The 271,532-nt window shown below is 55.3% G+C and overlaps 17 protein-coding genes across 40 annotated transcripts; 7 read left to right on the top strand and 10 right to left on the bottom strand.

Annotated features, from left to right (window-relative positions):
* Positions 1–7,586: 7,586 nt before the first annotated feature.
* TBX21 (T-box transcription factor 21) lies at positions 7,587–17,444 on the top strand. 3 transcript variants are annotated; one of them, XM_005533803.3, is made up of 6 exons: positions 7,587–8,008; positions 15,175–15,329; positions 15,419–15,540; positions 15,628–15,786; positions 16,480–16,541; positions 16,644–17,444. In XM_005533803.3, the coding sequence occupies exons 1-6, from the start codon at positions 7,587–7,589 to the stop codon at positions 17,290–17,292; spliced, it is 1,569 nt and encodes a 522-aa protein (XP_005533860.2). In that variant the 3' UTR covers positions 17,293–17,444. The 3 variants fall into 3 exon arrangements, with proteins under 3 accessions (XP_005533860.2, XP_087924180.1, XP_014117758.1); XM_088068054.1 differs by having other exon boundaries at positions 7,633–8,008; positions 15,196–15,329; XM_014262283.2 differs by lacking the exon at positions 7,587–8,008 and adding an exon at positions 8,945–8,978.
* A 442-nt stretch (positions 17,445–17,886) lies between these two features.
* Positions 17,887–26,358, bottom strand: OSBPL7 (oxysterol binding protein like 7). Of its 6 annotated transcripts, XM_088068043.1 has the most exons (23): positions 26,307–26,358; positions 25,209–25,401; positions 24,944–25,066; positions 24,764–24,817; positions 24,527–24,640; positions 24,333–24,443; positions 24,111–24,231; positions 23,930–24,033; positions 23,745–23,843; positions 23,534–23,663; positions 23,318–23,442; positions 23,090–23,170; positions 22,877–23,008; positions 22,277–22,367; positions 21,702–21,991; positions 21,138–21,275; positions 20,987–21,050; positions 20,807–20,885; positions 20,569–20,713; positions 19,166–19,323; positions 18,951–19,077; positions 18,741–18,863; positions 17,887–18,315 (listed from the first exon to the last, which is right to left on the bottom strand). In XM_088068043.1, exons 2-23 carry the CDS (start codon positions 25,299–25,301, stop codon positions 18,058–18,060), a joined length of 2,760 nt encoding a protein of 919 aa, XP_087924169.1. In that variant the 5' UTR covers positions 25,302–25,401; positions 26,307–26,358; the 3' UTR covers positions 17,887–18,057. The 6 variants fall into 6 exon arrangements, with proteins under 6 accessions (XP_087924169.1, XP_087924165.1, XP_087924167.1 ...); XM_088068039.1 differs by lacking the exon at positions 26,307–26,358 and having other exon boundaries at positions 25,209–25,541; XM_088068041.1 differs by lacking the exon at positions 26,307–26,358 and having other exon boundaries at positions 23,751–23,843; positions 25,209–25,541.
* An 892-nt stretch (positions 26,359–27,250) lies between these two features.
* On the bottom strand, positions 27,251–32,065 carry MRPL10 (mitochondrial ribosomal protein L10). Of its 2 annotated transcripts, none has more exons than XM_088068052.1 (5): positions 31,764–32,065; positions 30,938–31,110; positions 28,776–29,858; positions 28,558–28,702; positions 27,251–27,848 (listed from the first exon to the last, which is right to left on the bottom strand). In XM_088068052.1, the coding sequence occupies exons 1-5, from the start codon at positions 31,801–31,803 to the stop codon at positions 27,604–27,606; spliced, it is 1,686 nt and encodes a 561-aa protein (XP_087924178.1). In that variant the 5' UTR covers positions 31,804–32,065; the 3' UTR covers positions 27,251–27,603. The 2 variants fall into 2 exon arrangements, with proteins under 2 accessions (XP_087924178.1, XP_087924179.1); XM_088068053.1 differs by having other exon boundaries at positions 28,776–28,946; positions 31,764–31,855.
* Positions 29,865–35,028, top strand: LRRC46 (leucine rich repeat containing 46). The gene is made up of 9 exons (XM_088068059.1): positions 29,865–30,765; positions 32,251–32,329; positions 32,401–32,461; positions 32,543–32,651; positions 33,032–33,078; positions 33,206–33,315; positions 33,521–33,590; positions 34,446–34,627; positions 34,704–35,028. The coding sequence occupies exons 1-9, from the start codon at positions 30,694–30,696 to the stop codon at positions 35,006–35,008; spliced, it is 1,035 nt and encodes a 344-aa protein (XP_087924185.1). The 5' UTR covers positions 29,865–30,693; the 3' UTR covers positions 35,009–35,028.
* Positions 34,853–39,306, bottom strand: SCRN2 (secernin 2). Of its 2 annotated transcripts, none has more exons than XM_005533798.3 (9): positions 39,263–39,306; positions 38,634–38,810; positions 38,068–38,249; positions 37,277–37,476; positions 36,921–37,136; positions 36,175–36,340; positions 35,925–36,102; positions 35,311–35,480; positions 34,853–34,986 (listed from the first exon to the last, which is right to left on the bottom strand). In XM_005533798.3, the coding sequence occupies exons 2-8, from the start codon at positions 38,802–38,804 to the stop codon at positions 35,322–35,324; spliced, it is 1,272 nt and encodes a 423-aa protein (XP_005533855.2). In that variant the 5' UTR covers positions 38,805–38,810; positions 39,263–39,306; the 3' UTR covers positions 34,853–34,986; positions 35,311–35,321. The 2 variants fall into 2 exon arrangements, with proteins under 2 accessions (XP_005533855.2, XP_087924181.1); XM_088068055.1 differs by having other exon boundaries at positions 38,634–38,805; positions 39,263–39,292.
* Positions 39,307–43,223: 3,917 nt separating this feature from the next.
* Positions 43,224–47,063, bottom strand: SP6 (Sp6 transcription factor). The gene is made up of 2 exons (XM_005533800.2): positions 46,956–47,063; positions 43,224–44,343 (listed from the first exon to the last, which is right to left on the bottom strand). The coding sequence occupies exon 2, from the start codon at positions 44,325–44,327 to the stop codon at positions 43,224–43,226; it is 1,104 nt and encodes a 367-aa protein (XP_005533857.2). The 5' UTR covers positions 44,328–44,343; positions 46,956–47,063.
* Positions 47,064–56,215: 9,152 nt separating this feature from the next.
* SP2 (Sp2 transcription factor) lies at positions 56,216–72,263 on the top strand. 4 transcript variants are annotated; one of them, XM_088067927.1, is made up of 8 exons: positions 57,450–58,096; positions 59,288–59,363; positions 60,335–60,550; positions 60,680–61,300; positions 61,832–62,132; positions 64,364–64,538; positions 66,123–66,316; positions 68,960–72,263. In XM_088067927.1, exons 1-8 carry the CDS (start codon positions 57,750–57,752, stop codon positions 69,058–69,060), a joined length of 2,031 nt encoding a protein of 676 aa, XP_087924053.1. In that variant the 5' UTR covers positions 57,450–57,749; the 3' UTR covers positions 69,061–72,263. The 4 variants fall into 4 exon arrangements, with proteins under 4 accessions (XP_087924054.1, XP_087924053.1, XP_087924052.1 ...); XM_088067928.1 differs by lacking the exon at positions 57,450–58,096 and adding an exon at positions 56,216–56,272 and having other exon boundaries at positions 60,335–61,300; XM_088067926.1 differs by having other exon boundaries at positions 60,335–61,300.
* Positions 72,264–72,588: 325 nt separating this feature from the next.
* PNPO (pyridoxamine 5'-phosphate oxidase) lies at positions 72,589–81,851 on the top strand. 4 transcript variants are annotated; one of them, XM_088067930.1, is made up of 7 exons: positions 72,597–72,761; positions 74,701–74,891; positions 76,577–76,676; positions 78,192–78,245; positions 78,871–78,999; positions 80,145–80,215; positions 80,873–81,851. In XM_088067930.1, exons 1-7 carry the CDS (start codon positions 72,717–72,719, stop codon positions 81,036–81,038), a joined length of 756 nt encoding a protein of 251 aa, XP_087924056.1. In that variant the 5' UTR covers positions 72,597–72,716; the 3' UTR covers positions 81,039–81,851. The 4 variants fall into 4 exon arrangements, with proteins under 4 accessions (XP_087924058.1, XP_087924056.1, XP_087924060.1 ...); XM_088067931.1 differs by having other exon boundaries at positions 72,605–72,761; positions 74,701–74,825; XM_088067932.1 differs by lacking the exon at positions 78,871–78,999 and having other exon boundaries at positions 72,589–72,761.
* Positions 81,852–83,368: 1,517 nt separating this feature from the next.
* PRR15L (proline rich 15 like) lies at positions 83,369–85,138 on the bottom strand. 2 transcript variants are annotated; one of them, XM_088067935.1, is made up of 2 exons: positions 85,093–85,138; positions 83,369–84,145 (listed from the first exon to the last, which is right to left on the bottom strand). In XM_088067935.1, the coding sequence occupies exon 2, from the start codon at positions 84,142–84,144 to the stop codon at positions 83,845–83,847; it is 300 nt and encodes a 99-aa protein (XP_087924061.1). In that variant the 5' UTR covers position 84,145; positions 85,093–85,138; the 3' UTR covers positions 83,369–83,844. The 2 variants fall into 2 exon arrangements, with proteins under 2 accessions (XP_087924061.1, XP_014117535.1); XM_014262060.2 differs by lacking the exon at positions 85,093–85,138 and adding an exon at positions 84,892–85,049.
* Positions 85,139–86,570: 1,432 nt separating this feature from the next.
* On the top strand, positions 86,571–98,009 carry CDK5RAP3 (CDK5 regulatory subunit associated protein 3). The gene is made up of 17 exons (XM_088067936.1): positions 86,571–86,618; positions 87,196–87,253; positions 88,046–88,177; positions 89,537–89,637; positions 90,118–90,166; positions 91,322–91,500; positions 92,206–92,342; positions 93,383–93,527; positions 93,682–93,762; positions 93,860–93,934; positions 94,030–94,101; positions 94,207–94,281; positions 94,375–94,453; positions 94,973–95,061; positions 95,983–96,188; positions 97,560–97,731; positions 97,821–98,009. Exons 1-17 carry the CDS (start codon positions 86,613–86,615, stop codon positions 97,884–97,886), a joined length of 1,722 nt encoding a protein of 573 aa, XP_087924062.1. The 5' UTR covers positions 86,571–86,612; the 3' UTR covers positions 97,887–98,009.
* A 7,541-nt stretch (positions 98,010–105,550) lies between these two features.
* NFE2L1 (NFE2 like bZIP transcription factor 1) lies at positions 105,551–118,691 on the top strand. Of its 4 annotated transcripts, XM_088067956.1 has the most exons (8): positions 105,598–105,614; positions 106,135–106,203; positions 106,320–106,544; positions 107,844–108,337; positions 113,014–113,229; positions 113,669–113,758; positions 114,435–114,596; positions 114,684–118,691. In XM_088067956.1, exons 4-8 carry the CDS (start codon positions 107,846–107,848, stop codon positions 116,013–116,015), a joined length of 2,292 nt encoding a protein of 763 aa, XP_087924082.1. In that variant the 5' UTR covers positions 105,598–105,614; positions 106,135–106,203; positions 106,320–106,544; positions 107,844–107,845; the 3' UTR covers positions 116,016–118,691. The 4 variants fall into 4 exon arrangements, with proteins under 4 accessions (XP_014117538.2, XP_087924082.1, XP_014117539.2 ...); XM_014262063.2 differs by lacking the exon at positions 106,135–106,203 and having other exon boundaries at positions 105,551–105,614; XM_005533519.3 differs by lacking the exon at positions 105,598–105,614 and having other exon boundaries at positions 105,966–106,203.
* Positions 118,692–123,792: 5,101 nt separating this feature from the next.
* CBX1 (chromobox 1) lies at positions 123,793–130,398 on the bottom strand. 2 transcript variants are annotated; one of them, XM_005533518.3, is made up of 5 exons: positions 130,272–130,398; positions 126,813–126,985; positions 125,807–125,984; positions 125,042–125,136; positions 123,793–124,196 (listed from the first exon to the last, which is right to left on the bottom strand). In XM_005533518.3, the coding sequence occupies exons 2-5, from the start codon at positions 126,950–126,952 to the stop codon at positions 124,052–124,054; spliced, it is 558 nt and encodes a 185-aa protein (XP_005533575.1). In that variant the 5' UTR covers positions 126,953–126,985; positions 130,272–130,398; the 3' UTR covers positions 123,793–124,051. The 2 variants fall into 2 exon arrangements, with proteins under 2 accessions (XP_005533575.1, XP_087924219.1); XM_088068093.1 differs by having other exon boundaries at positions 126,813–126,982; positions 130,272–130,377.
* Positions 130,399–131,312: 914 nt separating this feature from the next.
* On the top strand, positions 131,313–136,719 carry SNX11 (sorting nexin 11). 2 transcript variants are annotated; one of them, XM_014262054.2, is made up of 7 exons: positions 131,313–131,370; positions 132,262–132,310; positions 133,131–133,217; positions 133,605–133,705; positions 134,207–134,305; positions 135,215–135,460; positions 135,735–136,719. In XM_014262054.2, exons 2-7 carry the CDS (start codon positions 132,290–132,292, stop codon positions 136,153–136,155), a joined length of 975 nt encoding a protein of 324 aa, XP_014117529.2. In that variant the 5' UTR covers positions 131,313–131,370; positions 132,262–132,289; the 3' UTR covers positions 136,156–136,719. The 2 variants fall into 2 exon arrangements, with proteins under 2 accessions (XP_014117529.2, XP_014117530.2); XM_014262055.2 differs by lacking the exon at positions 131,313–131,370 and adding an exon at positions 131,611–132,042.
* Positions 136,720–137,795: 1,076 nt separating this feature from the next.
* SKAP1 (src kinase associated phosphoprotein 1) lies at positions 137,796–209,671 on the bottom strand. The gene is made up of 13 exons (XM_014262061.2): positions 209,582–209,671; positions 208,123–208,228; positions 205,250–205,275; positions 196,392–196,499; positions 155,819–155,896; positions 155,095–155,178; positions 154,304–154,428; positions 153,912–153,975; positions 153,150–153,317; positions 151,021–151,077; positions 150,266–150,378; positions 138,761–138,880; positions 137,796–138,054 (listed from the first exon to the last, which is right to left on the bottom strand). Exons 1-12 carry the CDS (start codon positions 209,622–209,624, stop codon positions 138,782–138,784), a joined length of 1,071 nt encoding a protein of 356 aa, XP_014117536.2. The 5' UTR covers positions 209,625–209,671; the 3' UTR covers positions 137,796–138,054; positions 138,761–138,781.
* An 18,431-nt stretch (positions 209,672–228,102) lies between these two features.
* On the bottom strand, positions 228,103–230,130 carry HOXB1 (homeobox B1). Its single transcript, XM_005533524.3, has 2 exons — positions 229,602–230,130; positions 228,103–228,428 (listed from the first exon to the last, which is right to left on the bottom strand). The coding sequence occupies exons 1-2, from the start codon at positions 230,128–230,130 to the stop codon at positions 228,103–228,105; spliced, it is 855 nt and encodes a 284-aa protein (XP_005533581.3).
* Positions 230,131–238,293: 8,163 nt separating this feature from the next.
* Positions 238,294–242,791, bottom strand: HOXB2 (homeobox B2). Its single transcript, XM_005533523.3, has 2 exons — positions 242,180–242,791; positions 238,294–239,903 (listed from the first exon to the last, which is right to left on the bottom strand). Exons 1-2 carry the CDS (start codon positions 242,532–242,534, stop codon positions 239,398–239,400), a joined length of 861 nt encoding a protein of 286 aa, XP_005533580.1. The 5' UTR covers positions 242,535–242,791; the 3' UTR covers positions 238,294–239,397.
* Positions 242,792–250,059: 7,268 nt separating this feature from the next.
* On the bottom strand, positions 250,060–256,507 carry HOXB3 (homeobox B3). 3 transcript variants are annotated; one of them, XM_005533517.2, is made up of 3 exons: positions 256,499–256,507; positions 252,221–252,623; positions 250,060–250,826 (listed from the first exon to the last, which is right to left on the bottom strand). In XM_005533517.2, exons 2-3 carry the CDS (start codon positions 252,621–252,623, stop codon positions 250,060–250,062), a joined length of 1,170 nt encoding a protein of 389 aa, XP_005533574.1. In that variant the 5' UTR covers positions 256,499–256,507. The 3 variants fall into 3 exon arrangements, with proteins under 3 accessions (XP_005533574.1, XP_087924225.1, XP_087924224.1); XM_088068099.1 differs by lacking the exon at positions 256,499–256,507 and adding an exon at positions 253,192–253,235 and having other exon boundaries at positions 252,218–252,732; XM_088068098.1 differs by lacking the exon at positions 256,499–256,507 and adding an exon at positions 253,192–253,235 and having other exon boundaries at positions 252,221–252,732.
* Between the last annotated feature and the right edge of the window lie 15,025 nt (positions 256,508–271,532).

Raw genomic sequence — 271,532 nt, 5'->3', positions numbered from 1 at the left:
CCCCTCCAGGGCTGCGACAGCGGCGTTTTGGGGACAATCTGGCCCTGCCTGGTTGCAGGAGCCGGGTGCCGGCCAGGTGGGATTTGGGGCTGGGGTCCCGCGGGTCTGGCAGAGGTTCATGGTGTGGGTGGCGTGTGCCACTGCCATCACCTCCATCGCCCCCTCCCCTCCTTCTCGTCCCCCCCCGTCACCGTCCGGGCTCTCGCGGTGTCGCCGGACCCAGGGGCGGCTCCTTTTAACCCGCGGCTGAAATGAAACCGGCTCCGGCTCCTTCCCCGTGACCTATTTTTAACATTTGATCGCAATTTGTTTGCTTTTTGTTGTTTTTCCTTCTCTCTCTCCTCTCCTTTCCTCCCTCTTCCCTCGCTCCGGCCCCGGGTGCGAGCGCGGTGTCAGCCCCGCGTCACATCAATTAACGCGCGCGGGGCGTCATTTGTCACTTTGCATTTCCCCCAGGCCCCCTCGCCGTGGCCGCGGCGGTGGCGGGGGGCGCAAGCCGGGCTGGGGGTGACCCCCCCGGGGGTCAGGGGGACGGGAGGTTTTGGGGAGGGGGGACCCGGCGGTCGCCGCTGCCGCCGCCCACCTCGGTGGGGTCCCGGTGTTGGGTACGAGGGTCGCTGGCGGGGGCCGGGACACCCGAGTCCGGAGCCCCCCCCGGCCCCGAGCAGCCGGTGCCGACACCTCCACTTCCGTCGGCAGGGCCCCCACGGGTATTTTTAACTCCCGGCTCTGCCGCTTGGCACGCGTTGAGTGCCCGTCGCCGCCGCTGTCCCGCCTCCGGTTGTCCCCCCGCCCCGGTCCGAGCAGCCCCCGGGGCAGAACCGGACCCACCGGGGCAGCACCGAACCCCTCGGGGCAGAACCGGACTCTGCAGGGCAGCACCGAACCCCCCGGGGCAGCACCGAACCCCCCGGGACTGCACGGGACGGGATTTGGGCTGATGGGGCAGGAACAGACGCTGCTGGGGATGATCAGAGCAGGGTGGGACCCCACAGAGTGGGATGGGGCCGTGCAGGACAGGATGGGATCCCATGGGGCAGGATGGGATCCCATGGGGCAGGACTGGATCCCATGGGGCAGGGTGAGATCCCATGGGGCAGGATGAGATCCCATGGGGCAGGATTGGATCCCATGGGGCAGGATGGGATCCCATGGGGCAGGATGGGATCCCATGGGGCAGGGTGAGATCCCATGGGGCAGGGTGAGATCCCATGGGGCAGGATGGGATCCCATGGGGCAGGGTGGGATCCCATGGGGCAGGGTGAGATCCCATGAGGCAGGACTGGATCCCATGGGGCAGGGTGAGATCCCATGGGGCAGGGTGGGATCCCATGGGGCAGGGTGAGATCCCATGGGGCAGGATTGGATCCCATGGGGCAGGACCGTATCCCATGAGGCAGGATGGGATCCCAAGGGGCAGGATGGGATCCCGTAGGGCAGAATGGGGGGCTGGAAAGCAGGAACAGAATCCATGGGGCAGGATCAGACGCTGTGGGGGAAGGTGGAACCCTGCAGGGCTGGCCCTTGTGGCTCCTGCAGGGCAGGACCCTCCAGGTGGCGATGGGATGCTGTGGGACAGGACGGGATCTGACAGACGGGACCGTCCCCTGTGGGTCAGGATCGGTCCCAGTGGGTCAGAATCGGTCCCAGTGGGTCAGGATCGATCCCAGTGTGTCAGGACCACTACCTGTGGGGCCGGATCCACATCCCCATCCCTCTCACCGGGCAGGACCACCCTCATCCCCATCCCAGAGGGGTCCAGCCCCCCATGTCCCCACATCACCCGTGTTCCCCCGGCCCGCGGGACCCCTCCCCTGTCCGGATCCCCGACCGGGGGGGGACTTTGGGGAGGGCTGTGGCGGCGGGGCGGGTGATCCCGCACACGCGGTGCCCGCGGGGGCCGCGTGTTGTCAGAAGCTGTAGCCCGTGTCTCGCCCGCCGTCCCCCCGCGCACATCACTCCCCGGCCTTCGCCTCCCGCTGACGAAGAGGAAGGGCCGGGGGCGCCAGCCCGGAGCCCCCCGCGCCCCCGTCACGCTAAGCCGGCCGGACAGGGGCTGCAGCCCCCCGGCGCTCCCCAGGGAGCCGCGGCTCTTCGCCGAGGATGCGGCTCCCGCTGAAGAAAATCGCCTCGTACAGGAGCGGGGCGAGGGGCCGGGGACGGCGGCGGGGGGTGAAACCGACTCCCCCCGGCCCGGCGGGTGCTGGCGGGGGGGCCCCGCGGACCCTCCGAGCCGCGCACGGTGGCGGCCTGATGCGCTCACACGGGCACGGCTGCGCCCTTGCACACCCGTGGGGTCCCCGGCACACCCGGACACCCACCCGGACCCCTCTCACACTCGGGGAGCCCCTCGCACACCCCGAAAGCCCCCTCAGCCCCCCCAGCCCTTCACACATATCTTTACAGCCCCACGGACACCCCCGGGCACACTCTTGCACACCCACGGACACCACCGGGCACACCCTTGCACACCCACGGACACCCCCGGGCACACCCTTGCACACCCACGGACACCACCGGGCACACTTTTGCACACCCACGGACACCACCGGGCACACTTTTGCACACCCACAGACACCACCGGGCACACTTTTGCACACCCACGGACACCACCGGGCACACTTTTGCACACCCACGCAGCCGCTGATCCCCTCCCGGTGTTCCCGGCCCACTCGCGGGAGGCACCCCGGACACGGTGACAGCCGAGCGCGGTGTCACCGAGCCGGGGACACGGTGGGCAGCTCACGCTGCCGCCTCCCACGCGGGGCTGCCGTGACCAGGCTGAGGAAGAGGAGGAGGAGGGTGGCTCTCCGGGGGAGAGGGGACAGGAGGGACCAGTGACCCTGGGCCACCGCTCGGTCCCGGCAGCGGGACCACCCCAGGGAGGGGATTTTTGGGGGGAATCTCCTGCCGGGACCCCCGGTGCCCCCCGGGTGCGCAGTGACAGTGGCGTTGGACAGGGGACGCGGGGGACACGGGGGGCATTGGGGACACGGGGACACGGGTGGCACGGGGGACACGGGTGGCACGAGGGACACGGGTGGCACGGGTGACACGGGGGACAGCGGTGCTGGCGGCGCGGGGCTCAGCACCAGCGGGGTTTTGGGTGGCAGCGGCTGGAACGATGTTAATGACTTTTCTTCCTGTCGCTCTCCTTTTACACCGAGGGCAGCTCCGTAACCAGAGCCGCTTCCTTCCCCGAGATTAAGGAGCCGTCTGCTCGCCCTCCCCGGGCCGCTGAGCCACCCCCCGCCGCCCCGCCCCGCCGAGCTGCCACCGAATTGTCACCCCCGGCTGGCCCTGGTGGCGCTGGGGAAGGGGACACCCACCCCTGTCACCCTTGGGTGCCCCCTTTCCCACGAGGTGCGGGGGGCTGAGCGCCCTCCCAGCGCTGCTCAGGAATTGGGCGGGGGGGTTCGAGAGGCTCCCCACGACCCCCTCCCCGCTCCCCTCCTTCCCTCCCCTCCCTGGGGCTCCCCCAAAGCGGGGGGCTCCCACAAAGCGAGGGGCTGCAGGGGGGTTTGGGGCAGGAAGAGGAGGGTGACACCTCCGGGGTGCAGCGTGAGGAGCCGCGGCCTGGGGGGGGACCCTCCACGGGGGGAACCGAGCCCCCCCAAACCCACCACCGCTCCCCGGCCGTGACTCGATTTCCCCAGCCCGCTGTGACTCACAGGACGCTGCTGGTGGCGAGGGACCCGGCCAGCTTTTGCGGGGGGGGGGGGGACAAAATCCTTGTGGTGGCCCCACTGTGGGACAGGAGGGAACCCGGGGGAGTTTGGGGAGGGGTCCCAGGGTCTCTCTGCTCCGGGGTAGGGAGCGGGGATGAGGATCCGTCCGTCCCAGCCGGCGCTGGCTGCAGGTGGGCGGCGGATGCGGCCCCGGGCCGGGGGTCCCCCGGGTGGGTGGCAGGTGGCCGGGCAGGGCCGGGAGCCCTGCGGTTTGCAATTCATCCCTCCATGAAGCGCTCGTCACCGCTCTGCCTTCGAGCAGCGGCGAGATGCAAATTCCTCCGGGGTGGGGGCAGTATTTTTGGTTTTCCCTGAGACCAAATTTAGCCCCCCGCGGGTGCCCGGTGCCCTCGTGCTCGTTTTTAATAATGAAAACAGGAACGATGCCACTGACTAAGAAAATTACCCTCAAGTTTCCCCCTCGGTCCCCAGAAGCCAAATTCCTGCCGGCTCCTTCCACGGCAGAGGCAGAACCTGCCCGGGGGGCTGGGCTGGAGGGAGCTGTGAGGACACTTTGGGGACACTTTGGGGACTTCAGAATTGCACCCCCGGCTGGATTCAAGCCTCTGCCCGGTCCCTGTGCGGGGTTTTGGTGGCGGGATGACACGGTGACATTCCCCAGAGGGGACAGGGGATATCCGGGATGATCCCCCCACCAAGGGTCTCAGCGTGCCGGGAGACCCCCAGGGATGGGAGAAACTGAGGAACGGGGCGATGCCAGGCTTGGCTCAAGGATGTTTGGGATGCCCGGGAATCCACAAGGGATGTGGCCCGTGGTGACAAATGTGTCCCCAACCCCCCCGGGGCGTATCCTGCAGCCGAGCCGCTTCCTCCTGGCCCCTCTGTGCGGGCGTTTGGCGAGTGCCGGAAGCCACACGGGTGCCCAGGAGGGAGCGGGCACGGCGGCCACACGGTGCTGGCCTCGGCCACCACCGCCCCCCACCCCCGGGGATCCTCGGCTGTGCCACGCGAGCCCGGCATCAGCCACCGGCAGAGGGGAAACTGAGGCACGGCGCTGGGAAGGGAGGGGCTTTAACCCCGAGGAGGTCCCGGAGCTCCCGCGCTCCAGGAAGGGCCCTGGGGGTGAGGATGGAGGGGGGTGGGGAGGGGTCGGACCCCAAATCTCGGTGGTCCCTCTTTGTGGAGGGCCGAGCTCAGGACTGTCCCATCCCAAGGAACCCTGTGTCCCGGAGGTGTCCCGGAGGTGTCCCGGAGGTGTCCGGGGTGTCCCAGAGGTGTCCCGGAGGTGTCCGGGGTGTCCCAGAGGTGTCCGGGGTGTCCCACAGGTGTCCTGGGTGTCCCGAAGGTGTCCGGGGTGTCCCCGAACACCCCTGTCGCCTGCCGATGGGACAGCTGGTGGTCAAGGTGACCGTCAGGACACGGCTCCTGTCCCTCCTGTCCCTCCTGTCCCTCCTGTCCCTCCTGTCCCTCCTGGCCCTCCTGGCCCTGCGCGAGTCCCGGCTGCACGGGGACACTTGTGACAACAATCTCCCCAGGAGTCCTGCCGCGTCTTCCAGTGTCCCTGGTGTCACTTTACCGTGCCAGGGGGACACTCAAGGGCGTGACATCCTGGGGACAGGGCCACACTCCTCGTCCCTCCCCTCCGGACCCCTCTGGCACCGTCCAGGACCCTCAGGGCGAGGGGTGGAGGTGGCGGGTCCCCAGCTGTGGGCACGGTGGGGACACTGGCGAGCCCGACACCCTCTGGGTGGCCACGCCGGCTGATCCCGCAGCGGGGACAGCGTCCGTGTGAATTTATCCTCGGCGGCGATGGCAAAACGGGAATGAATTAGCACGAGGTGACGTCAGGAGCGTTTGTGCCTCAGCGCTCGCTTCCCCCCCCCCGTTAATGAGTGGCTTCCCCCCCTCCCCATCCTTAACCCCCCCTCCGGCCTTTGTTTTCCCTCCTGGAAAAATATTATTCTTGAAATTTCCTTGTTTTCCTTCTTTCTCTCACTTGGGAACTCGGCAGAGGGGGGGGTCTCTGCTCGGTGGGTGGGGAGGGGGTGGCAGCGCCCTGGCGGTCTGGGGGTGCCCCGGGAGGGTGGGGACAGCTGGACGGGGGGATGCTGTCCCCACTGCCAACCTCAGGGAGTCCGAAAAGCGTGGGGAGGGGGCGGCGGGGGTCAGCAGGAGGGGCTTTGCAGAGAGATTGAAGGCTGGGATCCCTCTGAACAATGGCACGGCTGGAAAGGCGGCCCGGGTGGCTGCTGAGCTGTGTCTGCTGGGCCAATCCACAACCCCCGGGACACCCCCGAGCCCCTCCCGCCTGCCCCGGCGGTCCCGGGGGTCCTGGGGGTCCCGTCCATCCACCCCTCAGGCCGCCCTGCGAAGCCTTAACTCCCCATTTCCTCCTGCCCCACAGCTCCGGGGAGAAGCAGGGCTGTCCCCATTCCTCATTGACCCATCCCTGTCCCCATCCTCATCCCTGTCCCCATCCTCATCCCTGTCCCCATCTCCACCCCAGTTATCCTCACCCGTGTTCCCATCTCCAGTTGTCCCCATTCCCATTCCTGTCCCCATCTCCGTTCCTGTCTCCTGTCCCCATTCCTGTCCCCTTCATGCTATCTTGTTCCCATCCTTATCCCCGTCCCCATTCCTGTCCCTTGTCCCTGTCTCCGTCCCCAGTCCCGTGCCTTGTCCCCATCCCTGTCCCCATTCCTTGTCCCCATCCCTATCCCTGTCCCCACTCCTGTCCCCTGTCCCCTGTCCCCTGCTGCTCCCGCTGTCCCGTGGGGATCTCCACCCGTGACCGCGGATCCCAGGGGGTTCAGGGCTGCCTTTTCTCTCTTCAGGGGTCCCCTTTTCCCTCTTCCCCCACCCGCAGGTGTCGGGAAGGACCCAGAGCTGCCCGGAGCGGGGACAGCGGCACTGTCACCCGTCCTTCCGTGCGGTGTGGGAGCGGCGGGGTGGCACCGAGCCCCACCGGGAATGGAAAATATTGACGGGAGCCGAGCTGGGCACCTGCCAAGGGAAGCGGCCAGGGCAGAGCCAAATGCCTCGGTGGCGGCTGCAGGGGACACCGGGACTTCCCCAGGCACAGCGGGGTCAAGGACAAGTGCCGGGAAGGCCTGGCCTCGGGGTGGGCACGGGACAGGCACGGGACGGGCTCGGCTGAGCTCCCCGGGGGTCTCAGAGCACCCCAAAACCAGCGGAAGAGAGGGGACCGAGCCCTCATCGTGTCACCCCTCCAGCAGCGACACCAGAGTAGGGGAGGACCCCAATTATCCCTTCCCCGTGTCCCCCCAAACCCCACGGCGGGAGCGTGGCCCCCCCACCTTGTCCCTCCATCCCCACACTTGTCCCCCGTGTCCCCACCCCTGCCACGCTCCTCCCGTGTCCCCCCATCTCCTCCTCCCCGTGCCCCACGTCCCCTCCACGTGTCCCCCGTCCCGTCCCTGGCTCCGGGTCCCCCTCCCCGCCCCCGGCCCGCCCCGGTTCGGTGCCGCCCCCGCGGGGGTGGGGAGGGTTGGCAGGGCGGAGCTCCCGGAGCGGAGCCGCTTCTTTGGATAAGAGGCGCGGGGCCCTGTGCCGGTGGAGCGTGTGAGGGCAGCGGCACCGGCGGGGCGCGGAACATTCCCCCCTCAGCCCACGGCGCTTTTCGGGCTTTTCTGGGTGTTTTCGGGTGTTTTTTTGCGGGGTTATTTTTTTTTTGTTGGGTTTTTTTTTCCCCACATTCCTTGGCTGTCCCAGAGCCGCCGCCGCAGCTCGGGGACCCCCACCCGGGACCACCGGGCATGGAGGGGGCGGCGGGAACCCGGCCAGGCGGGCAGCGCTGACCGGAGCCGCGTCCCGGGGCCGCCGCCGGCGGGGACCCCCCATGAGCGGCTGAGCGGGGCCGGTGCCCCCCGCCCGTCCATGGGCGCGCTGGAGCCGGGCACCGGGGCCCCCCGGGCCGCCGCCCCCATGCTCAGCACCGCCGCCAGCCTCGCCAAGGAGCCGCCGGGCCCCCGGGACGCCGCAGCCGCTTTCTTTGGTGATGGCGGGGGACCGGAACCGGGAGCACCCCCGCTCTCTTACGGCGCTCCCGGCGGTTTCGGCGGCCGGTTCCTGGGGCCGTGCCCGCCGTACCGGGCTCCGCCGCCTCCCGCCGCTCCGGTGGAAGGTTACGCGGGTGCCGAGGGCGGTTTCGGTGGCGGGGGGGGCCCGCTGTGCCCCCCGCTCTGTGCCCTGCCCGGCTACAGGGCGGCCGGGAAGGTGCAGGTGATGCTCAACAATTACCCGCTCTGGGCCAAGTTCCACAAGCACCAGACCGAGATGATCATCACCAAACAGGGCAGGTGAGCCGGGAGGACCGGGAGAGAGCTCTGGGAGAGGACCGGAGAGCCGGGGAGAACCGGGGGGAACCGGGGGGAACCGGGAGGAACCGGGGCTGAGGTGCGGCGGGGAGCTGGGAGGGACTGGGATGCGCTGGAGCGCACCGGGACGGAGCGGGAATGGGGATGGGAGGGGACAGGGAACTGTCGCAAGACGCGTGAGGCAGCGCAGGGGACCTGAGGGCACCGAGGGGAACCTGAAAGCACCGGGGACAGAGACCGGCAGCGCCACCCGGACCCGCACGGGCACACCGGGGGTGGCGGGGGTCCGGTGTGGCACGGGGGGTGCGGGGACACCGGCAGTGAGGGGGGTGGGACAGGCAGGGGGGGGCTGAGGGGTCCTGCCTCGCCTCCCTAAAGAGCTGGGAGGTGTTTGTGGAGCTGGGGGTGCAAGAGGGGGCTCACAGGTTTCGAGAAAAGCCTGGGAGGAGGAGGCAAAGCACCCCAGACATCCCCTGGTGCTGTTCGCTTGGGGAGCTTGTGGGAAGGAGAAAAGGGTCTGGGGGTGTCCCCACGTGTATCAGGGAGGGACAGGGGACTCGGTGACAGGAAGGTGGCAGAGGTGGTGTCGCTGCCAGGGGTCTGCGGGCGGCTTTGATCCGGCCCCAACCCACGGGCCGGATCCGGAGCTCGGCGCTGCAACAAGTGGCGAGGAGCTGCTGCCGCCCCGCAGCGCCGTGCGAGGGTGGGTGACACCCCCGCCACTCGCTGTCCCCTCCGTGGGGTGAAAACCCCCCCGAGGGTGGGTGACACCCCCGCCACTCGCTGTCCCCTCCGTGGGGTGAAAACCCCCTCGCTGCTCTGTGGGGCAGCCTGCCCCACGTGTGACCAGGGAAGGGGGAGCGTCCTGGCCACGTCTTGCTTGCCAAAAGCGCCTTTGGTGTCGCCACAGCCCTCGCTGTCCCCTCCGTGCCGCCTCCGGCCCGCGCTGCAGGTTCCCGGGGCTGGGAGAGGGTCGGGGGGGTTTTGGGGGGGGTTTAGAATTATCCCCACCTCTGTCAAAACCTCAGTTTGGGGGGTCTGGGTGCCACGCGGGCCCTGTGGGGGTCCAAGACTCGCAGCAAGGGGAGCCCAAAATGCTGAGCTCGTCCTTCGTCCCCACGTGATGAGGATGAGGAGGAACCGGATTTTGCTGCGCTTCGGGTGTCTCAATGGGATCAGGCTGGGAATGGGATCACTGGGAATGGGATCAGGCTGGGAATGGGATCAGGCTGGGAATGGGATCAGACTGGGAATGGGATCACTGGGAATGGGATCACTTTGGGAATGGGATCAGGCTGGGAATGGGATCAGGCTGGGAATGGGATCAGGCTGGGAATGGGATCACTGGGAATGGGATCACTCTGGGAATGGGATCACTCTGGGAATGGGATCACTTTGGCAATGGGATCACTTTGGCAATGGGATCACTGGCAATGGGATCACTCTGGGAATGGGATCACTGGCAATGGGATCACGGTGGCAATGGGATCACTCTGGCAATGGGATCACCAGCAATGGGATCACGGTGGCAATGGGATCAGGTTGGGAATGGGATCAGGTTGGGAATGGGATCAGGCTGGGAATGGGATCACTCTGGCAATGGGATCACCAGCAATGGGATCACTTTGGCAATGGGATCACTGGCAGTGGGATCACTCTGGCAATGGGATCACTCTGGGAATGGGATCACCAGCAATGGGATCACTCTGGCAATGGTATCACCAGCAATGGGATCACGGTGGCAATGGGATCACTTTGGGAATGGGATCACTCTGGCAATGGGAACACAGCAGGGCTCACACAGAGCTCAGCCGCCACCAGATCATCCCGAGGGGCTCCCCAAACCCTCTGCCCAGGGGGAAACAGAGCCGCGTCCCCCCGCTGTGCCCTCAGCAGCTGGCACAGCCCCCCCTGCAGCCCCCCCTGCCCAGCCCCATCCCCGTGCCCGGGGGGTCCCTTTCTGCCCGGCCTCGCCCCCCGGCTCGCTCGGCCGAGAGACAGATGGTGTCACTTCGATGCTGAGCCCAACCTGCTTAATGTGTTGGAAGTCTAAACACGTTAGGGCCGCTTGGTTTGCCACGGCCCCGCTCCCAGCGCCGGCACGGATGGGGTGACACGTCCCCAGTGCCACCCTAGGGGGTGACACGTCCCCAGTGCCACCCTAGGGGCTGCCGGGGACCCCAAACCGGCGCTTGTCACCCGCCGCCCTTCAGGCCTTGCAGGAATGTGCTGAAATTCCGCTTTTTTGGGGTTTTTCTCCCCCCTTTTCTCCTCTTTTTCCCAGCTGGGTGCTGGGAGCTCTCCCTGCTGTGTCAGGGTCTGGGAAATTGGGGTGGCCCCACAGATCCCATCCCCCCCCTGTCCTGCCCGGACTGAAACCAGGCGATTTTGGGGTTTTTTCCCCAGCACCATCCCCCCACGATGAGGGGCTGAGTGAGGGGGGGGCTCGCTCTGTGCAGGGGGGGCTCGGGGCGAGCCCAGCCCGTGGGGAGCGTCAAAGTCAGAGCCACAGAACATCCGTTTTCCCCCGAGCCTGAGCCGCTCGTGCAGCGCTCGGCGTGCAGGGCTGCTGAGACAGGAAAAACCCCAGCGCGGGGCTCCAGGGGGGCCTGAACCCCAAAAAGGGGACCCGAACCCCAAAAGGGGATCCGAGGGGAATCTGAACCCCAAAAAGGGGACCCGAACCCCAAAAAGGGGATCCGAGGGGAATCTGAACCCCAAAAAGGGGACCCGAACCCCAAAAAGGGTATCCGAGTGGGGACCCGAAACCCAAAAAGGGATCCAAAGTGGGACATGAACCCAAAAGGGGACCCGAGGAGGGACCCGAACCCCAAAAGGGGATTCGAGGGGGACCCGAACCCCAAAAAGGGGACCCGAGGGAGGACCTGAACCCCAAAAGGAGACCCGAAAGGGGACCCGAACCCCAAAAGGGGATCCGAGGGGGACCCGAACCCCAAAAAGGGGACCCGAGGGGGACTCGAACCCCCAAAAGGGGACTTGTCCCCCAAAAAGGGGACCCGAGGGAGGACCAGAACCCCAAAAGGGGACCCGAAGGGGACCCGAACCCCAAATCAGGGACCTGCCAGGCTGGGGGGCTCTGGGGCAGGACATGGGACACGTTCCCATCCCGCCGGTTCCTCAGCGCTGATGGGGTGCAGCCCCCCCCGGGACCCCCGGGGAGGATTTGGGGCTGGGGGCTGGCTTGGGGACACGGTGGCACTGGGGTGACCCTGGCCAGGCGCTGGGATTTTACTGCTGCCGCCTTTCCTGCTGTGCCGCGCTCGTCCCGAGCCACCCCGACATCCAAACCCAAATTCCTGCCGCTCTCCCACCCTGTCCCCGTCCCCCCCCGAGGTCCCCCCGAGGTCCCCCCGGGTCCCCCCCGGTCCCCCCGGGTCCCCTCCGGTCCCCCCGGGTCCCTCGGGGCTCTCCAGCTCAGGATTTCTGTGGAAACCCCCAAGGACTCTCCGGGCACGGGGAATTCCTGCCCTGGGGTTCTGCGGCCGAGCCGCTGCACTTTGGGGTGACGCAGGTCCCGTCCTGGCATTTTGGGGGTGCTCAGGGGCTGGCCCTGACTTTTGGGGTGTCACGGGGCCTGCCTTTGCCTTTTGGGGTTACACAAAGGGGTTTTTTGCATTTTGGGGTTACACAAAGGGGTTTTTTGCATTTTGGGGTTACACAAAGGGGTTATTTTGCATTTTGGGGTTACACAAAGGGGTTATTTTGCATTTTGGGGTTACACAAAGGGGTTATTTTGCATTTTGGGTTACATAAAAGTTGGGGTTTTTTCCCTTTTGGGGTTACGCAGGGATCCCTGTGTTTTGGGGTTACCAAAGGGGGTTGTTTTTGCCTTTTGGGGTTACACAAAGGGGTGTTTTTGCCTTTTGGGGTTACACAAAGGGGTGGTTTTTTTGCCTTTTGGGGTTTTGCAGGGATCCCGGTGTTTTGGGGTCACACGAGGCTTTGATTTGAGGGGTGGCCGAGCACGAGGAGGGGACACCAGAGCTGGCAGCGCCCTTTGGGGACACTCGGGGCTGGCTGTCCCCACACGGGCTGGCCTGGGGACACGGCGTGCCCGGCTGGCAGCTGTGTCCCGCTTGTCACCGTGTCCCGCTGCGCTGGGACATCGAGCCTGTCACCCACAGCGGGCAGCGCAGATGTGCAGATGTGCAGATGTGCAGTGCAGATGTGCAGTGCAGATGTGCAGATGTGCAGTGCAGATGTGCAGATGTGATTGTGCAGATGTGCAGATGTGCAGATGTGCAGATGTGCAGATGTGATTGTGCAGATGTGCAGATGTGATTGTGCAGATGTGCAGATGTGCAGATGTGCAGATGTGCAGTGCAGATGTGCAGATGTGCAGTGCAGATGTGCAGATGTGCAGATGTGATGTGCAGTACAGATGTGCAGATGTGCAGATGTGCAGATGTGCAGATGTGGAGATGTGATGTGCAGTACAGATGTGCTGATGTGCAGATGTGCAGATGTGATGTGCAGATGTGCAGATGTGCCGCACAGCTGGCCAGTGGCACCGAGGCTCGTCCTGCTGTGGCACCGTGGCGAGTATTGTGTCACGGTGCCATGCACTGGTGTGTGAGCATGTCATGTCACGGTGCCATGCACTGGTGTGTCACCACTGCGCCGTGTCACCGTGCCATGTTTTGGTGTGTCACCATTCCACGTCACCGTGCCATGTCCAGCAGCTGTGCCATGTCACCGTGCGGTGCTTTGGTGTCACCGTGCCGTGTCCAGCAGCTGTGCCATGTCACCGTGCCATGCCGTGCCACCCCGCCGTGTCCCCAGCCCCACACCTGTGCCCCACCGCCGTGCAGCAGCGGGGGTTGGCACGTGTCCCCCGCGGCCGTGGTGGCTCCTGCGGTCCCCGCGCTGCCGTCGGGGGAGGAGGAGGAGGAGGAGGAGGAGGAGGAGGAGGCTCAGGAAGCCGCAGCCCCCCCGTGTCTGCCGGGGGCTGCCGAGGCTCCGCTCCTGGGGGGGTTTTGAGCTCCTGGACCTCCTCTCCTTCCCCCCGTGTCCCCACCAGCCACCGCAGTGTCCCCAGTGCCACCAGCCGCTCTCTCGCTGTCCCCGTGACGCCCCAAACCCCAAAACAAACCCCTCAGCCGGTGAACCCAGCGCTGCCCACCCGTCCTTTTGGAGGGGGGCACCTCCCAAACCGCACTGCCCGAGCCCCGGGGAGCCGAGGATTTAAAAATAAAGGCGAGGCGAGCGCGGTTTCGGGTCTTGCCCCCACCCTGCCGTGCCCGGCCGGGCCCGTGCGGTTTCCCCGCGGCAGCAGCAGCGTGTGAGCGCCGAGCCGAGCCGGGCAGCGCCGGGGAACGCGCTGTGAGAGCAAAAGGCATAAAAAAACAACGCCAAAAAACTGGTTTTGTTGGTTTTTTTTCAATCTCTTTGCACCTCGCAGCAGCTCGGCTTGGTGCAGAAGCCGCGCTGGGAGCTCGGCCCGGGGGTGGCCGGTGCCTCGGCTCGGGGCTGCGGCGGCACCCAGGCGGTTTTTAATGTGGTTGTAATTTTTTATCGGCGGCTGGAACCCCCCTTTCCTCCGTGCAGCCCCGTTGTGATCGCTCCAGAGGAGATGGGAGCCGGCGGGGGAGGCTCCTTTGGGGACAGAAAAGGGGAAAACGGGGTCTGGGAGGGCTCGGGGGGAGCGGGGATGCTCAGGGCCAGGATCGCTGCTGAACGCGGGGAGCGCCTCCTCACCACGGCTGCTTTCTCCTTTATCTTTTTATCTTTATCTTTTTATCTTCTTTTTATTCTCCTTTTTATTCTCTTTATCTTTTTGGTTTTAGTCTTCTTTATCTTCTTTTTTCTTTTCCTCCTGATTTTTCTCCATTTCCCCCTCTTTTCCTTCTTTGCTCTCTTCTTTTTTGTTCTTCTTTTTCTTTTGTTCTCTCCCCTTTCCCCCTCCTTTTTCTCTTTTTCTTAATCTTCATTTTCTTCTCTCTCTCTTTTTTTTTTTTCTCTTCTCCTTTGTTTCTTTCTCTTTCTATTTTTCCATTTATTTTTAATTTTTCTCTTTCTTTTTCTATTCCCCACTCTCTCGCAAGGGCAATTTTGAGTCAGCCACCACCCGCTGAATTTTCTTTCCACTGCTCTTCCCCCGGCGCTGCCCGAGCCCCGTTTCCTGGGGGGGCCAGGGCCGATCCCCACCCCCGAATCCCCCCATTTCTCCCCTCGGGAATTCGGGGTGACTATTCCCGGTGCCTGGGGGATCCCGGTGTCCCCCGGGCGGGTTTTGGGGGGGGTCCAGTGACATTAACGGGGTGACATTGCAGAGTTGGGGGGTCGCTGGTGTTCAGCTCCGGCCATCGGAGATCCAGAAACTCCCAAAATTCCACGGCTGGGGAGGCCAGCGAGCCTCAGCTGGCCACTGGGGGCTACTGGGGGCTACTGGGGGCTACTGGGGCTACTGGGGGCTACTGGGGGAGACTGGGGCTACTGGGGGCTACTGGGGTTACTGGGGTTACTGGGGCTACTGGGGCTACTGGGGGCTACTGGGGAGTCTGGGGGCTACTGGGGGCTACTGGGGGCTACTGGGGCTACTGGGGAGGCTGGGGAGACTGGGGGGGCTGGGGGCTACTGGGGACACTGGGGCTACAGGGGGTCACTGGGGAGTCTGGGGGCTACTGGGGGCTACTGGGGGCTACTGGGGGCTACTGGGGGAGCCTGGGGCGAGTGATGGCCAGAGCAGGGAGCAGAGCTGCCCCAGCCCGGATTTGAGGGGACACCCGGCTGACACGCGGGGTGCAGCCCCCCGGGGTGGGGTGGCAGCTGCCACCCCGTGGTCCCCCCCGGTCCCACCGTGTCCCCTTCCTGCCCTTGGCGCGGGCTGGCGCCCGGCCCGAAATAGCAGCGGTGTTGGTTTCCGATCCGGAAGGTGCTTGGGGAGGGGGAGGAAGATACCGGGGGAGGGGGGGGCTCGGCCCCCACAGCAGCCCCCCAGCTGCCGGGGTCACTCAGCTCCTCACGGGCACCCAGCCCGGGGAGCAGCAGCAGGAGGAGGAGGAGGAGGGTGAGCACCGCGCTGCCTCAGTTTCCCCATCACGCCCCCCCGGCGCTGCCCTGCGCACCAAGGGCCGAGCGGGGAGAAGGGGGGGGTGACGGTGTCCGTGTGTCTGTCCCCTCCCCAGGCGCATGTTCCCCTTCCTCAGCTTCAGCGTGTCGGGGCTGAACCCCGTGGCTCACTACAGCGTCTGCGTGGACGTGGTGCTGGTGGACCAACACCACTGGCGCTACCAGGGCGGAAAATGGGTGCAGTGCGGGAAAGCCGAGGGCAACGTGCCAGGTACCTCGGGGGGGCTCTCCGTCCCTTTCCTCGCCCTCCCGGGGCTGGCGGGGTGGCGGTGACCCCCTGGCCGCTGTCCCCTCCCGCAGGGAACCGCCTGTACCTGCACCCCGACTCGCCCAACACGGGCGCGCACTGGATGAGGCAGGAGGTTTCCTTCGGGAAGCTGAAGCTCACCAACAACAAGGGGGCCTCCAACAACGTCGGGCAGGTGAGCGGAGGGGTCCCGCAGCCCTGGAAGCTCCCGGTGACCCCTCCCCGGCCTGACGGCTCCGTGCCCCCCGTGTTCCCACCGCAGATGATCGTGCTGCAGTCGCTGCACAAGTACCAGCCGCGGCTGCACGTCACGGAGGTGAGGGAGGGCGAGGGGGAGGAAGGCTACCCCTCCCCGCACACTCACACCTTCGCCTTCCCCGAGACCCAGTTCATCGCCGTCACCGCCTACCAGAACGCCGATGTGAGTGCCAGACCCCCTGCCAGTCCCGAGCCCCCTCCCCAAAATCCCCCAGCTCACAAATACTCCAGGAATGCCCCCAGCATCCTCTCAGAAAGCAGTGAGGATATCCCGGTGTCATCACAGCAACCCCAAACCTCCCCCAGGGCAGCCCCCCAGCACCCTCCAAGGTGTCCTGAGCTTCAGGAAAACCCCGCTGGCCTCCCCGCTGTCTGCAGCATCCCTGAGACCCCCGGTGCATCCCCGCAGCGTCCCAGGGTCTCCCCCTGCATCCCTTCGGCGTCCCAGAGGCTTCCCAGTGCCGCCAGTATCCCCTCAGACTTCCAGAACCACCCTGTGGGGTCCCCTCGGAACCACCCCCTGCATCCCCTCGGCATCCCACTGTCCCACAGAACCGTCCCACACATCTCCGCAGCATCCCAGGGGCTCCCCCTGCATCCCTTCGGCATCCCAGAGGCCTCCCAGTGCCGCCAGTATCCCCTCAGATTCCCAGAGCCTCCCCCTGGATCCCTTCAGGCCCCTCCTGGACTCCCCAGTGGCCCCTCCCGACTCCCCTCAGCCCCCTGAGCCCCCCTGCCCCGGCGGAGGGTGGGATTCTGCTGGGATGGGGGTGAAAGGGACAGCGGGGGGACATCAAGGAGCAGGGACAAGCCGCCGGCAGCCCCCTCCTCATCTCCACATCCCCCCCTCCCCCAGATCACCCAGCTGAAGATCGACCACAACCCCTTCGCCAAAGGATTCCGGGACAACTTTGACTCGTGAGTGCCGCCCCCTCCCTCCTGTCCCCCGCTCCCTGGGGGAGGAGGACCCCCCCCCCCAAAAAAAAAACCCTCTCCGTGTGTTTCCCCCCGCACCTCCAGGATGTACACGGCCTCGGAGAGCGACCGCCTGACCCCGTCCCCCCCGGAGGCTCCGGGCTGCCAGCAGCTGCTGCCGGCCCCTCGCTTCCAGCCCTTCCTGCCCGAGCAGTACCCGCTGCCCCCGGGCCGCTTCTTCGGGGGGGAGCGGGGGGCTGCGCTGCCCCTGCCGCCCCCCAAAGACCCCCCTCACTGGTATTTCCCCCCGCAGCAGCCCCCCGCCCCCGGAGCGCTGGAGTTCGGCGGCTACGACGGGGGGTACGGGGGGGGCAAACTGGTGCCCTATGGGGTGAAACCCTTCGCGCTGCCCCCCGCCCCACACCCGCCCCTGCCCTACTACCCCGAGGGGCCGGGGGGCTTCGGGGTGACGGGGGGCTGGAGCCCCGGGCAGTACGGCCCCAAGGGCGGCGCCGCGGCTCTGGGCTGGTACCGGGAGCCCCGAGAGGAGAAGGGGAAGGAGGCGGAGGGCTGGGCCCCCGAGCCCGCCGCCGCTGTGGCCTCGGGGGACTCGCCGGACTCGGGGCTGTACGAGTGCAAGCGGCGGAGGGTGTCCCCGTACCCCTCGAGCACCGAGAGCTCCCCCCCGGCCCGCAACGGCGACCTCTACGACAAGGAGCCGGTCACCGACGGGGGCTACTACGGCTTCTACTGAGCCGCACCGGGGGGGCGGGGGCTCGGACACCCCCCCCGGGCGCCCCAAATCTGGGTGCGAATGGGTCCTGAGTGCACCCTCACCCCCTCCCCGTGCCGGTTTTAGCACCCAAATCCTGGCAGGACTCGAGCGGAGGGGGGGCTCGGCCTGACAATCAGCCCCCGGTGCCACCCCGGTGGGGCGGCGGGGGCGAGCGGGGAGGGGATGGGGGTGCTGGGGGGTGCTGGGGAGCTCTCTTCTTGGTGTCGGTGGTTTTTAAAGGGGGGGGGGGGGGTTAATGCTGGAGTATTTATTGAGCCCCCCCTCGCCCTCCGGCCGGTGTGGGGCGGGGGGGCAGCAGCATATCGCAATAAAGGGGACGCTGTGGGACACGGCTCCGCTCATTTCAGTGCGGGCGGGGAGGGAAACTGAGGCACGGGGGAGTGTGGGAGGGACTCGTGCACCCCCAGCCCCATTTGGGAGGGGGGTCCTGAGCAACCCCCCCGCTGGGTGGTGACGGAGGGGGAGGGGGGAAGGAATCTCTCTGCACACCCCAACTCTTCGCAGCCTTTATTAGCGCAGCCCCTGTGCATAATTTGGGGGGGTAGGGGGGGAAGTGGGGTCTTCCCGCCCGCGGGCACCCTGCGACCCCCTAAACCCTCCCCTTTTATCATCGTGTGCCCCCAGGGCAGGGGGGCACTGCCAGCCCCAGAGCGCCTCAGCTGTCCCCAAGGCTCTGCCCTGGGGCGGGGCTGGGGGGGCATTGCCAGCGCCCCCCTCCCGTTTTTACATCACAGTTTTATGGAAACACCGGCAAAATGGCTCGGAAAGGTGGTGAGGGGGTGGGGGTGGGATTCTGGGGGGGACCAGCCCCGCTGCAGGGCACTGCTGTGAGGAGCTGGGGGGGCTCTGCACCCCCCCGGGTTTGGGGGTGGCTACCAGAGCACGGCGCTGTCCAGGTGGGCGAAGCCGGGCTCCAGGCGCAGTTTCCAGTAGGTGTTGTTGGTGACCCACGACTCCTTGCCGCTGGCATCCGTCACACGCCTGCCGGTGGGGTGGGGGGCACGGTGGGGACTGCCAGGGGGGTCCTCCCATGCCCTGAGAGCCCCCCCAAAATGTCCCCCTGAATGCCCCACACTCCTCCTCCGAGCCATGAGGTCTCCGGAGGGTCTCCCCAATCCTTTAAATCCTCCCTGAAGCACGCAGAGACCCCTCGGGAATTCCACGGGGGGCTTTCCCCATTCCCTGAATGTCCCCTTGAAAGACCCCCTCCCATGGGGGTCTCCCCATTCCCTTAAACCCCCCCACCCCCCTGAGCCACGGCGCGCTCCCAAGACTCCTGGGAAGGGTCTCCACATCCCCCCGAGCCAAGAGGCGCCCTCAGGACCCCCAGGAGATCTCCCCACTCCACGAGAGCCCCCACATCCCGCTGATCCACGGCTCCCCCAGCCCTGGGAGCCCCCCCGGACCTGAAGAAGCGGGCCTGGTGGGTGATGTTGTTCTCCTCCATCACTCGGCGCCGGTCCCGCTGGAGCTGCTCGATCTGGCGCTTCTGCGCCTCGGCCGCCGGCACGTTCCCCTCCTCCAGGTACCTGGGGGTGGGGGGACACCAGGACGTGGCCGTGAGGAGCCGGCCGGCCTCATCCCAGCCCACCCCGCAGCCCCGGGGCGCCGCTGACCGCTGGTCCGGCCGCAGGCGAGTGTCCGTGGAGGGCAGGACCCTGCGGAGCTCCGGGGTCAGCTCGTTCAGCTCCAGCGCGAACTGGGTGAAGCCGTAATTCCTCTCGTGCTCGCGGGGCATGGGGTCTGCGTACCGGGGAGGGGTTTGGGGGCGCTGAGAGACCCCTCCCCGGGGAGGGGTAACCCTCTCGGGGTGCTCTCCCCAGGTCCTTACTGGCTTTCCAGACGCACTGGCCCGGGGCGGGCCCGCGGTGCAGCCCCTCGTGCCACTTGCCCGCCAGGCGCTCCACGGCCGTCCCGCTGCGGCTCAGCACGGCCCCCTGAACCTCGTTGGCCCCCGCGCCCCAGTACCGGGCCTGTGGCCACCGGCACCTGAGCGGGGGCGACCGGAGCCGAGGGAGGGGCCGGGAGCGAGGGGTGGGGTCAGTGGGAAAGGGCGGGGCCATGGGGAAGGGTGGGAGAGGGCGTGGTTATGACAGGGTGGGGTCACTGAGGAAGGGCGGGGTCCTGGGAAAGGGTGGGGCTATTGGGAGAGGGCGTGGCTATGACAGGGTGGGGTCACTGGGGCAGGGTGGGGCTATTGAGGAAAGGGTGGGGCTATTGGGAGAGGGCGTGGTTATAACAGGGTGGGGTCACTGAGGAAGGGTGGGGCCCTAGGAAAGGGCGGGGCTATTGGGAGAGGGGCGTGACTATGATGGGGTGGGGTCACTGAGGCAGGGTGGGGCTATTGGGAGAAGGATGGGGCCAGGAGTGATGGGAGGAGTTTTCTGGAAACTGTGGAGTCGTTGGGGGAGTCTTTGGGAAAGGGCGGGGCCATAGGAAAGGGGTGGAGCTATTGAGAAAGTGGGGGCTACTGGGAAAAGGGTGGGGCCATGAGGAGGAAGCTTCTGGAAAGGGTGGGGTAATTGGGAAGGGGCGTGGCCATTGGGAGAGGGCGTGGCTATTGGAAAAGGGTGGGCAATGAGTGATGGGTGGGGGCTTCTAGAAAAGGTGGAGTCACTGGGAAGGGGCGGGGCAGTGATGGGTGGAGTCACTGGGAAAGGGGCGGGGCATTGATGGGTGGAGTCACTGGGAAAGGGGCGGGGCAGTGATGGGTGGAGTCACTGGGAAAGGGGCGGGGCAGTGATGGGTGGAGTCACTGGGAAAGGGGCGGGGCAGTGATGGGTGGAGTCACTGGGAAGGGGCGGGGCAGTGATGGGTGGAGTCACTGGGAAGGGGTGGGGCAGTGATGGGTGGAGTCACTGGGAAGGGGCGGGGCAGTGATGGGTGGAGTCACTGGGAAGGGGCGGGGAAGTGATGGGTGGAGTCACTGGGAAAGGGGCGGGGCTACTGGGAATAGGATGGGCCAGGAGCGATTGACAAATTGGGGAAGGGTGGGGCACTAAGGGGGCAGAGCCACTGGGGAGGGGGCGGGGCTACTGGTAAGGGGCGGAGCCATAAGTGAGGGGTGGGGCCAGACAAGGGGCAGAACAACAACACAGTGTTTAATTACCAAATCAGCGCTGGGCTAATTAACCTGAGGGGGCGGGGCCAGGGGTATAATAATTCAGAGGGGTGGGGTCAGGGCAGCGTGTGGGCGGAGCCTGGGCAGGAAGGGGCGGGGCGGGGCGGGCACACCTTGCAGAAGGTGAGCTTGCAGTGGTAGGAGGCGTCGCGGGTGTTGCGGATCAGCACCTCGCCGTAGTGCTCGATCCAGCGCGGCCCGCTCAGCACGTTGTGGATGCACGTGGTCACCTTGTTCCACTCGTAGTGGTCCCCGGTCCTGCGGCCACCGCGCTCGTGGGTGGGCACGGAGGGCCGAGGGGCGCGGGGGGTGGGGATGGGAGGGGTCCCACCTGCGGGGCCGGGGTCTCACCTGGGCAGCTGGACGTTGACGGTGCCCATGGGGACGATCTCCAGGGATTTGCCCCAGAATTTGTTCTTCCACCTCATGTCTGGAGGCGCAGGAGGAGGAGGAGGACGAGGAGGTGAGACCCCCCCAGTGCCCCCCACCCTTCGGGGGGACCCTCCCGGTGCCCCCCCGGCGGGCGCTCACCTTGCCAGAAGACGAAGTTTTCAGACTCGGCGTGGCAGGCGGAGATGGGAGGGTGGTGGGAGACCTGTGGCGGGGACAGGGGGACAAGGAGGGACATTCCAGCGCCCCATCCATCCCCGGGGTGCCCCCCCAGGGCCCCCCCAGTGCCCACCTGCTCGCTGATGAAGCGGAAGCCGCGGTCGGGCCGCACGCACTCGTAGGTCTCACCCAGCACGGGGTTGAAGGGTTTGCTGCCCGCCCGGTAGTAGGTGGAGGCGTAGGCGGACACGGCGAAGGCGGCCACGTACACCTGTCACCGCGGCCACCGCTGTCACCACGCCTGTCCTGCCCCGTTCCCGTGAGTCCCGGGAGGTCCAGGCGTCCTCCAGCACCTCTGAGCCCACTCAATCCCCAAATTCTCCCTGTCCCACCATGGCCTCGGGCTCCCCTCTGTCCCCAAAATCCCCAAATTCTCCCTGTCCTGCCATGGCCTCGGGCTCCCCCGTGTCCCCAAAATCCCCAAATTCTCCCTAAAGCACCCCAAACTTCCAGTGTCCTCTGAGTTCCCCCCGCTCCCACATCCCCTGAGCTTCCCCGTGTCCCCCAGATCCCCTCAAGCCTCAAAGCACCCCAAGTGTCCCCACAGTGTCCCCACAATGTCCCTGCAGTGTCCCCACGTTATCCCCACGGTGTCCCCACGTTGTCCCCTTGGTGTCCCCGCGCTGTCCCCGCTCACCAGGCGCTGCCGGGGGTCCCGGGCGCGGCTGGCCCTGTCGAGCAGCGCGCTGTACTCGAGCTCCTCGCAGAGCCTCTGCAGGGTGTTGAGCGGCTCGTTCAGCTGCACGGGCAGCGCCACCCGGGACAGGTCCTTGCCCACGCTGCTCCTCAGGAGCCCCCACAGGCTCACGTCCCCCGAGGGCGCGGGGGGAGCGGGCAGGCGGCTCCTCCGCCGCGGGTCCGGCCCCGGCAGCTCCAGCGGCGGCTCCAGCGGCGGCGGCTCCGCCGGCACCCCCGGGCGCTCCGCTCCTGCCGGGCAGCGGGCGGTGGGATGGAGCCGTGACCCTCGAATCCCTCCCCTCGAACCCCTCCCCGGAGCAGACCCGTCCCTTCCGTTCGCTGTTCCCCGAATTTACAGAGCTCCCCTCTTCCAGCGCCCGCCGCCGCCCCACGGACCGGCCACCACCGGGCAACCGTGGCACAGCCGGGAGGCTGCAAAAACCGGGATCGGCCCCATCCGGCACCCCCAAACCAGGACACGGCCCTTCCAAAACTCCACCGGTGCCCTCTCCCTCGCCGGGGCCCTCCCCGTACCTGTCGGGGGGCGGCCCGGCCCCCCCGGCTCGGTGGCCTCCTCGCAGACGCTGGTGGTCACCTCGCTGATGCACGACTCGTCCTCCGAGGGCTGGGGAGGCGCAGGGACCGTCGGCGGCTTCGGGGGTCCCGGGGGGATGGGGGGGATACGGGGGGGACCCCACAGAGGGGGCGGCGGGTGGGGCGCTACTGGGAATGCCCCCCCCCCCCCCCGAAAGGGTGGGATGAGCCCCGGGATGCTGGGATGGGCGGGGGGTGTCGGGATGGGGAGGGGGGGGGTGGGTGTCGGTGGGGGAGCAGCGGCGGGGGGGCACCGGCAGCTCCCGGCCCCCGCCACCGGGCTCAGAGAGTGCGGAGACCCCGAGGGAGGGGAGGGAGGGGGCTGCGGGGGGCTGGGGGGGACACGGGGAGCGGGGGGGGTCCCGGGGCTGGGGGGGACACGGGGAGCGGTTCCCGGGCCGGCTAATGAGGTGGGGCGGGGGAGAGAGAGGGGAGAGATGAACCCAGAGCAGCGAGGGGTGGCAGGGGGTCCGCAGAACCCCTCAGCCAGCAGAGCCCCCGCACCCAGCAGAGCCCCCGCACCCAGCAGAGCCCCCGCACCTCGTTCTCAGAGGAGCTGGCGGAGAGGAAAACCTCGCAGGCATCGAAGAACTCGGTGTGGGAGTCGGCCAGCGAGACGATGCTGCGGTTGGAGAGCTGCTGCTCCCGGCCCTTGGCGGGCAGCGTGTCCGGCTGCGGGGACAGCCACCGGCTCAGCCCCCATCCCGGGGGGGGCCGCAGCACCCCCAGCCCGCCCCATCCCACCCCCCTGACCTCATCCGGGTGCAGCGAGGCGAAGGAGTCCAGGGTGGTGTCGGAAGAGACGGAGAGGGAGTGGAAGCGGCGCAGGGCGGGCTGTGGGAAGGGGGAGGCTGAGCCGAGCCCCCCGCCCCGCCCCGGCCGGTCCCCTCCAGCTGGGACAGGGCTGACAGGGACGGGGGTCACCCAGCACCCTGCTGAGACCCCAAGAGCAGCACCCCAAGGTCTCCTGTGGCCCCTCACCCCGGCGGTGCCGGCGCTGCCGGGGCGTGGGGCCGGACACTGCCTGTCCAGCGCCAGCCGCATCTCCTCCAGACGGCTCCTCTCGGCCACCAGCGCGGCCACCACGCTGCTGAGCGAGCCGTGCACTGCCGGGGGACACGGGAGGCACTCGGGTCAGCACCCCAAAACCCCCCCTGAGAACCCCACCAAGGCTCAGCCCCGCCCGCCCCGTCGCACCTTTCTGGGCCAGGACCCAGAAGCTGCGCTGGAGCTGGCTGTACTCCGGGGGGAGGCTGAAGGGCAGCTGGCTCTGCGACGACTCCAGGTAGCGGGACAGGTTGGGGACAGAGCCGTGCAGGCGGCCCACCTGGGGGGACACCGGGGGTCACCTGGGGGGCTCCGTGCCCAGGCAGTGGCAGAGCTCGGGCTGGGGGGGGGTCCAGCTCACCCTCACCCTGCCGATGGTGTCGTCCTTGGCGAAGCTCTGCGTGCACCAGATCTTGGTGGTCCTCCGGCCCTTCTTTGGCCTCTCCGTGGCGGCCGAGGGCTGTGAGGGAGAGGAGGGGGCTGCAGCCGGACCCTCCCCAGGAAGGGGGGGCCACGGGACCCCCTGGCCCGGCTGTCCCCTCTCACCTGGCTGCCGGAGATGAGCGGGGCCGAGGGGATGCGGTGCAGAGCCTCCAGGTGTTGGAGCATTCCCGTCAGCTCCTGCAGCTTGGCCTGGCACTCCGACAGCTCTGCCAGGGGCACCGGGGTCAGCGAGGGGGTCCGGGGCACCCCCCCGGCCCTGCCCACCCCCTCGGGCCCCGCTCACCGGCCGAGCAGCGCTCCAGCCCCTCGCTGTCCTTCAGCCAGGCGTCCACCTTGTCCCGGGAGCTGGCCAGCATGGACAGGGCAGGGGCACTGCCCGAGGGCAGGATCCGAGTCCACTGGCCCTGCAGCGGGGCACGGAGGGCATCGATCGCTGTCAGGAGCCGCTTGGCCGGGCTCTGCCTGGCGCTGTCACCCCGAGCTGTCACCCCGAGCTGTCACCCACCTGCGTGTTTGTCCCCGCGGGACCTCCTGGGGGACACGGCTCCGGCCGCTCGCCCTGGTGGTGGCTGCAGAGGCTGCTCACCCAGCTGGAGAACAGCTCCGGGGACTTGATCTGGGGGACGGGGGTGAGGTGTGGGGGACACCACCCGATGTCCCCAACCCTGTCCCGTCCCAGCTCCAGCCCCACAGTGGCACCTTGAGGTGATAGATGTTGTCCTCCGTGTCCAGGTCAACCCTCTGCGCCTTCTTGTTGACGGACATGACGGACTGCCGGACATCGATGGCGCCGTGCAGTTTGCCCTTGAGGACCTGGGGGAGCCCAGGGACGCCTGTCAAGGGGGGGACCCCCCTTCCTCAGGGGGGCCACGGGGGTGTCCCCAGCCCTGAGCCCCCCGGGGAGGCTGCGTGGCCACAGCCTGGGCACACACTCACGTCCTGGCGCGTGGTGGAATATTTCAGGATCCCGTTTTCCAGCACGAAGTACCGCTGGGGACGGAGGGGAAAGCGTGGGGGTTTTTTTGGGAGGGGGTTCAGCCCCTCCAGCGACCCCCCCTCCAGCCAAATCCAGGACCAGCCGGGATGACGGCTCCTGGCGCCGGCTCTGCCGTTTACCTTGTGCCAACCCTTGAGGGGCCATTTCCTCTTCTTGAGCAGGTACCCCTCGTGCCGCTGCGGCTGCTGCCCGGGGCTGCCCCGGCCTCGGGGCTCCTCCACCACCTCCCAGCTCTCCGAGCCCTGCGGGGATGGGGTCAGCACGGGGGTCCCCGAGAACCAGAGGCTGCTGCCCACCTTGTCCTCAGGCAGGGACATTTGGGGGTAAAGCCCCCAAAGCCTCCCCCTGGTCCTTCGGAGCCCCCCCAAATCCAAATGCTCCGACCTGCTGGACGCTGCTGTGCTTGGAAGACACGGTTCTGTTGGAGCGGGACAGGGCTCTTTTCGGAGAGGACGGGTCCTTCTCGTGGCTGCCCATGGCCGGCGAGCAGAGGGGGCGGGGGGCACCGGTCCGAGCCCCCCCTCCCGTCCGGGCTGCGGGGCCGGGGGTCCGAGCTCGGCCGTCACGGCGGGAGCCGCTGCGGGGAGGGACCGGCGGGTCAGGGAGCTCCGGGACAGCGTCCGCAGCCTCACCGGGACGGGGGCCGGCAGGGACCCCGCTGTCCCCTGCTCCCGGGGGACCCTGCATGGCACCGCCGCCGGCACCCAGAAACTTCTGCGTGAGCCGGAGCCTTTGACCCGCCCAGCGCTATCTCGGCTGCGCCGCCCGCTCCGGGTTCAGAGTCCGGCCCCGCCGCCCCAGGGACCGGCTGCCACCGGGCAAGCGTGGCACAGCCGGGAGGGCGGCACCGGGGCAAAGACCGGGACCGACCCCTGCTCCATCCGGCACCCCCGAGCCAGGACACGACCCCTCCAAAGCCCGGCGCTCTCCCGGCAGGGCGTTTGCTCCCTTTGCCCTTCACGATTCCACCGGGGGAAACTGAGGCACGGGGAAGCTTCTGCTGGCCCTGCCATCCCCTCTGGCGCTGTCCCTAAAGGGGCACCCGTGTGTCCCGGCCGCTGCTGCAGGGTGGATCCTGGGATAACCGCGGGACAGCGGCCAAGCCCCAGTACCGGTGATCACCGTGCCGGTAACCTGGGCAGCGGGCACCGCCGTACCGACGGCCACGGCGCCGGTAACCACGGCACCGGCAGATAACCACGCTGCCGTAGACAACCCGGTACCGCCGACGGCGGCTCCGCGCCCCGCAGCTCCGAGGGGAGGGCACCGGGGGTCTCCGGGCTCTCTCCCGCAGGTGCTACCGGGGATGGGCACCGAGCTCTCGCACCGGAGCCGCGCTCTGCCGGTACCCCCGGGGGTCTCCATCCCCCGCGAGGGGAAAAGCCCATCCCCGTGTCCCCGCGGCGGTGTCACCCCCCGGGGCGGCGGGGGCCGGGGGCGGCGGGGCCGGAGCTTCGCCCGGTGCCCGTGGCCGGTGCTCACCTGGGCGGGCGGCGGGAGGGCGGCGGGGGCCGGTCGCATCCTGCCCGGCGGCGGCGGCAGGAAGCGGAACACGGAGGGCGGTCCGGAGCCGCTCGGCTCTGCCCCCTGCTCCGTGGAGGACCGGAGCCGCCAGCGCCGGGAGCCGCCGGGACACCGAGGGCGCCCGCACGGAACCGGGGCAGCCCCGGGGAAAGGGGTCCCGGGAAGGCGGCGCCGCACGGGGGTCCCGGGGTTGGGCATTCCCGGGGGGGGGTCCTCGAAGATCACCGACCCATGAGGGTCTCGGGCATCAGCGACACACCGGGGGAGTCCCGGGAATCGCCAAGCCGCGGGGGTCTCAGGATGGCTGGGGGTCTCAGGAGCATCATCCCCTGGGTGGGGTGGGGTTCCCAACCCGCGGGGGTCTCAGGGTGGCTGAGGGTCTCAGGATCATCATCCCCTGGGTGGGGTGGGGTTCCCAACCCGCGGGGGTCTCAGGGTGGCTGAGGGTCTCAGGATCATCATCCCATGGGTGGGTTTGGGGATCCCAACCCGCGGGGGTCTCGGGATCATCATCCCATGGGTGGGGTGGGGATCCCAACCCGTGGGGGTCTCCGGGACCATTGACCCACCGGGATCCCGGGAATCACCAGCCCGTGGGGGGTGTCTCAGGGCTGATCATCCCATGGGGATCCCGGGAATTACCACCCCATGGAAGTCTCGGGAAGTCTCGGGAATTATCACCCCAGGGGTGTTTCCAGCCACAGGAGTCCCAGCAGTCAGTGACCCACGGGGGCGTGAGGGATCACCCACGCTAGCATTTCCTGGGATTTCCCTCTCCCACCCCCAGCTCTGCTCCCTCAGACCCCCGGAGCAGCCCTGGCCTCTCTCTCCACCCTCGGGGGGCAGGAACGTCCCCCCACCCCACCCCACCCCACCCACTCCCCAAAATTCCAGACAAGGCCTCAGCATTTCCAGACACTTTAATGGACACGACAGCGATCCCAGGCTGGGATCAGTGTTACAGCACACCCCCATTCCCAAGGCACGGGGCTGGGAGTGCCCAAAATCCCCCTGGGAGGGTCCATCCCGCGCTCCTCCTCCGCTGGCTGATCCCAGAGATCCCTGCTCACAGCTGGAACGCCGCTGGGATCTTCCCAAGGGAGCACAAGGGACTGGCGGGGCCTCAGTGCCAAACCTCCAGTCCCCGACCGCCCATTCTGGAGCCGATTCCATGGGAATTGCGTCCATCATCCTCCAATCCCTTATCCTGGGGGCTCCCACGGCCAGGGAAGGAATTGGTTCTCCATTTCCAGCGTCAGTGATTCCCAGAGCTCCGGCCCGGGGGAGGCTCCGCGGCTCCCCCCGTGTCCCGCAGCCGTCGGATGTGCTCGTCCAGGAGCGCCGTGAGGTGAGCGGGACCCCGCTGGAGCAGGGAGGAGGTTTGGGAGGACAGCAGGGACAGGGCTGCCACCGTCTGCCCCTGGGACACCTCCAGGGACGGCAGCCGGGCGAAGTTCTCCACTCCCTGCCGGCTCAGGATGGTGCCGTCGATGCAGGCGCCTGGAAAACGGCAGCTCGGGATGGGCATGGAATATTCCAGACCTTTGGGAAGGGACTGCTCGGCCCCGCAGGCTGCCCACCCCTCCTCTGCATGGACACAGCTCCCTCAGGGGGAGTCATTCCCAGTCCTGGGCCCTCATTCCCAGCCCTGGATCCTCGTTCCAAGTCCTGGATGAGCTTCCCAAGTGCTGGGCCCCCAGTCCCACCCATGGCTCCCATTCCCACCCCTGAGCCCCCATTCCCATTCCCAAACCCCCATTCCCATTCCCAAACCCCCATTCCCAGCCCCAAACCCCCATTCCCAGCCCCCATTCCCACCCCAAACCCCCATTCCCAAACCCCCATTCCAAGCCCCCATTCCCACCCCAAACCCCCATTCCCAGCCCCCATTCCCACCCCAAACCCCCATTCCCACCCCAAACCCCCATTCCCACCCCAAACCCCCATTCCCAAACCCCCATTCCCACCCCCAAACCCCCATTCCCACCCCAAACCCCCATTCCCACCCCAAACCCCCATTCCCAAACCCCCATTCCCACCCCCAAACCCCCATTCTCCACCCAAAACCCCCATTCCCAGCCCCCATTCCCACCCTAAACTCCCATTCCAAGCCCCCATTCCCACCCCAAACCCCCATTCCCAGCCCAAACCCCCATTCCCAGCCCGGACCAGCCCGGCTCCGCGCTCCCAGCCCGGGGCAGGCTCTCACCCAGCAGCACGACCTGTGGAACTCCCTTCAGCACCCGCAGCATCTCCCTGGCGCGCGCCTCGGGGCTCACCAGCAGCACGTTGCGGCACACGAACAGCGGCAGCAGGCTCCTCAGCTCGGACTGCGCCAGCACCGGCCGGATAACCTGGGAAACGCCTCGGGATCGGGCTCGGGAACAGCGGGATCCCCCCGAGCCCCCCGCGGGGAGCGGAGCTCACCTCGTTGAGGACGAACTTGACGTGGATGTTGTGCTTGCGCAGGAAGTGCCGCAGCGTGGCCACGTCCTCGTCCGGCAGCGAGTTGAACTGGCACACGGCCACCATGCGGCTGCCACGGAGAGCCTCCTCGGCCTGGCGCCGCAGCACCCGCGCGTAGCCGTCCTCCTGGGGCTGGAATGGGTGTGGGAATGGGAAATGGGGGATTTGGGAACATCCTGGAACAGGGAATGGGTGTGGGAATGGGAAATGGGGGATTTGGGAACATCCTGGGGCTGGGATGGGTGTGGGAATGGGGGATTTGGGAACATCCTGGGGCTGGGATGGGTGTGGGAATGGGAAATGGGGGATTTGGGAACATCCTGGGGTGGGAATGGGTGTGGGAATGGGGGATTTGGGAACATCCTGGGGTGGGAATGGGTGTGGGAACAGGGAATGGGGGATTTGGGAACATCCTGGGGCTGGAATGGGTGTGGGAATGGGAAATGGGGGACTTGGGAACATCCTGGAACAGGGAATGGGTGTGGGAATGGGGGATTTGGGAACATCCTGGGGCTGGGATGGGTGTGGGAACAGGGAATGGGGAATCCTACAGCCGCAGGACCCGCGCGTAGCCGTCCTCCTGGGGCTGGAATGGGTGTGGGGATGGGAAATGGGGGATTTGGGAACACCCTGGGGCTGGGAATGGGTGTGGGAACAGGGAATGGGGGATTTGGGAACATCCTGGGGCTGGAATGGGTGTGGGAATGGGAAATGGGGGATTTGGGAACCTCCTGGGACTGGGAATGGGTGTGGGAATGGGAAATGGGGGATTGGGAACCTCCTGGGGTGGGAATGGGTGTGGGAATGGGGGATTTGGGAACCTCCTGGGGCTGGAATGGGTGTGGGGATGGGAAATGGGGGATTTGGGAACCTCCTGGGGCTGGAATGGGGGATTTGGGATTGGGGAATGGGGGACTTGGGAATCCTACAGCCACAGAACCCATGTGTAGCCGTCCTGGAACAGGGAATGGGTGTGGGAATGGGGGATCTGGGATTGGGGGAACCCGACAGCCGCAGGACCCGCGCGTAGCCGTCCTCCTGGGGCTGGAATGGGGGACTGGGAACCTCCTGGGACAGGGAATGGGGGATGTGGGGAAGGGGGATGGCGTGGGACCCCGCTGTGATCCCACAGCTGAAGGTGCTGGGGGGAGATGATCCCAAGGGTTCTGAGGTGTTCCCATGGATCTCCAGGTGTTCCCATGGACCTCGAGGTGTTCCCATGGATCTCCAGGTGTTCCCATGGATCTCCAGGTGTTCCCATGGACCTCGAGGTGTTCCCATGGATCTCCAGGTGTTCCCATGGATCTCCAGGTGTTCCCATGGATCTCCAGGTGTTCCCATGGACCTCGAGGTGTTCCCATGGATCTCAAGGTGATCCCACAGATCTCCAGGTGTTCCCATGGATCCCGAGGTGATCCCATGGATCCCGAGGTGATCCCATGGACCTCGAGGTGTTCCCATGGATCTCAAGGTGATCCCACGGATCTCCAGGTGTTCCCATGGATCCCGAGGTGTTCCCATGGACCTCGAGGTGTTCCCATGGATCCCGAGGTGATCCCATGGATCTCGAGGTGTTCCCATGGATCTCCAGGTGTTCCCATGGACCTCGAGGTGTTCCCATGGATCCCGAGGTGATCCCATGGATCTCGAGGTGTTCCCATGGATCCCGAGGTGTTCCCATGGACCTCGAGGTGTTCCCATGGATCCCGAGGTGTTCCCATGGACCTCGAGGTGTTCCCATGGATCCCGAGGTGATCCCATGGATCTCGAGGTGTTCCCATGGACCTCGAGGTGTTCCCATGGATCTCGAGGTGTTCCCATGGACCTCGAGGTGTTCCCATGGATCCCGAGGTGATCCCATGGATCTCCAGGTGTTCCCATGGATCCCGAGGTGTTCCCATGGATCTCCAGGTGTTCCCATGGATCTCCAGGTGTTCCCATGGACCCCAAGGTGCTCCCACAGATCTCAAGACTCCACAGATGTGGACTCCCCTTGCTCCCAGCCCCACCTCCCAACCCACAGCACTCCACACCCTGTGCAGGCCGGGCCGGGCTCTGTCCCCCCGCCGTGCCCAGGCCCGCAGGAACCCCCTCCCGGTGCCGGTGCCGGTGCCGTGCCTCACCTGCCGCTGTTGCCCGGTGCCGTGGCGGGGCAGGCAGCGCGGGGGCACGGCCGGCCGCGGGGGCAGGAACTCGGTCAGGGCCAGCAGCTTCTGCCGCTGCAGGTGCATCGCCTTCCAGTGCCGCGTCACCGCCTTGGAGCCGCGCCGCAGCAGCTGCAGGGCGGGCAGCCAGGCTGCGGGGCAGCGCTCAGAACCGGCACCGGGACCGGCACCGGAACCGGCACCGACACCGGCACCAGAACCGGCACCGGCACCGGGCGCTCCCCAGCGCTGCGGGACTCCCGGCTCCGGCCCTGCCTCGGGCCCGCTCCCAGTCCTCGCCCCGGTTCCTGCCCCAAACCCGCTCCCGTTCCCGGTCTGTGCCCGTTCCCTGGCCCGGTCCCGTTCCCGTTCCCATTCCCGTTCCCATTCCTGTCCCAGCCCCAATCCGGTTCCAAATCCCGGTTCCTGTTTCAGTCCCGTTCCCATTCCCGTCCCAGCCCCGTTCCCGTTCCAGATCCCAGTCTCTGTCCTTCTCCCGTTCCCGTTCCTGTTCCCATTCCAGGCCCTCTGTCTCCGTCCCTGTCCCTCTCCCGTTCCCATTCCTGTCCCAGCCCCGTTCCCATTCCCGTTCCAAATCCCGGTTCCTGTTTCAGTCCGTCTCCCGTTCCCATTCCAGGCCCCGTTCCCGTTACAAATCCCAGTCTCTGTCCTTCTCCCGTTCCCATTCCTGTTCCCATTCCAGGCCCCTTTCCCATTCCCTCTCCCGTTCCCGTCCCAGTCCCGTTCCCGTCCCAGTCCCGTTCCTGTTCCCGTTCCTGTCCCGTTCCCGTTCCCGGTCTCTCACCCCGCCGCCATCGCGTCCCGCCGCCTCCCAGCGCCGCCATCTTGGCGCAAGGGTTTGTGGGAAGGTGGAGGACCCGCCACTTCCGGTGCGCCCCGTCTCCATAGCAACGGCGCGGCCTGGGCTCCTCCGAGCCCCCCGAAGTGAGGGAACTGAGCCCCAAAACCGGGGAACCGCTCCCGGTGAGCCCCCCTGGCCTTTCCGGGGCTCTCTGTGCCCCAAACCCATGGTACCGGCCCGGTGAGCTGCCGTGGCTCGATCTCAGGGGTCTCTAAGGGCTCCCCCATCCAGTGAGGCCTGGTCCCAGTGCCCCCCCTCCCCATCCCGGGGGTCTCTGGGATCCCCACACCGGCGCTCCCGCTCCCACTGCTCCCCTCAATTCCAGCGCCACAATCCCCCTGGATTATGGGGCGGGGGTCCCAGCACTGCCCCCCATCCCTGCAATCCTGACACCCCCAATCCGCAGCTTTTTCACCCTCTTTTCCCTCAGACCCCCACCCGAGGAGGGGACAAGGACCCCCCCCAGGCCACCCCGGCCATGGCTGAGCAAGGGGACAGCCCGTGTGGGGGTGAGTGAGACATTGGGAGGGGACAGGGGGGCTGCACCCCTGGCCTGGACCCTCACCCGCAATCCCCACAGCCCCCGAGGGGACACGGCCAGGAGTGACCCTGAGCGACAGCCTCGTCACCACCCGCACCTGGTGAGGATCCCACACAGCCTGGGCTGGCAGGGAGGGGGGTTCAGGACACCCCAAAACACCCCCCACTGTGTGTTCCTTCAGCCCCACGGGGCCGCTGCCCACCTCCACCCTCCGCTTGGACCGGGAGAACATCTCCTGCATCGGGAAACTCCGGAGGATGGCAGAGATCCACAGCCTCTACCTGCAGCAGGTGTCACACCCCCGGTTCTGCTCCGGTTTTCCCTCCCCAAAACCCAGAAGGGAACGGTTTTCCTCCGTCCAGGAGGATTTTCTCCCCCTCCCAGACCCACCCTGGAGGTCTCACCCCGTTCCCTCCCAGACAATGCCGACCCCACTGGAATTCCGGTGTTTCCAAACCCAACCTGAGGGTGCTCAGGGTCCTGAATTTTGGGATCTCTCCATGTCCCCCCACCCCATTCCCTGTCCAGAACCTCCTGTGGGACGTCGTGTTGCCTCCAGCATTGGTTGGAGCAATCCCAGAGCGTTCCCAAAATGCGATTTTTCACGCAGCAGGCAAGAAAAAAAACCCAAACAAAAAACACATTGGGGTTTTGCTGTTTTATTTCCCAGAACCAAATTGAGAAGATCGAGAACTTGGAGTCTTTTCCCAGCCTGAGGTACAGCAGCTCCTGCTCCCAAAGATTTCCATGGGTTCTCTGGGAAAAATGTGGGATCAAATTCCAGCCCTTGGGGCCAAGTGGGGCTGTGACATCTCCCCCCCCTCACCCTCCCTGTGCCCTCCAGGTTCCTCTGCCTGGCTGGGAACCGCATCCAGAGGGTGGAAAACCTGCAGGCCCTGCCCCACCTGAGCGCCCTGGACCTGTCCCACAACCAGATCCGGGCTCTGGACGCAGGTGGGGAGCAGGGACGGATCCAGGATTGCTGGAATTCCCATTCCCACCCTCCCTGCCTCAGTTTCCCCGGGCGTGGGGGTGAAACGCTGCTTTGGGAGTTGCCTGGGGAGGGAGGGGAAGCGCTGTTTGGGGGGGTTTGGGGGGAGCAGGAATTTGGGCTGGAGGGGCTCAGCTCCCAGCTCTGTCATTCCCTTTATCCCGGCAGAGGAGCTGCCCCGCAGCCTCCGGATCCTCGACCTGACCGGGAACGAGTGCAGCCGGCAGGACGGATACAGGTGGGGCAGGAGGGGGAGAACAACCCCCCAAAAAACCGGGAGAAGCCTCGGGGTGGCCTAATTGTGGCCTTTCAGTACCTCCAAGAGAGCTGGGAAAGGGACTCTGGACAAGGGATGGAGTGACAGGACAAGGGGATGTGGATTCCCCTATTGGGAGGGAATTCCTGGCTGGGAGGGTGGGGAGGGGATGGGATGGAATTCCCAGAGAAGCTGTGGCTTCCCCTGGATCCCTGGAAGTGTGCCAGGAGAATCTGGGAGCACGCTGGGGTAGTGGGATGCATCCCTGGATGGAACTGGATGGGATTTAAGGTTCCCTTCCCACCCAAACCATTCCATGGAATACCAATACCTGTCCCACCAAAGCCCAGGGATGTGAATCCCTGCTCCCCAAACCCCAGGGATGTGAATCCCTGCTCCCCAAACCCCAGGGATGTGAATCCCTGCTCTCCAAATCCTGGGAATGTGAATCCCTGCTCCCCAAACCCCAGGGATGTGAATCCCTGCTCCCCAAACCCCAGGGATGTGAATCCCTGCTCTCCAAATCCTGGGAATGTGAATCCCTGCTCTCCAAACCCCAGGGATGTGAATCTGAATCCCTGCTCCCCAAACCCCAGAGATGTGAATTCCTGTTCTCCAAACCCCATAGATGTGAATCCCTGCTCCCCAAACCCCAGGGATGTGAATTCCTGTTCCCCAAACCCCAGGGATGTGAATCCCCACTCTCCAAATCCCGGGGATCTGAATCCCTGCTCCCCAAACCCCAGGCCAGGCTCCGGTGGGCTGAGGGAGGATGGAACACCCACTCCCAATCCCACGGCTGCAGAGAATTTGGCTTTTCCTTCGTTTTTCCCGCAGGGATCTGGTGGTGGCAGCCCTGCCCCACCTCCTGCAGCTGGATTCCCAGCCAATCCATGGAGACACAGCTCGGAAAGAGGCAGGAGGAGGCTCCTGCAGCAGCAGCAGCGAGGAGGAGGAGGAGGAAGAGGAGGATGAGGAGCTGTTCCCTGAGCTGAGGATTCCCTTCACCGTGGACAAAGGTGCCCGGACGGGGACAGGACGCGCGGCACTCTTGGTCTGGCAGTGCCACATCTCCTGGGATTCCCGTCCTGGCAGATTTCCTGCTGGATGTGCACCGGGAGCTGGCCGGGCGGGCGCGGTGGAGGCGGAGGAAGAGCCTGGAGGAGCACCGGGCCCGGCTGGAGGAGCTGCGGGAGCTCCGGGCTCTGCTGCTGGACCCGGGGCAGGGCCAGCTCTGTCCCCAAGGGGCACAGCTGTCACCTCTGCCAGCATCCAGGGTGTCCCAGCGAGCTCCTGGCGCCATCCAGCCCCCAGGCAAGGCTCTGGAGAAGGAGCCTTGTGCCAAAGGAGCGGGGAATGGGCAGTTATCCCAAATATCCTGCAGCAGCAGCAAGGAATAAAGTCGTTATTCCCACCCCAATCCAGCTGGATGTCACCCTACAGCCATCCTGAGGGGCTGGAAATGGGGGAAAGCGCACAAGGGGCTGTGGGCAGGGCTCCCAATCCCATCCCATATCCCTGTCCTTCCCCCTGCACCTCATTCCAGGCCGTGGCCACCCCTCCAGGGTAAACTGGGGGCTGGGACCCATGGAGGGAGCCAGGAAGGGTCAGGGTGGGACTCCGGGAATGTTTTGGGACTCTGGGAATGTTTTGTGATTCCCTACCCGTGAAAAATGCCGTGGGGGAAGCCGAGCCCACCCACCTGTGTGGGGTTTAGGTGTAAAACTTCATCTCGGCCTCCACGCAGTCGAAGAAGAGGTCAGCCAGCTCCTCCGGGCAGGGGGGCACGGTGCCCTCCAGCAGCTCCCTCATCCCCTCCAGGCCCTGCTGCTCCAGCCCCCGCAGCGTCTGCAGGAGCCGCTGGCCCCGCTCCTGGGGGGAGCAGGGTGGGATCAGAGAGCTCAGGGAGTTTGATCCCATTGCAGGGTGGGGAAGGGTCTGCGGGGTCTGTGGGGTCTCTGGGCTCTGTGGGGTCTGTGGGGTCTCTGGGCTCTGTGGGGTCTCTGGGCTCTGTGGGGTCTGTGGGGTCTGTGGGGTCTGTGGGGTCTGTGGGGTCTGTGGGGTCTGTGGGGTCTGTGGGGTCTGTGGGCTCTGTGGGGTCTGTGGGGTCTCTGGGCTCTGTGGGGTCTGTGGGGTCTCTGGGCTCTGTGGGCTCTGTGGGGTCTGTGGGGTCTCTGGGCTCTGTGGGGTCTGTGGGGTCTCTGGGCTCTGTGGGCTCTGTGGGGTCTGTGGGGTCTGTGGCCTCTGTGGGCTCTGTGGGGTCTGTGGGGTCTCTGGGCCCTGTGGGATCTCTGGGGTCTCTGGGCTCTGCGGTACCGGGTCCTGCTCCATGAGCTCCAGCGCTGCCTGGTGCCGGCGGTACAGCTCGTGCCGCCGATCCACGGAGCTCCGGAATCTGGGGATCTGCTTGGCGGGATCCTGCAGGAAGGTCGGGGATCTCACCTGCGGCACCGGCTTGATGCCGGCCACGAACACGAAGGGCTTGAAGACAGACCTGGAGGAGAAGCTGGGGTGAGAGAGCAGAATTCCCGGGAATGCCACATCCCTGTCCCCACCTCGGCCCCACCTGGAGGGGTCAGGGGTGGCGGTGAAGAAGTGGACGCAGGGCAGGGCGGGGTCGCGGGGCAGCACGGACACCATGCTGCCGGCCGTGCGGAACCCCTCGGCGTCCACGCAGATCCCGCTGGCCTTGTCCCGCAGGATGGACATCAGCGTCTCCGCCGTGATGTGACCTGCAGGGACAGGCAGAGCCACCTCGGTGTGCCAGCTCGGCCATGGGCAGTGAGGTGTGGGCGGCCGTCCCCACCCCGGGCCCTGTGACCGGGAACTGGGGATGTGCCAGCACAGAAACAGCCTTTGGGGAGCTGTGGATGGGTGTTCCCGTCCCTGTCCCCATCCCTGTCCCCATCCCTGTCCCACCCCTGTCCCCATTCCTGTCACCACCCCTGTCCCTATCTCAGTCCCCATCCCTGTCTCCACTTCAGTGCTTCCACAAGAGCTCCTTGCCAGTGTGGAAGCAGCCCTTGGGGAGCTGTGGATGGGTGTCCCCACCCCTGTCCTGTCCCCACCCCTGTCCCTGTCCCTGTCCCTGTCCCTGTCCCTGTCCCTGTCCCTGTCCCCCTTCCTGTTCCTGTCCTGTTCCCATCCCTGTCCTCATCCTCATTCTTGTCCCCGTTCCTGTCCCATCCCTGTCCCCATCCCCACCCCTGTCCCCATCCTGTTCCCATCCCGATTCCTGTCCCCATCCCTGTCCCATCCCTGTCCCACCCCTGTCCCATCCCTGTCCCATCCCTGTCCCACCCCTGTCCCCACCTGCGTGCTGCTGCAGCAGCTCCTTCCCGGCCTGGAAGCGCGCCTTGGCAGCCTCCATGCGCGGGGGCTGCTTCTCCAGGGAGAACACCCGCGCGAAGCTGAACTCTCCATCCCCGCTCCACCAGCCCTGGCTCCGCGCCCGCTCCCGCAGCCCCGCGTGCTCCGCCGTGATGTCGCTGCCGATGCTCAGCTGGTTGGAGATGTTGCGGCTGCCCTCTGTGCCAGCCGGGGCCGAGGGGTCACTCGGGGTCACCCGGGGTCACCCGGGGTCACTCGGGGTCACTCGGGGTCACCCGGGGTCACTCGGGGTCACTCGGGGTCACCCCGTGCTCCCAGCGCGCCCGGTCCCCGCTCACCGCGGATCCGCTGGGCCGCCCAGTAGCGCCCGGCCGTCTCCAGGACCCAGGCCTCGGTGCGGTCGGCCAGCAGGAAGGTGTTGTGGTACACGAAGGGCACCGGCTCCTCCTTGCAGCTCCCGCCTTGGCCGTAGCGCTCCAGCAGAGCCGTGATCACCTCCAGCGCCTCCCGGGCAGAGCCGCCCCGCTCCAAAGCCAGCCTGCGCCGGCAGCGCCCGTCAGACAGCGCCAGGGGCTGGGACAGCGGGGACAGCTGTCCTCACCCTCCTCACCGTCCATCCTCATCCTCAGCATCCTCAGCATCCTCACCATCCTCACCATCCTCATCATCCTCAGCATCCTCACCATCCTCACCATCCTCATCATCCTCATCATCCTCAGCATCCTCAGCATCCTCATCATCCTCACCATCCTCATCATCCTCACCATCCTCACCATCCTCACCATCCTCACCATTCTCACCATCCATCCTCATCCTCAGCATCCTCAGCATCCTCAGCATCCTCACCATCCTCATCATCCTCACCATCCTCACCATCCTCACCATCCGTCCTCATCATCCTCACCATCCTCACCATCCTCACCATCCTCACCATCCTCACCATCCTCATCATCCTCACCATCCTCAGCATCATCACCATCCTCACCATTCTCACCATCCTCACCATCCTCATCATCCTCGTTATCCTCACCATCCTCACCATCCTCATCATCCTCAGCATCCTCAGCATCATCACCATCCTCACCATCCTCGCCATCTTCACCCTCCTCATCCTCCTCGCCATCCTCACCTCACCAGGTCCATGCCCAGCAGCGCCTCGCCCTCGCCCAGGGGCTCGCGGGTCCACACGCCCTCGTTGCCCACGCAGACGCCGCAGTCGTTGGCGCCCATCTCGGCACCCCAGAGCCAGGCGGGGCGGCTCAGCACCACGGCGTGAGTGCGCTCCGCCTGCTCGATCTCCAGGTACGTGCACTGGACACGGGGGACACCGTGGGGACACCGTGGGGACATTGTGGGGACGTCGTGGGGACATGGCAGGGACACGGTGGGGACACCATGGGGACACGGCGGGGACATGGCAGAGACACGGTGGGGACACGGTGGGGACACGGTGGGGACATGGTGGGGACACAGCAGGGACACTGTGGGGACACCGTGGGGACACCTGGCACGCTCAGTGCTCTGTCCCTGCAACCACCCTGTCACACTGGGGGTGCACTGATGGGGGACACAGAGGTGACACCTGTCACACACTGCCCTGTCCCTGCAGCCACCCCAGCCCAGGGTTGGGGACACACACCGGGGTGACCTGACGCACTGACCCCTACAGCCGCTCTGGCCGCAGCGCGGTCTCACCTGGACTTTGTCCCCAGGACGGTGGGTGGCAGCGGGGACATAGACGATCTCCTGGACCTCGTCTCGGGGACGATCGGCGTTCTTGCCGAAGATGACGGCGGGGGACGCCGTGTGCGGTGGCAGGGCCACAAAACAGTCGCAGGACGAGGGCACGGGAGCCTGCCCGGCCATCCTAAACTGGGTCAGGGCGGGCACCGAGGGCGATGTCAACCCCCTGTCCCTGCCCTGGGGGTGTCCCCAGAGCCCCTTTGGGGCGGGATGGGGGGGTCTGGAGACGTGAAGAGGTGTCTGGAGCTGGGGGGGCATCAGGGACCCCATGGCGGGGTGGGCACCCAGGAGAATGTCCACCCCCTGTCCCCGTCCTGGGTGTGTCCCCAGGGTCACTCTGGGGCTGGACACGGAGGGGCTGTGGGGTGACGCGGTCGCTGGAACTTGGGGGACATCTGGGACCGCACGGCGGGGTGAGCTGGGGGTACCCCCCACCCCGGGACCCCGCAGCTCCGCACCGAACGGAGCCGCCCCCCGCGCAGCCCCGGTAACCGGGACCCCCCAGCACCGACCGCGGAGCGGACCCGCTCCCTCCCAGCGCCGGTAACCGGGACCCCGCGGGCCCTCCCGTCCCCACGGACCTGCCGCTGCTCCCGCACCGCCGCCGCTGCCCGGGCCCGCCCCGGCCCGCCCTGTCCAGCCCCGGACGTGCGACGGCGGCGCCCGGTGGCCGGAGGCCGCACGGCGGCAGCGGCGGGGACCGGCACCGACAGCGACACTGGTACCGGCACCGGCACCGGCACCGACAGCGACACTGGTACCGGCACCGGCACCGGCACCGACAGCGACAGCGGCACCGACACCGGCACCGACACTGGTACCGGCACCGACACCGGCACCGACACCGACACCGGCACCGACACCGACAGCGGCACCGACAGCGGCACCCGCGTGGGTCGGGGGCGTTCCCAAAAGAGCTCAGGGACAGGAATCCAAATTTTCCTCCCGTGGGGCAGGGACGGGGGACCCGGGTGTGTGCTGGGGGGGGTCCCGTGGGTCAGAGCCCCCCGTGGGTCAGAGCCCCCCGCGGGCACCCCCGCACCCCCGTGCGCAGCTCCCCGCCCGGCCCGCGGTATGCGGACGGAGCTGCCGGCCAGCGCCCTGCCCGCGGGAGGACCCCGCGCGCCCGCCCGGCCCGAGGGGAGCAGGGTGGGACCCTCGTGGGGCGCTGGGCTGGTCCCCAGCCGTGTCACCCCCACACCCAGCAGCCTCCGGTGTCGCCGTCCTGAGAAGCCTTGGAGAGGCCGGGGTGGGGGGCGCGGGGCTGCACCCCTGAGCCCCCTGCTTTGGGGTCGGGATGTCGAACCCTTGAGACCCTTGGAATAAATGATTTGGGGTCAGAATGCCGGACCCTCAGATCCCTTGGCAGGGCTGATTTGGGATCAGGATTCCAGACCCCTGAGACCCTTGGAGGGGATAATTTGGGGTCGGGATTCCAGACCCCTGAGCCCCTGGGCAGGGCTGATTTGGGGTCGGGATTCCAGACCCCTGAGCCCCTGGGCAGGGCTGATTTGGGGTCGGGATTCCAGACCCCTGAGCCCCTGGGCAGGGCTGATTTGGGGTCGAGGTGCCCGAGTCCCTTGATAGGGATAATTCTGGGTCGAGGTGCCAAACCCTTGAGCCATTTGGAGGGGAAAATTTGGGCTCAGGGAGCGGGACCCCCGCGTCCTTCAGCAGGGATGGAGCCGGAAAGCCGGAGCGTGGAAAACACGCGGCGTTTATTCCAGTACAAAACCAAAAACCCCACAGCCCCGCAGCCTCTTCACAGCACAAACGCTCCCCTCGCAGGGCCGGGGGGCCCCCCCCGAGCCACCCCGCTCCATCCCCCCCCCCGCAGCCGCCCCCCAAGCCCGGGGCCCCGCCGGGCCGGTCCCTCCCTGCCCCGGGGGGGCGGCCCGGGGGTGGGTGGGGGACGCGGCGGTTCGGGGCGCGGGGCCGGGATCCCCACGCCGCAGCAGGCTGGACTGGTTTCCCGGCCGCCGTCCCTCCCCACCCGGTTTTACAGCCTTCATTGCCCCATCGCGGCAGGCAGAGCCCCGGGGGTGCGGGGGCTGAGCGCACCTGGGGGGGGCTGAGCGCACCTGGGCCCCCCCCCGGCTCTGAGCTCGCTGAGGCTGAACCCCGAGTCCCTCCGGGACCCCCGGCCCATCCGTGGGGTGCCCCAAAAGGCCAGAGCCAGCATCCCCAGATGCTGCTGGAGCCCGGCTCGGCCGCTAAAATCCCGTTGGTGCGACACGGTGGGACATTGGGGAGGGTCCTGAGCCCTCCCCCCCGGGGTCCCGTCGGGAGGTGAAATCCCATTTCGGGACCACCGAGGGGGAATTTTGTGCTGGAAAAGGCAAATGCCGGAGTCGGGGACGTCCTTCGAGAGCTGCGGACAGCCCAGGTCACCCGAGCCCCGCGCAGGGACCGAGGTGGCCGTGCCGGGGCTGGGGACACGTCCTCGCAGACCCCCCCCAGCGAGACTTCACCTCGTGCTGGGGGGTCCCAGCCCCACGGCTCGTCCCTGCCCCACGGCGCGGGGGGGCTGCTGCCAGCCCCTCACTCACCCATGGGGACAGGGACAGGGATGGGGACAAGGATGGGACCCTTTGAGGGGGGGTCCAAGCCGTCCCCATCCGCACAGCCCACGGCCACAGCTTCGGCCTGGGGACATCTGCTCTGCCCGAGCGGCAAAGCCTGGCTTCACCTTAATAAAATTAAAATAATTAATAATTAATAATTAATAATAATAATTAATAATTAATAATAATAAAACACTCAAAACCGAAGGCCTCGGGGCGCCCTCTGGGGCACGGACCCCGCTCGACTTCACCTCTACCCCTTCCCCCCTGACCTCGGGGTGCTCCGAGCCCGGGCAGCCCCCGATGCGGCCCCCCCAGAACCCCCAGGATGGGGCCAAACCGGGGGGTCAGCCCCCCCCCCACCCCAAATCTCTCCCCCCCCTCCCCAGATTCCCGACTGGTTTGAACTGGTGTTGGCTGGGGGGCAGCTCCGGGGGGACCCCCGGGTGCCTTGAGCAGCCAGTGACCCCCACCCCACCCCAAAATCCCCCCCTCCCCAGGTCCCGGGTTTAGCGTCTCCTTCTGTGTCCGAGGGGTTCTGCCAAAATCGGGGTGTAAGACCCCAAAAGATCTAAAAACCGAGATTCACGGACCCCCAGCCAGGGGTGCGGGACAAACACGGGGTGCCCTGGGGGACAGGGGGGCGACCCCAGGGGAGGAAAACTACGGGGTCCCTGGTGGGGGAAGCCCCGGGGGTGTCCCCGGGAGGTGCAGGGACCTGGGAAGGGACAGTGATGGGGTCCCCGGGGGGACGGGCAGCATGCACGGGGGGCCAGGCAGAATTCCCTGGAATGACGGGATCCCGGGGAGGGACGGCTACGGGACCACGGGGGGACAGGCAGCATGCACGGAGGGGACACGGGGGTCCCTGAGGGGACGGGGGGGGATGGCTGCGCTCCCCAAGAAGGGACAAGGGGACACGGGCAGCTCTCCGGGGGTGGGGGATGCCCCGCAGGGAGGGGCGGGGGTCTCGGGGCGGCGGGCGGGCAGCGCGGCCGTGCCAGGCCGGAGGAATGCGGCTGTCCCGGCTCTCCCGGGCCCGCGGCCGCCCCGGTGCTTCCCGCCCGGGGCCGCGGCGGTGGGTGTGGGAAAACTGCAGGTGTGCGCTTGGGCAACCTCCCGCCGCTCGCCGCTCGCCCGCCGCGGCCCCCGCAGCCCCCCGAGCTCCTCACGGCTCACATTCACGCAGGACTTCTATTTTTTTTTTTTTTTCTTTCCCTCCCCGTTTTAGCCACGGTTCAGGCCAAAAATGGGTTTCACATCCTCAAACCCCACAACCAAAGCGGGGCTTCAAGGAGTGGGGGAGCCCCGCCAGCTCAGCATTCCCAGATGGGGCAGGGGGATGTCGCCAGCCCCCGACCCCCCCGCGTGTCGCCCGGGGGTGACCGTGCCCCCCAAACCTCGTGGGCGACGGGAGAACGGGGCTGGCACGGGGTGGGGGCTGAGCCCGGGGTGCCACAGTTTGGAGGGGACCGTGGGGAGGGGGCCGGGGGGGCTGCGGCCGCCCTCCCCGAGAGGAGGCTCCCGGGTTTCTCCTCTCCCTCTCTCCCTTTCTCCTTCTCCTTCCTCCCCTTTGGGCTGGACGTGCCCGGGCAGCTCCCGCTCCTTCGGCTCCCATTGATGTTCCTCCCAAACAGCCCCGCCGCCTGCCAGCAGCCTCCCGAAAGAAAAAAAAGATTTGGGAAGCCGGGGGAGGATGAGGGTGGGGGGGGGGAAGGAGGGAGAACCGGGGCGGGAGAGCGGGAGCGGGACAAGTGAAACCGCCGCGGGGCAGCTCCGGCTGCGGCGCTCCCCAAACGCCGCGCCGGGGAACGGGGCCGCGCCACCAGCCCCTGTCCCCGGCCTCGCCACCGCTCCCGGCACAAGGTGCCAGCCCTGCGCCCACCCCCTCCCCAAATCCCTTCGGAGACCGGCCCCGAAGGGTCCCCCCGGCCCCCGCCCCACCTCCATCCGTGTCCCCCACCCGGGGCTCAGCGGCTCAGTTTGTGGGGGCGGCCGTGCCCCCCTCCGGCTCCCTCTTGCCTCCCTTGGCGGCCGACGGGTCCCCGGCGCTTTTGCCCTCGGGTTCGGCCCCGTCCTTGCCCCCGTCGTGCGTCTTCATGTGCTTGCCCAGGTGGTCGCTGCGCATGAAGGCGCGGCCGCAGACGGGGCAGGAGAATTTCTTGGCGCCCGTGTGGGTCTGGAGGTGCCGCTGGAGCTCGTCGGAGCGGGTGAAGCGCTTGCCGCAGAAGAGCCAGTTGCACACGAAGGGCCGGTCGCCGCTGTGCCAGCGCAGGTGGGCTTTCAGGTGGGAGGTTTTGGCGTACGCCTTCCCGCAGCCGGGAATGTGGCAGTTGTGCAGGTGCTTGCGCTTCACCCCCTCGGGGCACGGGCCCCCCCTCTCCGCCTCCTGGCAGTTGGGGCAGCGGCACGCCGCCTGCCCCCCGCCCCTGGGCACGGCCCGCCGGGCCCCCTTGGGCCGCCCCCCGCCCTCCGCCTCCGGCCCCCGCGGCTCCGGGGGCCCCTCCAGCGCCTTCACCCCCTCGGCCGCCAGGAGATGCTGCGCGGGCGGGGGCAGCAGGTGGGCGGGGGGCGCGCAGAGCTGGTGCTCGGCCCCGCCGTAGCCGCCCAGAGCCGCGGGCAGCCCGGGGTGCGCGGGCACCTGCAGCCCCCCGCCCTGCCCGGGGGGCAGCTCCATCCAGCTGGCTCCGGCGTGGAGGTCCCACCAATTGACACCTCCGCTCTCCTCGCCGGGGGCGCCGGGGTGCGGGGGCCGAAACCAGGGCTCGTAGGGATGCGCCATGTCCGGGGCGGCCGGCAGCAGCTTGGCGTAGGCTCCGGGGGTGGCGGGGCCGTCGGGGGGCAGCTCTAACCTCGGGGGGCCATGGGGCTCGTAGGCGCCGGGGGCGGCGAAGGCGGCGTCGTCGGGCCCCGGCAGCGGCAGCTCGGGCGGGGGCGGCGGCGAGGCGAAGTCGGGGGCCCCCGGAGCGGCGGGGCCGTGGGGCTGGAAGGGCTGGAGCGGCTGCAGGTCCAGGTGGGTCGGAGAGGCGCGGGGCGCGTCCGAGGGCTGGGATCCCAGGGAGCCGCAGACCGCCGTCAGCATTGCGGGGCGCACAGACCTGCGGGGCCGAGCGGGGAGAAGAGCTGTGAGAGGAGGGGGACACAGCTCTGCACCCCCTCCCCAATCCCTGCGCGCAGCGGCAGCCGAGGTTTGGGGGTCGCTGAGCCCCCGCCGAGGGGGTTGCGCTGCTCTGCGGCACCGCCGTGACACCGGGATGGTGGCGGCAGTTTGGGGGGGACGCCCCTTCCAGCCTCCCCTGCGGACCCTGGGCCAGCCGCTGGTGCCGGCGGGTCACGGATGCAGCCCGAAGGGGTCGGTGCCTCATTCCAAAATCCAAAGAAACCTCCGACATCTGCTTTGTCACCTCCCCGACTGCGTCCCCCAGCACTGCCCGGGACCCCAGGGGGACGTAGGTGGTCCCCCCAAGCCCGTGCCCCAACCACGAGGGGACACGGCAGCCCCGAGGCCAACCTGTCTCTCCCTCCTCCCAGGCGGGCTGGGAATCCATCACCCCCCTCAGCTCCCGCCCCGAGGCCAGGGCCCGGCTGGGAGCCCTCAGGCTGTTTTTTTGGGGGGGGCTGCACCCCCGGGCTGCTCGGCAGCGGGATGAGGCAGCGGAGCCGTGGGCAGCGCTTTGAAGCCGGGCTCGGGGCTGGCTCCGCCCGCTGCCCAGAGCCCCCGGGGCACCCCCAGATCTCTGGGGCACCCCCCGACCTCCGGGGCACCCCCAGACCCCCGGGGCCCCTTCAGCCTCCCGGCAGGGCGGCCGTGACTCCGCGGGAGCTGTGCAAACCCCACTGGGGACGGGCCCCACCCCGGTGTCGAAATCCACCTGCCGCCACCGGCTCCCGCCCCCCGGCTTCCCACCGGCGCCGCGGGGCGACCGAGACCCCCCCTCGCTGAAAGCCCCCTGCCACTGTCCGCTGTGGCCACCATCGCCTCCTCCCGGCCACCCCCACACTGCTCCCCCCCCCGCCCAGCGCCCCCGCAGGGACAGGGACAGACCCCTGGGGACACACTTGGGGGGTGCTGGAAGATTTGGGGTGGGGGATCCCCTGAACAGAGGGGCCGCAGCCCCCCAGTGCCCCCCACCCCAAGGCTGTGATTCCAGAGCAGGGAGAGGGTCCCCACAATGCTGCAGACCCCCCCCCTTTTCCCCTGCCAGGCATCACCCAGGAACTCCGGGGGACCCCAAAGATCGGGGTGGGAGTTTGGGGGGGTCCCCAAAATCGCCCGTGCGGGACCCACCCTTACCTGTGCTACCGACACAGGTGGGGGCTCGGCCTCGAGCTGGTGGCAGGATGAGCCCCCCGGGGGGGGCAGCTGAGCAGATTTTGGGGGCCCTGCTCCCCGGTGGGGGCTCAGCTCTGCCCACCCCCACCCTGGGGGCTGTCCCCGCCTCCTGGGGACACGAGCGGGGTCGGAGGGGGCTGGCACCCACGGGGCTCCCACCCGCACTGGTGCTCAGCGGGGTCCCCCCCAGACCCCCTGCACCCCACGAGCTCGAAATCGGGGCTCAGACCCACAAAACGTCACGGGGCTTTGGGGTGGCCGCTGGCACGGACAGATGTGGGGACAGAGGGACGTCCCCCGGCCCCCCCCGGACCCCCCACGGGCGGGGAAGGGACCCCTCCGTGCCGTCCGGGCTCGGTGCCACCCCATCAGATCCGGCACACCCCAACCCCAACGATCCCCCCTCGGCTCGGGGGTCCCACCGACCCCCGCAGCGCAGCCCCACCGTGACCAGTGGCGCCATCCCCCCATCCCAGCTCCAAACCCGGGGGAAAACGACCGGGATTGGGGGGGGGGACGTTGGGAGAACCCCCCCGTCCTCCTCCACGGGCCTGCCTCAGCCAGGCACGGAACCTCCCAGGACATTTTTCCATCCGGGAATGATGACAAAAATCCCCAGGGGCCCCCAGCGTCCTCCCTCCCTCCCTGGCGGGGCTCAGCGACGCGTTGGCCATTTCACCGCAGGGAAACTGAGGCAGCGGCGAGTGAAGCGTCCCGTGAGTCACGGCCCGGGCTGGGCAGAGGCGGCCCGGCCCCGTCTCCCAGCTCCGCCGGTGCCTCGCCCCGCGGCGGGGCCGGCCGGGCGCCGCTGCCCCCCAGCTCCGGGAGCCCCGACGGGGGGAACGGGGGCGGCGGCGGGGGCCGGGCCCGGGGGCTCGGGGGGTGCCGTGAGCCCCGGGGGATGCCCCGGAGCCGGGGGGACGCTGCGGGGTCGGGGTTGTCCCCACCGCCCGAGCCACGGCAGCGCTCCCCGAGCCGCAGAGGGGCTCCCCGGGGATTTTTTTTGGGGGGAAGGGGGGAAACGGGGCCGCACCGGGGGCGGCGGGGACGGGGGGGTCGGTCCAGCCTGTCCAGCCCCTCGCAGGACTCGGCACCGGCGCAGGGGACTCGGCAGCACGGGAGGGGTCTCGGTCCCGAGGGGAAGGGGGTCGCGCTGGAAATCGGAGCGGGGCGGGGGGGGGGACACAGCGCGGCGTCCCGGGAGCCCCGGGGCTCGGTGGCCAGCGGACGCTGGGGGGTGGCGAGCAGGGACTTGCCGGGGCCGGAGCGCAGCGGCCGCGTCGCAGCCGTCGGTCAGGGCAGCCACGTCCCCGGGACCATCCCGGGACCATCCCGGGGGTGCCACCGCCGAGCCCGGTAGCACCGGGCGGTACGTACGGGTCTAGCGGCAGCGAGGTCCCGGCGGCTCCGTCCTCATCGGCGTGGAGCGGGCGCTGCTTCCCGAGGGGACCCCGAGGGACCCGCGCGGCTCCCCAGGGACGGGGCACCCACTGGGCCGGGCGAGCAGGAATGGCCGGGTCCCAGCCCGGCGGCCGGCTCTATCCTCCGCCCCCCCGCCCAGCTCCACCCCCGGCCCCGGTGATTTTAACCCTTGGAGGCAGAGCCGCGGCCCCGCCGCTTGACAGGAGCCGGCTCCGGTCCCAGGATCCGGCGGATGAAAGCGGAGGGAGGGGACGGGAAGTTCGCAGCAGACACCGCAAACAGGGGGGTAATTAAAGAAGAAAGCAACAACCGCCTCCCTCCCGCGCCCGTGGCCGCCTCCTCCTGACACCCCCACCCCCCCCGGGGACCCCCGGGCGCCCCTTCTGTCCCCACCCCCACCCAGACACCGCAGCTGTCCCCACCCCGCATGTTGGTGACACACAGGGGGTGGCCTCTCCTCCTGCCGCCCCCTCCCGAGACCCCCGGAGCTGTCCCCAAATCCAGAGGTGAAACGCAGGGGGTGGCCTCTCCTCCTGTCCCCCCCCCCCCGGGCCACCCCCTGCGTGTCACCTGTCCCCGTGGGGGGCTCAGTGCCCCCCATTGCGCCTCGGTTCTGTGCCGTGGGATAAATGGGACGGGGATGGACGCAGGGGACAATTTTGGGGTCAGAGCCGGACCCGCGGCAGCAGGGAGCGGAGTTCAGGACCCACCGCGATGGATTTGGGGCAACCCCAAAAATAAAAAGAAGCCCGGGAGGCTCTGGCTGAGCCTGTCCCAGCTCGGGCGGGGGTGTCCAACCCCCCCTGTCTCCCGTGTCCCCCCCCGAGGCTGCGGGAGGGACAAACCCCGGGAGCTGCCGGGTGACAACACCACGGCCAGTGGAGCCACTTAATCACCGGCGCGTCGTGTCCCCATTTCAAACCGCTGCGCCCGGCTGGCGGCCACCACAGCCCCGCGGGGACCCTGCTGGGGCACGGTGGGAGCCCACCCGTGCCCGGGACCCCAAAAAATCCCACGGGAAAAGGTTCTGGTGGCCCCGCAGAGCCGGGATCCCGGCTGCGGCGCGTGGGAGCCCGCATCTCCCGGCGAGCCTGGCAAGCGCCCGGCCGGGCGGAGGGTGCAGGGAACTCCTCCTTGGCCTCGGGGAAAACTCTCCTGGTTTTCATCATCCCAGCAGGGACGGCTCCACCGCCGCCGCCACCGAAACGCGGCTGCCTCGTGGGGCTGAGCGCGGCCCCACGGCCCCGGCCCTGCAGGGGCGTCCCGGGGGGATGGAGGGATGGGGACACCGGGGTGGGAACGGAGGGGTGGGGAGGGGGTCCTGTGATGGGGAGGGGGTCCCGTGCTGGGGAGGGGGTCCTGTGATGGGGAGAGGGGTCCTGCAGTGGGGAGGGGGATCCCGGGATGGGGAGGGGGTCCTGTGATGGGGAGAGGGGTCCTGCAGTGGGGAGAGGGTCCTGTAATGGGGAGGGTGTCCCATAATGGGGAGGGGGTCCTGTGATGGGGAGGGGGTCCTGTAATGGGGAGAGATCCTGTAGTGGGGAGGGGGTCCTGTCGTGGGGAGGGGGTCCTGTAATGGGGAAGAGGGGTCCTGCAGTGGGGAGGGGGGTCCTGGGATGGGGATCCTGCCATGGAGAGGTGGATCCTGCCTTGGGGAAAGGGATCTTGCAGTGGGGAGTGGGGTCCTGCAATGGGGAGGGGGATTCTGGGAAGGGGATCCTGCCATGGGGAACCCGGGAAGGGGATCCTGCCATGGGGAAGGGGATCTGGCCATGGGGATCCCGGGAAGAGGATCCTGCCTTGGGGAGGGGGATCCTGCCATGGGGATGGGGATCCTGCCATGGGGAGGGGGATCCTGCCTTGGGGAGGGGGATCCTGCCTTGGGGAGGGGGATCCTGCCTTGGGGAGGGGGATCCTGCCATGGGGATCCCGGGAAGGGGCAGGACAAGCGGCTGATGGGGGCTGGCTGTGCAGAAATGGGGTCGAACACAGGCACGGGGCTCTGCAGGGCACGTGTGGGGGGATTCACCCCAACCCCAGGGTCTCACTGTCCTCTGCCTGCCCGGGAGGGTCCGGGGCTGTTCCTGTGGCTGCTCCACCCTGGGGACCCCCGAGTGTTGTTGGGAGTGGGGTGGTGGCCTCGGGCTCCCTGGCTGGCCCTGAGGGCCGGATCGTGGCCACCAAGAGCTCTCTGGGGCAGAGTGGCCTGTGCAGCTCGGGCCATCCCAATTCCCACCCCAATCCCCAACCCCAATTCCCATCCCAAATCCCCATCCCTATCCCAATTCCCAATCCCCATCCCAATTCCCACCCCAACCCCAGTCCCCATCCCTGCCGTGCCACCACAGGGAGCAGGGACGGTGTCCCCTGGTCCCCACCTGCCCCTCACCCTCACACCTGGCCGGTCCCACATCGCTCCAGGGGCTTCTCCCAGTTCTCCCAGTGCTCCACCGGCTCAGGATGATCCCAGGCACTCCCATCCCGGCCATTCCCTGCTCCAGCTCAGCCTGGGAGGATGGGGGGGACACGGTGGGGACAGGGATGAGGAGCTGGGAGCACCTGACCCCAAAACCCCACTGGGACCCCCTGGACCCATCCCAAAACGCAGATCCCGGGCTGGGATGAGTCTGGGAGCGGGATGAGGCAGCGGGGCGGGACTGGGGGCACTGGGGGGATCAGGATTTGGGGTCTGGGGGCTCCTGGGACCCCCTCAGGCAGAGCTGGGACCACCCACCGGGAGGGAACGACGGCGCATTCCAGGGGGGATCTCCTCTCGCCACCGAGCCCCGAGCCGTGCCTTGAAATTACACCTAATTACACAGCTCATTTGCATAAATTATAAGGCAAGAGGCAAGTGCCTTCAATCCCTCCGAGTGATCAGGAGCCGCTCCGGGGGGAGGGGGGACCGGGGGGGTTCGGGGTCCTGCCCGGAGACGCTGCAGGAGGGGTCGGTGCTCCCCAAAACTGCAGCGGGACCCCGGAGCGTCCCCTCAGTCGCCAGAGGTGTCCCCAGGGCTGGCGGGGACACGCTGAGCCCCGACGGGTGACAGCGAGGGGGACAAGGGCGGGCTCGGGGGGTTGGGGACAGCGCTGTCGGGGGATGGAGGGACGGAGGGACAGAGATGGGCTGCGACAGTGACCTCCTTGTCCCCCCCAGGCACAGGAGGAACAGAGGCACAGCGATGTCACCACCCAGGGGGGTGCTGAGGGGACAGAGGGACACCCCAAACCCCCTCCCGGCTCCGGGAAGGCGACAATTTCCTCCTGGGCCATAAAAGAAATGTCCGAGTGTGCCCGGGGAGTGTCGCTGTCCCTGTCCCCGTGTGCGGGGGGTGGCGCTGAGCTCGTCCCTGTCCCCGAGCACGTCCTGATCAGTCGGGGTGGCCCGGGGGGGTCCCCGGGGGGGGCTCTGCCACAGGGCTGCGCCGTCTGGGTCGCCCCATCCCGGGGGGACACCCCGGGGGTGGCCGCGGGGCCTCAGACGGGGACAGACGGAGCTCCCCGGATCCTCCCCGCGGCTTTTGGGGGGCCCCACGCCCAGACGGCCCCGAGGGGGTGACGCCCTGAACCTGCTGAGCCTGGGGGGGACCCCGAGACTGCGGGCGGTGGCGCGCTGGGGACAGTGCCAGGTGACGGAGGGGTGAGGGTGGCACTGGGTGGTCACAGCCCTTGGGGGGTGGTCGCAGTCTTGGGGGGGTGTCGCGGTCCCCACGGGGGTGTCGCGATCCCCACGGGGGTGTTACAGCCCCCACGGGGGTTTCACGGTCCCCACGGGGGTGTCACAGCCCCCACAGAAGTGTCACAGCCCCCACGGGGGTGTCACGGCCCCCACTGGGGTGTCACGGCCCCCACGGGGGTGTCACAGCCCCCACGGGGGTGTCACAGCCCCCACTGGGATGTCACAGCCCCCACGGGGGTGTCACGGTCCCCACGGGGGTGTCACGGCCCCCACTGGGGTGTCACGGCCCCCACGGGGATGTCACAGCCCCCACAGAAGTGTCACAGCCCCCACTGGGGTGTCACAGCCCCCACTGGGGTGTCACAGCCCCCACGGGGGTGTCACAGCCCCCACGGGGGTGTCACGGTCCCCACGGGGGTGTCACGGTCCCCACGGGGATGTCACAGCCCCCACGGGGGTGTCACAGCCCCCACGGGGATGTCACAGCCCCCACGGGGGTGTCGCGATCCCCACAGAAGTGTCACAGCCCCCACGGGGGTTTCACGGTCCCCACGGGGGTGTCACAGCCCCCACAGAAGTGTCACAGCCCCCACTGGGGTGTCACAGCCCCCACGGGGGTGTCACAGCCCCCACGGGGATGTCACAGCCCCCACGGGGATGTCGCGGTCCCCACGGGGGTGTCACAATAACCGATAGGACACAACCCCTCCCTGTCCTCGGGCTGTGCCACCCCGGGGACAAGGCCACCCCCCCGTGCCATCCGCGGTGCCCTGGGGACAGCTGGCACAGCGCTGCCCACCCGCTCCCCGAGGCCAGGGCCACCTGCCAGCCTGGCAGAGATCTCTATCGCGATTATCGCGACGGGATTCCGCAGCCCGCAGCGTGCGCCGGGTCACGGCGTGCCCGGAGGCGGCGTTTCCTCAGCGGGAGCAGGAATTGCTGTCGGGACTCGAGCTCTGCGACGCGGCGACGGAGCGGAGGCTTAAAGGCGATTTTTAATTGGAGTTTTAATTAGTCCCGTGCTAATCTCGCTGCCGTATCTGCGCACAACCGGCCCGGCTGTCAGTCAGGGCATGGGGAAACCTGCCCGGCTCGGGGTGCGGAGCGCCCGGCAGCGCCCGGCCGGCACGGCGACATGGGGACACGGGGACATGGGGACATGGGGACATGGGGACATGGGGACACGGGGACATGGGGACATGGGGACATGGGGACATGGGGACATGGGGACACGGGGACATGGGGACATGGGGACATGGGGACACGGGGACATGGGGACATGGGGACATGGGGACATGGGGACACGGGGACATGGGGACACGGGGACATGGGGACATGGGGACATGGGGACATGGGGACACGGGGACATGGGGACATGGGGACATGGGGACATGGGGACACGGGGACATGGGGACATGGGGACACGGGGACACGGGGACATGGGGACATAGGGACATGGGGACATGGGGACATGGGGACCTAGGGACATGGGGACATGGGGACATGGGGACATGGGGACACGGGGACACGGGGACATGGGGACCTAGGGACATGGGGACATGGGGACATGGGGACATGGGGACACGGGGACATGGGGACATGGGGACACGGGGACACGGGGACATGGGGACATAGGGACATGGGGACATGGGGACATGGGGACATGGGGACACGGGGACATGGGGACACGGGGACATGGGGACCTAGGGACATGGGGACATGGGGACACGGGGACACGGGGACATGGGGACACGGGGACATGGGGACACGGGGACATGGGGACATGGGGACATGGGGACACGGGGACACGGGGACATGGGGACATGGGGACATGGGGACATGGGGACATGGGGACACGGGGACATGGGGACATGGGGACACGGGGACATGGGGACATGGGGACCTAGGGACATGGGGACATGGGGACATGGGGACCTAGGGACATGGGGACATGGGGACATGGGGACATGGGGACACGGGGACATGGGGACATGGGGACATGGGGACATGGGGACACGGGGACATGGGGACATGGGGACATGGGGACATGGAGACACGGGGACATGGGGACACGGGGACATGGGGACCTAGGGACATGGGGACATGGGGACACGGGGACATGGGGACATGGGGACACGGGGACACGGGGACATGGGGACATGGGGACATGGGGACATGGGGACCTAGGGACATGGGGACATGGGGACACGGGGACATGGGGACATGGGGACATGGGGACATGGGGACAGCGGGAATGGGGACAGCAGGGACAGTGGGAATGGGGAATTAGGGACATTGACAGTGGGGACCTGGGGACAGCAGGAATGGGAACATGGGGACAGCAGGCTGAGCTGGGGCCAGCACAGGGACACCGGGATGAGCTGGGGACGTGGGGACAGGACAGGGACAGGGACAGGGACAGGGACAGGGACAGGGACAGGGACAGGGACAGGACAGGGACAGGACAGGGACACTGAGCTGAACGGCGGACGCGGCTGCCCTGGGCATGGGACACGCGGGTGAGGTGGGCACGGGGCACGTGGGGACAGCGGGAATGGGGGCGTGGGGACAGGCTGGGGACACGGACGGGGACACCAGGCTGAACTGGGGACGTGGGGACACTGGGAATGGCACACACGGATGTGGTGGGGATGGGACACCTGGATGGGAATTGGGACATGTGGATGCTTCGGGGACAGTGACATCGCACCGGGGCTGGGACACCGGGGACACCGGGGACATCGCACCGGGGCTGGGACACCGGGCTGAGGCGGGAATGGGGACACGGATGCAGAGGGGACAGGGACACACGGTGGCACTGGGGACAGGGACACGGGGCTGGCACGGGGGAGGACCGGGAAGGGGAGTGGGCGCGGGAGGAGCTGCAGTGTCACTGCTCCGGTGTCACTGCTCCGGTGTCACTGCTCCGGTGTCACTGCTCCGTGTCACTGCTCCGGTGTCACTGCTCCGGGCCCTCTGGGTCCTCTCGGTGCAGCCTGGCCGTGCTGTGTGTCCCCGTGTCCCCTCTCACCGCACAGACACTGTCCCCGTGTCCCCCTCCGTGTCCCTGTGTCCCCTCACTGCGTCCCTGTCCCCTCTCGCTGTTCATCATTGTCACCTCCAGGAGGGTGGCCATGTCCCTTTCGCAGGCACGGTGACACGGATGGCGCCGGTGTCACTCCCGCCTGGGGAAACTGAGGCAGGTAGCGACAGGTTGGGACTTGTCCCTGCAGCGGGGGCGGGGCCGGGGCAGCGGAGCCGCCCGGGGGGGGCCGGGGGTGGCCCTGTCCCCTCCCTCCCCTGGTCCCCTGCTCGGGGTCCCCACTCCCCGGAGGGTGGCAGTGCCACGTGGGATGTCCCCGGGCAGCTCCGGGGTTGATGTCGCAGGGTCCCACCCCGAGGGTGACAATGCCATTTGGGGGTGTCCCCCGGCGCCCCGTGCTGATGTCGCGCGGTGCCACCCCCCCGGGGGGTGACAGTGCCACTCGGGGATGTCCCCGGGCAGCTCCGGGGTCCCTCTCGGTGCCGCAGGGACAGCAGCGGGGTCCTGCCCGGCTGTCCCCGAGGCGCTGCCACACCCCGCGCGTGGCTGTCCCCTTGTCCCCAGCTCAGGGACACAACGCCCGCGTCCCCCGCGCTGCTCCCCGCGCCTTTTACGAGCTTGGCCGCAGCCCGCGTGTCCCTGGGGGTGTCCCCGAGTGTCCCCAACCCCTGCCACCCCTCCGCGGCCACCCACCCGCGCCCCCTCCCCTCCCACCCGGGGATGGGGACGGACACACCGGGGCTGCTCCGGCACCCCCGGGACCCCCGGCTGAGTTTTTGGGGTGTCGGGGCGGGGGTGCCGGGCGGGTGAGTAAGCGGAGCGCGGTAATTAAAGGCGGGGAGGCTCTCGCCACAGCAGGTTCCCACAAATGGAGGCCCCGCGGCCACAGACACGGCACAACAAAGCACCGAGCAATTATTTGGCTCCAGTGGGAGCTGCCGGGCCCGTGGGGGCTGGAGCCAGCCGGGCACCCCCCCGGGAAAGCAGCGCTGGCACCGCCGAGGGGACCCCGGGAGGAGCGGGGGGACCCCCTCCTCACCCGATGGGGTGATGGGGACCCCCTCCTCATCCTCCTCATCCTCCTCGTCCTCCTCATCCTCCTCGTCCTCCTCATCCTCCTCATCCTCCTCATCCTCCTCGTCCTCCTCATCCTCCTCATCCTCCTCATCCTCCTCGTCCTCCTCATCCTCCTCGTCCTCCTCATCCTCCTCGTCCTCCTCATCCTCCTCACCCCCAGAGCGGATCGGTTTTGGGGGATGCCCGTCGGTTTTTAGGCGTCCCAAAATCTCTCTCGGGGGGGGGTTTGGACGCCCCAAAAAGCTCCAGTGCTGCAAGGGGATCCTCATCCCCTTGGATCCTCATCCCCTTGGGTCAGGGGTTGGGGATCGCCCAGTTTGGGCACCCCAAATTCTGCACGGGGATTGGGGTTCCCCCGTCCCTTCCTGAACACCCCAAAATCCTCCAAGCACCCTCTGCAGGGGGGATGGGGATCCCAATCCTCTCAGGGAACCCCGATCTCCTCTCAGAAGAGGATCGGGCACCCCTAATTCCCTCCCCTCGCCCCCCAAAATAATCCCGAACCCCCTGAACGCCCCAATCTTTGCCAACCTGAGCACCCCAAAGTCTGCACGGGGACCGGGGATCCCCAAAGCCCCCCGCACCCTGGGGGCACCCCAAACCCCTCCAGAGCCCCCCGGACACCCCAACCTCTCTGAGGGACCCCCCTGCAGAGCACCCCAACCTCTGCTGGACACCCCCTGGGGGCACCCCAACCCCTCCAAGCACCCCGAACTGCCCCAGCACCCCAAGTCTGCGATGGGGCTGGGGACCCCCATCCCCCGGGACACCCCAAAACCCCGCTGTGCCCCCTCTCCGGAGGGGTCGGGGTCCTTCAGGAGCGCCATCACCCCCCGGATCCCCCAAATCGCCCGCACGGACCAGCCCGGGGTGCCCCGAGGGGCCTTTGATGGGCGGGGGGCGAGGGGGATCCCCGGGACTCCCCTCCCGCCGGGGGACCCCGCTGACGTCATCCGGCTTCAACCGCTCAGACCCCTCCTCGCCAATCACAGGCGCAGCTCGTCCGCCTCGCGCTTTTCATTGGTCCATCAACCTGTCAATCAAAATATATCGACCGATCAAAATCCGGTGATTGATTGATCCCGCCCACGAGGAATATTCCCTCCCTTAAGACCTGTCAATCAAACAGCACCTAGCCTCAGGCCAGGCTTGCGTCCATTGGCTGTCTCTACTGTCAATCAAATATCTGTTCTGTTATTGGCTGTCCGCTGCCGTCCGTCACCTCTGAGCCCCGCACCCATTGGCGGAACTCTCCCCCCATCACGAGCCTTATTGCTCAGCTTAGCTGCCAATCAACCCTTAACCCGCCGCGGATTGGCCGCCAGTCCATCATCTCTCCTCCCATTGGCCAGGTCGCCGAGAAGCCGAGCGGCGATTGGTCGAAACCCCGCCGGGGGGCGGGCGGAGCAGGGCGGTTCCCGGCGGAGGAAGATGGCGCCGTGAGCGGGTCGGAGCCGCCGCCGCCCCCGGCCGGTCAGTGCGGGGGGGAGCGGGGCCGGGGCGCGGCCGCTCCGGAGCCGCCGGGGCGGGGAGCGGCCCGCGGCCTCCCCGACCCGCCCTCCCTCAGCGCACGGCGGGCGGGCGGCGCTTCCGGCAGCAGGGCCCGCTCGGGGGCGGGCCCGGCCTTTCGGACCCGCCTCCCCCGGGACCGCCCGGAGGGACCGGGGGGGTCCCGGGGATGAGACCGGGGGGTCCCCGGGGGGTCCCCGGCCCATCCCGGGGTCACTCGTGGGGGTCCCGGTGATGCGGGGTCAGGGCGGGCCCGGGGCTCCCCTCACGTGGGGCCGGGCCGGGCTCTGAGGGGGATTTCCCTCTCTCCCGGTTTTGGGGAGTTTTGGGGGGGTTTGGAGCAGGAATTTTGTGGGATTTGGAGAAGGATTCGGGCTGGTTCCGCTTGGGGGGGGTCCGTTCGTGTGGTGGGCTCGGGGTTGGTTCCCTTGGAAGGGTTCATAGGGCTGGGGAATTGGGGCACGGGAGGGATTCGGGATGGTTCCCAAAATTCCCTCGTGGGATTCGTTCCCCTGATGGGATTCGGGATGTTTCCCAAATTTCCCTCGTGGGACTCATTTCCCGATGGCATTTGGGCTGTTTTTCCTGGTGGGATTCATTCCCTGAGTGGGATTCGAGATGGTTCCCAAGTTTCCCTCGTGGGACTCATTTCCCTGAGTGGGATTCAGGATTGTTCCCGAATTTCCCACATGGGATTTGTTCCCCTGATGGGATTTGGGATGGTTCCCAAATTTCCCTCGTGGGATTCATTTCCCGATGGGATTTGGGCTGTTTTTCCTGGTGGGATTCATTCCCCGAGTGGGATTCGGGATGGTTCCCGAATTTCTTTCATGGGATTCATTCCCTGAGTGGGATTCAGGATTGTTCCCGAATTTCCCACATGGGATTTGTTCCCCTGATGGGATTCAGGATGGTTCCCAAATTTCCCTCACGGGATTCATTTCCCAATGGGATTTGGGCACCCGTCCCTCTTCCAACACCCCCAAAAATGGGATTTCTGCAGGGAAAATGGGATTTCTCCCAGGGAAAATGAGATCTCTCCCAGGAAAATGGGATTTCTTTCAGGAAAAATAGGATTTCTTCAGGGAAGATGGGATCTCTTCTGGGAAAACGGGATTTCTCCAGGGAAAACGGGATTTCTTCCAGGGAAAATGGGATTTCTCCAGGGAAAACGGGATTTCTCCAGGGAAAATGGGATTTCTTCCAGGGAAAATGGGATTTCTCCAGGGAAAATGGGATTTCTTCCAGGGAAAATGGGATTTCTCCAGGGAAGATGGGATTTCTCCAGGGAAAAGGGGATTTCTTCCAGGGAAAATGGGATTTCTCCAGGGAAAATGGGATTTCTCCTGGGAAAGTGGGATCTCTCCCGGGATCTGCCTCTCCCTGGCTGGCTCTGATTCGCAGTCAGGGCTGTTAATCCTCAGCTGTGCCCTAAATTCCGATGGAAGGGAGGGAACAGCCACACAAAATCCCCGGAAGAACATCCCTGCCTCTTCCCAGGCACCTGGAAGACTTTTCCCATTACTTTTCCCAGTTTTTTTCCTGTTCTCAGTGGCTCTGTGTGGGGAAATTCCGGATTTCCAGGGAGGAAATGTTATCCCAGGATATCCAAGAGGTTTTGGGGGGTCTCAGCTCGGGTTTTCCAGGAGTTTTGGCTGCTGGAGGAATTTTCTGGAGGTCGGGGCTGTCCCTGTCACCCTCAGCCACCCTAAATTCTTGGGATCTTATCCAGGGGAAATTCCCAAAGGAAATTTGTCTTCAAATCCAGAACAAAACACGGAGCAAATTGTGAGGATTTGGGGTTTTGTTTTTTTCCCGGCTTAAACCCTTTAAAAAGAAACCGTTCAAAACCAGGAATTCTTTCCATGAATTCCTTTTCATTCCCAAAGCTGGAAAAAACGGGCAGGGGGGAGATGGTGTGGGCTGGGAATTGGGAGATTTGGGGCTGGGAATGGGAAGATTTGGGGCTGGGAATGGGAAAATTTCAGGCTGGGAATGGGAAGATTTTGAGTTGGAAATGGGAAGATTTGGGGCTGGGAATAGGAAGATTTCAGGCTGGGAATGGGAAGATTTGGGGCTGGGAATGGGAAGATTTGGGGCTGGGAATGGGAAGATTTGGAGCTGGGAATGGGAAGATTTCAGGCTGGGAATGGGAAGATTTGGGGCTGGGAATGGGAAGATTTGGGGCTGGGAATGGGAAGATTTGGGGCTGGGAATGGGAAGATTTCGGGCTGGGAATGGGAAGATTTCAGGCTTGGAATGGGAAGATTTGGGGCTGGGAATGGGAAGATTTCAGGCTGGGAATGGGAAGATTTCAGGCTGGGAATGGGAAGATTTGGAGCTGGGAATGGGAAGATTTCAGGCTGGGAATGGGAAGATTTCAGGCTGGGAATGGGAAGATTTGGAGCTGGGAATGGGAAGATTTCAGGCTTGGAATGGGAAGATTTGGAGCTGGGAATGGGAAGATTTCAGGCTGGGAATGGGAAGATTTGGGGCTGGGAATGGGAAGATTTGGAGCTGGGAATGGGAAGATTTCAGGCTTGGAATGGGAAGATTTGGAGCTGGGAATGGGAAGATTTGGAGCTGGGAATGGGAAGATTTGGGGCTGGGAATGGGAGGATTTCAGGCTGGGAATGGGAAGATTTGGGGCTGGGAATGGGAAGATTTCGGCTCTCTGGACACACCTGCTTTGAAGTTGAGCTCTGTCACTTTTTGGGACTCAGCTCCTCCAAGCCACGGCTGCGCTGGAATTCAGCCAAACACCGGAAATCCGGGAATCTCCTCGGGATTTCCCTTTGGCAAGCAAACCCCAAACCTCAGGGCAAAGCCAACACACAGCGGGGTGACCCCATAACCCCCGAGTGAGACAGGAAAATTTTAGAGGCGGGGGAGAAACACCGGGAAAAATCCCTCAGGATCAGAACCTCGGGATTTGGAACGCTGGGCTGATCCCTCTCTCTCTCTGCTCTGTCCCCACAGCTGGAGGGACAGCATGGCAGCCACGGCCGCCGTCAGCCCCAGTGAATACCTGCAGCCCGCCGCCTCCGCCGCCCAGGTGAGTCCAGCCCATCCTCAGGGCTTTTCCCGGGATTCAGGAGCAGCCAGGAGTCCCTCCAAAGGCTCATTCCCCACTCCTCGTCCCGGTTGTTCCTCCTCCTCCTCCCTGAGGATGCGGGGTGGCGTTGGGGTTTGAGCTGCCTCAAAAGCCAGGGTGAATCTCCCAGGGTGTTCTCCACGGCTTTTAGGATTTTTCAATCCCAGGGATGGGATTTAAAAGATGATGTCATCACTGATTAAAAACAGTGGATGTTTTGGGAGGAATTCTGTGACAGAAAAATTAGGAATTTCTGCCCAGAAAGGTGGTGGAGTCACCTGGGGGTGTTTAAGGAGGGACTGGACAGGATTAAACCCTTTAAAAAGAAACTGTTCAAAACCAGGAATATTTCCCTGGATTCCTTTTCATTCCCAAAGCTGGAAAAACAGCAGGGAGATGGCGTGGACTAGGAATTGGGAGATTCTGGGCTGGAAATGGGAAGATTTCAGGGTGGGACTGGGAAGATTTGGGGCTGGGAATGAGAAGATTTGGGGCTGGGAATGGGATGATTTCAGGCTGGGAATGGGAAGATTTCAGGCTGGAACTGGGAAGATTTCAGGCTGGGAATGGGATGATTTCAGGCTGGGAATGGGAAGATTTCAGGCTGGAACTGGGAAGATTTGGGGCTGGGAATGAGAAGATTTAGGGCTGGGAATGAGAAGATTTGGGGCTGGGAATGGGAAGATTTGGGGCTGGGAATGGGAAGATTTGGGGCTGGAACTGGAAAGATTTGGGCCCTCAGTGCCGTGCTTGGGGTGACAAAGTATCCCCCAGGTTGAAGTGGACGATCACAAAGATATTTCCAACCTCAGTTGTTGGGGAATTCCACCATCCTCTAAAGGCACAGCGGGTAATTAAGCAGCTCCCTTAATCAGGGGAGCCTCATTAGCTGTTCCTGCAGGTTCCTGGCACTAACTGCCCTGTCTCCCCAGGACTCCCAGCCCTCTCCCCTGGCCCTGCTGGCAGCCACATGTAGCAAGATCGGTCCCCCCGCCGTGGAAGCCGCCGTGACGCCGCCGGCCCCTCCGCAGCCCACCCCTCGCAAACTGGTGCCCATCAAACCCGCCCCGCTGCCCCTGGGCTCGGCCAAGAGCAGCATCGGCATCCTGTCCTCCAAAGGGAACCTCTTCCAGATCCAGGGTTCCCAGGTGGGCACCTCCTACCCCGGCGGGCAGCTGGTTTTCGCCATCCAGAACCCGGCCGTGCTCAACAAAGGCTCGCGCTCTTCCTCCTCCTCCTCCTCCTCGTCCTCCTCCTCGTCCTCCTCCAACATCCAGTACCAGGCCGTGCCCCAGCTGCAGCCCGGCGGGGCTCAGACCATCCAGGTGCAGCCCAACCAGATCCAGATCATCCCAGGCACCAACCAAGCCATCCTCACGCCTTCCTCTTCCTCGCACAAACCCGTGCCCATCAAACCGGCGCCGGCGCAGAAAGCGGCGTCGGCAGCGGGCGGCGTGGTCAAACTGCCCGGGGGTGGCAACGTCACCTTGACCCTGCCCGTCAACAACCTGGTGAGCTCCGAGGCGGGCGGCCAGGCCCAGCTGCTCACGGACAGCCCTTCCAAACCCGGCAAAAAACCTCGGAAAAAGGCTCTGTCCCCCGCCCAGCCGGCCGCCGTGGCCGTGGCCGAGCAGGTGGAGACGGTGCTGATCGAGACCACGGCGGAGAACATCATCCAAGCCGGTAACAACCTGCTGATCGTGCAGAGCCCCGGCTCGGGGCAGCCGGCGGTGGTGCAGCAGGTGCAGGTGGTGCAGCCCAAGCAGGAGTCGCAGGTGGTGCAGATCCCGCAGCAGGCGCTGCGTGTGGTGCAGGCCGCCTCGGCCACGCTGCCCACCGTGCCCCAGAAATCCTCCCAGAACTTCCAGATCCAGGCGGCCGAGCCCACCCCCACCCAGGTACAGCCTCCTTGGAATCTCTGCCCTGTTGTTTTGCTGGGGTTTTAGGAGCTGGAGGGTTTTGTGAGACGTTCCCGCTGTGGTTTGGCTGTTGCTGAGTGAATTCCCTGGATGTTGGGAGCGCGGCCGTTCCCTCTGCAGGGATTTAGGAGCTCCACCTGCTTTTATAGGATCTGGAGGAGCTCGGTGTCCCTGAAACCTCCCCAGTGCCACGGCTGGGGTTGGGATGAGCCAGGGAGCTCCCGGGACACGAGGGGAGGTGGGAGAGGGGTTGGTGTCTTTGTGTTGCCTTGGGTGAAATCCAGGAGCTTTCTCCTTTCTCCAGGAGACGCACAAAAGTCCAGGTTTACTTCCCGGTGAGGCTGGGGAGGGGCTGGGATGCATTTCCCAGACAAGCTGCGGCTGCCCCACCCTGGCAGTGTCCAAGCCCAGCTTGCAGCACCCTGAGCCAGCAGAAGAAATCCCTGGCAGTTAAAACAAGACAACCTTTAAAACCCCTCCAAATCCCAAACCTTCCTTCCTCTCCTCCAGATCTACTTCAAGACCCCCTCTGGCGAGCTGCAGACCATGCTGCTCCAGGAGACCTCCTCCGTGCCCGTGCCTCCACCTCTGGGCACGTCCTGCGGCAGCCCCGCGTCGCGCAGCCCCGGCCCCGGCGCCGGCCGCAAACCGGCCCCGCGCAAGGAGCGGCCGCTGCCCAAGATCGCCCCGGCCGGGGGCATCCTGAGCCTGAACGCGGCACAGCTGGCGGCAGCTGCCCAGGCCATGCAGACCATCAACATCAACGGCGTCCAGGTGCAGGGAGTCCCCGTCACCATCACCAACACCGGAGGTGGGTGGCGGGACTTGGGGATGGGAGAGGGTGTGGGCAGCTCAGGGAGGGTGGGAATGTGGGATGGAATCGTCCTTGGATCAGATCAGATCAGATCAAATCAAATCCCTTGTGCTCCTGAGGGAGGATGGGAACAGTGAGCAGCTCCCTGAGCTGCCTGAGGATGGGAATGTGGGATGGAATCGTCCCCGGATCGGGTCAGATCGGTTCGGATCAGATCAGATAAATCCCTTGTGCTCCTGAGGGAGGATGGGAACAGTGAGCAGATCCCTGAGGTTCTCAAGGATGGGAATGTGGGATGGAATCCTCCCTGGATTGGATCAGATCGGTTCGGATCAGATCAGATTAGATCCCTTGTGCTCCTGAGGGAGGCCAGGGACAGTGGGCAGCTCCCTGAGCTCCCTGAGGATGGGAATGTGGGATGGAATCGTCCCCGGATCGGGTCAGATTGGTTCGGATCAGATCAGACCAGATCAGATCAGATCAGATTAAATCAAATCCCTCGTGCCCCTGAGGGAGGACGGGGACAGCGAGCAGCTCCCTGAGCTTCCCAAGGATGGGAATGTGGGATGGAATCCTCCCCGGATCAGATCAGATGGGATCCCGAGGGGCTCTGCAGTGTCAGCACCTTCTGGAGTGTTTCCCAAAGTGCCCTTCGGGTGGTTCCAAGCACATCCCGGAGAGCTGTGGATAACAGGGATGGCTGCCTGCCCAACCCAGGAAGCACCTGAGGTTTCCTGGGAGCCCAGCCCAGCTCTGTTCCCTCCTCAGCTCTGTGTCCAAATCCTTGGGATGCCTTTTTTCCAGAGGACTAGGACCCAGCCAGGCAGAGGGACAGGTTGGATCCCATTCCAGATCCCCATCCCAGGGCTGGAACACCTCCCTTGGATCCCATTCCAGATCCCCATCCCAGGGCTGGAACACCTCCCTTGGATCCCATTCCAGATCCCCATCCCAGGGCTGGAACACCTCCCTTGGATCCCATTCCAGATCCCTATCCCAGGGCTGGAACACCTCCCTTGGATCCCATTCCCATCCCAGGGCTGGAACTGCTCCCTTGGATCCCATTCCAGATCCCCATCCCGGGACTGGAACACCTCCCTTGGATCCCATTCCAGATCCCGGTCCCGGGACTGGAACACCTCCTGCATCCCTTTGGAATGAGGAACTCTCCCAAGTTCCCAAAGCCGGGAGAGGCACATTCACACACACAGCTCCGTCCTTCCATCTCCAGGGATCACCATTCCAGAGGGTGAACCCCTCACTCCAGGGATCTCCCTAAAGCCCAAACCCAGCCAGACACAGCCCCGCTGCTCCTGATCCCAGGAATGTCACCTCCCTGTCCCCATTCCAGGGCCAAACCCTTCCCAAGGAGCCGAGGGGAGGGAGCTGTGTCTGCGGGGAGTTTTATCTCCTTCCTGAGCCAGCCAGTCCTGCTGCCTGCCGTGGTTTTTTCCAGCAGCTGGCTTTGGCACCGGGAATCTGCTCCTCCTCGCCAGGCGTCAGCAGAAATCCCGGCCCGGCGCGGTTTCCCGCTCCGCCGTTCTCCCGGGATTGGCTTTTGGGGGTTGGGGGGGGTGTGATTTAATTAGAGATCCCAACGAATGTGGAGGGGACCGGTAGGACCTGCTGCCCACGGGTGTGACGAGCTGAGCCAGGCCTCAGCCAGGACATTCCCACCTCCTCCCAATCCCTCGGCTTCGCGCTTCCCCGCCGGCGGATCCCTCGCTCTGCCTGCACTCCCTCCCTGCTGCCTCTGCTCCTCCGCTGCCAAATCCCATTTGTTCTCCTCCTCCTCCTCTTCCTGCTGCTGCCCTGGGAGCAGCCATCCCGATCTCAATCCCAATCCCGATCCCGCTTGCTGACGCTGACCCCGTCTTCTTCTTTCCAGCCCCCGTCACGGCTGCCAGGGACGCCCGAGCCTGGAGCGGCCCTTAGGCTGCGGGGTAAGTCCCGTTTTTTTGCTCAATATATTGCACGTTTTTTCAAAGTTTCTTTTTTGTTTCCTCTTTGAGCCCTTTTTTTCCCTGCCCCCCTAAAAGGGTCTTTTGAAAACTTTGAAAACTTTGAAAAACCGCACAGTATATTCAGAAAAAAGGGACTTACCGGGAGCGGCACGTGGCAAAGGGGGCTGTGCTGCATGCGGGGATAAATTTGGGATATTCCCTGCTCCAGAGGGTCCGCTGGGAGGAGCGTGGATGGATCCTGACTGCCCCTTTATCCCTCCCCAGGCCAGCAGCAGCTGACGGTGCAGAACGTGTCCGGCAACAACGTGACCATCAGCGGGCTGAGCCCCACCCAGATCCAGCTGCAGATGGAGCAGGCGCTGTCCGGGGATGTCCAGCCGGGAGAGAAGAGGAGGAGGATGGCCTGCACCTGCCCCAACTGCAAGGACGGCGACAAGCGGTCAGTTCAGAACCTGGGAAGGGCTCATCCGGCTTGGATCTGCCTCTCCTGGGTTATCCCAGGGTGGTTTATCCCGCTTGGATCCGCCTCTCCTGGGTTATCCCAGGGTGGTTTATCCTGCTTGGATCCGCCTCTTCTGGGTTATCCCAGGGTGGTTTATCCCGCTTGGATCCGCCTCTCCTGGGTTATCCCAGGGTGGTTTATCCTGCTTGGATCCGCCTCTCCTGGGTTATCCCAGGGTGGTTTATCCCGCTTGGATCTGCCTCTTCTGGGAGTGGCTTATCCTGTTGGATCTGCCTCTACTGGGAGTGGCTTATCCCACTTGGATCCGCCTCTTTTGGGAGTGGTTTATCCCGCTTGGATCCGCCTCTTCTGGGCGTGGTTTATCCTGTTGGATCTGCCTCTACTGGGAGTGGTTTATCCCGCTTGGATCCGCCTCTCCTGGGTTATCCCAGTGTGGTTTATCCTGCTTGGATCCACCTCTTCTGGGAGTGGCTTATCCTGTTGGATCCACCTCTCCTGGGAGTGGTTTATCCCACTTGGATCCACCTCTCCTGGGTTATCCCAGTGTGGTTTATCCTGGTTGAATCCGCCTCTCCTGGGAGTGGCTTATCCCACTTGGATCTGCCTCTACTGGGAGTGGCTTATCCCACTTGGATCTGCCTCTACTGGGAGTGGCTTATCCCACTTGGATCTGCCTCTACTGGGAGTGGCTTATCCCACTTGGATCTGCCTCTTTTGGGAGTGGTTTATCCTGCTTGGATCCGCCTGTCCCAGAGTAACCTGGAGTGGTTTATTCTGCTTGGATCTGCCTCTCCTGGGCGTGGTTTATCCCGCTTGGATCCGCCTCTTCTGGGAGTGGTTTATCCTGTTGGATCCACCTCTCCTGGGAGTGGTTTATCCCACTTAGATCCGCCTCTCCTGGGTTATCCCAGGGTGGTTTATCCCACTTGGATCCGCCTCTTTTGGGAGTGGTTTATTCTGCTTAGATCCACCTCTCCCAGGATTGGTTTATCCCGCTTGGATCCACCTCTCCCAGAATAACCTGGAATGGTTTATCCTGTTGGATCCACCTCTCCTGGGCGTGGTTTATCCCGCTTGGATCCACCTCTTTTGGGAGTGGCTTATCCTGCTTGGATCCGCCTCTCCTGGGAGTGGTTTATCCCACTTGGCTCTGCCTCTTTTGGGAGTGGTTTGTCCCACCTGGATCTGCCTCTCCTGGGTTATCCCAGTGTGGTTTATCCTGCTTGGATCCACCTCTCCTGGGCGTGGTTTATCCCGCTTGGATCCACCTCTCCTGGGTTATCCCAGTGTGGTTTATCCTGCTTGGATCCACCTCTCCTGGGCGTGGTTTATCCCGCTTGGATCCGCCTCTCCTGGGTTATCCCAGTGTGGTTTATCCTGTTGGATCTGCCTCTCCTGGGCGTGGCTTATCCTGTTGGATCTGCCTCTCCTGGGCGTGGCTTATCCCGCTTGGATCCGCCTCTCCTGGGCGTGGCTTATCCCGCTTGGATCCGCCTCTCTCGGGTGTGTCTCATCCCTCTGGCTCCGCCTCTCCCGGGCTGACCCCGCCTTTCCCCGCAGGCCGGGCGATCCCGGGAAGAAGAAGCACATCTGCCACATCCCCGAGTGCGGCCGGACGTTCCGGAAGACGTCGCTGCTGCGGGCGCACGTGCGGCTGCACACGGGCGAGAGGCCCTTCGTGTGCAACTGGGTGTTCTGCGGCAAGCGCTTCACGCGCTCCGACGAGCTGCAGCGGCACGCGCGCACCCACACAGGTCTGGGATATCCCTGGGTACCCCCTGTTCCCAGGGGAGAACCCAAAAACAGGTCTGGGGTGTCCCCGGGTACCCCCTGTTCCCAGGGGAGAACCCAAAAACAGGTCTGGGATATCCCTGGGTACCCCCTGTTCCCAGGGGAGAACCCAAAAACAGGTCTGGGGTGTCCCTGGATGCACCCTGTTCCCTGGGGAGAATCCCAAACAGGTCTGGGGTATCCCTGGGTACCCCCTGTTCCCTGGGGAGAACCCAAAAACAGGTCTGGGGTGTCCCTGGGAAATTTTGGGGACACAGGGATTTGGGCACACAGGGATTTGGGGACATGGGGATTTGGAGACAGAGATTTGAGGACAGAGATTTGAGGACAGGGATTTTGGGCACACAGATTTGGGCACACACAAAGATTTGGGCACAGGGATTTGGGCACACAGATTTGGGCACACAGGGATTTGGGCACACAGATTTGGGGACACAGGGATTTGGGGTCACAGGGATTTGGGCACACAGGGATTTTGGGCACACAGATTTGGGGACACAGGGATTTGGGGTCACAGGGATTTGGGGTCACACAGATTTGGGCACAGGGATTTGGGGTCACAGGGATTTGGGCACACAGGGATTTGGGCACACAGGGATTTGGGCACAGGGATTTGAGGACACAGATTTGGGCACAGGGATTTGGGCACACAGGGATTTGGGCACACAGGGATTTTGGGGTCACAGGGATTTTGGGGTCACAGGGATTTGGGCACACAGGGATTTGGGGTCACACAGATTTGGGCACAGGGATTTGGGCACAGGGATTTGGGCACACAGGGATTTGGGCACACAGGGATTTGGGCACACACAGATTTGGGCACACAGGGATTTGGGCACAGGGATTTGGGCACACAGGGATTTGGGGTCACAGGGATTTGGGGTCACAGGGATTTGGGCACAGGGATTTGGGCACACAGGGATTTTGGGGTCACAGGGATTTGGGCACACAGGGATTTGGGGTCACAGGGATTTGGGGTCACAGGGATTTGGGCACAGGGATTTGGGCACACAGGGATTTGGGGTCACACAGATTTGGGCACACACAGATTTGGGCACACAGGGATTTGGGCACAGGGATTTGGGCACAGGGATTTGGGCACAGGGATTTGGGGTCACACAGATTTGGGCACACACAGATTTGGGCACACACAGATTTGGGCACACAGGGATTTGGGCACACAGAGATTTGGGCACACAGGGATTTGGGCACACAGGGATTTGGGGTCACAGGGATTTGGGCACAGGGATTTGGGCACACAGGGATTTGGGCACACAGGGATTTGGGCACACACAGATTTGGGCACAGGGATTTGGGCACACAGGGATTTGAGGACACAGATTTGGGCACAGGGATTTGGGCACACAGGGATTTGGGCACACAGGGATTTGGGCACAGGGATTTGGGGTCACAGGGATTTGGGGTCACACAGATTTGGGCACAGGGATTTGGGCACAGGGATTTGGGCACACAGGGATTTGGGCACACAGGGATTTGGGCACACAGGGATTTGGGCACACAGGGATTTGGGCACAGGGATTTGGGCACACAGGGATTTGGGCACACAGGGATTTGGGCACAGGGATTTGGGGTCACAGGGATTTGGGGTCACACAGATTTGGGCACACAGGGATTTGGGCACACAGGGATTTGGGCACAGGGATTTGGGCACACAGGGATTTGGGCACACAGGGATTTGGGCACAGGGATTTGAGGACACAGATTTGGGCACAGGGATTTGGGCACACAGGGATTTGGGCACAGGGATTTGAGGACACAGATTTGGGCACAGGGATTTGGGGTCACACAGATTTGGGCACAGGGATTTGGGCACAGGGATTTGAGGACACAGATTTGGGCACAGGGATTTGGGGTCACAGGGATTTGGGCACACAGGGATTTGGGCACACAGGGATTTGGGCACAGGGATTTGGGGTCACAGGGATTTGGGCACACAGGGATTTGGGCACAGGGATTTGGGCACACAGGGATTTGGGCACACAGGGATTTGGGCACACAGGGATTTGGGCACACAGGGATTTGGGCACACAGGGATTTGGGCACACAGGGATTTGGGCACACAGGGATTTGGGCACACAGGGATTTGGGCACAGGGATTTGGGCACACAGGGATTTGGGCACACAGGGATTTGGGCACACAGGGATTTGGGCACACAGGGATTTGGGCACACAGGGATTTGGGCACACACAGATTTGGGCACAGGGATTTGGGGTCACAGGGATTTGGGCACACAGGGATTTGGGCACACAGGGATTTGGGCACACAGGGATTTGGGCACAGGGATTTGGGCACACAGGGATTTGGGCACAGGGATTTGGGCACACAGGGATTTGGGGTCACAGGGATTTGGGCACACAGGGATTTGGGCACACAGGGATTTGGGCACACAGGGATTTGGGCACACAGGGATTTGGGCACACAGGGATTTGGGCACACAGGGATTTGGGGTCACAGGGATTTGGGCACACACAGATTTGGGCACACAGGGATTTGGGCACACAGGGATTTGGGCACACAGGGATTTTGGGGATGGCACATCCCCGAGGCAGTGCCAAACCCCCTGATCCTGTCCCCTCTCCCGCAGGTGACAAACGCTTCGAGTGCGCGCAGTGCCAGAAACGCTTCATGCGCTCCGACCACCTGACCAAGCATTACAAAACCCACCTGGTCACCAAGAACTTGTAGGATCGGGACAGAGAGAGAGAGAGAAAGATTCCCTCCCATCCCAAATCCCGGGAGGGACCACGGGGACCTTCCCCACCCTCCCGACCGTGCACAGCACCCCCAAAAAAATGGGGTGGGGGGTCCCTGTGACCCCCCACAGGCTCAGGGGGGGTGACCCAGAGCTCCCCCAGAGCCCCCCAGGATGTGGGGCAGGAGAAGGGGACGCCCAAGAGGCTCCACAGCACATTCCTACTTTATATTTAAAGTCTATAAATAGCTATAAATATCTATATAACCCCTTTGGAAAAAAATCCCTGTTTTTCTATGGAGATCGTTGCCTTACACTCCCCCTCTCCCAGATCCCGACCCTGTGGATCATGAGTGCTTTTTTTAAAAATCTATTTAATCCCCTGGATTTTCTCTCCCAAAACTCAATTTTTTATTTTTTTTTTTTTTTTTCCAGCCAATTCCTTGCTCTCAGTTTTTATTTCTGAGCAACTTTGGCATTTTCCCCTTTTTTTTTTTTTTAAATTTTGGGACTTCATCCCTTTTTTTTTTGGTTTTTTTTTTGTGGGAGTTGTGTTTTTTCTGTGTTTTTTTCCCTGTTTTTTTTTTTTTCCTGTATTTTTTTTTTTCATTTAATTTCCTTTTGTTTTTATTTTTTTTTTGGGGGGGGGGTTTTCTTCGTTATTTTTTTTCTAAATTTCAGGACTTCACCCCCTTTTTTCCTATTTTTCCCCCCGTTTTTCCTGCCCGGTGTGTGCAGATCCCTGCCCCCTGTACAGTGTACATTGTATCATAGATTATATTGCTTTGGAGCTTTTAAATTAAACAAAATCCACTTTATTTTTTAGTTGTTGTTCCCGCCCGAGGGCGTTTTCCCTGGATTATGTGATGGATCTGTTCCCAGTTTTCTGAGCTGTACCCGGAGGCAGCCGGGAGCTTTTCCTTGCTAAATAAATTTAGTCACCAGAGGCAAATCCAGGCTCCTTCCCTCTCTCTCTCTTTTTCCCTTTATTTTTATTCCCGGGAATGTTGTGGAAAAGCGGGATTTGGTGGATGGGAATGCCCAAAACGGACGGAATTTGGAGTTATTGGCGGGAAGATTGATGCTCTGCTGTTGGTGTGAGGTTTGTCCCCAAATCCTGGCCCTTGTCACAGGTCACAGCATCCCAAATGTCCCCAAATCCCTGTCCCCAAATCCCTGTCCTTTGTCACAGCATCCCATATGTCCCCAAATCCCTGTCCCCAAATCCCTGTCCCTTGTCACAGCACCCCAAATGTTCCATTCCCAAATCCCTGTCCCCAAATGTCCCTGTCCCCAAATGTCCCTGTCCCCAAATGTCCCTGTCCCCAAATGTCCCTGTCCTCAAATGTCCCTGTCCCCAAATCCTGGCCCTTGTCACAGGTCACAGCATCCCAAATGTCCCCAAATCCCTGTCCCCAAATCCCTGTCCCTTGTCCCAGTATCCCAAATGTCCCCAAATCCCTGTCCCCAAATCCCTGTCCTTTGTCCCAGTATCCCAAATGTCCCCAAATCCCTGTCCCCAGATCCCTGTCCCTTGTCACAGCACCCCAAATGTTCCATTCCCAAATCCCTGTCCCCAAATGTCCCTGTCCCCAAATGTCCCTGTCCTCAAATGTCCCTGTCCCCAAATCCTGGCCCTTGTCACAGGTCACAGCATCCCAAATGTCCCCAAATCCTGTCCCCAAATCCCTGTCCTTTGTCCCAGTATCCCAAATGTCCCCAAATCCCTGTCCCCAAATCCCTGTCCTTTGTCCCAGTATCCCAAATGTCCCCAAATCCCTGTCCCCAAATCCTGGCCCTTGTCACAGGTCACAGTATCCCAAATGTCCCCAAATCCTGTCCCCAAATACCTGTCCTTTGTCCCAGTATCCCAAATGTCCCCAAATCCCTGTCCCCAAATCCCTGTCCCTTGTCACAGCACCCCAAATGTTCCATTCCCAAATCCCTGTCCCCAAATGTCCCTGTCCCCAAATGTCCCTGTCCTCAAATGTCCCTGTCCCCAAATCCTGGCCCTTGTCACAGGTCACAGCACCCCAAATGTCCCCAAATCCCTGTCCCCAAATCCCTGTCCCTTGTCACAGCACCCCAAATGTTCCATTCCCAAATCCCTGTCCCCAAATGTCCCTGTCCCCAAATCCTGTCCCCAAATCCCTATCCCAAATCCCTGAACCTTGTCCCAATATCCCAAATATCCCCAAATCCTGTCCCAAAATCCCCGTCCTTTGTCACAGCATCCCAAATATCCCGAAATCCCTGTCCCCAAATCCTGTCCCTTGTCCCAATATCCCAAATATCCCTGTCCCCAAATCCTGTCCCCAAATCCCTGTCCCCAAATCCTGTCCCCAAATCCCTGTCCTTATCACAGCATCCCAAATGTCCCTGTCCCCAAATCCCTGTCCCCAAATTCTGTCCCTTGTCCCAATATCCCAAATGTCCCTGTCCCCAAATCCCTGACCCCAAATCCTGTCCCCAAATCCCTGTCCTTTGTCCCAGTATCCCAAATATCCCCAAATCCCTGTCCCCAGATCCCTGTCCCTTGTCACAGCACCCCAAATGTTCCATTCCCAAATCCCTGTCCCCAAATGTCCCTGTCCCCAAATCCTGGCCCTTGTCACAGGTCACAGCATCCCAAATGTCCCCAAATCCCTGTCCCCAAATCCCTGTCCCCAAATCCCTGTCCCCAAATCCCTATCCCAAATCCCTGTCCCTTGTCCCAATATCCCAAATATCCCCAAATCCTGTCCCCAAATCCCCGTCCTTTGTCACAGCATCCCAAATATCCCGAAATCCCTGTCCCCAAATCCTGGCCCTTGTCCCAATATCCCAAATGTCCCTGTCCCCAAATCCCTGACCCCAAATCCCTGACCCCAAATCCCTGACCCCAAATCCTGTCCCCAAATCCCTGTCCCTTGTCCCAGTATCCCAAATATCCCCAAATCCCTGTCCCCAAATCCCTGTCCCTTGTCACAGCACCCCAAATGTTCCATTCCCAAATCCCTGTCCCCAAATCCTGTCCCCAAATCCCTGTCCTTGTCACAGTATCCCAGATATCCCTGTCCCCAAATCCTGTTCCCAAATCCTGTCCCCAAATCCCTGTCCCTTGTCACAGCATCCCAAATGTCCCATTCCCACTTTCCTCGTGCTCAGTGCCCCTAAATCCCTGTCCCCACCATGTCCCAGCACCTCGTCACCACCTCCCCAGGTCCAAATGTCCCCAGATCCCTGTCCCTTGTCACAGCATCCCAAATGTCCCTGTCCCCAAATCCTGTTCCCAAATCCCTGTCCCCAAATCCCTGTGTCCCCCACATTTCCCCCGTGTCCCCTGTCACAATCCCCGCCCCACGCAGGCCCAGCTGTGCCATTCCCGCCTTCCCCCTGTCCCCCAGCTCCGCTGTCCCCACCTTGTCCCCGATGTCCCCAAGCCCCGTGTCCCCCTCCCGAGGTCGCTGCCCCTTTAAGAACCCCCCCATGCACCCGCCAAAACCCTAACACTACTTCCGGGTTTTTTAACCACTCCCCTTCCTCCTCCACCAATGGGCTTCCATCTCTCCGGGATGCGCGCGCGCGCTCCGCCGCTTCCTATTGGCTGTCGCGGGAGGAGGAGTGGGCGTGTCGGTGCTTGGCCACGCCCCCGCGCGGTGGGGCCGCCATGGAGCTGGGGGAGCTGCGGAAGCGCTACCGGGGGGACACCGAGGTGCGACCGGGGGGACCCGCGGGGACCCGGCACGGGGGGAGCCCCCGGGATGTCCCCAAGGCCCGGGGAACCCCCCCCTTCCTCCAGGGTGTCCCCCTCCAGCCGCGGGAACCGCGCACGGAACCGCTGCACAGCGTGTCCCCAAGGCCTGGGGACCCCCCTGGATGTCCCCAAGGCCTGGGGACCCCCCTGGATGTCCCCAAGGCCTGGGGACCCACCCTGGATGTCCCCAAGGCCTGGGGACCCACCCTGGATGTCCCCAAGGCCTGGGGACTCCCCTGGATGTCCCCAAGGCCTGGGGAACCCCCTGGATGTCCCCAAGGCCTGGGGACCCCCCTGGATGTCCCCAAGGCCTGGGAACCCCCCTGGATGTCCCCAAGGCTCGGGGACCCCTCCCCAGGTCCAGGGTGACCCCACCTGGATGTCCCCAAGGTTTGGGGACCCCTCCCCAGGTCCAGGGATGTCCCCCCAGACTGTCCCCAATACCCCTCTCCCCAGATGTCCCCAAACCCCTCCAGATGTCCCCAATCCCCCCAGATGTCCCCAATCCCCCCAGGTGTCCCCAATCCCCCCAAGGTGTCCCCAATCCCCCCCAGATGTCCCCAAACCCCCGCCAGGTGTCCCCAAACCCCCCCCTCCAGATGTCCCCAAGCCCCCCCCCAGATGTCCCCAATCCCCCTCCAGGTGTCCCCAATCCCCCCCAGGTGTCCCCAACCCCCCCCAGATGTCCCCAAACCCCCTCCAGATGTCCCCAAGCCCCCCCAAGGTGTCCCCAAACCCCTCCCCAGATGTCCCCAATCCCCCTGCCAGATGTCCCCAATCTCCCCCAGATGTCCCCAATCCCCCTCCAGATGTCCCCAATCCCTCCCAAGATGTCCCCAACCCCCACCAGATGTCCCCAATCCCCCCCAAGATGTCCCCAACCCCCCACCAGATGTCCCCAATCCCCCCCAAGATGTCCCCAACCCCCCACCAGATGTCCCCAATCCCCCTGCCAGATGTCCCCAATCCCCCTGCCAGATGTCCCCAATCCCCCCCAGATGTCCCCAATCCCCCCCAAGGTGTCCCCAATCCCCCTGCCAGGTGTCCCCAATCCCCCCCAGATGTCCCCAATCCCCCCCAAGGTGTCCCCAATCCCCCCCAAGGTGTCCCCAATCTCCCCCAGATGTCCCCAAACCCCTCTCCAGATGTCCCCAAACCCCCTCCAGATGTCCCCAATCCCCCCCAAGGTGTCCCCAATCCCCCTGCCAGGTGTCCCCAATCCCCCCCAGATGTCCCCAATCCCCCCCAAGGTGTCCCCAATCCCCCTCCAGATGTCCCCAAACCCCCCCAGATGTCCCCAATCCCCCAAGGTGTCCCCAATCCCCCCCAAGGTGTCCCCAATCCCCCTCCAGATGTCCCCAATCCCCCCCAGATGTCCCCAATTCCCCCCCAGATGTCCCCAAACCCCCACCAGATGTCCCCAAACCCCCCCCAGATGTCCCCAACCCCCCACCAGATGTCCCCAATCCCCCCAAGATGTCCCCAATCCCCCTCCAGATGTCCCCAATCCCCCCCAAGGTGTCCCCAACCCTCCAAGGTGTCCCCAATCCCCCCCAGGTGTCCCCAAGCCCCCCCAAGGTGTCCCCAACCCCCCACCAGATGTCCCCAATCCCCCCCAAGATGTCCCCAACCCCCCCAGATGTCCCCAAACCCCCTCCAGATGTCCCCAATCCCCCCAAGATGTCCCCAATCCCCCCCCACGTGTCCCCAATCCCCCTGCCAGGTGTCCCCAATCCCCCCCAGATGTCCCCAATCCCCCCAAGGTGTCCCCAATCCCCCCCAGATGTCCCCAAACCCCCCCCCAGATGTCCCCAATCCCCCTCCAGGTGTCCCCAATCCCCCCCAGGTGTCCCCAATCCCCCCCAGATGTCCCCAATGCCCCCCCCGGTGTCCCCAGGCGTTCGAGGAGCAGCACTTGGTGTCCCTGGACCCCCTGGAGCAGTTCCAGGCCTGGTTCCAGCAGGCCCTGGAGTGCCCCGACATCGGCGAGCCCAACGCCATGTGCCTGGCCACCTGCAGCAGGTGTGGGGACACGGACAGACACCGGGACACACACACACACAGGAATCAGATGGGATTGGATGTTGTGTTGTATTGGTTTTTATTATCTATTATATTGTATGTTATATGATGTTATGTTATATATGTTATGTTATGTTATGTTGTATTATTACATTACATTATGTTATATTATGTTAATTATATTTTATGTTATATATAGTATTATATATTATATTATATTATATTATATATAATATTACATGACATGACATGACATGACATTATATTATATTATATTACATTACATTACATTACATTATATTATATTATATTATATTACATTATATTACATTACATTACATTATATTATATTATATTACATTATATTATATTATATTTATTATATTATATTATATTATATTATATTACATTATATTATATTATATTATATTATATTAATTATATTTTATATTATATATTGTATTATATATTATATTATATTGTAATATATATATTACATGACATGACATGATATTATATTATATTATATTACATTATATTATATTATATTATATTATATTACATTATATTACATGACATGACATGACATGATATTATATTATATTATATTATATTACATTATATTACATTACATTATATTATATTTATTATATTATATTACATTATATTACATTATATTATATTATATTAATTATATTATATATTACATTATATTGTATTATATATAATATTACTTGACATTACATTACATTACATTATATTATATTATATTATATTATATTATATTACATTATATTACATTACATTACATTATATTATATATTTTATTATATATTATATTATATTGTATTTTATATTATGTTACATTGTATTACATTACATCACATTATATTATGTTTGTTGTTACATTACATTACATTATCTTACATTCTATTCTATTCTATAATATTATATTATATTCTATATTATATTATAATTATATTACATCACATTACATTATGTTTGTTGTTATATTAAATTACATTACATTATTTTACATTACATTCGATTCTATTCTATAATATTATATTATATAATATTATATTCTAATTATATTACATCACATTACATTATGTTTGTTGTTATATTACATTACATTATTTTACATTACATTACATTCTATTCTATTCTATAATATTAGAATTATATTATATTACATTATATTACATTACATTACATTATATTATATTATATTATATTATATTATATTATATTATATTATATTATATTATATTATGTTATGTTATATTATATTATATTACAATATAATTTTTTTCTATATTACACATATAATATTTATATAATATAGAAATATAACTGTAATTAAATAATAATTTAATATATCATTAAATGACGATGATATATTAAATATGGATTATTATTTAATGTAATTAAATAATGACAATGATAATAATAATAACAATAATAATAATGATAATGATAATAATAATAATGATAATAATAATGATAATAATGATAATGATGATGATGATGATAATGATGATAATGATAATAATGATAATAATGATAATAATGATAATAATGATAATAATGATGATAATAATGATAATAATGACGATGATAGTAATAGTAGTAGTAATAATGATAATAATAATGATAATAATGATAATAATGACGATGATAGTAATAGTAGTAATAATAATAATAATAATAATAATAATAATAATAATAATAATAATAATGACCCGCAGGGATGGGAAGCCCTCGGCGCGGATGGTGCTGCTGAAGGGCTTCGGGCAGGACGGATTCCGCTTCTTCACCAACTACCAGAGCAGGAAGGGCAGGGAGCTGGTGAGGAATCTGAGAAATCCCCAGGAATCCGGGATTTATGGAGCTGGGGAGGAAATTTTGGGGGGAAATCCTGAGAAATCCTGAGAAATCCGGGATTTACGGAGCTGGGGAGGGAATTTTGGGGGGAAATCCTGAGAAATCCTGGATTTATGGAGCTGGGGAGGGAATTTTGGGGGGAAATCCTGATAAAATCCCAGATTTCTGCAGCCGGGAAGGGAATTTTGGTGGGAAATCCTGATAAATCCTGAGAAATCCGGGATTTACGGAGCTGGGGAGGGAATTCTGGGGAGAAATCCTGAGAAATCCTGAGAAATCCTGAGAAATCCTGAGAAATCCTGAGAAATCCTGAGAAATCCTGAGAAATCCCGGATTTACGGAGCTGGGAAGGGAATTTTTGGGGGAAATCCCGAGAAATCCAGAGAAATCCTGGATTTCTGCAGTTGGAGAGGGAATTCGGGGGGGAAATTCCGAGAAATCCTGAGAAATCCTGAGAAATCCTGGATTTATGGAGCTGGGGAGGGAATTTTGGGGGGAAATCCCGAGAAATCCTGGATTTATGGAGCTGGGGAGGGAATTTTGTGGGGAAATCCCGAGAAATCCTGGATTTATGGAGCTGGGGAGGGAATTTTGTGGGGAAATCCCGAGAAATCCTGGATTTATGGAGCTGGGGAGGGAATTCTGGGGGGAAATCCCGAGAAATCCTGGATTTATGGAGCTGGGGAGGGAATTTTGTGGGGAAATCCTGAGAAATCCTGAGAAATCCTGAGAAATCCCGGATTTACGGAGCTGGGGAGGGAATTTTTGGGGGAAATCCCGAGAAATCCAGAGAAATCCTGAGAAATCCTGGATTTCTGCAGTTGGAGAGGGAATTCGGGGGGGAAATTCCGAGAAATCCTGAGAAATCCTGAGAAATCCCGGATTTATGGAGCTGGGGAGGGAATTCTGGGGGGAAATCCTGAGAAATCCTGGATTTATGGAGCTGGGGAGGGAATTTTGGGGGGAAATCCTGAGAAATCCTGGATTTATGGAGCTGGGGAGGGAATTTTGGGGGGAAATCCCGAGAAATCCTGGATTTATGGAGCTGGGGAGGGAATTCTGGGGGGAAATCCTGATAAAATCCCAGATTTCTGCAGCTGGGAAGGGAATTTTGGTGGGAAATCCTGAGAAATCCTGAGAAATCCTGGATTTACGGAGCTGGGGAGGGAATTCTGGGGGGAAATCCTGAGAAATCCTGGATTTATGGAGCTGGGGAGGGAATTTTGGGGGGAAATCCTGAGAAATCCTGGATTTATGGAGCTGGGGAGGGAATTCTGGGGGGAAATCCTGAGAAATCCTGGATTTATGGAGCTGGGGAGGGAATTCTGGGGGGAAATCCTGAGAAATCCTGGATTTACGGAGCTGGGGAGAGAACCTGGGTGGAGAAATCCCCATAAATCCCCGATTTCTGTAGCTGGGGTGGGGATTTGGGTGGAAAATCCCGGCGAATCCCGAATTCCTGGATCCTGTTCCCGCCAGGATTCCAATCCCTTCGCTTCCCTCGTTTTCTACTGGGAGCCGCTCTGCCGCCAGGTGAGGAGGGATCCCCGGGATCCTGGGAATGGGATCGGGCTGGGAATTGGGGGCTGGGGGCTCACCCCGCTGGTTTTGGGGTGGAGAAAGCAGGGAACGGGGTGATTCCACGCTCAGGAGCACCTCTGGAGCCGCTGGACAGATCCCAGGGGATGAAGGAGCCCACCAGGAATGGGATCCGTGCATTTTTGGGGTGGGAAAAGCGGGGAATGGGGTGGTTCCGTGCTCGGGAGCACCTTTGGAGCCTCTGGCCGGATCCCAGGGATGGTGGTCCCGGGGTTTTGGGTGGAAAAGGCAAGGAATGAGGTGATTCCGTGCTCGGGAGCACTTTTGGGGATGCTGGCCAGATCCCAGGGATGGTGGTCCTGGAGTTTTGGGGTGGGAAAAGCAGGGAATGAGGTGGTTCTGTGCTCAGGAGCACCTTTGGAGCCTCTGGCCACATCCTAGAGGACGATGGACCCCACCAGGAATGGGATCCGTGCATTTTTGGGGTGGGAAAAGCGGGGAATGGGGTGGTTCCGTGCTCGGGAACACTTTTGGGGATGCTGGCCGGATCCCAGGGATGGTGGTCCCGGGATGTTTTGGGGTGGGAAAAGGCGGGAAGGACGGAGCTGTCGCTGCCCAGGTGCGGATCGAGGGCTCGGTGAAGCGGCTGCCGGAGGAGGAATCCGAGCGCTACTTCCACTCCCGGCCCAAGGGCAGCCAGATCGGGGCTCTGGTCAGCAGGCAGAGCTCCGTCATCCCCGACCGCCAGGTGAGCGCTGGGACCGGCCACGGGATCCCAGGGATCCTACTGGGATCGGCCACGGGATCGGCCACGGGATCGGCCACGGGATCGGCCACGGGATCCCGGGGATCCTGCTGGGACCGGCCATGGGATCCCGGGGATCCTGCTGGGATCGGCCATGGGATCGGCCACAGGATCGGCCACGGGATCCTGGGGATCCTGCTGGGATCGGCCATGGGATCGGCCATGTGATCCCGGGGATCCTGCTGGGATCGGCCACGGGATCCCGGGGATCCTGCTGGGATCAGCCACGGGATCGGCCACGGGATCGGCCATGGGATCCCAGGGATCCTGCTGGGATCGGCCACGGGATCCCGGGGATCCTGCTGGGATCGGCCACGGGATCCCGGGGATCCTACTGGGATCGGCCACGGGATCCCGGGGATCCTGCTGGGATCGGCCACGGGATCGGCCACGGGATCCCGGTGATCCGACTGGGATCGGCCATGGGATCCCGGTGATCCTACTGGGACTGGCCACGGGATCCTGGGGATCCTCCCGGGATCGGCCACGGGATCCCAGGGATCCAACTGGGACCAGCCATGGGATCCCAGGGATCCTACTGGGATCGGCCATGGGATCCTGGGGATCCTCCCTGTTCCCTTTGGGATTAGCCACAGGATCCTGCTCATGGTCCCAGGATCGGCCACAGAATCCTGGGGATCCTCATGGGATCGGCCACGGGATCCTGGGGATCCTCCCTGTTCCCTTTGGGATCCATGGAATTCCCTGTTCCCTTTGGGATTTATGGAATTCCCTGTTCCCTTTGGGATTTATGGAATTCCCTGTTCCCTTTGGGATTTATGGAATTCCCTGTTCCCTTTGGGATCCATGGAATCCTCTGTTCCCTTTGGGATTTATGGAATTCCCTGTTCCCTTTGGGATTTATGGAATCCTCTGTTCCCTTTGGGATTTATGGAATTCCCTGTTCCCTTTGGGATTTATGGAATCCCCTGTTCCCTTTGGGATTTATGGAATTCCCGCTCCCTTTGGGATTTATGGAATTCCCTGTTCCCTTTGGGATCCATGGAATCCCCTGTTCCCTTTGGGATCCATGGAATTCCCGCTCCCTTTGGGATTTATGGAATTCCCGCTCCCCTCCCACCCCGCAGTTCCTGAGGAAGAAGAGCGCGGAGCTGGAGGAGCGCTACCGGGACACGACGGTGCCCAGGCCGGAGTATTGGTGAGGGTGGGGGGCTGAGCCCCCCCAAAGCCCCCCGAGCCCCTCCTGAGCCCCCCCAAAGCCCCCCAGATCCCCTCCTGTGACCCCCAGATCCCTCCTGAGCCCCTCAGGCCCCCCCGATCCTCCCCAGAGCCCCCCAAAGCCCCTCCTGAGCTTCCCAGATCCCCCCCCAGAGACCCCCTCAACTCCCCCAAACCCCCAGAGCCCCCCAGAATCCCTCTCAGAGCCCCCCAGAGACCCCCCAAACTCCCAGATCCCCCCTGAGCCCCCGTCAGAGTCCCCCAGAGATCCCCCCAAACCCCCAGAGACTCCCCAGAGACCCCCTCAACTCCCCCAAACCCCCAGAACCCCCCTCAGAGCCCCCCAGAGCCCTCCTCAGACCCCTCCAGAGCCCCCCAGAGCCCCCCTCAGAGCCCCCCAGAACCCCCCTCAGAGCCCCCCAGAGACCTCCCAAACCCCCAGAGCCCCCCAGAACCCCCCTCAGAGCCCCCCAGATACCCCCCTAACCCCCAGAGCCCCCCAGAACCCCCCTCAGAGCCCCCCAGAGACCTCCCTAACCCCCAGAGCCCCCCAGAACCCCCCTCAGAGCCCCCCAGAGCCCCCCTCAGCCCCCCCAAACCCCCGAATCCCCCCCAGACCCCCCGTCTCCCCTTCCAGGGGCGCGTACATCGTGGAGCCGGAGGTTCTGGAGTTCTGGCAGGGCCAGACGAACCGGCTGCACGACCGGATCGTGTTCCGGCGCCTGCGGGACCGCGCGGCGCCGCTCGGGGCCATGACCCACCCCGGCCACGGCCACTGGGTCTACGAGCGCTTGGCCCCCTGAGCCCGGCTCCGGAACCGCCCCAAGTCCGCCTCCAATTAGTGCCAGTGGTTAATTAATTGTGTTAATGATTGTGCAGGGTCTGGCTGTGACCCCCGTGACCCCATCCCTGTCCCATCCCTGTCCCATCCCTGTCCCATCCCTGTCCCATCCCTGTCCTATCCCAGGAAATGGATTTGGAGCTGCCCTCGCCCTGGTGTGTCCCTAAATCCATCTCCAATTGCTGCCAGTGGTTAATTAATCGTGTTAATGATCATGCAGGGTCTAGCTGTGACCCCTGTGACCCCCCTGTCCCATCCCTGTCCCATCCCTGTCCCATCCCTGTCCCATCCCTGTCCCATCCCGGGAAATGGATTTGGAGCTGCCCTAATCCCAGTGTGTCCCCAAATCCATCTCCAATTAGTACCAGTGGTTAATTAATCGTGTTGATTAATTATCACGTTAATTAATTGTGTTAATGATCGTGCAGGGTCTGGCTGTGACCCCCATGACCCCCCCGTCCCATCCCTGTCCCATCCCGGGAAATGGATTTGGAGCCGCCCTCATCCCGGTGTGTCCCCAAATCCATCCCCAATCAGTACCAGTGGTTAATTAATTGTGTTAATTGTCATGTTAATTAATTAATTAATCGTGTTAATGACCGTGCAGGGTCCCGCTGTGACCCCTCCCCTGTCCCTGTCCCGCCGCTCTCCACGTTTTCGCTGGAATGTGCTCAATTCCCGAGTCACTCTTGCTGTTAATTATTTAATTAAGTTAAATGGTGCCGCCCCTGCCTGGCCCCGCCCCTGAGGAAAAATAAACCGGGATTTCTGTGGCGGCTTTGGGTTGTTAATTCCGGGTTAGGAACGGGTTAGTAATGAGTTAGTAACGGGTTAGTAATGGGTTAATACCGGGTTAATATCAGGTTAGTAACGGGTAATAACGGGTTAATAACGGGTTAATAACGGGTTAGTAACGGGTTAATACCGGGTTAGGAACGGGTTAATAACGGGTTAATAACGGGTTAATAACGGGTTAGTAACGGGTTAGTAACGGGTTAATATCGGGTTAGTAACGGGTTAATAGCGGGTTAGTAAATGGTTACTATCGGGTTAGTAAATGGTTAATAGCGGGTTAGTAAATGGTTAATAGCGGGTTAATATTTACCCAGGCGGGGCCGGGCTCTCCCGGAGATCGGCCGAAACCAATCCCTGAAAATTCCCCGGTTCCGTGTTTGCTGTGGCGGAGCCGAGGGCAGCCGGTCCCGGGGGATTTCCCGGTCCCGGGGGGTTCCCGGTCCCGGGGGGTTTCCCGGTCCCGGGGGGTTTCCCGGTCCCGGGGGTTTCCTGGTCCCGGGGGGTTCCGGTCCCGGGGGATTTCCCGGTCCCGGGGGGTTCCCGGTCCCGGGGGGTTCCCGGGCAGCCCCGGCACCGAGGGACGGTGGCCACGGGGCTGTCGCACCCTTTGTGCCGCTGTCACCGCCCCCGAGAGGCTCCGGACCCCCGGCCCGGCCAGCGGGGGGATGTCACTGCCCAAATTCCGGTGGGACGGTGGGGAAAAGGATCGAGGGGCTTCGCTCTCCTTCCCGCCGGGACCCGATCCCGGGATCCCCGCCTGGACCCGATCCCGGGATCCCCGCCGGGACCCCATCCCGGGATCCCCGCCGGGACACCATCCCGGGATCCCCGCCGGGACACCATCCCGGGATCCCCGCCGGGACCCGATCCCGGGATCCCCGCCGGGACCCGATCCCGGGATCCCAGCGCCGCCAGGAATGGGCTGCGAGCGAACCGAGCCGGGCGGGACTGGCACCGGCCCCGTACCGGGAAACCGAGACCGGGCTCGGGCTCTTGGCGGAGCTGGAGCTGCGGAGTTCGGGAGCTGCGAGGGCTCCGGGTGTCCCCTTTTCCAGGGGATCACGGATTCCCCGGGATGGCCGCGTTCCCAGCGGGGTTCCAGAGGGATCCAGAACCTTCCCACCCTGCCAGGGATGCGCGGAGGAATCCACGGAGCTTCCTCCGCTTCACCCCCGCGTGTCCCACTCTCCGCAGGGTCAGGGATTTCCCGGGATGGCCGCGATTCCAGCGGATTTCTTCCGCAGGGAAAGCCCTGGAGCTGCCTCTGCTTCCACCTCCGCGTGTCCCATTTATCCAGGGACTCAGGGATTTCCCGGGATGGCTCCCAGAGAGATCCCGGAGGGATCCAGAGCTTTCCCAGCCTTCCATGCCAGATTTCGGGATCCGCGGAGCTCTCCCGGAGCCGCCTCTGCTTCCTCCTCCTTCAGGGTCTCAGGGATTCCCCGCCCCGTCCCGGGGGGATCCGGATCCTTCCCACCCTTCCAGCCTGGATCCAGGGATCCGCTGAGCTCCCAGGCTCGGTTTATTAACCGAGTTAATTAATTAACAGTTCATTAGCAGCAGCAGCAGCATGCCGAGCCCCGGGCTGGGCTCCCCGCTTCCAGCAGCAGGGAGCGATTCCCTTTGGGAATGCGGCTCCTCCTGGGAGCGCTCCGAGCTTCCCTCGGGGGGATTTGTCCGGCAGGGTCAGGTCATTTGTTCCCTCGGGACAGGGAAGTGTCCCCTGCAGCCCCTCGGGACCGCGACACGAGCGGGGCTCGGCCCCAAAAAGTGAGGAGGGGGTTTGGGAATGGGATTTGGGAATGGGATTGGGGCAGAGCCAGGCGGGCCGCCAGGGGTGAGTCCTCATCCCAGTACGAACCAGTCAGCGCTGGGGTCAACCCCGCGGGCGCTCCCGGATCGTCCCACGGCTCAACCCCATCCCGAGTCCTCCCTGCTCCCGCAGCCCCGCGGACCGGGAGCATCCGCCGGGGTCACTTCTCCTCCCGCTCGCCGGCCCCGCACAGGTTGGGGTGCTCGGCCAGCGTCGCCCTCACTTTCTTCTTCTCCTTGAAGCGCCCGGAGTGCGAGACCTTGACGTGTTTGCCCTTGGTGCTCTTGTCCACGATCTTCTCCAGGCGGGCGGTGAAGCCGGGGGGTCCCTCGGGCTCCGTCCCCTCCGCGCTGTCCCCGCCCGGTGCCCCGGGCCCCTCGGGGCTCTCGTAGAGCACCGGGGCCGCCGCCTGGCGCTTCCGCAGGAACGTCAGCTTCCACCAGCCGTGCCCGTCGGCCATCCTGGAACGGCATTTCTGGGATCGCCTTCCCTCCTGGAATTCCCTCCTGGAATTCCCTGGGCCCTCCCCAGCCGGTGAGGGATGCGGCGCTGCCTTTGCCGCGGGATGGATGTTCCAGGGCTCGGGAATTCCCGAGAAAAACCGGGAAAAGGCGGCTGGGAGCTGCCCTTATCAGCCACGTGTAGCGGCCGGGGAGGGACGGGCTGAGCAAACAGGAACAGGAACCGGGGCGCACCGGGAGCTGCCGGGGGTCGCCACCCGCCGCACCCCGGCCCCGGGGCCCGCCTGTCCCCGGTGGGAGGGCCCGGGAAGGTTCCGGGATCAGCCGAACGTGGCTCCGGGGCAGGAACCGAGGGAAGGCGGCTCCCGAGCCCAGCGCTTCCCTGGCCGCGGGCACGGGGGGGGGGATTCTCGGGGCCCTGTGGCGGTCCCGGGGTCCAGCACAGCTCCGTGTCCCCCATCCCTGTCCCCATCCGTGTCCTCGTGCCGCTGAGCCCTCCCAGATGTCACCCCCGGCACGGCTTTGGGGGGATAAAAACCCCCCTTTTCCCTCTGGGACGTGGGGACAAGGGCACAGAGACTGCGGCCACCACCCCGCTGGTGGCCCCGGTGTCCCCAGCGCCCCTTCCCCGTGCCAGAGCCAGGCGGGACCATCCCCGGAGTGTCCCCAGAGTGTCCCCGGGGGTCCCCAGAGTGTCCCCGGGGGTCCCACATCCCATTCCCAGCACGGACACCGCATCCCGGTACCTCCTCCTGCCGCGTCCGGGGGTCCCGAGGTGTCCCGGGGGTGTCCCGGGAGTCTCGGGGGTGTTCCGGGATGTCCCGGTTGTGTCCCGGGGGTGTCCCGAGGTGTCCCGGGGGTGTCCCGGGAGTCTCGGGGGTGTTCCGGGATGTCCCGGGGGTGTCCCGGGGTGTCCCGGCGGGGCAGCGCGGGCAGGTGTCGCTCACCTGTCGCTGTCCCGGTGTTCCCGTCAAGGTGAACCCGCTCCCAAACCCCTCCTGCCGGAGCAAACGGCGGGGCCGGGCCAGGCGCGGCTGAATATTCATGACAGGGAGCGGTGCCAGCGCTGGGCAGGTGGCCCTGGGTGGCCCCAGGTGGCTCTGGGTGGCCCTGGGTGGCCGTCACCGCCCCGGGCCGGCCGTGGCAGCGCTCGGTGGCCTCGAGGCCCGGTGGCTCTGGGACACGAGGGTCGGGCACCGGGAGCGGAGGGATCGCGGCTCCCGGTGGGATCGCGGCTCCCGGTGGGATCGCGGCTCCTGCCGCCGCCGTCCCCGCCAGGTCACCGTGACCGTGTCCCCGAGGGATGGGGACACCGCGGGGGGGACACGGGGACACCGCGGGACCCCCCCGGGAGACGGGAGCTGCTGCCCCCGCGTGAATCCAGCGGGATGATCCCAGCAGGGATCCTGGCTCTGGAGGGGATTGTCGGTCCCTGAGGGATCCGGGATCTGCTCCTGGAGCCTTCCCAAGGATCCCCCAGGGACTGGGGTTCCTTTGGGGCGGCTGCTGAGGGTCCCAGGGGGATCCTGGCTCTGTGCTGGGGCACCCAGTGGTTCCCAGGGGATTTGGGATCTGCTCTGGGAGCACCTGGGGATCCCTGAGGGGTCTGGGGTCTGCCCCAGCCCCTCTCTCCAGGGATGCCCAAGAAAACTGGGATCCACTCAGGGGTTCCCAGGGGGATTTTGACTCTCCCAGAAGTCCACGACGGATCCGGGATCCGCTCTGGGGGATGCTGGGGTTCCCTGGGGGATCCGGAGGGATCTGGGATCCCGGGGGTGACTGGGAATCCCCGCGGGGATTGGGATCTGTTGGGATCCTCCTGGGGGATCGTCCTGCGGGACGGCTGGGAGGGAACCCCGGGGTCCCGACTCGGGGCTGGGACACCTTGGGACCGGGACCGGGACTGGGACTGGGACCGGGGCTGGGACCAGGTTTAGGACTGGGATTATGGCCGGGATCGGAATTGGGACCGGGACCAGGATTGGGTCCGGGACCGGGACTGGGACCAGGTTTGGGACGGGATTATGATCGGGATCGGAATTGGGACCGGGACTGGGACCGGGACTGGGACCAGGTTTGGGAAGGGATTATGGCCGGGATCGGAATTGGGACCGGGACCAGGATTGGGTCCGGGACCGGGACTGGGACCAGGTTTGGGACGGGATTATGATCGGGACCGGGATTGGGACCGGGATTGGTGCCGGGATTGGGACTGGGATCGAGTCCGGGACTGGATTGGGACCCCCGAACTGCCACCGCCCGCTCCGATTGGTCCGAGCCGCCCCCGCCCCTTTCCCCTGCAGCCAATCAGAACACCGGCAGTGGCGCTGCCTGCGTGGCCGCCAATATGATTGGCAGGAAGGCGGGACTTTTGGGCGGACCGCGATCTGATTGGCTGAGGCGCGGAGCTTGAGGCAAGCGATTGGCTGGAGCGGGGGGAGGAAGTGGAGAGGTGGGGACGGGAAAGATGCAGGTGAGGAGCGGGACCGGGACCGGGACCGGGATCTGGAGCGGGACCGGGACCGGGATCTGGAGCGGGATCGGGATCGGGATCGGGATCTGGGTGGGGATGGGGAGCGGGGTCGGGAGCGGGATCGGGACCGGGATCTGGAGCGGGACCGGGACCGGGATCTGGAGCGGGACCGGGCCCGGGATCTGGAGGGGGACGGGGATCGGGACCTGGGGGGGGATGGGGAGGGGGGCCGGGAGCGGGACCGGGACCGGGACCGGGACTGGGAGCGGGATCGGGATCGGGGTGGGGACCGGGACCGGGAGCGGGAGCGGGACTGGGACCGGGATCGGGGTGGGGATCGGGATCGGGACCGGGAGCGGGACCGGGATCTGGAGCGGGATCGGGATCAGGGTGGGGATCGGGATGGGGAGCGGGGTCCGGAGCGGGATCGGGACCGGGAGCGGGATCGGGAGGGGGGTCGGGACCTGGACTGGGATCTGGATTGGGACGAGGAGCGGGATCGGTGCCGCTCCCGGTTCCGGTGCCGGTCCCGGTTCCGGTGCCGGTTCCGGTAGCGCCGCTCCCGCGCTGCCCGCAGGTCGCTCCCCAGGAGTACCAGCATGTGCCCATCGACATCCAGACCAGCAAACTGCTGGGTACGGACCGAACCCGCCCGGGGCTCTCCCGGCTCCCTCCTCCCTCCCAATCCGGGGGGAATCGGGATTTATCCCGGTGATCCCGGCCCGATCCCTCCCAGTCCGGGAAAGAATCGGGATTTATCCCGGTGATCCCGGCCCGATCCCTCCCAGTCCGGGAAAGAATCGGGATTTATCCCGGTGATCCCGGCCCGATCCCTCCTCCTTCCAAACTGGGCGAGGGCTGGAAATTTATTCCAGTGTTTGACCCCCACCCTGAGCCCCTCCCGTCTCTTCCAGCCGGGGGAAAAGCCGGGAATTCCTCCCGGGGTTTGGGGGAACCGGGAATTCCTCCCGGGGTTTGTGGGAACCGGGAATTCCTCCCGGTGTTTGTCCCCTGTGTCCCCAGAGCCCGGGGCTGTCCCTGGTGGGTGACGCTGTCCCCATCCCGTGTCGCTGTCCCTGTCCCCATCCCGTGTCCCTGTCCCCACCGGGGCTGTCCCCACTCCATGGCGCTGTCCCCATGGCGCTGTCCCCGTGTCCCTGTCCCCGTGTCCCTGTCCCCGTGTCCCCATGTCGCTGTCCCCGTGTCCCTGTCCCCATGTCCCTGTCCCCGTGTCCCTGTCCCCATGTCGCTGTCCCCGTGTCCCCATGTCCCTGTCCCCGTGTCGCTGTCCCCATGTCGCTGTCCCCATGTCGCTGTCCCCATGTCGCTGTCCCCATGTCCCTGTCCCCGTGTCCCCATGTCCCCGTGTCGCTGTCCCCGTGTCCCCATGTCCCCGTGTCGCTGTCCCCGTGTCCCCATGTCCCCAGAGTGGCTGCAGGACCGGCGGCACTGCGGGCGGCGCTGGCAGGCTCAGGTGCAGCGGGTGCGGGAGCGGCTGCGGGAGGCGCTGCGGGACATGCCCGAGCACCCCGAGATCCGCGAGCTGCTGCGGGGCTCCTGTGAGCGCCGAGGGGGCTGGGGAGGGGGGCTGGGGGCTGGGGATGGGGTCTGGGGATTGGGGAGGGGGTTTGGGGGCTGGGGTGGGGGGCTGGGGTTTGGGGCATGGGGATTGGGGTTTGGGGATTGGGGTTGGGGGTTTGGGGATGGGGATTGGGGTTTGGAGATGGGGTCTGGGGTTTGGGGTCTGGGATTTGGGGATGGGGTCTGGGGGCTGGGGATTGGGGTTTGGGGATTGGGGTCTGGGGATTGGAGTTTGGGGATGGGGGCTGGGGTTTGGGGATGGGGTCTGGGGTCTGGGGTTTGGGGTCTGGGATTTGGGGATGGGGTCTGGGGTCTGGGAGCTGGGGATTGGGGTTTGGGGATTGGGTTTGGGGTCAGGGGATTGGGGTTTGGGGATTGGGGATTGGGGATTGGGTCTGGGGTCTGGGGATTGGGGTTTGGGGATGGGGTCTGGGGATGGGGTCTGGGGTTTGGGGATGGGGTCTGGGGGCTGGGGATGGGGTCTGGGGGCTGGGGATGGGGTCTGGGGTTTGGGGTCTGGGGATTGGGGTTGGGGGTTTGGGGATTGCGGTTTGGGGATTGGGGATGGGGTCTGGGGTCTGGGGATGGGGTCTGGGGATTGGGGTTTGGGGATGGGGATTGGGGTTTGGGGTTTGGGGATGGGGTCTGGGGGCTGGGGGCTGGGGTTTGGGGATGGGGTCTGGGGTTTGAGTATTTGGAGTTTGGGTATTTGGGATTTGGGTATTTGAGTCTGGGGCTTGGGATTTGGGGTCTGGGGTTTGGGGTCTGGGATTGGGGTCTGGGGGCTGGGGATTGGGGTTTGGGGTCTGGGGATTTGGGATTTGGGTATTTGGAATTTCAGTATTTGGGTCTGGGGTCTGGGGTTTGGGGTCTGGGATTTGGAGTTTGGGTATTTGGGATTTGGGTATTTGGGTCTGGGGTTTGGGTGTTTGGGGTCTGGGGATTGGAGTTTGGGGATTTGGGATTTGGGTATTTGGGTCTGGGGTTTGGGTGTTTGGGGTCTGGGGATTGGAGTTTGGGGCTGGGCTCAGGGTTTGGGGATTTGGGGATTGGGATTTGAGGTCTGGGATTTGGGGTTTGAGGATGGATCCCCCCCATCCTGAGAAGCGGGGTTTGGGGTGGGAGGGTCACACCTGGGGTTTGTTCACAAAGGCTCCCCTAAAACCTCCTGGGGACCCTCCAGAGCCCCTCAGGGATCCCCCAAAACTCCTGGAGATGCCCTGGAACCTCTTGGGGACCCCTAAAACCTCCCAGGGATCCCCCCAAACCTCTCGGGACCCCCTGGGGACCCCCCCAAAGCTCCTGGGACCCCCGGGCCCTGACGCCGCTCTCCCCAGACCTGCACTACTTCCACTGCCTGCGCATCGTGGAGATCCTCAGGGCCACCGAGGCCTCCACCAGGAACCTCTTCGGGCGCTACTCGTCCCAAAGGATGAAGGTGGGAGCGCCTTCCTCTTCCTCCTCTTCCTCCTCTTCCTCCTCTTCCTCCTCTTCCTCCTCTTCCTCCTCTTCCTCCTCTTCCTCCTCTTCCTCCTCTTCCTCCTCTTCCTCCTCTTCCTCCTCTTCCTGTTCTTCCTGTTCTTCCTGTTCTTCCTGTTCTTCCTCCTCTTCCTCCTCTTCCTCCTCTTCCTCCTCTTCCTCTTCTTCCTCCTCTTCCTCCTCTTCCTCCTCTTCCTCCTCTTCCTCCTCTTCCTCCTCTTCCTCCTCTTCCTCCTCTTCCTGTTCTTCCTGTTCTTCCTGTTCTTCCTGTTCTTCCTCCTCTTCCTCCTCTTCCTCCTCTTCCTCCTCTTCCTCTTCTTCCTCCTCTTCCTCCTCTCCTTCCTCTTCCTCCTCTTCCTCCTCTGCCTCCTCTTCCTGCTCTCCTTCCTCTTCCTGCTCTTCCTCCTCCTCCTCCTCCTGACCCCGTGTCCGTCCCCAGGACTGGCAGGAGATCGTGGCTCTCTACGAGAAGGAGAACACCTACCTGGGTGAGGGGTGGGAACGGGAATGGGAACGGGAACGGGAATGGGAACGGGAATGGGAACGGGAATGGGAACGGGAATGGGAACGGGAATGGGAACGGGAATGGGAACGGGAACGGGAATGGGAACGGGAATGGGAATGGGAATGGGAACGGGAATGGGAATGGGAACGGGAATGGGAACGGGAATGGGAATGGGAACGGGAATGGGAATGGGAATGGGAGCGGGAATGGGAATGGGAATGGGAATGGGAACGGGAATGGGAATGGGAATGGGAGCGGGAATTCCCCAAGGTGTCCCAAAGAACCCCATGGGTGGGTGGGATTCTGCCCCAAAACTGGGATGGGATGGGATGGGATAGGATCTGTGGGATGGGATCAGTGGGATCCATGGGATGGGATGGGATGGGATCAATGGGATGGGATGGGATGGGAATGGGGACAGGGATGGGATGGGATAATGGGATGGGATCTGTGGGATGGGATGGGGTCCATGGGATGGGATGGGATGGGATGGGATGGGATGGGATGGGATGGGATGGGATGGGATGGGATGGGATCAATGGGATGGGATGGGATGGGATCAGTGGGATGGGATGGGATAGGATAGGATCTGTGGGATGGGATCAGTGGGATAGGATAGGATCTGTGGGATGGGATCAATGGGATCCATGGGATGGGATGGGATCCATGGGATGGGATGGGATCAATGGGATGGGATGGGACGGGATCTGTGGGATGGGATGGGATGGGAATGGGGACAGGGATGGGATGGGATAATGGGATGGGATCTGTGGGATGGGATGGGGTCCATGGGATGGGATGGGGTCCATGGGATGGGATGGGATGGGATCCATGGGATGGGATGGGATCAATGGGATGGGATGGGATCTGTGGGATGGGATGGGAATGGGGACAGGGATGGGATGGGATAATGGGATGGGATCTGTGGGATGGGATGGGGTCCATGGGATGGGATGGGGATTGGGATGGGATTTAAAGCAGGAATTCCACCCGCAAACCGAAACGAGCTGGGATTTCAAGAGCGACCTCAACCTCCAAACCGGGCTGGGCAAGCGCGGGGGGTTTTTGGGGAGGCCACACCTCAGGGGTACAACACCCCCGGGCCATGGGGGACCCGGGGTGACCCCGCTGTCCCCAGCCGAGCTCTCCAGCCTGCTGGGCCGCAGCGTGGCGTTCGAGCTGCCGGCGCTGCGGCGGCAGCTGGGCCGGTGCCGGCAGGCGCAGCAGGAGCTGGCGCGGCGCGAGGACGAGTGCCAGCTCCGCGCCGGCGAGCTCCGGGAGCGATTCCTGACCTCCTGCCGCCAGTACGGCATCGCCGTGAGTGCCAAAATAACCCCAAATGGGGATGGGGTAACCCCAAATGGGGCTGGGGTAACCCTAAATGGGGCTGGGGTAACCCTAAATGGGGCTGGGGTAACCCTAAATGGGGCTGGGGTAACCCTAAATGGGGATGGGGAGTGCCAAAGTAACCCTAAATGGGGATGGGGTAACCCTAAATGGGGCTGGGGAGTGCCAAAGTAACCCCAAATGGGGATGGGGTAACCCTAAATGGGGCTGGGGAGTGCCAAAGTAACCCCAAATGGGGATGGGGTAACCCTAAATGGGGCTGGGTTAACCCTAAATGGGGATGGGGTAACCCTAAATGGGGCTGGGGAGTGCCAAAATAATCCCAAATGGGGATGGGGTAACCCCAAATGGGGATGGGGAGAGCCATGGGAACCCCAAATGGGGATGGGGAGTGCCAAAATAACCCCAAAATGGGGATGGGGAGCATCATGGGAACCCCAAATGGGGCTGGGGTAACCCCAAATGGGGAGGGGGTCACCCCAAATGGAGCTGGGGTAACCCTAAATGGGGCTGGGAAGCACCAAATGGGGATGGGGAGTGCCAAAGTAACCCCAAATGGGGATGGGGTAACCCCAAAATAGCCCCAAACAGGCCCTAAAACAACCCCCCCTAAGGGGTCACACTGGGACCAGAGTGTCCCCAGGGTGTCCCCAAGTGTCCCCTCGGTGTCCCCAGGGTGGGGACGTGCGCCAGGAGCTGCTGGCCCAGGTGGAGGCGCTGCCGTCGCTGCTGTCCCGCATTGGGGACGGCGCCAGCGCCCTCGGGGACGCCATCGAGCTGTACGAGGCCTGCGTGGCCTTCGTGTGTGACAGGTGGGGACAACACCAGAACAGCCTCAGAACAGCCCCAGAACAACACCAGAACAGCCCCAAAACAACACCAGAACAGCCCCAGAACAACCCCAGAACAGCCCCAAAACAGCCCCAGAACAGCCCCAGAACAACACCAGAACAGCCCCAAAACAACACCAGAAAAGCCCCAGAACAACACCAGAACAGCCCCAGAACAGCCTCAGAACAGCCCCAGAACAACCCCAGAACAGCCCCAGAACAACCCCAGAACAACCCCAAAACAACACCAGAACAACCCCACAACAACCCCACAACAACACCAGAACAACCCCAAAACAACACCAGAACAACCCCAAAACACCAGAACAGCCCCACAACAGCCCCAGAACAACCCCAGAACAGCCCCAAAACACCAGAACAGCCCCACAACAGCCCCAGAACAACCCCAGAACAGCCCCAAAACACCAGAACAGCCCCAGAACAGCCCCAGAACAGCCCCAAAAGAACCCCAGAACAGCCCCAAAACAGCCCCAGAACAGCCCCAAAACAACCCCAGAACAGCCCCAGAACAGCCCCAGAACAGCCCCCGAACAGCCCCCAAAGAACCCCCCAACAGCCCCCAAACAGCCCCAGAACAACCCCAGAACAGCCTCAGAACAGCCTCAGAACAGCCCCAAAACACCAGAACAGCCCCACAACAGCCCCAGAATAGCCCCACAACAGCCCCACAACAGCCCCAGAACAGTTCCTGCTTCCTCCAAAGCGCTGTCACATCCCCGGTGTCACATCCCCGGTGTCACATCCCCCGTGTCACATCCCCCGTGTCACATCCCCCGTGTCCCCATGACCAATGTCCCCGTGCCGCCTGTCTCATCCTGGTGTCCCCACAGTCCCGGTGTCCCGGTGTCCCCATGTCCCATCCCAGTGTCCCCATGTCCCCACAGTCCCGGTGTCCCCATGTCCCATCCCAGTGTCCCCATGTCCCCACAGTCCCGGTGTCCCCATGTCCCATCCCAGTGTCCCCATGTCCCCACAGTCCCGGTGTCCCCATGTCCCCACAGTCCCGGTGTCCCGGTGCTGCCGCTGTTGCGGTTCGTCGCCAGGAACGGGAACAGCTCGGTGTTCCGGTGGCGCACGGGGCTGGAGCCGCTGCGGGTGGAGCGGCCGCGGCTGCGGGAGGAGCCGGAGCCGCCCCGGGAGGACACGGTGGGTCCGGGGCGGGGACCCCGGGGGACATTTGGGGACCCCGGGGGACATTTGGGGACCCCGGGGGACATTTGGGGACCCCGGGGGACGTTTGGGGACCGGGTTTTGGGGCGGGGCCGCGGCTCAGGGCGAGTTCGGGGCTCTTTTCCCGCAGATCGATTGGGGCGATTTCCCCGCGGAGCCGCCCCAGGGCGGGGACATCGACTGGGGGATCACGGTGGAGCCCAGTCCCCAGGTGGGTGACATCCCTCGGTGTCCCCCGTGTCCCCAAATCCCCCTGTGTCGCCCCATTGTCGCCCACTGTCACCGTTTGTCACCCACTGTCACCACAGGGGGCCGATGGCATCGATTGGGGCGATGGAGAGAAGGGACAGGAGGGGACAATCACAGCAGAGCCCAGTCCCCAGGTTTGTGACGTTCCTGGGTGTCCCCGTGTCCCCAGATCCCCCTGTGCCACCCACTGTCACCCACTGCCACCGTTTGTCACCCACTGTCACCACAGGGGGCCGATGGCATCGACTGGGGTGACGAAGAGAAGGGACAGGAGGGGACATCGGCTGGGCCCAGTCCCCAGGTGGGTGACATCCCTGGGTGTCCCCGTGCCCCCAAATCCCCCTGTGTCACCTGCTGTCACCATTTGTCACCCACTGTCACCGTTTGTCACCCACTGTCACCACAGGGGGCCGATGGCATCGATTGGGGTGACGGAGAGAAGGGACAGGAGGGGACAATCACAGCAGAGCCCAGTCCCCAGGTTCGTGACATTCCCAGGGCCAGGAGTGTCCCCGTGTCCCCAAACCCGCCCTGTGTCCCCCTTTGTCACCGTTTGTCACCCTTTGCTCCTCAGGGGGCCGATGGCATCGACTGGGGTGACGGAGAGAAGGGACAGGAGGGGACAATCACGGTGGTGGAGGCTGGCACTGAGGGTGAGCAGGGCTGAGGGGTCCTGGGAGCTCCCACCCCCCAAATTCCCCCTTCCCACTGTCCCTGGACACCCCAGAGGGGTTTGGGGTGGGGCAGAGGGTGGGGTTTGGGTGTCGTGGAGGGTTTTTGGGGTGCCCTGGGGTGATGCTGAGCTGGGTTTGGGGTCCCCATTTCCCAGAGGGGTTTGGGGTGTGGCAGAGGGTGGGGTTGTGGCTCTGGGGAGGGGTTTTTGGGGTGCCTCCATCATTTGGGGTGATGCTGAGCTGGGTTTGGGGTCCTTTCCCCGTCCCCTTTTCCCTGGACACCCCAGAGGGGTTTGGGGTGGGGCAGAGGGTGGGGTTGTGGCTCTGGGGAGGGGTTTTGGGGTGCCCTGGGCTGATGCTGAGCTGGGTTTGGGGTCCCCGTTTCCCAGAGGGGTTTGGGGTGGGGCAGGGGTGGGATTTGGGTGCCATGGAGGGTTTTTGGGGTGCTGGTTTTTGTCCCCGCCGTGCTGACGCTCTGTCGTCCCGCCCCACCCGCAGACCCCGGGGCCGTGGCGCGCGGCTCGGACGCGCTGACCCTGCTGGAGCACCCCGAGACACGGAACCAGTTCCTGGATGAGCTGATGGAGGTGGGTTCTGGTTCTGGTGGGTTCTGGTGGGTTCTGATGGAGATGGGTTCTGGTTCCGGTGGGTTCTGGTTCCGGTGGGTTCCGGTGGAGGTGGAGGTGGGTTTTGGTGGAGGTGGGTTTTGGTGGAGGTGGGTTCCAATTGAGGTTGGTTCTGATGGAGGTGGAGGTTGGTGGAGATGGGTTTTGGTTCCGGTGGGTTCTGGGTTCCTCCCACCCCCTGGTGCCGATCCCGGCACTGATCCCGGTGCTGATCCCGGTGCTGATCCTGGTGCCGATCCCGGTGCCGATCCCGGTGCTGATCCCGGTGCTGATCCTGGTGCTGATCCTGGCACTGATCCCAGTGCCGATCCCGGTTCTGATCCCGGTGCCGATCCCGGTTCTGATCCTGGTACTGATCCCGGTACTGATCCCAGTGCCGATCCCGGTTCTGATCCCGGTGCCGATCCCGGTGCCGATCCCGGTGCCGATCCCGGCTCCGATCCCGGTGCCGATCCCGGCGCCGATCCCGGTTCCGATCCCGGCGCCGATCCCGGTGCCGATCCCGGTGCCGATCCCGGTTCCGATCCCGGCGCCGATCCCGGCGCTGATCCCGGTGCCGATCCCGGTTCCGATCCCGGTGCCGATCCCGGTTCCGATCCCGGTGCCGATCCCGGTGCCGATCCCGGTGCCGATCCCGGCGCCGATCCCGGTGCTGATCCCGGTGCCGATCCCGGTTCCGATCCCGGTTCCGATCCCGGTTCCGATCCCGGATCAATTCCCGATCCCGGTTCCGATCCCGCTATCCCGGTGCCGATCCCGGTGCCGATCCCGGTTCCGATCCCGGTGCCGATCCCGGTTCCGATCCCGGTTCCGATCCCGGTGCCGATCCCGGTTCCGATCCCGGTGCTGATCCCGGCGCCGATCCCGGTGCTGTCCCCGCAGCTGGAGCTGTTCCTGGCGCAGCGGCTGCTGGAGCTGGAGGACGAGGCCGACGTGGTGGCCATGAGCCAGCTGCAGCTGGCCCCGGCCGTGCTGCAGGGCCAGAGCGGCCAGCGGCTGCGGGCCCAGCTGGCCACCGCGCGGGACCTGCTGGGCCAGCTCTGCTCCCCCAGCGTGCAGCACCTCTGCATGATCCTCGCCTCGCCCAGGTACCTGCAACGGCCCCGAGCCGCCCCGAAATGGTCCTAAAATAGCCCTGAACAGACCCTAAAATAGCCCTAAATAGACCCTAAAATAGCCCTGAACAGACCCTAAAATAGCCCTGAACAGACCCTAAAATAGCCCTAAATAGACCCTAAAATAGTCCTAAAATAGCCCTAAAATAGTCCTAAAATAGTCCTAAAATAGACCCCAAAACAGACCCTAAAATAGCCCTAAATAGACCCTAAAATAGTCCTAAAATAGCCCTAAACAGACCCTAAAATAGTCCTAAAATAGCCCTAAACAGACCCTAAAATAGCCCTAAAATAGCCCTAAAATAGACCCCAAAACAGACCCTAAAATAGCCCTAAACAGACCCTAAAATAACCCTAAAATAGCCCTAAAATAGTCCTAAACAGACCCTAAAATAACCCTAAAATAGACCCCAAAACAGACCCTAAAATAGCCCTAAACAGACCCTAAAATAGTCCTAAAATAGCCCTAAATAGACCTTAAAATAGCCCTAAAATAGACCCCAAAACAGACCCTAAAATAGCCCTAAAATAGCCCCTAAAAAGTCCTAAACCAGCCCCAAACCAGCCCCAACGAGGGGGGCTGTGCAGTGTGACCGAGGTGACCCCGCTGTCCCCAGGTGTCCCCAGCCCATGCAGGGTGACCCCAGGTGACTCAGGTGTCCCCAGGTGACCCCACCGTCCCCAGGCCACCCCAGATGACCCCAGGTGACCCCGCTGTCCCCAGGTAACCCCAGCCCATGCAGGGTGACCCCAGGTGACCCCAGGTGACCCCAGGTGTCCCCAGCCCATGCAGGGTGACCTCAGGTGACCCCAGGTGACCCGAGGCCACCCAGGCCACCCGCGGTGACCCCGCTGTCCCCAGGTAACCCCAACCCATGCAGGGTGACCCCGGGTGACTCAGGTGTCCCCAGGTGTCCCCAGCCCATGCAGGGTGACCCCAGGTGACCCGAGGCCACCCCCGGTGACCCTGGGTGACCCCGCTGTCCCCAGGTAACCCCAACCCATGCAGGGTGACCCCGGGTGACTCAGGTGACCCCAGGTGTCCCCAGCCCATGCAGGGTGACCCCGGGTGACCCCAGGTAACCCCGCTGTCCCCAGGTAACCCCAGCCCATGCAGGGTGACCCCAGGTGACTCAGGTGACCCCAGGTGACCCCAGGTAACCCCAGCCCATGCAGGGTGACCCCAGGTGACTCAGGTGACCCCAGGTGTCCCCAGGTGTCCCCAGCCCATGCAGGGTGACCCCAGGTGACCCCAGGTGACCCCAGGTGTCCCCAGCCCATGCAGGGTGACCCCAGGTGACCCGAGGCCACCCAGGCCACCCGCGGTGACCCCGCTGTCCCCAGGTACGTGGAGCGGGTGACGGCGCTGCTGCGGCAGAAGCTGCTGCAGTCCGAGCTGCTGCTGGCCAAACGCGACGCGCTGGCCCAGCGGCGCCGCCAGGCCCTGGCCGAGCAGGCGGCCCTGGAGCCCAAACTGCAGCAGCTGCAGGAGACCACCAAGGAGCTGCAGGAGCTGGTGAGGGACCCCCAAAAATCCCCCCCAAAAAAAGGACCCGACCCCCCCCCCCCCTCCCCGCGCTGAGCCCCCTCCCGCTGTCGTTGCAGATCGAGGCCGACATCTCCAAGCGCTACGGGGGGCGCCCGGTGAACCTGATGGGGATCAACCTGTGACCCCCCGAGGGTCCCCAGGGGGTCCCCAGGGGGTCCCCAGGGGGTCCTGCCCCTCCCAGAGTCCCCGGCTGCTGCTGCTGCTGCGATTGGGGTCTTGGAGAATAAACCCAAATTGTGATGAAATCGAGCTGGATTTGAGGCGGGGGGGAGGAGCTGGGTGTGACCGAGAGGGGAGGGGGGGACAGCGGTGGGGACAGCGGTGGGGACAGCCCCAAAACCCGCGGCTTGGGTGGGCTCGGGGCCACCAGCCCTCCCCGCCCGGCCAGGGAAGGGGGGTGGCGCTGGGCGGTGACAGCGGAGCTGTCCCTGTCCCTGTCCCTGTCCTTGCCCTCAGCCCCATTTCCGTCCCTGTCCCCTGTCCCCTGTCCCTGTCCCCTGTCCCCTGTCCCTGTCCCCTGTCCCTGTCCCTGTCCCCTGTCCCTGTCCCCTGTCCCTGTCCCTGTCCCCTGTCCCCTGTCCCTGTCCCCTGTCCCTGTCCCCTGTCCCTGTCCCCTGTCCCTGTCCCTGTCCCCTGTCCCCTGTCCCTGTCCCTGTCCTTGCCCTCAGCCCCATTTCCGTCCCTGTCCCCTGTCCCCTGTCCCTGTCCCCTGTCCCTGTCCCCTGTCCCTGTCCCTGTCCCCTGTCCCTGTCCCCTGTCCCTGTCCCTGTCCCCTGTCCCCTGTCCCTGTCCCTGTCCTTGCCCTCAGCCCCATTTCCGTCCCTGTCCCTGTCCCCTGTCCCTGTCCCTGTCCCCGTCCCTGTCCCCACCCGTGTCCCCTCTCCCTCTCGCTGACAGCCGGCTTTCGCTTTGGCTCACCCCTCTCATTACCCCGCTCATTAACGGGCTCATTAATTACCCGCCGCCTGTCGCTGCCGGCCGCGCGCGGAGCCGGGAGCCGCGGAGGGTCCCCGGTGGGGATGGGGGGCTCGGGGGGGCTCGGGGGGGGCTCTGGGCGGGTCCTGGGGGGCTCCTGGGGGTCACCGTCCCCATCGTCACCGCAGCGAAGGCACCCGCGGGGGGAGCGTGCACGGAGGGGACAAGGACAGAAGCGACAGAAGGGACAGAAGGACAGAAGGGACAGAAGGGACAGAAGGGACAGAAGGGACCTGCAGTCCCAGCCCCCCAAAGCCCCGCAGTGTCCCCGTGCCCCGCTCGTGTCCCGGCCGTGCGGTGACTGTCACCAGCCCTGCCGCAGACAAAGGGATGGGACAGGACCGGCAATGGGGACCCCGGCGGTGTCACCTCCCCCCTCCGCGGCTCCGCCTCCCCTCCCCCCCCTCCCCGGACCGGCTGCTGCTCCATCTCACCTGCCAGGGAGAGATTTAATTAGCAATTAATGTCCCTCCATCTGTCCCAGCCCCGTCCCCGCGTCCCCGCTGCCGCCCGTGACAGCGCCGCTCGCTCCATTAGCGCCGGCAGCCGCGGCGGCCCCGCCAGCTGCGGGGCGGCTCTGGGCCCCCTCCCGCTGTCCCCAACTGTCCCCAAGTGTCCCCAGGTGTCCCCAACTGTCCCCAAGTGTCCCCAGCCGCGGGCACCCCCGCGCCGACCGGCCCTGCCCGTCTGTCCGTCCATCCATCATCCATCCCCGTGTCCCTGCAGCTCTCCTGGAGTTGTTTCCCGCATCCCTTTGTCCATCCCTCTGTCCATCCCTGTCCATCCCTCTGTCCATCCCTGTCCATCCCTCTGTCCATCTGTCCATCCCTCTGTCCATCCCTCTGTCCATCCCTCTGTCCATCCCTCCGCCCGCCTGTCCATCCCTCCGCCCCTGGATCTTTCCTCTCACCCTTCATCCCTCTGTCCCTCCCTCCATCCATCCCTGCACCTTTCCCGCATCGCTCTGTCCATCCCTCCGTCCATCCCTCCGTCCATCCCTCCGTCCATCCCTCCGTCCATCCCTCTCCCCATCCCTCCCCCCCGGTCTCTCCCCACCTCCCTCCTCGCATCCCCGAACCCCCAAACCCCTCTCCCCTCTCGGCCCGCTCCTCCTCCCCCTCTCAATTTTTTTCGGACCAAGCAGCCGCTGCCGAGGTCCCCAGCGGGGTGGGGACAACAGAGGGACCCCCCGAGCCCCCCCAAATCCCCCTCCCGCTCTTTCCCCAGGGCAGACGCCGCAGCTGCTCCGCGGATTCCGAATTTCCTCGTTAAATCCGGGCTGGACGGGGCCGCAGCTGCCGCAGCGCGCCCGGGGACCGTGATGTGACACCCGGGGACCGTGATGTGACACCCGGGGACCGATGGTGTGACACCCGGGGACCGATGGTGTGTCACCCGGGGACCCCTGAGGTGTCACCCGGGGACCCCTGAGGTGTCACCCGGGGACCGATGGTGTGTCACCCGGGGACAGATGTGTCACCCAGGCCGGCGACAGCTCCAGTGGGGGGACACGCGGGGACCCCGGCCCTGCCGGAGCCGGCTGGGGGGTCCCGAGTGACGGGGGTGTCCCGGTGTTGGGGGAATCCCAAATTCTTGGGGGGTCCCGGTGTTGTGAGGGGTCCCAAGTGCTGGGGGGGTCCCCGGTGTTGGGGGGTCCCCGGTGTTGGGGGGTCCCCGGTGCTGAGGGGTCCCGTGTTTTGAGGGAATCCCAAATTCTTGGGGTGTCCCGGTGTTGTGAGGGGTCCCGAGTGATGTGGGGGTCCCAGATGTTGGCGGGTCTCGGGTTTTGGGGGGGTCCCGAATGCCGGGGGCGGGGGGGGGGGGAAATGGGCAAGTCAAAAGGGACACCCCAAAACGGGCGCGTCGAAATGGGACACCCCAAAAGGGACACCCCAAAAGGGACACCCCAAAGCACTCCCCCCCTGCTCTGTGCCCGCACGGCTGTGGGGTGTTGTGGGGCCGGTGTCACCCCGCCCTTTGTCCCCGGCAGCGGTGCCTTTGTCCCCGTGTCACCCGCGGGGCACCAGCTGTCACCGCCGGGGCCTTCGCGCTCCTCCTCCTCCTCCTCCTCCTCTTTGTTCTCCCCGGGTTGCGGGGGGGCCCCAGGGTGACCCCCCCCCAGTGATGGGGACAGCGCTGGGGTTTGGGGGGCGCTTGGTGCCCCCCGCGCCTCTTTTTGGGGTGCTACGGTTTGGGGGGGGGGGGTCCCCACCGAGCCTTTGTCACCCCCAGGCCAGGGGACACGAGGGGGGCTCTTTGGGGGGGGGGTCCGAGGGGCAGAGTTTGGGGTGTCGCTCGCCTTTTGGGGTGCGGGTGACCACGGGTGGTGACTTTTGGGGTGTGGGTTCCCGGATTTGGGGTGTCCCGCGGGGGTCAGGAGGGGGTTCGGGGGGGGGGGCGGAATTTGGGGGGGTCAGGAAGGGGTCACAGAGGGGTGTTCTGTTTTGGGGGGTCAGGAAGGGGTCCTGGGGGGTTTCGGAAATTGGGGGGGTCAGGAGGGGGTCCTGGGGGGGGTCCGAAATTGGGGGGGGGTCAGGAGGGGGTCCTAGGAGGGGGTCCGGAATTTGGGGGGGGTCAGGAGGGGGTCCGCGCGCCGCCCCAAAGCATCCGGCAGGTGGCGCTGCAGGACCGCGAATGCGCTACACGAGGAGGGGCAGGGGGGCGGGGCTAAGCCCACAGGGGGCGTGGCCACACACCTTAGAAGGGCTGGGGTGCGCTAAGGGGCGGGGCTATGCAAATAAAGCCCGGCGTCGCAAGGCGCGTCGGGAAACGAGCGGCGCGGGGGGAGCGGATTTTGGGGTCCCGTGGGGGTCAAAACCCAGGCGGGTGGGGGTTCCTAAAATGGGCGTGGTCCCAGTTTGGGGTGGGGTCTGTAGGGTGAGGGGGTTCCTAAAATGGGCGTGGTCCCAGTTTGGGGTGGGGTCTGTAGGTTTGGGGTGGGGTCTGTAGGTTCGGGGTTCCCAAAAAGGACTGACCCCATTGTTGGGGTGTCCTTAGGCTTGATTGTCCCAAGGTTGGGGGGTCTTTCGGGAACATCCACGGGGTCCGAGGGGAATGGGGTGTCCCATGGAAATAATCACTCCATAAAGACTGGGACTGATCCAAAACCAACCCCATAAATATCCCAAATAAACCCCAGCAAGGAGGGAAAGAGCCGGGTCCACCCCAACACCGGATTGAGCAGGAAAATCTTTAATTGTGGCCAGAACGAGCGGGAAGGACAAAACTTCATTAGGGCCTAATTAATCCCCGGATATTATCAGCAGTGGGGGCGGATCCCAGACCTGGAAAGGGATTCATCCCAAATAATCCCAACCCCTCCATTCCCTTCTTCCAGGGAATCCCAGCTCATTCCCTGACCTCTCCCAGCCTGGAATTTTCCAGTGATTCGCCCAAATCTTCCCTCGTTTCATTTTTGGGGTTGCAGCGTTTTCCTGGGGGGAGCAAAAAAAATGGGGAAGGGGCTCCTGGATTCATCCCAAACAATCCCAGTCCCTGCTCCCATTCCCTGACCTCTCCCAGTCTGGAATTTTCCGCTGATTCACCCAAATCTTGCCTTGTTTATTTTACTATTGGGGGCTGGAGAGTTTTCCTGGGGGGAGAAAAAAATGGGGAAGGGGCTCCGTGCCCCCCTCGGTGGCACGAGGTGGGCACGAGGACAGGGCCAGCTGTCCCCAAATGCTCCTGGGGGACACTAAAAATATCCCAGGAGGGACAGCCCGGCTCGGATTCCCAGCTGGAAACGGCCCAGGGCCCTGGGGAGGCACGGGAGGGGTTTGGGGGGGCTGCCAGACACCCCCTTTTCCCTGGAGGAGGCGTTTAGGGTGGAAAACACCCCCAAATCTCCAACGTGAGGGGGTGAGACCCCCCCAAAATCCAACCTAGGGGGGGTTTAGGGTGGAAAACACTCCCAAAATCCAACCCAGGGGGTGGAAATCACCCCCGAATCTCCATCTCAGGGGGTTTTAGGGTGGAAAACACCCCCAAAATTCAATCCAGGGTGGGTTTAGGGTGGAAATCACCCCCAAATCTCCATCCCAGGGGGGTTTAGGGGGGGAAAAAAAAACCTAAATCCAACTCAAGAAGGGTTTTGGGGGGGGCAAGACCTCAAAAATTCAACCCAGGATGGGTTTAGGGTGGAAAATACCCCCAAAATTCTACGCAGGATGGGTTTAGGGTGGAAGAACCCCCAAATCTCCATCCCAGGGGGATTTAGGGTGGGAAGAAAACCCCTAAATCCAACCCAAGGAGGGTTTAGGGTGGAAAACACCAATAAAATCCAACCCAAGGGGGGCTTTAAGGTGGAAAATACCCCCCAAATCCAATCAGGGAGCGCTTGGGGAGGGCATGACCCAAAATCTCCGGGATCCAGGAGCACTTCCAGCCTCCCAAACACCTTCCCCTGTCTCCCTGGACTCATCCCTGCCTCTCTGGATCTCTCTCCAGGTTTTTTAGGGGGAGACACAAAGAGCCTGGAAAACCCTGGGGAAACCTGCCCGACCTCACCCTGGCGCGATCCCACGCCGGTTTTCCCGTGGTTTGTTTTTCCCCTGGGATGAAGCATTGTCTGTTTGTCCCGGCAGGTTTCTGGGGCAGGGAAGAGGTGTCTGGGAAGGGCAGCAGCAGGAATGGCAGGATCTGGGTGGTGCTGCCCACGCCTCTCACCTGCTGGCACGGATTGGGGCAGGAATAGGGAGCAGGGGTGGGCAGGAATCCCACAGGAATCCGGGTGGGAAGGGGTGAAGGGCAGGAATCCTGCATGGATCCATGTGGGAATGGGAGAACGGGCAGGAATCCCACGTGGAGCAGGGATGGGCAGGAATCCCGTGTGGATCCATGTGGGAAGGGGAGAACAGGCAGGAATCCCGTGTGGATCCATGTGGGAAGGGGAGAACAGGCAGGAATCCTGCATGGATCCATGTGGGGAGGGGGAATGGGTAGGAATCCCACAGGGACTGATGTGGGAAGGGGAGAACGGCAGGAATTCCACAGGGATTGATGTGGGAAGGGGTGAAAGGACAGGAATCCCACATGGAGCAGGGATGGGCAGGAATCCTGTGTGGATCCGTGTGGGAAGGGGAGAACAGGCAGGAATCCCGTGTGGATCCATGCGGGAATGGGTGAAGGGCAGGAATCCCATGTGGATCCATGTGGGAATGGGAGAACAGGCAGGAATCCCGTGTGGATCCATGTGGGAAGGAGGAACAGGCAGGAATCCCGTGTGGATCCGTGTGGGAAGGGGAGAACAGGCAGGAATCCTGCATGGATCCATGCGGGAATGGGTGAAGGGCAGGAATCCCGTGTGGATCCGTGTGGGAATGGGAGAACAGGCAGGAATCCCATGTGGATCCATGTGGGAATGGGTGAAGGGCAGGAATCCCGTGTGGATCCATGTGGGAATGGGAGAACAGGCAGGAATCCCGTGTGGATCCGTGTGGGAATGGGAGAACAGGCAGGAATCCCGTGTGGATCCATGTGGGAAGGAGGAACAGGCAGGAATCCCGTGTGGATCCATGTGGGAATGGGAGAACAGGCAGGAATCCCGTGTGGATCCATGCGGGAATGGGAGAACAGGCAGGAATCCCGTGTGGATCCGTGTGGGAAGGAGGAACAGGCAGGAATCCCGTGTGGATCCATGCGGGAATGGGTGAAGGGCATGAATCCCGTGTGGATCCATGTGGGAAGGAGGAACAGGCAGGAATCCCGTGTGGATCCATGTGGGAATGGGAGAACAGGCAGGAATCCCGTGTGGATCCATGTGGGAAGGAGGAACAGGCAGGAATCCCGTGTGGATCCATGTGGGAAGGGGGAACAGGCAGGAATCCCGTGTGGATCCATGTGGGAATGGGAGAACAGGCAGGAATCCCATGTGGATCCATGCGGGAATGGGTGAAGGGCAGGAATCCCGTGTGGATCCACGCGGGCAGGGGTGAATGACCTGCACCATGGCTGAACCCTGCTCAGCCGCTGTTTAATCAGGTTACCGGGTTTCAGGCTGGATCAGGGGTCGATGACCCTGGAAGGGAAAGGGAAGGACGGGGCCTGATGCCAGCAGCGCTTTTCCACCTCTTTCCCTACGGATCCAGCGGGAGATCCTGGCCTGGAGCAGGATCTTCCCCTCAGGGTGGGCAGCACCCCCAAATCTCCCTCACGGGTGTCCCCAGAGGCCTCGCGGCGACTGGGGACGTTCCCCAGCATCGCCATCCCCAAGGCCTGTGGCGGCCCTGGGTGGGCCACGGGCTGCTCTAGAGGGAAACAGGGCTGAGGAGGCACCTCGGAAGCGCTTCCCGGCCTCCTCAGAGCCCGCCCGGGGCTGCGGGGTCAGCGGGGCGATGGCGGCCCAGCCATGGCGGCCTCACCCCACTGAGGGCCCGGAGCGCCCGTTGCCGTGGCAACCGCTGCGGAGCGAAGGGGCGGTGCCGCCGCCCTGCAGCGATTGGTGCGCGCCGCTGCCACTCAAGCGCGCGGATCTACGCGTCGTTTCATTGGTTCGCGGCGCCGTCACTCAGGGAAGGCTTTGCGAGCCATTGGGCCGACGTGCTGTCAATCAACAGCACAGCTGGGAGAGCCGCGCTCCTCCGCTTCTCATTTCCCATTGGCTCAGCCGCGCCGAGCGCGAGGGCCGCCCGCGCTTTCTCGTATGCCCATTGGCCACTTCGCCTGCCGATCAACGCGGCGCCGGGGTGGCGGGATCAGCTCTCCGCCGCCCGCTTCCCATTGGTCCGCGCCTCGCTCCCCCCTCCCCTCGGCGGGCGGTGATTGGCGGCGGCGCCGCGCGAGGGGGGCGGGGGGGGGGGCGGTTGGGCCGGGGCGGGGAGCGGGAGCGGCGGCGGCGGCGGCGGCGGCAGGGCCGGAGCGACGGCGGAGCCCGGCGGGTACCGGCAGGGGCGGATCCGTGGCGGAGGGTGCGGGGGTTGACGCGCGGAGGGCGCGGAGGTGGTGGCGGCGGCGGCGGCGTGCGCGGGGCGGGGCGGGCGGCGCTGAGGGGGACGCGGCGAGGCCGCGGGAGCGCGCGCGCGGGTGGGGCGGGGTCACGTGGCCGCGCGGGCTTGGTGGGAGGGGGGGGTGAGGTCACGTGGGGACTTAAAGGGCCCCGGGAAAGGGGAACGGGGAGCGCCCGTGGCCCCCATTGGGGGACCCCCCCCCCCCCCCACCAAAAAAAAAGATCGGGGACCCCCCAAACCTCCTTTGGGGACCCCCCCCAAACCTCCTCGGGGAGCCGCAAGCTCCAGCTCGGGGCTCGGCAGCTTCTCCCCGCACAGCGGGAGCCGCCCCGGCGGCGCTGGGGGAGGTGGGAGCGGGGCGGGCCCGGGAGCATTCCCGGTATTTTATGGAAAACCCCTGGCCCGGCTGGAAACTGCGCCGAGCAGGGAAAACAGAGCCGGATTCCTTCAGCCAGCGGGAAGTTGACGCACCAGCCTAAGAATAGCTCGGGCAGGGGCAGCGTGGAAAGTGTTCTCGAAGGTAACCGGGCGCAGGAAAATGGGCAATTCCAGAGAAATTCCCTGTGTTTTTTTTCCGGGAGAAGGCGCTGGGTGGTGCCCCGGTGTCACCGTGTTTGCTCTCTGGTTACATTTCAGCTGCTGATGAAATCGCAGCCGGGAGCGGAGGAGTCTTTGGACCTTCCCATGCTCGGGACCTTTGACTCATAAAAGGCTCCTTCAAAAAGCGTCGGGAGCAGAAGAGGGAAAGGAAGAGGAGCCGGAGAAGGGAAGGAGGAGGTGTTGGAAGGAGCAGAGCCCGTCCCGGAGCGTGGGCAGCTGCGGGGGGACAGAGGAAGTCGCTGCATGTGGATTTTTCGGACAGTAAGTCACATGGAATATTGGAATTCCGCGTCTCCGCGTGGTCTGCGGGATAAAAACAAAAGGGAAGGCGAGGGTGGAGCTGCTGGGAGAGCTCCCAGCTTTAAACTTTGATTTTCTCCCGTTCTCCACGCACCAATTTCCTGATTTTTCAGGGGGAAATCGAGCCTTGTTGAGCTGAAAACCTTTTGAGCATTCTTTTAAAGTTTTCTCCTGGTTTTTGGTTCTGTTTGAAAGCGGGGCAGAGCAAAACCAAACCCATCCAACCTGTTGTGTGGAGGCTTCACCCTCCTCCACCACCGCCAGCTCCTTGTTGTCCATTCCCAACCTCAATCCTGATTTTTCCTCCTCTTTTTTTCCCCAACTTCAATCCTTACTTTCCTCCATTCCTAATCTCAATCCTTATTTTTTCTCCTTTTTTTCTTCCCATCCTCAACACTTATTTTTCTTCTTTTTTAATTCTCTTCCATTCCCAACCGCAATCCTTATTTTTCCTCCTTATTTTCTCTCCATTCCCAACCTCAACCTTTATTTCCCCCTTTTATTTCCCATCTCCAACCCTTATTTTCCCTTTTTTTTTCCCCCCCAACCTCAACCCTTATTCTTCTTCCATTCCCAAACTCAACCTGTTTTCCCCCCTTTTTTATCCCCCAAACTCAACCCTTATTTCCCCCAATTTTCCCCAACCTCAACCTTTATATTCCTCCTTTTTTCCCCCAACCTCAACCTTTATTTTCCGTCTTTTTTTTTCCCAACCTCAACCCTGATTTTCCCCCAACCTCCACCCTTATTTCCCCCATTTTTCCCCCAACCTCAACCCTTATTTCCCTCTTTTTTACCCCAACTTCAACCTTTATTTTCCTCTTTTTTTCCCCCCAACCTCAACCCCTATTTCCCCCATTTTTCCCCCAACCTCAACCCTTATTTTCCTCTTATTTTCCCCCAACCTCCACCCTTATTTCCCCCATTTTCCCCAAACCTCAACCTTTATATTCCCTCTTTTTTTCCCCCAATCTCAACCCTTATTTTCCCCCAACCTCCACCCTTATTTCCCCCATTTTTCCCCCAATCTCAACCCTTATTTTCCCCCAACCTCCACCCTTATTTCCCCCATTTTTCCCCCAACCTCCACCCTTATTTCCCCCATTTTCCCCCCAACCTCCACCCTTATTTCCCCCATTTTTCCCCCAACCTCCACCCTTATTTCCCCCATTTTTCCCCCAACCTCCACCCTTATTTCCCCCATTTTTCCCCCCAACCTCCCCCCCTAATTTTCCTCCTTTCTCCCCCTCTCCCCACCAGAAATGCTCTCTCTGAAGAAATACTTCACGGAAGGCCTGATCCAGTTCACCATCCTGCTCAGCCTCCTCGGCGTGCGCCTGGACGTGGACACCTACCTGAATTCCCAACTCCCTCCCCTGCGGGAGATCATCCTGGGCCAGAGCTCTGCCTACACCCAGACCCAGTTCCACAACCTGCGCAACACCTTGGACGGATATGGCATCCACCCCAAAAGCGTCCAGCTGGACTCTTATTTCAGCGCCCGCCGCCTGCTCAGCCAGGTGAGGGCTCTGGACAGGCTGCAGGTGCCCAGCACCGAGGTCAGTGCCTGGTTGGTGCACAGAGATCCCGAAGGATCCGTGTCCGGAGGGCAGCCCGGAGCCGGGAGCGGGCTGCAGGATGCCGGAGCAGGTGATGGAGGAGTGAGGGAGAGCGGAGCTGAGCAGGGTTTTGGGGAAGAGCTGGAGGATTTAGGAGCTGTGGCGGCGCCTGTCAATGGAGATCTCACCAAAGAGGTAGGAAACGGATTATTTTTAATTTTTCTATAAATTTTTTATTATTTTTTTATTTTGTTTCAAGAGGTTTTTTGGCTTCCCGGCGAGCAGAACTTTGCGTTTGGAATGTCGCAATCCTGAATCTCAGCGCTCCGGGGGTAATTCCGGGGTGATTTCCCTTTTTGTCTGCTCCAAAGGAGCAGTGAAAGGAGGGGGAAGGAGCTGGGGGGGCCCCTCGTGACTCTGAGGATTGGGAAAGCGATCATTCCAGCCAGGAAATAAACAGGAGTGTTGGGAAAGAGCCCTGGCCCAGGTGTGGAGCAGGTGGTTGGGTTGCTGGGCTGGAGCCTGGCCAGAAGCTCATTCCTTGCTCAGTTTTCCTCCCCAAAATTCACTTCCTCACTCACTTTTCCTGCCCAGGAGCCTGTTCCTTGTTGTTTTCCTCCCCAAAATTCACTTCCTCACTCACTTTTCCTGCCCAGGAGCCTGTTCCTTGTTGTTTTCCTCCCCAAAATTCACTTCCTCACTCACTTTTCCTGCCCAGGAGCCTGTTCCTTGTTGTTTTCCTCCCCAAAATTCACTTCCTCACTCACTTTTCCTGCCCAGGAGCCTGTTCCTTGTTGTTTTCCTCCCCAAAATTCACTTCCTCACTCACTTTTCCTGCCCAGGAGTCTGTTCCTTGCTGTTTTCCTCCCCAAAATCAGTTCTTCACTCACTTTTCCTGCTCAGGAGCCTGTTCCTTGCTCAGTTTTATTCCCCAGAATTTGGCTCTTCACTGTTCTCCTCTCCAAAATCTGGTTCCTCCCTCGGTTTTCCTCCCCAAAATTTGGTTCCTCCCTCGGTTTTCCTCCCCAAAATTTGGTTCCTCCCTCGGTTTTTCTCCCCAAAATCCAGTTCCTCCCTCGGTTTTCCTCCCCAGCTGTCTGGCCAGAGCTGGGTTGGGAGGGGATTTGCTTTTTTTTGCTTTTCCTGCTTGAGCCACGAGCTTTGGGAAGGCTGGGATGCGATTCCAGGCCCTGGCAGCTTTTTGTCACTGCACATCCCGGCTTCCCTGGGCCTTGGGTCCTTGCAGGGTCGAGGAATTGGAGTGGTCAGTGCTGGTTCCAAGCCTTGGGTCCTTCCAGGGTCAAGGAATTGGGGGTGTCAGTGGTGATTCCACGGCCTCAGGTCCTCCCAGGGTTGTAGAACAGGGGTGTCAGTGGTGATTCCCAGCCTTGGGTCCTTCCAGGGTCAAGGAATTGGGGGTGTCAGTGCTGATCCCCGTGCCCAGGTCCTTGCAGGGTTATGGAATGGGGCTGTCAGTGGTGATCCCCGTGCCCAGGTCCTTGCAGGGTTATGGAGTGGGGGTGTCAGTGCTGATCCCTGTGCCCAGGTCCTTGCAGGGTTATGGAATGGGGGTGTCAGTGGTGATCCCCGTGCCCAGGTCCTTGCAGGGTTATGGAATGGGGCTGTCAGTGGTGATCCCCGTGCCCAGGTCCTTGCAGGGTTATGGAATGGGGCTGTCAGTGCTGATCCCTGTGCCCAGGTCCTTGCAGGGTTATGGAATGGGGCTGTCAGTGGTGATTCCATGTACTCAGGTCCTTGCAGGGTTATGGAATGGGGCTGTCAGTGGTGATTCCATGTACTCAGGTCCTTGCAGGGTTATGGAATGGGGGTGTCAGTGCTGATCCCCGTGCCCAGGTCCTTGCAGGGTTATGGAATGGGGGTGTCAGTGCTGATCCCCGTGCCCAGGTCCTTGCAGGGTTATGGAATGGGGGTGTCAGTGGTGATCCCCGTGCCCAGGTCCTTGCAGGGTTATGGAATGGGGCTGTCAGTGCTGATCCCCGTGCCCAGGTCCTTGCAGGGTTATGGAATGGGGGTGTCAGTGGTGATTCCATGTACTCAGGTCCTTGCAGGGTTATGGAGTGGGGCTGTCAGTGCTGATCCCCGTGCCCAGGCCATGCCCAAGCCCTGCCTGGCTCCGGGCACGGCCAGCAGGGATCGGGATCGGGATCGGGGTGTGGGAATGGGTGTGGGGAGCGCCGCAGAGCCAGAGCTGGAAGCGCTGGAGGAGACTGGGAATGTCATCCCGCTTTTCCCTGCGGGTTTCCAGGGCTCTCCAGGGGGAAAATCCCGCTCGGGGATGGCAGCAGCGACCTTGGAGGTGCCAGAGGCCGAGCCTTGTGCTGGTCCCTGGTGATTCCCAGGGAGGCGATTCCCAGCTCGGGAATGGCGAGGGATCGGAAGGATCCTCGCCTTGTGCAAGGTCACTCCTGGAAGGTTCTGCTGCCCTTCCCGGATTTGGGATTCCCGGCTCTGGGGAGCTTTCCCGGTGCAGGGAAACCGGGGTGAGATTTTGGGGGGATTCGGGAAGAGCGAACCCAGGAGCCGCCGTTTTCCAGCGGAAAGCGGGGCTGGGAATGAGCGAGGGCAGAGATCTGCGGCCGCTCCCGGCTTTTCCCACATCCCTGCTGGCTCTCGGGGGGCTCTGTTTTCCATGATTTTCCCCGGGCAGGAGGAGCAGAAGCCGCTGGCGCTCCAGGAAATCCCGTCTGGCTCCCACGTCACTCCCTCACCCCATCCCGGCTCCCTCCTCCCCCAACTCGCTGCTCCCACATTTCATTTTAGGGATTTATTTTTCGTTCTTTTATTTTTTTTTTTCTTTTTACGGTGGGATTTTTGATTTTTAATTTTTTTTTTTTTTTTCACCCTGATTCCTTGGAAAACGCAGAACAGCCGCAAATCTTCCCAGCGGGAATAACATCCCAGGAGTCCCGCAGGGCTGTGAGCTCCCGGGCCGGGCGGGGATGGAGCTGCAGATGGCTCCAGGGCCCGGCTTGGAAATTTTTCCATGACTTTTCCTGGCACATTGCGACTCCCGGTGGGTTGTGCTCTGCCCAGGCGCGACCTTGCCGGGGGAATACGGGCGATATAAATAATTTTGGGAAGCTGGAACTCGCTCCGGGAATGCTGTGCGGGAATTTTTTTTTATTAATTATTTTAATTTTTTATTTTATTTTATTTTATTTTTTTTTTTTGGGGCGTTGCAGCACCCGGAGATCGGGGCGGGGCGGGGAGGGGGTTGGGTGGGGTGGGGGTGGGAGTTCAGGGGAATTATGAAATCCGCTTGATTTCTGTTGTTTTTTTTTTTTATCCCACGGATAAAAAAATGCCCATTTTAAAGACAAAGCTGGGATTAAATCCCAGCGCTTCCCTCTGCAGCATTGGGGGTGGGGAGGGCGGCGGAGGCTCCGTGCCCGGGGCCGTTTCCACAACACGAGGATAAAAATACGTGGGGCATGTGATGAGCTGCGGGGGCTCAGCGCCGTCCCCCCCCCGCTCCCGCCCGGGGGGATCTCCTTACACTTGGCCGCGGTTACGGGGGCCGGGGCGAGCAGGGGAGGGGGGGGGGGGGGGGCTCCCCCGGGGGGGTCGCGCGCTCCGGGCCGGGGTGTCCCGGGGGTCGCTGCCAAGGTGACCCCGGGTTATGTCCGCTGCCGGGCCGGGGGTCCCGGTGTTCCCCTCCCCCCCCCCCCCCCTTCCCCGTGCGGGTCGGGCGGGGCCGGGGGGGGGGGGGGGGGGGGGCCCCCTGCGCCCGGGGGGGGGGGCGGGCCGGGGGGCGCCGCGCGGGCGCTGATTGGCTGAGCGGGCGCCCCCCCCCGCCGCTGATGGGCCAGGGCGGCGGCCCCCATTGGCGCTGATTGGTCGCGGCCACCGCCCGGGGCGGGGCGGGCCCGTCGGCGGAGGGGGCGTGGCCCGGGAGCGCCGCATCCCGGCGGGGAGGGGGCGGGGCCTGGCGGAGGGGGCGGGGCTTGGCGGCCGCCGCAGCCGGGAACGGCGGGGGGAGGGCTTGGGGGGGGGGGGCCGGCCCCGCCGAGCCCCTCCCGGTCCCTCCCGAGCCCCTCCCGGTCCCTCCCGGCCCCGCCGCCCGCCCGGGGGCCGCCGCCGCAGCCACAGCAGCACCCGCCGCACCGGGGGCGGGGGCGGCTGCTGCCGCCGCAGCGGGGCCGCGCGGGCACCTGTGGCCGGTGGGGCGGAGCGGGGCGCGGCTCCCCCCGCCGCTGCCGCCGCCGCCCCGGCCGGCGATGCGTGCGCGGCGCCGCGCCCCGGCCAGCCCGCCCCGCCGCCGCCTCCTCCTCCCCCTCCTCTTCCTCCCCCGGGGACCATGATCGGCGTGCGCCGCGGCCCGGGCGGCAGCTGGGGACATGAGAAAGGTACCGGGGCCGCCCCGAGGAGCGGGGGGGGCTGCGGGAGGCGCCCGGGCAGGGGGTGCTGCGGGCAGCCCGGTGGCGGCGGGGAGCGGGCAGGGGCCCGGCGGAGCGGCGGCGGCTCAAGTTGCATCAGGTGGGTGGGAATGCGGGGATTTTCCTGCCACCCCACCCCTTATGCAAATGGCCGGGATGGCACCACGGGCTGATGCAAGGCGGGCACGGCGCAGCCACCGCCGCGCCGCGGGCCCGGGCGGCCCCCGCCGCCTCCCCCGGCCGCGGGCGGGCGGCCATGGGCGGCGGGCAGGGCAGCGCCGGCCATGCGGAGCCCGCAGAGCCGCTCCCGGCCGGCCCGCGGGGCTCCGGAGCCCCGGCAGCGGCGGAGGCGGAGGGGGGCCCGGCGGGTGGGCTGCGGGCCGGGCGGGGGGTCCCTGGGGAGGGGCCGCTGGGTGGGGACCCCCCCACCCCCGGCAGGCCGGGCGGCTGAAGGAAATGTGGTCTGTCTTACAGGACATCGATTTGATTGACATCCTGTGGAGACAGGATATTGATCTCGGCGCTGGGCGAGAGATTTTTGACTACAGCCACCGTCAGAAAGAGAGCGAAGTGGACAAAGAGCTGAGCGATGGGAGGGAGCGCGGGGACAGCTGGAGGAGTGCAGGGAATGAGGTCTTGGATAGAATCCCGCTAGTTGATGGAGAGACCGGGGAGAGTTTCCCTGCGCAGGTAACACCCCTGGGCCGGCCGGGCTGGGGGCTGCGCTCCCGGGGCCCTCCGGCTGTGCCGGTGCCTGTGCGGGGGCTGTTCCAGCAGCAGCAGCAGCAGCAGCAGCAGCAGCAGCAGCAGGGTTTGCCCAGGTGGGCAGCAGGATTTGGGCAGGGCCAGCCGTGTCCCCGTGGCAGCCGCAGAGTCCCCCTGGCCTGCGTGGCCGGAGGGGACAGGAGGGGACAGGAGGGGACAGGAGGCTGGCCGGGAGCGGCGGCGTTGGCGCTTTCCCGTCGCCCGGAGCGGGAGGATGGAGCCAGCGAAGGAGCACTGGGTGGGGCTCTGGCTCTTTTTTGGATGCGCTGTGCTCGAGCCCTGCTGGAAGGGAGCTGATTCCTCAGCAGCACCTCCCAAAGCCCGCGGCTCCCGTTCCCATCCCGTGCCTTTCCTGTCCCCGCAGGTGCCCGGTGCGGAGGATCAGACAGCGCTGTCCCTGGAGGAGTGCCTTAGGCTGCTGGAGGCCACCTTCCCTTTCGGGGACAATTCCGAGGTGAGCCCCAGGGGTGCATCCCGAGGCTCCCCCTGCCTCTCTCGCCGGCGTTTCGGTGCCTCCCGCGCTTCTCCCGCGGCAGCAAATCGGGTTTGGCTGCTCCGGGAGGCTCCAGGCATCCTGCGAAACCGCCCGGGGAGGGGCGGCTGCGATTAATTAAATCCTCCCGGCTCCGCTCCTCGTTAGTTCTCGGCAAAGCGGGTGGGAAGGGCGCTGGGCTGGGGGGTGGCTGCATCCCTGAGAATCCTCGAGCGTTCCTGAGCATCCGTGAACATCCCTGAACGTCCCTGTGCATCTCTGAGTGTCCATCCCTGAGCATCCCTCAGCATCCCTCAGCATCCCTGAGCATCCCTGTGCATCTCTGAGTGTCCATCCCTGAGTGTCCCCAAGTGTCCATGAGCATCCCTGAATGTTCCTGAGCATCCCTGAGAATCCTTGAGAATCCCTGAGCATCCCAGAACATCCCTGAGCCTCCCCAGTGAATCCCTAAGTGTCCCTGAGCATCCCTGAATGTTCCTGAGCATTCCTGAGCATCCCTGAATGTTCCTGAGCATCCCTGAGAATCCCTGAGCGTCCATCCCTGAGCATCCCAGAACATCCCAGAACATCCCTGAGCCTCCCCAGTGAATCCCAGCGCGTTCCCGAGCTGCCAGCCCTGATTCCCTGGCGTGCTCAGTTCCCAGCTGCGGATGTCTCCGCCCTGAGCGAGGCCGTGCCGGGGCAGAGCCGGGCTCCGGGCGGCCCCCCCAGCCTGCTGTCCCCTCTCCTGGCCGAGACCGAGTCCCCCTTCGACCTGGAGCAGCAGTGGCAGGACCTGATGTCCATCATGGAGATGCAGGTGAGCTCCGGGAGGGGCGGGAAGGGCTCGGTGCCGCCGGGCGGCTCCCGGCGCTCTCCCGGCGAGCCGTGCCCGCGTCTCTTGCAGGCCATGGAGGTGAACGGCACCGGCGCCGGGAGCCTGTACGGCGGCACCGGCGGCGACCTGCTGGCGTCCAACTACAGCCTGGCCCCCGGCACGCCCATCAACCAGAACGTCAGCCTGCATCAGGCCTCGCTGGGGGGCTGCTCCCAGGACTTCTCCCTCTTCAGCTCGGACATGGAGAGCCCCTCCATGGCGGGCGGCTCGGCCCTGCTGCAGCTGGCGCCCGACAACTCCACCGGCCTCAACAGCACCTTCGGCTCCACCAACCTGAGCGGGATCTTCTTCCCGCCCCAGATGAACGGCACGGGCAACGAGACGGCCGGGCCCGAGCTGCCCGACCCCCTGGGAGGGCTCCTGGACGAGGCCATGCTGGATGAGATCAGCCTGATGGACTTGGCCATCGAGGAGGGCTTCAACCCCGTGCAGGCCTCGCAGCTGGAAGAGGAGTTCGATTCCGACTCAGGTCTTTCCCTGGATTCCGGCCACAGCCCCGCGTCCCTGAGCAGCTCCGAAGCCTCGTCCTCGTCGTCCTCGTCCTCTTCGTCCTCTTCCTCCTCCTCGTTTTCCGAGGAAGGCGCCGTGGGCTACAGCTCGGACTCGGAGAACGTGGACTTTGAGGAAGCGGAAGGGGCGGTTGGCTACCAGCCAGAGTACAGCAAGTTCTGCCGCATGAGCTACCAGGACCCGGCGCAGCTCCATTACCTGCCTTACCTGGAGCACGTCGGCCACAACCACACCTACAACATGGCCCCGGCCGCCCTGGACCCCGAGGAGCCCAAAGCGCCCGGCGCCGGCAAGAAGAGCGGCAAGGAGAAACCCTCGGAGCTGCTGGACAAGCAGCTGAGCCGCGACGAGCACCGCGCCAGGGCCATGAAGATCCCCTTCACCAACGACAAGATCATCAACCTGCCCGTGGAGGAGTTCAACGAGCTCCTGTCCAAGTACCAGCTGAGCGAGGCGCAGCTCAGCCTCATCCGCGACATCCGCCGGCGCGGCAAGAACAAGATGGCAGCGCAGAACTGCCGCAAGAGGAAGCTGGACACCATCCTCAACCTGGAGCGCGACGTGGAGGAGCTGCAACGCGACAAATCCAAACTGCTCAGGGAGAAGGTGGAATTCCTCAAGTCCATCCGGCAGATGAAGCAGAAGGTGCAGAGCCTGTACCAGGAGGTGTTCGGGCGGCTGCGGGACGAGCAGGGCCGGCCCTACTCGCCGAGCCGCTACGCGCTGCAGTACGGCAGCGACGGCAGCGTGCTGCTGATCCCCCGCGCGCCCGCGCCCGCCGAGCCGCAGCCGCGGCGCCAGGAGCGCAAGCAGAAGGACAGGAGGAAGTGAAGGCGGCGGCGGAAGGGAGAGCTGGGATGAGGGCCGAGCCTGGAAGCGCTTGCGGAGGGAACTTTGATGCCTTCTTATCCGATTCTGTCTTCTCGAAGCGGCGCCGCCGCCGCCGTCGCCGGGGACTCTGCGGGAGCGGCCGTCCCGAAATAAAAAAGGGGGGGACACGGAGCCTTCGCCCCCCTCCGAGCCCAGCTGCCACCGCCCAGCCCCGAGGTGCTGGGAGAGCAGGGACGAGCTGGCATCGCTGCTGGGGAGGTTGGCACGAGGTGGATAAAACAAAAACAAAACACAAAAAAAAAAAAAATAACAAACTACTGTTAGGAACTGGCTTTAAATAAGAGAAAAAAAACAAAAAAAACCCCACAAAAAAAAAAAATTCCCGAGAAAACAACAACAAAAAAAAGAGATTTAAGCGAAGGGACTTCAAGTTATAGGAGAGACGTTTTTCTGAACTTCCAAAGTTCTGTGATTTCAGGTAGTTGGTTGTTTTTATTTTATTTTTTTCCTTTTTTTTTTTTTTCTGGTTCTTTTTTGGTTTTGTTTTTCTCTTATTTTTTTTTTCCCTTTTTATTATTTTTTACTTTTGTTTGGTTTTTTTTTTTTTTCCTTTTATCCCGACCCCGTTTTTGGCGCCGGCGAGAGATTCCGGATTTCTCCTTCCTCGAGCACCCGAGATCGCAGCAGGGCACACGTGGAGAGACACAAAAAAAAAGTGGAAAGACACAAAAAAAAAGTGGAAAGACACAAAAAAAAAGTGGAAAGACACCAAAAAAAAGTGGAAAGACACAAAAAAAAGTGAAGAGACACAAAAAAAAGCGACTTTCATTAACCCCTTCCCGCCCGAGGAAACTCAAACCTCGGAGGGGGAGGAAAAAAAAAAAACCAATGACAAAACCATCCCGGAAAGGAAAATTAAAAAAATTTAAAAAAATTAAAAAAGAAAGGACAACGAGCAGGGAAATCCACGGAGCTTTGGGAAGAGCGGGATTCTCAAGGATCCCTTGCCCATCCTGTGCTTCTCCTGGGAATTCGGGGAGGAATTTGGGGTCGGGAAGGGCGGCGACTTCGCGGTGTCACCTCGAGCGTCCCCATCCCGTAACCGCGCTCGGGTTTTTTCATGGGGGGGGGGAAAAAAGCGGTTCCAACCTCGATTTTATATTTTTTTTGCCCTTCACCCCCTTTTAGGGTCTAGAAGTGCTTGTGTTAAGTAAAAAAAAAAAACCCCAAAACCCCAAAAAACCTAAAAAAACCCCTAAAAAACCTAAAAAAAAACCCCCAAAACCCCTAAAAAACTTAAAAAAACCCTAAAAAAATCTAAAAAAAAAAAACCTTTAAAAAGAAAAACACCAAAAAAAAAAAAATAGAAAAAGGGAGAAGCCCAAAGGTTGAAAGCTGCTCAATGTTCTCTTTGCCATAAAGATTCCGTGTAACCGTGTGATCGCATTATAGGATTCTCTTCTGTCCCCTGAGGTGTTGGTCTGAATTCCTGTTTTTGTTTTTTTATTCTTCAGGAGGGGGGTGGGGGTAGTGCCTTGATCACTGTTCAGGTCTCCACACCTCGGAGATCATCCTAGAGCTGGATTTCCATATAGCACAGCTGGGAGCGTTCTGACTTTACCAGCAACCGGAAAAAAAAAAAAAAAAGGAAAAAAAAAAAAAAAATTTAAAATAAAAAAGGAAGAGGAAAAAAAAAAAAAAAAAAAAAAAGAGAAAAATAATAAAATAGAATTTAAAAAGAAAAAAAAAATACCAAAAAAAAAAAAAAAGCGGAAAAAAAAAAGATTAAAAAAGAAATAAAAAATAAAGGAACGGCTTTTCCGAGCCGGTCCTGTGCACGGGATCCGAGGAGGATTTCAGGGATCTGAGGGGGATTCCAGGGATCCGAGGGGGATTTCAGGGATCTGAGGGGGATTCCGGGGATCTGAAGAAGATTCCAGGGATCCGAGGAGGATTCCAGGGATCCGAGGAGGATTCCGGGGATCTGAGGAGGATTCTGGAGATCCAAAGAGGATTCCAGGGATCCGAGGAGGATTCCAGGGATCTCAGGAGGATTCCAGGGATCCAAAGAGGATTCCAGGGATCTGAGGAGGATTCCAGGGATCTGAAGAAGGATCCTGGAGATCCAAAGAGGATTCCAGGGATCCAAAGAGGATTCCAGGGATCCCAGGAGGATTCCAGGGATCCAAAGAGGATTCCGGGGATCCAAAGAGGATTCCAGGGATCCAAAGAGGATTCCAGGGATCCAAAGAGGATTCCGGGGATCCAAAGAGGATTCCAGGGATCCCAGGAGGATTCCAGGGTGGTCGTTCCACCTGGAGCAGCAGCAGGGAAAAGCCCTCTTGGCAAGACGCGTGTGGGTTTGTGGGAATGGTTTCCAGGTTTGCTTTGGTTTCTGTTTTTCGGGAATGTTTGGAGCTGGGATTGGCTGGATGGGACCCCCCCCCCCCTCCAGCTTCCCGGGAATGAAGCACAAGTTGGGATTTGGGGAGGTTGGAATGGAGAGAGAGCCCTGTGCGTGTGTTTTAAATTATTTTCTTTTTGTTTGTTTCCTCCTAGAAACTTTTTTTTGTTTTGGTTTGTTTTTTTTTTTGGAATGATCTGTGACCTGTCAGGGAGAGAAGAGAGATTGTTGTGAGCACAGGACAGAAAATAAAAAACGGCTTATTCACTGTACCAGCCTCGGCTCCCGGCGCTTTTATTCGGGATTCCAGGGGGTTTGGGGGTGAAACTGTGGGAATTGAGGGGTTTTTGGAGGCTCCAGGTCCGGCTTGGATGGGTGGGAGTTGTTCCAACGCTGCAGGGGATGGAGGAGGAGGAGAAAAGGAGAAGGAAAAGGGGAAAAGAAGAAGGAAAAGGAGAATTAAATGGAGAAAAGGAGAAGAAAAAGAAGGAAAAGGAAAATGAAAAGAAGAAAAGGAGAAGGAAAAAGAGAAGGAAAGGAAGAAAAGAAGAAAGGAAAAGAAAAAAGGAGAAGGAAAAGGAGGAGAAGCAAAAACTCTTCCATGGGAACAACCAGCTCTGGCTTTTTCCTTTTTTCCTTCTCAAATCCAAGGAAAAGCGAATTCCTGAGGGAATTCCCGGCTGAGGGGTCCCAGGGCCGAGCCCCCCGCGGCGCTCCCAGATCCTTCTCTTTGGAATTCTGACTCCCAAGGTCCGGTTTTCCTGCTGGGAGCGGCCAACGCTTCCTCCGGAGCTCGGGAACATCCCAAATCCTGCCCCATCCCCGGGGGATAAATCCGTCACCAGATCCTTGGAGCGTTTCCAGCGCCCGAATCCCGCCTGGATTTTCCCTGGAAAGGAGCTCCGAGCTCGTCCGGGGGTCCCTGGATGATCGGGAATGGCAAACTCCTGGAATCGCAGGGGAGGCCGGGATGGGATCTCGTGGATCCCGTCCTGGTTATTTCCATGGTTTTGTCCTTTCTCCAGGGATTCCAGCCCCGCCTCCCCCATCCGGAAAATCCAACCCGAATCCCAGCCCGGCCCCGGCGCTCCCGGGGCACAAATCCCTTCTCATTCCCGGATCCGGATCCGAGCTCAGCCAAGGGGATGTGGGGAGTTGGATCCGGAATGAATCCGCATCGGATCCACCATAAATCCACACGGGATCCACCATGAATCCACACAGGATCCACATTAGATCCACACTGGGTCTGCAATAAATCCACACAGGATCCGCCACAAATCCACAATAAATCCACACCGGATCCGCATTGGATCCACACTGGATCCACAACAGATCCACACAGGGTCTGCAATGAATCCACACTGGATCTGCACTGGATCCACAATGAATCCACACTGGATCTGCACTGGATCCACAATGAATCCACACTGGATCCACAACAGATCCACACAGGGTCTGCAATGAATCCACACTGGATCTGCACTGGATCCACAATGAATCCACACTGGATCCACAATAAATCCACAATGAATCCACACTGGATCCACAATAAATCCACACTGGATCTGCACTGGATCCACAATGAATCCACACTGGATCTGCACTGGATCCACAATAAATCCACACTGGATCCACAATAAACCCACACTGGATCTGCACTGGATCCACAATAAACCCACACTGGATCCACACTGGATCCACAATAAACCCACACTGGATCCACACTGGATCCACACTGGATCCACAATGAATCCACACTGGATCCACAATAAACCCACACTGGATCTGCACTGGATCCACAATAAATCCACACGGGATCCACACTGGATCCACACAGGATCCAAGGTGCTTCCTGCTCTCCTCCCAGGTGATGACTCCAGACATTCCTTAGGGCCTGGCTTGGGATGGGATCCCAGCTGGCAGAAAACCCCCCAAGGATTCCCTGGGACCGTGCAGGGAGCTCATGGGGAAGGGATCCACTGCAGGGATCCACTGCTCTTACCAGGATCCACTGCAGGGATCTGCTGCTCTTCCTGGGATCCACTGCAGGGACCCGCTGCTCCTCCCGGGATCTCTGCTCCTCCCGGGATCCACTGCAGGGATCTGCTGCTCCTCCCGGGATCCACCGCGGAGATCCACTGCTCTTCCCAGGATCCACTGCAGGGATCCGCTGCTCCTCCCGGGATCTCTCCCTGCTCCTTCCCTGTGCCCAAATCCACCTGAGCCTGAGGCCTGTGGACTCTGAGGAAGCTCAGTCCTCCATCCTCTTCCTCCTGGAGCCATCATCTTCCTCCAGGAACTTTCATCCTCCTCTTCCTCCTCCAGGAGCCACCATCCTCATCCAGGAACCACTCTCCTCCACCAGGAGCCTTCCTCCTCCTCCTCCTCCTCCTGCTGCTCCTCCAGGCCGAGGTGGCCCCGCTCACTGACGGAGCCGCGGTGCCTCAGGCTCTCGGCCCGGCTGGAGGCCAAAAGAAACCCAGAGCCTGCTCCGGAACCTTCTCCAGAGCCAGAACCTTCTCCAGAGCCAGAACCTGCTCCAGGTCCTGCTCCAAAGCAAGAACCATCTCCAGAACCCACTCCAGACCCTGCTCTGGAACATCCTCCAGAACCTTCTCCAGAGCAGGAACCTTCTCCAGAACCTGTTCTGAAGCAAGAACCTTCTCCAGAGTCAGAACCTTCTCCAGAACCTTCTCCAAAGTCAGAACCTTCTCCAAAGTCAGAACCTTCTCCAGAACCTTCTCCAAAGTCAGAACCTTCTCCAGAGTCAGAACCTTCTCCAAAGTCAGAACCTTCTCCAGAGTCGGAACCTTCTCCAGAACCTTCTCCAAAGTCAGAACCTTCTCCAAAGTCAGAACCTTCTCCAGAACCTTCTCCAGAGTCAGAACCTTCTCCAAAGTCAGAACCTTCTCCAGAACCTTCTCCAAAGTCAGAACCTTCTCCAAAGTCAGAACCTTCTCCAGAACCTTCTCCAAAGTCAGAACCTTCTCCAGAGTCGGAACCTTCTCCAGAACCTTCTCCAAAGTCAGAACCTTCTCCAGAACCTTCTCCAGAGTCAGAACCTTCTCCAAAGTCAGAACCTTCTCCAGAACCTTCTCCAAAGCAAGAACCTTCTCCAGAGTCAGAACCTTCTCCAGAGTCAGAACCTTCTCCAAAGTCGGAACCTTCTCCAAAGTCGGAACCTTCTCCAGAACCTTCTCCAAAGTCAGAACCTTCTCCAAAGTCAGAACCTTCTCCAGAACCTTCTCCAAAGCAAGAACCTTCTCCAGAGTCAGAACCTTCTCCAGAGTCAGAACCTTCTCCAAAGTCGGAACCTTCTCCAGAGTCGGAACCTTCCCCAGAACCTTCTTCAAAGCAAGAACCTTCTCAAGAACCCGCTCCGGAACCTTCTCCAGACCCTTCTCCGGACCCTGCTTGAGAACTCGATCCGGAACCTGCTCTGGAACCTGCTCTAGAACAGCTCCGGAACCGGATCTAGAACCCGCTCTAGAACCCGACCCGGAACCGGATCTAGAACCTGCTCTAGAACCACTCCGTAAACCCGCGCTAGAACCCGATCCGGAACCCGCTCTAGAACCGATCCGGAACCCGATCTAGAACCCGCTCTGGAACCCGATCCGGAACCCGCTCTGGAACCGCTCTGAACCTCTGGAACCCACTCTAGAACCAGATCCGGAACACGCTCCTGAACCTCTGGAACCTGCTCGAGAACCTGCTCCGGAACCTTCTCCAGACCCTGTTCCGGAACCTTCTCCAGACCTTTCTCCATAGCTCTCGCCCAGCTCAGGGCTCACCTTCCCTCCGTGTCCTGCTCTACCTGGTGGATCAGCACTGGAGGAAAAGGGAGGAAGGGAAAGATTAAAAAAAAGGATTAAAAAAAAAAATTTTTTTTAAAAAATCAGGATTATAAATCTAAAATTTTATTGAGACCAAAAAAAAAAAAAATTCAAAAGAAAAAAAAAAATAATTTCAAAACCAGGAAAACATCCCCCCCCCCCCCAAAAATCAAACCCCAAAATAAAAACTGGACAGAGCTCGGTGTGTGAAGTTAAAATCCAAACACGAATTTTTACATTTGCACACGGATTTTTAGCACAGGAACCCAAACACATGCTCATAAAAAAAGGTTTGTACAATGCACGTCGAGATCCCACCCCCTGGAGTCACTTAAATAGTTCAGGATTTGGGAAATAAATCTGATTTCAAAAATCAAAACACCCCCCCTTCCCGAAGGTTTTGGGAAAGCGAATCCCGACCTCGCTTTGGGGAGGAGTTGGGATTGATTGGATTTCTCCTTGTGCTGCTGTGGCTTCTTTTCCCTCCCACATTCCCTCCCTGCTGGCTGGCCAGGAAAAATCCGAGGGTGGGAAAAGGAACGGTCAGAAATTCAGGAATTATTTTTTTTTTTGGGGGGAATTTTTTGGGAATTTTTTTCCCCTCCCCCTCCCCAAAAAATTTGGAGAAATAGCACCTTCGAACGGAAAAAGAAAAGGGTGGAAAAGGCAATGAAAGGGTTAAAACCCATCCCCCGCCCCTCCCCGTGCAGGTGTTCTGCTGCAGGACCGTACAGAATCACAAAGTTGAGTTTCCACAAAGTTCCTCCCCCTTTCCCTCCCACCCCCCAAAAATTCCCTCCCCTTTTTCCCCCCAGAAATTCCCCCTAAAAATCGCTCGAGGATCAGCTGCGGAGATTCCGGACATTCACAGTTTCAGTGGCTCTGGGATTTTCTCCTTTTTCTCCCTTTTTTTTTTTTTTTAAATCCATTGGAGTTTTTATCCTGAATTCAGGCTTTTTTTTTGTTTTTTAGAAAAATTCCCCGAATTCAGGTTATTTTTAAAAAAAAAAAAAATCAACCAAACCAAAAAAAGTCCCCCAAAATCTGGAAAAGATCTGGGAATGTCATCACCAAATCTCATTTCCCTCCTTGATTAAGAGATGGAATTCCCTCCCCCCCCCTCCAAAAAAAATCCCTCCCTCCCTTCCCAAAGGATAACACCGGGAAATAGGAAAAGAATAATTAAAAAAGAAACAAACAAAATAAAAAAAAAAAAAGGAAAATAAAAGGAAAATGAAATGAAAAAAATTCCAAATCAAAAGACCTACAGACATGCTACGCCTTAAAAATGGAGTTAACACTATTGGGAACGGGGCTGGGGGCTGCTGGGATGGGCTTTGGAAGGGAAGCAGGATCCATCTGCATTCCCAATCCCAATCCCGATCCCGATCCCGATCCCCAGCCCGGCCATCCCGGCGAGTCCTTCACGGAAGGGGCTTTGAGACCCCTCCCCAGCCCCCAATTCCCACCCGATCCCAAAGTTTCCGTATCCCCCTCGATTCTCCCTCCCTCACCCCCCCCCCCCCCATTCTCTCCCCGATGGAATCTGCAATTCCACGGGGTTCTGCTGGGAATCGGGAATTCCATGGGATTCTGCTGGGAATCGGGAATTCCATGGGATTCTGCTTGGAATCTGGACACGGCAGGGAGCAGAGGAGCACAGAAACCGGGCTGGGGCTGGGGGGGCTCTTCCAAGGGCACCTCCAAACCCCCTCCTTTGCTCACAACCCCACAAAAAAGTTCGGATCGTCTTCCCAAAAAAAAAAAAACCAACACCCGGAAGGCCGCCGGGATTAGTTCTTGTCCTCCTTCTTGTCATCGTCCTCCGAGGGGTACGAGTGCCACGTCAGGCGCTCCTCGTAGAACGAGATCACCACCTGCGGACACTTGATGTTGGCCTCCTTGGCCGGCACCAGGTCGGCCTCGTCCGAGTTCTTCCTGCGGGGAGAGGGAAAAGGAGGGATCAGGGAGCGGGAGAATGGAATTCCTGAGGGGTTCGGGATGTTCCAGGGATCCCTGACACTGACCCTAAACCCAAACCCTGATCCCTAACCCTGATCCTGACCCTGATCCTTGGCCGGCACCAGGTTGGTCTTGTCCGAGTTCTTCCTGTGGGGAAAGGAGAGGGAGGAATGGGGGATGAGAATGGAATTCCTGAGGGGTTCTGGATGTTCCAGGGAACCCAAACCCAAACCCTGATCCCTAATCCTGACCCTGACCCTGATCCTTGGCCGGCACCCGGTCGGTCTCGTCCGAGTTCTTCCTGCGGGGGGAGGAGAAGGAATCGGGGAGAGGGAAAAGGAGGGATCAGGGAGCAGGAGAATGGAATTCCTGAGGAATTCTGGATGTTCCAGGGATCCCTGACCCTAAACCCAATGATCCCTGACCATTCCCTGGGATCAGAGCCTGATGTCCCCTCCTGGTGGGAACCTCAGAAGGTTCCTCCTGATCCCTCTTTTCTCCAGGATCAACTTTCCCAGCTCCCTCAGCTGCTCCAAACCCTTCTCTGTCCCTTGTGCAGATCCAGAAAGTTCCCCCTCGTCCCTCTTTTCTCCAGGATCAGCATTCCCAGCTCCCTCAGCCTCTCCAGGAGCTCCAAACCCTTCCCTGGCCACGCTCCATCCTCTCCATCCCCTCCCTGGAGCGGCCCCAGAGCCCTGATCCCACCCAATCCCCGATCCCACGGATCCCATGGAACGATCCAAGGGAACGATGCAACGGAATGATCCTGGGAATGCTCCTGGGAATGAGGGAAGAGCTGCCAGCCCCCCCCAGGGCCTCACCACTTCATCAGGAACATCAGCTCCCCGCTGGAATCCGTGGCTCCGATGATTCGCTCCGGCTCGAAGCCTCGGGCGAAGCCTCGCGGTTTCTCCGACTGGGAAAAGGGGGGAAATTCCAGGGGTGAATTCCCGGAGCGCCGTTCCTCTCCTCCAGGGAGGAGCAGGATGGAATTGCAGGGATGTGGGAATGATCCCGGGGCTGGGAAGGTTCAGCTGGGGAAGGGAAGGAGCCAGGGAGAAAGTGGGAAAGGGATGGAGGGACAGGAGACAGGGAATTGGTTCCGCTGGGAATGGACCTGGAATGGACTGGGAACAGACTGGGATTTTCCAGGATATTCTTTCCCTGCTCCGCTGAAATTCCTTGGGAACACCAGGATTTTCCCACCCAGGATTTTCTCTCCCTGCCCTCTTGGAGTTCCTTGGGAACACTGGGATTTTCCTGGGATAGGAAATCCTTGGGAACACTGGGATTTTCCCTGGGATAGGAAATCCTTGGGAACACCAGGATTTTCCCTGGGATGGGAAATCCTTGGGAACACCAGGATTTTCCCTGGGATGGGAAATCCTTGGAAACACTGGATTTTCCCACTTTTCCCTCCCTGCCCTGCTGGAATTCCTTGGCAACCCCGCGATTTTCCCACTTTTCCCTCCCTCCTCCTTCCCAACCCTCCACAAAAACCCCTTGGAACGCCCCAAAAAAACCCAACCCCTTTCCCAGGGATATTTTTTCCCCCTTGGAATCCTTTTTCCCGGATCCATCCTCACCTCTTCCTTCTTTTTCTTTGGCTTGCTCTCCTCCCCTTTGTCCTCCGTGTCCGACTCGGCCTTGCGCTTGCTGCCCTCGGATTTCTCGCTCTCGTGGGCGGTTTTCTGGGATTGCAGGAATTCCGCGATCAGATCCGGGCAGTCCAGGTTCTCCTCGGGCTCCCAGGTGTTGTCCTCGCTGCCGGGAAACGACAAATCCCTGCTTTTTCCCACTCTGGTTTTTTGCGGGAAGAGCCCGGATTTGGGATCCTGGAGGGGAGGGAGGATTCCCGGGGGCGCGTTCCCGGATCCCGAAATCTCCGGGGTCGTTCTGGGATTCCAGAGCAGCTGCCAGAGCTGCTCAGGGAAGCAAAAACTCCGGAAAATCCCAACAGTGGTGGCTGGGAAATCCCTGGATTCAGGGCTGGGAAATCCCTGGATTCAGGGCTGGGAAATCCCTGGATTCAGGGCTGGGAAATCCATGGATTCAGGGCTGGGAAATCCATGGATTCAGGGTTGGGAAAAGTCTTGGATTCAGAGCTGGGAAATCCATGGATTCAGGGCTGGGAAATCCCTGGATTCAGGGCTGGGAAATCCATGGATTCAGGGCTGGGAAATCCCTGGATTCAGGGCTGGGAAATCCATGGATTCAGGGCTGGGAAATCCATGGATTCAGGGCTGGGAAATCCATGGATTCAGGGCCGGGAAATCCATGGATTCAGGGCCGGGAAATCCCTGGATTTTCTCTCCCTCCCTGCTAGGGATGGCAAATCCTTGGGAACACCACAACCTTCCAGGATTTCCTACCCATGCCACCCTGGAATTCCTTGGGCACACCAGGATTCTCCAGCATTTTCTCTCCCTCCCCGCTCGGGATGCGAATTCCTTAGACCCAGCAGAACCTCCCTCGGTCACCCCAGGATTTCCCAGGATTTCCCAGCAGCCAGGAATCCCTCTCACACCCCGAGATTTCCCTCTTTTCCCCCGCGGTTTTCCCGGGAAAGGCGCGGATCCGGGCGGGACTCACTCGGAGAATCCCTTCCACTTGAGCAGATATTCCACCTTGCCCTTGACCACGCGCCGGTCCAGAACCTTCTCCACCACGTACTCCTCCTCCTCCTCCTCCAGCACCTCTTCCACCTTTTTCTTGTTCTGCTTTTTTCCCATTGTGCCGGCCAGCTTCTCCGCTTGCCCGGGCTGCTGCGCCGGGAAAAAAAACCGGGAATTAAAAAAAAACCCCGGGATCAACCCGAGAATTCCGCCTGGGAACTCCCCCCGAGCAAAAATTGGGATTTTTTTTGGTGTAATTTCAGCGATTTCACGGGAATTTTTTCAGCTAAAAGATGCCCCAGGTTTTGGTTTTGTTCCCAAGGTTTTTCTGAGCTCCCCTTGGGGAAGTGGGAATTTTTCTCTCCCTGCTTTGTTTGGGATGGGAAATCCTCAGGGATGTTGGGGTTTTCCTGGTTTTCTCTCCCTGCGCTGCCTGGGATGGGAATTCTGTGGGAAAAGTGGGATTTTTGGGAATTCCAGGGGTTTCTATGAACTCCAATTCCCTTGGCTGTTTATCCCAGTGAAATCCAGGGCGCGTTCCTGGATCCCGAAATCTCCGGGGTCGTTCTGGGATTCCAGAGCAGCTGCCAGAGCTGCTCAGGGAAGCAAAAATTCCGGAAAATCCCAACAGTGGTGGTTGGGAAATCCCTGGATTCAGGGCCGGGAAAAGTCTTGGATTCAGGGCTGGGAAAAGTCTTGGATTCAGAGCTGGAAAATCCCTGGATTCAGGGCTGAGAAAGTCTTGGATTCAGGGCCTGGAAATCCCTGGATTCACAGCCAGGAAATCCTAGATTCAGAGCTGGAAAAACTCTGGATTCAGAGCCAGGAAAACTCTGGATTCTGAGCATTTTGGGGTCCGTTTTTCCCAGATTCCCACAATGAATTCCCGAAGGATGGAGGGGCTGCATTCCAAGCCCATTCCCAGTTTTTTCAGGCATTTCCTGGGGGCTGGAGCAGCCCCAGCTGAATTCCATGGATTCCAGCATCCCGAGCCCGACCCTCCCCTCTCAATTTCCAGAGGAATTTTGGGATTTATCCCTAATTTTCCCCGCATTTCCAGCCTCTTCCACAGCAAAACCTGCAATTATCCCGCCAAATTCCCACTTTTTCACCCCTGGGACCCCTCAGTTTTATAGGAGCCACTTCCAAACCCACCCCTGGCATCCCCCATCCACATTCCAGGAGTTTCCCACCCAAAATTCCCGGCACAACCCCAAGCCATTCCTAACTCCAAATCCTCTTTTTTCCTGGGAAAAGCTTTCCCAGACACACAAATCCCCGCTGGGATTCCCAGATTTCCAGCAGGATTCCCCCAAACAGCTCCCGCTGCTTCCCGGCGCATTCCCGATCCAGCTCCGCCCCCAATTCCTGAATTCCTGTCCTAAGGAGCTCTCCCAAGCCCGGATTCCCGGGATTTTTCCAGCTTCCCGCCAAAAGTTGTCGCTTGTCCCTCCCCGATCCTGCTCCTGCCCCGGATTCCCGCTTTTCCATGGAGATCCCCTTCCTCTCATTCCAAGGGGTTTTTACAGCCCCGTCCCCCAAAATCACACTTTTCCTCTCACAAATCCCTTTTTCCCCCTCAGGAATCCCACTTTTTCCTTCACAAATCCCATTTTTTCCTTCACAAATCCCACTTTTCCTCTCACAAATCCCACTTTTTCCTTCACAAATCCCACTTTTTCCTTCACAAATCCCACTTTTTCCTTCACAAATCCCACTTTTCCCCTCACAAATCCCACTTTTCCCCTCACAACTCTCACTTTTCCCTCACAAATCCCACTTTCCCCCTCACGAATCCCACTCTTCCCCTCACAAATCCCACTTTCCCCTCACAAATCCCACTTTTCCTCTCACAAATCCCACTTTTCCCCTCACAAATCCCCCTTTTCCCCTCACAAATCCCCTTTTTCCCCTCACAAATCCCACTTTCCCCCTCACAAATCCCACTTTTCCCCTCACAAATCCCCTTTTTTCCCTCACAAATCCCACTCTTCCCCTCACAAATCCCACTTTTCCCCTCACAAATCCCACTCTTCCCCTCACAAATCCCATTTTTCCCCTCACAAATCCCATTTTCCCCCTCACAACTCTCACTTTTCTCCTCACAAATCCCACTTTCCTCTCACAAATCCCACTTTTCCCTTCACAAATCCCACTTTCCCTCCTCTCAAATTCCCTTTTCCCAACCCCAAAATCCCCTTTTCTCCTGCACAAATCCACTTTTCCCCCCCAAACTCACTTCCACCCCGCAGTTTCCCGTTTTCCTTCCTCTCCCTCCTCTCTCCATGGGATCTCCCCCACCCCAAAATTCCAGAATCCCAAACTCCTGGACCCCAAAACTCAAATCCCAAAATTCCAGAGTCCCAGACCTCCCTTTTCCCCTGTGCAGCTCCTTTTTGGGGGGCACCCCCAGAACCCAAATCCCAACATTCCTGACATCCCATCCCAAAACCCCCAAACCGATCCTACATCGACCCCCAGCACCTCAAATCCATTCCTGACCCCAAATCCATCCTGACCCCAGCCCCAAATCCATCCCTGACCCCAGCCCCAAATCCATCCCTGACTCCAAATCCATCCTGACCCCAGCCCCAAATCCATCCCTGACCCCAAATCTATCCTGACCCCAGCCCCAAATCCCTGCACTAGCCCCAGCCCCAAATCGCTCCCCTCACTGACCCCATCCCCTCACTGACCCCAGCCCCAAATCCATCCCTGACCCCAAATCTATCCTGACCCCAGCCTCAAATCCATCCCTATACTGACCCCAGCCCCAAATCCATCCCTATACTGACCCCAGCCTCAAATCCATCCCTATACTGACCCCAGCCCCAAATCCATCCCTATACTGACCCCAGCCTCAAATCCATCCCTATACTGACCCCAGCCCCAAATCCATCCCTATACTGACCCCAGCCCCAAATCCATCCCTATACTGACCCCAGCCCCAAATCCGTCCCTATACTGACCCCAGCCCCAAATCCCTGCACTGACCCCAAATCCTCTCACTGACCTCAGCCCCAAATCCATCCCTGACCCCAAATCTATCCTGACCCCAGCCTCAAATCCATCCCTATACTGACCCCAGCCCCAAATCCATCCCTATACTGACCCCAGCCCCAAATCGCTCCCCTCACTGATCCCAGCCCCACTGACCCCATCCCCTCACTGACCCCATCCCCAAACCCCTCCCTGCACCGACCCCAGCCCCAAACCCCTCACCGACCCCAAACCCCTCCCTGACCCCATCCCCCTTTCCCCTTCCCGCCCCCCAACCCCCCCCCTCAATCCCCTCTCCCCCCTTTCCCCCCCCCTCCCCTCCCCCATCTCCCCTCAGCACCTCCCCTCCCCCCACGGCCGCCCCGCCCCCCTACGCCCCCCTCAGCACCGGCCCCCCCCCCCCCCCCTCCCCCCCCCCCCGCGCGCTCCCGCTGACCTGGGCCAGCCCCGCCGCCGGTGTCCGAGGGAAGGGCCGCGGGGGCGCGCTCGGGGGTCGGGGGGGCCCGGGCCTGGCCGCGCTCCGTCCGCCGCCCTGAACAAAAGAGCCCGGCCAGCGCCGCTGCCCGCCGCGCGCACCGCGCCTGCGCCGCGCCCGCGCGGGGTGCGCCGGGAGGTGTAGTCAGCGCGGCCAGCAAGCCGCACTGTGTTTCGTTGGGTAGCGCGGGGTGTGATGGGAGGTGTAGTCCGTGCGGAACGGCGGGTGCGCGCGCGCGCGGGGCGCGCCGGGAGGTGTAGTCCGCCGCGCTCGCGGGGCCTGATGGGAGGTGTAGTCCGGGGGGGTGGTCCTGCCCCTCCCTTCCGCCCGCCGTTAATTAAATAATTAAATACTGCTTAAGTTAATTAGATGGTGAAATCCTTAACGGCGGGAAAGAACTCGCGGGTCTTCGAGTTTAAGTCGTGCCTCAAAACCGCCTTGTCCATCAGGGCAGAGCCCCGAGTGCCGCTGGCAGTGCCTGACCTGGGCCGGCACCCAGGGAAGGCTCCCGCTCACGGCTTCCATAAATAATTTATCCAGGGAATCTTGGAATCCTCCAGGCTGGAAAAGCCCTCGAGGATGGCCAAGTCCAACCGTTGCCCCAGCAACGTCGTGTCACCATCGGCCCTGTCCCCAGGTGCCACTTCCAGGAGTTTTTGGGGATGGGGACACCCAGCAGCAGCGCGGGCAGCTGTGCCGGTGTTATATTCCCTTTCCATGGAGAAATTCCTGCTGATGTAAACCTGAGGCCGTTCCCTCTCCTCCTGTCCCTGGGAGCCGAGCCCGACCCCCTTCGGCTGCGCCCTCTGTCAGAGACTTGTGGAGATCCAGAAGGTTCCCCCAGATCCCTCTTTTCTCCAGGATCAACATTCCCAGCTCCCTCAGCCTCTCCAGGAGCTTCAAACCCTTCCTGTCCCTCCCTGCGCCCAAAAGGGGCGTGGACTCCACCGGAGTCCGAACTACAACTCCCATCATGCCCCGCACCGGAACTTCCGGTCCCACCCGCGCTATAAAACCGCGCGCCGCCGCCGCCGCTTAAAGGGGCCGCGCGCTGTGCGAGGTGAGTGGGGCCCTGAGGGGAGGGGACAGATTTGGGGGTCCCGGTGTCCCCTCGGGGGGTCCCGGTGTCCCCTGGGGGGGTCCCGATGTCCCCTGGGGGGGTCCCGGTGTCCCCAAACCTCCCGCGAGGAGGGGGCGGCGCTGGGCTGGGCCTCACCCCCGGCCGCGGCCTCTCTCGGCCCGGGGCTCGCCCTCAGCTCCGATCCCATTCCCAAACTTTTCCTTCCCTGGAATTCGGGAATTCCCCCCGCGCTGTTTTACAGGCAGCCTGGGAAAGAAATAAATCGGATTTATTCCCGCTTTTCCCTGCTTTTCCCTGGGTTTTGGGACTCGTTGTGGTGCAGGACATCCCTAGGAAGGATAAAGGTGTTGGGATGAGGATCCTGGAAAAGCGACTTCCAGCCTCTTCGAGGCGGCTGTGTCCAAGGAAAACAGGGAATAAATGGGATTTATTAATCGGGAATCCACCAGCGACAAGGAAAATCAGGAAGTCAATGGGATTCATTCCCGTTTTTCTGGCTCTGGATGGAAAAGAGGACTTCTGCTTTTCCAGGGGGTTGGGAAAGGTTTTTAGGGATGGATCGGGATAAAAAAGAGCCCGGGATAAGCAGGAATAACAATCCCTGGCAGGAATTTCCCTGGAATTCTCTCCTGGAACACCAGTCCCAGGCAGGTGAGAGGCAGCAGAGCCTTGGAAAATCCCCAATTTCAGGAAAACCACCCCAAACCGGGAATCCCAGAGCCCCTTTAATCGAGGCTTGTCCCACATTCCAGGGATTTCCAGTGTTCCCAAAAGCTGCGGCATCCCAGAATTCTGGGGGATGCAGAATCCATGGAAAACAAGGATTTCTCTTTCTCAATCCCATTTTTCTTTGGTTTTTTTTCTTCCCAGATGTTTCCTGCTGGGCTCTGGCTCTAGGATGTTGGAGAACCGAGAGGAAGTGAGGAGCTTTCCTGGTTTATTCCCAAATTCGGGAATTTGGGCCGGTTGGAATTCTTGGGAATTCCATTTCCGTGGGAGTCCATGGGGCTGAGCCCAGGGGTGGCTGGGAATGGGAATGGGAGTGGGAATGGGAATGGGGCTGGGAATGGGAGTGAGAATGGGGCTGGGAATGGGAATAATGGGACTGGGAATAATGGGGCTGGGAATGGGAATGGGAATGTTTGGAGGTATCTGTGCCATTCTCAGAAAGTTGGGAAAGCAGGAATGGGGTGGATCCCGGGTTTTGGAGCTCGCCAGTCCCATTTTTGGGAAACTGGAAAATCAGGGATGGGGGTAGATCCCGGTTCCCGGAGCCCCTGCTCCCGTTCCCGCTCCCATTCCCGTTCCCATTCCTGCTCCCATTCCCATTCCTGCTCCCATTCCCGCTCCCGTTCCCATTCCCGTTCCCATTCCTGCTCCCATTCCCGTTCCCATTCCCGCTCCCATTCCCATTCCTGCTCCCATTCCCGCTCCCGTTCCCATTCCCATTCCTGCTCCCATTCCCGTTCCCATTCCCATTCCCATTCCTGCTCCCATTCCCATTCCCATTCCCATTCCCGCTCCCGTTCCCGTTCCCATTCCCATTCCTGTTCCCATTCCCGTTCCCATTCCCGCTCCCATTCCCATTCCCATTCCCGTTCCCATTCCCATTCCCATTCCCGCTCCCGTTCCCATTCCCATTCCCATTCCCGTTCCCGTTCCCATTCCCATTCCCATTCCCATTCCCGTTCCCATTCCCTCTCCCATTCCCATTCCCATTCCCGTTCCCGTTCCCGCAGGAGCTGACCACGGTGCGGGTGCAGGATCCCCGCGTGCAGAACGAGGGCTCCTGGAATTCCTACGTGGATTACAAGATCTTCCTGCACGTGAGCCGGGAGCGGGGCTGGGATGGGAATCTCCCCCTTTTCCAGCCCCGCCGGGGGCTCCACAGCGGGATCGTCCCGAGGGGAATCCTCGGGATCGCGCCCCGGATCCGGCATCCAGGGGATCCCGCAGGGACTGAGATCCTGAGCCTCCATCCCACGGAGAATTCCCACGGAGAATTCCCACGGATAATTCCCATCCTGGATCCTCTGTCCAGACCAGATCCAGCCCCTTGATCCCACAGAAAATTCCCAGGGCTGATTCCCATGGATAATTCCCATGGACAGTTCCCATGGATAATTCCCATGGACAGTTCCCATGGATAATTCCCATGGATAATTCCCATGGATAATTCCCATGGCTAATTCCCATTCCGGGGATTTTTCCAGACCAACAGCAAGGCCTTCACTGCCAAGACCTCGTGTGTGCGGCGCCGCTACCGGGAATTCGTGTGGCTGAGGAGGCAGCTCCAGAGGAACGCCGGATTGGTGTGAGAATTCCCGGGATACAACCCCAAATCCCAAATCCTGAACCCCAAATCCCAAACCCCAAATCCCAGTCCCCAAATCCCAAACTCCAACCTCAAATCCAAACCCTAAATCCCAACCTCCAGCCCCAAATCCCAAACCCCAAATCCCAAACTCCAAATCCCAGTCCCCAAACTCCAACCTCAAATCCAAACCCCAAATCCCAAACTCCAACCCCAAATCCCAAACCCCAAATCCCAAACTCCAGATCCAAACCCCAAATCCCAAACTCCAAATCCCAGTCCCCAAATCCCAAACTCTGAGCTCCAACCCCAAACCCTGAACCCCAAACCCCAAATCCCAAACTCCAAATCCCAGTCCCCAAATCCCAAACTCTGAGCTCCAACCCCAAACCCTGAACCCCAAACCCCAGATCCCAAACTCCAAATCCCAGTCCCCAAATCCCAAACTCTGAGCTCCAACCCCAAACCCTGAACCCCAAACCCAAACCCCAAATCCCGCAGGCCGGTCCCGGAGCTGCCGGGAAAATCCGCGTTTTTCCTGGGAAGCGCCGATGAATTCATCGAGAGGCGGCGGCTGGGCCTGCAGCGCTTCCTGGAGAGGTGGGAGCGGGGTCTGGGGTGTGGGGTTTGTTTGGGGTCTGGGTTTGGGGTCTGGGTTTGGGATTTGGGCTCTGGGGTTTGTTTGGGGTCTGGGGTTTGGGGTCTGGGGTTTGGGGTTTGGGGTTTTGGAGATTGGGATTTGGGGTGTGGGATTTGGGGTTTGGGATTTGTGGTTTGGGATTTGGGGTTTGGGGTCTGGGTTTGGGGTTTTGGAGATTGGGATTTGGGGTGTGGGATTTGTGGTTTGCGATTTGGGGTCTGGGTTTGGGGTTTGGGGTTTGGGGTTTTGGAGATTAGGATTTGGGGTGTGGGATTTGGGGTTTGGGATTTGTGGTTTGGGGTCTGGGTTTGAGGTTTTGGAGATTGGGATTTGGGGTGTGGGATTTAGGGTTTGGGATTTGGGGTTTGGGGTCTGGGTTTGGGATTTGGGGTTTGGGGTTTTGGAGATTGGGATTTGGGGTGTGGGATTTGGGGTTTGGGATTTGGGATTTGGGGTCTGGGTTTGGGATTTGGGGTTTGGGGTTTTGGAGATTGGGATTTGAGGTGTGGGATTTGGGGTTTGGGATTTGGGGTTTGGGGTCTGGGTTTGGGATTTGGGGTGTGGGATTTGGGGTTTGGTGTTTGGGGGTTTTGGAGATTGGGATTTGGGGTTTGGGAAAGGGGAGGGGACAGTGCCCAGGGGTGGCTGAGGTGACAGCGGAGCGCTGCGTGACGCTGGTGACCATGCCAGCAGGGTGACGTGTCCCCGTGACCCCAGGGTGACGTGACCCCGTGTCCCCGTGTCCCCAGGGTGACGTGTCCCCGTGACCCCAGGGTGACGTGACCCCGTGTCCCCGTGTCCCCAGGGTGACGTGTCCCCATGTCCCCGTGACCCCAGGGTGACGTGTCCCCATGTCCCCGTGTCCCCAGGGTGCTGCAGAGCGCCGTGCTGCTCTCCGACAGCCGCCTGCACCTGTTCCTGCAGAGCCAGCTGCCCCCGGCCGCCATCGAGGCCTGCGTGCAGGGCCGGGCGCCGCTCTCGGTGACACAGGCCATCGTGCGGCACGCGCGGGGACAGCGCGGGGACAGCGCGGGGCTGGCCTGGGGACAGCGCGGGGACAGCGCGGGGCTGGCCTGGGGACAGCGCGGGGACAGCGCGGCCATGCCCGGAGCCAGGTAATGACCGGGGTATCCCGGCTGGGATTGTGGGACAGGGACAGGAGGAGCAGCCCGGGAATTCCTGGCTCCCTCCCTGCGGATCCTGGGAATTCCCGGCTCCTTCCTGTTGATCCCGGGAATTCCCGGCTCCCTCCCTGCGGATCCCGGGCCAGAGGAGCCCAGGCAGGGAGGCTGGAATGTCCCTGGGATGGGAATTTCCTCCCTCCTGGGATGGAGCTGCCCAGGAGATCCGGACATTCCCTGGATCCCTTTTCCCGCTCTCTTTTCCCAGCTGGGCCGGGCTGGGAAGCGCCCAGGGCTGCCCGGAGAGCTTTTCCGACTGGAGTGACTTCGGCATGGACGAGGCGCGGCCGGAGAGCCCGGAGCGTCCGGCCGGACACGGAGTGACCCCTCTGGAGAGCCTGGAATTCCCGGCTGGACACGGAGTGACCCCTCTGGAGAGCCTGGAGCGTCCGGCCGGACACGGAGTGACCCCTCTGGAGAGCCTGGAGCGTCCGGCCAGACACGGAGTGACCCCTCCGGAGAGCCTGGAGCGTCCGGCCGGACACGGAGTGACCCCTCTGGAGAGCCTGGAGCGTCCGGCCGGACACGGAGTGACCCCTCCGGAGAGCCTGGAATTCCCGGCTGGACACGGAGTGACCCCTCTGGAGAGCCCGGAGAAGCCCCGGGATGTCCGGCCGGGCATGGAATGACCCCTCTGGAGAGCCTGGAATTCCCGGCTGGACATGGAGTGACCCCTCTGGAGAGCCCAGAATTCCCAGAATTCCCGGCTGGACACGGAGTGACCCCTCTGGAGAGCGCAGCATTCCCAGAATTCCCGGGAATTCCAGGAATTCCAGACACCCTCAGGCCCCACAGCCCTCGCTGGGAGAGGGATCAGCGCGGAGCCCCGGGATGGACGGACTGGGAGCGCTGGGAACGCGGCTCCATTGGAGATTCCCGATATTCCCTGGCATTCCCTGGGATCCCCTGGTATTCCCAGCACTGTTTTCCTTGCTCTGCTCCTGCCTCCAAACCCTCTGGAATTCCCAAAGCGGGACAACCCGAGCCGAGCTTCCCGGCGGGAAGAGGGAGGGATGGGGCTGGAATTTGTGTCCCCCTTCCCGCTGGGGCTTTTCCAGGGATTTTTGGGAAAAGCGGGAGCGGCTCGGGGTGGGGTTGGTGCCTCCCCCTCCCTCAGCACGGGGTGTGGGCAGGAAATAAAAAACAATAAAAATTAAAATACAGTGAAATTAATAAAAATCCTTGGAATTAAAGCGGAACTGGAGGAGGCTCTGCCGGGGGGAGGAGCCGGGAATTCCGGGATTGAGGGAATTTGGGAATGCCGGGAGGGGTTCAGGGCCCCGAGCGCGGCTGCGATTGGCTGAGCTCGTGAATATTCATAAGCGCTCATTAATATTCATGAGCATGCAGTGAGGGGAGGGAATCCAGGGATCTGATCCAAATCCTGGGATCTGATCGGAATCCTGGGATCTGATCCCAGCCTGGGGATCCGCTCCTGAGGGATTTGAGCCGAGTTTGGGGAATATCAGAGGGATCTGGGCCCAGTTTGGGAATCCCAGCGGCATTTGGGAATATTTTTTGGGAATTCCGGAGGGATTGGAGCCCTTCCACCATGGAGCGGCCCCGCAGCAGGTGCGGGAGGGGAGGGAGACCAGGAAAAGCAGGAAAAGCAGGAAAAGTGGGAGGAGGATGAACTGGATTCGCCCTCACAGCAAAGGGGCCGATCATTCCCGATCATTCCCGATCATTCCCGATCATTCCCGATCATTCCTGGCCATTCCCGGCCATTCCCGATCATTCCCGGCCATTCCTGATCATTCCCGGCCATTCCCGATCATTCCTAATCATTCCAAATCATTCCCGATCATTCCCGGCCATTCCCGATCATTCCCGGCCATTCCAAATCATTCCCTATCATTCCCGATCAATCATTCCCGATCATTCCCGATCAATCATTCCCGATCATTCCCGATCATTCCGGATAATTCCCGATCATTCCTGATCATTCCCGACCATTCCTGGCCATTCCGGATAATTCCCGATCATTCCCGATCATTCCCGGCCATTCCTGATCATTCCCGATAATTCCCGATCATTCCCGGCCATTCCCGGCCATTCCCGATCATTCCCGATCATTCCCGGCCATTCCCGGCCATTCCCGATCATTCCCGATCATTCCCGACCATTCCCGATCATTCCTGACCATTCCCAGCCATTCCCGGCCATTCCGGATAATTCCCGATCATTCCTGGCCATTCCCAGCCATTCCCGGCCATTCCCAGAGGAATTTTTTTGGAGAGGAAAAAGGGATTTATTGAGGGAGAGCGCCTGGATTTGGGATTTCAAGGGAATTTGGGATTGAGGCAAGAAAAGCGGGATAATGAGTGCGGGAGATCTCCAGGGAATTCGGGATTTTTTTGGGAAGAGCGGGATGCGTGCCTCAGTTTCCCCATGGAATGGCTCCAGGAAGGGTTTTTGGGATAAATCCGCTCGGTGCCAGCGCCGTGGAGGCTCTGCTGCATGAATCCCATGGGATTTGTGGGATCTGTGGGATTTGGGATCCAGGGAATGCCGCGGGCTGCCACCTCCTGCTCCAGGGAAAACGGGACATGGAGACCGCGGGGATGGATCCATCCCCAAATCCCAAATCTGCACCCCAAATCCCACATCCCAAACCCCAAACATGACCCCAAACCCAAATCCCCAAACCCCAAATCCCCAAACCCCAAATCCCAAACCTGACCCCAAATCCCAAACCCCAAATCCCAAACCCCAAATCCCAAACCTGACCCCAAATCCCAAACCCCAAATCCCAAACCTGACCCCAAATCCCAAAGCTACACCCAAATCCCATACCCCAAACCCCAAATCCCAAACCCCAAACCTGACCCCAAACCCCCAAATCCCAAACCTGACCCCAAACCCCAAATCCCGAATCCCAAACCCCAAACCCCAAATCCAAAACCCCAAATCCCAAACCCAAACCTGACCCCAAACCCCAAATCCCAAACCCCAAATCCCAAATCCCAAACCTGACCCCAAACCCCAAATCCCAAACCCCAAACCTGACCCCAAACCCCAAATCCTGAATCCCAAACCCCAAATCCAAAACCCCAAATCCCTAATCCCGAACCCCAAACCCCAAATCCCAAACCCCAAATCCCGAACCCCAAATCCCAAACCCCAAATCCCAAACCCCAAATCCCAAACCCCAAATCCCAAACCCCAAACCCCAAATCCCGAACCCCAAACCCCAAACCCCAAATCCCGAACCCCAAACCCCAAACCCCTCACCTGTCCGTGTCCGTGTCCCGCTCACTCCTCCAGGTCGAAGGCCGGCGCCAGGAATTCCCTCGGGACGATCCCGATTTCCTGGCCGAGCTCCCCGACCCACCAACCATAGCCGGGGTATTCCTGTGGGACCGGGATTGGGGTCAGGCCTCCAGATCCCACAGAAACACCCCAAATCCTGCAAAAATACCCCAAATCCTGCAAAAATACCCCAAATCCTGCAAAAATACCCCAAATCCTGCAAAAATACCCCAAATCCCACAAAAACATATCCAAAATCCCACAGAAACACCCCAAATCCTGCAAAAATACCCCAAATCCTGCAAAAATACCCCAAATCCTGCAAAAATACCCCAAATCCCACAAAAACATATCCAAAATCCCACAGAAACACCCCAAATCCTGCAAAAATACCCCAAATCCTGCAAAAATACCCCAAATCCCACAAAAACATATCCAAAATCCCACAGAAACACCCCAAATCCTGCAAAAATACCCCAAATCCTGCAAAAATACCCCAAATCCTGCAAAAATACCCCAAATCCTGCAGAAACACCCCAAATCCCGCAAAAATACCCCAAATCCCGCAAAAAAATATCCAAAATCCCACTGAAATAACCCAAATCCCACAAAAATGCCCCAAATCCCACAAAAACACTTCCAACATATGCTGAATCCTGTAAAAATACCCCAAATCCCACAGAAATCCCCCAAATCTCAAAGAAATACTCAAAATCCCACAAAAAAATCCCATATCCCGCAAAAAAATCCCCAAATCCCATAAAAAACACCCCAAATCCCACAGAAATCCCCCAAATCCCTTGGCCACTCCGCCAATCCTAATCCCAATTTAAAACCCATAAAAAAAAATTCCTTCTCTGCTGAATCCTGGGATAAACCTCGGGATAAATCTCGGGATAAATCCTGGGATAAATTTTGGGATAAATCCCGGGATTTTTGGGCATCCAGATGGAAAAAAAAAATGCCAATTTAAGGAAAAAAACCCCAAATTTATCCCAAAACCCCTCGGGCCGAGCGGCGCCTCGGCCGCTCTCGCAATCCCAATTTAAAAAGGAGGAAAAATTCCTTCTCTGCTGAATTCCGGGATAAATTTTTGGGATAAATCCCGGGATTTTTGGGCATCCTTAGGGACGGGATAACCCCGCGGTCGGGGCCGTGCTTGGGCTGCCGGGGAGGATTAAAAGCTCGTTAAAGGCGCTCGGCGCTGCCCAACGGCATCGCGCAGATGTTCGCTAATTACGTTAATTTCCGTGAAATCGTTAACGCCGAGCCCGGCCGAACTCCGCTGCGCTCCTTCCCGGAATTCCCGGATTTTGGGAAGCGGGAGAGGAGGAGGAGGAGGAGGAGGAGGAGGAGGAGGAGGAATGGGTTTTGTTGGGTTTTGTTGGGTTTTGTTGGGTTCTGTTGGGTTTTGTTGGGTTCTGTTGGGTTTTGTTGGGTTCTGTTGGGTTTTGTTGGGTTTTGTTGAGTTTTGTTGGGTTTTGTTGGGTTTTGTTGGGTTTTGTTGGGTTTTGCTGGGTTCTGTTGGGTTCTGTTGGGTTCTGTTGGGTTCTGTTGGGTTTTGTTGGGTTCTGTTGGGTTTTGATGGGTTCTGTTGGGTTCTGTTGGGTTTTGTTGGGTTCTGTTGGGTTCTTTTGGGTTCTGTTGGGTTCTGTTGGGTTTTGGTTCGTTAAGGCCTTAACGAGGGCTCGGCTGCGCTGGGATTGGGGATCGGGAGGGGTTTTATGGGATGGGTGGGAAAAGGGATTCCGGGAGGAAAAGGGGATGGGAAGGGCCGGGTGCGTGCCTCAGTTTCCCCATGGAATGGGGAGAGCACTGGGAAGAGGAGCGGCGTCCTCCCCATTCCCAGGAATCGGGAAATCGGGAATCTGGTGCCTCTTCGGGGTTGGGAATTTGGATTTGGGGGGAATTGGAATTCCTGGGAATTGGGTTTGGGGTCATCCCGTTCCCAGGAATCGGGAAGTCGGGAATCTGGTGCCTTTCCAGGGTTGGGAATTTGGATTTGGGGTCACCCCAGTTGTGTCCTTCTCATCCCGGGAATTCCCAAACTGGGAATCCCAAACCAGGATCCGCGTGTCCAGCAAGATCCACCCGGTCCCAACAGGATCCACGTCCCATCCCATCGGGATCCACACTTCCCAGGGATCCAGGACTTATCCAATCCGCGATTCCCATAAAAACCCAAACCAGGAAATCCGGGGTTTACCCAATCCACGATTCCCAGAAAAACACCCAACCAGGGATCCAGGATTTGTCCAATTCACGATTCCCATAAAAACCCAACCAAGAGTCCGGGATTTATCCAATCCATGATTCCCATAAAAACACCGAACCAGGGATGAATCCAGGATTTTTCCAATTCACAATTCCCATAAAAACCCAACCAAGAATCCAGGATTTATCCAATCCATGATTCCCACAAAAACACCGATCCAGGGATTTGTCCAATCCATGATTCCCATAAAAACCCAACCAAGAATCCGGGATTTATCCAATCCACGATTCCCATAAAAACCCCGAACCAGGGACGAATCCAGGATTTTTCCCCCCCTCCGGAGGGACCCCCGGGGGCGACTCCGGGGCACAAACTCCATCCCTGGATCCCGGCCAAGGCTCCGTGTGTAATTCCGCGGCCGGGGAAATGTTTCATCTGCCGGCGCAGCTGCTCCGCCGTGCCGGTAATGCTCCCCTAAATCACCGCTCCCGGTGTTCCCGGTGCTCCCCTAAATCACCGCTCCCGGTGTTCCCGGTGCTCCCCTAAATCACCGCTCCCGGTGCTCCCGGTGTTCCCGGTGTTCCCGGTGTTCCCGGAGCTCCCCTAAATCACCGCTCCCGGTGTTCCCGGTGTTCCCAGTGATCCTGGAGCTCCCGGTGTTCCCGGTGCTCCCCTAAATCACCGCTCTCGGTGTTCCCGGAGCTCCCCTAAATCACCGCTCTCGGTGTTCCCGGTGTTCCCCTAAATCACCGCTCCCGGTGTTCCCGGAGCTCCCCTAAATCACCGCTCCCGGTGTTTCCGGTGTTCCCAGTGATCCTGGAGCTCCCGGTGTTCCCGGAGCTCCCCTAAATCACCGCTCCCGGTGTTCCCGGTGTTCCCGGTGTTCCCGGAGCTCCCCTAAATCACTGCTCCCGGTGTTCCCGGTGTTCCCGGTGCTCCCGGCGCTCCTGGCGCTCCTGGCGCTCCCCTAAATCACCGCTCCCGGTGTTCCCGGTGATCCTGGAGCTCCCGGTGCTCCCCTAAATCACCGCTCCCGGTGTTCCCAGAGCTCCTCTAAATCACCGCTCCCGGTGCTCCCTGTGCTCCTGGTGCTCCCGGCGCTCCCGGCGCTCCCCTAAATCACCGCTCCCGGTGTTCCCAGTGTTCCCGGTGCTCCCGGTGCTCCCGGTGCTCCCGGCGCTCCCGGCGCTCCGGTTCATCCCGAGTGCAGCCGCTGCCGGGGCTCCCGGTGCTCCCCTAAATCACCACTCCCGGCGCTCCCGGTGCTCCCGGAGCTCCCGGCGCTCCCTAAATCACCGCTCCCGGTGTTCCCGGAGCTCCTGGTGCTCCGGTTCATCCCGAGTGCAGCCGCTGCCGGTGTTCCCGGCGCTCCCGGTGCTCCCGGCGCTCCCGGCGCTCCCCTAAATCACCGCTCCCGGCGCTCCCGGTGCTCCCGGCGCTCCCGGCGCTCCCGGCGCTCCCCTAAATCACCGCTCCCGGTGCTCCCGGAGCTCCCGGCGCTTCCCTAAATCACCGCTCCCGGTGCTCCCGGTGCTCCCGGCGCTCCCGGAGCTCCCGGCGCTCCCCTAAATCACCGCTCTCGGTGCTCCCCGCGCTCCCGGTGCTCCCGGTGCTCCCGGCGCTTCCCTAAATCACCGCTCCCCGCGCTCCCGGTGCTCCCGGTGCTCCCGGCGCTCCCGGAGCTCCGGTTCATCCCGAGTGCAGCCGCTGCCGGGGCACGGCCGAGGGATGGGAACCGTTCCCGGGAATTTGGGGGTTTTGGGATCATCGGGTTGTGGGGAGAGAGAGGAGGGGAAGGAATGGAAGTGAAAATAAAATTAAATTAAAATAAGAGTGAAAATAAGAATAAAAATAAGAATTAAAATAAGAATTAAAATAAGAATAAATATAAGAATAAGAATAAATATAAGGATAAAAATAAATAGAAGGATAAGAATAAAAATAAAAATAAAATAAAAATAAAAGGAATAATAAAAAAAATAAGAAAAAATAAGAAAATAAAAGAAAATAATAAAAGAAAATAAAAGAAAATAATAAAAGAAAATAAAAGAAAATAAAAGAAAATAATAAAAGAAAATAAAAGAAAATAAAAGAAAATACCTGTGGGAAGTTGCTGGGAGGGTTTGGGGGTTCAAAAGTGTCGGATTTGGGGGTTTGGGCTTTCAGGAATGTCGGATTTGGAGCTTCAGGGGTGCAGGGATTCGGGGGATGCTCGGATTTGGGGCTCAGGAGGATCCGGGGGTCCCGGGGGGGTTTCGGGGTTCAGGGATACCGGGATTGGGGGAAAACGCGCAGGAATTGGGGTGAAACTGCTGGAATCGAGGCTGAACCCCCCAAAATCGGGGCCGAACCTCCCAAAATCGGGACTGAACCCCCCAAAATCGGGGCCGAACCTCCCAAAATCGGGGCCGAACCTCCCAAAATCGGGACTGAACCCCCCAAAATCGGGGCCGAACCTCCCAAAATCGGGACTGAACCCCCCAAAATCGGGGCCGAACCTCCCAAAATCGGGGCTGAAACTCCAGAATCGGGGCTGAACCTCCCAAAATCGGGGCTGAACCTCCCAAAATCGGGGCTGAACCTCCCAAAATCGGGGTGAACCTGCAGGAATTTGGGGAAAACGCACAGGAATCGCGGCTGAACTTTCCAAATCTCGGCTGAACCTCCCAGAATTTGGGAAAAACACACAGGAATCGGGGCTGAACTTCCCAAAATCGGGGCTGAACCCCCCAAAATCGGGGCTGAACCTCCCAAAATCGGGGCTGAACCTCCCAAAATCGGGGCTGAACCCCCCAAAATCGGGGCTGAACCTCCTAAAATCGGGGCTGAACCCCCCAAAATCGGGGCTGAACCTCCCAAAATCGGGACCGAACCTCCCAAAATCGGGATGCACCTCCCAAAATCTGTGGAAAACGCGCAGGAATCGGGGCTGAACCCCCCAAAATCAGGACTGAACCTCCCAAAATCAGGACTGAACCTCCCAAAATCGGGGCTGAACCTCCCAAAATCGGGGCTGAACCTCCCAAAATCGGGGCCGAACCTCCCAAAATCGCGGCTGGACCTCCCCAAATCGGGGCCGAACCTCCCAAAATCGGGGCTGAACCTCCCAAAATCGGGACCGAACCTCCTAAAATCGCGGCCGCACCTCCCAAAGTCGGGGCTGAACCCCCCAAAATCGGGGCTGAACCTCCCAAAATCGGGACCGAACCTCCCAAAATCGGGCTGCACCTCCCAAAATTTGTGGAAAACGCGCAGGAAACACGACTGAACCCCCCAGAATCACGGCCGCACCTCCCAAAATCGCTGTCCCCCCTCTCCCTCCAGCGGTCCCCCCCCACCCCGGTGCTCTCCCCCGCAGCCCCCGGAGCCTCTCGGGCCGCTCCCGCCGCCGTTACCGGGGGAACCGAGCCCGGCCCGGCCCGGCCGCCGCCTCCCCGGGGCCGCTCGGGCTCCACCTGCGGCCCGCGGGGTCAGCGCGGGGCCGGCGGAATTAATGAAGGCGGCCGCTAATGAGGCGGCGGCGGCTGCTGCTCTCCCCCATCCCCAGAGCTCATTACGGGCCGCAATTAACGCCGCGGCACCGGCAGATATTTAAATCTCTTTTTTTTTTTTTAATTTTTTTTGTTGTTGAAATTAGCATTTTAATAACGGCGCCGCGGAGCGGGGAGGGAGAAGAAAGCGAAAATCGCCCGTTTTTCACCGGGAAAAAGTTGCCGGATTTAATGGTGGAGATGTTGGGGAGAGAGGAAAATAATGAACCTTTCCCGTCCTCCCAGCGGGGGGAAAAAAAAGGGGAGGAAAATGAAATGAAGGGAAATAAAAAAGCGGGAGGGGTTTGGATTTGGTTCCTGGAGCGGAATTCGCTCCGAGGGTTTGGGGTTTAAAGTCGCGCCTGATGGAGCTGCGGGGAGGGTTTGGGATAATTCCCGAATCCCGAATTGCCGGAGGAAGGAGAGGGATGAGGATTTGGGAGCGGAAAGAGCCGGGTCCGGGATGGATCCAAAAATCCCATCGGAAATCGGATAAAAATTAAAGGAAAAAAAAATCTGATTAAAAAAAAAATCCCGTCTAAAAATTCCGATTAAAAATCTCGTTCAAGAGATCCCAAATCCCATCAAAAATCCCATCAAAAATTCCATCAAAAATTCCGATTAAAAAGCCCATCGGAAAAATCTGATCCCAAATCCCATCGGAAAAATGTGATCCCAAATCCGATCAGAATTCCCATCAAGAATCCGATCGAAATTCCCGTTAAAAATCCCATCAAAAGTCGCTTTCCAGACAAAACCCCGGGGTCGCTTCCCCCTCCAAATTCCCTGAGATTCCCTGGATTTGGGGCAGGGAAAGGGGGTGAGGGGGTGGCCTGGGATGGGATCGGGAATGGGGACGCAGCTCAATTTTCCAAGGAATTCCAGAACCGCCCCTTTGCTTCCTGGATTTTCGGGAAAATCCCAATCCAGGGTGGTTCCTTCCAGCGGGATCCCTGCTCTGGGAATTCGGGATCCCAGGGATTGGGAATTTGGGATCCCAGGGATTGGGAATTCGGGATCCCAGGGATTGGGAATTTGGGATCCCAGGGATTGGGAATTCGGGATCCCAGGGATTGGGAATTTGGGATCCCAGGGATTGGGAATTCGGGATCCCAGGGATTGGGAATTTGGGATCCCTGCTCCAGGAGTTTGGGATCCCAGGGATTGGGAATTTGGGATCCCTGCTCCAGGAGTTTGGGATCCCAGGGATTGGGAATTTGGGGATTTTCCCTTGGGATTGCTGTAGGGATTTTGGGAAAAAGGAGGGACCTGGGGCTGGGACAGGGGCGGGACTGGGATGGGGAACTGGGAGAACTGGGAATGTGCTCCCCTCTCCGCTCCCAAACTGGGATTTACTGGGATTGGGTTTTCCTGGGATCTGGAACTGGGATTTGCTGGGATCAGGTTTTCCTGGGATCTGGAACTGGGATTTACTGGGATTGGGTTTTCCTGGGATCTGGAACTGGGATTTACTGGGATTGTTCCCCCTTTTCCTGGGATCGGCATCACTGGGAATGGTTTCCCCTCATTCCTGGAACATCCCAAGGATCCCATCCCAGACCCTTCCCAATCCCAATCCCAATCCCGACCCAGCACCCCCGTCCCACATCCCGGAATCCCAAATCCATCTGGAAAAGCGGGAAAAGGCCGGGAATCTCATCCTTGCCCCCGATCCATGAATTCCCTCATCCCGGCATTCCTCGGGATGAATTCCCGTGGTTTTAAACCACATTTACTGGGGACAATTCCCGGGATGAATCGGGAATTCCAGCCTTTTTTGGGGATTCCGAATTCCCTTTTTCCCCTCCCATAAAACCGGGATCTTCCTTCCGGAAATGGGGTTAAAAAAAACCGGGAATAAAAGAGAATTCCCATTTCCCCCAAATCCAGGATCCCGGATTTCCCGCAGCTTGGGGGGGATTTTTTGGGATCGTTTTTGTTTGGGGAATTCCAGGAGTGGGAATTCCGCGGATTCCGGAGGGAATGGAACCCGGGAATCTCTGGAATTGCGCTCCCAGGGAATTCATCCGCGGAATTCCCGCTGGGATTTGGGGTCAGCACCGGGAAAAGGAGCCTGGGGATTCCTGGAATTTCTGGGATTCCTGGAATTTCTGGGATTTCTGGGATTTCTGGGATTTCTGGGATTTCTGGGATTCCAGCCTTTCCCGGGATATTTCGGATAAGCGGGATTGGTTTTTTTCCCCGCAGTTTCTCTGCTTTTCCTGCTGTTTTCCATGGAAAAATTCCCGACTCTGCCGGCAGGGGAGGGGTGGAATCCAGAAGGTGAAAAGGTAAAATTAAAATAGAAAATAGAAAATAAAATGTAAAATACAAAATAGGAAATGTGAAATATAAAATATAAAATGTACAATGTAAAATATAAAATACAAAATACAAAATTTAAATTGTAAAGTATAAAATGTGAAATATAAAATACAAAATATAAAATATAAAATATAAAATACAAAATACAAAATTTAAATTGTAAAGTATAAAATGTGAAATATAAAATATAAAATATAAAATATAAAATTTAAATTGTAAAATATAAAAAGTGAAATATAAAATATAAAATGTAAAATGTAAAATGTGAAATATAAAATATAAAATGTAAAATATATAATATAAAATATTAAATTTAAATTGTAAAATGTAAAATATAAAATTTAAATTGTAAAATATGAAATATAAAATACAAAATATCGAATATAAAATCTCGAATGTAAGAAAGTAAAATATAAATTACACAAATCAAAACATGAAATTTAATCTAGAAACTAAAAAAAATCAAATATCCGATTAAAAAATTGTACAAAAAATAAAAATGTTTTTATTTATTTATCAAATATAAAAAATAAAATATAAATAAAATATAAATAAAATATAAATAAAATATAAATAAAATATAAATAAAATATAAATTTAATATAAATTTAATATAAATAAAATAAAATAGAAATAGAAATAAAATAAAATATAAAAGATACAGATTCAAAGAAAAAAATATCAATTAAAATGTAACCTGTGAAATATAAAAATTAAAATAGAAAATAGAAAGTAAAAAATGCAAAATATAAAAATGTAAAATAGAAAAATAGAAAATAGAAAAAATGTAAAATATAAAAAATGTAAATTGTAAAAAAGTAAAAGATGCCAATTAAAATGCCCAGTGTGAAATGTAAAAATGAAAATATAAAATGCAAAGTAAAAACCGTAAAATATGAAAAATGTTAAATATTTCAATTAAAATGCCTAATTTATTCATTTACTAATTTTTACTAATTTATTTAGTAATTGATAATTAATTTATTTCCATTTATTTACCTTTGTTTAACCTGCTTATTTCTTAATTTCTGATGCATTAATTTCCATTTATTTACCTTTTTAAAACCCGTTTATTTATTAATTTGCAATGCATTCATCTCCATTTATTTACCTTATTATTTATTAATTTCTAATTAATTAACCACCATTTATTTATTATCTTTTTACTTATTAATTTCTAATTTGTTAATCAGCATTTATTTACCTCTTTGCTTCTTTGTTTCTTTATTAATTTATAATTAATTAATTACCATTTATTTACCTCTTTGTTTACCTGTTTATTTATTAATTTACAATGGATTAATTAATATTTAGTTACCTTTTTGAAACCTGTTTATTTATTCATTTATAATTAATTAATGACCATTTATTTACCTTTTTTAAACCTGTTTATTTATTAATTTCTAATTAATTAATGAGCATTTCTTTACCTCTTTAAAACCTGTATATTTATTAATTTATAATGGATTAATTAATATTTTGTTACCTTTTTTTAACCTGTTTATTTCTGAATTTATAGTTAATTAATTAATTACCGTTTATTTACCTGTTTATTTGCTATTTTATAACGGATTTAAATTCCTGTTTATTGATTAATTATCATCAATTTACCTCTTTATTTATTAATTTATCACAGATTTCTTCCCCTCATTATTTATTAATTAATTAACCTCGCTTTGCCTGTTCATTTATTAATTGATTAACATTAATCTCCCAGATTATTTATTAATTGATCATTCATTTCATTCCCGGAATATCCCGGAATATCCTGGGAATTCCAGCCCCGAGTGACCGCAGTGACCGCAGTGACCAGGGGTGACCAGGGGTGACCAGGGGTGACCACACTGACCAGTGACCAATGACCACAGTGACCAGAGTGACCAGGAGTGACCAGGAGTGACCACAGTGACCAGGAGTGACCAGGAGTGACCACAGTGACCAATGACCACAGTGACCAGAGTGACCAGGAGTGACCAGGAGTGACCAGAGTGACCAGGAGTGACCAGGAGTGACCACAGTGACCAGGAGTGACCAGGAGTGATCAGGAGTGACCACAGTGACCAGGAGTGACCAGGAGTGACCACAGTGACCAATGACCACAGTGACCAGAGTGACCAGGAATGACCAGGGGTGACCCCAGTGACCCCAGTGACCAGGAGTGACCAGGAGTGACCAATGACCACAGTGAACGCAGTGACTGCAGTGACCAGGAGTGACCAGGGGTGACCAGGAGTGACCAGGGGTGACCAGGAGTGACCACACTGACCAGTGACCAATGACCACAGTGACCAGGAGTGACCACACTGACCCCAGTGACCACAGTGACCACACTGACCAATGACCACAGTGACCGCAGTGACCAAGAGTGACCAGGGGTGACCTGGAGTGACCACACTGACCACAGTGACCACAGTGAACAGGAGTGACCACACTGACCACACTGACCAGTGACCACACTGACCACAGTGACCAGGGGTGACCAGGGGTGACCAGGGGTGACCTGGAGTGACCACACTGACCACAGTGACCACAGTGACCAGGAGTGACCACACTGACCACACTGACCACAGTGACCAGGAGTGACTCCAGTGACCAGGAGTGACCAGAGTGACCAGAGTGACCAGAGTGACCACAGTGACCAGAGTGACCAGAGTGACCAGGAGTGACCACAGTGACCGCAGTAACCGCTGCCTTCCAGCTGCCCCATCCGTCCCTCCCGCCATTCCCAGCGGGATCATTCCCAGATCCAGGGGCGCCAGGATCCCTTGGGATCGGCACTCCCGGCATTCCCGGGATAAAACAGGGCCCGATTTCCCGGGAAGAGCCCGAGGAACGCCGGGATGGGGTCGCTTTCCACGGCATCGGGATCCGCGGATCGCGATCCGGCCGCGACAATTCCGTGATTCCCAGGCCCGGCTTTCCCAGGTTTCCCGGGAATGTCAGGCCGGGAAGGCGCCAGATGGGATTTTATAGGAGCCAGCGGCCGCCGCGAGATTAATTCCGGGAAATTAATTGGGACAAGATTGAGAAGGGAATGAAGGCGCAGCTGAGCGAGAATTCCCGACCTTTCCTCCTCCTCCTCCTCCTCCTCCTCCTCCTCCCACCGCTGCCTCTTCCCGCATCCCGAATTTACCGGGAAACCCCGCGGGATCCGTCGGTTCTGAGTGAGGGATTGGCCGGAGATAAAAAAATTTCTGGATTCTACTTCGCTGAGGATGCGGATGACGTCACCCCGTTGGAAATGGGAAATGAAATGGGAAACGAGCCAAAATTCCCAGAACATTCCCCAAAAATTCCCCCCAAAAAATTCACCAAAAATTCCCTCAAAATTAAAAAAAAAAAAAATCCCCCAAAAAATTCCCAAAAAATCCCCAAAAATTCCCCCAAAAAATTCCCCCCCAAAATTCCGGCTCCTACCTTGCTGAGGACACGGATGAGGTCGCCCCGTCGGAAGGAGAGCTCGTCGGGATTGTCCCCGCGGCAATCCCACAGTCCCTGGTAATACCTGGAGTAATCCCAGTCGGAATTTCCTGGGAAAAAGGGAAAGAAAGGGTTGGGAGGGGGTGAGGGATTCATAGGAACAGGAGCTCCAAGGCCATTCCCGAGCCAAAAGTTCTCCCGGAGCTCCTCTGGGATGGGAAAGGCTCCAAATCCCTCGGGAATGTTGAATGTTGAGGTTGGACAAGGCCAGGAATTCCATGGAATTCCATCCTGGACTCGCTGGCCGAGGGATTGGTGCTCCCCTGAGAGTTTTGTCCCAGTTTTCCGTCCTTTCCCAGGAATTCTCCTCATCCCAGCTCCTTCCCAGAGGGATGGGAGGGCTCTGGAGGCATCCCCGGAATATCCGGTGGGATCCACGGGGGTTGGATCTGCAGGAACCATCCCAAAATTCCCCTGGGACGCCTCCCTGGCCTTTTAGGGATAAAAATCCCATTTGGAAACCCCAAACACTTCCTTTATCCCAGGAATTTTGGGAGATGCCTCCTCATCCCATCGGGTTGAGGTTGGAATTCCCAGCGGGAATTCCGCCATTGCCAAGAGGCTCCTTCGTCAAATCCCAGGAATTCTCCCGTTCCCCGCATTTTCCACAGCCCAGGATGCTCCAAAGTGGCCAAAATCCCAAAATATTCCCCCCGTCCATATCCTGGAAATCCTTTGGATTGGGATCTTACCGTCCCCGCTCCCGAAATCCTCCTCATCCTCAGGGAATGGCGGCTCCGGCTCCTCATCTGGGGAGGGAAAAAACATTGGAAAAATCAGGGAAAAGCAGCAGAAAAATCCGGGAAAATCTGGGAATGTCACAGCTCCGGCTCTCAGGGCTCTGGGAGAATCCTGGGAATAAAAAATTCAGGGATTGATTGCGGAGAGAGGAAGCATCGGAGAAGATTTTTGTGGAAAACGGGAATTGTCGCGGACACCGGGAAAAACAAATCCAGGAATTCTGGGCGTTCCCGCGGGGAGAGAGGTGCCTTGGGAAAAGGAGATTCCAGAGGGGAAATTCCAGGCTGGGAATGAATTCGGGAGAAAGAGGATTCGCGAAGAGGAGGAGGAAGGGATGGAAGGAATGATCCCATGGAGAGGCAGATTCCAGAGGGGCTGGAAAAACGGGAAGGGAGTGGAGCTGCGTGGAGCATCCCAAATTCCCGTCCTCATCCATGGAAAACCCATTTCCCATCCATGGAAAATCCCTTCCCATCCCTGCCCACTCCGTGTCCAGGCACATTCCTGCGGGATTTGGAGCTGGGAAATCCGGGAATGGGATCCGTGGGGACTGGAGCAGCCCCTCTCCACTATCCAGGGGATTTCCTGGAATTAAATCTGGGATCCGGGTGTTTTCCTGGATCAAATCTGATGGATCCTGAAGTTTTCCTGGAATTAAATCCGGGATCCAGATGTTTTCCTGGATCAAATCTGATGGATCCTGAAGTTTTCCTGGAATTAAATCCGGGATCCAGATGTTTTCCTGGATCAAATCTGATGGATCCTGAAGTTTTCCTGGATCAAATCCGATGGATCCTGAAGTTTTCCTGGATCAAATCCGATGGATCCTGAAGTTTTCCTGGAATCAAATCTGATGGATCCAGGTGCTTTCCTGGAATCAGGCCTGGAAGTGAAGCCCTGCCTTCCCAATCCCACCCAACTTGGATTTTCCAAGATCGAATCCAAAGAAAAAAAGCCGGGAAAACTTTGGAACATCCAACTTCTCCCTCTCCACTTTTGGGATCCTCACCCCGGGGCTCCGGAGCCGCCGGCGCATCCCGGGGAAGCTTCGGAATCTCGGCGGAGCCGAGTTTTTTAATGGAGCAATTTGATTCAATTTTCCAGGCGATAAAATTCCCCGGCAGCGCTCGGCGCTTCCGAGCGGACACCTTCACTCCCGACTGAACATTCCCATCCCATCCTTCCCGGGAAATTGGAAAAATTTATCACCTGTGAAATTTTATTTGGCCTCGGCCGCGTCTGTTTGTGTAAAACTTCATTAACGCCGGGAAACGGCCGCTCCGTGGCTTTTCCCGGTTTTTTTTTTTTCCTCTTCCCGTCTCCCGGGATTTTTTTGGTCGGGAGGTGAAGGAAGGAGAGGGAGGGGTTTGGGATTGGTGGTTTTTCTTTTTTCCCAGGGTTTTTGGGGGTTTGGGATGGTGAGGTGGGTTATTCCGGGGAAGGTGGAGAGTTTAATCCGTGGAAATCAGTGGAAATGCGTGGAATTCCAAGGGAAAAACCATGGGAATGCATGGAAATCCAAGGGGAAAAACATGGAAATGCATGGAAATCCAAGGAAAAAAACCCCATGGAAATCCATGGAATTCCAAGGAGAAACCCATGGAAACCCATGAAAATCCAAGGAAGAAAGCCATGGAAATTCATAGAAATGTATGGAAATCCATGGAAATCCAAGGAAAAAACCCATGGAAACCCATGAAAATCCATGGAAAACCTATGGAAATCCATGAAAACTCATGAAAACCCATGGAAATCCATGGAAATCCATAGAAATGTATGGAAATCCATGGAAATCCAAGGAAAACCCCATGAAAATCCATGGAAATCTGTGAAAACCCATAAAGTCAACCAAAATCCATGGAAATCCATGAGAATCCAGGAAAACTCCGAGAGCTGCTCCAGCAGAATTCCCAGATCTGAAATTCCCAGAAAAACAAGGTTGGGATTTGGGATGTCCATCAAAAACTGGGAATAAAGGAATGGGATAAAACCTTGGAATTTCGGGTGGAGATGTGGGAATGGCTCCGGCTGAGGTTTCCTCACTTTTTTCCGAGGAAAAATTGGGAATCTGGGAGCTCACCTGGCAACACCTCGTAGATGTCGTCGCCTTCCAGCTCCGGCTCTTCCGGATTCAGGGTGGAATTTTGGGAATTGTTCATGGAATCGGAGCTGTCCCGGTCCTTGGAGAGCTCCTCCTCCTCCTCCTCCTCCTCATCCTCGTCACAGGGAATGGTCAGGGAGCTCAGGTCTGCCGGGAAACAGGGAAAACGGGATGGAAAAGCGGGAATTCTCCCGATCTCAGAGCGGGGGGAATGGATCCATAATCCTGCGCCTGAGAACGGGTGAAAATCCAAGGGAAAATTTAAGGAAATATGGGAAAAAACCCCAAGGAAAGATGGAAAATCCCAGTAAATAACCCCAAATTCTGGGATGGATCCTGAAGGGTCGGTGCTGGGGGGGTTCCAGAGGTTCTGGAAAATTCCAGAGGGTTTCTGGAATTTTCTCTGACTCCAGCTGGGGCAAACCCAGCTGGGAGAGAGGGAAAATGGGATGAAAAGTGGGAATTCTCCCAATTCCAGAGGGGTGGGACCGAGCTCCAAACCCTACAGCAGAGAACTGGGAAAAAACAATGGGAAAACCCCAAGGAAAGATGGAAAATCCCAGGGAATGACCCCAAATTCCATGGCGGCCTGAAGGGATGGATCCTGCCTGGGCATTCCAGAGAATTTCTGGAATTTTCTCCATCTGGAGCAAGTCCCCCAAACCCAGGATGGATCCCGGCGATCCCGGCGGGGAAACGCTTCCCAAGGATCCCAAAATCCGGGAGCTGCTCCGGACTCACCCTTGAGGAGGAAGCGGATCTGCTCCACCCAATCCTGGGCCTCGGCCGGGCTCGGAGCTGTGAACTGCCGGGAGAATCCGTTATCCCGGGATTTGGGATTCGGGAACAGGGATCTGCCATTCCCGACCCCGGGGCACCGGGAAAAACCATTCCCGGGATTTGTCGCCCGGCTCCGAGCGGGAGCAGAGCACAGCCAGGAGAGCTGGAGGGACTAATCCATGGAAAGCCATGGAAATCCGTGGAATTCCATGAAAATATATGAAAATCCATGGAAACCCACAGAAATCTACGGAAATCCATGGAAATCCATCCCCATACCCCCCCAAAATTCCTGGTTTACCTCCCAAATTCCCATTTTCCCCCAGAATTCCCATTTTCCCACCGATTCCCACCTCGTAGGAGCGTTTGCCAGGACAGAGCAGCCGGAAGCAGCATTTTTTCCGGGAATCTTTCCGGAGCTGGGAATCCAGGTGGGCCTGGTAGCGCTCGATGGGGAAGGAGCCTTTGGGCTGCTTGCCTGGGAAAAGGGAATTGGGAAAAATCTGGGATTTTCCAGCTTTTCCCCACCCCGGATGTGTCCCGGGGGGGGGGTTTAATCCGTGGAGGGAAACTGAGGCACGCGGCCGGAAAATTCCGGGAAAGGGAAATGGACAGGAAATTCTGGGGAAGGAAAAATGGCTCTGAAATTCTGGGAAAGAGGAATGGCTGGAAAATTCTGGGAAGGGGAAATGGCCAGGAAATGCAGGGAAATGGAAATGGCTGGAAAATTCCGGGAAAGGGAATGTAGGGAAATGGAAATGGCTGGAAAATTCTGGGAAATGGGAATGGAAATGGCTGGAAAATTCTGGAAAATGGGAATGGAAATGGCTGGAAAATTCTGGAAAAGTGGTATGACCAGGAAATTCTGGGAAAGGGAAATGGCTGGAAAATTCTGGAAAGGGGGAATGTCTGGAGAATTCTGGGAAAGGGGAATGCTGGGAAAGCAGAATGGCTGGAAAATTCCAGGGAAAGAAAGGAAAACTCTGGGAAAGAGAAACGTCCAGAAAATTCCTTTTGCTCCCACGGGAAAAAAAAACCCAAATCCAGCTGGGATTTCCCCTTCCAGGAGCTCTGGGAATGGCGGTTTTTCCATGGTCAGATCCCTCTTTTCCACCCGAAAGTTGGGAATTCTTTTCCCGCTCACTTTTCTCGCTGGCGTAGTAGAGGAAGCTCCGGTGGGTGAGGACGCACCAGCGCTTGTGCCACTCGGAGCCGAAAAAGCTGGGCTCTGGAAAAGGGGAAAAAAAACGGGAAAAATCAGGAAAAACAGGAAAAAATCTGGAAAAACGGGGGAAAAAAATCCTCCTTTTTATCCCTTCGGGACGCGTTTCTCACGGATTCCGCGCGGCCGGAGAAGGTGCTTGGGGTGAAATCTCTGGGAAATGTCGTTAGGCCGGAGATGAGCGGGAGTTAAGGCAGGCCTAACTCCGAGCTGAGCTCAGGGAAAAACCGGGAGCTGTTTCTGCCTCTTCCCATCAATAATTCCCGAGAAAATCCCATTAAGGAAGGGAATAATTTGTGGCTTTCACGGGAAAAGGGAGATAAGGCCGAGGCGGATTCCGAGCCCGGCTCTTATCTCCGCATTAAATGTGGGATGATCCCGAATCCCTGGAGCTTTTCCCGGCTTTTTCTCCTCATTAGTTTTGCCCTCCAGGCCTGGGCCGGGCTTAATTTAATTCCAGGATTTAATTTGGATGCTCTGGAAAAGGGAATGAGCCCAGCAAGGCTGTGGAAAAACCTGGAAGCTCCTGCTGGTGGAAATCCGTGGATTTCCTGTGTTTTCCGGGCTTTGTTAGGCTGGAAATTTGGGATTTCCCTGAATTTTGGGGTGGCAGCCCTGGATTTTCCCCTGGAATTCCAGGTTTTACCTCGGGATCTCTTCTCCAGGTATCCTTGCTTCAAAATATTCCCGGAATCCTGGACAGGCCGTGGGATCTCCTCCGGACCTGCAGGGACCGAAGCAAAGGAAAATCTTGGAATTTGCCATTGTCGTTCCCACATTCCAAAGTTTCCAGCCCCTTCCTTTGGAGAGGCAGGGTTGGGGTGGAAATCCCAGATTATCCCGATCCCGCTGCTATTCCCAGGATTGGGAATAGGAAACAGGGTCTTGGAATTCCAGGATTCAGCAGGATGAGGCTGGAGCTGCTCTTTTTCCCTGGAATCTGGTTGGGTTATGGACATGGAAAACCCAATTCCCATGGAAAACCCAGTTCCCATGGAAAATCCAATTCCCATTGTGGATCACAGCTCTTCCCATGGAATCTCATCCCAGAGCCTGGAAGGGCTCTGCCATTCCCAGCCCACCCCAAAAACCTGGGAATCCTGGGATCGTGGGAGGTGACCCTGGCTGAGCTTTAGGATCCCTTCCATCCCAAATGATCCCATCGTAAATCCACAGAAAAATGAAAAATATGGAAATAAAAGCATAAAAAAAAAAAATAAATCTAAGAACACAGATCCGTAAAATCCCTGGAATTCCTTCCCTGTTTCCCCTCTTCCCCAATCCCAACATTCCGACCCCAGCCGAGCCCTCCCTGCTCCACAATGAGCAGGAAAATCCTAAATCATTCCCTAATGGAGCGTCCGTCCCATCCATCAGCGGGCGGGAATTCATCCCCATTAATTCCCTAATCCATGATAAACTTCCCGTCCTTTCCTGTCCGCGCGGGGACTCCGTAAATCCCGGCTTTTGCTCCGGCTCCACCGGAGCGTTCAGGTGTGCTCCGACCATTCCTCGTTAGCCCGACGGCCTCATTTTCCCAGGAATGGCCTTGGAGGCCTCGTTTTCCCGGGAATGGAGAAGCCTTGGGAGCCGCGTTTTCCCGGGAATGGCCTTGGAAGTCCCGTTTTCCTGGGAATGGGAGGCCTCGTTTTCCCGGGAATGGAGAGGCCTTGGGAGCCTCGTTTTCCCGGGAACGGCCTCATTCCTGAGGCGGCAAACTCAGGAATCCCAGAGGCAGCAAACTCGGGAATTGTGGACTTGGCAAACTCGGGAATTCAAGAGACAACAAATTCGGGAATTCCAGAGACAACAAATTCGGGAATTCCAGGGGCGAGAAACTTGGGATAACTCCTTGCAGTGGGGAAAATCCATAATTTCTTGGAATTCTATCCAAGATAACTTTCAGCAGAGCCGGGCAGCAGCTTCCATAAATCCTGCCTCATCCCGGGAATCCGCAGAAGGCCGGGATCTCCCCCGTGGCCCCGCCGGGAAGCGCGGCCGGAGCGCGAGCGCGGCTTTTCTGCCTTCCCGATAAGGAGCTCATCCATCAGGGCCGGGGGAAGGGAAAAGGGCGGGAACGGGCTGGGATTTATCGGGAACGTGTCATTCCCTCCACACGCCCCGCGGGATAAATGGATCCTCCATCATTCCCGGCCGCTCCGCACCTGCGGCCGCGCGCGCTCCGGGATAAGCGGAGCCGAGGATTTGATGGATTTTCCCGGCTTTAATGAACGTAAACAAACAAAGGAGAGAGGGAAACATCAAATAATTCCCGTGACAGCTCCCAAAAGGAGCCGGGAGAGCGGGAAGCGCTTCCCAAAGGGAGCCGCGTTTGATGTGGGATCGGGATTTGTAAACAGCGGCGGCTCCGGATCGCGCCTTATCCAAATATTTCCCTTTCCCAGCGCCGGCTGAAAGTCGGGATTGACGGCTTTGGACTCTTCAACTTTCAGCTTTCACCCCGTGGCTCCGGAGGGAGGGAGAGGGGGAGACCCCCCCCACCCCGTTCCCGCTGGAATTTGTTCCCTGATTTCCCCTTGGAAAAGCTGATATGGGGCAGCTGGAGATGAAACTCCCGGTGCTGCTTCCCCCCCCGGCATTCCCGGTTTTCCAGAGGGTCCCAAACCCCTCCAAGGGCCCCTCTGGGCCCCAAAGGAGGAGGGAGGGGGGAGTGACCCCAATTCCTGCCGGGATGTGTCCCTTAATTTCCCCTTGGAAAAGCTGATATGGAGCACCTGGAGATCAAACTGGAGCCGCTCGTTCCCGGTTTTCCAGAGGGTCCTCAGCCCTTCCGGGGACCCCTCTGTTCACAGCCCTCATCCATCCCTAAAATCTCCCATCCGTGTCCCCCCAAACCCCTTTTCCATGATTTTAGGGTGGCAGCTCCAGGTCCCCATTCCTGCTCCGGCTGGGAATTCCAAGGGAAGCAGAGAGAGGGGGGCGGCAGGTCCCTGTCCCTTTTCCTGTCCTTTTCCCATCCCATGGATCCCATGGATCCCATGGATCCCATGGATCTCATGGATCCTATCCCATCCCACGGATCCCATCCATTCTTTCCATCTGGGAACTGCTCCATGACTCAGTCCCAGAGGGATGGAGCTTCCCTGGCCATGGATGGGCAGGATTTGGGATCCTGAGCCACGGCAGCAAATCCCAAATTTTTGGGACCCTCCCGCCCGACCCCTTTTCCTCATTCCCAACAGGAGCAGCAATCCCAGGGAAAATCCCAAATTTTGGGGAGCCGAGCGTGTCACAGAGTGGGAATTCCACGTTTAATCCCGAGCAGCAACGGCTCTGGAATTCGGGAATAAAAGGAAGGGAATTAAAGAACCTTCCCGCCATAAATATCCTGGGAATTCCCACCCGGACCCCGGGGTTACATCCCGGCTCTTTAAAAACGCATCCCAAGAAAATCAAGCACTTCCATCACCTTCCCGGGAATATTTATGGCCTCCGGGAAGGCCTTGCCGGCAGAATTCCCACTTGGAATTCTCAAGGAGCCGGCAAAGGTCAGCACAGGGATGGACGCGGCTGAAGGATTTCCCTCCCGAGATTCCAAGGCCGGGAGATCCCAACCCTGGAGCCGCTCCCGAGGGATTCTCCCGGGGTTTGAGGTCGCGTCCCGGGGCAGGAATTCAGGGAGAGGCCGTGTCATTCCAAGATTTTGCCACAAGGAAGCAGCAGAAGCTCAGGATTGGAGATGGGAGCGGGAGCGGCCCCGGCGGGAGCGGCGGGGGCTGGGATCCCAATTCCCAAATTTTCCATCCCAAAAAGGGGCTGTGCTGATCCCTAAAATCCCCCGTCCGTGTCCCCCCAAACCCCTTTCCCACGATTTTAGGGTGGCAGCTCCGGGTCCCCATTTCCACTCCAGCTGGGAATTCCAAGGGAAGCAGAGAGGGGTGGCAGGCCTCTGTCCCCAGCCCTGTCCCTTTTCCCATCCCATGGATCCCATCCCATGGATCCCATCCCATCCCATCCCATCCCATCCCATGGATCCCATCCCATCCCATCCCATCCCATCCCATGGATCCCATCCCATGGATCCCATCCCATCCCTGTCCTTCCAATCCCCTTTCTGCCATTTTTGGGCTGGCAGCTCTGTGTTCCCATTCCCACTGGGAATTCCAAGGGAAGTGGATGGGGGTTGGCAGGTCCCGGTCCCCATCCCTGTTCCTTTTCCTGTCCCTTCCCATGGATCCCATCCCATCCCATGGATCCTATGGATTCCATGGATCCCATCCCATGGATCCCATGGATTCCATGGATCCCATCCCATGGATCCCATGGATTCCATGGATCCCATCCCATGGATCCCATTCCATCCCATCCCATGGATCCCATCCCATCCCATCCCATCCCATCCCATGGATCCCATCCCATGGATCCCATCCCATGGATCCCATCCCATGGATCCCATCCCATCCCATCCCTGTCCTTGCCCTTTTCCCCCCAGTTTTGGGCCTGCCATCTCCGTGCCCCATTCCCGCTGGGAATACCGAGGGAAGCGCCGGCTCCGCTCCCTCCCTTTCCCTCTCCTGACCTCATCACTTTTCCCCCCTCTCCGAAAGCGCTGAGCGCGGCTTTCCCGGGAATTATTTATCCGCGGGAGAAATGATTAAAAAAATTATTGGGAAAAAAGGAGAGATAAAACAAAGCATCGATCGCTCCGGCCCCATCCGCCTCTGGAAGCGCTGGGAAGTGACAGCGGATAAAGGATGGCGGGGCCGGAAAAGCGGGAGCTGCTTTTTATGGCGGCTCCGATTCCCACCAGGTCATAAATCCGGGATGTTATGGATCGGGAGCTTCTTGGGAAAAACTCCAAATGGGGTGGGGTTTTTGGGGGTCTTTGGATGGAAATCCAGGGATCCAGACCCCAAAATCCAGGTGGGATCGGGAATCCAGACCCCAAAATCCAGGTGGGATTGGGGATTTAGAACCCCAAAATCCAGGTGGGATCAGGATTTCAGGATCCAGGGGGGGCATTGGGACTTTATTCCTAAATCCCAGTGGGATCAGAGCTCCAGGACTCCAAAATCCTGGTGGGATGACGGCTCCAGATCCCAAAATCCCGGCGGGATCAGAGCACCAGGCCAACATTGGGCCCTTATCCAAAAATCCTGGGATTTGGGATTAAACAGAAGCCCAGATGGGATTCCAGCCTCTTTCCAGCCCGGATCTGAGCCGGGATGATCCCAAACTTTCCCCTCCCGGCTGTTCCCTCATTCCCTCACAGGAAGGGAGGGTTGGGAACGTCCCTGGGAATTTGTAACCCTGACATTTATGGGAAAAGTGAGGATTTTATTGCTCTCTCCGTCAAAATCCGCGGCTCCATCCGAGGGAAACATTGGATCGATATCCCGGCCTTTAATATCCCAGAAAATGACCCCAAAAAATCATTATCCCGTGATTTTTATTATGGAGTTCTGGCTGGAAGGGGGAGCTGGGGGCGCTTCCCGTTTCCTCGGCCGTTTTGGAGGAGATTTTTCCCTCCCCGGCTGCCTCCGGATCAAATCCCACCAGGATGGGAAGTGGGATTTGGGTGGGGATGGGAAGGGCCTGGCTCTGCTCCGGGATGGGGATTTTGGGAATCCCAGAGATCCTCACAGCTCCAGGATGGGGATTTTGGGAATCCCAGAACCGTGGGATTGGTATTTTGGGAGCCCCAAAACTCTAGGATGGGATTTTGGGAGCCCAAAACCCTGGGATGGGGATTTTGGGAATCCCGGAGATCCCCACAGCTCCGGGATGGGGATTTTGGGAACCTCCCAACCCTTGGGAAGACAAACCCACCCCACAAAGTCCCCGAGTGGGAGTGGATTCCCGGCGGGACAGAATTCCTGGGGTCCCCATCTCCCAGCGTGGATTCCCGGGATTCGTGGAATGGGAAACCTTTGGAAGCGGGAAGAGACGGAGCATCCGAGGGGAGCAAAGGTTCCTCGGGATCCATCCCGTTATCCTCTGGGATCGTGGCAGGAATCGCCAGCCTGGAGCGCACCGGCACTTTTGGGATGCTCAAATTCCCGGGATTTACGGAATTGGGGAACGTGGGAAGAGCCATATCCTCGACTCCGCTTGGGAACCGGGAATGCGCTGGATCTGGGCTGGCTCCCAGGATCCATCCCGTTATCCCGGCTCCCATTCCGGCTCTCAGGGATAGATCCGGTGATTCCCAATCCCGGCACGTGGGGATTCCCGGGATTCCCGGAATGGGGGAACACGGACCCAACGCCTCAACCTCACTCTGGAACCAGGAACGAGATGGATCCGGGATGGTTCCTTGGGATCCATCCCATTATCCCACCTTTTTCCAGCCTCCACGGGGGCAGCTCCAGCGCCCGGAACGCCGGGATCGGGGCGATAAATCCCAGCCTGGAGCAGCATCCCGGCAATCCCCGGGAATCCTCTGCGTGCCCTCCTCATTATCCCATTCCCAGCGGGAAGTTCTGAGCTCCTTCCCGGCTCCCGCTATAAAAAAGTGATGGATGGCCGGGAAAGCTCCGGGAGTTCATCCATTCTCCCATTAAATTTTCCTTTAATTGGTCTCGGAGTCAATCAGGAACTCTCCGGGCAGTGAATTAAGGAAAAGAGGGAAAAATCCACGGAGCGGGGGGAGCCGAAGGGAGGGGTCTTGGTGATGATCCTGGAGGAAAAAATGCTGGATTTGCTTCCAGAGGGGTTGGAATTCCGCGCCGGGAGAGTCCTGCGTGGATCGAGGGGTCTCCGGGAGCCAAAGAACCAAAAAATCCTTGGAAAACAGCAGGAAAACTGGAGGGAGCCACAATAAAGGGAGAGGGAGGATGGGATAAGGAATCCGTGAGATTTCCTGGGATGGGGGCAGCATTCCTGAGGCGGGGAAAGCGCTGGGAATACACAGCAGGAATTCCGGGATTGGAGGAATGGGCTGGGGCAAAGCCAAGAGCAGCTCCTGGAAGAGCCTGGAGACCCAGCCCGAGTTTTTTGGGAATACTCAAGGACCAGTTTGCCATGGAGAATTCCTAAAATTCCATTGGAAACCTGCAGAGGGAAAAGCCGGGATGGCCACGGGGATGTGGGGACGGCAGGGACATTCCAGGACCATTCCAGGGACATTCCAGGACCATTCCAGGGCCATCCCTGTGGGAATCCAACTCCTTCACCCTTTTCCGACGGGTCCAAAGTTTGGGATTGGCGCATCCCGACCCCACCCGAGCCAGGGCAGGATCTGCCCTCCTGGAATGTTCTTCTCTTCCCACTTTCCCCATTTCTTATGGAATTTCATGGATGACACCCAGCCAGGTTAACTTTCCCGCCTTCCCTAGTTCTTATGGAATTTCAGGGAGCAGGATTAAACCGTGTTCTCTTCCCCATTTCCCCCCCCTTTTTTTTATGGAATTCCGAGGAGCAGAATCAATCCATGTTCCCTTTCCCCCCGTTTTTCTCTCCCCCCATTTCCCCCGTTTTCATGGAATTTCAAGCACCGGAATCAATCCATGCTCATTTTTTTTCCCCCCATTTCCCCCATTTTTTATGGAATTCCGGGGACCGGAATCAACCCTCTCCCTTCCCTCCACCCCCCGGGGCTCATCTCCATCCCTGGGGAACACCGGGAGCGGCTCCATCCCTCGGGAACACCGGGAGCGGCTCCGTTCCCCCTTCCAGGAGCCCTAAATCTCTCCCGGCGGGAGATTTACGATTCCCATTCCCGTTCTTTACTGCAAATCCAATCGGGCGGTAATGGCGGAACACGGGAACGCCGTCACCCGGGGCTGATGGCTCCCATAAAACCGATGTCATTCCCGACGGATGAGTTTATAAACGGGAACGAACCCTCGGCGCTGACAGGAACATGAAACCCATTCACCATTTAAACACTTCCCATTTGTTATTCCCAGCCCTTCCCGGGACTCGCGGCTGCCGGGGAATGCGGAGAGTGGCCGGGATGGGCTTGGAATCCTGAAGCTGGGATTAAACCCAGCCTGGATCTGCTCAGTGTCCGGCGGGATTTATCCCCTTCCCATTTTGGGAAGGCTCCCAGAGATCCCAAAATCCCAAAATCAGCCCTAAACCCCTGGATCTGCTCAGTATCTGGAGGGATTTATCCCCTTCCCACTTTGGAAAAGCTTCCAGAGATCCCAAAATCCTAAACCCAGCCTGGATCTCAGTATCCAGCAGGATTTATCCCTTTCCCACTTTGGAAAGGCTCCCAGGGATCCCAAAATCCCAAAATTAGCCCTAAACTCCTGGATCTGCTCAGTATCCAGCAGGATTTATGCCTTTCCTGCTCTGGAAAGGTTCCCAGAAATCCCAAAACCCTCAAGTCAGCCCCAAACCCCTGGATCTGCTCAGTATCCAGCAGGATTTATCCCTTTCCCGCTTCTGAAAGGCTCCCAGAGATCCCATATTATCCCAAGATTCCCAAAATCCTAAACCCAGCCCTAAACCTCCCCTGGATCCCAATATTGAGCAGGATTTATCCCCTTTCCACTTTGGAAAATCTCCCAGAGATCCCAAAATCCTAAAATCTCAGTATCTAGCAGGATTTATCCCTTTCCTGCTCCGGAAAGGCTCCCAGAAATCCCCAAATCCCAAAATCAGCCCCAAACCCCTGGATCTCAGCATCCATCAGGATTTATCCCTTTCCCGCTTCCGAAAGGCTCCCAGTGATCCCAAATTCTCCGGCGATTATCGCCATGGCGACGGGCGGGAATCCAAGCCCATTCCAGGTGTGTTTGGATTGTTCCTCCCGGAGATTTTCCGGCCGCTCCGGAGCTCTTTCGGCACCTCCTCATTTCCCGGAGCAAATATTTATGGAATATTGTCCTGGAACCGAGGGGGGGAACGGGGGGAGAGCTCCACCTGCTCCCAGAAATCCGGGGTGTTTTTCTCCGGGAGTTTTTGCCGGAAAAACGGAAAATCCCAAATAGGGAATCATGGAATAGTTTGGGTTGGAAGGGGCTTAAATCCCATCCCGTTCCCGTCCCATTCCGTGGGATTAAGGGGATGATTCCCGTTATCCCAGGGTGCTCCAGCGTCACCTGGGATGATCCCACGGAATCTGGGAATTCCCAGCTTCTCTGGGAATTCTTTCCCGAAATCCCACCTGGATTTCTCCTTTGCCACTTGGAGCACATTCCCTGTGTCCCGTCATCCCAATTCCCGATGAAAATATCCGGGATACCGCCCCAAAGGAGGGGGAATTCCAGGATTCCAGGAATGGTGAATCCTCGGGGGATCGCTCATAGATCCATGGATAAAACCACAGAAAACTGGGGAAAAGAAGAAGGGAAAAAAAATTCCCATACAAATATCCCGGAGCCGACTTTTCCAGACTTTTCCGAGGGCGTTCCCGGTGCCCTCGGATCCCACCAGGATCCCCTCCCTCCCTTCCTTCCTTCCCTCCGGCCCTGGGAACCGCCTGGAATCCCATCCCGACGGGAAGGAAGCGGCACCGGAGGCTCCGGCCGTAAATCCGGGCCCATCCCATGGAAATTCCAGAGCCGGGAACGTTTCCTCCTTCCTCCTCCCCAGGCTTTGGCTCCATCCTTGTTTTTATTGGGAATGGGAGCAGCCCCTTCCCTAAAAACGGCATTCCCACCCCGAAAAATACAGGAAAAGCTGGAGCAGGACCCATCCCAGGAAAACCTCTGGAATGTTTGTAGCAGGGATCCCAAAATCCTGGGATTAACGAGGCCCCCTAATTAACAATTCCTTAACGACCGGCTGCCGTTCCTTAGGACAAGCGGCCTCCGCTTCCAAGTTTTCCAAAGGTTTTTCCCGTCCTGCCCAGGGATGTCCTGGAATGTTTTCAGCTGGGATTTGGAGGGATCCGGATAAAAGCCGGGAATCTGGAGGAGGGATTGAGCTGAAATCCGGGATTTGGGATGCTCCGGCTCCTTCCCACATTTCAGGGACATGGGAACTTGGGAATCATCCCAAAATCCTCTTTGGGATCATCCCTAAATCCCTTTTTTTTTCAGGGATTGAGGCCCATTTTTCCCACCACAAACCTGGAACATCCAAAAAAAACCCTGGAATTTTTCCAGGCTCATCCTCAACGATTTCACCGAGCCACTTTTCAAGGAAAAGCCCCCATCCCGAGGGACGGATTCCCATCCTTTTCCACGTGGGAGCCGCTCGGTGCCGACGTTTTCCAGGATGAACGGCCCGAGCCGGAGCTCTCCGTTTTTCCCAAGCCTTCCAAATTCCACTAAATTTCCGTTTCCCTGGAAGAACTCCGCAGAATCCCATCAAAGATGATTTATCCGCCCTCGCGAGCCGCACGGAACCGCAATTTCCAGGATAAATGCCGGGTGTAAATCGCGCTTTATGTCGGATTCCGACTGTCTTTACGAGTTTTCCCGGGAAAACGGGATCTTCCCGCCTTTATTTCTTCCGTCGGAGCCGCTCCTGCCCATGGAGAAACGCTCCGGATTGGGGGTTTGGGGCTTTTCCCACTTTTTTTTTCTTTTTTTCTGGGGGGAATTGTAGGAGTTCCGGGATTTGGGGTTGGTTTAAAATGAGAATTTCTGGGAATGCGGTTCCGCTCCCGGGGTTTTAAAGGATCAGCCAGGATTTGCTGGAAAATCCTTGGATTGTTCCCGTCCAAAGTTTGGGCACAGCAAGGGGAGAATTCCTTGGGAATCTGGGTGGGAAAAGTCGCTCGTTCCCACCCTCGTTCCCACCCAAAATCCAGGAATGGCCAGCGGAGAATCCCTCGGGAATCTCTGAATGTTCAATTCCAGTCAAAATGCTGCCCCAAAAGAGGGAAAATCCCTTGGGAATCTGCACCTGGATTCCCCAGGATGCTCCCAGGAACCTCCCTAAATCCAGCCCCAGCCAGAGGAGAATCCCTCAGGAAATTCCCAGGAAAATCCGCTCCTTCCCACCCTCATTCCCACCGGAAATCCGGCCACGGCCAGCGGCGAATCCCCCGGGAATCAGGCTGGGAAAAGCCCCTCATTCCCACCCAAAATCCGAAGCCAAAGAGCGGAGAATCCCTTGGGAATCTGCCTGGAATGCCGGGATTCAGGGATGGGAGGTGAAAGGGGGCAACCCCCGAGAAATCCCGGGAAAAACAAATCCCAAAATCCCTCGGGAATCACCCAAACCCTGGAAAACCTTTCCGTGGGGACACCCGATCCCTCCTTTGCTGCTTCCGGAGGGAATGGATCCATCCCATTCCCTGGATTCTCCCAAAAATCCCCTCCCCACCAGCACAGCTCCCGAATCCAAGACAACTTTTCCTCCAGCGGAAAGCCGGGAAAAGGTCAGGGAGCGGGAAAAATAATAAGATTTTCTAACGGCTTCCTTCGGAGCAAAATATTATCGGTTCTCCCGCTTTTTTTCCGGCTTTTATGGAAGGAGATTCTGCCAATTCCAAAGAAAAAGGAGGATTAAAATGAGCTTCTGCACCTTCGGGGGCCCATTTGGAAGTTTTACTGTACGGAGCTGACAGGAAAAATCGGGAATTAATATCCCGGAGCCGCTTCCGAGCTGCAATAGCAATTATTGGACTCGGTGTCCCTGGATAAATAATGGGGCCATTCCGCTAATTAGCTCCGACGATCCCGGCTCCGTGGAAATCCTCCCCCGCCCGGAAAAACGACGCCGGATTTTTCGGGAACGGCTGGTTTTATCCACCTGGAAAAAAAAAAATAAACAACCCGGGGTGGGGGGGAAAAGGTGGGGGAAAAAAAAGAAATCCGGGAGTCATTCCCGTGTTGGGTGGTGGAATGGGAAAAAATGGGGAATGAGGGGAGGGAATTACGGGTGTTGCGGGTTGAGGTTATTCCGGATGAAATTATTCCGTGGAAATGTTTTCCTGGCTGGGAAAAGGATGATGGGTTTTTTTTGGGAATGGTGTTTTTTTACACCTGGAGAAACGATGGGAAAACGGTGGAAAAATGGGGGGAAAATCTGTGTAAAAAAATCATGGAAAAATCATGGAAAAATCCAGTTCTTGCCATGTTTGGGTTTAGAATGGGAGGCGCTGCTGGAAAAATCGGGAATGTTAACAGGGAATTAAAAATTCCCGTCATTCCTGCTCCATAGGAAACCTTTCCTGGCTGGGAAAAGAATGCTGGGTTTTTGGGAATGGTGTTTTTCCCCACCAGGGAAAATGATCCTGGAAAAATCCTGAAAGAATCCTGGAAAAATCCTGGGGAAATCCCGGAAAAATCCAGGAGTTGTTGCCATGTTTGGGAGGCATTTCTGGAAAAAATCGCAAGGAAAAACGGGATCTCCACCTCCGGCCCATCCCCAGCCCCTGAATTCCCAGGATCTGTCACTCCCAGGGATTGCGGCCTCATCCCGAATATTCCAAAATTAAAAGAGTGGAATCTCAGATTTTTCCGGATGTTAAATCCCTTTTTCCCATTTTTTTCCCGTCTCCCATCCATCCTGGATTTTCCATTGGATCAGATCCCACTCCAAACACTCCTTGGGATTATTTGGATCGTATTCCAAGCTTCCCAAATTCCCAGTCTGATCCCAGAGATTCTCCCCAATCCGCTTTTTCCAGAGGCTTTGGGGCAGGGAAGCAAAATTTTATCCCAGAAAGACCAGGAATAAAAATTCAACTAAAAATTGGGAAAACAGTGGGGAAAACTCCTCACATCCCAAATCCCCAACCCCTCATCCCAAACCCCGAATCCCGAATCCCAGATCCGCATCCCAAGGCCGGTTCCCGCTCCCAAATCCCGGCTCCGCAGCCAGGGGGCAGTGGCGCCATTTCCCGGCGAACATTCCCAGCTGGAATTCTCCAAAGCGGGAAGAGGAGGGGGGGAGAAGGACCGGGAATGAACCCCCTCCCAAAAAAACACCGGGAATTCTCTCCCTACCTGGATCCGCAGATCCCAAAAAAATCCCTCGGTGGGGCAGGGAGGCAGGGACGGAGCCGATCCCTGAGAAAATCTGGGAATGGGAATTGGGGGCGCCGGGGTTTTATCGCATTCCCGGAAAATGATGGATCAGGAGTTGTGCCTCAAAAATTCCAAGCAGAATTCCCCCCCCCCATTCCAAGTATTCCTCTGGTTTTCCCGTCAGAAAATCCCACAGATCCAAGGATCCATGGGGTGAAATCCCGTGGGAAAAGCCGTTCCCGCTCCAATATTCCAAGGAAATGAAAATCCTTTGGAATAACTCCCTTACCCCTCCGTGGGCCCTCATTCCCTGGGATTGGAATTCCCAGGAATGGCATTCCCTGCTCCCACCCTTGGGATCTGTGGTGCCTCTTCCCCCTCTCCCGGTGCTTTTCCCGGCGTTCCCGGTGCCGGATCCGAGTCCGGCGTTCCCGGTGCCGGATCCGAGTCCGGCATTCCCGGCTCTGTTCCATGAGGAGAATTCCCTGAGCCTTCTCTCTCCTTGGCCAGAAAACCGGGAATTCCTCCCCGCGCCTCTCCCGCTGACCTCAGCGGGCAAATTTCCCGGGATTTGTGGCAGGGAAACATGGCAAATATTCCCGGTTTTCCATGGGAAAAAGATCGGGAATGCCGGGATGTTGAGCTTTAATCCCATTCCAGAGGCAGGGAAAAACTGGGAAAAGCCAAGGACTCAGCCCAGAGCAAGGGATTGGTTATTCCCAATCCCCATCCAAAGGGATGAACCAGGAGGAGAATCCGGAACTTTCCGGGAGAGCTCTGGACACCAAAATTGTTGGGAAAGACCTTGGAAAACCAGGAATGGCACCGGGATGGGGAAGAGGGAAAATGAGCAGGGAATTCCGGATCCTGCAGCAGGAATGCAACAAATTCATGGAATTTTTAGGGAGAGAATTCCAAACCCTGAGGGTTCAAGAATTCCCAGGAATCTTGGGAACTTCAGAATCCCGAATCCTGGAGAGAAAAGAATTCCAGGAAAACCCCACTCCAGCAAACAAAACCCGGGATTTTTCCCACCCCAAATCCATGGATGGGATCCCTCCAGGTGTTCACCTTTCCCATAAAAACCCTTTTCCTTTAAAACTTCCGGAAAAAGAGAGGAAAAGCTGGATTTTCCCGATTTTCTCACGGATTTATCCCTTTATTATATTTTTAACGGGAATGACTCATTCCTGCGGGATCAGGGCTGGAATTTTCCTCTCCCTGCCCCAAACCCAACACTTCTCATCCTTTCGCTCCCATTCCCCATCAGAATTCCATGGATTTTAAGGATTTTCCCCTTCAAACCTTTTCCAACCTTCCCGAATTCCCCCCGAGCCGCTCTCGCGGCTCCGGCTGCCGGCAGTTGCCAAGGGAAAAACCCTTCCCAATCCTTCCTAGAATTCCCAATAAAAGCCGAGGCCGTGAACTCCAGGCGGGAGAGGCGGGAATGGCCTGGATTTGACCGCGGGATGACCTCGGCATTCCCGGCCCGATGGACACCGGCACCATCCGGCTTTTTTTTTTTTTTTTTTTCCTTTTTTTCCTTGGAAAACGCATCCCTAAAGCGTTCCCGAGCCTGCCCCGGGAATTTATCCTGGGAAAAAAGGGATGGCTCCTCTTTCACAAAGGCCCCGGATCCGGGGAGAATCCTGGAAAAAAAAAAAAAAATTGGGAAAAGAGGATGCGGAGCTCGGTAAAAAAGGGGAGAGGGGAATCTTGGATCTCCTTGCTGGGATTTGGGGTTTTCCCAAATAAATGCTGAAAATCCCGATAGAAATATTCCCAGATATTCCCAAATATCCCCAAATGTCCCTAAATATTCCCAAATATCCCAATTTAAATATCCCTAAATAGCCTGATTTAAATATTCCCAAATATTCCCAAATATCCTGATTGAAATATTCCTAAATATCCCTGGTTAAATATCCCTAAATATCCCTAAACATTCCCAAATATCCCAATTTAAATATCCCTAAATATTCCTATTTAAATATCCCTAAATATTCCTATTTAAATATCCCTAAATATTCCCAGATATCCTGATTTAAATATTCCCAAATATCCCGATTTAAATATTCCTGCCTATCCCTAAATATCCTTAATAAAATATCCTTAAATATCCCTTTTCATACATCCTTAAATATTCCTAAATATCCCAAATTATCCCCATTTAAATATCCCAAAACTTTCTCAAATATCCTGATTTAAATATCCCTAAATATCCCCAAATATTCCCAAATATCCCAATTTAATTATCCCAAGACATTCTCCACATTCCCAGAGGAATTCGGCCCCAAAGTCTTCCCAGAATTTCCCCACATTCCCAGAGGAATTTGGCTCCAGAGGGTCTCCAAATCCAGAGTCTCCCATTCCCAAAATCCCAGCCCACAAAATTCCCAGCTCAGCCACGGAATCTAACTCTGCTCCTTCTCCCAGGAAAACCGGGAGCTTCCCGACTTTTTCCCAACTTCCCAGCGTCTCCATCCTCACATTCCCACAATCCCCTGAAAATTCCCTCTTCCCAGATCCCTCTTTCCTTGGCTTTTCCCAACTTCCCGGGCTGGAGAATCCAGGGAAAAACCCGACACTGACGTTCCGGAGCGCAGGAATTTCCCAGGATCCTGCTCCAACCTCCGGGATCTGAGGGAGGATCTGAATTCCCAGATTTTCCCTAACGGGAATTCCAAGGGCTGGATTTAAGCTCCAGCCTCTGGGATCCGTGGGAAAAAACCGAATTCCCAAATTTTCCCTATTGGGAATTCCGTGGGCTGGGTTTAAACCTGAGCTCATCCCAAAATTCCAAGGGGACCGCGGCAGCACCAAACCAGGGATGATCCACAAAATCCGGGATTTTTGGGATTTTCGGGATTTTCGGGATTTTCGGGATTTTCGCGCTTTAGGATCAGCGTGAGAATCCCCCGGGATGAATTCCACACCCGGCCCCGGGAATTGCCATTCCCAAGGATCCAACACCTCATTCCCACCCCCCGGATTCCTGGGAATTGCTCCGTGGGGATTGGGAATGGTCGGGATCCGTGTGGATCCCGCACTTGGCGGGTTTTCCACAATTTTTCCTTTCCAGAGCCTCCGGAGCGCTTCGGAGTCATTAACGCCGCCCCCATCCGCTTCCCAAGAAACGCTTGGAATATTCCATGGAAAGGCCTGAAATCTGGGAAGGGCTCGCTCAGATTCCTCCTTTTCCTTGGGAATGGGGGAAGGGATTCAGAGGGATGGGGAGAGAGGGGGATGAATTCCAGAGTTTTCCATGGAAAAGGCTCCAATCCCGTCCTCCCGCCTCTGCAGGGAAGAGAATCGGGAATTTTTGGGATCCTCCTGAAAAAGCTCCTCGGAAAAGCCTGGAATGGTTTGGGATGAGGGGAGCTCAAAGCTGATCCCATTCCCACCCCTCCCGTTTTCCGGGATTGCTCCGGCCTGGCCTTGGACACTTCCAGGGATGGGAATTCCCTGGATTTCCCTGGGAATCAATTCCAGCCCATCCCAGGGAGGAATTCCTCCCAAATTCCCAACCAAAATCCTTCTTTTCCAGCCCAAATCCTCTTCTCCCATCCCAAAATTCTCCTTGAACTCCCATTCCCAGGCTTTGCTCCGAGGGATGGGATTTTTCCAGAATTCCCAATCCAAATCCCTCTTTTCTTCCATCCCAAAATTTTCCTTCGCTCTCATTCCCAGGCTTTGCTCCAAGGGAAGGTATTTTTCCCGAATTCCCATTTTTCCCTAATTCCCAATGGATTCCAGCCTCAAATCCCTTCTCTCCCATCCCAAAATTTTCCTTGAACCCCATTCCCGAGCTTTTCCGGGAATCCTCTCCCGGGCCGGGACTCGGAGCTGGGCCAGGTCTGGAATTCTCGGGAAGAACTCCCAGAATCCCTGAGGAAAAGGAGAAAAATGTGGGAACGCCCCGGGAGCGCCAAAGGTCCCCACCCAGGTGGGGAAAAATGGGCAATAAAATCCCGGGATTCGCGTGGAAAAGCAATTCCAGAGTTAATCGAGGCAGAGGTCCCAAAAAAGCGACTTTTCCCATTGATCCATGGATATTCCACATGAAGGAATTCCCGGCTCCTGCACTGTGACCCGGCGGGAAATGAAACATCCGCCCCTTCCCCTCTCCGGCTTTTATTCCCGACATTAATCCAGGCCGGAAAAATCCCTTTTCCCGTTTTTTTTTTTTTTTTTTTTTTTTTTTTAAGGAATGAAAAAAGAAAAAGGAGAAGGGAATTTTCCGGCAAAAGGGGGAAAAAAAAAAATCGAGTTTATTTATTGGGAATTTTTTGTTTTCATTAAAAATCTCGGGAATTTGAAATGAGATCCATCAGTAAATTCAAATTTTCCTACAAAATTCCAACAAAATTCCAACTATGAGCCTGGAGCAACGCTGAAAACCCGGGATCATCCGAACAATTCCTTGGGAAAAGCTTTTTTTGGTTGAATTTTGATAAGAAAAACCTGGATTTTTTTTTGCTGGAAAGATGATTTTTATGGAAAAAAGCAATCCAAGGGAGTTTTTCCCAAGAGCTGGAGCATCCCCCAAATCCCAAATGTTTGGAAGTCCGAGGTTGGATATCCATGGATGGATCCCAATCCAAAGCTTTCCCGGGGCTGGGGTATTCCATCTCCCGCAGGATCCCTGAGCCAATCCAAGGGAATTTTCTTCCCTTTTCTCTCAGAATCGCCCAGAAATCCAAGGAAATTCAACCCTGCCCAACAAATTCCATGGAATTCATCCCGGATCGGCCAAGAGGCGGAAAAACCAAAGCGGCAAAGGCGCCAAAACCCTCAGAAAATCCGGCTAAAAGCCAAAATTCCGGAATTCCGGGCGGGAATCCAAGCCGAGGCTGGGATCCCCGCAGGGATAAACAAATTCCAGCGGCGCAAGGAGCACGGAAAATCGGGATGGAGGCCATGGAATGACCCCCGGAGAGGGCCGGGAATGCGGCCGGGCCCGGCGCTCCCGGTTCCACCTGGGCTGCCGCCGCCCACCTGGAGAAATCCATCAAAATTCCGGATCTCAGGAATGCGGGGGGGGGGGGTTAATCTTTAACCAGACCCCCCCCGGAAACCTTGGAAAATTCCCGGGAGCTGTTCCCGGATTGCTCGGGAGTCACCTTGGCCCCGGGGTCGGTGCTGCCGGGAAGGAGCCGGAATTCCGCGGCTCCGGCCGGAATTTGCGGCTCCGAGGTCACCGGGAGATGGAAAATGGGAAAAGAAAAGGATCGGGTTTAGGGAGAGGGGCTTGGAGGGTCCACGGGAATGTGGGATTTGCCGGGAAAAGGAGGAAAATCGGAAAAGATGAGCCCGGATTTTGTGTGAGGATGGGGAAGAGGCCTCGGCCTCACCAGAAATTCCATCGCCCCAAATCCCTGGAATCCCTGAATCCCCAAATCCCTAGAATTCCTGAATTCCTGAATCCCTGAAATCCCTGAATCCCTGAATTCCTGAATCCCAGGATTCTGCGGGATTGGGGAAAACAGGGAAGGTCCAGATTAAAAAAAAAATGGGATTCAGTGAAATGAGATTACAAAAATGTGGGATTAAAAAAAACGGGATTAAAAAAAAAAATGGGATTCAGCCACTCCTCAACGAGGCAAAGATGGAAATGGGATCAAGCAGGGATTGAAAGGATTCCAATTGGGAATTTCCTCCCGGTTTTCCCCCGTTTCCCTCCAGGAAAAGCTGCCCCGCTGCCAATGTTTCACCGGGAACATTCCCAAAAATCCTGGGAACAATCCCAGGAACAATCCCAGGAACAATCCCGGGAACAAAGGCCCTGCCCATCCCTTCCTGCCTTTCTCCAACTCCAAACCCTTTGGAATATCCAGGAAATCCAGGGGAAAAAAAGGATGGGAGCAAAGAGCTCCCAATGGAGCTGGGCCAGCGGGAATCCTCCAAGGATCCGGCTGGAAATTTCCATTCCATGAAAAACAAATATTCCATGAAAATCCAATAATCCATGAAAATCCGGCATTCCATGAAAATCCGGCATTCCGCGCTCGTCCTTCCCGCGCTCCAGGCTCAGGTGTCCCGCCTGGAATCCGGAGAAGTTTTCCAGCTGTCCCAGAATTCCCAGAATTCCCCCCTGAACCGCTCCAGGAATGGGATTGGAATGGATTTATTCCTGGAGTTGGGAATGTGGGAGGGGAGACTGGGATGGGAATTATTCTGGATACCCGGAAAAAGCAGGGAATTCGTTCCGAGCTCCAAGGAAATGTTTTGGGGTGTGGAAGGAAAAGTGGGAAGGGAAAAGGATGGAATGAAATGGAATGAAACAAATTAAAATGTGTTTTGCAAGTGAAATGTAATGAAATTAAAAAGAATTAAACAAAAATAAAATGAAATAAAAATAAAATAAATACAATTAAAAATAAATAAAAGAAAAGAAAATACAAAAGAAATTATAAATAAAATAAAACAAAATAAAATAAAATAAAAAATGAAATAATAAACAAAAAACAAATAACAAACAAAACAAAACAAAACAAAGTAAAATAAAGTAAAATAAAATAAAATAAAATAAAGTAAAATAAAGTAAAATAAAATAAAATAAAGTAAAATAAAATAAAATAAAATAAAATAAAATAAAATAAAATAAAATAAAATAAAATAAAATAAAATAAAATAAAATAAAATAAAATAAAATAAAAAAAAATAAATAAAAAAAAACAAAATAAAACCAACTCCTTCCCATTTCCATCTGTAAATCCCTTCAAGCTTTAAAAGCACCCAGGAATATTCAACTACATCCAAATCCTGCTGGAAATTCAGCATCCCTGAATTTCCCACTCATTTCCTTGGATTTTTTACAATCCCAGTTTTTAATTTTGGACCTTTTTCACCTCCGGCATTTTTATCCAGGCCAAAAAAAAAAACTGGGAAAGGCTCCGAGGCTGAAAGGACTTTTTTGGGAACATCTGTCACCGTAAAAGTGCAAAACCAACCCAAGCAGCAGCGAATTCCCTCGTTTTATTCCCCGCTCCGCCGCAATTCCCGCTCCGTAACTTTTCCTCGGAAGCGTTTCCCTGCCCGAATTCCTTCTGGTTTTTATCACTAAAGAAATCATTTTGATTAAAAAAACACCAAAATAAAAACAGAGAGAGCGAGCCCCGAGTTTGGGGTGGGGGGTGAGGAAGATGAAGATAAGCGGGAAAAATCAATTTCTTGGGAGAAAGGGAATTTTTTTCCATGGATGAGGGGCGGGAAGGGGCCAACGCCGGAGTTGGCGCTGGCTGTTTACACCGGGAGCCATCTGGCAGCAGAGATATAATAACAATTATTCCGCGGAGATTCCGGTGAGGAATCGCATCCCCGTAAATCAAATTAACGCCCCTCCCCGCCCCCCCTTTCCCGCCTTTCCCGCTCTTCCCGTTCCTCCCTGCTCCCGTTTAACCCCGGGAACGCTCCCGAACGAGGCGCCCTCATCGTTAAGAATTGATTTTTTATTTATGGCCGCCGCGCCGTCCCGCGATATCCCGCCGTAATTCCGCCTTTATGGAGCGCCTTTGGAAATCCGAGGTTCACGCCGAGATTTGTGTTCCCGCTGTCGCTTCCCAAATCCCATTTTTTTTTTTTAATTTTTTAATCCCACCCCCCACCCCCCTCACCCCCGGAGTGGAAATATCCGATATCCTTCATTAGCTCGATTACATCGGATAAGGGGTTTATTCCTTTAAATTATTTAACCTTGGGAGAACCCGCTGGGACCCCATAAATTCCGGCCCCGCTAATGAAAATCATCCGTTAGGGCCGTTCCCGAAGACAACGGGAAAAGGGATTAAAATATCTCGGAAAATCAAATCCCTTTTCTTTTTTTTTTTTTTCCCCCCTTTATATCCTCGGAATCCGACAGAATCGATAATTCACCGGAAAAAAAAAAAAAAAATCTCCTTTTTTTTCCCCTATCTCGGTGCCGATCCCAAAACTTATTTTTTTTGTGGGATATCCGTTTTTTCCCGGATTTTTGGGAAAAATTTGGAAGGAGAGAGTCCTGAAATCCCTTTTTAAAGCTGGATTTGGCAGAATTGAGTTTCTAATTCCAGCAATAAACATCCGGAGCTTTTTTGGGGCTTTTTTTTTCCTTAAAGCTGGAATTCTGATCCATGGAAATGGATGGGATCCAGGCATGGAAATGGGAAGAGACGGAGCTCGACCCCAAAAATTGGGGAGAAAAAAAGCAAAATTCGGGAGTTTTGCTTCAAGTTTTGCTCAATTACATTAATTAATAAACCAAATCAATTCAATTAATTGATTATTTGATTAATTGATTATTAATTTGATTGATTAATTGAAGCTCCGACCCCTCATTTTTAGGATCCAGGTCCCTTTGATGGGAGACATCCCAAAAATTCAATTATTTGGCATTTTTTTGGTCCTTTTTTGGTAAAATGGGATTTTTTTCCTCAATTTTTGGGGTCCGGGGTTGGGGAAGCTCCACACGGGATGAGCACTGAGAAATTTTGGGAAGGTTTGAGGAAAAACTGGGATTTGGGGTGGATTTTCTAGGAAAAAAGCCGAAAAAAGCCTCGTCTTCCCTCTTTTCTTCATTGGGGTTTTTTAGTTCAGTTTTGGGGTTTTGGGGGGGTTTTAAAGGAGTCAAGAAGAGTCAAACAACCCCAGAATTCACCCAACTGACCCTGAAGTTGACTCGGGAATTTGGGCACGGAATAAATCTGGAATTATCGGGAATTCTCCGATTTTCTCCCAGGCTGTTCCAAGCAGGATGGGACTCACCAGGATCAGCCAAAGATCTTGGATCAAAGATCCGAGACCAGAGCAAGGAGAACCAACCCTCCCCTCCCCTTCCCAATCCAACTCCGGAAAGCCACAAAAATTCCAAGAATTGCCGATTTGGGATGGAAATATCCCGGTTTTGCGGTGCCTTGGAAGCGGAACAGGGAGTCGCTGGATTTTATGGAGCTCCAGAAATTCCATGGAGGCTCCAGGAAGGACCAGGCTGCTCTTGGGACCAGTCCTGGCCAAACCAGGTCTCCAAAATCATTGATAATTTGATTTTTAAAGGATCTTCTCCGCTGGGATTTGCCCAAATCGGGAGCAATTTCCCCGGGATAAAACCGGCTCCGAGGGAGAAGTTCGGGACCGATCTCAGGAGGAAATCAAAGGCTCTGGATCCTCGTTTTTCCCTGGATCCCGATTCTGGAGTGTGTAGGAACACGACCACCCTGACCCCAGTAAAATCCCAGTTAAAACCTCGGTTTAACGTCCCAACGGATCCCGGTTCCAACCCTGCTGCTCCAGCCGGGAGCGACTTCACCGGGATAAAACCGGAGCCAAGGGAAGAGTTGGGGATGGCTCCAGGGAGAAATCAAAGGCTCTGGATCCTTGTTTTTCCCTGGATCCCGTTCCCGGTGTGAACACAACCACCCCGACCCCACTAAAACCCGGATTTAAGGACGGCTCCATTTCCCGGCTCCAACAGATCCCAGTTCCAACCCTCCTGCTCCAATCTGGGATAAAACCAGAGCCGAAGGAAGATCCAGGGAGGAACGGGAGGCTCTGGACCTTCACCTCAGCCTGGATCCCATTCCCAGAGCGTTCAGGAGCCCTGACCCCTCCAAACCCCCACATTTCAAGGATGATTCAAGGCCACCTCCTCAATTTCCCAGATTCCCAACCCTCCTGGAAACCAAACCCAATTCCCCGGCTTTAATCCCCGCGCCTCGCTTTGTCTCAGAGCCCTTTCTTCGCCTCGCTCCCCATTTATTTCATTTATTTTATTCCTCCTTTTTGTGCTAAACCCGTAAAAGGCGCCGGGCTGGGAGTTCATTTGGCCGATCAAGCCATGAAAAACACGGAGCCGCCAATGGAAGCGCCGGCGGAGCCGCGGCTCTGCCGTCGGGCCCGGCCGCAATTTGCCTTCCAGGGCTGTCTCCGAAAACAAAAAAGCTCCACACGCAGCATGCAAAGAAGTTCCGAGCGCGTTCGGGGGGCGCGGGGAAAGAGGAGGGAGAGGGGGGGGTGGAAAAAAAACCCACACGGAAGACGAGAAGGGCGGGCGGCGCTGGGAGAGGGGAGAGAGCGGCAGATCAATCATTTATAATTAACAAAAATCCGATCGGGGCTTTAAATAGAGATCAATGTGCGGCGGGCTGAGTGGATTGCGAGGATGTATTCACCTTCTCGTAACTCTCCTCGCGAGCTGTCACACCTCCCGAACCCCCATTTGTTTTGTTAACAAAGCTTCAGGGGGCGCCGGGCTCTCATTGAAATTTCATTAATCTAATGGAGTAAAGTCCTGGAGAGGGGGGGAGAAAAAAAAAAAGAAGGGGAAAAAAAAAAAAAAAAAAATCAAATTCTCGTTGGGCGAGATGGTACCTGGGAAAGATAACCTCTGGTTGAACTCCCCGCCTCGGCGGGCTCTGCCATCAGTCTGGGAGCAGACAGCAGCGGGATGATTGCAGCCACCGGCCGCAGATCCTTCTTCTTCTTCTGCTGCGTGCTGCGGCTGCGGCCCCCCCGCCGGGCCCAGCGCCGGCGCCGCCGGCCACGCGCTGGAACCGCAGCGGGGTCACGGCTGGGACTGCGCCGGGGCTGGGGCAAAAAGCACCTTGAGCTTGGTTCTGAAACCACAGAGGGGTCATGGCTGGGACTGCGCCGGGGCTGGGGCAAAAAGCACCTTGAGCTTGGTTCTGAAACCACAGAGGGGTCATGGCTGGGACTGCGCCGGGGCTGGGGCAAAATGCACCTTGAGCTTGGTTCTGGAACTGTGATGGGGTCATGGATGGGACTGTGATGGGGCTGGGGCAAAATGCACCTTGAGCTTGGTTCTGGAACTGTGATGGGGTCATGGATGGGACTGTGATGGGGCTGGGGCAAAAAGCACCTTGAGCTTGGTTCTGGAACTGTGGTGGGGTCAGGGCTGGGACTGTGATGGGGTTGGGTCTGGAACCATGGTGGGGTCATGGATGGGACTGTGATGGGGTCAGGGCAAAAAGCACCTTGAGCTTGGTTCTGGAACTGTGATGGGGCCATGGATGGGACTAGAACAGGGGTCAGGTCTAAAATCATCGTGGGTTCAGGTCTGGAACTGCTGTGGGGTCACGGCTGGGACTGGGCTGGGGGTTGGGTCTAAAATCACCTTGGGTTTGGTTCTGGAACTGCAGCAGGGGTTTGGGTCTAAAACCAGCACAGGCTCAGCTCTGGAACCACCACAGGTTCGGTTCTGGAACCACCACAGGTTTGGTTCTGGAACTGGACACATCCCTCCCAGCTGTCCCCTCACACAATCCCAAAGTTGTTGAGGTTGGAAAAGACCTCCAAGACCAAGCCCAAACTTCAACCCAGCGCTGCCACGGAATCACGGAATTGTCTGGGTGGGGAGGGACCTTGGAGCCCATCCAGGGACACCTCCCACCATCCCAGGCTGCTCCAAGTCCTGTCCCACCTGGCCTGGGACACTTCCAGGGATCCAGGGGCAGCACCAGCTGCTCTGGGAATCTGTGCCACCCCTCCCATGTCCCCACATCTGTGACCCTTTCAATCCCTCCAGCTGCTCCAGCCCTGCCCTGGACAGGAAACGGGGGGGATCTTTTTTTTGGGATTCCTCCCTCCAACTCAAAATCCCAAACTTCCTTCTCCTCCCCACCCGCTGCAATCCTCAACTTCTCCCTGAAACCCTCACGGATTTTGAGGTTTCCGAGGGAAAATTTGCTTTCAATGGGAAAATCGGGAGGTTTTCTCTCGAAAAGCCCCGCGTTCCTCCCACTGCGTGACCTTCCCGGCAGCTCCCGCTAACTTTTCGGGGATGTTGTATTCCGAATATTCCAGGAATCCCAACAACTGGAGTGGCACGGCCACAGGAGACTCTCAACTTTCAGTTCACGCTCCCGACAAATTCCTCGTCCTCCTGGCTGTGGGAAAGAGCAGGAAACTTGAATCCGAGCGAGGAGAGGCCATTAGAGAAGGGGAAATCTCACGGGTGTCTCCATGCCTGGCACCGCGGGCAGGGCGGGAATTCTTGGAAAACTCCGGGAATTCGAGTGGAGGGTTATAAAGCTGAGCCCAGACATCTGCACGGCCCCGGTGGCGCTCCGGCAGCGGCGGTTATTCCGCGAATTCTTCTGAATTTATTGGGAAAATGAAATCCTCCGTTCCCCCGCTCCCAAATCCAGGTGGCGGATAAAATCCAGCTGCAGTTTTTATTTGGGATAATCGCAGGCAGCGCCAGCTGCGGCGCGCGGTGCCGAGGCCTTGGCCACAACCCCAGATCCTGCTTTTATTCCCTATTAAAGGAGCCCTGGATCCCGCAGAAATCCAGGAAATCAAACCTGGCAAATCCTGAAGGAATCCGTTATTCCTGGTCCTGGTGGGATTAAATCCCTTATTCCTGGTCCTGGTGGGGCCAAGGTGCCGGGTCCCTGCTCGTCCCCACCGTGGTGGCACCGAGGGGACCCCGAGGGGATCCCGAAGATCCAAATCCCCCTCAGGACACCCCTGTGTCATTTTTTGGCTTTTTCCCTCCCCTCCTTCCCGTTCTCCAAGGTGTTTCCTCCTCCGATCCCGAGGTTTCCAAGCTTTGCCTGTCTCCAGCTCTGCGGTGGGTGGGGAGGGACAGATCCCGGGAAAAAACGGGATCAGGAATTCCATGGAAAATGGGCACAACCAGGACAGAGTGACCCTGATGGACAAACGGACACGGCCAGGACAGAGTGACCCTGCCAGACACAGGGACAGCCAGGCTGGGAGGGGCTGAGCCTGCAGATCCCAGGCTGGAACTTTCCCAGGACTGAAAACCGGGAATTCTGGCACAGTAACACCGAGTTCTCCATGAAAAAATTCCATTTCTTTTGGGCAGGCACACCAGCATTCCAAGGACATCCAGGGGGGATGGAGCGAGCCAGGGATGAGCAGCAGGAACCAGGGATTCAAGGAGAGGGCAACATTGAGCCAGGAAAAGTGGGAATTCTGGAGCTGCCGCTCAGCCTGATACCCCACAGATATCCCGAATTCCCAACACCTCAGTTTTCCCTGGATCTCCCCTCTTGGCCCCGCACTGACCATGGCTATCCCAAATTCCCACACTGACCGTGGCTATCCCAAATTCCCACACTGACCGTGGCTATCCCAAATTCCCACACTGACCGTGGCTATCCCAAATTCCCACACTGACCACGGCTATCCCAAATTCCCCTCTAGGACTGGCGCTTCCCACACGGCTCCACCTGCGGAATCCTCTCCCATCCCTTCCCGTTTATCCCATTCCAGCCCCACTCTGGAATTGCCTTTCCCTTCCCGAGCCGACCGGGATAAAGGACGAGCAGGGAGAGAAGAGAAACCTCTCCCACAGAATATTCCAGACGGGATAAAAAAAAAATTTTTAAATTAAATTAATTTTCTTTTCTCCCGAGCTCGGCACCTTTTCGGGAATCCGTGCGGGAGCAGGGAAGCGAGGAAATCTGGGAACGAGGGAGAAGCACGGCCCCGATTCCAAACACACACGGATGAGCCTTGGGGGAATTGGGTGAACTTTTGAACCAGAGCTGCGGAGAGACAGAGCCGAGAGCCTGTTCCCACTTTAATAAACAATTCCCTCTTTTTTTTTTTTTTTTTCCCTCAATTAATTAAGGTTTGGGAAGGAAAAAAAATGGCAGGAGAGGAGTAATGGAGCAGGCGGCGCGTTCCTTACAGATGGATCCTACCTTTGGCTGCTTATTAAATCTCTGCATGATTGCGCTGCAGAAAATTAATCGCATTGTTTTCCCTTTTTTCCGAGGGCTCTGCAAACAGCTCGGGAAGCACGGCTCGGCTCCCGCTCCCTACCCCCATTCCCGCACGGAAAGCCAGGCCGGAATCCGCGGATCCGCGGCCGTTGGGCTCCATGGGTTTCTCGCTCCCGGGGTTTTGGGGGGTCGGAATTTCCAGGTTTGGGTGAGGCGGGAGTTGGTGGGAAATAGGGAAAGGGTTGGGAGGAATTTGTGGGGAGGGGGGAGGGATCTGGATCCCAGCAGGAATGAAAGGTCTGGGATGCTGGAGATGGAGCCCAGCTCTGGCTTCCTCTTCCTCCTCCTCCTCCTTGTCCTGGTCCTCACCCTGATCCTCCTTCTCCTCCTCTTCTTCCTCCTTCTCCTCCTCTTCTTCCTCCTTCTCCTCCTCTTCTTCCTCCTTCTCCTCCTCTTCTTCCTCCTTCTCCTCCTCTTCTTCCTCCTTCTCCTCCTCTTCTTCCTCCTTCTCCTCCTCTTCTTCCTCCTTCTCCTCCTCTTCTTCCTCCTTCTCCTCCTCGTCATCCTGGTCCTCACCCTGATCCTGGTCTTCATCTTCATCCTCTTCCTCCTCCTCTTCCTCCTTGTCCTGGTCCTCACCTCGATCCTTATCTTCATCCTCCTCTTCTTCCTCCTCCTCATCCTGGTCCATACCCTGATCCTCAGCCTTCTCCTCCTCTTCTTCCTCCTCCTCCTCCTCGTCCTGATCCTGATCCTCATCCTCATCCTGATCTTCATCCTCAGCCTCCTCCTCCTCCTCTTCCTCCTCATCCTGGTCCTCACCCTGATCCTGATCCTCATCCCGATCTTCATCCTCATCTGATCCTCAGCCTCCTCCTCTTCCTCCCCCTTGTCCCGTCTCCAGAGGCACCACCGGAGATCCCAGTTTGATCCCCGGACTGGGCTGGGATGGACTCGGATCCATCCCGAGGCCTTTGGCCAAGTCCGGATTTGTATTCCCATTGTCCGGAGCGAGCTGAGCACTTCCACAGCTGCTCCGAGGCCTCTGGAATTTCTATCCATGGCCCTTTGGACACCAAAAACCGGGAAAACAATGGAAAGGGGGGTGGGACTGAGGGGAAATCCCGTTGTGTTCCCGTGGACAGGGCACGGCCTCATTCCCAAAATAAATCCAGCAGCAATCCTGGGAATTTCCCAAGTTGAAAAACGTGGATTGAGGCCTGTCCTGGGATAGAGGGAGAGCCGGGGGACACCAGGCAGGGAAGGGGAAAAGGGAAAGGGAAAATGGGAAAGGGGAAAAGGGGGAAAAGAGGAAAGGGGGAAAGGGGAAATTCATCAGGAACACATCCTGAAATTCCTCCCTGGCAGGGTGGGAAGGGGCTGGGATGGAATTCCCAGGGAAGCTGTGGCTGCCCCTGGATCCCTGGAAGTGTCCAAGGCCAGGCTGGAGCACCCTGGGACAGGGGGTGTGTCCCTGGATGGAGCTGGATGGGATTGAAGGTCCTTCCCACCCAAACCATCCCAGAATCCCATGGTATTCCCTGGATTTTCACAGCAGAACCAGCTCCAGCCCAGGGATGACAGAAATCCCATTCCTGCTGCCTGGTTCCTGGGAACTGACCATTCCCAGACCTCTCCTGGTGCTCCTGAGGCAGAGATTCCTCACCCAGATTCAACCCAAACCTCCAGCTTCCCATACGGAATCTCGGGATGGGAATGAATCCCTTCCCGGGATGGAACCTGCAGTTGGAGCCAGGCTCTGAAATCCCCCAGGATCCGGAATTCCCAAGCACCAAATCTCCCACTCTGGAGCCCTCCGGCCCCTCTTGGCTTGCCCGGAGCTGGATTCCAGCTCAAATTTTTAGGAATTTTCCATTCCCTAATGCCAGGAACAGCCCCCAGTGCTTTATATCCCAAATCCCAACGAATAAACCAGGAACATTCCCACTTAAACCCCAACCAATCTGCTCCAAAGGATTATTCCTGGAGGGATAGCGGGGAAACTGAGGCACGACGGGGAACAGGGATACAAATCCAGAACTGGGAGTGCTTTTCCTTCCCCATCCGTATTTTCCCATCCCTCTTTCCCTTTCCCATTCCCTCTTTTCCCATCCCTCTTTTCCTTCCCATTCCCTCTTTTCCTTTCCTATCCCTCATTTCCTTCCCCATTCCCTCTTTTCCTTTCCCATTCCCTCTTTTCCCGTTCCCTCTTTTCCTGTTCCCTCTTTTCCCATCCCTCATTTCCTTTTCCCTCCCCTCTTTTCCTTTCCCATTCCCTCTTTTCCTTTCCCATTCCCTCTTTTCCTTCCCATTCCCACTTTTCCTTTCCCATCCCTCTTTCCCCATTCCCTCTTTTCCTTCCCGTTCCCTCTTTTCCCGTTCCTTTTTCCCATCCCTCGTTTCCTTTTCCCTCCCCTCTTTTCCTTCCCCATTCCCTCTTTTCCCATTCCCTCTTTTCCCATTCCCTCTTTTCCCATTCCCTCTTTTCCCATTCCCTCTTTTCCTTCCCCATTCCCTCTTTCCCCATCCCTCCCACCCTCCGAACATCCACCTCCCCACCACCTCCTCTTCCCTCGCAACCGCCACCAACACCCCCCCAAACCCTCCCCAAACCCAAACCCAAAAAACGCCCCCATCCACTCGGGCCTCCCAAATCCCGCCGGCCGGCACGGAAAAGCGGGAAGCGGAGGCCAGGACCTTATCCTTGGATAATCCACGGTGCGTTGCCATGGCTGCGAGGTGACCCCCTCGGAGCCGCGGCCGCACCAGCCGGGGGCAGCGGGGTCAGCGCGCGACCGCTCCGACCCCCGGGGTGAAAAGTTCAGGCAGCCCAGGAAAAACCAATACGGCCCCGCCGGAGCCGCTTCCCGATTTATTTCCATTCCCAGCAAGCCATGCATAGAAAATCCAGATAAATCCCATTCAGCTCCGCCGGGATCCGACACCCAATGGATGCAAACAGATGTCCGGAGGGAGCGAGCCTTTAATATTTATCAATAATTTATATTCATCCCGCCCTTCCCAAATTCCTTTTGTTGTTTAGAAAAACCTCGCCCCGCTTTTAATTCCTCGCCCTCCCTCCGGAATTTTTTTTCTCTTTTTTTTATCCCTTTTATTTTTTTTTTTTTCCCCCCCTCCCCTCGGCTCTTCCCAATCCGGTGTCATATTAGGGAAGATAATGAGTATTTACGGCCGCGGCCCCGCTTGGCAGCGCCGTTAGCGCCCCGATTTATATCCCGAAGGCTTTTCCCTGGATTCCGGCTGACGGATGGATCCCATTTATATCCCAGCCTGGATTTTTTTCCACCCCCTTCCCTCGCCTCTCCTTGAGGTCCCACCTCGGGAGAAGCTGCCACGAGGTGGCCACGAGGTGGCTCCTGGAACCCTTGGAGAAAGTCCGGAATGTTCCGAAGGGATAACGGGAAGCGTTATCCTGGGATGAGGCGGCGGGGCGCGATCCCAAATTTACGGCCGAAGTTTTTCCCATTTTTTTTTTTTTTTGTGGGATGATGGGAGGGAAAAGCAGAAAATCCGGGGTGGTATTTAGAGAGTATTTTTTTTTTTTTTTTTTAAAAAAAAAATGTCCAAAATTCCCTGGAAAATGGGATTTTTTGGGCCGGTTTTAAGGGATGATGGAAGGGGAAAAGCAGAAAATCTGGGATATTATTTTAAAAGGTTAAAAAATAAAAGGTGCCCAAGTTTCCCTGGAAAAAGCAAAAAATTTGGGATAATATTTGGAGAACATTTCAAACCAAAAGATGCCCAAAATTCCCTGGAAAATGGGATTTTTGTGGCTGTTTTTAAGGGATGATGGAAGGGGAAAAGCAGAAAATCTGGGATATTATTTAAAAACGTTAAAAACCAAAATGATGCCCGAAATTCCCTGGAAAATGGGATTTTTGTGGCTGTTTTTAAGGGATGATGGAAGAGGAAAAGCAAAAAATTTCAGATAATATTAAGAGAACATTTCAAAAACCGAAAGATGCCCAAAATTCTCTGGAAAATGGGATTTTTGTGGCTGTTTTTAAGGGATGATGGAAGGGGAAAAGCAGAAAATCTGGGATATTATTTAAAAATGTTAAAAACCAAAATGATGCCCGAAATTCCCTGGAAAATGGGATTTTTGTGGCTGTTTTTAAGGGATGATGGAAGAGGAAAAGCAAAAAATTTCAGATAATATTAAGAGAACATTTCAAAAACCAAAAGATGCCCAAAATTCTCTGGAAAATGGGATTTTCTGTGGCTGTTTTTAAGGGATGATGGAAGGGGAAAAGCAGAAAATCTGGGATATTATTTAAAAATGTCAAAAACCAAAATGATGCCCGAAATTCCCTGGAAAATGGGATTTTTGTGGCTGTTTTTAAGGGATGATGGAAGAGGAAAAGCAAAAAATTTCAGATAATATTAAGAGAACATTTCAAAAACCGAAAGATGCCCAAAATTCCCTGGAAAATGGGATTTTTGACGCTGTTTTTAAGCGATGATGGAAGGGGAAAAGCAGAAAATTTGGGATTTTATTTAGAGAATATTTTTTTAAAAAAAAGATGCCCAAAATTCCCTGGAAAAATGGGATTTTCTGTGGCTGTTTTTTAGGGATGATAGAAGGAAAAACCAGAAAGTTTGGGATATAATTTAAAAATATCAAAGCCAACGGTGCCCAAAATTTCCTGGGAAAAAAAAAGAGTTTTTCTGTGGCTGCACGGCAAAAATAAAAAATCCTAATAATCAATTTTTCCTTAATAATTCCTGACTGGGGGAAACTGGGAAGTGGGAAAAGAGGGAAAAGGGAGGAGGCAGAGATTAAAGGGATCCCTTTTCCCTGGATCCAATCCTGAACGGACCAAGTTGGGAAGTTGGTGCTGGAAAAGGTCCTGGAGCTGTGGGATGATAAAATTCCTGGGATTTTCCCTGCAGCTTTTTAGGGAAAAATCTCCAGATTGTTCCTAAAATTCCACTTTTGGGGGCGCTGAGTGACCGAGAATCCCAAATTCCCACCTCAAATTATTCCCTCCTGTCCTCCAAATTCCCAGATTTTCTATTTTTCCAGAATGAAAACAGCAGGAAAAACAGCCGGCAATGAATAAAATTGGAATTAATTTGGGTTTTCCTGGGTTTTTTGGGTTTTTTTTTTTTTCTTGGCTCTTCCGGAGCCGCTTTCTGCTGCCAAAATTCCGATCACGGATCAATAATTTTCCAATCATTGCCCTCGTTTTTCCTTCCTCCAGGAAATCCTGGGGGGAAAAAATGGGAAAACTATTCCAGAATTCCCAAATTAATGCCCTAAATGGGAGCCGGGTGGAATTCCACGGGTCAGGAGGTAAATCCCATTCCAGGATTTCCTCGGAGAGCAATTCCAAGGTCACCGAGAAGGGGCCAAATCCGCGGGATTTGATTCGGTTTTATCCCAGGATTATTCCCAGGGAATGTTGAAATGATGATGGAATAAAAACCGGGAATGGGAAAGGAAAAATCTTGGGATAAAAGCCGATTATCCCAGTTTATCCCAAATTCTTGGGATAAAAGCCGATTATTGACCCCGAGCACGAAGGGTTGGGATGTTCCCGATATTCCCAGGGATCCGGGGCAGGGAATTCCTGAGGCTGCTGCTCCTCAAGGAGTAAAAGATGAGGGAATAAAACCATTCCAGAGGGATGGGAAAAGAGGGATGGGGAAGGAAAAGCCGGACGTTAAACTCGACCCAGCAATGGCTCCCGGCCCAGGGATGGATTTTCCTGGGATTGGGGTCAGGGCCAGGATTGGGATCAGGGCTGGGATTAGGGCCGGGATTGGGGTCAGGGAGGGGATCGGGGCTGGGATTGGGGTCAGGGCTGAGATTTGGGATCAGGGCCGGGATTGGGGTCAGGGATGGGTTCGGAGCTGGGATTGGGGCAGGTTTGGGGTCAGGGCTGGGATTTGGGATCAGGGCCGGGATTGGGGCTGGGATTGGGGCAGGTCTGGGATCAGAGCCAAGATTGGGGCTGGGATTGGGGTCAAGGATGGGTTCGGAGCTGGGATTGGGGCATGTTTGGGGTCAGGGCCAAGACTGGGGCTGGGATTGGGGTCAAGGCTGGGATTTGGGATCAGGGTGGGATCAGGGCTGGGATTGGGGCAGGTTTAGGGTCAGGGCTGGGATTTGGTCTGGGATTGGGGTCAGGGATGGGATCTGGGCTGGGATTGGGGCAGGTTTAGGGTCAGGGCCAGGATTGGGGTCAGGACAAGGGTCAAGGTCAGGGCTGGGATCGGGGCTGGGATCAGGGTCAGGACAAGGTTCAGGGTCATGGTCGGGATCGGGGTCAGGATTGGGGTCAGGACAAGGGTCAAGGTCAGGGCTGGGATCGGGGCTGGGATCAGGGTCAGGACAAGGTTCAGGGTCATGGTCGGGATCGGGGTCAGGATTGGGGTCACGGTCGGGATCGGGGTCAGATCGGGGTCAATCCCAGGTCCCATTTCCATCGTGGCAGCTCCACCACAAAATGGCCCTGGGACAGAGCAAGGGCCAGGATTTGGGATTGATTTGGGATTGACTTGGGATTGATTTGGGATTGATTTGGGATTTGGGATTTGGGATTTGGGATTTGGGATGGGGCTGGAAGGGGAGCAGGAAAGGGGCGGGGACGGGTGGGGTTGAGTCGCTCTTCGCTGGGTGCAGGGAAAAGGGAAAAAAGAGGGAAAGGGAGGAAGGAAAGAAGAGAAAAAGGGAGGAAAAAAGTGGAATAAAACCAGAACATTCCAGGGAGTGATTTGGGAGATTTGCGGGAGATTTTGGGGAACATTTGAGGAAACATTTGTGGGAAACATTTGAGGATATTTCTGGGGACATTTGGGGACATTTTGGGGGCACTTTTGGGGACGTTTGGTCCCTCCCCACCCGTGAGTTTTCCTGGGGAGCTCCTTGGCCGCTTTTCCCATTCCAGTCAGGGAATCCCAAAATTTCCCCAGTCCTTTTCCCGGATGAGCTCAAACGTTGTCATTTTGTGCCCCGATCCCACATTTTTTGGGGGGAAAAAACCAGGGAAAAAGGGACCAAATCCTGCCTAGAGCATCCCCAGGAACCCCTTCCAAATCCCAATCTCCCAGAACGATCCCATGAGGAAAAACCCGAGACCCCGACTTTATTCCGACCCCCCATCCCGCATTCCTGCACCTCTAATCACAAAACCAATCCCGTTTTTCCCTTTTCTCTCAAGATTCCCAGCTGGATTCCTGGGAATCCCACTGCCCCAGCACGGAAATCAGGGATTGACCGGGAAAAGCACCCCAGGAACAGGAGCACATCCTTATTTTCCCAAAATCCTATTAAATCCCCCCAAAACCGGAGGATTTTCCCCCATTCCCACACAACTCGGCCGCTTTTTCCCTGGCAAAATTCCTGGGAAATAAAATAAGTGGGAATTCGCATCTCCCACGCTCCCCGACTTCTTCTCCCAAGAGCATCCCAGGGTGACAAAATCCCATGAAATCCCCCAAAGGTGGAGCAGTTCCCCCACTCTCCGTGACCCTTTTTCCCTTTTTTCCCCTCAAAAAAATTCCTGGGAAACAAATGAAAAAAGCGGGAATTTGCATCTCCCGGGCTCCCCGATTTCCATACAAGAAGAACAAGAGAGGGAATAAAAAAACAAAACCGAAGACAACAACAACAAAAAAAATTCCCATTCCGGGAGTTCTTTACCCTTCTGCCAACAACAACAACAACAAAAAAAAATTAAATAAAAAAAAAAAAAAAATCCCATTAAGGAGCTGTCAGCGCCTCAATTCCCGTTTTTCCTGCAGGGAATCCGCGGCCGCTCCCGGCTCCAAAAGGAGCTGATGGAATTATGGGCTGGTTTTTTTGTTGTTGTTGTGAGGAGTGAACAGGAACTGAACCTTGAACTTCATTTCCCCTTTGAACTCGTTACCTTGGGAGCCGATTCCCTTTTTCCCTCCTCCCTATTCCCGGCTCTTTTTTTTTTCCCCGTTCCCCCCCCCCTTGCTCCTCTCCAAACAAATTTCATCCCAATTACCGTCCCTTCCCCTCGGCTCCGAGATGGATAATCATGGATTTGACCTAATTACCTGGAGCGGGCCATTCTCTCCAAGGTGCAGCGGGATTGGCGTGAACAGGAGCTGACCCCGCCGTTCCCCGGATCCCAATTTTATCCTAATTATCCCAGACGAGCTTTTCCATCTTCCTCCGGCCTCCTGCTCCCTCCTCCCCCTCCCCTTCCCGCTCGCTGGCTTGGAGACGAGCTTGGAAAATCCATCCCGGGGGGGAAAAAAAAATGGGGATTTGGGGGTTGTTTTCCATTTGGGGTTTATTTACCGGTTGGGATTTATTTTCCGTTTGGGATTTATTTTTCCGTTCGGGGATTATTTTCCATTTGGGGTTTATTTTCCGCTTGGGATTTATTTCCCGTTCGGGGGTTTATTCCCGTCGGGAATGAGGAGATTCGGCTCCATAAATGGAATTGTTTCCCGTGGGAGTTTAGGGACAACGCCCCTTCCCCGATTCCCAATTTCCTCTATCCCGGGAAAGGTGTCTGGGAATTAAAACCTGTCAGGGAATGAGAATTCCAAGCTGGAAATTTGAGCCATTTTTTTTTTTTTTTGCTGGAATTCCTGGTTCTGGGTGGCTCCCAATCCTCCGAATCCAAGGAAAAATCTCCTTCTTTAGGGACCCCCCCCCAATCCCAGACCCCTCCAGGGAAACCTGGGCTGAATTTATGGATTAAAATCTGCCAGGGAATGGGAATTCCCAGCTGTTCCCTGGAATTCCTGAGCGAGGACACGAAGATTTGGGTTCTGGTGGATTTGGGGTCTGGTTGGATTTTGGGATTTGGGCAGATTTTGGGATTTGGGGGCAAGGCTGGATTCTCCTCCCTTCCCCTCGGCGTTCCCGTTGAACCCGGAATTCCGGGATCCACAGGGAAGCGGAACAGCCGCTCCAATCCCAAACCCTCCATGGAAAATCCATGGATTCAGGCTTGGGAAAGGGGATTTGCTCCTGGAATCTCCAGGGAATGGAAGGAAAATCCAACTTTGTGCTGTCCTCAGACCCTCTCCTCCATCCCCAAATCCCCAAATCCCTCAATCCCGAGGGATTTTCCTTCTCCTCCTTCTCCCAGAGCTCTTGGATTGGGTTTGGATATCCCGGAAAAGGAGGGAAAGGCAATCTTCCAACACCCCTCGTGTCCCGATCCTGCTGGATTTTCCATCCAAAAAAAAAAAATCGAGGAATTCTCAGCTGAATTTTCCTTCTGCTCCGAAAAACCTCAAATCCCAAATGGAACCGGCTTCGCTCCATTTATCCCAACTCAAATTCCCCCCCAAAAAATCGAAGGGAAGCGGTTTCGATCCATTTATCCCAACTCGAATTCCAAATAAATAAATTTTATGAAACTTTCACCTTGCCCTGTTGGTTTGGGGGTTTTTTTCCCCCAAGATTTTTCCCAGATCGGGAACGAGGGACAGGGAATTTTTTATTATTTTTTTTTCCTCCTCAAATCGGAAGGAATTTTCCAGGAATTGCCATCAAAGAAACTCCAAAATTTTTCCTGGAGAAGGAAGTCGGGGTGGGGCGACAAAAGGAACAAAATGGAAATGGGACAAACTTGGCGGCCAAGATGAAAAACCTCAAAAAAAACCCCAAACCCGACCTTCCAAAATATCAAAATTCAACGGGAAACGAAGCAAAGCTCAGGCCTGGCTGCTCCGGGGAATATCCAGGGATTTTCCTGGGGGAGGATAAAAATTCCCGATGAATTCCCCCCTCGGAGGAGCCGCAAAGTGGCCCCGGACAAAAGCCGAGGGTGATAAATGGGATTTTGTCACCGCTTTGGGGTTAGGCCGGGGTTTAGTCCCGGTTTTATCTAAGCCGGGTAAACAGCCCATTAATCCCGGGAGCCGGGAGAGACTAAATTAGGTGGGAATGCAAATATCGGGAGGAAATAATGGCAGGGGACACCGGGAGGTTAAAAATAAAAAAAAATGGGTGGAAAAGGAGGGAAAAAAAATGGGATTTGTTTTATCCGGATCGGAAAAAAAAAAAAATGGGATTTGTTTTATCTGTGAGAGGAGGGGAAAAAATGGGATTTGTTTTATATGGGACAGAGGAAAAATGGGATTTGTTTTATCTGGGAAGGGGGGAAATGGGATTTTGTTTTATCTGAGACGGGGGGGAAAAAATGGGATTTATTTTATTGGGAAGAGAAAGGGGGGAAATGGGAATTCTTTTATCCAGGAAGGAGAAAATAAAAGTCAGGGAGGAAAAAAAATTGGGATTTGGAGTTTCAGGATATCCAAAGGAATCAGGGAGAGGAGGGAGCCGGGATTTTTTCCAACTGGGATCGAGGTCAGGAATAACCCCAAACTTCCCCCGTGGTGGCCTTTGGGGGACCTTTGGGGTTTTTTGGGAATTCAAGGTGGGAAAAGCAGGGATTCGACTTTTAGGGATGGGAAGCTCAAGCCCACTTGGATTTTAAAGGGTTTTGAAGGATTTTTAAATATTTTAAAGTGGTTTGAAGGATTTTTAAGGATTTTAGAGAGTTTGGAAGGAGTTTAAAGGATTTTAAAGGGTTTTGAAGAGTCTTAGAAGGATTTTTTAAATATTTCCAAATATTTCAAAGGGTTCTGAAGGATTTTGAAGGGTTTTAGAGAGTTTGGAACTATTCTAAAGGATTTTAAAGGGTTTTGAAGGGTTTTAAATATTTCAAAAGGGGTTTGAAGGATCTTGAAGGCTTTTAGAGAGTTTGGAACCATTCTAAAGGATTTTAAAGGGGTTTTGGAGACTTTTAGAAGGATTTAAAAATATTTTAAAATATTTTAAAGGGATTTGAGGGATTTTCAAGGGTTTTAGAGAGTTTGGAACCATTCTAAAGGATTTTAAAGGGGTTTTGGAGACTTTTAGAAGGATTTAAAAATATTTTAAAACATTTTAAAGGGATTTGAGGGATTTTAAAGGCTTTTAGAGAGTTTGGAACAAGTTTAAAGGGTTTTGAAGGGTTTTGAAGGACGACACCGCCCCTGTGCCCACTCCAGCCCTTCCCTCATCCCATCCTTCCCCCACACCTCATGCATCAGGTGTTTATCGGGAATTCCGGAGCTCTTCCCGGTTTTTTGGAAGGAGTTCAGAGAGCACCGGGAGCTCCCCTCCCCTAAATTTGGTCCTCCCTGGGTTCCGGTGCCTCCCGTGCCCTCCAAGGCCTCTCCCGGCCTTGAAATCCGGGCTGGAAAAATCCCAAAACCCATCAGTTTCCAGTTAAAATAAACTTCCCGTTTCTCCCCCAAATTCCTGGGCTTTTATGGCTTTGATCCTCTGCGGAGCATCTCCCTTCGATGGATTAATTAAGTCATTAATTAATGATTGGCCAGGAGGTGTCTGGGAGATTTGGGATGATCCAGGGATTTGTCTCCGGTGGGAGAGATCCCTGTCCACGGCACGGGGTTGGAATTGGGGGATTTTTAGGGGTTTTTCCCACCCCAAACCATTCCAAGATTCCTGAGACAAACCACGCAGACCCCACAGCCTCATCCCATGGATAAACTGGATAAAATTCCTTAAGTCCGGGTCAATTCTTCCCTCCCACACCTCTTGGATATGATGGAAGCTCTTTGGGATTATCCAGGCCAGGAAAATGTGGGAAAATCCCAAAAAAACTGCCCAAACCCAGAGGTTTCCTGGGCTGGGAAGGTGCCAGAGTGAGGGGAAAACCCGAGCCCAAATCAATCCTGATCCCAAATCAACCTTGATCCCAAATCAATCCTGACCCCAAATCAATCCTGACCCCAAATCAATCCTGATCCCAAATCAATCCTGATCCCAAATCAATCCCAACCCCAAATCAATCCTGATCCCAAATCAATCCTGACCCCAAATCAATCCCAATGGATGGGATGTGCCTGTGGGGTGGGATTGGTTTATTTGGGATGAGTTTGTGGGATTGGTTTGAGATGAGTTTGGGGGTTGTGGGAGGATGAGGTGTCCTCCTGTGGGAGGATTTGGGGCTTTTGGGAGGATTTGGGGTTTTTAGGAGGATTTGGGGGCAGCCTTTGGGTGCTTGGATGGGGTTTGGGGATAAAAGGAGAGGAAGAAGCGGCACCTGCGTGTGTTCCTGCCCGGGCGCGATCCCAGGGCGTGTTCCCGTTCCCATTCCCATTCCCGTTCCCGTTCCCGTTCCCGTTCCCGTTCCCATTCCCATTCCCATTCCCATTCCCATTCCCATTCCCGTTCCCATTCCCATTCCCGTTCCTATTCCCGTTCCTATTCCCATTCCCGGCCGGCCCCACACGGGGGCGCTGCAGAATTCCGGAGCCGCCGCCGAGCTCGGAGCGACCGCGGGACCCCCCACAAAATTCTCCCAAAAAGACCCCAAAACCAACAAAATCCCCCCAAACAGACCCCAAAACCACTAAAACCACCCAAACAGACCCAGAGACCACCAAAATCAGCCGGAGTAGACCCCAAGTACACCAAAATCACCCCAAATCACCCCAAATAGGCTCCCAAAAGCTCAGATACACCAAAGAGACCCCGATTAATTAAAAAAAACCCCAAATCCACCCAAAGGGATCCCAAGAGCCACCGGGAGACGGCCCTGAAAAACCCAAAAAAATGTGAATAACCCCCAAAAATGCAAATAACCCCAAAAATGCAAATAACCCCAAACAGCCACGGCAGACGCGGAGAAACCCCCATGGACACCCCCAAAACTCCACGGACAGTCCCAAAAATCCATGGAAATCCCCTCAAAATTCCCCAATATCCACAGACAGTCCCAAAAATCCCCCAATAAACACGGACACACCCCAATCTCGGCAGAAAATCCCAAATATCAACAGACAGCCCCCCAAAAAATCCATGGACACCCCCGAAAATCCATGGATATTCCCTCCAGAACCCCCAGAAATCCATGGATGTTCCCTCCAGAACCCCCCCAATATCCATGGACAGCCCCAAAATTCCACCAATAAACAGGGATACGCCCCAATATCCCAACGGGAACGGAGGAATATCCAGAGGGATGGAGCAGAATCCCAAGGGATAAATTTATATCCCAAGGGATAAATCGATATCCCAAGGCATAAATCGATATCCCATGGGGCGGAGCCGTATCCCAAGGGTTGCAGCAATTCCTGGAGCTGCCGAATCCATAAAAACCCAATTTCTAAAATCCTGGAATGGTCGGGATCGGGAAGGGTCCTTAAATCCCACCCCATTCCCAAGGGCAGCTGCACTTCCCGTTATCCCATTATCCCGTTATCCGGCCTTGGGCACTCCCAGGGATCCGGGACAGCCGCAGCTTCCCTGGGAATTCCATCCCAAATTCCCACCAAGATTTCCTGCTCCAAACCTTTCCCTCCTTCCATAAAAATTAACGACCATAGCCCAGAATTAAGGAATTTCCCGGTTTCTAAGCCAAAAGCGGTTTGGGGAAGTCTCCCGGAGCCCGGGACACTCGGGAAGTGTCTCCCAAGGAATCCTGAGCATTCCAAGGTCCCTCTGGGCTTCCCGGCACTTCCCAGGCTCCGGCTCTGCACAAACATTTGCTCCGGAATTTCTCCGTAGGGAAAATCCTCCGGAGCTCACGGCTCATTGAGTAAAGTCATTCCCAACCCTCTCCGTCCCTCCAGGGATAACCGGGAACGTTCCCGGATTCCCAGGAGGAATCAGAGCGAGGAAAAACCTGTCCCAGTGGATTTTCCCGAATCCAAACTCCTCCGCCTCCAAACTTCCCGGGTTTTATTTCGGTGATCATCGTCCCAAATCCAACCTACTCCCATTAAAACCTGGATTGAATCAAGTGGGGAATTCAGGAAGGTGGGAAAAGCTCCGGAATTCTCGGTGTTGTGTTGGAGTGTGGAAAAAAGCCACGGGAATGGGAAGGATTTTCCCAAATCCTTGTCCCGAAGAAATCCCAGATTTTGGGCTGGGAATTACTGTCCCACGAGAGCGGGAAGAGGAGGTTGGGATGGAAAAAGGGGATGAAGGAAAAAAGGGAGGGAAGTGCTTGGGAAGGAGAAAAGGAGGGGAAAAATCCTTGGAAAACGGGAATTTGAGGTTTTGAGAGCAGCCGGATCCGCTGTTGGACGGGAAGAAAATCCCAAAAATCAGAACCAGCTCGACTCCGTGGATCCAATTCCAACTCAAATCCGTCATTCCCGAAGCATCCCTCATCCCAGCATCGGCGCTTCCCAAAAAATACTCGTTCCCCAGCAATTCCTCAGGAAACGCCCTCGGATTCCTCCAGTCTGGAGCAGGAGAAACCTCGAATTTCTGAGCACCAGAATATCCCAAAAAATCCTCTCCAGAGGAAATCCCGGCAAAGAAACCCGAATTCCAAAAGGTTGGAAGACAAAGCCTCCTGAAAGTGGGAATTTGAGCTCCCTGGAAGGAAAACTCCCACAAATCACCCGGGAATTTTGGGAAATGTTGGCTGAAATCCGGAGTTTTTCCATCAGAATCAATCCCGAAGAAACCAGCACCAAGATAAGAAAGAAATATGTGGAATTTCAAGGATGTTATCCAGGATTTTCACATTTAGTGGGAACGGACAAAGTGCTAAAATTCCCAAAAATCCCCTCCTGAATTATGGGATGGATGGAAAACCAAAGGATTCCAGGTTTATTTATAAAATTCCAAGAAACATCAGTGACATTTCAGAATTCCAAGAAACTTTTCCCTAAAATTTCCAAATTTCCAGAAATATCAGTGACTCACCCTCATCCTGGAATTCTGCTGGGAACGGGACCTCGGAAATCCGGGAAGGGCCAAAATTCCAGCTGGGATTTTCATCGGAGCCATCCCATCCGTCGTGCTCATCCTCTCCTGGATGGGAAGGACAAGGAGGGGCTGATTTTTGGGAATTTTTTTAGGAATTTTGGAATTCCTAACCCCAAACATCCCGTTTCCTTCTGGTTCCATCCAAAATCCAAACTCGTTTTTTGTGGGATTTGAGGAGTTTTAGGGCAAACCCATCCCTCGGGGCCAAGGCAGGGAATTCCTGCTGCAAAAACACCGGGAAAAACCTGGGAATGCCAGTCCTGAGGGCCAAAATTCCAGAGGCAAATCCAAATCCTTGTCCCTGCCCTCAGGCCACGACCTTGCCAGAAATCCGTGTGTAAAATAAAGAATTACACTAAAAGGGAGAATTTTCCAGGATTTTAGGGAAGAAGAGCTTGGAAATCCTTCAGGAGAGAGGGAAAAGGGATTAAAATATGGATTCCCTGCAGAAATTTCCAGGGTTAAGGATAAAAACAGGGATTCCCTACAAAACAATGAACAAAGTGTGGAATTGGGTTTTCCCCTCCTAAAATTTTCCCGGATTTTGGGGAAAAATGCTTGGAAATCCTTCAGGAGAGAGGGAAAAAGGATAAAAATGTGGATTGCCTGTGAAATTTACTGGGATAAGGATAAAAACAGGGATTCCCTGCAGAAATTTCCAGGAATAAGGATAAAAACAGGATTCCCTGCAGAAATTTACTGGGATAGGGATAAAAACAGGGATTCCAAGAAGAAATTTATAGGAATAGGGATAAAACCACGGATTCCCTACAAACCAGTGGCCAAGGGCAGGGTGTGGAAAGGAGCTTTCCGCTCCTCAAATGAACCTTACGTTGAATTTTCCAGGGAATTTTCCTCCTGCTGATGGATTCTCTGGAGTGGCCACTCCGTGCCAGGTGTTGGGGTGGATTTTTATCGGGAATGCGGCGGCGCTAAAAGGTTTGGGATTCAATATTTGCTCAGGACAAAGCGGCGGGGCCAGGCCCGATAAGGGAGCGGAGGCAGCTGCTCCTCACTCAGCGCCCTCCAAACAGCTCCAAAACTGGAATTCCCAGCTGCTCCTTCATCATTTTCCAGCCCCAATTCCCACTTTTCTCCTGGTAAACACCGGGAGAGAGGCCGGAAAACACCGGGAGAGTCCAGCTTTTAATCCAGGCCTCAGGGAAAGGCCTCGGGCCTAGCAGGGAAGGCCCAAATTTTCCCTTCATCCCAGAAAAAGGAATTTCCAGCTGTTCCTTCATCATTTTCCAGCCCCAATTCCCACTTTTCTCCTGGTAAACACTGGGAGAGAGGCCGGAAAACACCGTGAGAGTCCAGCTTTTAATCCAGGCCTCAGGGAAAGGCCTCGGGCCTAGCAGGGAAGGCCCAAATTTTCCCTTCATCCACAAAAAAATTGGATTTTCCCACATTCAGCATTTCCCAGGGCACATTTTCCCAGGAAATTTCCAGTTCCTCATCCAAAGGAACCGTCTGGAATCAAATGAGGAATAAAACGCCCAAGGATTTTCCTCTCCAGGATCAGCTCCAGGCCCAAATCCCAAACTCCGCTGAGGTCCCAAGCAAAAAATTTGGGTTAAAAATGAGAAATTTAGGGGTAAGAGTGAAAATTTCTGGATTAAAAGTGAAAAATTTGGGATTGAAGTAAAGAATCCAGGGTTAAAAATAAAAAATTCGGGGTTAAAAGGAGAAAATTTGGGGTTCACAGAAATTCATGGAATTCCCGGTGCTGGGAGCATCTCCGTGCCCCCATCCCAGCTCTGGGAATGGCAAAATCCTTTCTACAATTCCTTAAAAACAACATTTCCTTGGAATTTTGCCTTTTTTCCGGCCCCACACGGAGGTAACAGGTGGCTGCCTCTAACGAGCTCCAGGTGTGGGATTATTGGGATAACGAGCAGCCCGATCCCGCTTTTCCAGAGGCTGCGCCGGGCTGAGCGGCTCCGGTACCTCGGAACGCTTTGGAACAGGAACAAATTTTCCCAATTTTCCCAATTTTCCCATTTCCAAACGGGAAAATTCCCGCCGGGATCAGGCGGAGGGAGAAGCCGCTCAGCACATCAGCCGCGGATCCGGTGGGAAAATTCCCAAATCCGGAATATCCGAGCATATTATCGTCATAAATTGAGGGGGGTTTTTGCCAGGAAAGTGGGAATTCCCAAAAATCCCATAATCCACCCAAATAAAGCTCGGCTGGAAAATGATCCACCATCAATCGTTCCCATTTTTAGGGATCATTCCAAGCGCAGCTGCGCCGCACAAATCCATGGAAACGGAGCTGCTTCCTTTTCCTTTCGCACTGGGAATATTCCGGAATGTTCCTTCAGAACCTAAACTCCACATCCCGTGCTCCCTAAAAACCCAATCCCATGGTTTTTCCATTTGGATTCACATCCCAAGGATTTCTCCTGCTTTTAATCCACTAATTAGATTTAGAGGAGGAAAATATCTGGATTTAGAGAAGGAAAATATCCGGATTTAGAGAAGGGAAATATCTGGATTTAGAGAAGGAAAATATCCTGATTTAGAGTAGGAAAATATCCAGATTTGGAGGATGAAGAGCTCTGGATTTGGAGGAGGAAAAATTCCCCCTCTTTTCCAACTCAAACCTCTCCTTAAATCGTCAAAAATCCCCAAAACTAAAATCACTTTTTAACGGGAATTTTTCCTTCTTTCAGCTGCAGCCGCTTCCCACGGAGGGAAAGAAAAAGGGAATGAATGAATCCCAGCAATGCCAGGAAAAAACTTTCATTTCCCACAGCTTTTTATGGGAATTGCAATTAAATTTCCTTGGCTTTCTCACGTACCCAGAGCTTCATTAAACAGCTCTTAAATCCCGGGAAAAATCAATACCGGGCGAGCTCCGGGTGGGATTTTACAAGGAGCGGAAGTGAAATCCCAAATTCCCGTTCAAATCCCAGGAAAAAAAAAACTAAAATTCCTCCTCAAATCCCACCTGGTTCTTTTAATATCCCTGGATTTTCAGAGATTCCTTTCCCAGAGCTGTGAAAGGATTTTAGGAATGGTGGTTTAATATCCCGAGAATTGGCCGGAATCCTTGGAAAATCCCATGGAAATGGCGCCGCAGCCCCAGAAAAAGTGGGAATGGACGAGATTGGAGCTCTGGGATTTGGGGTGAAGCTCTGGAAGTGCTGCTTTTACAAATTTGGGATGGCTTGGGCCGGGAAATCCAGGACATTCCCATTTTTCCAGAGCCTTCAAAGCTCCAGAGTTTGGATTTTCTGTGGGATGAACCTGGGAAGAGCCGAGGGTTTGGTGGGTGTGACTTCCTTGGAATTCCAGGGCCTGGATAATTCTGTATTTCCTTAAAATCACACATTTTTTTATTTATTGTTTTCCTCGGAGTGCCAGAGCCTGGATAATTCCATATTTCCCTAAAATCCCAAGTTTTCTATGGATTGATTTCCTCGGAGTGCCAGGGCCTTAAAAATTCCCCTTCAAATCCTGATTTTCTATTCCATCCATCCCTCCCATTCCCAGCTTATCCCAACACAATTATCCCCCCCAAAAAATTCCACCTGGAGACTCCAAACCGCTCCAGCACCATTTCCTGGGATGTGATCCCACCCAAAAATCCCAGAAATTCCTCCCCACATCCATAAGGAGCCAAATTCCCTTCACTTCCCAAATTTCCACCCCGAGCTGTACACGGAATCCGCTCCAAGCCTCGTTTTTCCCCCTCATTCCCAGGTTTTTTTTGTTAATTACTCGTAATAAAGCAAATTAACGGCGCTCTAAAAACGCCTGGAAAAGGGAAAAATCTTTGGGATCGGGGTTTGGATGGAGCTGCTGGAGCTTGCAGTGATTCCCTGCGCCCAGCAGGTCGGGCTGCAAGGCAGCGGAGCCGGGAATGCGCCGCTGGAATTTCCCTGCCATCCCCTCCCCCAGGCGTGGAAAAAACACGGAATTTCTTGGGAATATCCAAACCCAGCAAGGAATCCCGGGAAAGGATGAAAAGGTGGATTTGGGGCTGGTGGAGAGGGGGGATTATTTAAAATATTAAAATTTATTAATTAATTAATATTATATTATTTCTTAATTAATAATTTATTGATTAAAATTGATAATTTAATATATTAAAATATTCCAGATCCTGCAGTGTGTCCGAGTTTAGGGCGGAATAAACAGGAAAAACCAAAGCTTTGGGATTTTGAGGATAATCCCAAAGGGAATTCAGCAGCTCAGGGGTTAAATTATTCCTTGTCCTAGGGCAGTGAAAATTCCTGGATCCAAAAAACCTGGAATAAGTGGAAAATGATTAATCCTTAATCTTTAATCCCAGGTGTAAATATTCCGATATTTTCCCTGTCTGATTGTGGGGTTGTTTTTAGTCAGGGAAAATTCCCAAGAGGAGAAATCCCAAACCCGGCTCAGAGCCCACAAACGACATTCCGGGAGATTCCCTGCTTGGAATTCCCTGCTTGGAATTCTCAAGTTGGAATCGGAGTTCTCAGCTTGGAGTTCTCCATGTGGAGTTCTCGACTTGGAATACTCAAGTTGGAGTTCTCCGCTCAGAGTTGACAACTCTGGAATTCTCTGCTTGGAATTCTCAATCCGAAGTTCACAGCTTGGAATTCTCCACTCGGAGTTCTCAGCTTGGAGTTCTCCACCTGGAATTCTCCACCCGGAATTCTCCTCTCGGAGCAGAGCCTCGGGCAGGGCTGCTCCGAGCTCGTTCTCCTGCATCCCAGGAACTCAGGGGTTCCCAAAATGCCCCAAATCCATGAAAACCAGCGGCTCCCTCCTTCCCTCTGGATCTTCCAGTCCTCTTGGATCACCCCTGGATTCTTTTCCCTCCCTTTTTCCTCCCTTTTCCTGCCCTTTCCTCATCTCCCCCGGGATTTCCTCCCTCTCCTGGCAGTCCTTGGCTCTTTTCCATCCCAAATTTTCCCTCTGGAGAATTATGTAATAATTCTGCAGAATTCCAGGCAAAACTGGGCAATAATTAATTAATGATTCTGTAGAATGGGCAGTAATTAATAAATAATTCTATAAAACTCCAAGTGAAGCTGGGCAATAATTAATTAATAATTCTACAGAGCGGGTAATAATACATTAATTAATCTGCCAAATTCCTGCAAAACTGGGCAATAATTAATTAATAATTCTGCATAATTTGGGGCAAAACTGGGCAATAATTAATGAACAATTAATAAATAATTAATGAATAATCCTGCAGAATTCCAGGCAAAACTGGACAATAATTCATTAATTATAATTAATAATATAATTAATTCATTCATTAATAATCCTGCAGAATGGGCAATAATTAAGAAATAATTCCATACTGAAGAAACGATTCCCAAAAATCCCAAAAGTTGTTTTGTTTTCTGTCCGTCCCCGTGGAGTTTTGATGTTTGGAAACGCGGGGAATTCCTCGCGCGGCGCCGGGCCGGAGATTTCACCGACAGCTCCCAAATCTCGTCAATCCCAACTTTTTTTTCTTCCCCTTTTTCCTGCTTTTTCCAAACACTTCATAAATCCCGGCCGGGTTTTGCGTTCCTGAACCCTGCTCCGCAAAAGCGGCGCGAGCCAGAAAGGGCTTTGGATAAATAAAACTTCCTAAAATCAGCCGGCACTCCATTCGTTCCGGACACCCCGGCACGGCTTCAAAGGGAATTTTTGTGACAAAAAAAGGGATTTTGGGATTTTTTTTTTGGGCTGTTTTAATGATTTGCTGCTTGTTCTTGTCAAAACTACACGGAGCAAAAATGCGGGAGAGGGGAGAGCCTCGGGAAACGCCAGGTTCCGGCTCCTGTCCGGCTCCAGCTCCGTGGATTTGGGGTTTTACAGGGGAAAAAGGCGTTGGTTTTTTTTAAAGGATTTTTGGGATGGTTTTGGGAGCTGTCGGCCTGCCTGCCATGATTCCAACAGGATTCTGGGAAGGATTTGTGAGTTTTAGTCCAAGGCAGAGTGAAAAAAGGGAGAAATGGATAAAAGGGAGATGAAACGATCCCAAAAAAGAGATCCCAAAAAATGAGACAAAAAACAGATACAAAAATCACCAAAATGGGGTGAGGCCTACTGGGGCCTACTGGGGCCTACTGGGGCCTACTGGGGCCTACTGGGGCCTACTGGGGCCTACTCCAACTTTCCTCCTCGTTAATGGATCCTTTTAATTACCAGAGACCCCCATTTGTAAATCCTAATTCTTCCCTCCATTCTCCACATTTACATTGATTGGGACATGGAAAAAATCCTGGGGAGAAATCTGGGAAACGGGAACGAACCCAAACACGTGGAATTCTGCCTGATCGGGATTTGACACCTGGGGCTGGAGATCCCTGGGACCGACAGAAACATCTCAAGCAAATTCCCATTCCAGCAGTGCCTCTTTCCCTCAAAATTCCCATTCCAGAAGTGCCTTTTCCCATCACAAATTCCCACTTCAGCAAGGCCCATTTTCCCCTTACAAATTCCCATTCCAGCAGTGCCTGTTTTCCTCAAAATTCCCATTCCAGCAGTGCCTGTTTTCCTCAAAATTCCCATTTCAATGATCCCTCTTCCCTCACAAATTCCCATCCCTCTCTCCCAGTTTCCCTCCCAAATTCCCACTCCAGCAATTCCAGAATTCCAGCCCTGACCCCCAGCTCCCGTTTATCCCCACGGAGACCTTTTCCCCCTTTATCCTTCCCTTTCCCACAGCTCTGGCTCCCCTTTCCCTTCCCAAATTCCCGGTCCTTTCCCGCTTTCTCCTCCCTTGCAGTACCCCCGAGCGCCTCTCGCCGCTCCCTCAGACCGTTCCTTCCTTCCCTTCCTCCCAAATCCCAGCTGCTCTCCAACGTTTTCCTTGGAAAACAGCGCCAGGAGCTCGGGGGAAGGGCTCCAAATCCCGATTTTCCTTCCCAAATTCCCTCTCTTTCCGAGGAGATCACTCGGAATTAAATGCACGGGATTGAAACGCTTCACCCTGGCGATTCCAAAGGGGAATTCAGCTCCTGCTGGGGCTCTGTTCCTATGGAATACGGGAAAAAGAAATTGGAGCTCCAGCGTTTGGTGCCAGGGATTTGGGAACAGAAATTCCTGCTCCGGATCCTTAAATCCTGCTCTGTCACATCCACACTTAAATCCTAAATTTTCCTCAAAAGTGGGGGGAAAAATCCCATCCTGAAATTAGGGAACAAATCAGGAATATCCAAGAATTCCTTCCTCCAAAAAAACCAAAAACCAGGAGTGGAAAAAATCCGCTCCGGAAAGAGAGAAAGTCCCAAACTCCTGATTTGGATGAATTTTTTTGGATCCTGGGATTGATTCGGTTCATCCCAGCCAATCCTGGGAAGCCCTGGTTTGGGATATCTGGAATTCCTGGGATTTTGCTCTCCAGAGGCATTCCCAAAGCTCTGCCTTTACCGGATCTGGCTCAAGCTGGGCTTAAATCCTTTAGAAAATATTCCCTAAATATTCCAAGGAAAATCCTGGAAGGAGCCTCTTCCTTAAATCCACCCTCCTTTATCCCGGGATTTCCCAGCCCTCTTACCTTTATATTTAATTTTATCCCTAAAAAATCGATCCCAGCTCCACAATTCCCTGGCTCTTTTCCACCCAGGCCACCCAAATTCCCATTCCGGGCTCTCCTTTCTCCACACGGATCAAGCTGAGCCTCCTCCTACATCAAATCCGCCTTTTCTCCCTCGGATTTTCCCATTTTCTCGGAACGTTTTATCCCAACAATATTCATTCCCAAGGGACACATCGAGAGAAGAGCTGGGAATTCCCAGCCGGAAACTTGAAGGCAGAAATTCCCAGCGGGAATTCGAAGCGAGCCGGGCTCTCCTTTCCAACCCCCTGCCCGGTTCCACATCCCCATTTTCCTACTTTTCCTTCAGCTTCCGACTCCACAAAAAGAAAATTCCGAGGAACAAAAGCCTCCCTCCTCCTCCACCCTTGAAATTCCATGAACTTTTCCCAATTTAAAAACCTCATTTGGAGCCTTTTATGCGCTCGGATCTTCCCTCCTTCCCATTTTATTTCTCATTTTCAGCCCAGCTGTCCCTCGGACTTTTCCAAAGGGTGCCAGATGCTGGATTCAGCGGGAAAACAATGCTCGGGAAGCAATTAAAGCTCCGAGGCTCAGATTCAAATGGGATAACGCCGCTCCCGGTGGGAATTGCGGGGCTGCCGCGCTCCCGGCTTTTCCAGGATGGGCTGGAAGCCGGCCCTGAGCGAGGAGGGAAAACACGGGAATTTGTTCCTGGGGAAAAGGAAGGATCGGAAGAGTTGGAATGCCAGGAAGGGATTTATTCCCACAGTAAAGGATCGGAGGGGTTGGAATGTTGGGAATGGGTTGAATTCCTGGAGGAATTGAAGGTTTGGAGGAGTTGGAATGGCGGGAAAGGATTTTATTCCCGGAATTACGGATTGGAGGGATTGGAATGGCGGGAAGGGATTTTATTCCAGTTGCTCCCAGCTCAGTGGAGCTCCTGGAGATCTTCCACAAATATTTAACAAGGAATGGTCATTCCCGGAAAATTCCCATCCTGATCCTGGACTCTGCTCTGGAAAACCGAGGGACACCCCGGAATCTTCACTTCCAATCAGTTCTCCATGGGAATTCTTTTCCAAGCTTCCCAAACTTCTCCAGATTTCTGGAGTTGCTGGAAAACTTCCCAGAGCCACAGGAATTGTGGGATTTGCTCTCTGGGATGAGATTCCCGCTGCGGAATTTTCCCACCCCAGGAACTGCCCCGCACATCCATAAAAACCCTTACTCCTGGGAATTTGGCACCGGGAACGCTTCCCAATCCAACCCTTCCCAGCCTTTTCCCAGCTGGACTCACCTCGGGATGGGAATTCCAGGTGGTACCTGAAAAAACAAAGGGAAAATGAGCCCTAAAATCCCGGATTTTCCTCCAGGATTATTCCAGCCTGAGGAATTAGGGATGGACGGGAAAATCCAGGAACCCAGGGAATGGGAAACGCAGGGAATTCCAAGAGGAATTGGGGTGTGCCAGCCCTGGAGAGGGCTTGGAACAAGCTGGGATAGAGGGAAGGGAATGGGTGGGATTTAAGGCCCTTCCCAACTGCAATTCCACGGATTTCCAGACATTGGAACGGATCCTTCCCCAAACACAAAAATTCCTGCCAAATTTTTTCCCTCAAATCCTTTAGAAGCCACTTCCAAACCCAAAATATTCCAGGATTTTTTGCTGAGCTCATTCCCAGAAAGTGGAGGGTGAGCCACGCTCTGCCCATTCCCAAAAAAACGAAAGGATTGAATGTAAAAGATCCAGGATTCTTTTCTCTCTCCCACTTCGGGCAAATCTTGGGAATCGTTTGAATCCAGGAACGGGGCTGGGAAATTTGGGAATCCCACCAAGGATTGGGAATGAGCGCAAAGTGCCCCTCCCAGGATGAGCTCCGGTGGCAGGAATCCAAGGTGGAAAAATCCAATCAATTGGGATCCTCATTAAAAGCTTTCATGGAGAAAATGATTTCTCGGGAACATCCGAGCTCCCGGCACGGATCCATCGGGAAACAGCCCCGGAATTCCGATGAGGGGCCTGGCATTTATTGGACTCGTTTGCTTTGGATTGAAAAAAAAAACCGGGAAAAATCCAAAATGTGCACAGGGAGAAAATTTCCCGGGATATTGGGTTGGGAAGAGCCTTTTGGAGGAAAAGTTGGGAATTTCTCGGGATGTTTTTGGGAGCGGTTCCCAAATTCCACATGGAATATTTTCTCCATCCCGTGGCTGCTCCATTTTATCCCTAAATCCCAAAATCCCAGCCCCACGCGAGGGCATCTGGAAAAGCAGCTCCAGCTTTTTTTTCCCACAATTTTTTTTATCCTTCAATCCCAACATTTCCATGGAAAACTCAAATTATTCACCATTTAAGCCGAAAAAAAAATCAGCTCTTAGAGATCCCTGCATTCCCCCAATCCCAAAAAAATCCAGCATTCCCAAAATCCGGGATATTCGTGCCTCGTGGGCAAAGAAGAGAAGCAAAAATCCCTTTTTTTTTTTTCTGGGAATTTTTGCCTCGGGAGCTTTTCCTGGCCATGTTTTAGCGCCAACATTTCCTGAATGATTTTCTGTCACTCGCAATTCCCGCTCCACGAAAGCACCGGGGCTTTGTTCCCGACCTCTGTCATTTTTAATCCCAGGAAATGGCCTAAAAAAAAATGGGAAAATTGAGTTCCGTTCCCTCCCAGAGCAGCTCCGGGAAGGCTGAGGGAAAACACCAAAAAATAAAAAAAATAAGAAATAAAAGCTTGGATTTTTCCTGCTTTTTAAAATTTTTTTAGGATTAAAAAAACAGCAAAAAATTCCGGTTTTGGCTCCAGGATTCCATGCTTGGATTGGTTTTACTCAGGGAAGGAAAATTTGGGATTAAATGGAATTGGGAATGGAGGGAGGAGGAGTTTTTAGGGAATGTGGAAAAGGCGTGAGCTCGTTTCTGCCTCTGCCAAGGGAAATCTTGGATAAATCCCATCAATGCCGGATCTTGGATTTCCAGGAAGTTCCCCCATGGAATTTCACTCTTTTCCCAATATTTTCTTTAAGATTGGAGTTTCCCCCACCCCTTCCTGCAGAAAACCTCATCCCAAACCTTATTTTCCCAAATTTCCAGGATATTTTTGGGCCTACAACACCCAAAAAACGCAAAAATTTGGGCAAACTTGGGTTTAACGGGATTTGAGCAGCTGGAAAATCCCAAAATCCAAACCCTCTGAGCCGGATCCATAAAATCCAGGCAGCTTCCAATCAAATTCCCTGTTTTTCCTCATTAATTAAGAGCTGATATTCCCAAGGGATGGGGTGGGATGGGATCTTTGGAGCCGGGATTTGAATGTCTGGGAAAACAAATATTTTAAAAAATCGATGCTGGATGAGATTTCCAATAGCGGGGGAAAAAAATGGGAGCCAGGAAAATGGGATTGGGAATTTTCCATTAGGGAAGAAAGGGATTTAAATTAATTTCTCAGCTCAGTTGAGGCTCTCAGGTTTCAGGTTAACGATGGATCCGGGAGGAAATGGATGGGAAAAGTGGGATAATTCCATCAGCTGGGCTGGGAAAGGCTGGAAAATTCCGGAAAGGAACAACCCAGAAGGCTCCAAAGGGAATTAGCGGTGGGAATGAGCTCAGGGATAAAAGGAGGTGAAAATGGGATTAATTTAATTTGGATTAAGATGGGAAATTCCTTCCTTAAAAGAAAAAGTGGGGGGTGGGAATTCCACACCGGGAATAAATCGGGAATAGCCAAGAATTCCTTCCCCAAAAAAAGTAAAAAGAGGCAAAAATTCCCATCCTGAAATTAGGGGAAAAAATCAGGAATATCCAAGAATTCCTTCCTTAAGAAGAAGGGGGTGAAATTCCCATCCTAAAATTATGGAATAAATCAGGAATATCCCAGAATTCCTTCCTCAAAAAAAAGGGAGGGGAGAGGGCAGGAAATCCCATTTTGGGATTGAAGAATAAATGAGGAATATCCCAGAATTCCTTCCTTAAAAAAAGGAGGGAAAAATCCCCATCGTGAAACAGCGAAAATCCAAACAAAACTACGACACTTTCCCAGAATTCTCCCGTTATCCCGAGCCTGGAATATCCATAAAATTCCAGACCATGGGGGGATTGCAGCAGAACGAGGAATGCTCAGGATCTGATGGAATTCCGGAGGATTTGGGTTAGGAAATTCGGGAGAACCGGACCTGGTTTTGACGCGCTGGAAGGCGCCGAGAATCGCGTCCCGCTGCCGCTGGGCCCCGGCGCTGAGCGGCTCCTCCCGCAAAACCCACGCCAGGAAATCCTCGGCCTCTGGAAAACAGGGAACGGCCGGGAAATCAGGGAAATCGGGAAGTTCTCCTCGGAGAGGAAAAGTGGGAATGGGAAGGGGTGAGGAAACGGCCTCCACAGCCCCTGGAGAGCCGTGGGGTGGGAGAAGTTTGATCCCAAATCCCGCTCTGTGATTTTTGCCGGATCCTACAGGGACAGTGACGAGGTCACCCCAAAACCTCATAAAATATAAAATTAATAAAAAATTAACGACTTTAATTCCTCCATTCCCAGGCCCGGAGCCTCCTCAGCTCCTGGAAATCTCCTCAGGGCCTGGAAATTTCCTTGGGATTGTCAAGAGCCGGCAAAGTTTGATCCCAAATCCCTCTCCGTGATTTTTGCGGGCTCCTCAGGAACAACAATGAGATCACTCCAAAACTTCAAAAAATACAAAATAAATAATAAAGAGAAATAATTAAAACTCTTCCATTCCCATCCTGGAGCCTCCATAATTCCTGGAAATCTCCTTGGGATTGTCAAGAGCCGGCCAAGTTTGATCCCAAATCCCTCTCCGTGATTTTTGCCGGATCCTTCGGGCCACACCAGGGTCACCCCAAAACCTCATAAAATACAAAATGAATAATAAATAGAATTAATTAAAACTCCTCCATTCCCATCCGAGGGGAAAACACGGAATTTGGGCAGGAGCTGGGATGGATTGGGAGAGGATGGGAGCGGAAGTTTTCCGGTGTTTCGGAGGGGAGGGATGAGCTCGGCAGGAAATGAGAGCAGAAATGCCCAAAACCCCAAAAGGGGTCGCGGCCGCCTCCTCGGAACCTTCCGGATATGGGGGCTCCGTAGGATGGGATGGAATGGAATGGAATCCCCGCTGGGCTTGGGCTCGTGGGAAACACAGGGAATTCCAAGAGGAATTGGGATGTGCCAGCTCTGGAGAGGGCTTGGAATGAGCTGGGATAGCGGGAAGGGAATGGATGGGATTTGGAGCCCTTCCCAGGACCCCCCAAATTCTCCTTGGGGTCAGGGAGCTCCCACTGACCCCAAATCCTCTTTGGGATTGGGGTCAGGGAGCTCCCACAGGCCCCAAATTTTTGGGGCTGGGGACAGGGAGGTCCCACATCCCTAAAATTTTTGGGGACAGAGTCAGGGAGGTCCCACAGCCCCCAGATTTTGGGGGTCAGGGAGGTCCTACAGCCCCCAAATTCTCCTCAGGGTCAGGGAGGTCCCACAGCCCCCAGATTTTGGGCACCAGGAAGGCCCCACAAGCCCTGAAGAGCCCAAAGCAGCCCAGAAAAAGCCACCCCAAATCCTTTTGAGCTCCACCCCGCTGCAGACTGACCCCACGGGGTGGGAGGAGGGTGAGGAAGGATTTGTTACCTCCCAGGAGCCTCCGGATCTCCTCTGGGATCGCGGGATCCATGGGATTCCTTCCCAGCGGAGCCGGATTTGCCGCGATGGCGCTGGGGCGGTGAGGAGGAAGCAGAGAGGGCGGGGACACCCCAAAAAGAGGAGGAGGAGGAACCTTTGGGGCTCGGATTCCTCCTCCTTTTAAACCCCAGCACATCCTTGGGGAATCATTCCCAGCTGTCCTGGATGATCCCAAAAATTACTGGAAATATGGGGATTTCTGTATGGAAAAACTCCTGGAAATATGGAGATTTCCGTGTGGAAAAACTCCTGGAAATATGGAGATTTCCATGTGGAAAAACTCCTGGAAATATGGAGATTCCTATATGGAAAGATGGAGATTTCCATATGGAAATATTCCTGGGAATGTGGGGATGCTGCTCCAGAAGGAAATATGGAAAATATTCCTGAAACCGGAAAGATTTCCACAGGGAAATACGGGAAATACTCCTGGAAAGATGGAAATTTCCACATGGAAATCCAGAGCTGCTCCCAGGTGTTTTGGGCCCCCCAAATTTCTGGGAAATGAAGGGAAAAATTCCATTTTTCCTCAGGTTCTCAGCACAAACCATTCCAGGAACAGGTGCCAGGAGCATCCCGAGCGTTTGGGGTCGGGATTTGGGCTGAGGAGAAACCCCAAAGCAGCTCCAAAGTTCTTCCAGGGCCATTTTGGGTTGAGATTTATCCCAAATCACATTTTCCAGGGAGGGGGATTTGGTGGAGAAGGGACCAGAAAGGGCCAAATTCCAGGAAAAGTTCTGGATTTTTGGGATTTTTTATGGGGACAGAGGGAGCACAGGGGGATTCTCCAGATCCGGGACCAGAAACCTCGGAGCCGTCGCTCCCACATCGTTCCCAAACCCAGGAATTTCCCATCCGGCATCTCCCGGATTTTGGCCGAGATTTGAAGCTCGGCTTTTCCCCCTCCCCCTCGAGCCTTTTTAGGCTCAGCTCAGCTGCGGCTTGAGCTCGGTTTTAGGGTGAAAACGCGGAAGGGAGCGTTGGCAGCGGATGCTGAGGCCTCGGAGCGCAGGAAATGCGGCTCAGGGGGCCCCGAGCAGGAGATGGAAAATAAAAATATCGCAGGGAAATAAAAATATCGCCACTCCCATCTCCGGGCCAGGTAGGGCCAGGATTTGGGGAATTGAGAGGATTTTTTGGGGAAAAAACCGTGGATTTCTCTCTCCTTAAATCCCCCAGTCAGGTTGGGTTTCCTGAACCAGGATTTAGGGAATTGAGAGGATTTTTTTGGGAAAGAAATCGTGGATTTCTCTCTCCTTAAATCCCCCAGCCAGGTTGGGTTTCCTGAACCAGGATTTAGGGAATTCAGAGCTTTTTTCTGGGGGGGAAAAGTAATGGATTTCTCTCTCCCTAAATCCCCCAGTCAGGTTGGGTGTCTTGGGTCAGGATTTAAGGTATTGAGAGGATTTTTTGGGAAAAAAATCATGGATTTCTGGCTGTCAGTGCTTCTCCCTAAATCTCCCAGTCAGGTTGGGTTTCCTGAACCAGGATTTAGGGAATTCAGAGCTTTTTTTGGGAAAAAAATGTGGATTTTCCCTGTCAATCCCTGCTCCTCAAATCTCCTGGCCAGGCAGGGTCTCCTGAGCTGGGATTTAGGGAGTTAAAGCCAGGAAATAAAGAGAACAGAAATTAAAATATCACAGAATCTCAGGAAAAAGGATTTTCCCGATTTCCAGGAAAAATTGTGACTTTTTTTGTTTGTTCCCCCTCCCCCTTCCCTTTTTTTTGGTCACCACTTCAATTTTTGGGATGTGTGGAATGGTGACAGATTTGGGATCGGTTGGGAATGGGGATGAACCTTGTCCTGCAGCCTCACAGTTTGGGGAATTCCGCACCAAAAACCTCCTCCCCACCGGAGAAAATTCCCACCTGGATCCTCCCAGGTCCCGGCCGGGGCTGTGCCCTGCTGACATCCCTTGGAAATCCAATTTCCCGGGAAACGGACGCTGGATTGGGCGTAACCATGGAAACAGAGACGGGCGGCCTTGGAGGAGCTGGGGAGAGGCAGAGCCCGTTTCCAACCGGGAATATCGGGAATATCAGGGAAAAACGGGAGAGGCAGAGCCCTTTTCCTATCGGGAATATCAGGGGAAAATGGGAGAGGCAGAGCCCTTTTCCTATTGAGAATATCGGGAATATCAGGGAAAAATGGGAGAGGCAGAGCCCCTTTCCAACCGGGAATATCGGGAATATCAGGGGAAAACGGGAGAGATAGAACCCTTTTCCTATTGAGAATATCGGGAATATCAGAGAAAAATGGGAGAGCTCCGGAGGTTTGATCCATCTGGATCACAAGGGTTTAAAATTCCAGGTTTATTTACAATTCCAGGATCACAAGGGTTTAAAATTCCAGGTTTATTTACAATTCCAGGATCACAAGGGTTTAAAATTCCAGGTTTATTTACAATTCCAGGATCACAAGGGTTTAAAATTCCAGGTTTATTTACAATTCCAGGATCACAAGAGCGATTCCTGCCGGGATCCAGCAGGGACGGGGCAGCCCCTGGGAATCCTTGGCTGAGGGAATTCTTGGAGGTCATTCCAAGTTTCCAGGATGCTCCTCAGCCCTGCTTTGTGCTTCCTGGAGCCTTTTCCCTTGGCTATCCCAGGTTTTTCCAAGTGCTCCGGAGGGAATTCCCTGCGGGAATTTCACTCGGGAGCTCTCGGAGAGCAGAAATCGATGGCTCAGGAGCAGAAATCTCCGTCTCTGCCATCCCAGTTTTCCTTCCCTTCCTCCCCCACCCGGCGCATGGACAGAGCCTGGAAACTTCCAGGAATCCGCCGCATCCCGGGAAATTCCGTGCCCTGAAATCCCTGGATTCGGCAGTGTTGTGGAAGGAGCTGTGGAATGTTCTGGGCGCACCTGGGGACGGGAATTCGGGAATGCGGGATAAATTTAACCCCCAAAGGGGCGGCGGAAGCGATGGGAGGAGCGGAGTAACCCACACCTGGCTCGCCAAATCCTTCGGGAACAGGGAGGCGTCAGGCCGGGCTTATCCCGCTCCGATCCCTCGGATTTCCCGCTTGGATTCCCTTGGATCTCGGCTCCCGGCGGCGGAGGCAGCGAGCGAGACGGACAGAGTGACACGGGCAGGATGAGCTGTCACCTCCCATTTGAGGGACACGAGCGGCGCCCTGGAACCGCTTCCCGATGGATTCCCGATGGATTCCCGATGGATTCCCGCTGCTTCCAAAGCCTTGGAATGCGGCGGGGTTCATTCCAGGCTGGCGCATCCCGGAGTTTATCCATCCTGGAGCCCCCTCGGAGCTGATTCCGCCTCTCAGCGCATCCCTCTCTGTACCTGGAAAAGGCAGGGAATGGATTTCCCCAAGGATCCGGCGGGATCTGGGGAGCCTGGAGAGGGATTAGGGGAGGGGATGTCCCTAAACGGGGCTGGCTCCAAAGGACAGCAATTCCTGCCCCAAATCTGTCCCAAATCTGCCCAGTTCCACCTCATTCCCTGTGTTTGGCAGGATCCAGGGAATTCTGCCATGGCATCTCCGAAGGACAGCAATTCCGGCCCCAAATCTGTCCCAAATCTGCCCAGTTCAGCCTCATTTTTCCCTGTGTTTGGAGGATATGTTCCCTCTTAATTTCCCTGTGTTTGGCAGGATCCAGGGAATTCTGCTGTGGCAGCTCCAAGGACAGCAATTCCTGCCCCAAATCTGTCCCAAATCTGCCCAGTTCAGCCTCATTTTTCCCTGTGTTTGGCAGGATCCAGGGAATTCTGCCGTGGCAGCTCCAGGGACAGCAGCTCCTGTCCCCAGTTTATCCCAAACCCCATGGTTCATTCCCTGCGTTTGGCAGGATCCAGGGAATCTTCCCATGGCATCTCCAAAGGACAGCAATTCCTGCCCCCAGTTTGTCCCAAATCTGCCCAGTTCAGCCTCATTTTTCCCTGTGTTTGGAAGGATTATTCCCTGTGTTTGGGGGATATGTTCCCTCTTAATTTCCCTGTCTTTGGAAGAATCCAGGGACCCAGGGATTCAGGGAATTCTGCCGTGGCAGCTCCAGGGACAGCAATTCCTGTCCCCGAGCTCTGAGGGACCTTTGTCCCCACCCTAAGCCCGGAGCTCCGTCCCAGCTCAGCCTGGATCAGGATAAACCCGGCCTCGGGTTTAATTAAGCCCCCATCAAAGCCTGACAGGGTAGCTGATGGAAAACCTGATGGAAAACCTGATGGAAAACCTGGAACAAACCCCGGAAACAAAACCCCAGAACTTCCCTGAGTTCTGAGCATTAAACAAGTGAAAAATCCCCACCAAAATTCCCCCTCAAATGTGGGTGGGGGTGCTTTTATCCCTGGGAATCCAGGAAATCCTAAATCCTGAAATCCCAAAATCCTGGAATCCTGAATCCTGAAACCCTGAAACCCTGAAATCCTGAAATCCTGAAAACCTGAAAACCTGAAATCCTGAAATCCTGAACTTCTGAATCCTGAAACCCTGATATCCCCAAATCCTGAAATCCTGAACTTCTGAATCCTGAAATCCTGAAATCCTGAATCCCAAAATCCTGAATCCTGAAATTGTGAACTCCTAAAATCCCAAAATCCTGGAATCCTGAATCCTGCAACCCTGAAATCCTGGAATTCTGAACTCCTGAAATCCCAAAATCCTGAAATCCCGAAATCCTGGAATCCTGAATCCTGAAACCCTGAAATCCTGGAATTCTGAAATCCTGAATCCCAAAATCCTGAAATCCCGAAATCCTGGAATTCTGAACCCCTGAAATCCCAAAATCCCCAAATCCTGAATCCTGGAATTCCCGAAATGTCTGCCAGAGGGGATGGGAGCTGTCACCAACCCCGGTGACGACCCCAAGGGACAGGACTGATCCCTGGGAATGGTGAAAACCATGGAAAAACCGCAGGGAAAAAGCGGGATTGTCCCAAGGCCTCCCTCTTCCCGCATCCAGGGATTCAATTAGGACGGAACCCTCGGGGCTCTCCGGTCGGAATTAATGGGAAGGCTGGGATGCAGATGGGCCGCCTGTCAACTCCAGGGCGGGATTTTCCTGACGATTCCAGGATTTTTCATCAAACCCTCGTGTTCCAATTTGTCACCGGAGCCGGGCAAGGGGGAGGAAAAGCTCGGGGCTCGGGATTGAATCCAGCCGGGAAAATCCTAAAGGATGGCCCTGCTCGGGCGGGGAGAGGGATTTGGGGATGCTGGAATTGGGATTTGTCAATGGAAATGGGAGCAGCCCCTGGATCTGTTGGGATTCTGGAGAGAAATCACCCAGAAAACGGAATTTTTCCAACGGGAATAAAGGAAAATATGATTGGGAAGGAAATAATTCCGGTTTCATCCCTTGAATTTTGATGGAAATTGAGGTTTCCAAGGCTTGGCTTCCCAGCCTCTCCCAGGGAAGAACTGATGAGGAAAAGCAGCCAATAATGGGAAATCTGGGAATTTCGGGAATGCAGCAGTTTGCCGCAGCTCATTCCCAAACCCATGTGAAGCGTCGGGATGAGTTTTCCTGCTTTTGGAAAAGCTCCCACTGTCCCAGGGTGCTCCAGCCCGGCCTGGGATAATTCCAGGGATCCAGGGAAATCCCAGCCCCTTCCCACCTGAATCCTTCTGGAATTCCAGAACTTTCCAGGCCCAGGCATGGCTGCTCCCCTTTTAAAGACTGAGAAATGGATTCAGGAGGGGATTTGGGGGGAAAAATTCCTCCCTTTGAGAGCAGGGGTGGAATTCCCAGGGAATCTGTGGCTGGAATTGTCCCAGGCCAGGCTGGAAGAATCTGGGATAGTGGGAGGTGTCCCCGGATGAGCTTTTCCAAAAGCAGGAAAACTCATCCCGATGGTTCCCAGGGACTCGGGAATGAGCTGTGGGAAGCTGGGAGTGCTTCGCGTTCCCAAAATTCCCGTTGACGGCTGTTCTCCCATCAGTTCTTCCCTGGGATGGAATCCCAGCCCAGGGAATTTTTTTGGCTAAAAAAGAAAAACCCCAACATTGTGGAAGGTGAAATCTTCATCACGACGGAACTTCCGCTCTGTCCCCTCTGGCAGGAAAAATTCCCGCTGGGAGAGGTTTCCAACACGGGGTTTTGGGGTCAGAAGTGGGAATTTGGTGATCCCTCGGAATATTCTGTGATTCCGTGATGAAACCAAAGCCTGGTTCCACTTTTTGGGGCCGGACTCATCAAAATTCAGCTCGCACGCATCGGAACGACTTCAAAAAAAAAAAAACCCGGAATTTTGGGGCAGCAGCAGGGATGAACTCTGGAGTCTGGAGCAGAAATCTGCGGGTTTGGGATGTTTAGGATTCCAGGGCATCCCTCAGAACCCAGGCCTGGCTTTATGGAAAAGCGGGATCCTGGCTGGAGCAGCCGCAGGTGAGCGGTCAGAATTCCCTCGGAATTCCATAAAACCCATCATTCCCGGTTTTGGAGCCGCGTTCCCGGCCAGGGAAGCAGCTGCCTGTCCCTGGTGGAGATGAAAAGCCATCCCTGGAGCCGAGCGAATTCCATCGGAGCAGGAGCAGCTGCTCGGAAGCTTCGGGAAGCGGAAAAAAAAAGAAAATTAAAGGAAAAAAATTCCTCATGAATAAATATTAGGAAAAGCGGGGGGTGGGTGGGGGAGAAATAAAATTAAAAAAAAGAAAATGACGCTTCCCGAGAACAAAAGAAGAGGAAGTTCAGGGAGAGACGCCGGGAGCTTTCATCTCGGGAGGGAAAAAAATGTAATTAATGCAAAAAATCTCCCGCAGCAGGGCCGGGCTGGATCCGGGATCAGAGATAAGGAATTTTATTTTTTTTTTCTGGGAATAAGGAAAGCCATAAAGTGCAATTCCAGCGGCTGTCAGCGAGGGAGAAGCCGCAAAGCTCCTGACTCAGCTTCCCGGGAATGCTCGGCAGCCTTTGATCCCCGGGATGCTCGGAATTCCCGGGGGGAAAAGGGCACGGGTGGGGGAAAGAGGGAACGGAGGGGAAAAGTCGGGTTTGAGGGGAAAAAAAGATGTTTTGAGGGGGAAAAAAGATGTTTTGAGGGGGAAAGAGGGAATTTTTAGGGGGGAAAGGGACAATTTCCGAGGGAAAACAGCCCCGGTTTGAGGGAAAATGGTCAATTCTGAGGGGAAAAGAGTCCCGAAATGAGGAGAAATGCCCATTTTTGAGGGAAAACAGCCCGGGTTTGAGGGAAAATGGTAAATTCTGAGGGGAAACAGCCCGGGTTTCAGGAAAAATGCCCAATTTTGAAGGGAAAAGAGCCCGGGTTTCAGGAAAAATGCCCAATTTTGAAGGGAAAAGAGCCCGGGTTTCAGGAAAAATGCCCAATTTTGAAGGGAAAAGAGCCCGGGTTTCAGGAAAAATGCCCAATTTTGAGGGGAAATGAGCCCAGGTTTGAGGAAAAATGCCCAATTCTGAGGGGAAACAGCCCAGGTTTTGGGGAAATAACCCAATTTTGAAGGGAAAACAGCCCAGATTTGAGGGAAAAAGAGACGTTTTTAGGGGAAAAGGACCTGGTTTTGAGGGAGAAAGAGGGAATTTTTAAGGGGAAAGGAGCTATTTCTGAGGGAAAACTGCCCAGGTTTGAGGGAAAATGATGAATTCTGAGGGAAAACAATCCGGGTTTGATGGAAAAGAGACATTTTTAAGGAAAAAGAGCCCAGGTTTGAGGGAAAACGCCCATTTTTGAGGTGAAAGGAGACATTATTGAGGGAAAAGGAGATATTTTTGGTGGAAAAAGAGACATTTTTGATGGAAAGAGAGGCATTTATGAGGGATGCAGTCGTTGCTGGTGGTCGAACCCCATCTGATGAGGAATTCCGTGTTTAAAAAAACCCAACAATTGACAAATCCCAAAGCTCCGGTATCTCCCAGCAGACGAGGATCCAGATTTCCTGCCTCTGGAATTCCCCGGCGTTATCTCCATCCCCCTCTCCTGGTGCATCTGGGCTCGCTCCCTTATCTCTTGGGAGGAATTCTTGGATTTACAAGTTCTGGGGGAGCCACAAATGGATCAAAGCCTTGGAATGGGTTTGGGAATGCTGAGGCTGAAGGGAAAATCGGGATCAGGGGTGGGATGTGGGTGTGGGGACAGATTTGGGGGAGAAGATGCTCCTCAGAGCAGATCCTTCAGAGTTTGATCCAAGAGGGAGAGGTTTTTTTGGGAATCTGCAGTCCCCGGGAAGGACTGGGATGGTTCTGCTCCTTCGGGTCTGGTTTTCTCCTTTATCTCTTGGGAGGAATTCTCGGATTTACAAATTCTGGGGGAGCCACAAATGGATCAAAGGCCGGGAATGGGTTTGGGAATGCTGAGGTTGAAGGAAAAATCGGGATCAGGGGTGGGATGTGGGTGTGGGGACAGATTTGGGGGAGAAGATGCTCCTCAGAGCCGATCCTTTGGAGTTTGATCCAACAGGGAGATTTTTTGGGAATCTGCAGACCCTGGGATGGTTCTGCTCCTTCGGGTCTGGTTTTCTCCTTTATCTCTTGGGAGGAATTCTCGGATTTGCAAATTCTGGGGGATCCAGAGAGGGATCAAAGCCTTGGAATGGGTTTGGGAATGCTGAGGCTGAAGGGAAAATCGGGATCAGGGGTGGGATGTGGGTGTGGGGACAGATTTGGGGGAGAAGAGGCTGTTCCTGCTCCCCCTGAGAGCAGATCCTTTGGAGTTTGATCCAAGAAGGAGAGGTTTTTTGGGAATCCGCAGTGCCTGGGCAGGACTGGGATGGTTCTGCTCCCCCAGGTTTGTTTTTTTGGGAATTTTTGCTGTGATTTCCCTCCCAGGAGGCGAGGGAAGGGCTGGATGATCCACTAGGGAGCACCTGTGGGCCGGGATATCCGGAGGGGCTTTTCCAGAGCCAGCTCCAGGCCTTTGGAATGGTTTCCACTGGAACGATAACCAGGGAAGGGGCTCTGTGTTTATTTAGGCCGAGAGCTCCCAGATAAATGACAGCTCCGAAGATGCTTTTCAGCACTTCATAAATCAACCGCCAGCTGGGCAGTTTCACCTCGGAAACGTCTCCTGCTTTTTTTTCTCCCTCTTTTCTTTCTTTCCTCATTTTTTTTCTTTCCTCTTTTTCTTCTTCATCTCTTTTTTCTTTCCTCATTTTGTTTTCTTTCCTCCTTTTTTTTTCCTTTCATCCTTTTCTTCTTCCCTCTTTATTTTTTCCCTCTTTTTTTCCTTCTCTACTTTTTATTCCTTTCCTCCTTTTCTTCTTCCCTCTTTATTTCTTCCCTCTTCTTTTTCTTTCTTCCTTTTTTTCCCTTTCCTCCTTTTCTTCTTCCCTCTTTATTTCTTCCCTCTTTTTTTTCTTTCCTCCTTTTTTTTCTCCCGACTTTTTTCCCCTTCCTTCCCAACTTTGGAATGCTGTTCCATCCAAAAAAAAAAAAAAATTAAAATATATATATGTATAAAAATATAAAAGGAAATATTCCAGCTTCATTTCGTGCCTCTTTTCATCGCCTCGCTCAGCACTTCCAGGGATTCACTGGGGTTCCTTTTCCTCAGATTCCCGGGAATGTCGGTGCCCCTTTCCCCGGAGCGAGCCGAGATTCCTGCCCGGAGTTTGTGCCAGCCTGGAAATCTCCTTGGGCAGGATTTGAAATCCAATGGGATCAGGAATGGTTTGGGCTGCTCTCCCGGCTCTTCCCAGGCCTGGAATGGTGCTTTGGCTCCAGGGATTTTGCCTCTGGATGAGGGAGATGGTGCCAAAATGTTGTTGAGGCCTTTGGATTCTCAGGGAATAGGGTTGGGATGGGATCCATGGGATGAAATGGGATTCATGGGATGGGATCCATGGGATTCATGGGATGGGATCCATGGGATGGGATGGGATCCATGGGATGGGATCCATGGGATTCATGGGATGGGATCCATGGGGTGGGATCCATGGGGTGGGATGGGATCCATGGGATGGGATCCATGGGATGAAATGGGATCCATGGGATGGGATCCATGGAATCCATAGGATCCATGGGATGGGATCCATGGGATTCATGGGATGGGATCCATGGGGTGGGATGGGATCCATGGGGTGGGATGGAATCCATGGGATGGGATCCATGGGATGGGATTCATGGGATGGGATCCATGGGGTGGGATGGAATCCATGGGATGCGATCCATGGGATGGGATTCATGGGATGGGATCCATGGGGTGGGATGGAATCCATGGGATGCGATCCATGGGATGGGATCCATGGGATCCATGGGATGGGATGGAGTGGAATGGAACGGGTTGAGTTGGAAGAGACCTCCAAACCTCAGAGCGGGAAGGAAAAGGGCTAAAAAAGCGGCAAAAAAGGTCCAGATTTTAAACAGGGGCTGGAAAATTGGGAATTTCAGGTGTGGCTGCCAACATTCCCAAGAAAACGGCGCCAAAATTGACCCAGACTCGTGTAATCCACGGGAAAATTCCTTCAAAAAGCAGGAGCAGGAAAGGCGAGATGTTCAACAAAGGGGCCTGGAACTGCTCCAAGGCCCCACCTGGGAGCTTTTTTCCAACATTTTTTCCAACTGCAGCCCTGCTTTAATCCCGACTCCTGTTCCCAATTCCCTGGGAATGTCCAGAGGATCGCGCGGAGCCGAGCAGGACCTTGATGTGGCTTTTAAAAAAGCCCAGGCCTCCGATCTGCTGAGGCTCAGGGAATTCTTTGGCTCCTCAGCAGATGTTGGAGGGGTTCTGGGGCTGGGCAAATGTTTGCAGGCGTTTGGGAAATGTTCCTGCATGGAAAATGTCATTTCTGCCTGGAAAATGTTCCTGTGTGGGAAATGTCATTTCTGCATGGAAAATGTTCCTGAGTGGAAAATGTCATTTCTGTGTGGAAAATGTAATTTCTGCGTGGAAAACGTTTCTGTGTGGGAAATGTTCCTGCGTGGAAAATGTCATTTCTGCATGGAAAATGTTCCTGTGTGGAGGAATATAAAAATGGAAAAAATAGGAAAATAGAGAAATGTGGGAATAGAGAAATGTGGGAATAGAGAAATGCAGGAAAATAGAAATGGAGAAATGGAAAAATGGAGAAAAATAGGAATATAAAAATATAGGAATATAAAAATACAGGAAAATAGAAATGGAGAAATAGCCAAATCCATTTGATATTCAAGATTCCCACCAGGAATCAGAAACTCCGAGCTGGATTTTGGAACCACGCTGGCCTCCCAAAATCCAGAAAAATTCACACCCAGGAACCCCACCAGGAAGCAGAAACTCTGTGATGCTTCTTGGAACCGCTCCAGACTCCCAAAATCCAGAAGAATTCCCAGCTTTCTGCATCCTGATCCTTCCAGGGTGGATTGAGATGAAGCGACCTCACCTCGGCTTTATCCGGAGAGCGATTTCCATGGTTTTGGGAAGAGGAGGGGAAGAGCGGGATGTGGTTTTTCCCAAGCTGTGGGGCGTTTCCTGGCGGGTTGGGAGTGGTGACGGATTATCTGGAGCCGCCGGCCTTCATCATCCTCGCGCCTGCGGAATTGACCCCAAATCCTCGGCCTTGTCAGCGAGCCACGGTGTCCGAGGAGCTCCCCCGGCCCCGGCGCCGCTCCCGGAGCCGTTGCTGCTGGAAAAGCTTCAGTGGTGGAAGGGAAAAAAATCTCCTTCTGCACTCAAACCATCAAAACATTGGAAAAAAAATCTCATTCTGCACCAAAATCATCAAAACTTGGGAAAAAAAATCTCCTTCTGCACCCAAAAAATCTCATTCTGCACCCAAACCAGCAGGATTCTGGAAAAAAAATCTTGGTTTCCACCCAAACTATCAGAACTTGGGGGGAAAAAAATCTCTTTTTCCACCCAGACCATCAGAACAGTTATTGTTGTTAATATATTATATATATTAACAATAATATAATATAATATAATATAATATAATATAATATCATATCATATCATATCATATCATATCATATCATATCATATCATATCATATCATATCATATCATATCATATCATATCATATCATATCATATCATATATAATATAATGCATAATATAATACATAATGCATAATATAATGTATAATATAATATAATATATTACAATTTATCTATTATCTATTAACTATTGTTATCTATTATATGTTATCTATTATCTATTATCTATTATCTATTATCTATTGTATATTGTATATTGTATATTGTGTATTGTATATTGTATATTGTATATTGTATATGGTATATTGTATATTGCATATTGCATATTATAATAAATATATAATAGATAAGTAATTATAAATACATAATAAATACTAAATAATAATTTATATCATCGATATAATAAATAAAATACCATCACAGAATTTCTGAAAATTATTCATGGAGGGAAATCCTTTTATTTTTTTATTTGTCCCCAGAAATAAATTGAAATAAAAATTTCATTAAAATTTGGTTTAACCCAAACTGGGAATTGGGGGGAAATCAGGGAAAACTTCCTTGGAAAAACATTCCTGGGAATGAGGATAGAAAATAAAAATTTTAATAATAAAATACCAAGTGCAAATAAAGAAAGTAAAATGTGACATAAGGTGAAATACAAAATGAAAATAAAAATTTAATTCTGTTTCGATTAAAAAATAAAATATAAAAATTAAATTCAGTTAAATTTGGGGAATGGAAATAAATTATTAAATTAAATATAAAATTTAATATAAAATTTAATTTAATTTAATTATTGGAATGGAATGGAATGGAATGGAATGGAATGGAATGGAATGGAATGGAATGGAATGGAATAAAATAAAATAAAATAAAATAAAATAAAATAAAATAAAATAAAATAAAATAAAATAAAATAAAATAAAATAAAATAAAATAAAATAAAATAAATTTTCCCCCTTATTTTTCCCATTTTTCAGGCAGGATCTGCAGGAAGAGGGGTCCGAACTGTCCCAGCATCGCCCCAAATCCATTCTGGGAGTGTTCTATCCCAAAAAAATCCAGGTTTCCCTGGAATTAGGGGATTTCAAGCCCCCGCGGCTGCCGGGAGAGGTTTTTATTTCCTGCCCGGTGTCGGGATGAGTTGAAATGTGAATTTTCCGTGTTCCTTCCGCAGGAAACTCAATTAAAACCTCATTTAAAAAGCGATTTTCTCCCATCCCCGCCCGCAATAAACGAGGATTTAAATCCGCGGGTATTTGACACCCGAATTTGGACCAAAAAAAAGTTGGAAATCGGGAGCTGGAATCCAAATCCAGCCGGGAATTCCAAGATTTTCAGGTGTGGCACGTGAAACTCGGAGGAAAAAAACAGCTTAAAAATTAGGGTTTTTTTCCTCATTTTTCCAGGCGGGGTTTAAAGCAATTTATTTTTCATTTTTAGAGGGTTTTTCCTATCTTGGAATGCGGGAATTCCTTGGGAAAAAAGCGATTTTTTGGGAGGTTTGGAGCTTCCAGCCCGGGCAAGAAACGGGAATTGTGAATTTTTAATAAAAGCGGTGAGGGCGGGGATGGATTTTTGCAGATTTTCGCAGCCTTTTTTTGCTGCCAAACTCCCGATTTGAGATAAAACCTTGATAATTCCCTCCGGAAAAGCCGTTCCTTGCTGTTTTCCTGGTTTTTTTCCCCCCAAAAATTGGGAATTCAGGATAAAATAACGCACGGGGGGCCCGAGAAGCGGCTGGGAAACCAAAATTTGGGGCGGAATTGGTGAAAAAAGGGAGACAAAATAAATAAAAATAAATAAAAATAAATAAAAATAAATAAAAATAAATAAAAATAAATAAAATAAATAAAAACAAATAAAATAAATAAAAACAGAGTGAGGCGAGGTTTTCCCAAGGTAAAAATTCCTAAATTTCCTTGGGTTAAGCCCAGAGGAAAAATCGGGAGAATTCCTGAGGGGTTTTTTTTAACTCTCTGAGACCAAAACTTTCGAGTTTTGCCTCAAATCCCGGCGGATTTGTGGGAAGTCGCGCCCGGATTTTGGGGATTTTTAGGAATTCTGGGGGGGATTCCCATCCCAAAGGTGGGAATTACCCCGGAGGTTCCCAGATTTTTGGGGATAATTCCCTCCCTTCTGACATTTTGCGGCTCCCGATCCTAAAATCTCGGGAATTTTTTTGCCAGGAGGGAAAAATTTCCTCACTTTGAGCTGGGAGAAACTCCAATCCCCTCCGCATCCCTGGGATCGCCCCTCCCGGGTGGAATTCCCACCTCATTTCCACCCGTTTGGGGTTTTCCTTGTGGAGCCGATTTCTTTTTTATGGATTTTGTAACGTTCTTATTCTGATTTTGATGGATTTGGATGGATTCTTATTGATGATTTTGACGGGTTTTGATGGATTTGGGTGGATTTTGATGGATTTGGGTGGATTTTGACTGAGATCAAAAGGAGAACAAACGCTCGGGAGCTTTTCCCAGCCAGGGGTGAGGAACAGATGGAGCCTCAGTGTCCCCGCTCCTGATCCCAGCGCCGGGAATTCCCAACCAATGGAATTGGATCCCATCCCAAATGAATTTTCCCTTCCTTTGGGATATTCCAAGGAGAAATCTCCGCCTGGGAGGGGAACTTGGGGTCCTTTTTGCTGCTTATGAGAAACGCGGGAATCGCTGGTGGACACCTGGAAATCTGGGAATGGATTGGGACATGTGGGGTTTTTGGGATATGTGGATTAGTTGGGATGTGTGGGTTATTTGGGATATGTGTGGGTTATTTGGGATGTGTGGGTTATTTGGGATGTATGGATTTTTTTGGGATATGTGGATTATTTGGGATGTGTGGGTTATTTGGGATGTGTGGGTTATTTGGGATGTGTGGGGGTTATTTGGGATGTGTGTGGATTATTTGGGATGTGTGTGGGTTATTTGGGATGTGTGTGGGTTATTTGGGATGTGTGTGGGTTATTTGGGATGTGTGTGGATTATTTGGGATATGTGGGTTATTTGGGATGTGTGGGTTATTTGGGATATGTGGATTATTTGGGATATGTGGGTTATTTGGGATGTGTGGGTTATTTGGGATATGTGGATTATTTGGGAAGTGTGGATTACTTGGGATGTGTGGGTTATTTGGGATGTGTGGGTTATTTGGGATGTGTGTGGATTATTTGGGATGTGTGGGTTATTTGGGATGTGTGTGGGTTATTTGGGATGTGTGGGTTATTTGGGATGTGTGTGGTTTATTTGGGATATGTGGATTATTTGGGATGTGTGTGGGTTATTTGGGATGTGTGTGGGTTATTTGGGATGTGTGTGGGTTATTTGGGATATGTGGGTTGTATGGAATATACTGAATATATGGGATATGTGGAATATATGGAAAATATGGCATGTATGGGATATGTGGGATACATGAGTGTATGGATTATATGGAATGTGTGGATTGTATGGAATATATGGAGTATATTGAATATATGGAATAATTATATGGATTATATTAAAAATATTGGATATATGGGATATATGGAGTGTATGGATTATATGGAATATGTGGATTATACGGAATATGTGGGATACATGGAATATATGGGATATATGTAGTATATTGATTTTATGGAGTATATGGGATAAAGTGAATATATGGATTATATGGAATATGTAGGATATATGGATTATATGGAATATACAGGATATATGGAGTATATGAAATATATTGAATATATAGGATATATTCCATATATGGGATATGCAGATTACATGGAATATACAGAATTATATGGAATATATGGGAAATATTCCGTACATGAGATAGATTAATTCCATGGATTCTATGGGATAGATGAATTCCATGGATTTTATGGGATGTGTTCCATACACGGGATATATGAATTCCATGGATTCTATGGGATATCAGTTGCTGTCTGTCACGTGTATAAAACAAATGAACGGCTGCAAATGGAAGATTTCTGATAAAACCCAACCATGGCAATGGGGCCAAGTCCTGCTGGGGCTTCTCCAGGATCTTCCCACCCATTCCGGTCCCACACGGATGCACCTGATCCCAAAATCCCTGGATCACTCTCTCTGGCAGTTCTGGAGAGGACTCGGATGTCCCTCAGCCCCTCCCGGCCTGGCCTTTCCAGGCGGCTCCACCGCTTCCCGGGATGGGTTTGGGGCTCCTGGGACAAAAGGGAGCGTGAGGAACTCGAGGTGGAAAAATGGGATGAGCTCAAGTTGGGAGAGAAACTCGGGATGAGGAAAATAGGACGAGCTGGGATTGGGAGAGAAACTCGGGATGGGGAAAAGGGATGAGCTGGGGATGGGGGAAAAACTTGGGATGAGGAAAATGGGATGAGCTGTGAGGGAAACTTGGGATGAGGAAAAAGGGATGAGCTGGGAGCTGGGAGAGAAACTCGGGATGGGGAAATGGGATGAGCTGGGAGCTGGGAGAGAAACTCGGGATGAAAATGGGATGAGCTGGGAGCTGGGAGAGAAACTCGGGATGAAAATGGGATGAGCTGGGAGCTGGGAGCGCTGTTCTTTGCGAGGGGAGCGCGGCCGGGCAGCCGCGGGGGCTCCGGGCCGGGGCTGTCCCGGGAGGTTCCCGGAGTGAGGACGTGCGGCTCCGGGGGATCTTCCGGAGGGTCCCTTTGAATTTCAAATGAGAGCCGGGACCTTTGTAGTGGCCGCCTTTGATCCCGGCCTTGCCTCTCTCCTCACCTGGGACCGCGCCTAAACCCGCGCCTAAACCCGTTCCTAGCCCGGTTCCTGCCCGGGGATGTCTGGGCTTGGGGTTTGGGGTTTGTTGTGGTGTTTTCCTCCTGACCTTTTGCAAATCGCGACTGGAAGAAAACCCCCTTTTCACCTTTTCCCCTTTGGGTTTTTTTTTTTTCCCTCTTATCTCGGAACTAATTGGGCTCTCCAAAACCTTTTTTTTTTTTTTTTTCTTTTTTTTCGGAGAGAAAGGAGCGTATTAGAGCGGGGAAAGATTTTATCTGCGGGGCAGAAGCCGCAGCAGGTACTTCATCCCTCATCCCTCATCCCTCATCCCTCATCCCTCATCCCTCATCCCTCGCCGAGCAGATTTGCAAATTTGCCCAAGCCCGAACAATGGATCCTCCTGGCAGCCCCTCTGTTGACTTGTTTAGAAATCCCAGAGGCGTTTCGAGGTAAAAAGGTCAGAGCTGCACCGGCCCCGCTCTTCCTCCCTCCCCCCCTGCCCCGCTCCGAGCCTCCCTGGAGGTAAAACCTGGAAATTTCATTTATTCTGTGGAAAATCTCCCTTTTAGGGCTCGCCTTGGGGGAGCTGGAGATAACAAACCGCGTTGGAAGCTTCTGTTTTTGGGGTTTGAGGAGCGTAAATTTGGAATAAATCAGGATTTGTTTCTATCCCCGCAGCCCCCGAGCGCGTCCCGGTTGCTGCGGCAGCGCCAGGGATGAGAATTCCCGGGATTTTCAGCCTGAGGATGATTTGCTGCTCCCATCAGGCAGCGAAATGAGTGGGGAATTCCAAGTTTTTGGGAAGCCGGGCCCGATTCCAGGGATGGTCCGGCAGGAAAAGGGATCGGCCCTTTTGTTTGGGATGTTGGAAACAGCCGGAGATTTTCCTTCCTTCTTTCCTCCTCCCTCGCAGCCTCCCCCGCCCCGCATCCCGCGATTCCCAGAGACCCCCGTTGGGTTGGAAAGATGGGAGTTGTGGAAAAAAAAAAAAGAAAAAAAAAAAAAAACCAAACAACTTTATTGGGCTGAGGTAGTTCCGTGTCGAGGAGGGGGAAGAGGAGATTCCGGCCGGGATTTTGGGGATAATTCCATTTTTAGCAGCAGTTTCAGTCCTGGAGCTCCTGGCGAGGGAGGGGAGGGAGTTGGGCCGCGCTTAAATTGCGGCTTTATCTGGCTCCGATAAACCCCAGAGGCTGCGAGGAACGCTCCGAGCTTTGAGGCTGGAAAAAACTCATCCCAAAAAACCTCATCCCCATCCATCCTCGCACCTCCCGCCAGCAGAGCCCCCCGAGGTCAGATCCGATAACAAATCCCCTCCCTTCCTCCGCCGGCAGCAGCAAAAATCGCGTGGAAAAACAACAAAAAATTAAAATAAAACCCTGTAAAGCAGAAATAGTGCAAAACCGGAGAAGGAAATAGGGTTTTTTTGGTTTTCGTCTTTTTTTTTTCCTCGGGGTTTGGGTCTTTGCAGAGGCTTCGAGCGTCTTGGGTGCCTCTTCGCAAGAAGAGAAAAACAGGAAATAAAAGGGTGGGGAAAGGAAAAAAAAATGCCCGAAATTTATATTTTTTCCTGTTTTTTTTTGAAACAATCTCACCAGGATGAAAAAAACGCATCGAGCAGGGGCGGGAGGAAAAAAAAATAACAATCGTTGCTCTTTTTTTTTTTTTTCCTAAGGGGAGCGAACTAAATTAGTTTTAAAGTTTTTGTTTGTTTGTTTGTTTGTTTGTTTCTGGAGTTGAAAGTGCAGTTCCTAAAGGGGAGGGGGAAAGGCAGAAACGTCCCTGAGACACGGGAATGGCTGCGGAGCCTCTCCTCGGGAGCGCAGAGGGGTTATAAATAAAGAGAGACGCGGGGGGACAGGCGGGGGTGCCCCGGGGGGAGGATCCCGTTCCTCGGGGCCACCCCCGGTGGGTTCCGGGGGGTTTCAGGAGGAGCCGGAGCTGGGGGGAGCCTCAGGTGAGGTGCAGTTGGATTGATCCGAGGCTTCGGCCGCTTCCTTGGCCGCCCTGGAGGCGGCGGCCGGGGCCAGCCCTTCCTTTTCCCTCTTCTTCTGCTTCATCCTCCTGTTCTGGAACCAGATCTTGACCTGGGTCTCGTTGAGCTCCAGGGTGGCGGCGATCTCCACCCTGCGGGCCCGCGTCAGGTACTTGTTGAAGTGGAACTCCTTCTCCAGCTCCGTCAGCTGCTTGGTGCTGAAGTTGGTGCGGATGGAGTTGGGCTGCCCCAGGAGCCCCAGCTCCGACGTTTTGCCTGGGAAAAACCCAAAAAACACCAGGGCAGGAGCGGCCGGAGGGATCCTCTCCCCTTCTCCCTCCTCCTGCCAGCTCCGCCATCCCTGCCGGCCTCACGCAGGGCTCTCGTCCCGCACCAGGCTCTGCTTTTCCCTTGGGAATTCGCATCCTCCCGGCTCCGCTTTTCCCTTTGGAGCCTTTCCCCGCATCCTCCCCGTTCCGCTTTTCCCTTGGGAATCTTTCCCCGCATCTTCCCGGTTCCGCTTTTCCCTTGGGAATTCGCATCCTCCCGGCTCCGCTTTTCCCTTGGGAATCTTTCCCCGCATCCTCCCAGCTCCGCTTTTCCCTTGGGAATCTTTCCCCGCATCCTCCCAGCTCCGCTTTTCCCTTGGGAATCTTTCCCCGCATCCTCCCAGCTCCGCTTTTCCCTTGGGAATCTTTCCCCGCATCCTCCCGGCTCCGCTTTTCCCCTTGGGAATCTTTCCCCGCATCCTCCCGGCTCCACTTTTCCCTTGGGAATATTCTCCCGCATCCTCCCAGCTCCGCTTTTCCCCTCGGATCCATCCCGGGACCCCTCGGGGAAGGGCAGGGAGAGGGTGATGATGGCGGGGGGAGGAGGAGGAAGGCCGGGAATTTCGTGGGGAAGGAAGTGGAACAATAGAGGAGGGGATGGAAGGCACGGCTGAGGAAGGAGGAGGAAGTGCTGAGCGTTTCCTGCTCCGAGCTGGGCTCAAATCAGAGCTGGGCCTGCGGAAAACTGAGCTCAGGGAAGCTCCATCGGATGTGATGGAAAATCTCTGGGTGGGGTTTAAAGAAAAGGCCCCAGAAGCAAAAGAAACCCAACCCAAACAAGACCCCAAAACCCAAACAAACTCAACCCAACCCCAAAAAATGACCCCAAAACCCAAAAAACCCCAACCCAACCCCCAAAAATGACCCCAAAACCCAAAGAAACCCAACCCAACCCCAAAAAATGACCCCAAAACCCAAAGAAACCCAACCCAATCCCAAGAAAAGACCCCAAACCCCAAACTCAACCCAATCACAACAAACTCAACCCCAAACCCCAAACAAACTCAACCCCCCAAAAACACCCCCAAAACCTCAAATAAAACCCCCAAACCCTTAAAGACCACTCCCAATCCTTGGGCGAGCCAACACTTCCCGGCTTCACCGTGAGCCCCAAACTCACCTGTTCTGGGGGGGTTCCTCTTCACCCTCATCCACTCGAAGGTCTGCGCTGCCCCCGGCCCGGGGCACGGCTCGGGGGGTCCCGGCGGCTCCGCTTCCTCGAGAAGGGAAGGCGAGAGGCCGAAGAGGCCGGGCAGGTACGGGGGCTGCTCCTGGCCCAGCGCTGGCAACTGCTGGAGCTGCCCCGGGGGCCCGCAGTAGCCCTCGGCCAGCGAGCCCGGAGCGAAGCCCGCGGGGCCCTGGAAGAATGAACCGTCCGCGTCCTGCTGGCCCAGGTAGAGCTGCTGGTAGCCGGGATGAGCTGGGTAACCCGGGCCGGAGAAGCGGGAGGAGGATGAGGATGAGGATGAGGAGGATGAAGGGTGGAAGCCGTGCTGGGGGAGGTGGGAGGCAGCAGCCCCGAAGCGGCTCTCGGGGCCACCTGAGCACTGCGGGAAGGGAGGCGAGGCCGGCTCGGAGCGGGGGAAAGCGGCGGGGCCGCGGTTACAAAGCGCCAACTCCAAGAAGGAGTTCATGCCGCTCTCGTCCATCCGCCGCTGCTCCGGGAGGGTCAGGTTTAGGGCGGGGGGGATGGGGGGGACTCCTCCTGCCCTACAACCCTCGGGCAGAGCCTGGAAGCCGCGAAAGTTCCATGGCGAAGCCCGCGGAAGCTCGGGGGGACCCCGCGGGCGGAGCGGGCCCAGCCCAATGAGCGCGGGGCTCCCGAAGTTTGTGCCCGGCTCATCCATCAAGGGCCTGACATTTGCATGACAAAGGGGCTTCAATCAAACGCGGGCCCATCAATCTGATAACAACACCGAGGCGTCAAAAATCTTCCCCTCAAAGAGTTTTAAAAGAGGAGGGGGGCGAGGTGCGGGGCGCGGGGAGGTGCTGGGGGAAGGATTGGAATGACCCGCGAGTGTTTTAAGTGCTAAAAAGGCCCCCGAGTTATGCGAGGGAACCGATTTCAGGCCCAACTTGTGACTTTAAAAGGTTTTTTTTCCTTCCTTCCCCCCGATGCCGGTGTGAGAAAAAAGGGGAAGAGTGGAGGCACAAAAGGATGCGCTTTTATTCATCGGGAAACTTTTCCCGACAAAGCTCCTGGCACCGCGGTTTGGCTTTTTCCGGGATGAGGAACCCGCTGAAAGCTCCTGAAGAAAAATCAGCTCCATTTTCGCTTTAATTTTTTTGCCCGCACGGGCTTTGTGTCCGGGCTAAAAGCACCGTAATTAGATCAATATTTTAATGAGGGAAATAAAGTTAGCGAGGACAGGACGGCTTTTGTTGGAGAGTGCCCGGCCTGGAAAATCCGGGATGGGAACTGAGAGCGGCCCCGGCGCCCACCTGGGACCTTCCCTCCATCCACACTCCCCCCTAAATCCGGATTTTAGGGGTTCACCAGCTCACGTTCTCCACTAAATCCGGTTTTTAGGGGTTCACACCTCACACTCCCCCATAAATCCTGATTTTAGGGGTTCACCAGCTCACATTTCCCCCTAAATCCGGTTTTTAGGGGCTCACTCCTCACTAAATCCGGTTTTTAGGGGCTCACACTTCACTAAATCCGGATTTTAGGGGCTCACTCCTCACTAAATCCGGTTTTTAGAGGTTCACACTGCACACTCCCCCCTAAATCCGATTTTTAGGGGCTCACACTTCACTCAATCCGCTTTTTAGGGGCTCACTCCTCACTAAATCCGGTTTTTAGGGGCTCACTCCTCACTAAATCCGGTTTTTAGGGGCTCACTCCTCACTAAATCCTGATTTTGGAGCTTCACACCTCACACTCCCCTCTAAATCCGATTTTTCGGCTTTCACCCACCCCACCAAACCTCATTTTTGGGCGTTTTAAGCCTTTCTGGTGCACTAAGCTCAGCTTTCGGGGCCGATCTCGGCTCGAGAGGGGTCCAGCTGAGGAGGAGGAGGGCAGAGAATGGGAACATAGGTAGGCAACATTTATTTACTTGTTCCGAGGAGGGAGACAAGAGCAGGCGGCCATCGGACGCCCACAGTCATTTGTTACTTGTCAGGATATTTACTGCCCGGCCACGCTCCCGGGAGGAGCAGGAAAGCTCCGCTGCCTCTCCCTCTCTTTCCCCCCAGGCCAAAAGTTCACCCTGAAAGGAGAATCCGCGTCCTTTCCGCTGATGCGACGCGTTCGAGGCGAGAAATTTCGGTTTTTCCCCCTCCTTTCAAGGCTAAAATTGGATTTTTAGCCGCTTCCAGCTCCTGTTTTTCCGTAAAAAGAAAAGATTTAAATTTCCGTTTGTTCATTTATTCGGATTTTTTGCTGATGCCGGGGGGAAATGTTTGAGGTTAGGAACGCTCTACAAAACTTTCTGCTGCCTTCTTTGCATAAAGATTCAAAGCGGCTCGAGAGAAATCGATTTCTAATTCGATATTTTATTTTATTTTATTTTATTTTATTTTATTTTATTTTATTTTATTTTATTTTATTTTATTTTATTTTATTTTATTTTATTTTATTTTTACTTTATATTACTTTATTTTTCTTTTCTTTTCTTTTCTTTTCTTTTCTTTTCTTTTCTTTTCTTTTCTTTTCTTTTCTTTTCTTTTCTTTTCTTTTCTTTTCTTTTCTTTTCTTTTCTTTTCTTTTCTTTTCTTTTCTTTTCTTTTCTTTTCTTTTCTTTTCTTTTTCTTTTCTTTTCTTTTCTTTTCTTTTCTTTTCTTTTCTTCTCTTTTCTTTTCTTTTCTTCTCTTTTCTTCTCTTTTCTTCTCTTTTCTTCTCTTTTCTTCTCTTTTCTTCTCTTTTCTTTTCTTCTCTTTTATTTTCTTCTCTTTTCTTCTCTTTTTTCCTCTTTTCTATTTGATGTTTTTTATTTTTTTGTTTTTTATTTTATTTTAATATTTTTATTTTAATATTTTTATTTCTATTTCTATTTTTCATTGTGTTCGGGCACCGAGGGATGCACAGCTCTCAAAAATGGTGATTTATAGGTAAAAAAGAGAATAATTTAAAGAGATGTCGGGTGTTTATTTCTGCCTCGAGCCAACGATGATTTCCCATCCTTGGGAGGTTTTTAAATCCCGAAAATCCAGGAAAAATCCCTGATCCTGAACTGTGGGAGGGAAAATTTTCATCTCAGAGAAGCCCGAATTGGAGCTGAGGTGAAAAATCCGATTTTTTGGGGCCGCCCGATAGGGGTGGAGATGGAGCCAGCTGGGATTGAAATTCGGGAATTTGGGAAAATCGCTTTTTTTGGGTCCCTAAGGCCCAGCTGAGCAGGGATTGAGGGCTGGAATTATTCAGGAATTTGGGAAAATCGCTTTTTTTGGGCCCCAAATGTTCAGCTGAGGGCTGGAATTATCCAGGAATTTGGGAAAATCGCTTTTTTTGGGTCCCCAATTCTCATCTGAGGGCTGGAATCATCTGCAAATTTGGGAAAAATCGCTTTTTTTGGGTCTCTAAACTCGGGAATTTGGGAAAATATCTTTTTTTGGGGGGAAACTCCGGGAGAATCCAGGATGGGGAAAGGCCCCGTTCCCCTCCCAGGATGCTCCGGTCCCCCCCGGCTGCCCCAAAAATCCCAAATTCTGCCCCAAAATCGTGGCTTGGGAAGTGCTGGGGGAGTTTTTTGAGCTAAATGAAACTTTTTTGGAGTTCAATGTAACTTTTTTGGGGGTTAAATACTGCTTTTTTGGGGTTAAATATTGCCGGTTTGGGGATAAATATAACTTTTTAGGGGCGAAATATCATGTTTTGGGGTTAAAGATCCCCTTTTTGGGGTTAAATATCACTGTGGAGTGGATTGCAAGAGTTTTGGGGTTAAATTTCATTTTGGGGGGTTAAATGTAACTTTCTTTGGGTTAAGTAGAACTTTTTGGGGGTTAAATATTGCTGTTTTGGGGTTAAATATATTTTTGGGGGTTAAATATCACTTTTTTGGGGTTAAATAAAACTTTTTTGGTGTTAAATGTGACATTTTTTGGGGAAAAACACAGATCATTCAGATAAAAGAGGAAAAAACTACAGATAATTAAGATAAAATAGGAAAAATCCGGGAAAACCCCAAATAATTCAGATAAAAGAGGAAAAAAATTGCAAATAATTCAGATAAAATAGGAAAAAAATCCCAAATAATTCAGATAAAATAGGGAAAAAATCCCAAATAATTCAGATAAAATAGGGGAAAAATCCCAAATAATTCAGATAAAATAGGGAAAATATCCCAGATAATTCGGATAAAACAGGGAAAAACCAGGAATTCCCCAGATAATTGGGATCAAATGGAATAACGGGGCCGGGGCCGGGTGGGGACAGGAGGGTCCCGCTGTCCCCGGACTCGGAGCCCATCCCGGGATGCTCCGCTCTGATTTTCCCGAACGCTTGGAGAGGAAGATTTGGGGAAATCCCTGGATTTTCCCGGTTTTTCTCCTTCCAGCCCCGCCTCCTTCAGCGCCGAGGGATCAAATTCCCGCCCTGCTTCCCTGGGAATGCCAGCGGCCTCGTTAATTAGCTTAATTTTCATATTTATGGATGGGCGGGAGTGGAGGGAAAGGATCTGGGGGGTCCCAAATCCCTCAGGATCCCCCCAGATCCTGAATCCCTTGGGATTCCCTCAGATCCTGAATCCAACTGAGGGTCCCAAATCCCACAGGATTCCCTCAGATCCCAAATCCAACAAAAGGTCCCAAACATGTTGGGATTCTCTCAGACCCCGAACCCAACCGAGGGTCCCAAATCCCTTGGGATCCCCTCAGATCCCAAATCCATCGGGATTCCCTCAGATCCTAATCCAACCGAGGGTTCTGAATTCCTCGGGATCGCCTCAGATCCCAAATCCAATCAAGGGTCCCAAATCCCTTGGGATCCCCTCAGATCCCAAATCCGTTGAGATTCCCTCAGATCCCAAATCCAACTGAGGGTCCCAAATCCCTCGGGATTGCCCCAGATCCCGAATCCCACTGAAGGTCCCAAATCCCCTGGGATCCCCTCAGATCCTGAATCCCTTGGGATCCCCTCAGATCCTGAATCCCCTGGGATCCCCTCAGATCCTGAATCCCACTGAGGGTCCCAAATCCCCTGGGATCTCCTCAGATCCCAAATCCCCTGGGATCCCCTCAGATCCCAAATCCTATTGAGGGTCCCATATCCCCTGGGATCCCCTCAGATCCTGAATCCCCTGGGATCCCCTCAGATCCCGAATCCCACTGAGGGTCCCAAATCCCTTGGGATCCCCCCAGATCCCGAATCCAGGCCTTGCTCAGAGCCCCGCCCTCCAACAGCCGCATGAATTAACGAACGTCTCCACCCAGGGCCGAGAGCAGCTGCTGGGATCGCTGGATTCCGGGGATCGGGATCCCGCTGGGGAGGAGAACCGGATCCAGCGGGACCGGCCGGGCCCAACTGCAGCTTTTCCCATTTTTCCTCTCTATTTCCAACTCCTGGGCAGGAAAACTCCCCGGGATAAACCCAGGAGGTTCCAGGTTGGCTCTCCCGGCTCCACCCTTTGGGAGAAAACCTGGACAAAACCCTGGAGATGGACGCCAGGCCAGAGGGAAATTCCCTAAAACCAGCGCAATTCCCGGGAAAAGCGACCTCCGGCACCTCCCAGGCCCCGTTCCCACCCGCCTTCTCCTCCAGGGAAGATTCCCAAGGTTTATCCAACATCTCCAGGGCTTCCAGGAGCTCCTCAGCAAACACATCCCCGCTCCCGCCGCGGCACAAATCAATATTTCCCCAGCGCGGACGCGTGTGGGAGCAGCTCATTTGCATATTCCCGGCTTAATCACCGCCAAGGAACGGCAAAATTGCTTTTTTCCCGACGATCCGGGGCGGAAAACGCCTCGATCCGCTGGATAAACCCCCTCGGCTTGCGCGGAATATCCGTCGGTTTGCCGTTCTGAGGAAGGTGAAGGAGGGCCGAGCTTGAGAATTCCCGTTTTTATTGAACATTCCCGCTCTTCCCGACGTTCCGGTGCTGCTAATTAGGACAAATCAGAGGGGCCGGCTGCTCGCGGGGATCGAATCCAGAGAGATCCCGGTTATCCCGGAGCTCGCTGTGGGTGGGGGATCCATGGGCGGCTCCTCTGCTTTGGGGAGTCCTTTTGGGGCCCTCGCTAGGGATTGGTGTCCGTGGGGGGTCAGGGGTTGGATTTTGGGGGGTTTGGGACCCCTTTTCCCCCCTTTCCTTTGGGATTTGTATCCATGGGAGCTCAGGGGTTGGATTTTGGGGGTTTTGGGACCCCTTTTCCCCACTTTCCTTTGGGATTTCTATCCATGAGGGCTCAGGGTTTGATTTTTGGGGTTTTTGGAACCCCTTTTCCATCCTCATTTGGGATTGGTGTCCATGGGAGCTCAGGGGTTGGATTTTGGGGGGATTGGGACCCCTTTCCCATCCTCATTTGGGATTTGTATCCATGAAGGCTCAGGCGTTTCATTTTGGGGAGGATTTGGGACCCTTTTCCCCACCCTCCTTTGGGATTTCTATCCATGAGGGCTCAGGGGTTGGATTTTGGGGTGTTTTGAACCCCTTTTTCCCCCTTTCCTTTGGGATTTGTATCCATGGGAGCTCAGGGGTTGGATTTTGGGGGGTTTGGGACCCCTTTCCCATGGAGAAAAGGCCTGTGAGAGTAGAAATCTTCTGGTTTTGGGATATTTTTCCTCATTTTTAGGCCGAAGGGTATTCAAAGGTGAAAATTTGCTGGTTTGGGGCTATTGCCCCTCATCTTTAACCTGGATAAAGACAGTGCTGTCCCTGGAGAGGACGCTCAGACCCCAAAACCATCCCCGGGCAGGGCCGAGCCCCCCATTCCCAGTGCTCCCAGTGCTCCCAGTGCTCCCGGTGCTCCCGGAATGGGGCTGGAGATGAGGAGGAGGAGGAGGAGGAGGAGGAGGAGGAGGAGGAGGAGGAGGAGGAGGAGGAGGAGGAGGAGGAGGAGCAGGAACAAATGGCGCTTTGACAGACAAAGTCTGGCACTGCCAGCGCGGCCTCGCAGCAGCCGGGGAGACGAAATAAACTCCAAAATAATGAATTTCCTCCCTTTTCCCCCCAAAAGCGGCGGCTCGGGGGCGGTGAGAGGAGGGCAGGGGGGAGCCGATGGCTCCGTGCGGATCCGAGCTCGGCTCCAGCAGCGCCACCGCTGCCTTTTCTCCACGGGAAGAGGTTTCAGAGGCGATGCCGTGAATATTTAATCCCGATCCAACGTTTCGTCTGGGTTTGTGTTTTTTTCCCCCGCGGAGCGAGGTTTGGGATCGCTCGCTCCGTGGGAAAAGAGCCTGGCGAGATTATTGGGGAAAAAGATAATTTGGAATAAAAACGCGGCTGTAAAATATCCCCCCCACCCCTCCCCGCCGTCCTCTCCTCTTTGTTAGAGCCGAGAGAGATCATCCACAGCGATTTCCAAAACATCTGGCCAGGCTTTGCCTTCTTTATTTCACTTTTATTCCCTTTTTTTTAATAAATTTTTTACGGCCCGCAGCGCCAACCCAGCCGGGCTCTGAACCCCAAATTAAAAAATCAGAACTTTTCCCCAACTCCGGAGGGAGGGATGAGCTCACCCAGGCACTGAAAACACCAAATTCAGCCCAAAAATCCGTGGTGGGGCGCGGGGGACACCCCAAAAGGAGAAGCCGAACTGGGTTTTGCTTCACCCTAAAAAAAAAAAAAGGGGTTGGGGAAGGGTCTGGGCTGCTCCGGGAATTTTTAGGGTCCCCCTCGCCCCACATTTCCAACCCCCTCCTTTGGCACAAACCTCCCAAAATCCCCAAATCCTCTGGTTGATCGGGGTGATTGATCGGGGCCGGCAGCCGCTGATTGATCCGGGTGATTGATCTGGGGGTGACCGAGCCCCCTCCTGGAGCAGAAACCTCCCCCGAACCCCCCGGGAGGAATTTTGGGGTTCGAATTCCCAAGGGATCGGCAGAAATCCTGGGAGGAGATGGCGGCTCCCGGGGGTTTCGGGGTTTGTGGGGTTGGAAAAGAGAGGAGGAATAAAGAAATTTATTCTTTATTTGGGCCCTCTCAGGCCCAGCTCTTCCTCCTCCTCCTCCTCCTCCTTTTTTATTTGGGCCCTCCCCGCGTGGATTTTTTTGGAGATTTCCCTCAAAATCCTCATTTTTTTTCCCCTCGTTTTTTCCGCATCTCGGGAAGTTTCGAACCCCGGGAGCTGCGAGAGGAAAAAAAAGAGGAGGAGGAGGAGGATGGGGATGAAGAGCGGGATGTGGGAGGCCGGGAATTCGCGTGGGCTCCGCGCTGCCTTTGTGTTGCTTTTCCATCCCTTTATCCCCTTTTTTCTGGGGGGGGTTTATTTAAATTTTTTTCCCCCTTAAAAGAAAGGATTTTTCCCCTCCTTTTAATGCAAAAATTAAAGGGAAATAAATATTTTTTTTAAAAAAAAAAAAAAGTCGCCGTTTTCATTTAATACAATAAATATATAAATTAAAAAACAACAACAACAAAAAAAAAAAAAACTCGAGAAAAATCAAAGCAGAACAGAACGAAGGAAACATTTCCCGGAGCCTCTGGAATTGTTGCTCTGAATTCCTTTTGTCTCAGGGTGCACGAGGAGATGATTAAACCTCATTACAAAGCAGGAAAAAAAGCGAATGATTTATGGAGGAAAACAAAAAAGAAAAAATAAAAGCGGGGTTTTGGAATGAATTCCGGAGCAAACACGAGCTTGTCGGTTTTATAAAGACGTTTATTTACTCTATGAAAATAATATACAATAAATAATTTGCCCTTTGCTGTGAAAGGATTTGAATAAATAATCTACATCTAAAACGTAAAAAGAGGGAGGAAAATTCCCCTGATTTTATTTTTTTTTAATTTTTTTTTTTTTAATTTTAATTTTATTACGAAATCTAAAAGTCTCCTTCTGATTCCTGAGAAAGTGGCTGGGGAGGATTTAGAAAAAATTTCTTTTTTCATATTTTTAATTTTTCTCTCGAGGGTTGACATCTCCGCCGTGCCTGAGAACAACCTTGGAAATAAATAAAAGGGGGAGGGGGGAGGAAATAAATAAATTATAAATAAAACTATCGTGAAATTGCTGCATTTTAGCCAAACTCGGGCCTCTCTTTCACCTTCTGGGATAAATATCGGGAGGTTTGGGTCTCACGGAGCTCCGAAGAGGAAGAGGGAGGAGGATGAGAAATGGCTTGAGGTTGATTTTGGGGGGTTTCCCCTTATTTTAGAGCAGATTTTGGGGTGGGGGTCCTTCTTTTAGGGCAGATTTTGGAGGGTTCCCTTCTTTCAGAGCAGATTTTGTGGGGTTTCCCCTTCTTTTATGGCAGATTTTGGGGCTTTTTCTCCTATTTTAGGGCCGATTTTGAGGGTTTTCCTTCTCGCAGGGCAGATTTTGAGGGTTCCCCCCTCTTTCAGGCCAAATTTTGGGCATTTCCTCTTCTTTTAGACCAGATTTTGGGAGGTTCCCCCCCTTTTTAGGTCGGATTTCAGGGGCTTTCCCTTCTTTCGGGGCAGATTTGGGGTGTTCTGCTCTCTTTCAGGGTAGGTTTTGAGGGTTCCCCCTCTTTTGGACCGGATTTTGGAGAGTTCCCCCTCTTTCAGGCCAGATTTCGAGGGATTTCCCTTCTTTTAGGGCAGTTTTGGGGTGTTCCCCCCTCTTTTAGACCAGATTTCGAGGGTCTTCCCTTCTTTCAGGGCAGATTTTGGAGGGTTCCTCCTCTTTTAAGCCAATTTTAGGGGAATTTCCCTTCTTTTAGGGCAGATTTTGGGTGTCCCCCCCTCTTTTAGACCAAATTTCGGGGAATTTCCCTTCTTTCAGGGCAGATTTTGGGTGTCCCCCCCGGTTTTCGGGCCGATTTTGGGGTGCCCTCCAGCCGGTCTCCCCCGCTAATCGAATCTCTGCAGGTCGATGCTCCAAAGCGCGCTGCTGAAGAATTCCAGCTCCTCCTCGGAGAACCTCAGCGGGCTCTCCAGGGCAGCGGGAAGAGCCGGGGAAAAGCCTTGGGAAAGCTCCAGGCACGGCAGCAGCCCCAGCTCCGGCAGCACCGGCGAGTCCGGAGCCTCCCCCGCCGCCGGGCCGGGCTGCTCGGAGCTCGGCCCCGCGTTCCCCCGGGGCTCCGGCGGAGCGGGGCTGCCCTCGGGCTCGCTGCCTTCATCCAGGCCGGCCAAACCCGGCTCCTCTCTCCGCTGCCTTTGCCTCTTGTGCTTCATCCTCCGGTTCTGGAACCACACCTTGACCTGGCGCTCGCTGAGCTGCAGCAGCGCCGCGATCTCCACGCGCCGCGGCCGGCACAGGTATTTGTTGAAGTGGAATTCCTTCTCCAGCTCCAGCAGCTGGGTGTTGGTGTAGGCGGTGCGGAGCCTCCTGGAGCCGCTGCTGTCCGCCAGCCCCTCTGGAACACACGGCCGGGGGTGGGAATGGTCAGCGGAGGGGACAAAGCGAGAGGCTGGAGGAGTTCTGAATTGTTTAATTCAACTCTTCCCACGCTGGAGGAGGATTTGGAATCGCTTTTGCCTCGTGGGGGGAAGGGGTTTTGATCCCCGGCCTCTCCCTTTAGAGCCCTTCCCTCTCTGCTATCTCTGAAGATAAAGGGAATTTCAAACCATCTTCTTTCCTTCCCTTTCTTTCTCCTCTCCTTTCCTTTCCTTTCCTTTCCTTTCCTTTCCTTTCCTTTCCTTTCCTTTCCTTTCCTTTCCTTTCCTTTCCTTTCCTTTCCTTTCCTTTCCTTTCCTTTCCTTTCCTTTCCTTTCCTTTCCTTTCCTTTCCTTTCCTTTCCTTTCCTTTCCTTTCCTTTCCTTTCCTTTCCTTTCCTTTCCTTTCCTTTCCTTTCCTTTCCTTTCCTTTCCTTTCCTTTCCTTTCCTTTCCTTTCCTTTCCTTTTCCTTTCCTTTCCTTTCCTTTCCTTTCCTTTCCTTTCCTTTCCTTTCCTTTCCTTTCCTTTCCTTTCCTTTCCTTTCCTTTCCTTTCCTTTCCTTTCCTTTCCTTTCCTTTCCTTTCCTTTCCTTTCCTTTCCTTTCCTTTCCTTTCCTTTCCTTTCCTTTCCTTTCCTTTCCTTTCCTTTCCTTTCCTTTCCTTTCCTTTCCTTTCCTTTCCTTTCCTTTCCTTTCCTTTCCTTTCCTTTCCTTTCCTTTCCTTTCCTTTCCTTTCCTTTCCTTTCCTTTCCTTTCCTTTCCTTTCCTTTCCTTTCCTTTCCTTTCCTTTCCTTTCCTTTCCTTTCCTTTCCTTTCCTTTCCTTTCCTTTCCTTTCCTTTCCTTTCCTTTCCTTTCCTTTCCTTTCCTTTCCTTTCCTTTCCTTTCCTTTCCTTTCCTTTCCTTTCCTTTCCTTTCCTTTCCTTTCCTTTCCTTTCCTTTCCTTTCCTTTCCTTTTCCTTTCCTTTCCTTTCCTTTCCTTTCCTTTCCTTTCCTTTCCTTTCCTTTCCTTTCCTTTCCTTTCCTTTCCTTTCCTTTCCTTTCCTTTCCTTTTCCTTTCCTTTCCTTTCCTTTCCTTTCCTTTCCTTTCCTTTCCTTTCCTTTCCTTTCCTTTCCTTTCCTTTCCTTTCCTTTCCTTTCCTTTCCTTTCCTTTCCTTTCCTTTCCTTTCCTTTCCTTTCCTTTCCTTTCCTTTCCTTTCCTTTCCTTTCCTTTCCCTCTTCTCTCTTCCAAAGAATTCCGTTCCTCAATTCAACTCTTCCCCCTCTGGAGGACGATTTGGAATCGGGAGGAGAAGGGATTTTGCTCCCCGGCCTCTCCCTTTAGAGCCCTTCCCTCTCTGCCACTCTGGAGGATAAATGGAATTTCAAACCATTCTTTCTTCCCCCTTTTTTTTTTTTTTAAATTATTTTTATTTTTGGTTTATTTTTTACCCTTTCCCGGTACTTTGATTTCATTATTCCAGCTTTCCCCGGCCAATCAGCTCCGCCCTGATCCTGCCCGATTTTACCTGAGCCGAGCCATGGAAATCCTGGAATTGTTCTTCCAGCGCTTTATCCCGAGGGAAAGCGGCTCCCTGGCCCAGCAGCGCCTGGCGGAGCCGCTGCTCCTTTTCCTGGGGGGCTCGGGGGGCGTTTGGGGCTGGAATAATTTCATTTTGTAGGACCAGCCCTCGCTCTTTCACCTCCCCACCCCGCTGACAGCAACCCCCGCCTTCCCCACCCATCTTCCTTCCCCCTCCTCGTTTTCTTGGCATTTTGTTGTCTTTGCTTTTCCTTTTTTTTTTTTTCCTTTTTCCCCTTTCTCCCCCTTTTTCTCCCCCCTTTTTTCCCTTTTTATTCCCCCCTTTCTTTTTCTTTTTCCCCCCCTTTTTTTTCCCATTTTTGCCCCCTTTTCACCCCCCTTTTTTCCCCCTTTTTTTTTCCCCTTTTCCCCCTTTTTTTCCCCTTTCCCCATAACAAAACGCAGCTCTGACAGAACAAACCAAAACCCCCGGAGTCTCACAAACCCCACCCGAACCCCCCGGGGCTCTTCCGGCTCCCAGTTTTGGCAGAAGTTGCCTCAATTTGTTCTTTTCACCCCCGAGGGATGAGCGGGAGGGAGGAGCATCCAAACCCCCCCGGATCCAGGGATCGCTCCCTGAATTTCCCCCCCTCGGGGGATCCTTTAGGGGGGGATGGGCTGGGGTGGATTTTGGGGCGAGGAGAGGAGAATTTATGATTTATTTCATTTTTTTCCCCGCTCCCCTCCCCGATACGAACCTGCGGGCACCGGCAGCGAGGATGATGAAGGCGGGGAGGAAGAGGACGGAGCCTGAGAGGTTTTCCTGGATTTCTTCTCCTTCATCCAAGGGAATTCGGCTGCCGAGGGGCCGGGCCGAGCCGGGGGCTGAGGCTGGGGAAGGCCATGGGATGCTCGTTTTTGGCTCCTCGGTCTCTCCGAGCAAGGATTCAGGCTCTGGAGGACGCTTTGCTCAAAAGGAGGAGGAATTAACGTCGAGTCCTTGATTGATGAAGTTTGAAATGTCTCCAGGACAGCGGGGAGAGACGTCAGGCACTCGGCGAGCGAGGGCTGGCTATTTATAAACCCGATCTCCCTCTCAAATTCAAAATTCATGGCTTTTCCAGGGCCTTTAAAAAGCGGGAGGGAGGCGGGGGAGAGGGAGGAGGAGGAGGAGGGGGAGAGGGAGAGGAATGTGAAGGCCCCGGTTTGTGATGGCGAGGATGATGAAGGTCCTCGGGCTGTTTATAATTGTTATATTGCCGATAAATCCGGGCGGAGGGGGGACCTGGCTCTGCTAAACTCGAGGATTGCAGCCAATTCTTCGTCACGTGGGAGGCCCTGGCCAATGGCAGGCGGGGCCTGGTGGCATCCAGAAAGCATTATTTCCTTTAATTGATCTCAAATAATTAAAAATACAGCCCGGAGAGAGAGAGGAAACCCCAGAAATCCAACACCGCCCAGCAGCACCCCAGAATTAACATTTCCTTCCTTCCTTCCTTCCTTCCTTCCTTCCTTCCTTCCTTCCTTCCTTCCTTCCTTCCTTCCTTCCTTCCTTCCTTCCTTCCTTCCTTCCTTCCTTCCTTCCTTCCTTCCTTCCTTCCTTCCTTCCTTCCTTCCTTCCTTCCTTCCTTCCTTCCTTCCTTCCTTCCTTCCTTCCTTCCTTCCTTCCTTCCTTCCTTCCTTCCTTCCTTCCTTCCTTCCTTCCTTCCTTCCTTCCTTCCTTCCTTCCTTCCTTCCTTCCTTCCTTCCTTCCTTCCTTCCTTCCTTCCTTCCTTCCTTCCTTCCTTCCTTCCTTCCTTCCTTCCTTCCTTCCCTCCTTCCCTCCTTCCCTCCTTCCCTCCATCCCTCCCTCCATCCCTCCATCCCGTTGCTCCCGGTGTTTTTGCCCTGACTGCTGCTCCCTGTCCATCCCGACATTCCCGGTTCTTCCCGATATTCCCAGTCCTTCCAGCTGTTTCCCATCCTGCCTGCTTTTCTTGCCCTTCTCGATGTTCCCTTTCCCAGTCCCTTCCCGATTTCCCTCTCCCCCTTTCCCGCCCCTTCCCGATCTCCCTCTCCCTCTTTCCCAGCCCTTCCCGATTTCCCTCTCCCCCTTTCCCGGCCCTTCCCGATTTCCCTCTCCCCCTTTCCCAGTCCCTTCCCGATTTCCCTCTCCCCCTTTCCCGGCCCTTCCCGATTTCCCTCTCCCTCTTTCCCGGCCCTTCCCGATTTCCCTCTCCCCCTTTCCCGGCCCTTCCCGATTTCCCTCTCCCCCTTTCCCGGCCCTTCCCGATTTTCCCTCTCCCCCTTTCCCATCTCTCCCATCCCCAGGGAGATGGAGCTGTGGGAAAAGGGAATTTTCTTCCCTCCCTGCCGGGCATTCCCAGCTGGATCCCTGCTCCTGTTCCCACCTCTGCACCCCGGGCTTGGAGTCCGGGTGTGAACACTCAGGAAATCAAGCGAGCTTTTAAGTCAAGTTTAGTTAAACCGAGCCCATTTATCGGCTTAAATTACTTTTAAAGAGCAGCCTAATCCTGGTCCTTCCCCAGCCGGGTTTAATGGACGCTTTCCACTTTCCTTAAAGGCCAAACGCGTTTTAAGGTCACGGATATCTCTGAAATCGCTTTTTTTCCTTCCCATCTCCCTTTTTTCCCCCATCTCCAATGAGCAGCGCCACTTCCAGAGTTTACAAAATAAATAAATCAAATTAAAAAGTCGTTTCCGTCAAGATTTTTTTCTTTTTTTTCCCCCTTTTTTCTTTCCCCTCCTTCCCATTTCTTTTTTTTTTTCCCCATCTCCAATGAGCAGCGCCACTTCCAGAGTTTACAAAATAAATAAATCAAATTAAAAAGTCGTTTCCGTCAAGATTTTTTTTTTCTTTTCTTTCTTTTTTTTTTTTTTTTTTTCTTTTTTCTTTCCCCTCTTTAAAGCTCCCCGGCTCCACACAAGAAGAGAAACCATCAATCTTTTTCCCCCCAAAGACTTTCTGACAGCTCGCCCTGACTCACTCAGCAAAGAAATTTCCCACTTTTTTAACCCAGGGGAAGAATTAAAATCTTTAACCCGCCTCTTTCAAGAGTAAAAACTCCAAATTTCACCGTGGAGAAGGGGAGAAATTAAAAAATTTAATTTTTGGGGGGATGAAAAAGGAGATTTTTGGGATTTTGGAGGTTTTTTTTTGCTGGCAATTCCCAGCCGGGAAGGCTCCGATCCCGCAGGGAGAAGCCTGGAAACTTTTGTCACTTCAAACAATCAAAATTCAAAAACACTTCAAAAATCCGCGTGGGTGGGGAGGCTTTGGGAGGGAATAAATCTAAAACTCATTTAGCCAGGGGGGAAAAGCAAATCATTATCATAATTAAAAAAACACCGAGCGCAAAGTGAATTTCCCCGAGGTTTTTGGGGTTTTTTTTTTGTGATTTCGCTTATGGGAAACACCAAAAAATTCGGTTTAATCCATTCAGGTGGGTGGATAAAATTGAAATTATTTGGGTTTTGGGGGTTGCTGGAGGGTTTAAAGTGGATTTTTGGGGTTCTCGGGTTTTGTCTGTGGTGGGAATTCCGGGTTTTTGAAGGATGGAGGAGTTGGGATGAAGAGGAAGAATTTGGGATGAGAAATTTTCCCCAGGCAGGAGAAAATAAAAAGAGGGGGGGGGTGAAAAGGGGGAAAAATGAGAAAAGGGGGAATAAAAAGGGGGAAAAAATGAGAAAATGGGGAAAAATGAGAAAAGGGGGGAATGAAAAAGGGAAAAAATGAGAATCGGGGGGGAATAAAAAGGGGGGAAAATGAGAAAATGGGGATGAAAAGGGGGGAAATTGAGAAAAGGAGGGAATGAAAAAGGGAGGAATGAAAAGAGGGAAAAATAAAAGGAGGGGAAATGAAAAGGGAGGGGGGAAAATGAAAAGAAGGAGGGTGAAAAGAGGGAAAAATGAGAAAAAGAGGGAAAATGAAAAGAGGGAAAAATAGAAATGGGGAAAAAATTAAAAGAGGGAAGAATTGAAGGAGTGGAAAATGAAAAGGGGGAAATGAAAAGGGGGAAAAATGAGAAAAGGAGGGAAGATGAGAAGAGGATTAAAATGGAATTTGGGAAAAATGTGAAGATGGAGAAATGAAAAGAAGGAGGATGAAATGAAGGATGAAAAGGAGGATGAAAAGAGGGAAAAATGAAATGAAGGATGAAAAGGAGGATAAAAAGAGGGAAAAATGAAATGGGGGGAAGAAAAGGAGGATGAAAAGAGGGAAAAATGAAAGGAGAGGAAAAAGAAAAGAGGAAAAATTAAAAAAAAAAAAGAAAAAATTTAAAAAACTCTTGCGGGAAACGGGGATTTCTTTTTTCCCACGCATCAAACGGAGGCACAAGGGGGGAAAAATAAATCTCCCAACTCCGGGGGAGAGGTTTCGCATCCTTGGGATAAATTCCCGGAGTTCCCGAAGGAGAGAAAAACCCCAAAATTCCCGCTGGGAACGGCCCGGAGCTGCTGCTTTAAAACCGAGCAGGAAGCGGAGCCCACGGAGGACGCGTCACGGCCGGAATTGGAATTTTTTTTTTCCCGTTTTCCCTGGTTTTAACCATTTCCTGGGAATCCCTGGCGCAACATGGCGCCCGGGAAAAAAAAAAATAAAGTATTGGGAATGGGAGGGGGAGGAGAGAAATCGCGGCCCTTGTTGTGAGAGTGGGTTTTAATTGTAAATATTAATTAAATCTGGATTAAATCGCACGGCTCGAGGTGGGAATTGTTCCTTGGGATGGGTGGGAAAATTCCCTGGGATGAGTTTTATTGGAGCTCCAAGGTTGGGATTATTTTATTTTAATTTCTTGAATTTATCCTGGCTGGTGGATAAAATGAATGAAGTGGGAAATGTGCAGGAAATAGAAATATGGTGGGTGAATTATAGGGGATAAAAAGGTTAAAAAAAATATAGGGTATGTAGGGTGTAAAATTGAAAAAAAAATATAGGATATAGGGTATAAAATATAAAAATATGTAGGGGATAAAAATAGAAAATAGGAAAGTAGAAAATATAAAAATAGAAAATAGGAAAGTAGAAAATACAAAAATAGAAAATAGAAAAGTAGAAAATATAAAATATACTACAGAAAATATAGGGTATAGAAAATATCCTGTGTAAAATATAGGATATAAATATATATGAAATATATAGTAGATATAAAAATATAAAAGATGTCATATATATAAATGTATAAAATAGAAAATATACTGTATAAGATATAGGATATAGGCTATAAATATATAAATATATCATAGATATAAAAATATAAAATATATATTTTTAAATATTATATATAAAATATATTATATATTTATATATAATATATAAATATATAATATATTTTTATAAAATATATATCTATAAATACATATTTATATATTATATATATATAAAATATGCAATATATATAAATATATAAAATATATAAACGACATAAAACACAAAATATAAATCCCACTCGCTGCTTCTACAACACCCACCCCCTTTTTTTTTTATTTTTAATTATTTTGGGGGGTTTTCTGATCCCTTTTTTAGCTTTTCCACCCTTTTCTCGTGGCCGCAATGAAATTCCCAAATCCCCCTCTCCTTCCCCTCCTCCTCCTCCTCATCCCCAGCTTTTCCAAGCCCTTCCCAGCGCCATAAAACTTTTATTGCCCCTCGCTGCTTTAAATGAAGTTTTCTTAGGGCTTCAGAGCATAAAAAGCAAATTATTCACGGCCTTCTCCCGTCTGCTTTCGCTTCTCCCTTTTCACATTTTCTGCTTTTTGGGGTTTTATTTTTCCCCCTTTTTAAATAAATTTTGGGGTGCCCGGGGAGGTGTGGCTGGGTGTTGTTGCTCACGCTCGTATTTTAGAAATAATCCCATTTTTCTCACCAGAACTCCGTTCTTTCAGCCAGAATCCGATTATTTAATTTTCAATTTAATCATATAATAATTATCCATTTCATTCCTCTTCACTTCCCAAGGCCTCGGGATGGAAACACTGGGGCCGTTTTTCCTTTTATTTTTTATTTTCCTTTTTTTTTTTTCCCCCGCCTCCCTCTCTCCTTGTTTTTATTTATATTTTTTTCCTTTTCCATGATTAATCCCTTTTCCTTTGTTTTCATTCCCTCTCCAATGGCAGCCCAGCCCTGGCTCCACGTGATCCCTCTTTGTGGACTCCCGAATTCCCAGGATTTCACCCCAAACCAGGACTCCTCTCTCAATCCCTTCCTTTACTCCCCATCATCCCATTCCATTTTTTTTTTTTTTAATTTTCACCCCTCAAATCCTTTATAATTTTATTTTTTTTATGGGGGGAGTGGGATAATTCTATTTTTTTCCTTTTCCCACCTCCAAATCCGACGAGGATAGGGACGAGATAAAATCCATAGCAGAAAGTTTATTCAGGAATTGTTCACCAGACAACCCTTGAAGCGAGGAGAGAAAAGAACTACTGTAAGAACAAAGAAAGAGCTCCCAAGAGGAGGGGAGGGAGGGGAGGGATTCGCGATGAAATTCTTCTAATTCAGGACTAAACAATTACAGTCTGGTTCTGCTCTCATGCCTCCAGAACTAATTACATTATTCATAAGTACCGAGGTAACATAAAACTACTGCTTCTCCCTAAATTACAATAAACTAAAATAAGCTCGTGGTACAATGACAAGGGGAGCACAACGTCCTTTTTTTTGAGGGTTTTTTTGGGTTTTTTTTTGGGTTTTTTTCCTGCATTTTTTAAAATTTTTTGTTATTTTTTTTAAAGGAAATACTAAAAAAAAAAAGTATCCCTTTGATACTTACTTTTATGTCTTTTTTTTTTTGTTTTTTTTTCTTGTTTCTTTTTTCCCTTGTTTTTCCCTCGTATAAATACATCGTCTCGCGGGGATAAATATTACCAAAAAACCAACCAAAAAAAAAATTAAAAATTAAAAAAAAAAAAGTAAAATATTTTCAACTGCCTATAACCAATAAATATATCTGAATGTTCACCAGAACACACACCTAACTGAAGGGCGCCTCCACGGAGCTGAGAGCCCTTCAAAGTTGTTGTTTTTTTTTTTTTAATTATTTTTTAATTATTATTATTATTATTTAATACCCATTATATGTAAACTCTAAGTGCAACAAAGATGTCCAGGCAGGAAAGCATCAACAAATCCCAGGGATCTCCTGGCTTCTGCTTCCGTGGGAGGACATTCCCTCTGTTCAAATATACCCTGTTTTCACGTAAAAGGAGAGGAGGAAAGAAGTTCAGGATTTCTCTAATTTGGGGTTTTTTTTTTCCTGCTAAAACCCTAAAAAAAAAATCCCCCCCCCCAAAAAAAAAAACAAAAAATAAAAACCCCTTCCCCAAATTGGAGAAATTGATCCTAGACCAAGGAAGGGAAATATTCAGACCTGTCAATTCTTTCTTCCTCTCTTTGGAATTCTTGGTTGGGGGGAAAAAAGGGGGGATTTAGGCGTTCCCCCGGAATTTTCCTCGTCCTGTTGTGGTGCTCAGACCTTTTCCATCCCGTTTTTTTTTTTTTTTTTTTGCTTTTTTTTATTTTGCCTTGTTGTTGTTTTGGAGAGGGGGAGCAGGGCCTGGAGGGACGAGCGTGGCTCTCCGGCCTCGGCAGGTGTGGAGATTCGGAGTTTTGGGGGCGATCGGTGGGAAGGGACCCGGTGGGGAATTGGATTTATCCCATTTCCAGTGGAGAAAGCGGATTTATCCCATTTCCAGTGGGGAAATTGGATTTATCCCTTTTTTGGTGCGGAAAGTGGATTTATCCTTTTCCGGTGGGGAATTGGATTTATCCCTTTTCCAGTGGGGAAATTGGATTTATCCTTTTTCCAGTGGGGAAAGTGGATTTATCCTTTTCCGGTGGGGAATTGGATTTATCCCTTTTCCAGTGGGGAAATTGGATTTATCCTTTTTCCAGTGGGGAAAGTGGATTTATCCTTTTCCGGTGGGGAATTGGATTTATCCCTTTTCCAGTGGGGAAAGTGGATTTATCCTTTTCCGGTGGGGAAAGTGGATTTATCCTTTTCCGGTGGGGAAAGTGGATTTATCCTTTTCCGGTGGGGAATTGGATTTATCCTTTTCCGGTGGGGAATTGGATTTATCCCTTTTCCAGTGGGGAAAGTGGATTTATCCTTTTCCGGTGGGGAAAGTGGATTTATCCTTTTCCGGTGGGGAATTGGATTTATCCTTTTCCGGTGGGGAATTGGATTTATCCCTTTTCCAGTGGGAAAGGACGAGCCCTCCTCTGAAGGCTGGGAAGGAAAGCACGGTTGGATCTGGAGAAGGACACGGAGGAGGTGGGAGCTTCCCAGTGGATCCCTTTGGGGTTTCGTGGATGCAGAGACCCCGAAATTCGGCTTCTTCTCCTTCCCAGCGCCTGGGAACGATCGGTGACCATCCCAACGTGGCTTGGACACCCCATGGGATTCCCACAAAACCACCCCGAGCCCGTTCCCGAAGAAATTCACATCGAGACCCCCAGGAGGTTTCTCCCTTCCGAAACCACCGCGAACTCTCGCATTTTGTGCTTCGCCAACCCCAAAACCCCGAGCGCGACAACCCCAAAACCTCCGCGGCGAGGCCGGAGAGAAACCCAACGCCGACATCCCTGAAACCCAAACTTCCCCTTGGCTTCCCCCATCCCGACGGCCTCCCCCTCTCACAGGTGGGTGAGCTTGGGCGCCTCTTGGATTCTGCCCTGAGAAGTCGCGTGGTGCGAGGAGAGCTCCGCGTACGCGGCGTGGCTCTCGCACGGTCCGTGGGGCTGGCCCGGCGGCGCCCCGCCGTAGTCCACACCGGCGGCCTGGTGGTGCGGCAGGTGGTTGAGGCCGTAAAGGGACGGGCCGGAGGCGGGCAGAGAATCCACAAAGTTCCCCGCGCCGTACGCGGGGCTGCCCTGCACGCCGGCGGTGCCGTAGGCCACCCCGTTGGCCTGCAGGACGTGCGGCTCGTACTCGGCCGCGCCGGCGGCCCCGGCGTATTTCTGCTGGCCGGGGCAAGCCTTGAGGGGCGCTTGGTAGCCGGGGGCGGCCACGGCGTAGGCGTTTTGGTGGGGTTTGCTGAAGGAAGGCGGCGACGGCGCCTCGTAGGCGCCGCTCATGGGGTGCAAGGCGTTGAGGAACCCCGCCGAGGCCTGCATGGGCTGCGGGGGGCTGCCCGCCGGGGAAGGCCCTCCGGAGGAAGAGCCCACGCCTTTGGATTTCTGATCCTTTTTGTACTTCATCCTCCGGTTCTGGAACCAGATCTTGATCTGGCGCTCGCTGAGGTTCAGCAGGTTGGCCATCTCCACGCGCCGCGGCCGGCACAGGTAGCGGTTGAAGTGGAATTCCTTCTCCAGCTCCACCAGCTGAGCGCTGGTGTAGGCCGTGCGCGCCCTCTTGGAGGCCGAGGAGCCCGGGGGGCTTTTCTCGCCGCCGCTGCAGGTTTCTGCCGGGGCCCCCGGAATGAAATAAAAGAGAATTACTTACACGCAGAAATTGAATGCGTCGGTTCTTAATAAATCCTCGCCTTCCTCTCCCCCCACCCCGCCCGCCCCTCCGCATTAGCCTGCACTCCATAACCGTGTCATTTATTAAGAGTTCTGTTCTCCAAAGCTGCCCCTGCTTTATGAAAATTTGATCATGTCATGTAGAAGAGGATTCCAGGGCCATTTATTGAGGGCTCGATTATTTCCAGCGGATAATTTCCCAGAAAATAACGTTTGGCGGGATGGGGTGGGGGGGAGGCGGCCGCCGCCGCGGGGCCAATTAGCGCAGGGCCAATTAACGGGGGGTTGGGAAGGGTTTGGTTTGCACACAGGTGCAGCACCAATATTTGCCTCCGCACCCACCTTTCCCAGAGGTAAACACCATGAATTACGTCCGCGGTGGGTAAAGAGTTCACCACGAGGTTTGTGAGAACGGATTTGCCAAAATTTCGCTAAATCCGGGCTGGATTTTTGGGTTTTATCTGCTTGGAGTGGTGGGACACGTGGAGAAGATGGATGTGGTGCCTCATCTGCTCTCTCTGAGGGGTGGGAAGGCACCGAGCAGAATTTTAGGATTGGGATGAGCCCTTGGGAGCGCATTTTCCCCGTATTTGTGTCCAGCCTGGGCTGGGGACGACGCCCCGGCCGCGTTTCCCTCTGCGGTTGTGTTTGAAATAAACCGGGAGCGGGTGGGCGGTGCCCGGGGCCGGGATCCGCTCTGGAATCTCCCAGGATCACCTGGGATTCCTTCACCTCCCAACAAACCCGCTCTGCCCAGGGACCAAATCCGCTCTGCTTCTGAGACCTCGCGCCGGCATCGGTCAAGGGAAATACCCAGACCCGTCAACTCTTTCTTCCTCTCTGTGGAATTCTGGGCTGAAAAATTGGAATTTGGGCCTCCCCTAAACCCATTCTCCAAGCCTTTGTAATTCTTGGACCTCTCTTTGGAATTTTTTGGGGGAAAAGGGGAATTTGGACTTTTCCTAAACCCATTCTTCCAACCTTTTATGATTCTTAGACGTCTGCCTGGAATTTTGGGCAGGAAAAGTGGAATTTAGACCTTTCCTAAACCCATTCTTCCAACCTTTTATGATTCTTAGACCTCTCTGTGGAATTTTGGGTGGGAAAAGTGGAATTTGGGCCTTCCCTAAACCCATTTCTCCAACCATTTGAGATTCTTAGACCTCTCTGTAGAATTCTGGGGTCAAAGATGGGAATTTAGACCTTCCCTAAACCGATTCCTCCAACCCTTTGCGATCCTCGGGCCTCGTTTATCAATACTTTTCTCCATTTTTAGCCTCGTCCTTTTGGAGCTGGGGAGGGCAGAGCGCGTCACCGAGGCCTGGCGAGCTACCTGCGCTGGGCGAGCCGTTCTTCTGCTTGGAATTCTGCCTCGACTCCTTCATCCAGGGGAAGATCTGCTTGGAGATGCCGGCTCCGAGATTGGCTTTCCCGGCGGCGCTTTTCCCGCCGCCGGCCTGGCCGTTGCCGCCGCCGTTGTTGGCGTTGGGCGAGCCCGGCGTCTCCGGGGCCAAACCGGGCCGCATGCAGCTCCCGTTGAGCTCTTTATTTTTGCCGTGCGGGGCGGCGTTGCCGAGAGACTGCAGGGAGCAGGCGGACCTCTGGAAGTCGTTCTCCATGTGGGAAGCGGCTTGGAAAGGCTGCTGAGCACCCTCGTAGCCGAATCCATTGGCGCCGCCGCCGTAGGAGTAACCCCCGAAGAGCGTGGAGCTGTCGTAGTACGAGGCCTTCTGCATCTTCCGAGAGGGTTTTTTTGGCTACCAGGGTCTTGACACCCCTCTGGCAGAACATTGGCACCCCGAGGCCACGTGACGGCCCCTCTCCAGCTGTCTGGTGGGAGCTGACCTGAAAGGTTAGGAGAAAACACACAATAATAGTGCCCGGCCCAGGAATCCATCTTGGGGCCTGAAAGGCCCGTGACATGAATAGGGGTCCCGCGGAACGGGGGGAACAGATGCCGCCGGCAGATTTCACCCTCCCGAGGCTCCGCCAACGGGGCAGGGGATGATTTGGATGATTTGGAGGAGTTTGGGGGTGGCCGGGATGGGTTTTTTTTACCCCCCCACCTCGGTTTGGCTCCGTGCGTTTTATTTAGGGCGCGTTTATCCCCCCGCGGAAATCCCCGCGGGAGCGAACCGCACACGCGTTTACACACCCGGCCCCGGAGAAAAGCCGAATTGTCGCAAATATCACAGCACAGAGCGCAGAATTGCTGGCCACGAACGCTCAACTCTCGCTATTTCCGTTTAAACCGGCTCCTCACGCCCCCAAAAATCCTTCCACCAGCAGAAATCCCAAGTTTACCGCCAGGGTTGGTTTGGTTTTGAGGCGCCAGCAGCGAATATCCGTGGTTTTAATCCAGGTAACGCCGTCCTGGCACGCTTGGCTCCCTTTTTTTGTTTACGCAGGAACTCTCAGCGCCTCTGGAATTCAGGGCAGAGATTTCCAGCGGATCCGAGCAGGGACAAGAATTCAAGATCGCGCTTCCCCTGCTCGGGGTGTCTCTCTCCCCCTCTCTCTGGTAGCACAGGTTGAATTTAGAAAATAAATTCGTATTTTTTTTTTTATTTTCCCTGCAGGGTTTTGTATTTCTCATCCCAAATCCAGAGCTGCCGCTGGGATGGTGCCGATTCCAAACCCACCGCTGCTGTTATTTTCCTTTTTTTTTTCTCTCTCTCTCTCGGAAAACAAACACTTGACGAGGCCATTTGCTCCTCACTTTCCACCCCTTGGATTTTCCAGCCTTCCTCCCTCCCTCAATCCAAGCTCCAAAAGTCTAAAATAAAAAAAAACCATCCCAAAGCTTAAAATCAAAAATTTCTTAAAATGAAACCTCCCCTCTTTTTTTTTTTTTTCCAATTCTCTCTCTTTTCTCCTTATTTTTCTCCATCTCTTTCCTCTTTCGCTTTCCTCCCAGCGGAAACTTTCTCCTCCCTAAAGGCAGAGTAGAAACACCCCCAAAAAAACCCCAAAAAAAGGGTGAAAACTCCTCGGAAATAATCAGAGGGATTTTTTAAAAAGCCAAAGACTCCTCTCTGCAGCCCGGAGCCCGCAAGGAGCGTTTGTTTGGGGATTGATATCCATTGTATATTTAATTGTACCTCTTGTATATTCAATTTTATCTGGGCCTCTTTCATCCTGCAAAGCAAAACAAAACAAACCCCGCGGAGATAAAGCCCAACGCGATATTTTTAAGTGCCGGGGCTTTAACAGAAGCCTCAGCTCGATAATAAATAACATTTTTTTTCCTCCCTTCTTTTCCCGGGCTGCTGTTTTTATGTGGAAAGCTCCGTTCTCTTCACCCCTCAGAGGTGCTCGGGGTTTGTTGTTTTTATTTTTTTAATTTTTTTTTTCCCAATCCTGATGGAAAAATCCTTCCTGCATTCCCAAAATCTTCCTGGGAGCTGCGTTATTGTCTGCGCAGATCCTGGCTGGGAGTTATTCCCCTCCGCCTCCCTGGCCATGATAAATTTGTCTTATTAAAAAGTAGCCTCCGCTCCCCGAGCCGTGAATTAATTAATTAACAAACAGCAGCGCCTTTATTATGAATAGGTTTGGAAATATCTGCCGGGGGGGGCAGAGGTGGGAATTTCTCCAAGGCCTGGAAAATATTTCTTTTTTTTTTTTTAAAAAAAAAAAAGAAAAATAAAAACCCCCAAAAAATCAACAAAACGACCCCAAACCCAAGGCTGGGGCGAAAGCAGCTAAAAATAACCACGATGGGGTTTTTTTTTTCTGTATTTTTTTTTGTGTCCTTGTTGTTTTAAACGTCCATAAAATAAATTTACGACCCCCTTCGCCTCGCTCGTGGCTTCCACAGCTTCGCTTTGTACCTCATCTCTCAGCGCCTCACAAATGCCGCTCATTTATCTTCGCCGGGGACGGCCGCAATCCTAATTATTTACTCCAAGGAATTGCTTAGGAAAAAAAAAAAAAAGGGAAAAAAAAAAAAAAAAATCCCGGGCAGAATAATAAATATTCGATGATCTCCTGTTCCAATTAAAAGCGGGCGGGAGCTGCCCCGGCCCTCTCCGAGTTTCACTTTTGGTTTTTTTCCCCCACAAACTCTTTGCCCGTAACTTTGGAAGGGCAAAATTTGGGGTGTTGGGGGTTTTAAAATAAAAAGGAATGAAATAAAAAACGATAAATTACGGATTGGGGTGTGGGGGGTGGGGGAAAGGTGAGAGAGGGCGGTGGGGAGGATGAGGATGCTCCGGGAGGGGGAAAAAAAAAAATGAGTAGAAAAAGCAGAAATGAAGGGCTCGGGGAGGGGGAAGGAGATAAAAGGAAGGATTCTGCTGGAATCGCGTCCCCTCCATGTTGGAAAATCCGAAATTCCCAACCTGAGAGCGTTCCTGGGGAAAAGCAGCGCCTCTCCCCTTCCCCTCCCCCTCTCCAGCTCCATCTCCCCGAGCCGCAGAAGCCCTCGATTAATTGCGATTATTAATAATCCCAAATATCGCAACAATAGGTCGGGAGCTCCCGGCGAGCTCCAACCCCCCAACGCCGTGGATCCGCCTGGAAAAAAAAAAACAACCGAGCACCCCCCCAAATTTCCCTTCCTCCCGCACCCCAAAACAACAAATCCCCACACACACCCACGAAATCGAGAGAAAAAAAATTAAAAAAAAAAAAAAAAAACAACGCGGGGAGAAGCGGAAAAAAATAAAAATAAAGTATGAAAAAAAAAATTGAAAAAAAAAAATAAAAATAAGAGGGCGAGGGCGGCGGAATTAAAACAAATCAAGCAAGCCGGGGGAAGAAGAGGGGTGAGGGCTTGCAAAAGCGGCTCTGCGTGGAAGGAAGCTTAAAGCTTGTGAACTCTTCTTGAACCGAGATTGGAGTCATATGGTCATAAATCATTGGGACATATACTCCGCCATTCACAAAGTGATAGCCTATTTGAGTCCGGCTTACCTTAGTCTCTGACGAGCCAAGCACAGGCAGACATAATATATTTTCACATCCAGCATCCACGCAATCAATAAGCGAGGAGTGACCCCCCTCCCTCCCTCTTCCCCTCCCGTTACTCCCCGCTTTTTTTTTTTTTTGATTTTTTTTTTCTTTTTCTTTTTTTTTTTTTTTTTTTGGTCTCTTCTCTCTCCTTTTTTTTCTTTTTTTTTTTTTTTTTGGCGAAACGTTTTTTTAGAGGGGGCGTAAAAGCGCTGGGGGAAGGTTAAAAATGTAATTTAAAATATATAAAATATATATATATATATTAAAATATATATAATGATAATCCGGTGTGAGGGCGGGTGGAAAGGATTGTTAAAAATATGAAAAATTTATAGAAATAAATTAAATTTTTAAAAAAAAGGGAATAGAAAGGGGGGGAGGGGGTTCGGCCGGTCGCTTACGGCGGCTCAAATTGTCTCGCTCGTTTTCCTTTCGGGGGTAAAAAAAAAAAAAGAGAAAAGGAAAGCCCCCCAAAAAAATAAATTAAAATAGAAAATAATATTTTTTTTAAAAAAAAAAATAATAAAAAATCGGGGATGCTTCCCGGCAGGAAGGGGAAGGAAGGGGGGAGGGAAAATAAAAAATCTGGAGGGGTTGGAGGGAGGTTTTTTTTTGAAATGGCCAAAGGCTGAGGGTTCTACTTGGCCTCTGGTACGCGCTGCTCACTGATAACAATGGCCTCTGCTTTAGCAAAGGGGAAGAAGGGAAAGGAGAAGGGAGGGAGGGAGGAAAAGGAAAAGGGAAAAAAAAAAAAAAAAATAAAAAAATAAAATAAATTTAAAAAAAAAAAAATCGGGAAAAAAAGAAAATAATAAAAATAAACCAAACCCAGAAAAGCTGAAACGCAAAACTCAAACCTAAAAACAACCGAATCCCCCCCAAAACAGAAGCGGGATTAAAATCCCCCCCTCGGGGGGGGTTTGGGGGGTGGAAGGATGATGAAGGAGGGGGGGGATGAAGGAAAGGGGGGGATGGGAAGCGCGGGGAGGATTTTTTTTCCTCCCCAAAAGGCCGATTTTTGTAATTTTTTTTCCGATTTTGTATTTTTTTTTTTTTTGGTATTTTTTGCGCGAGTGGGAAGCGCCGCTAATTGCGGGCGGCAGCGGCGCCCTTTGATCCACGTGATGAACAATTAGGCGTCAATTTATGCAAATGAGCCTTCGCCTTCCTCTTCCCCAGGCTGGGGATGCTCCCCGCGCTCTCCGAGCTGTTCTGGGGACCCCCAAAATTAAAAATAAACCCCAAATCTCGGATTTTTTTTGGGTTTTTTGGGGGGGTTTTGGGTTTTTTGGGGGGGGTTTTGGGATTTTTTGGGGTTTTTTGGGTTTTTTTGTTTTTTGGGGGATTTTTTTGGTTTTTTTAGTTTTTTTTGGTTTTTTTGGGTTTTTTTGGTGAAGCACCAGCGATGCTCGGAGCGGTTACAACTCGGAGTAACTTCGGCGGAACTTTGGGCCTGGTTTTGCGGGGGTTCAAGGGCTCTCCGGGGAGTTTTGGGGCAATAAAAATAATTATTATTGCTGGTATTAATAACCCGTCACCGCCGGGCCGCTGTCGCCAAGGGAGATTTACGATTTTCGCCTCTCCCGGCAGCAAAAAGAGGCCAAAAAGGGGATTTTAGGGCGGTAAAAACAAAAAAGCAAATGATGAGGAGGGGCCGGAGAGTGGGAGGAAGGCAGGGAGAGGAATTTTAGGTGTCTGCAATTTCTTTTTTTTTCTGGGTTTTTCTTCTTTTTTTTCTCTTTTTTTTGGAAGCGTTACTTTTGTTTCCCATCCCAATTATCGGCCCTCCTTTAATTGTGGGCCTGAAGTGCTGACGGGAGGGGAATTTTGTGGAGAAAAAGGGAAAAGAGGAGCCACAAAAGCTCTTTGGAGTTGCCTTGGGAAGGTTGGACCCTTCCGGGGCTTCCATCGCCTCTTTATTTTTATTTAATTTTTAAATTATTAGAATTTTTTTATTTTTTTTATTTTATTATTTCTGATTGCTGCAACTTCAGGCTGATAACTCTGGGGGGGGTGGGGGGGATAAATTAATAAATTTAAAAAATTAAATAAGTTTTTTAAAAATTTAAAAATAAATAAAAATAAATAAAAAATAACTTTAAAATAAGATTAAAAAATACGATAAAAATAAACAAATAAATAATAATAAATAAATAAATAATAACTAAAACCAGTTAAAAATAAATTAAAAATAAGACAAAAATATAAATAAAAATAAATTAAAAATAAATTAAAAATAAATTAAAATAAATAAATAAAAAATTAAGATAAAAATAAATAATAAATTAAAATAAATAAATAAAAATAATTAAAAATTAATAAAAAAATAATAAAAAATTAAGGATGCCCAAGGAAACGTTTGGACTTCTGAGGACTCGCTCAGCCAAGGTTTTCCTGGTGATGGATAAAGTTTTTTCCCAAGGATTCCACTTTTTGTCCTGCCCGCAGCCTCCAGCCCCCAGATGGGACCAGGAAAAGCCGTAATTACCATTTTATTGTGATTTTTTTTTCACCTCCCCACCCCTCTCATCTGGAAAAGAAAAAAAAAAAGCCCATAAAATCATAAAAAACTCATTTTTATGAGCTGCTCCGACATCAATCTCCTGCTACGAGACAGCAACCCCGGCGTGGAATTCCCAGGGAGAAAGGGAAAGAGGAAAAAAAAACCCATGGTGGACAACTTAAAACTTCTTCAAAACCATCTCAGACAACTTAAAACTTCTTCAAAACCATCTCAGACAACTTAAAACTTCTTTAAAACCATCTCAGGCAACTTAAAAACTTTAAAACCATCTCGGACAATTTAAAACTTCTTTAAAACCATCTCAGACAGCCTCAAAACTTCCTAAAACCATCTTGGACAACTTCAAAACTTCTTTAAAACCATCTTGGATAACTTAAAACCTTCTTAAAAACCATCTTGGACAGCTTAAAACTTCTTTAAAACCATCTTGAACAACTTAGAAACTTCCTAAAAACCATCTTGACAACCTAAAACTTCTTCATAACGATCTCAGACAACTTAAAACTTCTTAAAACTCATCTCGGACAACTTCAGAACTTCCTAAAAACCATCTCGGACAGCCTAAAAACTTCCTAAAAACATCTTGGACAACCTCAAAACTTCTTCAAAACCATCTTGGACAACTTAAAAACTTCTTTAAAACCATCTCAGACAACTTAAAACTTCTTCAAAACACCTCGGACAACTTCAGAACTTCCTAAAAACCATCTTGACAACTTAAAACTTCTTCAAAACCATCTTGGACAACCTCAAAACTTCTTCAAAACCATCTTGGACAACCTCAAAACTTCTTCAAAACCCTCTTGAACAACTTAAAAACTTCCTAAAAACCATCTCCGACTAAAAACTTCTTAAAAACCCTCTCGGGCAACTTCAAAACTTCTTTAAAACCATCTTGGACAACCTCAAAACTTCCTAAAAACCATCTCGGACAACTTCAAAACTTCCTAAAAATCATCTCGGGCAATTTAAAACTTCCTAAAAACCATCTCAGACAACTTAAAACTTCCTAAAAACCATCTCGGATAACATAAACTTCTTCAAAACCCTCTCGGACAACTCCCCTCGGGATCCCCGGAGCTCCTCTCGCTCATCCGGAGCTCTTGGACACCCAGAAGCGCCTGGAATCCTGCGAGTGCCTCCTCTGGAGCGCAAAAAATTCCCATTTTAACCTCAACCAGCTGGGAAAAAAACCTCGTCCGTGTGGGAGCGAGCGGAGTTATGTCAGGAATTGTCATTTCTGCTCGGCCTGCAGCTCATTTCTCCTCCACCCGCGGCTCCCTCGGCACCAAATGTGGCGAGCGGGGAGGTTTGTTTTTTTTTTTTTCCCTTCAAAGGGAGCGCAGGAATTCCGATCCCAAAGTTATTCCATAAATCCCAGAATTTCCAGGCTCGCCGTGGAGGGGAGGGCTCGGGATCCGCTGCTGCCTTTTGCTCGGTTTGGGGGTGAGGCGGAAAAATTTGAATTTAAATTTAATTTTTGGGGGGGATGGAAAAAGGATCCAAACGCAGCGAGGCTGAGGGGTTTGGAGAGGGGGAACGGCTGAGGAAGGACAGACGGACACGACAGACAAAACTCACCCGGTTCTGCGAGGGCTGCTCCAGCAAATCCCGGCCCCAGGCGGATTTTGGGAGAGGAGAAATGCTGAGGAGGGGGAAAAATGCGAAAAAAAAAACAACAAAACGCAGTGAAAGTTGGGTGAGGACCAGGCGGATTTGGGGATTTTGGGGAAGGAATTGGGGGAAAATGGAATTAAAAACCCCTCTGGGGGTTCCTCCCCAGCCAAAAACTTCCAGGGATGGGAATTGAGGGTTTATTCCCGGAGATTTGGGGCAATCCCAAAATCCCAAAGTCTCTTTCCCGGTGTTTTTTTTTACCACTTTTCCCCTCTGGAAATTCCCATCCCCCTCCCCGCCGTTTTGGGAAACTTTTCGCGGTTTTGGGGCTCCCCTTGGGGAACTCTGAAGGCGATTCCCAAAATTTGGTCGTGGGGAGGGAATTCTGGCTCAGCCCTGGTGCTCATTTCAGTGTTAAACGACATTAATTACCCGCAGTTAATTAACAGCAATAAAACAGGAGGGGAAAAAATAAAACAGGATTATTTTTTTTTCCTGGAAAAGCCTGGAAGATGGAGAAAATTTAAATTTTTTCCTTTTTTTTTTTGGTAATTTCCTGCTTCCCAACGAGGGGGAGGGCGGCGATGTTTTATAGGACGCGAGGATAACGAGGACACGACCCCGATTTGCTCCCAAAATTAACACCCTGGAGCCTCCAAAACATCCCCAAAAAAACCCACCCCGAGATTTATCACCGCAACTCCGCGAGGAGGAGGAGGAGGAGAAAAAAAGGGTTAAAAAAAGCCAAAAAAAAAAAAAAAAATAAAAGCCAAAAGCCATCTCATTTAAAAATATTTTCGTTTTGGGAAACATTCGGGCCGGCTTTAATAACTCCGTTTCCGTTGTGAATGTTGATGTTATTAATGTGAAATAAAAATGTTCCGCTTGTGACAAAATCCCCGAGTCCATAAATCACCCGCGGATGTTCCCTGACCTTCCCCAGCCTCCGCCTGGAGATTTTTTATTAGGATTATTATTATTATTATTATGGCACGCGCTTTTTTGGAGGTTTTCCATCCCCCCCCCCGCTCAGCTGAGGCAGCTGGAGTTGGGAAAAATGGGAAAAAAATCAAAATAAAAGGGGAAAAAATGATATTTATGAGTTGTGGGTTGGCGATTCACGAGTTCATCCCGCGGAGGGAGAGGGGAAGGGGAAAATGGGGGGAAAAAAAGTGGAGAAAAGAGGGAAAATCGGGATTTTTGGGGTGTGGGGAGGAGGGAAAAGAGAAACAAACGAACAAGGAGCCGGAATAAATAATGGCTGCGGGCGAGGATTTTTGTTGTTTTGTGTTTTTCTTTGTTTTTCTTTGTTTTTCTTTGTTTTTCTTTGTTTTTCTTTGTTTTTCCTGGTTTTTCATTTATTCCCTGGATGGAGCGAGGCTTCCCCCACCCCCTCCCCGCGCTCTTTGTTTTGATTTGGGTTTTTTTTCCTCTTTTTTCTATTAATTTTTTCTCTCGGGGGCGGGGCCGGTCCCTCCCCCCTGAGCGGGGGGACCTCCCCCATCTCTCTTTATTTATTATTTTGGTTTTTTTGGCCAAAAAAAACCCCAGAATTTTGAATTTTTCCGCCTTTTCGGAAGCCCAGAAAGGATAAAAAAATGAAAATACGCCGGGTTTTCCTGGAGGGATCGGAGTTTTTTCCTCCCCCCGACCTTTGCCGGGAGCAGCGATAAATCCCAGGGTTAATGATCAATCACAGGGAGCGCTGCGGAATCGCTTCCCCCCCAAAAAAATCATTTAAAAAGCCAAAAAAAATCAAAATAAACCCCCCCGGGGTTGATCCTCGCGTGGGGAACCCAAAAATCCCCTCCCGGCTCGGCGAGGGGGAGGGGAGGGGTTTTTTTGGGGGGAGTCCGGGAGATTTTGGGAGAAAAAAGATGGGAATTCCCATCCCCTCTTCCCTTCTCCTCCCCCTCATTCCCGACCCTCCTTTGCTCCCGATCCTTTGGATTTGGGATTTTTCCCCACGTGACCCAACCACGTCAAGCGGATTTTTTTGTTGTTGTTGTTTTTTGCCCATTTTCCCGCGAATCGGGAAACGAGCGGATCCCTCCCGCACATCCCAGGAATTCCCAAAACTTCCCGGGAATTCCAGTTCCCAATTCCCATCCCGGACTTTTTTATTTATTTTTTTTTTTCCCTCCCGGGACTGTTTTGTTGTTTTTTTTTTTTTTTCCTTCTCTTTTATAATTTTTATGATTTATTTTTAACTTTTAATTGACTTCTTTTCCCTTTTTTTTTGTCTTTGCGCCTGGCTGAAAACAAACACGGACGGGGAGAGCGAGAGCGGCGGAAATCCAGGGAAAAATAACGGGATTTGGGATCGGGAAAAAAAACGAAAATAGCTTTTTTTTTTTTTTCACGGCACTGAGGAGGCGTTTCCCGGTTTTTTTCCCATTTTTTTTTAACTCCTCACCTTCCTCCTCCGAAAGATAAAAAAAATCAGGAGGGAAAAGAACAAAAAGCAGAGAGAAAAATGAGGATTCAAAGCTTTTTCTCCTCAAAGCTTTTCCCGGAGCTGCCGCGCGAGCGTTTTGGTGAGGAAAAGGAGGAATTCCGGGAATTTTTCCGTGCGGGGAATCCTCTCCTGAATCCTGGGAATGAGGGAGAAGCCCGAGGAGGCTCCTGGAAAATCCATAAAGATTCCAAAAAAAAAAAAAAAAAAACAAAAAACTCCCGGAGGAAGAATTTGGGGAATTTGGAAAAGCGACGCGGAAAAATCCGATTTCCCCCTTTTTTTTTGGGGTGGTTTCACAGGATTTCTCCTCCCATCTCGGGACATCCCAAAAACACCAAAAAAAGGGTTAAAATCCCATTTTTTTTTTCCCCCCCCCATCCTGGGAATTCTCATCAGCGCATCAAAGAGCTCCCGGTTAATTTTTAATCCCGGGAAATTTGGGAGCGAGGGGAGTTGGAGGGAGCCGAAGGGGTTAAATCCCATCCCTGATTTTCACAGGGATGCGCGGCGGCCTCGGGATAAAATTCCAGCTGGGTTTGGCCAAAATAACATCCAAAATATCCAAAATATATCCCAAAATATCCAAAATATATCCATATATCCCAAAATATCCAAAATATATCCCAAAATATCCAAAATATCCAAAATATATCCCAAAATATTCAAAATATCCAAAATATATCCCAAAATATCCAAAATATCCCATCCCCAGCAAGGCCGGGAGAGCCCCCAGAGGGGAAAAAAACCCAAATAAACTCATTTTTCACTGCTCGACACCAATAAATAAAAAGTTTTCTCAAGAAACTCCCAGCCGGGATCAGATTCCTCACGCCGGGAATAAAATTCGGATTTTTTTTTTTAAAGGAGAGCGGAAGAAACGTCGGTTTAGAAAGGCGGAAAAATCAAAAATAAATCAAAAATAAACAAAAAAAAAGAAAATAAATCAAAAATCAATCAAAAATAAACAAAAAAATCGAAAATAAATCAAAAATCAATCAAAAATAAACAAAAAAAAATCGAAAATAAATCAAAAATAAATCAAAAATAAACAAAAAAAGAGAAAATAAATCAAAAATCAATCAAAAATAAACCAAAAAAAATCGAAAATAAATAAAAAATAAATCAAAAATAAACAAAAAAAAACGAAAATAAATAAAAAATAAATAAAAAATAAATAAAAAATAAATAAAAAATAAATAAAAAATAAACAAAAAAATCGAAAATAAATCAAAAATAAATCAAAAATAAATCAAAAATAAATCAAAAATAAATCAAAAATAAACCAAAAAAATCGAAAATAAATCAAAAATAAATCAAATCGATAAATCGAACATGTAAAACAAAATCAAATATAAATCAAACATAAATCAAGCATTAAAAAAATCAAATAGAAATGAAATAAATCCACATCCCCTCCCGAAAATTCTGCTGTCCCGAAGAGCAGGAGCAGCACGGAACCCATGGGGTTAAAGAGCACAAAATGTTCATTAATATCAATTTACTGCAGCGAAAACTTCGGGTTTTTCATGAAGTTGGTGATTTATGATAAAATCAATTAAATTACGGCCACTCAGGGGCTGCGGTTTCTGCTCGGATTTCGTTGGGCAGAGGATGGAGAGCTCGGTTCAACAGTGAAATAAAATGAAGTTATCAAATGAAATTATAAAATTATGAAATGAAATAATAACAAAATAAAATAAGAGAAAATAAGAGAAAATAATAGAAAATAAAATAGAAAATAAGAGAAAATAAGAGAAAATAAAATAATAGAAAATAAAATAATAGAAAATATAATAATAGAAAATATAATAGAAAATATAATAATAGAAAATATAATATAATAAAATAAAATAAAATTATAGAAAATAAGAGAAAATAAGAGAAAATAAAATAAAATAATAGAAAATAATAGAAAATAAAATAAATTAATAGAAAATAAAATAAAATAAAATAAAATAATAGAAGATAAAATAAAATAAAATAAAATAAAATAAAATAAAATAAAATAAAATAAAATAAAATAAAATAAAATAAAATAAAATAAAATAAAATAAAATAAAATAAAATAAAATAAATCCGAGCCCAAAACTTCCCCTCTTTTCCCGATGTTTGAGGAGATTTTTGGAGCTGGAAGCTTCTCCTGAGCTTTTCTCTCGCTCCGGAGGGAGGAGAGGGGACAGCACAAAGAAATTTCAATTTACAACCGAATTTTTCCGCTTTAATTCTATTTTTTGGGTTTTTTTTTTTTCCCCTTCCCCCTCCCTCCACACAAAGGATTTTCCTGTCGCGTTTAAAACTTCTGGGGGAGGGGGAAACGGGAATTTTTCCTTCCCTGGGACAGAAATTTTGAGCGCAAATCCAAAGAATTAAAAAAAAAAAACCCACCCGAAATTCCCACGCCCTCCCTTCCAAACCCGGCATTTCCCGCATCCCTCCAAACCAAACAATTCCCAAAAATCTCATTTTTTCCCCCCAAAAAAAAGCCGAGTCTGGAGTTCCCTGGAGTTCCCCTGGGGAAGGAGAAGCAGCTGGAGCATCCAGATGTTCCGGGGCCACATCTGGGGAGGGAAAAGTCGGGACAGCGCAGAGTTTTGGGAACTTCACCCTTTTTTCTCCCTATTTTCCTTTTTTTTTTTTTTGGATTTAATTAGAATTCCCTCCGAGTAAACAACGACAAAAAAAAAAAACCTCGCTGGGGCCATAAATCACCTTTTCCCAACTCTTTTTTTTTGTTTTGTTTTGTTTTGTTTCTTTTTTTTCAAACCACACAGAAGGTGAGAAATCTTTTAACAAATGCGTTCCGGGAAGGGGGAAAAAAACCCCAAAAAACCCCCAAAAAATTGGTGAGGGGAGAGAAAAAAACCCAAAAAAACCCCGGAGTTTGGGAAAAAAACGATTCTGGATAATTTTTTTTCTCCTTTTCAGCTCCCCCGATTAATTTGAGGCAGCTCCGGCTCCTGGTGAAGCCTCATCAAAGCTTTTGGAGCAATTAATTCCAGCTCGCGGCCCCTTATTTAATTGATTTAATTGATTTATTTGATTTTTATTTTGATTTTTTGGGAACTTCTTACCTGCGAGACTCCAGAACTCCAAGGAGAAGGAGGAAAAAGCCGGCTCGGGGCGCTGAGGATTCGTCACTGGAGCAGGAAAATTAAGAAGAAACTACTTTATTTCACCCCCAGCTGGGTCTCGGTGGGATTGGGAGAATTTATTTAATTTATTTTGGTTTTTTCCCCCTTCTTCAAAGACGGTTTGAATTATTATTTTTTAATTTTTTAGGGTTTTTTTTTTTGGGGGGGGGTGGGACGCGTTGGTTTCAGAACAGAAAGGAGTGGAGGTGGAGGGGAAAAAATTAGAAATTGGGGCAAAAATATTAAAAAAAAAATGGGAAGGATGGAAAGGATGGAAAGGATGGAAAGGATGGAAAGGATGGAAAGGATGGAAAGGATGGAAAGGATGGAGAGGATGGAAAGGATGGAAAGGATGAGGATCCCTCCTGGAGAACCAGCGAGCCAGGAGGGATGAGGGGAGCGAGCAAGGCTTCTGCTCTGGAAAAAATAAAACCAAAAAAAACTGGGAAAAACTCCCAAAAAAAGGTAAAAAAACTCCCAAAAAACGGGAAAAAAACTCCCAAAAAAATGGGAAAAACTCCCAAAAGTCCCTCCCCCAGTCCCGAATCCCCGGGATCTGTCGGGAAAAGCTGTTTCTCTTTATGAAGACTTCAAATGTTGCGAGAGGTTTGAAACAGAGAGTGACAAGGGGGTGCTGCAGAGAGGGGGAACCAAACGGGTTCTGCTTCCCCGAGCCAGTAGGAACCGGCCAGAGCTCGGTGTCAGGGCCGGGAATTGATTCCAGATGTCTCATCCCGGGAAAAAAACGGGGAAAAAAAAAACCCAGAGGAGAGCGAGAAAGTCGGGGAAGGAAAAGGAGAGAGAAGGGGAGGGAGGGAATGAAAGTTGTTCCAAACGCAGAGAGGATTTTTGGGTTCTTTCATCTCCCCCCATCCCCGCCCTTGGAGGGGAATCCCGGCCTTAAATCTCGCCCTTTTCCAGGGATTTTGGGGCTTTTTGGAGAGGTCCCGGTAGCCACAAAAAAAAAAAAAGATCGCGGGGTTTATTTTTAGCCTGGAGCTGAGCTAGGAGAGGGGAGAGGGAATTCCATCCCCAAAAACCTGCTGGGGGTTTTTGGGAAAAGCCTCCTCATCCTAAATAATAAAAATAATAATATTAATAATAAAAAAATAAAAAACCCAAAGCCGGCAGGTGATGGGATGGGAATTCCCGGTGGGAGAGGGGTTGGATCCCTGTTCCCCCCATCCCGCAGGCCGCGGATTCCCATTCCCGGCGGAATTCCAGAGGGGACAATTCCAGCCGGAGTTTCTCTCAGGCTTCTCCCCCGAGCTCCCGGTGGCGCTGCCAATAAAACCCTGACGGATTTCTCATCCAAAAGGAGACGCGAGGGTTTCTCCTTAACCCCTCCCCTCCTATCTACGCTAAAAAACAAAGAAGGGAAAAGGAAAAAAAAACCTCAAAAAACCCCCAAAAAAATAACCCCCCAAAAAAGAGCAAAAAAAAAAACCAAAAAGGGAAAAAGAAAAAAAAAAAAAAAGAGGGAAAAAAACAAAAAAAGAGAAAAAAACTCAAAAAAGGGAGAAAAAACCCCCAAAAATAAGGAAAAAAAAAAAGAGGAAAAAAAACACCCCCAAAAAAGTCAAATCGCCACCATCGCTTCTGATTTATTGCCCCGCTTTTCATCTCGGGATGCTGCGAGAAGGGAAGTGTTGAAACGCCCTTGTTGCCTTTTATTTCTTTCGTGTCCCCCTCCTTTCCCTCCTCCCCGCAAAAAAAAAAAAAAAAGAAAAAGGAGAAAACTTCAAAGAAAACTCTCCGCGCTCCCAAACTTTTCCCTGTTTGGCTGCGAAGCCTCGGAACTTTTTTTCCCTTTTGTCTCGGCCGCCTGCGACTCGGGTTTTAAAAATTAAAATGAGAATGAAGCGGCTCTCCCGAGCCTGGTGGGACAGGGCTGATCGCGGCTCTGGTGATGCTCAGAGCTCTCAAAACACATAAAACACATTAAAAATAAAAAAATAGGAGAACCTAAACCTCAAACCTCCGCGTTATCCTTTAATTTTTATAAATTATTTTTTTTTTTTAATATTTTTTTTTTTCCCCGCGCCTCCGCCAGGCTTTGATGTGAAATAACTCTCCCCTGCCGCCCGCAATAAATTCTGAATTAAGGTGCTGTTGACTCATATTTACGGCGTTAATCGCTTCCTCTCCGGGAAAAAAAATCGGGAGGGGAAAGGGGAGGGAGGTTTCTTTTGGGAGCGGGACCTTCGCAGGAGATGACAGCCGAGGAGAAAGGGCTGATTGCCCAGAAATCAATGAAATTCCGCTCGCTCGAGCCACTTGAAATAGCCAATTATCCCCCAGCCCGAGCCTCCCGGGTGTTTTATCCGCCGTGTGAGGCTGCGAGGGGGAAAAAAACCTCGTTTTTAGTGAGTTTATCAAGAAACGGGGATTTAAAAATAGGGAGGGAGGTGCTGGGGGATGTGGGGAAGGGGAGAAGATGCTGAGAGGGGAGCGGAGCTGCTGGGCCCGGCTTCTCTCGGCAGATCTGAGCCAAATTTTTTCTCCTGTCCCTGGAAAATTTGGGATTTTGGAGCTGGTGGGAAGCGGGGATGAGCCCTGAGGGTCTGAGGAACAATCAGGAGCTGCGGGGGGAGCGAGGATCTCCCCAAAAAATTCTTCTTGGGGAGGTTTTGTGGGGGCCCTTCCCGGCCCTGAGCCCGTCCCGGAGGAGCGGGAGAGGGGGGCTCTGACTTCTGCAGCCTCAGATGGGGCTGGGGTCCCACCCTGGGGCTGGGGTCCCACCCTGGGGCTGGGTCCTGTTCTGGGGCTGGGTCCTGTTCTGGGGCTGGGGTCCCCTCCCCATTCTGAATCTGGGGTCCTCTCCCAGCTCTGGGTCCTGTTCTGGGTCTGGGGTCCCTTTCTGGCTCTGGGTCTGGGGTCCCCTCTGCGTTCTGGGTCTGGGGTCCTCTCCTGGCTCTGGATCTGGGGTCCCCTCCCCATTCTGGGTCTGGGGTCCCACCCAGGCTCTGGGGTCCCATCCTGGGTCTGGGGTCCTCTCCCTGCTCTGGCTCCTGTTTTGGGTCTGGGGTCCTCTCCTGGTTCTGGGTCTGGGGTCCTCTCCCGGTTCTGGGTCTGGGGTTCCCTCCCGGTTCTGGGTCTGGGGTCCTCTCCCGGCTCTGGCTCCTGTTTTGGGTCTGGGGTCCCCTCCCGGCTCTGGCTCCTGTTTTGGGTCTGGGGTCCCCTCCCGGCTCTGGCTCCTGTTTTGGGTCTGGGGTCCCCTCCCGGCTCTGGCTCCTGTTTTGGGTCTGGGGTCCCCTCCCGGCTCTGGCTCCTGTTTTGGGTCTGGGGTCTCCCCAAGGCTCCGGACCTCTCCCCGCAGAACTCCCGGGGCTGTTCCGGGGCTCTCCCGGCTCCCGCTGGGAATGTTCGGATCCCACCCGGGGCTGCCCTGGGATCATTTTGGGGTCCGGAGCCCCCCGGAGCTCCCGGGCTCCCCTCGGGGCAGGGTCTGGGGGCCGGCAACCCCCGGCCTCGCACAAAGGGATTTATTAAACCCTTTATAAATAAAATAAATCAATTAAATAAATTAAATTAAATCCCGAGACTGATTTAAAGGGGGGGGGGCTCTGGGCTGGGTCCCCCCTATCAGAGACCCCATTTCTCAGAGAGGAATTTAAAATTAAATATAATATAATAAATAAATAATCAGAAATATAGATTTATATACTTATATATATATTTATATACTTATATATATAAATACATATATTTAATAAATAAATAAAATTATATATATTTATATACTTATATATTTTTATATTTTATGTACTTATATATAGATTTATATATTTATATACTTATATATATTATATACTTATATATAAATATATTTAACAAAGAAATATATATTTATATTTATATACTGATATATATTTTATATACTTGTATATATAAATATAAATATATTTAACAAACAAAGAAATATATATTTATATTTATATACTGATATATATTTTATATACTTGTATATATAAATATAAATATATTTAACAAACAAAGAAATATATATTTATATTTATATACTGATATATATTTTATATACTTGTATATATAAATATAAATATATTTAACAAATAAAGAAATATATATATTTATATTTATATACTTATATATACTTATATATACTTATATATACTTATATATACTTATATATATTTATATATACTTATATATACTTATATATATTTATATATACTTATATATACTTATATACTTATATATATTTATATATACTTATATATTTTTCTGTCCTTATATATAAAAATAAAAATCTATTTAATAAAAATAACTTTTTAAAATTAAACAAAATAAAATTTAAAAAAAGGGGGGGGAAATGGGGAGGGGGTCCTGCACCCACTGCGAGCCGACAACTTCAATTACCCCGAGGCTTTGACAGAGAGCGATTCCGCATTTCTACCTCGCTCCCCGTCCCTGGACGTCCCTGAATTTTTAATGAAATCACCCGAATTCCCCTAATTCCGCTCCACAAAGGTTTATTCTGGCAGGCAGAGCTCGATTTCCCCGGCCGGGCTGGGAGGGGAGGGAGGGGGGAGGAAAATCGCGGTGAATTCTCAGCCGAGGATCCGCTGCCAGCGTTTAATCTTTGCTCCCGTTGTCAGTTTTATTGACTCCCCGCGTGTCGGAGCTTGTAAAATATTTAAATAAAAAAAAAAAAATACCCAAAACAGCGGAAGCGCCGCGTGAGCTCCGGGTTCCTCCTCTCGCCTTTCAACGCGACCGCCCGGAGAGGGTTTGGGGCAGAATTGGGCAGATTCGGGGCAAAATTGGGGCAGAATTGGGGAAGAATTGGGGCAGAATTGGGCAGATTTGGGGCAGAATTTGGGCAGATTTGGGGCAGATTTGGGGCAGAATTGGGGCAGAATTGGGCAGATTTGGGGCAGAATTGGGGCAGATTTGGGGCAGATTTGGGCAGATTTGGGGCAGAATTGGGGAAGATTTGGGGCAGAATTGGGGCAGAATTGGGCAGATTTGGGGCAGAATTGGGCAGATTTGGGGCAGAATTGGGGAAGATTTGGGGCAGAATTGGGGCAGAATTGGGGCAGAATTGGGGAAGAATTGGGGAAGAATTGGGGCAGAATTGGGGCAGAATTGGGGAAGAATTGGGGAAGAATTGGGGCAGATTTGGGGCAGATTCGGGGCAGATTTGGGCAGATTTGGGGCAGAATTTGGGCAGATTTGGGGCAGAATTGGGGAAGAATTTGGGCAGATTTGGGGCAGAATTGGGGAAGAATTTGGGCAGATTTGGGGCAGAATTGGGGAAGAATTGGGGCAGATTTGGGGAGAATTGGGGCAGAATTGGGGCAGAATTGGGGCAGAATTGGGGCAGAATTGGGGAGAATTGGGGCAGATTTGGGGCAGATTTGGGGCAGATTTGGGGCAGATTTGGGGCAGTTCGGAGAGGGCGGCGCTGCCTCCTGAGTATCCCCGTTCTGCACGGGGGTTACACGGGGGTTACACGGGGGTTACACGGGGGTTACACGGGGGTTACACGGGGGATACGTGGAGGATTCACGGGGTTTCCTCTGAGGATGCTCTGGGAATGCTCTGGGGATACTCGGGGAATACGTGGGGGATGCACAGGGGATGCTCTGAGGACACGCGGGGGATACTCAGAGGATGCTCTGAGGACACGCGGGGGATACTCAGAGGATGCTCTGAGGACACACGGGGGATACTCAGAGGATGCTCTCCCCCAGCCGAGAAGCGCTGCCCCTTTATTTCCGGCGCACCAATCCGCTCCCCGCCCGCCCCGGCGGCTCCGCAGAGATTTCCCGGTGATATTTTACACCCAGGAGCAGCTCCCGGCCGAGTTTTGCCCTTTTTAAGCCCATTTTGGGCTCCGTTTTCTCCTCCGAGCTCTGTTTTTCCCCCGAGGTGAAGCCCAGGCCGGGCTCCAGATGAAGAAATTCCAACCTCGGGGCGCTTTTTCCAACTTTGA

This window comes from Pseudopodoces humilis, chromosome 29 (genome assembly GCF_049639895.1).
Source record: "Pseudopodoces humilis isolate 2021_Gansu_Grassland_sample_001 chromosome 29, ASM4963989v1, whole genome shotgun sequence".
Lineage (NCBI taxonomy): Eukaryota > Metazoa > Chordata > Aves > Passeriformes > Paridae > Pseudopodoces > Pseudopodoces humilis.
The sequence above is the reverse complement of the archived record's forward strand: the minus strand, read 5'-3'. Positions and strand labels throughout refer to the sequence as shown.

Coding starts and splice junctions, on each gene's coding strand:
- HOXB2 (XM_005533523.3), bottom strand. CDS start 242,534: ATGAATTTTGAATTTGAGAGGGAGATCGGGTTTATAAATAGCCAGCCC. Junction 239,904..242,179: donor CTCGCTGCCGGTGCCCGCAG/GTTCGTATCGGG, acceptor CGTGTGTTCCAG/AGGGGCTGGCGGACAGCAGC.
- PNPO (XM_088067930.1), top strand. CDS start 72,717: ATGGAGCTGGGGGAGCTGCGGAAGCGCTACCGGGGGGACACCGAG. Junction 72,762..74,700: donor GCTACCGGGGGGACACCGAG/GTGCGACCGGGG, acceptor CGGTGTCCCCAG/GCGTTCGAGGAGCAGCACTT. Junction 78,246..78,870: donor GGGAGCCGCTCTGCCGCCAG/GTGAGGAGGGAT, acceptor GTCGCTGCCCAG/GTGCGGATCGAGGGCTCGGT.
- MRPL10 (XM_088068052.1), bottom strand. CDS start 31,803: ATGGCGGCGCTGGGAGGCGGCGGGACGCGATGGCGGCGGG. Junction 29,859..30,937: donor GCACCGGGCAACAGCGGCAG/GTGAGGCACGGC, acceptor CCCCCATTCCAG/CCCCAGGAGGACGGCTACGC. Junction 28,703..28,775: donor TCAAGTTCGTCCTCAACGAG/GTGAGCTCCGCT, acceptor GGCGTTTCCCAG/GTTATCCGGCCGGTGCTGGC.
- LRRC46 (XM_088068059.1), top strand. CDS start 30,694: ATGGATCCCGAGGTGTTCCCATGGATCTCCAGGTGTTCCCATGGATCT. Junction 33,079..33,205: donor GAGTCTTTTCCCAGCCTGAG/GTACAGCAGCTC, acceptor TGTGCCCTCCAG/GTTCCTCTGCCTGGCTGGGA. Junction 34,628..34,703: donor TCCCTTCACCGTGGACAAAG/GTGCCCGGACGG, acceptor CCGTCCTGGCAG/ATTTCCTGCTGGATGTGCAC.
- TBX21 (XM_005533803.3), top strand. CDS start 7,587: ATGGGCGCGCTGGAGCCGGGCACCGGGGCCCCCCGGGCCGCCGCCCCC. Junction 15,330..15,418: donor AGCCGAGGGCAACGTGCCAG/GTACCTCGGGGG, acceptor CCCCTCCCGCAG/GGAACCGCCTGTACCTGCAC. Junction 16,542..16,643: donor TTCCGGGACAACTTTGACTC/GTGAGTGCCGCC, acceptor CCGCACCTCCAG/GATGTACACGGCCTCGGAGA.
- SKAP1 (XM_014262061.2), bottom strand. CDS start 209,624: ATGGATCCCGCGATCCCAGAGGAGATCCGGAGGCTCCTGGGAG. Junction 155,897..196,391: donor AGCAGAATTCCAGGATGAGG/GTGAGTCACTGA, acceptor CGGTCCCTGCAG/GTCCGGAGGAGATCCCACGG. Junction 138,881..150,265: donor TCATCCGTGTCCTCAGCAAG/GTAGGAGCCGGA, acceptor CCGGTCCCACAG/GAATACCCCGGCTATGGTTG.
- HOXB1 (XM_005533524.3), bottom strand. CDS start 230,130: ATGGACGAGAGCGGCATGAACTCCTTCTTGGAGTTGGCGCTTTGTAAC. Junction 228,429..229,601: donor GAGGAACCCCCCCAGAACAG/GTGAGTTTGGGG, acceptor GGTTTTTCCCAG/GCAAAACGTCGGAGCTGGGG.
- OSBPL7 (XM_088068039.1), bottom strand. CDS start 25,511: ATGCAGGGTCCCCCGGGAGCAGGGGACAGCGGGGTCCCTGCCGGCCCC. Junction 24,818..24,943: donor CCCTCAAGGGTTGGCACAAG/GTAAACGGCAGA, acceptor CTCCGTCCCCAG/CGGTACTTCGTGCTGGAAAA. Junction 18,316..18,740: donor CACCAGGCCCGCTTCTTCAG/GTCCGGGGGGGC, acceptor CCCCACCGGCAG/GCGTGTGACGGATGCCAGCG.
- PRR15L (XM_088067935.1), bottom strand. CDS start 84,144: ATGGCCGACGGGCACGGCTGGTGGAAGCTGACGTTCCTGCGGAAGCGC.
- SP2 (XM_088067926.1), top strand. CDS start 57,750: ATGGAAGGGAGGGAACAGCCACACAAAATCCCCGGAAGAACATCCCTG. Junction 58,097..59,287: donor AACAAAACACGGAGCAAATT/GTGAGGATTTGG, acceptor CTGTCCCCACAG/CTGGAGGGACAGCATGGCAG. Junction 61,301..61,831: donor CCGAGCCCACCCCCACCCAG/GTACAGCCTCCT, acceptor CCTCTCCTCCAG/ATCTACTTCAAGACCCCCTC.
- SCRN2 (XM_005533798.3), bottom strand. CDS start 38,804: ATGGCCGGGCAGGCTCCCGTGCCCTCGTCCTGCGACTGTTTTGTGGCC. Junction 37,477..38,067: donor CTGGGCATGGACCTGGTGAG/GTGAGGATGGCG, acceptor CTGCCGGCGCAG/GCTGGCTTTGGAGCGGGGCG. Junction 37,137..37,276: donor GGCGGCCCAGCGGATCCGCG/GTGAGCGGGGAC, acceptor CGGCTGGCACAG/AGGGCAGCCGCAACATCTCC.
- NFE2L1 (XM_014262063.2), top strand. CDS start 107,846: ATGCTCTCTCTGAAGAAATACTTCACGGAAGGCCTGATCCAGTTCACC. Junction 108,338..113,013: donor ATGGAGATCTCACCAAAGAG/GTAGGAAACGGA, acceptor TCTGTCTTACAG/GACATCGATTTGATTGACAT. Junction 114,597..114,683: donor TGTCCATCATGGAGATGCAG/GTGAGCTCCGGG, acceptor CGTCTCTTGCAG/GCCATGGAGGTGAACGGCAC.
- CBX1 (XM_005533518.3), bottom strand. CDS start 126,952: ATGGGAAAAAAGCAGAACAAGAAAAAGGTGGAAGAGGTGCTGGAGGAG. Junction 125,985..126,812: donor AAGTGGAAGGGATTCTCCGA/GTGAGTCCCGCC, acceptor GTTTCCCGGCAG/CGAGGACAACACCTGGGAGC. Junction 125,137..125,806: donor CAAAGAAAAAGAAGGAAGAG/GTGAGGATGGAT, acceptor CCCTTTTCCCAG/TCGGAGAAACCGCGAGGCTT.
- SNX11 (XM_014262054.2), top strand. CDS start 132,290: ATGTTGGAGAACCGAGAGGAA. Junction 133,706..134,206: donor CAGAGGAACGCCGGATTGGT/GTGAGAATTCCC, acceptor CAAATCCCGCAG/GCCGGTCCCGGAGCTGCCGG. Junction 135,461..135,734: donor GCGGCCATGCCCGGAGCCAG/GTAATGACCGGG, acceptor CTCTTTTCCCAG/CTGGGCCGGGCTGGGAAGCG.
- HOXB3 (XM_088068099.1), bottom strand. CDS start 252,623: ATGCAGAAGGCCTCGTACTACGACAGCTCCACGCTCTTCGGGGGTTAC. Junction 250,827..252,217: donor CGGCTCGCCCAGCGCAGGTA/GCTCGCCAGGCC, acceptor GGGCCCCGGCAG/AAACCTGCAGCGGCGGCGAG.
- CDK5RAP3 (XM_088067936.1), top strand. Junction 93,763..93,859: donor CGGTGGAGCCCAGTCCCCAG/GTGGGTGACATC, acceptor CTGTCACCACAG/GGGGCCGATGGCATCGATTG. Junction 93,935..94,029: donor CAGCAGAGCCCAGTCCCCAG/GTTTGTGACGTT, acceptor CTGTCACCACAG/GGGGCCGATGGCATCGACTG.
- SP6 (XM_005533800.2), bottom strand. CDS start 44,327: ATGCTGACGGCGGTCTGCGGCTCCCTGGGATCCCAGCCCTCGGACGCG.